This window comes from Vanessa atalanta, chromosome 20 (genome assembly GCF_905147765.1).
Source record: "Vanessa atalanta chromosome 20, ilVanAtal1.2, whole genome shotgun sequence".
In the NCBI taxonomy this organism is placed as follows: domain Eukaryota; kingdom Metazoa; phylum Arthropoda; class Insecta; order Lepidoptera; family Nymphalidae; genus Vanessa; species Vanessa atalanta.
The window spans coordinates 2,970,228-3,214,020 of record NC_061890.1 but is presented as its reverse complement, the minus strand read 5'-3'; the positions used below and the strand labels follow the sequence as shown (position 1 = coordinate 3,214,020).

At 33.0% G+C, this 243,793-nt stretch overlaps 15 protein-coding genes across 34 annotated transcripts; 8 read left to right on the top strand and 7 right to left on the bottom strand.

Annotated features, from left to right (window-relative positions):
* Positions 1-567: 567 nt before the first annotated feature.
* On the bottom strand, positions 568-5,563 carry LOC125071917 (Meckel syndrome type 1 protein-like). Of its 2 annotated transcripts, XM_047682346.1 has the most exons (7): positions 5,496-5,563; positions 4,909-5,391; positions 4,242-4,449; positions 3,593-3,748; positions 2,475-2,610; positions 1,884-2,119; positions 568-1,275 (listed from the first exon to the last, which is right to left on the bottom strand). In XM_047682346.1, the coding sequence occupies exons 1-7, from the start codon at positions 5,540-5,542 to the stop codon at positions 1,048-1,050; spliced, it is 1,494 nt and encodes a 497-aa protein (XP_047538302.1). In that variant the 5' UTR covers positions 5,543-5,563; the 3' UTR covers positions 568-1,047. The 2 variants fall into 2 exon arrangements, with proteins under 2 accessions (XP_047538302.1, XP_047538303.1); XM_047682347.1 differs by lacking the exon at positions 5,496-5,563 and having other exon boundaries at positions 4,845-4,979.
* A 678-nt stretch (positions 5,564-6,241) lies between these two features.
* Positions 6,242-28,405, top strand: LOC125071790 (rhomboid-related protein 2). Of its 4 annotated transcripts, none has more exons than XM_047682165.1 (7): positions 6,242-6,575; positions 14,128-14,386; positions 14,862-14,903; positions 25,432-25,672; positions 25,788-26,001; positions 26,259-26,409; positions 27,448-28,404. In XM_047682165.1, exons 1-7 carry the CDS (start codon positions 6,489-6,491, stop codon positions 27,591-27,593), a joined length of 1,140 nt encoding a protein of 379 aa, XP_047538121.1. In that variant the 5' UTR covers positions 6,242-6,488; the 3' UTR covers positions 27,594-28,404. The 4 variants fall into 4 exon arrangements, with proteins under 4 accessions (XP_047538121.1, XP_047538124.1, XP_047538125.1 ...); XM_047682167.1 differs by having other exon boundaries at positions 6,243-6,575; positions 25,468-25,672; positions 27,448-28,403; XM_047682168.1 differs by lacking the exon at positions 14,862-14,903 and having other exon boundaries at positions 27,448-28,405.
* A 2,484-nt stretch (positions 28,406-30,889) lies between these two features.
* Positions 30,890-56,453, top strand: LOC125072052 (carboxypeptidase D-like). Of its 2 annotated transcripts, none has more exons than XM_047682537.1 (22): positions 30,890-31,521; positions 36,128-36,369; positions 37,498-37,667; positions 38,120-38,316; positions 38,900-39,012; positions 39,595-39,692; positions 43,513-43,674; positions 44,274-44,468; positions 45,591-45,676; positions 46,330-46,530; positions 46,913-46,998; positions 47,502-47,658; positions 48,083-48,249; positions 48,842-48,952; positions 51,872-52,028; positions 52,388-53,054; positions 53,324-53,496; positions 53,872-54,010; positions 55,003-55,205; positions 55,335-55,434; positions 55,705-55,845; positions 56,242-56,453. In XM_047682537.1, the coding sequence occupies exons 1-22, from the start codon at positions 31,078-31,080 to the stop codon at positions 56,358-56,360; spliced, it is 4,128 nt and encodes a 1,375-aa protein (XP_047538493.1). In that variant the 5' UTR covers positions 30,890-31,077; the 3' UTR covers positions 56,361-56,453. The 2 variants fall into 2 exon arrangements, with proteins under 2 accessions (XP_047538493.1, XP_047538492.1); XM_047682536.1 differs by having other exon boundaries at positions 43,438-43,674.
* Positions 56,454-61,180: 4,727 nt separating this feature from the next.
* On the top strand, positions 61,181-63,726 carry LOC125072063 (uncharacterized protein KIAA2013 homolog). The gene has a single exon (XM_047682559.1). The coding sequence runs from the start codon at positions 61,327-61,329 to the stop codon at positions 63,211-63,213; it is 1,887 nt and encodes a 628-aa protein (XP_047538515.1). The 5' UTR covers positions 61,181-61,326; the 3' UTR covers positions 63,214-63,726.
* Positions 63,727-67,381: 3,655 nt separating this feature from the next.
* On the bottom strand, positions 67,382-78,396 carry LOC125072064 (merlin). Of its 4 annotated transcripts, none has more exons than XM_047682560.1 (12): positions 78,057-78,396; positions 77,143-77,272; positions 76,150-76,355; positions 75,028-75,152; positions 74,651-74,753; positions 73,640-73,846; positions 72,444-72,695; positions 71,877-72,023; positions 71,354-71,545; positions 70,683-70,858; positions 70,179-70,421; positions 67,382-69,970 (listed from the first exon to the last, which is right to left on the bottom strand). In XM_047682560.1, exons 1-11 carry the CDS (start codon positions 78,141-78,143, stop codon positions 70,211-70,213), a joined length of 1,836 nt encoding a protein of 611 aa, XP_047538516.1. In that variant the 5' UTR covers positions 78,144-78,396; the 3' UTR covers positions 67,382-69,970; positions 70,179-70,210. The 4 variants fall into 4 exon arrangements, with proteins under 4 accessions (XP_047538516.1, XP_047538517.1, XP_047538518.1 ...); XM_047682561.1 differs by having other exon boundaries at positions 70,683-70,855; XM_047682562.1 differs by having other exon boundaries at positions 72,444-72,680.
* Positions 78,397-78,648: 252 nt separating this feature from the next.
* LOC125072053 (RRP12-like protein) lies at positions 78,649-92,692 on the top strand. The gene is made up of 19 exons (XM_047682538.1): positions 78,649-78,886; positions 79,193-79,460; positions 79,868-79,994; positions 80,507-80,806; positions 81,256-81,339; positions 82,475-82,627; positions 82,899-83,134; positions 83,337-83,451; positions 83,708-83,872; positions 84,318-84,965; positions 85,882-86,354; positions 87,033-87,205; positions 88,003-88,214; positions 88,670-88,926; positions 89,639-89,862; positions 90,376-90,552; positions 91,125-91,287; positions 91,910-92,050; positions 92,257-92,692. The coding sequence occupies exons 1-19, from the start codon at positions 78,751-78,753 to the stop codon at positions 92,339-92,341; spliced, it is 4,137 nt and encodes a 1,378-aa protein (XP_047538494.1). The 5' UTR covers positions 78,649-78,750; the 3' UTR covers positions 92,342-92,692.
* Positions 92,693-97,770: 5,078 nt separating this feature from the next.
* LOC125072061 lies at positions 97,771-100,844 on the bottom strand. Of its 2 annotated transcripts, XM_047682558.1 has the most exons (2): positions 100,289-100,377; positions 97,771-100,115 (listed from the first exon to the last, which is right to left on the bottom strand). In XM_047682558.1, the coding sequence occupies exon 2, from the start codon at positions 100,112-100,114 to the stop codon at positions 98,318-98,320; it is 1,797 nt and encodes a 598-aa protein (XP_047538514.1). In that variant the 5' UTR covers position 100,115; positions 100,289-100,377; the 3' UTR covers positions 97,771-98,317. The 2 variants fall into 2 exon arrangements, with proteins under 2 accessions (XP_047538514.1, XP_047538512.1); XM_047682556.1 differs by having other exon boundaries at positions 97,772-100,844.
* A 426-nt stretch (positions 100,845-101,270) lies between these two features.
* LOC125072087 (mitochondrial inner membrane protease subunit 2) lies at positions 101,271-102,033 on the top strand. The gene has a single exon (XM_047682598.1). The coding sequence runs from the start codon at positions 101,417-101,419 to the stop codon at positions 101,909-101,911; it is 495 nt and encodes a 164-aa protein (XP_047538554.1). The 5' UTR covers positions 101,271-101,416; the 3' UTR covers positions 101,912-102,033.
* Positions 102,034-102,595: 562 nt separating this feature from the next.
* On the bottom strand, positions 102,596-103,372 carry LOC125072081 (yrdC domain-containing protein, mitochondrial). The gene has a single exon (XM_047682590.1). The coding sequence runs from the start codon at positions 103,370-103,372 to the stop codon at positions 102,632-102,634; it is 741 nt and encodes a 246-aa protein (XP_047538546.1). The 3' UTR covers positions 102,596-102,631.
* LOC125072088 (DNA-directed RNA polymerase III subunit RPC10) lies at positions 103,272-104,121 on the bottom strand. Its single transcript, XM_047682600.1, has 2 exons — positions 103,759-104,121; positions 103,272-103,596 (listed from the first exon to the last, which is right to left on the bottom strand). Exons 1-2 carry the CDS (start codon positions 103,897-103,899, stop codon positions 103,411-103,413), a joined length of 327 nt encoding a protein of 108 aa, XP_047538556.1. The 5' UTR covers positions 103,900-104,121; the 3' UTR covers positions 103,272-103,410.
* Positions 104,122-105,422: 1,301 nt separating this feature from the next.
* On the top strand, positions 105,423-129,660 carry LOC125072071 (ceramide synthase 5-like). 2 transcript variants are annotated; one of them, XM_047682573.1, is made up of 8 exons: positions 105,423-105,763; positions 106,536-106,656; positions 125,557-125,778; positions 125,979-126,200; positions 126,357-126,475; positions 127,166-127,310; positions 127,746-127,833; positions 128,707-129,660. In XM_047682573.1, the coding sequence occupies exons 1-8, from the start codon at positions 105,585-105,587 to the stop codon at positions 128,781-128,783; spliced, it is 1,173 nt and encodes a 390-aa protein (XP_047538529.1). In that variant the 5' UTR covers positions 105,423-105,584; the 3' UTR covers positions 128,784-129,660. The 2 variants fall into 2 exon arrangements, with proteins under 2 accessions (XP_047538529.1, XP_047538530.1); XM_047682574.1 differs by having other exon boundaries at positions 127,742-127,833.
* Positions 129,661-137,009: 7,349 nt separating this feature from the next.
* LOC125072072 (ceramide synthase 6-like) lies at positions 137,010-157,277 on the top strand. Of its 3 annotated transcripts, none has more exons than XM_047682576.1 (8): positions 137,010-137,322; positions 140,460-140,574; positions 153,431-153,652; positions 154,173-154,394; positions 154,717-154,835; positions 155,507-155,651; positions 156,380-156,471; positions 157,153-157,277. In XM_047682576.1, exons 1-8 carry the CDS (start codon positions 137,144-137,146, stop codon positions 157,160-157,162), a joined length of 1,104 nt encoding a protein of 367 aa, XP_047538532.1. In that variant the 5' UTR covers positions 137,010-137,143; the 3' UTR covers positions 157,163-157,277. The 3 variants fall into 3 exon arrangements, with proteins under 3 accessions (XP_047538532.1, XP_047538531.1, XP_047538533.1); XM_047682575.1 differs by having other exon boundaries at positions 153,428-153,652; XM_047682577.1 differs by lacking the exon at positions 157,153-157,277 and having other exon boundaries at positions 156,380-156,475.
* A 4,283-nt stretch (positions 157,278-161,560) lies between these two features.
* Positions 161,561-180,917, bottom strand: LOC125072055 (RNA-binding protein 12). Of its 2 annotated transcripts, XM_047682543.1 has the most exons (4): positions 180,690-180,917; positions 179,943-180,101; positions 163,823-164,609; positions 161,561-163,003 (listed from the first exon to the last, which is right to left on the bottom strand). In XM_047682543.1, exons 2-4 carry the CDS (start codon positions 180,083-180,085, stop codon positions 161,783-161,785), a joined length of 2,151 nt encoding a protein of 716 aa, XP_047538499.1. In that variant the 5' UTR covers positions 180,086-180,101; positions 180,690-180,917; the 3' UTR covers positions 161,561-161,782. The 2 variants fall into 2 exon arrangements, with proteins under 2 accessions (XP_047538499.1, XP_047538498.1); XM_047682542.1 differs by having other exon boundaries at positions 161,561-164,609.
* A 698-nt stretch (positions 180,918-181,615) lies between these two features.
* Positions 181,616-204,344, top strand: LOC125072075 (sex-lethal homolog). 4 transcript variants are annotated; one of them, XM_047682581.1, is made up of 8 exons: positions 181,616-181,754; positions 182,237-182,443; positions 188,527-188,742; positions 189,298-189,405; positions 190,217-190,398; positions 191,813-191,900; positions 193,421-193,493; positions 201,360-204,344. In XM_047682581.1, exons 2-8 carry the CDS (start codon positions 182,363-182,365, stop codon positions 201,632-201,634), a joined length of 1,023 nt encoding a protein of 340 aa, XP_047538537.1. In that variant the 5' UTR covers positions 181,616-181,754; positions 182,237-182,362; the 3' UTR covers positions 201,635-204,344. The 4 variants fall into 4 exon arrangements, with proteins under 4 accessions (XP_047538537.1, XP_047538535.1, XP_047538538.1 ...); XM_047682579.1 differs by having other exon boundaries at positions 193,421-193,508; XM_047682582.1 differs by lacking the exon at positions 201,360-204,344 and adding an exon at positions 193,802-194,851.
* Positions 204,345-205,536: 1,192 nt separating this feature from the next.
* On the bottom strand, positions 205,537-224,439 carry LOC125072065 (serine protease gd-like). 4 transcript variants are annotated; one of them, XM_047682565.1, is made up of 11 exons: positions 224,352-224,439; positions 217,586-217,795; positions 214,733-215,229; positions 214,318-214,431; positions 213,251-213,329; positions 210,050-210,157; positions 209,553-209,729; positions 208,832-208,999; positions 206,983-207,139; positions 206,270-206,302; positions 205,537-205,885 (listed from the first exon to the last, which is right to left on the bottom strand). In XM_047682565.1, the coding sequence occupies exons 1-11, from the start codon at positions 224,352-224,354 to the stop codon at positions 205,698-205,700; spliced, it is 1,734 nt and encodes a 577-aa protein (XP_047538521.1). In that variant the 5' UTR covers positions 224,355-224,439; the 3' UTR covers positions 205,537-205,697. The 4 variants fall into 4 exon arrangements, with proteins under 4 accessions (XP_047538521.1, XP_047538523.1, XP_047538520.1 ...); XM_047682564.1 differs by lacking the exon at positions 224,352-224,439 and having other exon boundaries at positions 205,538-205,885; positions 217,586-217,828; XM_047682567.1 differs by lacking the exons at positions 214,318-214,431; positions 224,352-224,439 and having other exon boundaries at positions 217,586-217,828.
* Between the last annotated feature and the right edge of the window lie 19,354 nt (positions 224,440-243,793).

Sequence of the window (243,793 nt, the reverse complement as noted above, 5' to 3'; positions counted from 1 at the left end):
TATAGGTACTAAATAAAACAATATGTCATAAATAAAAATAAACACATTTATTCAGTAATTATTTAAATAAATAAGTGTACATACCCATACATAACTTTTGTGTTTGTAGAAAAAAATGATATTGTTATATTGTTTTTACTCTGTGGTAGTAGTACTTTGTGATCAGGCAGGCCTATGTGGGTAACATATTCACTAGTTATTTTACCATTTACAGCAATACTCTAATATAATGTCCATGTGTTTAGGTTTAAAAGGTAGTGAGCTAATATAATAACAGACTTCTTTTAGATGGGTGTGTACCACCTTCGTCTTCATCTACACTTTCCATCAGTTGAGATGGAAGACAAACATCTATTCCATTACAACTATAAAAAAAAAAAATTACAAGCAGACAAGATGTATTATCACGATATAATTACTAATTACTATGTTACTAATTAATAACTCAGACTTAATTAGTGATTTGGCTGGCTAAGATTCTATTTCTCAATTCAAATAATCTCAATTTCATTAGAAAATATAAAATGATCAAACTCACCATTAAAATAATCCCCATTCTTCGTATCATCAAGCTAGTTACTGATGAAGTTATTAATGTACTTTGGAGTCTAGTTGGTTAGCTTAGTAGAGGTTAATTTTTTTTAATGACATTATCTCTGCAAGACAATTTTGTCAATCATTTAAATTTGATACAATATTACGGAGCGGACGGAATCAATTCAAAGAATAATTTCACTGGTAATTCAGTTACGCTATAAGTAATTCTAATTAAATTATAAACACATCGTAGCAATACTAGAATACTCGCTACTGTTTGACTGTTATTGCAATCTTAAAAATGTCAAAAATCCCTCGATTACTAAAATATTTAGATAATTTAAATATTGGACTGTTTTCTGAATATCTGAGTGGCCTAAGTATTGTCTACACCCAACCGTCATTGTGGATTCTATTTCAGAGTTTTATCGTAATTGTATAATGACGACAAATTTCTTAATAAAACAAAACTAAAGTACCTAACTAATAACAAAAGACGGGAGAAATGGATCACTGCTCCAATTGAGTCGGGAGGCATTCAGTCGCAGCGGCCAACGTAGCTTTAGCCTTTTTGTAGTGTCGCAGCACGGCCTCCGCGCCCGCCAGCAGCGACTGCGCGTGCGCGTGCGGGTGCACGTGTGCGTGTGAGTGCGTGTCCGCGTGAGCGCGACGGCGCTGGCACAGCACGCGCCAGCGGACTGCGACGCTGCCGGTCGACACGTATCTAAACTTTGCTTCCTGGAAATTTAACAATTTCAGACTTCAGAGGCCAGAGTTGCTGCAATGTATCAATTACTACTTTTCTACTACTACGTTTTTACAGAAAAAAAAAAACAAATTGATTAGACAAAGTGTCCACAAAATTTAATTGGCCACTCTTAATATGTTCATTGAAGGACTGGCTTATGACGTTTCTTAATGTTGACCATTAAATAAATTTTACTTAATATAAGCAACATTAGTAGATATTACACAAGCCAAGAATATAGCATAATAAAAAAGTGAATTTTGTATTTTTAGATTTCTGTACATGAATTAAATTAGATATAATTTAATGTGTGTATGCTATGCGAACCGAGATAGCTAAAAACGTATGCACCTTAATGATTTCGGGCTTAAACCGATCGAAATGTGTGTTTATAATTCCTCTCGTGCTCGGCGGTGAAGGAAAACATCGTTAGAAAACAGCATGTACATAGGAAACTCTGCTACATATGAGTCACATCGGAACAGCGATAAGCTCCAAAACCCTAAAGGGAGGTGTTAGCCCAGGAGTGGGACATTGTGGACTGTTACTTTACTGCAGCTTTTCAATAAAAATAATTTTCAATAGCAATTTAACTTACATACAATTGTGGATTAATCAACACGTCCAAATCTTTGATTAAGTGACATCCACCGACAAAGAACCTTCTACTCTCAGCTTCCACTTTATCCAATTCTTCTGGTCTCGAGCAAGACAGATCGTGCCTATGTTCCCCAGGCTCTAATGAAAGAGTGAGACAGCTATATCCTTCCGTACGATGTCGTCCCCACCAATCAACGGATATCGTTTCTAGAATGATCTTTAGAGGATTGAGATCTGGAAATATTAAGTTAAACATGATTGAAATCACTTTGGAAAAACACTTGTGTTTGCAAACTTAACTCTCTTGTGTTTGCAATTGCTCAGTAGTGTTAATTTGTTACTTTTTACTTTATTATAACTAAAATTGTTTATGTCCTTCTGAAGAATTTTGAGTATCGCGGCCTTTCTTAATGGAGGACCAAATAACTGCTCAGGACATTATAGTGCACAAGAATGTGCGCAAACCCAGACGCTCTATTTACTTACTAATCCGATTGGAAAGCAGTCTCACGAACAGTTCAGTTCAGAGTTCAGGCACAGGAGCATCGACTTTGGGTATATTTCTAGTTATTTCTTAAAGTAAAGTTACCCATTCCAGTAGCATACTCCAGTTCCAATTCCACCACGTGCCCGTAACCCCAGAATTTCTTATCTTCTCTTCTCGATGATTTGCTCACATGTGTTCTCCCTTTAAGGTCACCTTTAACGGTTATATCGTCTGGAATCTGTGCATTTATTTTGATAATCACCATTTAATTAATCTTATTAAAAATCATATTTAATTATCTTAAATATTATTTTAAAAACAGACTCGTGATGTCCCGGTAGCCTGATTTTTTTTTTTACAACAAAGGTAAGTGGACGAGCAAAGTGGCCACCTGTTGTTTAGTGGTCACCATTACTCATATACATTGGCGCTGTAAGAAATAATAACCATTCCCTGCATAACCAACGTGCCCGCCAACCATTAGAACTAAGATCATTCTCCAAACCGGAACACAAGAATACTAAGTATAACAGTAGACCGTCTACCACCAAACAAATAACATGACTCCAGACCAAAAGGTAAGCGTTCTAGCTCGGGCAAGCAAAGAGTTTACAAGTATTTAATTGGACAACATCAACATCACATACATTACTCTGATCCCAATGTAAGTAGCTAAAACACTTGTGTTATGGAAAATCAGAAGTAACGACCACAAACACCCAGACCCGAGACAACATAGAAAACTAATGAACTTTTCCACATCGACTCAGCCGGGAATCGAACCCGGGACCTCAGAGCGGCTTACCCATGAAAACCGGTGTACACACTACTCGAGCACGGAGTAATTGTAATTCTTCTGTTTGTTATCCGACTATGTCGGATTGACGTCCCATCGGATTATGAGATTGAAAAATTATGAGTAATGAGGGATGCGCTTGTATTGGCACAAATACAATCGTGCGCTGTGGTCGCCCTTTAATAATAATCTATGCATATAATAAAATTGGAGTGTCTACGGTACATATACCAAAATAACATTTTTTTTATATTTTGTTTGTCTGTTTTTTTTTTTCTCTGGAATGACTGGACTGATTAATTTGATAAGAAGGAGTAACTTAGGCTACAACAATAACTTTTTTTTAAATTCAAACGCGCACAAAGTCGCGGACACAGCTAGTGACATTTATAAATTGGTTATATATGTTATATTAAAACCTTACCTTTATTTGGAAATCAATGTACAAATTGTCCATTTCGAAACCAAAGGCGGAGACAATTTCGAATGTCACGAAGACGTTCTTCATTCCAAGACGCGGCATGACAAAATTTAGTAACAGTTGTTGCTTCTTATCCCACTTTTTAAATAAATTGTTCAACTACAAAACAAAAAACGAAATAGATTAGTATTAAATAAAAAAAAAAAAAAAATCAATATCTGTATGTACTACTTGTTCTGATTCAAGCGATTCTGTATGCTAACACCACAATAAGGGTCAACTTTCTAGTTCTATATAAAAAAAAAACTAGCTTTTTTGGACTAGGAAAGTTGAAATTATTGGTTTATCTCTACTATAATAGACTTATATTATACAAATAAACCTTCCTCTCAAATTACTCAGTTTATTGGTGAAAACCGCAACAAAATGCGTTAAGCTTAAAAGATCTATGCGTACGGATGGCAGGAAGCAACTTTGTTTTATACTATGAAGTACATTCATCTGATATAGGTATGCGGAGATATAGATTTCAACCCATGTTGACTATTTATTTACTCAGTAAAACCTCTGACTGTTGTTTTAAAACAATCTTCACCTTTGTAATATTACAAATAGTTCTAAAATTAATATACTCATAGTTTTATATACCTACTAAGTGTTCCAAGTCTTCCCCATTCTCCTTATCTTCAAAATTAATTTCCACTCCATATTCTAGTGGTAGGATATTGTCACCATCTTCAACGCTATATGGGTTGAGTTCTAAGTTATTTACATCTGGTGACACCATTAAGTAATTGTGGGTAACATTGTGATACAGAGAGAGGAGATTGAATTCTTGCTTGAAAAGAATTTGAGATTCTCTGAAATAATCATAATAATTTTAAATATAATTAGAGTGTATTGTTTCTTATTTGATATTAAATTAAAATGGTTTAAGGCATAAAAATTAGGTAAAAAAATTAAATAACTTAAAAGAATAATAAATGCACCTCCTGTCTAATGTCACTTACATTGGACAGGAGGTGCATTTATTATTATAGGACTGCATACAACACTACTGCATAAAAGTAAAATACGGAACATAGCAGCCTATTAATTTTCTACTGTTGGAGTTTTGGAATTGTAAAAACCATGAAAAGTCTCTTATTCTCTTAAGGTTTGCAGCTTATTCTACCAAAATAGTCCTTATATAATGATCAGCGATCCCACTATTTGTGCATAGTCAAAATTGTAACTTTATCATTAGATGGCATACCTGTAGAGATCTTTGCTTTAATAAGTTGATTAAAAAAAATATATGTTGATCAAATGAGACTCACTCATTGTATTCAGAATTATCTAATACAATATGCATTGCCATCCATTGGTCATTATCTGAAATATGATCCTGACTTTTGAACAAATGCCCCATTGAATGTGAGACATTATCATTCATGTCACCTAAATTTAATTTAGCAAAACAATTTTTTAAATTTAAAACACCATATGGTTTATAATTTCCTTTTTCAGCAATAGGCAAAGGCAGATGATAGTCTTCATCAATATAAGTAAATATTTTATTTGACTGAACATTGGTATCCTTTATCATATCATGGTACTTTATTTCTGTTTCTGAATTGCAATTATATGCATCTGAATATTTTTGTAATTCATAAGAACTAAATACTTTTTCTTGCCATTTAAAAGTATATTCACTTATTTTATTTTTATCCAATACATGGAGGTGTTCTTCATACGATTTATCTTTGTACTCTTCAAAATTCGGTAAAGTTATTATTTCCTCTCTAGATTTTAGCTTTATACTGAAAAGTTTAAATTTAAAAGAAGAAAACTTATTACTGCGAATATTACAAACGAATAAATTATACAAATGAAATTAACCTGATTATTTTCTTAATTAACTTACCAAATTAATGTGTCTTTCAAATACTGCTTAAGCCAATATATACCCATAGTTTTATTATGTTTTTTAAATTCGTGCATTTTAAATTTTATTTATTTATGGAATTCTATTATTTCAAACTAACAAAACGTTTAATATTTGAAAATTAGATACTTTTTATTAGTATCTTCTGTATCAGATACATATGCCGTGGAAAGGTTATGTTTACATTATTGATATTACAAGAAAAGAAGAAACACTATTAAGACGTTACCATAGAAACAAATATATCAACAAATACAAATTCCAATGATGTTCATTGCCTTCTAAAATAATTATTTTGATTCATGATTAAAAAAATCTTTATACTCTGTATTAATCGATATTTTCGATGACGAATTATAAAAAGTAATTATAGAAAAATAAATGTAAAATTTCAATAATTCCATCCAAAGATGGTTTTATTAATAATATTTAGTACATATTTGTTGATGAATTATGAAATAAAATGAAAATTTTACTTGAATTGTGATGCGATTGATACATAATTCACAATCGTAATTCTACATTTCTTATATGTGTAATAATAATAATGGATTACACTGAATAAAATTTTCGCGTTATGTTTGTGAAATTATAAATTTTACAGTAAAGATACAGCTCGCGAGTCGCTCCACTCGATTCTTGAATAGTATCGTCTTTATTCGTTCAAACCTAACTCGTTTTGTATTATTTGTCATTTTCATTCGGTTCGTTCAGTTCAGTTATTCATATTCATTATTCACATTCAGTTGTTCAACGTCGTGTAATCGTGGTGGCCGAGTTATACTGTAATCTAGTAAAATAAACAAACTTACATAAATAGAAGGATAATCTTTATCTTATCGTGTACTTGCAATAAATCGATCATGAAAATTCACCATAAAGTATTTGAAGCGAACGTGCTATGATGTGCTATTTCGAGTAAAAAGTATTGTAGTGTTAACATTTTGAGAATAAATAATTTTGAGTGAAAAAATGCCTTCCGGACAGAGAGAAGGTACGGTATCAATACCGCTGACTCCGACTAGATCAGATTTATATTGGCGCAGAATTTTCAACAAGGTATGAAACTTCCTATAATAGTTATATTTGGTCTGGTATTTACAAGTGCTAATGAATCCCAAATCGTTACCTACGTTGTGTTTACTTGCTTGCGGTAAACTGTGAGTGAAAGTATACATGAATTTGTAAGAAGATGATTTTAGTCATAAAAATAGGTTACGTGAAAATGAAGGTAATATTGTTTATTCAACTTTTTAAGCACCCTTCATTATTATCAAAGTGTATGACTTTGAAAATAATTCCATTTAAAAAAAAAGATGTAAATTTATTATACCTAAATGTGGTTTTATTTTTATTTTCTGTCCTAATAAATAAAGCTGAATAATTTGTTTATTATCTAGTTTTTTTTAATGCAGTTATTTAACAATCAATTTAATTAAAAATAATAAAAATCATCTAATTACTAAGACCACATAACACAAACTATTTTTATAAATGTATATTGTACGACTATTAAATTATAAACTTTAACTAACTATTGTACAGATTAATAAAATATTTAAAGAATAAAAGATAACATATTTTCATAATAATTTAAAATATAGGTTTTATATATTTTTTATTGTAATAAATGAAACTGAATGATATCATTTTATAAAATACTTATAATATCAACAATCCTTTAAAAATAATGAAATCAATAAACCATAGTTACTTAATAAAAACTTATTATATCATGAATTGCTAGTTTTTAAACTTGTAATTGGAAGTTCGAGTATTTATGGATAGATGATTCTGTTGTTAAATGATTAACCATATAATATAGATATTAGTACTGTAAGAAATTTTAATTATTCCTTACACTACTTTTACACTATAGAAACAATGATTAAATATCCTTTGTGCCTGTAATGACTCAACTACACTCACTCTCAAACAAAACTTACTACAAAAAGCAATTCAAATTTATTTATTCTTATATTATTCCTGTTTGAAAATAATGGTCATCTGTAAAGGTACTATAACCTTTACATATGACCTATGTAGCTCCAAGTCACTATCAACTCAGAATTCAGTTAATGGCTTACATTTAGTAATGAACTCAAATGTAATATCTAATTATTTATTTAGTTAATGATTTATATTTAATTAATAATTTGGCTAATAAATTTCAAAATTTTGAGTGATGTCTCATCACAATACAATTTTAACTTTGAGTAAAATATAATGTTATGTTAATAATCTTTAATGTTACACTTATAAAATGATCTATGTTACTCATACAATTTCTATATTGTACCAATTGTACATTGAGTTATTTTTACAAATATAAACAGCATACTGGCTGTTTGCCAACATATGAAAATAATAGTTTTGAGTAAGATCAATACTTGAATGTAGTTATGCAAACAATTTTTTCAATATTATATAATATATATTTGAGATTAATCAATAAACAAATAGATACTAAAAATGATTGTCAAAGGCATAATAAGGACAGCCTAAAAATCTATGCTTCTGTCTGGACTCTAAAGAGAAAAACTCTTTGACCTTGTCTATACAATTTTAAAACATACTTTTAATAAAATTTAAATCATATGTATTGTTATAGCGTACGAGAAATACCTATGACATCACTGTCAGAATGTGAAAGAAAACAGTTGTATGTTACTGACTCACATTCTTTCATAAATTGTAATTATTTATGTCTATTAAAAAACTTGTTTTGTATTGTTTAACGTTAAGTATATGTCATCGTTAAATATTGAAATTGCAAGAACTAAATTAAAATATACTGAACATTTTATTGACGCGTCTTATATTTTATCTATTGACTTCATTTTGGCGGTAAAAGAAATAGATTTGTGGCATTCATATTTAAAAAAAAATTGCTTCAATATTGGGTGTTACGTAAATATTTCAGTCTATACAACATGCTGTCGTAACTGTTAAGGAATTTATCATCAATACATACATTTGTTCGTCGTGTAGTAACGATTTTTAAAACACGAATGCCAGTTCGATTACTGTATATATTTCAAGAATGTGCTACGTATATATTTTATAATTGTCTATTTTGATTAAAATGCTGTTATTGCCCTCATAATATATAAACAACAAATAGTTAAAGAATGGTAATAGTGAACTGTACTGAACTGCTACAAATACATCGCAATACTTTAAATGTTAAAAGCTTGGTTAACAGAAGAAGATTTGAGCGTCGTAACGGTAAAAGGAGTTAAATATGCGACTACGTTATTTTTGTTTTTCCAATACACAGATGTGGAATAATTTTAACCACCAAATGTTACTTGTCTTACCTAAATCTTTCCAAGACGACATCGATAGTCAGTTGTCTTACATTTGCAGAATTTTTAGGTATAGTTTAGGAATAGCGTTCAGCTTAATGCGATCCTAGTGTAGGTACCGTTCCAATATGTTTGTTAGCAATGTCTGCTAATCAAAGTCGTCGTTGGGTTGTAGTGATTTGTCTGTTAGTCAGTCATATCAGGAAGTCTCCTTCATGTATGACTAGTAATAAGATTTTGCGAACTGCTATTCCGAACCGATTGTCTAAAATGATTCCTGGAGATCATTTTGATGACTAAGCCAACCATCCTGACAGTGTGGTTACAAATTTCTATTAACCAATGACTCATACGACAATTGGTGAATTAATATTTGTAAAACGCACAGCTATTTTTTAAATTAAGATGAACCAATAGAAAAGTCCGAAAATGTATTAGGTATAATAAATATTCCAAATACGATTTGGGTTTTGCTGATATTTTTAGGAAATTCCTCGTTATATCTATTTAAGATCTTTGAGTTGTCTATTCAGGAATTAATTATTAAAAAAAAAATACATAACAGCTTGTACGGGTAAAAACTACGGGAAAACCCTCTTAGAAATACGCGAACAAATGTCGTAGAAAATTTGCATTGAAATCTCGTAAAGTTTTGATTACGTACGTGTTGTATACCTACGAGTTTTGTGAATAAATAAAAGACTATAATAGACACACATTTACTTTAATTCATTGACGTATGAATGTATAATGATATCGGCCGTTATAGGTAGCTGAATTTTGCAAACTTCATTCGTTCCTTAATTTTTACTATTATGGACGCATATCTTTAAAATGCTGTAAAGTTACATCCTTTGAATTGACTAACTGCTGGGTTAAGGCCTTCTCTCTTTTTTGGAAAGATGATATATCTAGGAGGTACAATATTTCTGCCGGTATATAACGTTATTGTAAGCCATAATATTATCAATAATATTCTAACGATGAGATCTATTTAATATAGTTCGTTTTAATAAATATTTTTAAGTAGTGTTTGTTCTCCGTCGTTAAAATAGCATCGGAGTATATATGACTAACCTAATCAGACGGGGGACCAGTGAGGCCTAACAGCGATAGCATTGACCTATTATTTATTAATACTTTATTGTACTTCACTAGAACAGAAAAATTAGTAATCTGTACTAGTAATCTGGGCGAACTTACGACTAATCGGCCATTTCTTCCAAACCCAATCGAATAGGAGACTTAAAAATAAGAGACCATTATCTAAAAAAATATTTTTCTGTGAGATTAAAAGATTAAAAAATAATTGGCAATATTAAATTGGTCAACCAATCAGAACAGAAGTACTGAGTTTATTCATAGGATTGAGACAAAGATACATAAGATTAATTGTTATTTAAGCTCTCACGTTTTCCTAGGTACTAAAAATAATCTATACTAAAAATATAAAGGTCACTACCGTCTAGCTTTTTGACAAAATTTATTTCGTGGTCAAACCTTTTAAGAATGCCATGAAATATTATTTTATTAATTATAGTTTCGTTGAAATATAAAATAATTAACGTACTAAAGAACCGATACGCTTACGAGTCATCACTGTACAAATATTTGCTAAATTTAGTAATTCGTCCATGTTTGTTTTCTGACCTAATACCAGGTAACATCAGCTTGCGCTATTAACTGAACGATTTGTTTGTTTTATTTTTCGACCCGCCCATAACTACTGGTGTACTCAGATCACTTGACTTCGTTTATAGTAAAGTTACGTTACAATTTCTAACATAGACATTATTTTTATTTGTCACTAGTCACTCGTCCCGACTATGTACGGGAATATAAAAAATGGCTACGGTCTACATTAAACTTGTATATAATAATAAAATTACTACATAATATCAAATGGGTACGCTGCGCGACATTGTTTCATAATATAAAATTGCCTCTACACCTAGAGGCAAATTTGCTACCTGGTGGTGCTGTAATCAATATTAACCACACAGCTTATCCGCCACCGAACCTGAGAGCTAAAATTGAGTGGTCCCTACCAAAACAGACTTGCTCAAAACGCTCTCAACAAGTTAAGCAAGCAGTTCGTACATTGTTTTAATTTTGAACTAAGAACTAGCTTTCTAAAAGAAAATAGTAAAATGGTGTCTCGCTTTCGAAGAGTCTTTGTTTTCTCAATTTAATTAGCGTATTGTCACTTTCGTTAGATGCTTTTTATTCGGACTTGGTTTTAAATCGACTTTAATCTCGGAAAGTCCATAAAGTTCATTGCAAAGGTCGAATTTTCCGAACGGAAGCGATTAAGACAAAAATGTGCGTTCTATACGGTATCTAGTTTAAGCTTGTAGTTCATATTGCGCCCCACTTGTGACAAGCCACAGGCGGTTCATACTCGGAAAGAACACGATTTAATTGCTTTACGGTTTCCTATAAAAGAAACACAACGCGCGGGAAAACGAAATATAGCTTTATCAAAAATTGAATTGGGAAGCAGAAGATCAATGTCAAATTTGAAAATTAAACTATCAATATTCAAACAACCAAAATCAGATATATTTTTTTTTTTAATAAATATTAAATATTGGACAACATCACATACATTACTCTGATCCCAATGTAAGTAGCTAAAGCACTTGTGTTATGGAAATCAGAAGTAACGACGGTACCACAAACACCCAGACCCAAGACAACATAGAAAACTAATGAACTTTTTCTACATCGACTCGGCCGGGAATCGAACCCGGGACCTCGGAGTGGCGTACCCATGAAAACCGGTGTACACACTACTCGACCACGGAAGTCGTCAGATATTAAATATTCTGTATTCAAATAGGCTCATAAAAGGACTTCTGGATTGTCGTGTTCGAATTAAACGTAAAGGCTACCACCGCGGATTCTTCTGAGAAAAACCAACTCAGTAATTACTCTTTTCCACCTTTTTAATTACAACTTCGTTCATAATGACTATATAATTATATTCTTTCTTTCTTAAGAAATCTAATGTTATTTTTATTTTAAATATAATTTATATCAACCGGTTTTATGTAATTGTTTTAAATGATCGAAACCATTTTGTTCACACAAATTACTTACGATATTGGATACATAGTTATTTTTTCACATCATGTGTTATTGTTTAAGCTATTGCTCATATATTTATCAGATAAATATCGATTTCCCTTCCCGCCCGGGAAATCCGCGACATGGTCGGTTCCTATATACATACATTAATCTATATCACACACAATATACATTAGATATGTATTTGATTAGATATACGTTATCGTCGGAGACGACTGCTGTTATTCGTGTTAGAGCGTCAATAGCGTAATAGTTTACGGGCCGCCTAGCGATGTAAAAAGTCGCAGGATCGATCCTGACCCCTGGAGTTAGTGTCGTACCCATTCCTGACAAAAGTGATAAGCTTAAAATGAGGGCTAAGTAGGAATATTATTAAAACTGAGTTAAACTGAGGTTAAACTAACTTGCTCAACAAAATGTCAATAGTTACGCTTTATTTATATAGTATATAGATTTATATATTATTTGCTAATAGCTCTGTTATAATATGAATTACGCACTACAAACAATTCTTGATTAACATATCTTTATTGGAACGTGGAGTGATCTGGCAGAAATTGTCACGTAAGGAAAAACCGTTATGACGACCTCCAGGCGACCTTCCCCTCTCTTTCTCTATCTCCTCCTATTATATACGGTTTTAAATTATATTATATAAACTTATTTTTTGTTAATAATGATTTACACGGGATTTCTAATAACAATTTTATTTCTTGTAATTTAGTTTCTCAAACGGTATCACTTTGTTACACTTTGTCTGCGATTTAATATAATATACATTTTGCGGTTGGAATAAACTTTATGTGAAGGTACCAACTAACTAACTAACAGATAATGACGACTATTCTGTTAAACCAAATTCGAAAATATTTCTCGTATGTGTACCCTAAATTGGTGACGCTGGAGACAACTCACACTCAAATAAGAAAGTGAATTCGAAAGTGATATGTCAAAAAAAACGAGCTAAATAGATTTGGTACATCGATGCTTACCAAATATTTATGTAATGAATGTCAGATTTAATAACAGGTTTCTTTATTTCATTTTCTTCTTAATCGACTATAAATTTATGAAATATACAAGTCAGGACCAGATTTACCAAGTCAGATACACTTTTCTAGCTTACTAAATTTTTTTTTTAAAACAAAGCATTTTTATTCATAACTTGAATGTTTTTTCTATTATGTGTCTAAGGCATGCCATCGCCTTAATTAAATAGGATAAATTTTCGGCTATAATTTGGGCAAACCCAAGATAAAGCTAGTGTAGTTATAGCCAGTTATCAATTCTTACTGTTGCTCTTTCCGGCTTCAAATAATAATAAAAATAGTACTGTTTTATGGACTTGAATTTAAAAAAAAAACTTGTGAGACTGTTCATTCCTCCAATGAACAGTCTCAATAAACACAGCTGTGCGTGCACGTTCTGTAACATCTTAGGTAAATAAAGAAGAGTCAAAAAGACTGTTACTCCCCATTTAATCAAAATTTCAAAAATATCCTTGAAGTTTCGACTAAATATATGTCTTAAAAGACATTAGTCCGTGATAAGGTTAATGTTGTCTTAGATTTTCGCGATTATTACACATTGAAATAAAACTAGTTTTTTAACGGATTTAATCGCGTATATTAATTATTTTATTTTAACATCCCGACGTTTCGAGCACTTTGCAGTGTTCGTGTGTCTGCCCGTGACCACGAATTAAATCCGTTAAAAAACTAGTTTTATTTCACCGTGATAAGGTTGCTTTTGCATGAAATTTCGTTTTTTATTTTCCTTAAAGCTTGTTATTTTAAGTTTTTTGGAACGAAGTTCTTTAACGCGGCTTACAGTAGAGTGAGCTGCCAGAAATCGTGACGTAAGGAAAAAGTGTTTTACCCCTCCAGACGGCCTGTCCGCCTCATTCACTATCTCCCTATATGCATTGTATAAAATTATTTAAATTTATTATTGTTTCAATTCACACGGTATTCTAACTAACAATTTTATTTCTTGTTATGTTAATTATTGTCAAACGTTGTTGATTAACTTCGTTCCAACTGGGTGTCCCACGAGACGTCTATTTTTATATTAAAATTTTATATAAATTGATCTCCAAGCTCGAGGGCTATAATATAGATAGAATTTAGAGAAATCGATCGTTTGATACTTTTTAATTACATAGTATAAGATTAAAACATGCAGAAATCAACAATTCATTCATTCTTTTTCAGTACGACAAAGACAACGATGGACGAATATCCTACGTAGAACTCAAAGGTATAATAGAGTCGAGGGAATACGACCACGATTTACCAGACAATGTCGTGGATAAGATCATGAGTCTCGCGGACAGGGACAACTCTGGTTATCTGGACTTCGCCGAATTCGTCGAAATGATGCACAATCCCGATTTGAAAGCAGTATTCGGACATTTCGTCGCGAGATACATTCATTCAATAATTCCCCATAGAGGCCCTGTGGATACGACTGGTGAGTTGATATCGCATGTACGATATGTGTTATGATAGTAGATGAGAATTAAATTTGAATGATGTTTGATCTATGAGTGTATTAAATGAATGAATGACTGAATGGTTTTCTTTTTGCTAATGAAACTAAATTATTGTAATAATATCAGCACTGTATATATTAATGTAATTTAATATAACTATTCTCTTTTAAAACTTCACCTTAACGCTATCATAATAATTTAATTTAATTCAATTTCAATCAATGCTTGCAGTAGTAATAAACTTCGTTCTTTTAAATATTAATGTATATAAAAATTTAGTTTGATGGCTATGTATAAAACAATTGCACATAATAATTGTTGACCGTGTCTCGCAACACATGTACGTATTTACGGAAACGCATGTGAATGCCGTAACAATATATATTTTAGCATGTATCTAATAGCAATTTGTACCTTAAATACACTTACATAAAAGCTTATTTTGTTCTATAGACAGGTGGACAGGATTCAGAGCTGTATCTTCGTCAGATGGCGGTACATATATTTTTCTTTCTTTGTGTTTTTATACCATTGGTACATTCATTCGGCCGTTTCAATTACTTCATTCGTTTCATAGAAGGAATTTTTAAAATTCTATTCTAAATTCAAAATTTCATCTGTCATGTTTTGTTTCACCATTTTGTGCCTGTCATCTGGGTGTCGTTGCTTTTTTACTAATACATTTTTTAACATAATCGGTGTATACTAAAAATATATATTTAAACGAGTATATATATGTATAGTAAAATAAAGAAAATAAAAATTGTTCATTATTTCAAAACGATTCGATAATTCAATCAACATCATTATCATGATCAGCCTGTATTATTCCACTGCTGGACGTAGGCCTCCCCCAAGGCGCGCCACTGAGCCTGATACTAACACTATTTAGGACTAGTGGACTTTATGCGAGCCCATCTGGAAACATTCTGCTTGTCAACCATTCTACATTCTGTATCAGTGCTCTAGCGAGTGTGCTGGTGGAGATACAAACGAGCTGGAACTTTTTATTTCCTACAGTCAGAAGCTCATTGACTTTGAAGCTGAACCAACCATTTACAGTTTATACTTCGTGCAGTCCAATTTTATATGATCGAAAGTAAACTCATTTAGTGGTAAGGCTTTGTGCAAGTCTTTGTTTGTACCACCCACTCATCATATAATATATCGCCAAGCAGCGATATTTAGTGCTGTTGTGTTCCGGGTTGAAGGATGATTGAGTCAATGTAAATACAGGCACAATGGCCATATGACGTCTTATTGTTTAAGGTGGATAGCACATTATCGTTGTAATTTATAGTTATATACTAATATTATAAATGTGAAAGTATCTCTGTCTGTGTGTCTCTTTCACTGCCAAACCAATGAACCGAATTTGACGAAAGTTGGTATGAAGCAAACTTGAATTCAAGAACGGACATGACAATCGACTCCTACAATGTGAGCGAAGTCGCGAGCGACAAGTTTTGTCAATAGATATTGGTGACCACTTACCATAAGATGGCTTAATTGGTTATACAAAAAAGGTACCACCTGCCATTCGTTGCTTTTGCTCGTTTGCCTTTCTGATGTAAATAAATGATGATATCCTCATTACTGATCTTGGCTACGCAAGACATTTTTAAGAAAGACAAAACTGCGCAGACTACTGATTGATTTCACAAACAAAGGTACTCTCCATTCGCTCAATCTGAAAATTTCCTTGTTTTTCCTAATAAAATTGGGACAAATTCCTTTGTATATTTGTTCTTCAGTACAAAAGTTCTATCCTTATACTATCCGTGTGGAGCCGGGACGCGTAGCTAGTTTATAAAGGAAATAATATATAATAACGTCTTTAATTGTGTTTCGTTAAATGTCATGTTGTTTAAAATAAATACTAAACAGCTTATCGGGTATTTACGTGACATTACGATGGATTTCTCTATTCCTGTAGCCTTGACATTTTTATTGTCAATTTTTTTTCTACGTAATTGATTAATTTAAAACATTTTCCTTAAATATTTAAGGAAAATTTTATAAATATATCATATCATGATTATATATGATTTTATCTTACCTTGAAATATAATAAGACTAGCTGAATGAGTGGATGTAGCTGCGAAATTTATAAAACTTTACCTAAAATACACAAACCGCGTCACCCAATTTTACCCCCTCGAGGGGTGAATTAAAAGTATCCTATTTCCTTCCCCGAGAATCTTGATACGAAATTAAATCAAAATCGGTTCAGCCATTGAAGAGTAAAGGTGTAACAGGAAGAGTTATTTTTGAATAATACTTATTATATATATGTATATATGTAATATTTGTATGTATTATATTATATATGTCACCGTAAGATTACAAACATCGTTAGATTACAATCTATCTCATCAGATTGTAAACTGTCGAAATATTGTGAACCGTGAGATATGATTGCAACTTAACGCATTACTTTTCGCTACATTGCTTATCGGTAGTTAAAAATCGCCCCATTTAAAAAAAAAGTTTAAGTAAGTTTTTTTAAGTGGCGTTAAATGGTTCTTGATGTTGAACAGTTCGTTAAATATGGTCTTAGTATTGTGCAATAGGCTCTAAACGCGTAACAATCATTTTTGTTACTATCAGATGAGGTTGACCGCGATCACTCTTGAGAGCGTTGGTGCGGCTTGTAGTACTCCTAGTACTCTCGGCTCACTCACGTGGCCCTCAGACTCCCTCGTCAACCTGTGTCCTCGAGACAACGTCATAACTTAGATAAAGAAACACTAAACAGCTCTTAGGATATGAGAGGCGCTTATTTAGAGAAACCTAAACATTTTGTCCTAAAGATAAGTGTTATATTATTCATGAAACATTATCATACGTTGGAAGAGCCTTACGTACTCGATGCCAAAATGGGATGGGTGCTATAAATTCGGTCTTATTTCTTTATTTGTCTCGTTAGCTTCGTCGATTGTAATATCAAATATGTGATTTATTTTAATTATTCTCTTTTCGTTGAATATATATAGAGGTTGAGGATGGTCCCAATCAACTTTATTTAAAAATCACCGCAATCAGACATCTTCGCTGTTTATAATTTTGATCAATCATAAAAGCACTTTTGAATCGTAATGTTACAGATTTGAAATAAATTTAAGTCTATATTGTACTGAATACGTAAAAGTATTTGTTTTTTTTATGTAATATGTTGGCGGACCGGCAAATAGGCCACCTGATGTTAAGTGGTCACCACTGCTCATAAACATTGGCGCTGTTAGAAATATTAACCATCCTTTACTTCGCCAATGCGCCACCAACCTTGGGAATTAAGATGTTACGTCCCTTGTGCTTATAGTTACCCTGCTCACTCACTCTTCAAACCGGAACACAACAATACCAAGTATTGCTGCTTGGCGGCAGAATATCTGATGAGTGGGTGGTACCTACCCAGACGGGCTTGCACAAAGCCCTACCACCAGTATGATATAAACTGAAAAAATAACTGTTTCTCTAAATAGCGATGTCTCATTTGATCAGCCTGTCTATCGGCGTACCCATTTTTGTTCAGAATATTATTAATTATTTACTTATAAAACGTTTATTTATAATCTTATCTGCGTGTTAAAAATTGATAAAGGCTATCAATATCAATACCTTCTATTATTGCTATAATACGTAATGTGACCTTCGCTTGACATAAAGATGAATCACCTATTGCCGTTATCAAAGATAAGGAATAAAACTTAATACTTGAATGTGTGTCAGTTTCCGGTATAAAGGAAATGAAATAATATATTTATTGCATTTTGGAATGATCCAGCTTTTTACCCGTGATTTTTTTTTAAATGTTTTTATTGGTTCCGGAGTTAACCTCCTAAATACAAACAAACAAATTATACCTCTTTGTAATATAAGTAAAGATACTATGTGAAAAAAAAAAGTTTACAATCGGCATATTATAGGTTATTATTTTTTGTAAATCATATTGTTAAAAGGTCTCCGCTTATTCTTCGGAGACCGAATTTTGTATCGTATGTGGTGTGCGCATTTTTTCTTAATAGCTTATTGATAAATGATTACCGTCGTCTTCGGTGCTGTAAAAATTTATATTTGCACCACATTTATTAATGTACCGTCAATTCACTGTCATCTATGGGATCATTACTATTTGGCTGTAGAATGACAGGTGGTACCAAATAAAACGCAACCGCATAAAGCCTTATTCTAGGACAGGTATGTTCATTATAGTTTTTGTAATACATAACTAGATACATATATTAGTTCGTTCTTTGATCACGGAAAAAAACTAAAACACACCGATACTTTATTTCAACCATAAGAGGAGAAAGCAACATTGGACAGCAGAAGTTGACGCGATATCATTGGTCGAGAGCTTGATTAATCTATGATATTCACTATGGATTTGCAAAATAATGGCGTTTTGAACGTGAACGAAACTACACAAACGTGTTATCGGAATTTCGGAACTAAAATTAAAGTGGATGTGAGTAGTTAAGTGTAATGTTATTAGTAATATTATCAATAAACTCTCAGTAGTGCACAATATAGTTGAGGTTTTAGTAAATCGCATGAAATACGTAAATGTAAGGTTTGTTTATCTTTATTCCTACTTCGATTGGAATAGGCTATAGATCATTTTTTTTAGATCATTCTTATTATATTGTCAGTCATTACGTGACTAACTTAACTTAATTTTTTATTGTGATTTACTTATATTTTATTTTTTTGCCTTATTCGTGAAGGTCAATGACCGTCTGACGCAGTTCTTCAAGCTTTACCAATTAACTTATGACGATTGTCATCACAGTAACCGGTTGTTAATGATCTTTGCTGTAACTGTGCGATAAAATAGTACCTATAACGTATTTTTTTTGTCTTCGTTCCCATTACTAGAAAATAGACATTTGATTGGTATTTTCTAATTAGTAAATGAGTTAATCAACGTGTAATTAAAACGTTCGTCTGGGTAGATACCACCCTCTCACCATATGTATATATTATCGCCGATCCATAGCATTGTTATAATTTGGTTTGATGGATGAGTGAGCCAGTCTAACTACAGGCATAAGATATAACATCTTAGTTCCCAAGGTCAGTTTGTATGTGTAAGGGATGGTTAATATACCATCAGCTCACTCAGCTTGCCGATCTATTTTAAATGAATAAAAAAAATATGTAATCGTAGTGTTATTTTGAAATTATTCACTGTTTATCTCACTCGTAAAGTGTTGAAAACGGTTTTACGCTAATAGACTATTTAATTTCTCATATAATTTACTTATATTTTACGATCGCATTTTGCGGTGAGCTTCGATTTTGTTCTTACAGAATATCTCTACGGTATATGTTTATTTTAAGAGTAAAAATCAAGTTTGAGTGTTCGTTAATTCAAACATAAAAATATTTTTTTTCGTCACCGTACATTTTATTCCCTCGAGGGGTGAATTTTTTTAATAGCATTTATTCTTATCCGGGACTTGAAACTGTCTCCGTACAAAATTTCATCTAAATCAGTTCAGTGCGACGGTTTAAGCGTGAAAAGGTAACAGACAGATGTATGTACTCGTGCATTTATAATATTGGTATAGAGGTATTTTTCTAAACTAAAAAAGTTTTGATTCTGTTAAAGTTTAGATATCTCGTAATAATCTTCTATACTTACATATAATAAAAATAAAATTGGAGTGTCTGTTTGTAATATTAAAATAACCGCGTTTTACTAAATGCATATGTATGTATACACGGTACATATATAACATTTTGTACAATTTTTGTCTGTCTGTCTGTTTGTTCCGGCTAATCTCTGGAATGGCTGGACCGATTTTGACGGGACTTTCAGTTGCAGATAGCTGATGTAATAAGGAGTAACTGAGGCTACAACAATAACCATTTTGTTCAATTCAAGCATCGCTTTTTAATTATATTTTATTAGTCTTTCTGATTTAGTTGACATTATATAATTTTGCGAAATACACATTAGTACCTAAGTACAATAATGATTATTTAATGTTGTATTTATTTTATATTATAGCCTTACGCCTCAAACGAACTTACCGGCGCGTCCACCCCGTTGTTACACAAAATGTCCATACCTACATGATGATAGACCAAATTAGTTATCTTTTGAAGAAAAGGTCAACAGTATCAAGTTCAAGGCAAACGAATAGACTACGTGGGTAATAGTTGTATCCCTTCTTTATGCGTAGTTAAATGTATTTAAAATACTTAGTTCGTGTACTTTTTTATCGGATTTTATAACAAAAGCCAGATGGAGCGCATGGAACATTATAGTGAAGCAACAAAAGCGAATACAAATCTAAAGCGAATACAATTTTCCGGTAGTTCGTTCCCGTTTTTTAGGATGTTTGTTGATACAATTTCATTAATTTGATTTTACTTAGAATCGTTAAAACAGCTATGTAAAATTTTTGGTAACATTTTTTTTTAATAGATGTCAGTAAGTTTAGCAAAATATATATAGAATATGTTTTATATTATATTGTTATGTTAATGTTTCGTAATATTAAATATTAAATTATAATGTAACATACATTTATTAGTAAATTTGGTATTTAATTTTAAATATCTACATATACTAAATATACTCACAATGTATATGATAAACCATCTAAAATTATTCCAATAAAATGGTTACAAAGTTTTTTATACGTACGGAGTAATTTCAAACAAAATAAACATTGTCTGTATTACTTAGTTCAATAGACATTTTAATAACAGGTTGATAGTACGGTTCTCGGAATCTTCATTTCGAAACGCGTGTTCAGGTGGAACTGACATTGACGAGTTTCAGTCTGTCACGTTTGAAATGGAGGCGTTTTGATTTTTGACGTATAAACTCATACTTAGATATTAAGGTGGAATTAGAAGGTGTTCATTCAATTGTTATCGTTTATTTCGTTCTTCCACTGACAAATGAAATCATTGTAAATCGAGTAAACAAATTTGGATTTATTTGGCATAGAAACTGGATTGAACGTTCTTCAGAGTGTGACTGATATCGCCGTTATATCGAAGTATAGTGTAAATTGTGCTTCTTGTGTATCAAAAATTCAATGATGTTTGTTAATCTTTAATTGGTATCTTTCGTAACGATCACGAATTGTATAAACCGCAGGGTTTGCTTCTCGTAAGAGATTTCAATTTTATTGAAGGTTAGGTGTCACCAGTCCGTTTGGATGGGCATTGAATAAAAAAGGGGAAAGGACCAACCTGTAACCATCTATGGACGATTCAGCGTCGATTGGCCATAGTCTATAGTCTAGTCTATGGTCGAGTTCTATCTAAGAAGGAATAAAGATAAAGACGTTTTAGACATTCATACGTATGCCACGCGATTTGCAAATAGGTCAGCTAATACGTCACTATTTCACTAAACTACTTATATCCACTTTAATTTTCCGTCCAAAGTTCCGATAGTAGTTTCGTCGATGTACGAAATGTATGTGCTACTTTTTCGAAAATCCATTATGAATACCATTGATTCTCCAAGTTCTCGGCCAATGACATCGCGTTTATTCGATGTCGAATGTTGTTAATTTGGCTTTACTCCTCTTGAGGTTGGAATAGACGATTAGTTAGGTAGTTTTCACGCAGGAAAAAAAAAACATGTTCGTTCGAGCTTGAATTGTACAATAGCTTTGACAATGATGTTTGTTAAAATTATCAATTTCAAACGACCACAATTACCGTTTTTAAACGGAGAGTTAATGACATAATGATCTACTTAAGCCTGAGCTTGAGGATATTCGTCAGTTAAGACCACATATTTTGACAGTTAACCTTTTGTTATGTTTTTATCTAGTTTTCATGATTATTCGGAAGCAGATTTCAAGTTTCGAACAGCAATATTTTAAATGTTACTAATTTCTACACGTTGAGATGTTAAACAGTCGGTGTCAACTAAATTATCGTAACTGGCTCTTGTTAATTACGTAATTCTTTGTCTTCGTCTTTCGAATGTGATATCACTGATGACAGAAAGAGAGAATTTTTTTTTTGTGCTTTTCATATTCAATCGCAGTACAACGTTTATCGGTATCGACTTTAAAGCTTTGACTAGACCTATAAACCATTTACGTTATTTATTTATTTGTTTTGAGGTGCTTATAATATTGCTTTCGTCAGGGCTTATAATAATTATTTTTATCTAAATAGGCATCTACTGTTTGCTATTTAGCATTGATTTACATAATAACGCGATATTGTAAGACTCTATAGCATTATTGTGTCCTGTTTAAATCTGCCTTTTATTATGAGCATCTAAGTCTTTGATATTTCATCTCAAAGATCTTACGTATTCAATATTAACTTTTGCCAACATAATCCTAAAAAAGGTATTGTATCAATGAGAAGTATAAAATTACCAGTAAATGTCTTACTGCTTGGCTAAGGCCTCCTCTCTTTTAAGGTTTGGAGTTAATTCCAAAACGCTGGTGGTAACACATGTGGCAGAATTTCATTGATATTTGATTGATATCAGCACAAGGTGATGATAAACATAATTTAAACACATGGAAATTCTGTGCTGCCTAACTGGGTTTGAACCAATCAGTCCACCCGGCTCTATACATATATGTAATACTATTTCTTTTTATCTTTTCATTTACAATAATACCGGCCCGTTTAACGTTTCGTATTCAGTGCACAAATATTTAGAGGTCGGCTCCGGTCGTTACACCTGTTTATTTTGAACTAACAACGTAATGCAACAGTACCAATTTAGAGCCCATCGCATTAATTAGGTAATTGGAGGTCAGTATTATGCGAGCTGAGAGTAGGAACCAAGCAGGATAATGCCTTTATCAAGGCCTCCTGAGATTCAATGAGCTTTAAAATTCTCTATTTTAGTGCAGAGAAAACATAGAGATACTATTATTTAGAAAAGAAATATTCAGAGCTTAGTCATAGATAGTTGTACATAATTGTTTTTTTTTTTAATGCTTTTGATTAATATTTGACTTTTATTTCTGTGTGGTTTTCTTACTGTGCCCTGTAATTTGTACAATGTTTAACATGATTGGTGTATCGGTTACGACGTCTTGAGTTTTATGGAGTTTTCTTTACGTTTTGTTATTGAGATTCGTAAATCGATTTAATATGCATGTATAGTCATTTGTCATAACTGTATAAGTTAACGTTTCTTGGCTAGCTTGTGCATAAGAATGGCACTATTCGATAAAATGCAATTACGTTCGTCGCTAAACGCATTAGAGGTCTAAAGGCGCCAATCGCCACAAATCCTTGTATTTGTGCGCTACACAGCGCTCATTCGCCATTAGACGTTAAGAATAGTAGTTTACGCTAAATCTTATTGAGTGGACGTATTTAATGTTTCTATTTAACTGAAATTAACTAAAATCAAAAGTAAATTTGATTTTGTTTGGTCGTGAAATGTATTATAGTTTTTGTTTAGTGAATATTATTGTGAATTGACATAAGTACGGGAGAATAATTGAAAGATCATCACTGAAATTGGTTTTTAAATGGACTTTCTATCTGATCGAGATTATTTAGTGGTTTGGGTAGTTCAGTGCAATGTGGCTGAAGACGTTCAAACGAATCGATGCCGTTTACAAGATTAGTGAACATTTAGACAGATACACAGTTCTAAAATGTTGCTTGAAAAAATCTTTAGGATGCGTCAAAAAAGTCATCGACTATTTCGGTATGATATTCTACATTACAGCCAACTACTAATTAGTTTAATAGAAACTACAGATTATTTGATAGTTGCAGTAAAATCACCGTAACAGGTTTTACATTAAGGCGATCAGTTTCAGTTATATGAGATTTTGACGTTTTGTAGACATATGATACCGACCTGACGACGTATCATTTACCCAAATATCTTAGTCTGTAAATCACGCTATTTGTGATGAACGCATTAGTAAATGTAACATGCGCATTTGATAAATAAAAAGAAATTATAATTTATATAAACGTCAGTTTTTTGTGGTTTCCTTAATAAGGCATAATAAGGTTTTTAAATAGCCACCTTGAGCTGAAAACAAAAAAATAATGAGAGTAGTGCTTGTAGCAGTAGCTACTAGTAGTAATTGCACTGTTATGTACACAAATTTGACCTTGATAGTTATCTTCCACATAGCATCCATGTTTTATCTTATATTCATAATCTCATTAGTTGATTATCTGGTGAAGCTCAGGGCCAGAGGTGACGGGTTAATACGTCAGTAACTCGTAATTGTACGCTTTATATGTATTCTGGAATAAGGTTCATTTCGGTGTTCATTTAGATTGTAAAAATAACTTCATTCGTCATAGCGTCGTTTTTTTTGGAGATTTTTATGAAAATCTTATAAAGAACTTGATTGTATATGAAGTTTTCTATATTTACCATAATCGGAATGTTCTGGCGTTTTAAAATAGCTTGACAGAAGTATTTTTATAAGCTAATGAAAAATGAATACATTACTAACGAATTTGTTTAATAATACAATATTAATTAACTAACTTATATTATAGTAATGCATGATTTACTAACGAAATATTTTTCTTTTTTTTCCCATTCCTTATCCTATTGTTGTATTTTGTTGACCCTACTTGTTTGCTTGACAAAATCCAATTTCCATTTTAAAAAATATTTGATTTATTTATTGATCGGTCGTATTTGTTGCGTTCTATGAACGTATCTATTTTAACTAAATTCGCATTCCTATTATCCTGTTAACAACAATATGCCCTTTCAACACGCGACTACATAATTGATTTAATACGTCCTGTATGACGTGATGTCATTCTGGCATCTGTACTATATTCTTGCCATTGTTGCTATCTATCACAACATCGAATATTATCAAATACAATCAACAAAAAAAAACACCAATAACCGATATTCGATACAAAAATATTAATGATTATTTTCGATTTTTTTTTGTTAATTTTCTTGGGCTGATACAAAAAAATCTGTTCTAAAAAAAATTTTTAAAAATCAAACTATTATTTTATGTTACCTGCCCTCTCCTACCCGGCCTTCCTTTTGTGTTGCGTTAAACAGTCCAAAGCCATAGCAAAAGCATATTCACATACACAGACGGGACATACGAAGAGGAGTACAGTTGCTGGCCACCAGCGATCTGCATGATACTGATATCAATTATTGAAATTGTGCTGTTCTGTTATGACGCCAGTCATGGCAAGACTGATGCAACGGGACCCATCGCTCAGATATTTATTTACAACCCTCATAAGAGGCAGGAAGCTTGGCGCTTCCTCACTTATATGCTGGTGCATGTCGGGTGAGTTCACTGAAGAAATATCTTACATTCTTTTAAATAACTTTCTAATTTCAGTACATTAAAAAGTCCACCTTTGTCTGGTTAGTATAGCTGATGATTGTTTTATTTATTCCAGCGTAGTCCATCTCCTAGTTAACTTACTGGTGCAATTGTTTCTCGGTGTACCGCTAGAGATGGTACATCGATGGTGGCGTGTTATGCTAGTCTATCTCGCTGGGGTGGCGGCTGGCTCACTGGCTACTAGTCTCACTGATCCAAAAGTTTATCTCGCTGGTGCTTCTGGTGGTGTCTACGCTCTGGTTGCGGCTCACATCGCGACCATAATTATGGTAAATATTTTAGAAATTCATATCAAATCATAGTATGGTAGTTGTTATATTACTTTTATTTTTTTGTTGTTACTATATTGCTTTAAGAATTCTTGGCCTGGTTTCTGAATTGAACTTTGATTAATTTGATTGATGTAATTTTATCAGTGATTCAAGCTGATATGGTATTGATAATAATTGTTATATTCATTTTAATAACTGATATGGTATCTTTAAAAAAAAGTAAGTCGCTTTATGAATAACCTTTTTTTTTACAGAATTGGGCGGAAATGGAATTCGCGATAATTCAATTACTCGTTTTCCTACTTCTGGCAACGGTGGATATCGGTACAGCCGTGTACGATCGTTATTGGAGGCATTTGCAGCAAAATATTGGATATGTTGCGCATTTGGCTGGCGCTGTAGCCGGTTAGTATGGACTTAATCGCCTAAAAATTACAACCCTGCTAACAGATGGCGAAATTGTACGAGTAAGGATGTTAAGATCTGGTTTGTCAAGCGTGCCGATATTTCTTTTTCTAAAATATGATAGAAAACTTAATGTATTCGACTAAATCTATCGCAGTCCACTGCTGCACATAAGTACTCCAAATCTTCTGTTCAATCCATATGTTCTCCGACTTCCGCTTTTAGTTAGGTTTGCCACCTTCTACTAGAGCCGGACGCATCATTGGCTCATTTTTCACATGTTATTGAAAAAGTCGCTTTAGTGCGTGGGAGTAAGATCACTTTTAATACATTTTTCTCCAGTTATAAAAAACAGTATTATTATTGCATGCCTGCTTGTATCGTCTGAAGAAAAAAATCAATAAAGAGATGCTCGAATCAATCGGGAATTCGAGCGGACGATCTTATCCCATTGCCGATCTTGCTTCAATTCATCCCATTAATATCCTAAGAATTGGTTTGTCTTAATAAATATTAGTCGTAGTAAATAAAAAACGATTCTTTGCATTTTTGTCTTCTATGCGATCTTTATCTTTCTTCAAATTATCTACGATGAAACTTTGGAAAACACTCCATGAATACTCAGGTTTTTATTTAGTAAAATTATATTATCGATTACAAAAAAGAAAGAAGTTAGTTTGGTTATTTAATATATATACCTTAAATATCTACGAGTATAAAATAAAGTCGCTTCCCGGTCGGTACGTTTAGATCTTTTAAAATACGCAACGGATTTTAATGCGGTTTGCATATACGAACTAAGTGATTCAAGAGAAAAGTCTATATGTATAATACATGTATATTATAGATTGTTCTTCAATATATAAATTGTATATATACCCTTATTGTACTCGTAAAAAGTCGGAAGTGTAACCAAGTAATATAGTTTCTTGATGATTATTTTCTGTATAATCTTCTGATGCTGTTAAATGACATTTTAACCCCTTTTCTAATTCAGTGATTTTTTTTGTTTTAATTGTAATAATTCTTGTTTTCCAGGTCTCCTGGTTGGTATCGGTGTTCTTCGTAACCTCGAAAAGAGGAAATGGGAGAAACGTCTGTGGTGGGCAGCCGTTGTGCTGTACTTCTCTCTGATGTTAATCGGTGTGCTGGCTAACATATTCTGGAAGACACATTTCCAGTAATCGTATTACAGCAACGTGCCACGAGAAATGGGGCCATATATTTGTAATTTAAGAGGAGAATTTATTTGATTGTATGCAAATTTTTTTGTCATATTTTAGACATGCTAAGCTAATTTATTTCAAAATAAATATGTTCACAATGCAACATAAAAAATACTTGTAAATATCGAAATTCGAAATCCAAATTCGATTTTACTTAATGTGAAGATAAAAATGTAATTTTATGTTCCATAACGTTCCTCGGCCTCTCGTAACGGGGGCCTCTCAGTTGCGATATGATGAAAAAAATGTTTTCCATAATCGTCCAATAAATTCTTATATAAAATCCCACCTTCCTAGTAAAAATCATTCCTCAACTTGACATAATAAGAGGTTTCTTTTAGAGTGCATAAAACCTGCTAGTAATTGTAAGATATAGATGTGTGTGTTAGGAATATTTATTTTCATTGTAAGTCTTGTTGTGTGCTGCTATGCTCAATTTATTGTTATTGTATATTGCATTAAGTCTTTTAAATATGCAATTAGGCCTCGTCCAGAACCCATTTATTAAAAACTTAAGTTATCAGCCTAGTTCAACAACATTTTATTATTATTCAAATGCTAAAATGTTTGACGTGTAGAATAATAAATAAAAGGGCAAAAACACATTATTGTATAAGTGTCATACACAAGATTGACTTTTGGTGTTGCCATCGTTCATTGTTATTCGTTGGCTTACCATCTATAATATGTATTTTAATGCAGTATTAAAAAAATATATTTATGTAAAACTTCATGAAATTCATAACGTTAGGTATTATTTAAATTTAAAAATAAACTTATATATATATATATATATATATATATATATATATATATATATATATATATATATATATATATATATATATTGTAGAAATTCAACTTGTGAAGATATCATTATTCGGATGTCGGTTGATACCTTTAGTATCTTTCTAAATACATTATATTTAAATGGAATATAATCTTGTGATTAATTTATGTCAGTAACTTACTTGAATTATATACACCTGTCCCTATTTTTTTTAATAATCACTGTATAATCGTCTCTATTTCGTTTTTAATAAAAAGAGGTTTTGTTTATAAATAAGTCATTCGAAACAATCGATGTAAAGGCGCATTTTCATTGGTCGATAAGTCGGTAGTTAGCCCGATTGCGGGGAGGACCCGCATGCGAGCTAACAACCAATGAAATCCACTGCTCGATAACTCGGTCGATTAAACGTGTGCGGGTGATATCCGCATTCATATATTGATATTTATATATGCGTTATAGAAATCACCCGCACCCCGAATGCGGGTCTTATCGACCAATGAAAATGCGCCCTAATCTACATTTATGGCATGGTATACTCGTATGGTCTTTTATATCTATAAATATTCTATGTTATATATGTATTATTAAAACTGTCAATGTCACTGTCAAAAATTTTAGTTACCATTATTTTACATAGTAATCTTAAATTCGATTACATTTTGTGCTTATTGCCATTAAATTGTTCCTAATGCTAGACTATAGATCCTGCATTAATTTGCACGATCAAACTTTAGAACATAGAACAATAATGTTAATGTCTTTGCTTGTAATGGATATAAAAAAATATGAACTTAGATTTTTTTTAATACTAAATTATGATAAATGTAAAACTTTTTTATAAAAACTTCGATAAATTAATGCAATGTTTATATTGCATATAATTTTTATAATATCAACTAGACTGAATGGCAATTATAATGTTATATTAAATTTAAATTTTCTAACTGAATATAAACATTATACATTCTTGGTACTGATACTGTGCCTTACTATACAAAACTTGTCTTTCGATGAATTTACATTATATAATTATTAATGTACAGTTTCTACTTACGAACATACATTTGAGATTATATTGCAGCTAATTAATTAACGATAATGTAATAGGCTTCTAAGTTATAATATTACACTGCCTTAGTTAACTTATAAGAGTCGAATATTTGTAATTTTTCTAACATTTTATAAGTTTATAATAAAATTGTTATGTTTGTGGAACAAAGACTGTTCTGTGTAAAATAAATAAAATAATTTCTGAGAGTTAAACTGTTGTTTGGCACGAGATTAAAATAACAATAACGAATTTTACAACGATTGTTTAATTAAAATATAACGTTTTGGTAAATTATTTTGACGCGATACGCGCTCTTATTTTTTTATAGACGTAAAAATATAATTTATTAAATCTGTAAGGCGCTGTATTGTAAATAAAATGCTACAGAAACACAGTCATTGTTCTATTATTACACTAAATATTCCTAGTAATGGTAGATTGAAATATTTTTTTAGTCACTTAGACGCCTCTTAGTTATGTAAAGTAATTTATTTTTCAATAATAATATATGAAGATTAGAAAAAATATTTTATTTAAACCAGCGTCTAAACAAAAGTAGTCACTTAGAAAAAAATTAATTAGAAAGTTTTGTAACTCGATTGCGGCTTATGTTGCGCAAATGTAAATTATTATAACATGTTGCTATAAAATATTAAATAGTTTCTGTGATACATGCTTAAGAATACCTAACACTTGTTTTAATTAGCTTTAATTATGTTATGATTTTCAATTTTATTACAGTTTAATATGTTTTTTTTTTAAATAAATAGCATTATCGATTATTTCGAAAATCATGGTACTTCGATGTCCTATGTACTATTTATGTAAGTATTTATATTTAAAAAAATAGTATTTGAGTATTACATCTTATCATTTAGTATAAGTAATTTAAATATATATTTTGTGTTGTTTTTTTTTTTTTAAAAGAATGACGGTATTTGTATGGGTTGATTATTTTAAATAAGTGTTGTTTGATTAGATTAAGTTCTTGTACTGAAATATAAGTAAATAAAATGCGCACATTTACAATGTGATGTCACATAAACGTTATTTCTTAAATGGTATTTTTTTATCCTTTTGTAACTATTTTGAATTAAGATACATTAAAATCAATTGATCCGTCATCGGAGATTGGTCCGACGAACTTATTCGATAAATTGCCCGTTAAGTATCTATATAGTCATATTTGAAAACAAAATAAATATTTTTAATCACAAAAAATACTTCTTAAACAATATTTCTTTCTTCCCTCATATAGCGCATTCTTAAAATTATCCTCTTACGATAATTTCTCGTCCATCTATCAACTCTCGAATCGCATCCTAACAAGTTACACTTCAAAAATTTACTTTGTAATCGGGCTGGAATAATTATGCTGGCAACACAAATATCTGTCTCGTCAGTCTTAACTCGAGTCGTCAAGTCGTCACCATCAGCTGTAGGGTGTGAATCAGCTTTCCTATTTCTTTCTTATCTGATAATTTACAAGTTACAATATATCGCATTTGCGAATAATGTTTGTAGTGGATATTAAGTGACCAGTTTCTTCATGAACATTCTAAAGTTGTTTAAATATTGAATGAAAGGAAACACGCACGATGTTTTCGCCTAAGTTTATGTTTGTAATATTTACTCTTTTAATAAGTGAATGCGTGCCACGCTCTATAGAAGAAGATGATGAGTCTTTTCTTACTCCACCGAAGTACACAAAATATGACGACCTGGTGACTTTATTTAATAAACTGGAGGCCTCATACCCGGAACTCGCTAAAGTTTACTCGATCGGAAAGTCTGTAGAAGGACGCCGACTTCTTGTGATACAAATAAGTGAAGGTGTAAAACAAATACACCCAGAACGACCATCATTTAAATATGTCGCAAATATGCACGGGGATGAATCTGTTGGCCGAGAGTTGGTTATTTACTTAGCCCAATATTTACTCTTAAACTATGGTAAAGACGATAGGATTACAAAGCTGGTGAACAGCACTGATATTCATTTGATGCCATCTCTGAATCCTGATGGATTTGAAGCGAGTAAGGTTGGTTAAAGTATTTCTTTTTTAGCTTTAAGCTTAATTCTTGATTAAAAAATGAACAAAATTCTTCATTATTACAATTGCAAACATCAATTTCTATTACATTACTCTTTTAAACTGCAATTTTCCTTATATGTTAACTTTAAACTCTTAATGTATAATGGAATTCCCCTAAAATGACAAGAATTATAACAAGTAATAAAGCAGTTGTTTATAAATTAAGATAACCTTACTGAAACTTAAAAATGACTAAACAAAAGCTATATATTTTTACTCAAAAGCATATACAGATATATAGGAAAATTGTAGTTGACAACATATTATTATTAATTAATATTGTATCAATCGTCAAGGACCAGTTATTGATAATGAGGTTATTGCAAGTGTTTGCAAAATATAATAAATGCTATCATTGAATTTCTCTGTATTTGTAAACATGTCCATAAATTTATTGATATCAATAATTGTACCTTGATCATAAACAAAATTAATAATAAATGTGTATTTAAAACACATTAAATGCCTTATTTTTCTAGTAGGTATGCTAATAGGAAAATAAAGACCAAAGTCATCAATTTAAAAAAAAACTAATTTTAAACAAGAACAAACTAGAGATATATTATATATAAATATTTATTAATACTTTATTGCACACTAATTAATTTTACATTTATATATGTATACAATAAATTATAGTATAAATAATTTATATAAAGTTACCATGCTCAAATCTAATGCCACAAAAAAAAGACAAGTTGCTGTTATAGTGTACTTAATCTTTCTCATCATTAAAAATTCAATAAAAAAAAAATTGGAATTTGCCATCCTACCAGATTAAAAAAGAGAACATTATTATTACAAAAATAATATTAACTTTGAAAAATAAAAATACGTAAGTAAATTTTTTACAAATTCTCATGAGATAATGTTACGTGAATAAAAACTTGTTTTTATTTATATAATGATATAATTACTATACATGAATAGTTTTATACAAAGTTTGTGTATCAATGTGATGTGACTAGTTCTCATATCCAAAATCGAGCCACAATTGTTATTAAAAACAAAATTCATTCAATAATTACAATACCGAATATTGTCTTCTTCATGTATGAACTGTATATGTCATGTACAGTAAGGGTGTACTGTATATAGTCATCTTGTTGTTTTGATCGATTTCAACCATGTCTTAACGAAGATGGTTCACGGAATCAACAGTAAAGGAGACATAATATTACATATTCATAGATGCACTCTATTCCCTTAAAATCCGTATAGATAGGCAACGACCAAACAGATAGAGTTCAAGCACATAGTCAACTTAAAATTAACTGATTTACGAGAAACAGAAGTGTTTTAAAAATGTTGTACACTACTATCTTCCAAATAGCTGATAAATAAGCTAAGCGAAGGTGGTCTCTCAGGTTCAGAAGAATGTATCTCTACATCTAAGAAATACCCTTGTTACATCCATTTTATTTCATGAAATCTGAACCAGCGACAAACGGACATTACCACATTCTATTATTATATTATATATATAGAGCCGAGATGGCCTAGTGGTTAGAACGCGTGCATCTTAACCGATGATTTCGGGTTCAAACCCAGGTAGGAACCACTGAATTTTCACGTGCTTAATTCGTGTTTATAATTCATTTCGTTCTCGGCGGTGTAGGAAAACATCGTGAGGAAATGTGTCGAATTTCAACGAAATTCTGCCAAATGTGTATTCCACCAACCCGCATTGGAGCAGCTTGGTGGAATATTCTCTAAACCTTCTCAAAAAATAATTGGACGATATTTCCTTTGATAAAATCAACTTACCGAAATCGAACTATATTTCAATTTATGTATAAAAAAACGCCTCATAAACTATCTGACTGCAAAATATTATCTCGATTACTTTCTACATTAATTGAATACAGTTACTTTTTATTAAACTCTTTATATTTTATCAAAACGTCACGAGCGCGTGATCCGGCATTCGTTGAAAAGTAAACCAGTTTAGAATATGTATTGGGTAACATCTAGTTGAATAGAGAAATTTATGTCATCCAGTTCAAAACGATTCATATATGAATTATTGGATATTTTAATTGATTATATAATTTTTGGGTCATTTATTCGTATTTTAAGCTTCGTTTTCTAAAATTTATATCACTCGTATCATATTAGCTGTTGATATTTAATGCTAATTTGCAATTAACAATGTAGTTTCTGAAGAACATTTTAGGAAGTCAAAGTTAAAAAAATCTTTATTCAATATGTGTTTACACTTGCTTATTGATAGTCAAAAATCTACCACCGGTTCGGAATTTAACACCTCGGACCTGAGAAGAACCGGCGAAAGAAACTCAGCGGGATATATATTTTTTTCAATTTTGCATGTACAATAATGATTATATTTTAGTTATTTGAAACAGCCTGGGGGCGATCATTTCATTCCCAAGGTGTGCAGTCAACTAAAAAGTCATTAGTGTTGTAATACCCTTTAGCACACAATCGCTCTTTAACGATTCTTTTGAATTTTATAATAGAATAATTTTGAACGTTTTCTGGGATCCTGTTGTACAAAAGTATACATTGCCCCAAAAAAGAGTTACTAACCCTGTGTAATCGGGTACTTGGAGTAACAAGTTTATTCTTGTTCCTAGTGTTAATAGAATGTACGTCACAATGTCTAGCAAAATCATTTATGTTTTTGCGTACATACATAACATTATCAAAAACAAATTGAGAAGCGACAGTCATTATTTTAATTTCTTTAAATTTACCTCTTAACGAATCTTTTGGGCCCAGGTTATAAATTGCACGAATAGCCCTCTTCTGCAGTACAAAAATGGTATTAATGTCAGCTGCATTACCCCAGAGTAGGATGCCATACGACATTATACTGTGGAAATAACTGAAATACACAACGCGAGCCGTATCCACATCAGTCAAAAGTCTAATTTTTTTACCGCATAGGCTGCAGAGCTGAGTCTTTTCGCCAATCTATTTATATGGGGGCCCCATTGGAGCTTACAGTCTATTATCATACCAAGGAACTCTGTTGATTCTAAAACATCTAATTCTTCCCCGTTTAAAAGTACACTCGTTTTGACACATCTTACATTGGGAGAGCCGAGATGGCCCAGTGGCTAGAACGCGTGCATCTTAACCGATGATTTCGGGTTCAAACCCAGGCAGGCACCACTGAAATTTCATGTGCTTAATTTGTGTTTATAATTCATCTCGTGCTCGGCGGTGAAGGAAAACATCGTGAGGAAACCTGCATGTGTCTAATTTCAACGAAATTCTGCCACATGTGTATTCCGCCAACCCGCATTGGAGCAGCGTGGTGGAATATGCTCCAAACCTTCTCCTCAAAGGGAGAGGAGGCCTTTATCCCAACAGTGGGACATTTACGGGCTGCTAATGCTAATGCTTACATTGGGAGTAGTGAATTTAATACATTTTGTCTTTTTTACTATTTAACATTAAATTATTAACACTAAACCAATTTACTATTTCAGAGAGAGTTCCTACTAAGTATGAATTACACATATATACATATTTACACATATATATTTGTTCAGTCTCTGTTTCACAGAGAGTTTCAAGTTTACCGAACTAAATATTAATTTAAATATCGTGCATACAACGATTGTAGTACTATTTACTTAAATAATATTTAAAGCAAACACGAGAACCAAAATGTACTATGCTGAATACGGCTAAGTGTAAACTATGACGTAAAATCTAAATATTGTTTTTTTATAGCTCAGTGCTCGAATATGTACTATGTTAATTTTTAGTCAATAACTATATTTCATCTTGTAGCTAACTTATAACGCAGATTCCAACATACTAAATCCTAATTTCGGCACAAGTCAATAAAAATTGATTTGTTGGGTTTTTCTGGCAAAAAAAAAACTATCTATAGCAGTCCGGAATTTGACTGTGAGCTTCACAAGCGATTAGCATGTAAAGCCATTGTTACTGCCCTGCAACTCCGGTCGTATCTGCTTAGATGTGTCATCAAATTATGAGTGTGTAAGAGTGAATAAGGTATAGAAACTGGGTATGGAGGCGGACGGAATCGATATGATTACAGATATCAAATCATTTTGGATTATCCGATTGTTTCGGATAGTTTCAGTTACGGATATTATGGATTATTTAGAAAATGTAAAAAAGAAAATCACAAAATATCCATTTGACTACTTAGTGTAATCACAGACAAAAACAAATACCCTTAAAAGTTACAGTTAGATACTCTATTTAGGTAGAACACTATTCATAAACAAAATAAAAATAAATATTTTTTAATCAGATAGATTTTTATTTCGAATATCCGATAATTACGGTAACGGTTACGGAGCTCCATAACATCCCTGGAATGCTGAGTATGTACGTCGCAATTGGTTACTACCTTGCCAACGGAGTTTAAATCGCTCAGAAGAACACATCAGTCGTAATTACGTGGCTACTTTTCAAAATTATACATTTAATTTCACTCCCAATATATAATCCTCTAAAATAATAATAAACAACTACCCACTTCCAAAGTTCACGCAGTAAAAGTAAAATGTAATCATTGTTATATATAAATAATATGCTGTTACAGGAAGGAGACTGCGAATCCCTCAAAGATTATGTAGGAAGAAGCAACGCGAGAGGCGTAGACCTCAATCGAGATTTTCCAGATCAGTTCGATAAGAAGAAGTCAAACGACGACGAGTATTTATTCGGTGGTCGGCAACCAGAGACAGCCGCGCTGATGAGATGGGTTCTATCGAAACAGTTCACGCTCTCTGGAAATTTACACGGCGGAGCTGTTGTCGCCAGTTATCCATACGATGACTCCAGGTAAAACCGTTGGACGTTATTCCGCTAAATTTAACAATTCCTCCATCTTAATGATTTCATTATTATGGAAAACATTTTTAAAACAAAATTGGCAGTACCGTATATCAAAACTACAACATATCACAATTCAATTTAAGTTTCTAGTTCTACGATAGCTATAATACTTTAAATTTAACGTTAACTTTATCCGACTCGACAATGATCACCTTTAATCTTGATGTAAAGGCTTCGAATTTAATTCACTACCTCAGTGCGGAAAAATAGACTCAAATTCGACACACGCAGGTTTTCTCATCTTGTTTTCATCGACCAATGACTGTGATATTATAAAATCTTAGCAGTGTTTTTCCGGATCACTCATGATCTTAGGTAAGTCTTAAGTCAATTCAGTCATTTCCTTTGTTTACTATAGTCCAAGTTAGCCAGTTTAAACTCATGATTTACTGCATGATTATACAGACTTTACTATCTCCGAACGTTTTACCGAATCTGAATTATAATAAGAAGGCAGTATTCGATACTGTTTATGCAGGATGGATACTAATTTAATTGTATTTAATTAAGATATCTATGCAAATTTGTGAAAAAGAATAACTACTGGAGGGAATAATAGGCTATTTGACAATGCGAAAAATAAAGTGTCAATTATAGTAATCAGTATATATTATGAATTTAAAAATGGTTATTTACTAACGAAAGTTGAAAATAATAATTAATTTATTCAAAAATCCATAAATAAAAAAGCATTTTCTTAAACGTTTGTCACGTGACGTCACTCGCTTGTTAACCTCGTTTACCTACTGTATGTGGATTATATGTGCCACAGGTTACAATACAGGCAAGTGACGTCACCGACCCCATTGCAGCGTCATATTGTCAAAGTAGCGTTTTCGCGCGCTATTTAATATTTATTAATTTTATATTTAAATATTGTTTTTTAATTTGATATTTTTCAGCAAATATGTACTCGAATTAAAAAACACAGTTTTTACTGGGTTCCTTAACCTCTACTAAATAATATAAAATGGATTTTAAAAACGATCAAATAGCCTGCTGACATACTCAGCTAACGGTAGCTTTAAATTAAATTTTCGTCGATTCACAAATGTGTATATTTCGATATTTCAGCACTGGTAAGGAATGTTGCGTTGAGAGTCAGACTCCAGACGATAAGTTGTTCAAGTATCTCGCTGGTGTCTACGCGTCTCGACACGATCTGATGAAACGTGGGGATGCTTGTGAACCCGAAAAGTTCACAGACGGTCTCACTAATGGTGCTTTTTGGTATTCAGTCCAAGGTAAGAGAGAAAACTAACCACCCCATACTACCCATTTACTTGATCTGTTCTTAATCTTGGTATAAATAAATAAATAAAAACACTTTCATAGCTTTTGACTGAAGATAGGAAAAATATGTAATCGGTTATATTCTGGAACATATCTAACACAAGAAAATCTAAATGAATATTAATTTCATTTTAAATATCGATGTAATAAATGAAACTTGATTTGTTTTAGTTTGTCTTATCGTTTTTTCTTACAAATATTGATATTGAAAAATATGCCAACGATCTTTACAATACAAGATACAGAGTCCCAAAACGTAACTAAAAACTACGATGGACATTTCATCGTTAATTTATAAATGAATTAAGTACTACACGATTTCACTTGTATCCTACTATTTTGGATGCAAGAAGATCTCGTGCAATTTCAAGGTCACTTTAACCACTAATGATTACGTTTCCAGGTGGTATGCAAGATTTCAACTATCTCCACTCCAATTGCTTTGAAGTGACTTTCGAGCTCTCCTGCTGCAAGTACCCTCTAGCTGAACAAATGCCCAAATTCTGGACCGATAACCGTGAACCCCTGCTAGCATTTATGGAACAAACCAATATTGGAATACGAGGTTTTGTTGTAGATGAAACAGGAGAGGCTGTTAAGGTGAGTATATAACAGTAGCGTGACCCTAAAGAACAAAGATCTAGTAATTTTTGAAAAGCTGACTCAAATGTTATATACTATTATGTATGTATGTATATGTAAAAATATATGTATATAATGTATTAATTTTGAAATTAACAAAACTATCCAAAGCAACTTGTAACAAAGAACTGACTCAAAACTCTATGTTACTAACTTTAAGTTTTGAGATACAATAAATAATTCGAAAAAAAGTGTGCGTGTGTGTCTATCGACATGTTTATTAAATCGATAATTTTTTGATTGATGTATTTTTTTTTTTCTTTTTTATATTAGTTTTATAGTGGGTAGCATCTAGCAGAAATATAGATTAAAAATAATCAATTTTCATTTAATATTAAAACAAAATTAATTTCTCTCTCAGTTCTATGTTAAAAAGGTATACAGCGAATACAAATTCATTGAACATTTTCAAGTATACAGAATCACTCATTATATAAATTTCGTTAATTTTCCTATATATTTTTGTTTTTCTATCATTGTAATACCTAATTTCATAAAAATCTCTTCACACTGCTATGTTTAATCGGAAATATATTTATAGAATGCTGAAATACTAGTCGACGGTATCAACCATCCGGTTAGAACTACGGAACATGGGGCATACTGGCGATTGTTGCTGCCTGGCCAATACAATATCACAGCTTCCGCACCTGGGTGAGTAATACGTGTGCTCTAAACACGAAGGAATTTAAGGAAATTGTTTCAAAATCAATGAACGTATAAGACCGTGTTACCTTAGATAGTGTCGCAGTGCAAAGTAACTAAAACAAATGAGCCAATTTTATTATCTTGGTATGCGTGACTGCTACGCTCGATACGCTATTTTACTAGTGCGTGAAAAAGTATCCAACAGTTTTTTTCGACGCGTTCTCATAGACATATAAATCATAATCAAACCCTATTAATATCTTAAATTTAATGTTATTCAGTTAACGTACATATCGATCGATTATCTCCTCTCTCTATCTATTTCTGCACTTACCTGATTTCGTTCTAAGCTTCTATCACCAAAGGTCGTCTCTGAGAGATCGTTATAAGCGATAAGACCGCCTTTGCGCGCCATTTATCCTATTTTATTTCTTGTTTCTCTTATGTATTTATGTGTTGTGCAATAGAGTATTTTAAATAAAAAATACTGTCGTAAATATATGTCTTTTGTAATATATGTATGAATCAAACAAGCTATGAGAGATCTTTGTATTTATATACTTGTAATATTGTATTCTTCGTTTCCAGATACTCGAGCCCCGAAGTAGTGACGGTGACGGTGTCCGAGGCCGAGCACACCACCGCCAACCTGACCGTCCACCGTCGGCCACGCTCGCTCGCCGCCGGTAAGTCGCGACACAACACCGCCGTCACCACCACACACTGCTGGCTACTTGTACATTTCGTACTCGTACTTATATTGCAAGCATAAGGCTACACAAAAAAATCTTGAAGTAACATCATTAATCTGTAAAAAAAGGTTGTGACTGCCTTCAAATATTTTGGTAATAATAATGAAAAGGCATAACATTTTAATTTGATCGTTTATCCAAAGAGCTCATATACAATATCATGTACATATATAATATATATACATACATATATCCTATTACTTTAAACTATAAAATATATTTTATTGTTAGAACCTAAACTACAATTTTTTTAAATTGTCTATAAGTTGTGCTTAAAACTATCCGAATCGATTTTATTAAAAAAAATATTATTTAAAAAATGAACAATCATTCCAATTAAAAAAAAACTATTCAGTATTATTACAATACAATTACGTCAATTAACAAGGGATGTTTGTAAATATAATTTATGATATTTATTAAAAATAGAATAGAAATGTATTAACTTTAATGCACACAATTTATTTATAAATATATTTAAAAATTAGCTCAAAAGTAATTTAGGTAAACAGTAAGTGCGCAAACGCGAACTTATTGCTTCCAGCGATCTCTTCCTGACCATTAATGAAGGATATTTTCGAATAAAACGTTTATTAGTATTTATTAATATTTTTAATATTTATTAGTATGGACTGTAAACGTATAATTTATCGTGAATAAAATAATGTCATTCTTAAGAGTAAGATTTAGTGTTATATAACTTAATAAGAGAATGACTTTGAATAATCAAATATGACATAAAACATTTTTTATATCGTTAGTTATGTCTCACATAATTATGTCTCTTTCAAACACATAATAGTTCCTTAAGTGTGAAAGGGACAAATAATTATCACTTTTATTAGTGGGCAGTGTGCCTCTATCATGAATTGTAATAGACTTTCTATATGACTAAGTTCACTATGTTTTATATACAAAACTTTATTAGTATAAGAATTATTTATATTGTAAAACAACAGCCTGTAAATGTTCCAACTGGGCTCAGGCCTCCCCTCCTTTTTTGAAGAGAAGTTTTAAGAATTATTAATATAGTGGACTTAATTATTTTTTCATAATTATTTACTATGACGTCATTTGATACCATTATCATTTATTGTATTTAATACAATTTTTAATTTTATATTTAAACAAAATATTTTTGTTATTTGTAAAAAGCTGGCAACACATAATGTTAAGACTTTTTCGTATCATCGTCACTGCCATTTTATAATTATTAATATGGCATTAATTTAATAACAAAAGCGCTATAGGGTTAGTGAGTCAGTGTAGCAACCGGCACAAGGGACATAACATCTTAGTTACCAAGGTAGGTGGTGCATTGGTGACGTAAGGATAATCAAGATTTCAAACAGTGGCAATATCCATAGACCGTTGTGATCGTCTATCAGCTGCCATTTTTGCCAGTCAAATGGCATGCCATGTTGAATATGATACTAATATTGCCATATCATATAACTACTTATATGACTATAATCGGTGTTTCTGTAAATATCTACCGAATAACCAAGCTAAAGCTTTTACTAACAAAATTAAAACTTTCAATACTTCTTTAAAATAATATACTTCTCATCCTTGAACTTTGTCTATATTATCTTAAGTCAAAAAAAAAAAAATGTAACTTATTAATTTATTCAATAATCATGTAAATAAAAAAATAAGCGTTCTATTTGATGAATTATTTGCTCATTACATTTAATTGCTCAATTAATGTACATATTGTATGAAATGTAAGTATTATATGCAACTGTTCAATTATATAGCAATAAAATAATCAAATAAAATTACTAATAGAATCTGACTTAGTTTTAATATATTTTTGTTTTGTTTTTTGTATTTTTTAATACCCTGAATTATGTTATGTTTGTTTAGACAATTGTTTACGTTTAAAGATGGATGAAATGGTGGGATGAACTTCATGTCCATATGTCATGTGCACTGAATAGTCTGACCGCTAAGAGTTTGCGTTTCTGGCTGGTGCAGTCACGATAAAAATATTAGTTATTACGAATAATACAATTAGGAACTATATAATTACGTGGACTCATGTTGAATATATAGTATATTTAGTTTAGTACATAATATTACCATGTAAGTAGTTGCGCTTCGCAGTGTCACCGGCTTGAATTAAGACTATAGATATGACAAGCGTGAATTTCGTGTTCCTATTTTAAATTGATTACAAAAATGCTTTTCTAAAGTGTAACTACAGGCACAAGGGACATGACATCGTAGTTCTCAATGTTGGCGGCGCATTGGCGACGCCAGAAATGGTTAATATTTCTTACAGCGCCAATATCAATGGGCAGTTACGTTTACCAGTCTGCTTGATAATAATGATAATATAAAAAAGTCGTTTGTCAACTGTTTATGTATGTTGTGTATTACTAGTAATGTTGCATATCGATAGTTCAGTTGTAAGCAATTGTATCGATCTATCGACATTATCGTCACATTTGATTACTATAGACATTTTTGATAGTATCGATAGCTCCCCATGAGCAACACTATTGACATCAGTAATACTATCGTTAGTATTACAAAAACCATTAGCTAAACCCTAATGATACAGTCGATACTATCGTCAGTATTGATACAAGACTATATACTATCGATATCTCGAATAGTTTTCGAGTTCAACTATCGATGGTTCTGTAACATAGATTACTAGTCATGATCAACCGACAGACGTCAGCAAAATATTCTCTTAGTGGCCAGACTACCAACATTGAGTATGTGGGAAATAGGTCCACCTACTGGTACCTAGCTAGAACTTATAACAAACATTTAATAGCACTAAAGACTGAAACTTTTGAGCTCCATGGTTTTGGGTGAACTTTATAATCTTGCATGAAGTCAATTATACTCTATTCCTTATTAAATTATATTTTTTTGTTAAAAGATTAGTTTAAAATGATTTCATTTTATATTTGTATAATTATAAAATAACATAATTATATTATGGTAATAGATTTGAGACTTAGTGAACTTAATTTTATATTTTCTAGTGTTATTATGTTTCATATACAAATAATCCAAAGCTGATAGAATTAAGTAGAACAATGAGACTTATCTATGTAGGAACATGTTTAAGAAGTTGATTTAAAAGACCTTTTAATATTACTGGCGGATTATATAAATTTTAGCTTTAAAAAATTTAGAGCTTATCGCCACAAGGTTCGGTTGTATAGTGCATATACATATGAACTTTATTAAGCCTATATTTTGGGCAACAAATATTGAACCAAAATCTCAAATATATACCTTATGTTTGCTCCATAAACAATAGTTTTCGGTGGTGGTTTTATTTCGTATTCTTGTTACGCACTATTGATTTGCCCGTTCTTTCTTTTCCTTTATTTAAAATATGATTTTTCTTCATTTTCTTCCATTTTCTTTAAAATCATTGCATCTTTGTATAACCGTTAATTTTTTTTTGCTTTAAAGCATTTTCGTTTTATGAGAAACTTAAGAAGTATAATTTGTTAATTGTCTACTAAAAATCTGCATATTACTTCTAAGCATTTCACGATTCCACCGCACATTCTCTAGCACCACAGAGTAATTAACTTACTTTCAAATCTTTCATGCTAACGACTTTTATTTGAAGACATACGATTTCGCCTAGTATACTCTGTGATTAGGAAATTTTCAAGTACATCAGTTGTCGTACCATTCGAAGGTACGGGTCCAAATCGGGGCATGTCAGGAGTGCGTAACAGGTTCGCACGTCATCCCATCGACGGTCTTTCCGCAGTGGACTTCTCCCATCACAATTACGTCAAGATGGAAAAGTTCCTCAAGAACTTGGCATCGTCATACCCTGACATCACAAAGCTGACGAGCATCGGCAAATCCGTTCAGAACAGAGAACTGTATGTTCTGGAGATAACTCGAGAACCTGGAAGGCATATACCTGGTAAGAAAAAAATTGATTCTAAGAATTTGTATTTATTTTATCAATATTATTATTATGCTTTGATCGATCTGCTTTCGACCTTTTTGCATCATTGCGACTAATCTGATCAGAGACTATCCAAGTGCGTAGTGGATATTGTAGTGCCCAAAAGTTTTCTCTAAGTCTCATAATCCAATGGGACGTGATTCAACACGATCGGTTAGAGTTGATACTGAGAAAGAACCAAAAGCGATATCCAGCTACTGTTTAAACGTCGAGAAACTACTGATAATTTCTGTATAAAAATATCAGCCATAAATATTAATAGAAATATTGACTACAGTGCAAAGTTTTGGAATACTTCAAATCATTAATAACCAAAAAATCTGACTGAAATTTGAGCATACACTTTTCCTTCACTTTTTAAAAAAGGGGATAAGTAAGTTACAATATTAAAAAAAATATATTTCCTACTTACCACTATGACAATAGCCCAAGGGGTTAGGATCGAACATATGACTTTTTACATCGCTAGATAAACGATCTGTCGTTGTCGCTTCAACTTGCAACTTAAGCACATTTGGGCAAAATTTTGTCACGTGGCAATCTCTGACCATCAGGCAAGCCAGAATTCAAGTACGTCGCTAACATGCACGGTAACGAGGTTGTGGGTCGAGAAATGCTGCTGCTGCTAGCCAAGTACCTCTGCCAGCAATATACGAGCGGTGACCATCGGGTGCAGACAATCCTCAACAGCACCAGGGTTCATCTAATGCCGAGTATGAATCCAGACGGATATGAGCTTGCGAGAGTCAGTGAGTGGCTTTAGTTTTTGCATTTTGATATTTAATCTAATATTGTAAAGAGGTAAAAATTGTTTTTTTTTTTTTAATCTAGGATTTTAATTTCCGGAAATAATGACCCGCTGAATGAAGTTTCACTCATAGAAAGCAACATCCCTGAATGTTATAGGATTAGATTTCATTATTAGATTTCTTTATTAATAAATTTGGACCGTGCGAAGCTCGAACTGGTCGCTTGTATCATATAATTGCATCATGTTTTAAATAAGCAATATACATACATTAACAGCCTGTAAATGACCTAAGGCTAAGGCCTCCTCTCCCTTTGAGGAGGCCCATGCAGGTTTCCTCACGATGTTTTCCTTCACCGCCGAGCACGAGATCAATTATAAACACAAATTAAGCACATGAAAATTCAGTGGTGCTTGCCTGGGCTTCAACCCGAAATCATCGGTTAAGATGCACGCATTCTAACCACTGGGTCATCTCGGCTCACATATCGTATATTATAATTTATTAATTGTTAAAGATAAGTGAACAAACAACGTAACCAGCGTGTCCTGTAATATAATATGTCCTTCAGTTCTCCAGATTTCGGATTTTGAGTTTATTTCACGATGGTTCTTCGCTGATTGGTCAATATACATTTGGCTAAATTTCATCAGACTCCATAGGTGTAGGTGCGAGTGCCCGATAATTAATCAGCGGTACGGCCCGGGTGAAACGACAATTTGAAAATCTTCAGTTAAGATCTACTGGGCCATCTCGGCTCGCATTATTATTACGCGTTAACTTTTTTAGCAAAATTTCACACCAGGGTGTACTCACTTATACACGTATGTATGTATTAAAACATTTTTACTTATAGCAAATGCTGGTGTCAGGTATTTAATTTAGTATAGGTGAGAAGTCACGAGTGTGCCCGATATGCTATCGTCAAGTTTTGCAAGTTTTGCTAAATCGTGTGGAGTGGGTTTTGTGTGTGAAAAACTTTTTATTTTTTTCATTTATTGCATGAATTGAAATTGGAAATATTCAAGAGTGTGGCGTTTGAAAAGTTTTTAGCTGGATGATATTTATAACATTGCTTGCAGTGATGTAATTATATAATATATATTTTTTTTATTTATCTAGAGGACTACAGCAGTATACATGGCAGGGCGAATGCGAATAAAGTCGATCTGAACAGAAACTTCCCGGACCAATATGGACCAACTAAGGTACAATTATATTATTTTATATATACACGAAATTATTTTAATGGGCGCCATCTTCGCTGTATAGTTTTAAATTAATCTTATTATTTAATCACAAAATCTGTTACCTCTTAACGCTTAATCCGCTGAACCGATTTAGGTGTAAATTTCGTATGGCAATAGTTTAAAGTCCCGTGGAAGGTCAAAGGCTACTTTAATTCACACCTCGATGTGGGTAAATGAAGGGTAACGTTTTGTGTGCCATTGGTATATTTTATAAATTTCGCGCGGCTTAAACCGCACGTTATAGTATAGTATTTAAGAGTAACGATTAATATTTTAAGAAAATTATAGTATTTTTTATTCTTAAATATAAATTATTGAATGTTTATACATTCAATACGCCTTACGTCAAAAATTCCAATGAGGAATCTTTTAAAATCAATACTAAACGCGAAAGTAACTCTGACTGTCTCTCATTCACGGCTAAAACACTAAACAGAAATTGTCAAAATTTGGTATGAAGTAAGAACACCAATAAAAGATAAGGCCAATATTTTGTACTTAAAATCTGCAATCGCATAACGCCCCCCCCCCCTCAGCCATAATACCGTAGCCGCGGCCGAAAATTAGTTTACAATACTAAGTTAATTTTTTATTGCACATTTATTTTCCAGTATAACAAGAACCCCGAACCCGAAACACTAGCAGTAATGAATTGGACTTTATCCATCCCATTCGTTCTATCCGCAAACTTACACGGAGGATCTCTGGTTGCGAACTACCCGTACGACGGCAACCAGGACATGACTAACGGCGAAGAAAACTTAACTCCGGATAACGCAGTTTTCGTACATATAGCACAAGTTTACTCAAATGTAAGTTTTCAATCACCTAAGATATTGTGTCTGTTTTATTTTGACGATTTAGTTTTTTACACGTAGCAACATAATTTAATTTAATTAATAGTCACATAGTAACATTGCCTTAAAGATTTTCAGTCCAAATTAAAAATCTATCTAACATAAAATTCCTACTATAATCACTCAGATGACACTCTACATTTAATGTGGAAAGTTTGATCTAAACACGTAACGAAGTTAAGAGGCCGCATTGTTGGTACGCATAAAGCATATAGTTTGCATTATTTATTCAATTAATTTCGTGCTGTGTGTATGTGTGTGAACATGTTTAATTTATTGAATGTATTTTATAAAACATAGACTTTTTGGTATAATGGATATATATTAAATATCATAGGCCCATCACAAAATGCATCTTGGCCAGCCCTGTAAGGACACAAGCGACGAAAACTTCCCAGAAGGCATCACGAACGGCGCTAAATGGTAAGCAGACTTTGTAAACTTGTCATAGGAAGAAGATAAGAGAAGTGATGGATACGGACTTATTATTCCTTCTATAACTACTTGCTTCTGAATGACGAATATTAATTGGGAATGTATCAGGCAGTAAACCATGGCCAAAAAATATGATGATGAAGAATGACGGTTAAAAAGTATAAATTGTATTGTAGGTTGTTATATTAGTTTTTATGTTAGTGTTCGAGTAGTGTGTACACCGGTTTTCATGGGTACGCCACTCTGAGGTCCCGGGTCCGATTACCGGCCGAGTCGATGTTTAAAAAGTTCATTAGTTTTCGATGTTGTCTTGGGTCTGGGTGTTTGTGGAACCGTCGTTACTTCTGATTTCCATAACCACAAATGCTTTAGCTACTTACATTGGAATCAGAGTATGTGATGTTGTCCAATATTAAAAAAAAAAAACAATAATTGGTGATTACCAAATCATTACTAGAATGAAGAATTGTGACGTTGTTTACTCCTTATAGGTACGTATTAGCTGGTGGAATGCAAGATTGGAACTATTTGCATTCCAACGACATGGAGATAACGCTAGAGCTGGGCTGCTACAAGTTCCCACCGTCAGAAGATTTACCGACATATTGGGAAGACAATAGAGAAGCCCTGCTGGAATTCATTGAAGAGGTAGATATTATTCTTGCTTAGTTAAAATTACTGATTATAAGTGGTACCTTGACCGTCTCGACCAGACGGTTATTCTATACAAACAAGCCTGCACGATACAATGCAATTTACGTAAAAGCTGTAAGTATGTTTTTGTTGCCTATCCAATATAGACCGGGAGATAATGACACAAAATACTAGGTCATTTGTACCAGTATGGCGGTTCTTCAGAGGTCTAATTACGTAAAGGCAAAAAGGAAAATGATGGTCATAGCGCTCGCACCGGCGGGCCAACCGCGTGGGCGTTAATCGAACCCGTCGGATAAATAATGAGTGTCGAACGATTTGTTCCACACGAAATTATCCTTTGCCACCGAGCGCGAGATGAATTATAAATTCTAATTTAGTTTTACATATTATAACATATGATGATTCTCCCACCAAGGTCCACAGAGGCGTCACCGGCTTCGTCCACAGCCACATCGGGCACGGCCTGGCCAACGCCACCATCTCCGTGTCCGGCATCCGCCACCCCGTGCGCGCGGCGCGGGACGGCGACTACTGGCGATTGCTGGTGCCCGGCAGCTACAACATCACTGCCAGCAAAGAGGGGTGAGAGGACGTTCTTGGATATGTTTACTTGGAAAGCGACAACAAGGAGACTTAGATTAAAACTCTCTCAAGTTTGGTCACATAGAAAATACAAACTATGTTAGTATATATGAAGGCTTGATATCGTCTATGCCAAATAGCTGACACTATAGTCACGTACTATCTGTAACGGGAGAGGGGGGGAGTTTTTAGCAATGATACTTAGATTAAAACTCTAAAGATATATGGTAACTTGACGCAATAGTTAAACAATAACCATGAATCGTATGTGGTACAACTGGACAGGGAAAGTGTTAAAAAGAGAAGAAGAGTAGATTATATACTGGCTTTCGGTTTTTGCAGCCATTAGTGATAGTCACTCAAAACAGTGGCGGTAAACCAAAATGATATACGATAATGGGAGATAAAACGAGAGGTGCCATGGGACATGTTATGTATTAAATTATAAATACAATACATCGATTTACGATATCCAGTGTGAATTAAAACAAGAACAACAAAAAAGTTTATATAAAGGAATGAGACAGAGAAGGTACACTCTACTGTGAGCCGCGTAAGAGAACTGCGTCCTAATTTTTACTTTTTGTTGTAGTTATGAAAGTGTAACGGAGCAAGTAACGGTCCCCGTGAACGGCTCGGTCAGCCTCAACTTCACCTTGATGCCAGACGACCCTCAGCACTGGTCCTCTGCTTATGACTTCCGGTAAGTGATTAATTATGAACCTTATCTGTTACGTATTAGAGTCGAATCTGGCTTGCTTCGTATAAATATTATAACATCGCTTTTTGCACCGTCTTACGCTATCTAAACCTATGATAATTATACAAAAATATTTTAATTACAAAACAAGTACTGTGCTTTTAATTTGCAATATAAAAGTAAATAGAAAATATATATGTGTATGAATTAAAATATTACACTCAGTTCACAAGTTAACGAATAATTTCTGATCAGTTGTCTGATTAATTATCTTGATGTAATACTCCTTATACCATGACTATAATAATTATAATATTTTACACACCATGTATATACTTTCCACTTATCCCTATATATATTTGTAACTTGTTTAATATAAGTGTGCCGTCAGCCTTTCATTCTCACAAACAAATAAATCATATAAAAATTTTTGTTTTTATAAGTGGAGTGGTATTTAATAAGCTAAGAAGAGTACGCGAATTGGAATTTTTTTATATCTTTTTATATTTTTAATTTGATTATATCGATGTAGCTGCATGGTTCTGGAAACATCGATTGAGTATGTTTCGATAAATCGATTGGTATTTATTTATCTATCTATATATTATTTAATTGACCCTGAAAATAAATTCATTCAGGCACAAAAATACGCCTTCAGAACTTATTGAATTTATAGATTTACAAAAAAAACTATCAATAACATAACGATAGATAATTTTTTTGATTTTAAGATTTATCATTTAATTGATTTTCAAACAAATTAAAATGTCCAATCAATGAGATTTTTTTGTCTGTTTAGTATGTATTGTTTCCATATTTTTGTAAGTATTAATACAGTAACTATTTTAAAACAAAATGTTAATCGTTAGTATCTATAGTGTATAAAATACAATCGATTAATCGATAAACAATCGATATTCAAGTGATGTAGTTAAAATTCGCATGCACTATCCTAAACATAATTTCTATATATTTTCTTATAGATATATATTTTTATATATCTATAAGAAAAATCATTTAATTTCTGCTAGCTCTTTGGTTGTGATTATTTGACAAAGTTCAATCTTTGTCAAGTCTTCATTGTACAAATAAAAAAAAAGTCAAATAAAGGCTTATTGCTGATTTAAATTTATTATTTACCGAGGCCGGCAATATACCGAGATGAGATTGTAAATGAATAAATAAAATATTATGTGTTATAAATATATATGTCATTTACTTTTGCATTTATCACTTTAATTATATACTTACATTACATAGAGAGTATTTATAATGTTTCTATATATATTTGTAATTGTCACAGAGTATACAAAACTTAAATATTTATGTTGTGTATACATTTCTAATTTACAAATTATATTAATCTATAATTATATATAATCGATTTATTTGTAAAAAAATACAAACAAATTTTGAAATCATATTTTTAATCTTTAAAAAGCGTTTTTGCTTCTTTTTTTCTTACAAATATATTTTTGATTATTTTTTTATAATTATGTATGTAAAGAAATATATGTATATACTGGCGTTTGTCTATTGTTTCGCACTAACTGTCTGCACGTACTAATGATTCGACGTTACAGTTTCCATTGTAATATTACTTACTCATTTATTTCTAATCTTTAATTATCTCTAAATATTATTAAAATAATATTAAATCAATAGTTAAACAAGTTTTAAACTAGAATTTGTTACCTTAGAGGCATGTTTTCTACCGTTCATTTTTTCTTCATTCATATTCCATTATTATTTTATTATTATTCTAAACATTAATACCTAAAATACGTTATATTTAATGTATTCAATTTCTTCCTCATTTTGTATTTACTGCTTGTTATTGATAATGTTAGTTTTTATATCTTATACAAATAATTAATTTAATTGCACTAATGTTTGGTTCAAATAAATGTGTTATAGGTTTATAATATAGAGTTTTTGGGTAATTTTATATGTGGATTTTTGAATCTTAGGCGTTTGAATTTGTAGAATCACATATTATAGTATTAAACGACTTCAGTGCTGACTGACTCTTACCAATCATATCTAGATTCTAAACATAACTTAACATAAAATATTTTATAAAACAATTAAAGAATCAAAACTTTAAACAAGTACAATTAGGTTTCAATATATTGAAAGTATATGATATGCCCTAATCATTTTGTTATCAAAATGCTTTCGCAAAACTAACCACGTTATAGTTTTTTCATTAATAAATGTATATTTATTTATATATTTATTAGACACATTATATTTATAAAAGCTGCGTGTCTCGAATTCGTTTTGGTATTCGATTGGTACCGCCTACGGGACCAATCTTAACCATGGGACTCCAAAATACACTCCAAAATATTCATAAAAATCGGTCTAACTGCTTAGCAGGAGTTCAGCATGTACAGAACATTAATATATATAATATATAAATATAATATATATATAATATAATAATAATATAACAGCTGCGTGTCTCGAATTCGTTTTGGTATTCGATTGGTACCGCCTACGGGACCAATCTTAACCATGGGACTAAAAAATACACTCCAAAATATTCATAAAAATCGGTCTAACTGTTTAGCAGGAGTTCAGCATGTACAGAACATTAATATATATATATTGTTTTGAGTAACACTCTAGAGCTGTACTGAGATATAAATAATAATACGTTTTTATTATCACTTTTTAGTCTAAAAGAAGAAAATAATAATGAATACTATAAAAAATAACATCTTTTTTTAATGTTATGTAATATATTTAAATAAATACACTATTTGTCCAAAAATCGTTGTAGTATTTGAGATGTTAGGTTATAAATTATCTTTTATAGATGGCGCTATTATCGCCATATACCTACAAACAGTTAAAAAAATTACCAACAACTCGAATAGTATTATTTTAGCAATAATTCTTATAAAAAATTCATAGTGTTTTGGACAATATAATGAACAAGCACTACCACACTCCGCTGGAGATGTACGCGGAGCTGGCGGAGTTAGAGAACAGGTTCCCAGACATCGCGGAGTTCCGCGCCGGAGACAGCATGAAAACCGCCACGCTACACGAGCTGAAGATAACCGATGATGTGAGTGCTCAATGTAGTAAAGTATTCAATTAATAATTACCACTGATAATACTTCTAACAACATTTTCTTATAATCATCTTACAGTTTTAACTGGTAGGTTTACATATATGTTATATTAGCGGGTCAAGAAAATTATAAAGTTCTGTCAATCAAATAAACTATTGTTAAATAACTCTTTTTATCATCTATATAATATAATATCCTCTATATAATATCGTCTTTGATATTGAGAAATGTTGTGTTATGTTATTTATTAATATTTCTTTAAATAAATCCATTACTAGTAAAGATTTTCTAATTCCAAGGTCAACTGTGGTGCTCATTTAAAAGTAATACTAAAATAGAATATTTTTTCCAGGCTGGATCGCCGGAGGAAACTAAATTCCACATCGCTCTCATAAGCAACCTATACGGCTCACAGCCTCTGGGACAAGAGATGTTGCTGAACTTTGCGCGGCATATTTGCACAGCCTACCAGATAGGAGAACCCATACATAAACGACTATTGAAAAACGCGGTACTACACTTCATACCGAATCTAGACCCATTGTTCGGAAAAGTACTGAACCTCTACGACCATACAGAGAAATGTGATCTCGATGTCATGGAAGAGGAATTCGGAAGCAGTCTGTACAGTTACTTGACGAAGAAGAATTTAAATTCGCTATCCAACTACACGAGGGAGAAAGCGTTCGTTGGCTTATTAGAGTCAGAACGATACGATTTGATACTGGATTTGGGTTCCGGGAGCGAAGATGTGACTATCCCCAATTTCTCCAAAGAAATTTACGAGAAGTTCGCTCACAAGTACCAGGATAACAGGACACCGAGTAACAAATACCCGTGCAAGGAAACCATGAACGTGCAGCACGAAAATCTTCTGGATTTAATATACGAGAGGTTCAACGTTCCGATAGTGTCGGTCGGCCTGAGCTGCTGCAAGATGCCGCTGGAGGATGACATAGCGTGGACGTGGCGGAATAACTTGCGAGGAATCATGAAGTTCATCGAACAGGCTAATACTGGTTAGTGATCGTTCATTGCAAAAGTACTACCATTGATATCGTTTATCTGTTGGAAGTATTACTTTAGTACAGAGAAAATGGCGATTCATAATGTGAATTGAATCAAGTAAAGTTTGAAAACGTTCCTTCAGCACATAATTTGTTTGGACTTAACTGCACTACAGCTCAAACGCCTAGTCTCAAGTAAAAATATAATATAAGTAAAGTTCCTAAGAGAGTGCAGGATCGCCATCTCCCGTGCTTAAGACATTCCCGCTGACGTGCCGCAGGCGTGGCGGGCTTCGTGCGCAACGAGCAGGGCGGCGCCATGCGCGGCGCCGTGCTGGCCGTGGCGGGCAGCGCGCGCCAGTTCCGCGCGTCGCGCAACCTCGCGCACTACCGCGCGCTGCTGCCGCCCGCCGACTACCGCGTCATCGTGCGCTGCCACGGCTACCGCGACCAGGTGCTGCCGTGCTTGCATTACACTTATACACCTCTCGACGGACGGACGATATGCTCGTCCTCATCCGTTATTGGCGACAAGTCCATTGACCGCAGCGAATGGTTCTATCGCCTATTCCGATCGTAGGAGTCATGACAAAGGTAGAATTGGAAAGAAAGGTAAAATTCTTAGAAGGTAAAAATGAAAAGATATGAGTAGTTAAATACCTATTTATAATGGGTTAGCTAGGTTTGCGATTTGCATAAAATTACATATTTCATATCAAAGATTCGCTTATCATTCGCATTTCAAATTAATACAAATTTACACCACTCCCATATCACACTGAATATAGACGGACACATTTTTTGAAAATACGAGCATACATTTCTGCAGATGCTGACATGGCGTGTGGTTGAAGGAGTCGTGAAGCAGAAGGACGTCGTGCTTCGAAGGATTAACGCTGAGGAAATCCCCGGAGGGCAGTTCGAAGATATACCGATTCCAAAAGATCCGGACACTGTATACATTACCGGTATGAATTATACGAGGGATCTTAAACTAATTACAAAGTAGTTTTGGCCGTGCGGAAGATAGTATAGATACAGGGCCGTACCGTAAGTTTAGGGGGCCCTGGGCTAACACTATTTAGGGGCCCACCTTAGACATATCTGAACGTAGACTTGAATTAAATTAATGGAATGGGTTTGATTAATTGCAGGACTCGCAGGGCTGCAAACCATACGATCTGTTTAATTTAATAAAGTTATAGATTCTTTCGCATAATCGTCTATTTTTAACTTTGACTTAACTTAGCTGGGGCTTTGAATCCCTGGGGATTCAAAGCCTGGGGCCCTGGGCTGAAATCCAAAAAGCCATATGGTAGTTCCGGCCCTGTATAGATCTATAGTTGATAACACACCTTGGAAATTAAACGATCGTCTCCTGATTATTTATTTTTTGATATTGAATATTTGTGAAGAATCACTAATTGACAAAAAAAGACCTGCTGAGTTTCTTTCGCCGGTTCTTCTCAGGTCAGGGTATTTTCCATTCCCGACCGGTGGTAGTGTTCAATTTGATTCTATATAGAATAGAGGAATTTGATTTGATTCACGAAAGCGCCTCATGTCAAATTACCGGCGTGCATTAGTATGAATATCTCTCGTGCATACAAGATGTCTGTGGTGTGCGTGAGACGACTGAGTGTAAGGACAGCAAAACAAATAAAAAATATTTTTTATTAAATTTTTTTATTAAAAATTTATACATGACAAGTATTGCTCGCATTGTAGTCTATCATTTTATATTTAAATTACCTCACAAAAAAATATCATTAAAAACTCATTCAATTTACAATATATAATGAATATTATGCAAAATTCATACTACTTCCAGTGATTGAACTTGATATACTATTTTATATATTTAGTGTTGCTCTATCTGATGTATATATGCCATTACGTATGGCACCAGTGTTATTTTTTATAGTGTACCAAAAATCTTGATTATTTTATATCTTTATAGGTTTATCTCTGGATCGTGACAGCGCCCCCCTCCCCGAAACCGAATTGACAGTCTTCCCCTTGGATTCCAAACGACCAATATCTTCCAACACCAGTGACCAATACGGTCGATACGTGATCACACTACCTGTCACGTACATGGGACACGAAGTACTGATATCGGCCGTTAATGATGGATTTATTACGAAGAGCAGGCACGTTAAGGTGAGTGCTAACAAATTTAATGCTATCTCGTTCTTACACAAAGTCAATCATATGTAGCTGTCTTACTTTACTATAGTAAGCCAAATAAACATGTCTCCTCTTTAATGTTCTATATCATCTTGTTTTCAGATAAATAGCAACGATAATGTCACACCGAACGTGCTACTCAAGTTGGAGAAAGACGACAATATACTCGGGATGTCACGTTTCGTTTTCGTAATGGTAGCAGGTATGTTTATTTAAATCCAAGCCTATTTAAACACTCTGGTCTCTTCCACGATACTTTACAATGAAGCTGTATATTTACTAACAAACCTGTGTTATTTGTTGGTAAGATTCACTACAGAATTTCAGGCTGGTTGTTATCGGTAGAATCTATATTCTCAAACAGTGTTCTGAAATTTACATTTAATATTGTTTTATAAGATGTCAATTTCTCTCTCTTTCTTTCTGACATGACCATTCAATACTAAGATTTTGACTAATGTCGGTGCGGCAGGCGTGGTGGGCGTGGCGGTGGTGGTGGCGGGCGCGTGGTGCTTCGCGCACCGCCAGCGGGCGCAGCTCGCGCGCCGCGACTACCACTTCGTGCAGCTGCCGTCCGACGACAAGCGCCCGCTGTGCGAGGACGAGGCCTACGGTGAGCTCGCCTTTGTATTACACGATAGACTACGTCAGGGGTACGCCCGGGACGACTTTAATTGCCGACCCATGAAGGAATCTGATATTGAAGATTGAAAGTCAAACTATTGTATAGAGGGTAATATATTATAATATAACAGGAACATCCCAGTCCAAAACTTGCTCAGGACTCCTAAATGGCGAAAGCTGGCCCTGAGTAAAGCCGCTAGGTAGCCTGGTAACCTATCAAAATTATAAAAACGTAACTCTTCTAAAACCACAACTATTATTTAACAATTAAATACGCATTAGCGACGTGGTGTCCCAAACTTAACCGATAGAGTACAATGTAATTAATTTTATAGGAATAATATTTTTTAAGGTGAATTGAATCTAATTTTAATTTTATTGATAGATATTGTCAGGAAGCCGTACTACGATGAAGAAGATTTACCGCCGTCTGAGACAGATTCGGAGGAGGACATCGTACTGCTCAGATCAGAACGGGAATGGAGACCAGTGAACGATGAGTAGGGAAACGACATGTCGCATGTTATGATTTCTGCTGATGCTGCTGATGCTGCTGACAGTCTTCCAATGCAGATCTTTAACCTTGGATTATCGACCTATATGCTTGAATGTTTTGTAACTTTTTTTAATACCGTGCCAAGCGAGTGCTGCACACATAAAGTCACTCTTACACGTAAAGGCGCCGAAGCACCCCGGAATATGACATTAAAAAAAACATCGATTGTTTGTGTGCACACGTACACTTGTGTAGTATGTATCTATGTTCGGTCGGGGTGACGTCTTCATCGTCAAAAATAACACAAATCTTGAGAACACAGAACGTATGCGGACCCTGATAATACGCACATTTAATACACGTAGTTTGTATAAATTCAATCACATTATACATGTGATTGTCTTTCCTACTAGTACAGTCACAATCAAAATAGCTTTTAATTAAAAAGTCTTATAAGATCACATGTCATAGGATCCGTATGACCAATAAATGATATTTTAATTAATGCCACTGTAACGTACTCGTCGTATAAATTAGAAGATAAACTTGAATATAATTATCTAATGTGCGATTAGATTTACGAGCAGTATGTTTGTTTCAGCTCCAAGTTAATTTTCAGGTATAATTACTTGTCTTTATGTATTTTGATATAATTATACGTATACTTAATATTGGAAGACAATGCTTATGTCACAAGAATTATTATTTATTAAAATAATTCTGTTTTTCACAGAGACGACCGACGGTTAAAATTCTGGAATGGTTTAAATCCTATTTATTTATTCAACGCGATAATAGACCGCGTTAAGTTTTAACCGCCGTTATTAAAATGTCAAACAAAAGTAGAATATGAATCCATAGCTTGCTGTAAAGATGAGTTAGTTGCATAAATCTAAAAATCAGGTGATTTAAAAAATACTTTTTCTTTGCAGTACAGTAATTGTCTCAAATACTTAGATTTGTAAATGATGAACCAATTTTTTTTTTCATATATAATAATATTAGGCAGGCTCTAGACTCTCGTTATTTGACACCCAAATGAAAATTTGGGTGTCAAAAAACTTCACCTCAGCTCTTAAGCTCGCAATAATTTACAGATTTGGTTAAGTTTAGGTTACTCATCCAACAAGCATGAACGTCGAAATATAAACTTCTTAGACGACTAAGTTGAAACTTCTTTTATAGTCGTTAACCCTTGTATCAATTTGGATTCAAAAATAATACGCAAACATATTAAAAAAAAACACTGTTTTCACGTGGCAAGAGTATATGTAATTACATTCACAATATATTCGTCTCGAACCTACAAAATATTTTCCATGAGCCCAAATACGGACGCCGAGGTTTATTCCTCTAGTGCGAATTCGTCATAAGGGCGTTCTCGGTGCGAATGTGGAACCCGCATTTAATTTTACTCTGCATAAATATAAAAAAAAAATCATATTGTTTTAAATAACATTTTAATATGATGTCGATCTCCTCATACGTTTGTCGATCAGTATTAAAATTAATAATATAGATTTAATTGATTTTAATTGACTTCAAAAAACAAAAATAACATTTCATTCCACCAACACTACTTAAATGTTTCTTCTACTTTTTTTTTTTAAATACAAAATACAATTTTGTATTTCAATAGCAATGAGAGGTTAATTTATTGACATAAGCAATATACATAAAATTACCCAATGATCAGTTTACATACTCTTATATAAAAAATGTGAGTAAATAAATAACAGTAAATATCACTTAATAAATAGGTTTGCGCTTTTATTATATTAAATAATAAAACATTACAGTATTAGTATTTTACACTTGAATCTTCAAGGAATTTTAATTTTTGGGAGGGAATATGTTGCGATCATAACATTCCTGCTTGATTCTCTATATATAAATAACTTTATATGATTCTATTATTGTGTAATCTATAACATAGACATAGCTTAGCAGACATGGGATTACATATTGGTTATATATATGTTAATTTTTATATGTAATTTTATGTACTACATTTACATTGAATTTTCTTTCATGAACTTCAATTATTTATTTCTATAAAATATCTTGCCTGGTGTTAGATAAAATAACATTAAATTATATAAGGATTGTAATTAAATTAGTTTTCAAATAAAGATTTTGTTTCTGCACCAAATTACAATAAATTAACTATGCTTTTGTAAAATTAACATACAAACGAATTTGTTGCAAAAGTTATATAATATCATCCATTTCATCACCACCCATGTGCCTTCTAACATTATAAAGGTGTAATTTTTTATTGTTAGATTAATCAAGAATTTAGAGTGAATCTCGTTACTAAGGGAGCAATGTATACTAGCAATAATAAAATAAGATTAACATAAATATACAATGTTTAAAATATAAGTATTATTTATATTATTATTGTCTAATAAAATATAATGTCAACCTGAAAATAATTATTATAAATTAATGGTTAATTTAATAATATTAGGTTGAAGTTATGAGAGATTCCAGTTATATTTTTCTTTGGAAATTTTAACTGAAAATAATTTGATAAACAATGTGTAATACATGATTAAAAATCATGTATAAAATTTTATATCTACATATATATTATTTCATATAATTTTGAAAATATATTTTAAATAATTTAAAACTGTTATGAAATATATTGGTGCTTTTTAGAGCTTCTGATTATATTTGTATTTTGATAAATTATTTATTAAAGTATTGTGATCGTTTTATAATTATTAAAAGTCTTAATATTAATATACGTATTGCTTTTTATTTTATTACCCTCTTCGTTTTAAAAATCAAAACAGGGTTTTGATCCAATTTATCCGTTTAGTACATTCAAATTCGTCTGGCAAATTATAACAGAAACAATTAACAATAAACAAATAAAATATTAATGTGAAATTAAAATATCTTTTCTTATAATAAAACTAAGATTTATTATAAACACCATAAGGTTTTATTAATACAACCAAGTTTCAACATTGTATTAATAGTAATGATCTTAGTGAAAATCTAAATTAATGGATTAATTTAAAGGAATTATCTTGAGAACTATCGGTTACTGGTAATATATCCATAGCAAAATAAGATGTCAGCGTATTCCTCATTAGAGTACGGACGACGAGAAGAATTTTGTTCTGCAGCCATAATAGTCCTTTTTACGCGCCAAGTTATCACAAACACAAATCACAAAGTCCTTTAGCTAGCCGAGTCATGAAGTTGTAAGAAACAGAGTCCAGTAAATGAAGCGGTTTTTTTCAAAAATTTAATAGATCAATATTCACTAAAGCGCGTCCACACTATACCAGCAGTGCAAGTACAGTGAGTATTATGTACCCCGACAAGGTTTTATTACTCTTATTCCTAAAAAAAATGAGACAAAAGGAAATTAGAAAAAATGACGGTAAATTCAAAGGAATTGATAATAGTATTCCACAAACAGCTCTGGTTTATCTCTCCTTTTTTACCTATTACCCCTATTAAAAATAATCTTTAACTACTTTGCATTGAGGTCCTTTTGTCTTTGATCCAGATTTCTTAACAATAGCATTTCTTAGAATTTCCTACCTGGTCTCTTTGTTATCTAATTTTCTCCTGAGTTTATGATTGTTACTGTACTTTTTATGTACCGATGGATAGCTAAGGAAACGCAGATGTTTTTAAAATGATCCGCACGATAAGAGCCATAGTGATTTTTACAAAAAAATTGCGAGTATCTTTAAGAATCAAAATTAAAAATCGAAAAGTTGTACAGTTTTGGATCTGTAATTTAAAAATGCTTGAAGATTGTTTTTGTTTAATAACTGGTTATTAACTAGGATGTACCCTAGCAAGAATTACAAAAAAAAATAGGGAAAATACGTTGATTTTTTTTTATTGAATTTTAAAATCTTAAACATCCTTTAAATAAAAAAAATATTAAAAAATTAATAACTCGAAAACGATACACTTTTGCATAAGCATTTTGGGGGTCATTTGATAGCTATTGTCCTGAACTATAACCCTTTAAAAGGATCGTGACATATTATCCTGTAACTCTAAAAAAAAAAAAAAGTAAACGTCAATAGATTGGAAAAAATACAGCGCAACTTTTGTCGTTTTCTAGCGTTTAAAGATAGGGAATGTCCATATCGTGCTAGCTATGAAATATGCCTATCTCACTTTAAATTAAAATCACTGGAAAGTCGTCGTAATTATTTACATTTATTGCTACTTTATAAACTCTTACATGGATCTTTAGATGCACCGGATATATTGTCAGAAGTTTGCCTATCTGTGCCGCGTACTAACCCCCGTTTCCCTATTTCCAAACCATTTTCAATGAGAAGAGTTAGAACAAATGTTGGCAAACATTCACCTATAAACCGTATAGTAAATACCTACAATGAAATTGGTCCTACAAATGATGTTGACATCTTCCACGATACATTACCTAAGTTAAAGAAAAAAATTATTTCTGTTATTTAGTCTTAGTCTAATTAAAATTTTATCTTATTTAGCTGTAATTTTCGTTAGAATTTGTATTAAATTTATGTTTGTTTTCATTTTTGTCAAAATATTGTCTCACATTTTTTTTTATTTTATTTGATATTCTTATTGTAGCAAGTGTCGTACACGCCTGTAATGGTGTACCACATAGAATGAGTCTGATGTTCTTTTATTAACTACTATTTTATTGTGTATATGCCGATGGTGTGTCTTTTAAATAAATAAACCCTGTATAACAGTGTTTTTATTACAAAGGTTAAATACGATACAGCTATCCGAATTCGGAACAAAATTATCTATGAGACGTCATGTGTTTCGTTTGACTTTTAGCGATTATTTATTGTGAATGTGAAGTTGGAAATGGGAATTATTGTTATAATTTTGCCACAGCTATGAATATTTATCATGACTGTTTACAACTGCACGTGAGCATTTGAATATAATTATAAGAAACTAATTTTTAAAACAAAAAATACTGGAACTGTAATGGAAAGAACAAATAATAACTTCAGCGACATGAGTCGAAGAGCCGGAGAAATATTTAGACGCATAAACAGGCTAACAGACGGTCCTTTAACAAGGAAAAAGCTAGTAATATTAATCCTAGTGCTAATATTCTTATTACTTTACATCGGACCAACTATTATGAACTCTCTCTTCAATACCGAGAGTTCCCTGACGAGCAACCAAAACGTATGTCATCGGAACTTTTTGAACCCTTTCCAAGATGCTCTTAGCGAGTACGATGCCTATTTAAGGTTGGAATCAACCGCCACACTGTCGTCATTAAGTCACAACTATGTGCCTTATGTAGGAAATGGTATGTTAGGACTGGCATTGGAACATGATTCCCATTTAAATATTAAATTTGGAAGAACAGTGTCGTTACCAGTTTACTATCATCCATTGTATATAGTAGATGATTTAGATATGAAAGAATCAACTCTTGTAGACTACAAAAAAGGTATTGTGCATAGATTTCAGTGCAGCAGTACTGGTTTGCATGTGTCATACCAATATTACGCACACAGGACTATTCCATCATTATTTGTTCAAGAAATCTTAATAAATAATCCTCTGAATGCTCCTAAAAGCCTACACTTAACTGTGCCTAGATTGTCAGATTGGTCCACATCTGTCAAGCAAACTATAAAACTACACCAGGGTGTCGATGCTAAGGAATACGAAGTAGTAACAGGTATGATAACGCTACCAGAAAGTGAAAATGTCATTGCAGTGTCTGTTGTTTGTAGAAAATTAAATAACATCCTACAAGTTGAAGCGCGGGATGGTTTAGATCTTTTAATTCTCACTACAGTACAATACAGTAAGCCTATTAAAAGGTCTGATTATGCAAAACAGAAGGATATTGTTGAAAAGAAAGCAATCGCAGAAATGGAAAAGGTAATAGCACTAACAGGGGACAGAACCGCTGTTAGGAGATTAAGGGAAAACCACACTAGAGTTTGGCAAGGTTTATGGTATACAGGGTTTTATATATCTGATTCTAAAGCTACAGGTGCTATTAATGGAGACCGTATCAATGCTACTATATATGCAATCCTCTCACAAGTGAGAAGCTACGAACATGAAGATCATATAAAATTGGATACAAAATCGGAAATCCTTCGAACTCTTACATATTCTGAAGGATGCTATGAAGGATATTCTACGTTAGATGCGTTTAATTTATGGAAACCATTAAACAGCCTAACAAACTTAAACACAGTTGCAAGTATATGGCTTTTAACATTGGAGAAGCAAGGCTGTCATAATCTCTTAAAAGCCGGTGCCAGTGGAGTGAATCAAGCTATGATTCTCAGTTTTGGTAGCTTAAGATTTAGTAATCAACACCTTGAATACAACATTCACCCTTCAAAATTACACAGAGACTTTCTATTCCGTAGGATAAACTATGGGAATATGACTCATGTTAACATAAGTGTGATTTTACAGGAAGACAATAAAGCAGCTATATTCGTTGCCTTAGATCGCTCTGACAGAACATATTATGCTTGCGATGCCGGCTGCTTGGATTCACCCGTACAACTAGGGCCTTATAGAAAATATTTCCCAGTGAAACTAACCGAACCTTTAACCGCTATATTGTATATAACAGCCGATAAACAACACATGGAAGATTTGAGACATGCTATTCACGTACATGAAGTCATTGAGGCACCAGCTCACGAACATCATGTCATTGCATTGCATAGACATGGACACTCGCTCGGTGGACTCAATCCCTTATTCTGGGTGTCCATAATAGTTTTAATAGTTATGTTCCATTTGTTCCTCTGTAGGATTATTATGAATGAATTCTGCGATAGCGGCACAAGTATTAGTTACAAGAGATTGTATAATAAAGCTTAAATTGAATATAAGATATATTGAAACATGAATGTTTAGTTGTTTGTCGGTTTTCTGCCAGCTTCAGTATTCAGTGTTTTTGAAGATATGGAAATGATGAGCTAGGACACTTGGCACGCTTTAGCACCCTTATACTGCTACTCACACAATTGATTATGTTATTTTACGCTGGGGGAGCATCTTATGCAGATTGACATTTACAATATAAATTTACCGCACCCAGCTAATAAGCAAAACTGCTAACACACGGTATATATTCTGTGTATGGATTTAAGAGAGGAGGTGTTCTAGCTTTATATGCTAAATATTATTTGGCTTCTGCAACACTGCCATCGACTGCATAATATTAGTAATCTTTTCAAAGTTTTATTATTTATACTTAAAACATTTAAATCCATACAATGATTGAAGTGGATCCAAATTTTTGATCAATAGTCATATAAAATTAAAGTTAATTGTAAAATTCATAAATATCTACGATTACTATCGTTGTAAATCATTATATATGTAAATATTGTTAAACTGTTGTTTGTTTATTGATCTCTAAAATAAATAATAGATTTTCTTACAACAGAATAATAGATTAATAGAATTTGCGCAAATTTTTTTATGTCTTATTCTAAAAATAGATTTTGTAAAGTTTAACTGAATGTAAAATTAATATTTATTTAATAATAGTCCTTCTATTAATTGTACATATTTGTATGCTACATGGATATAGTTATATTGTTATAAGATTGTGGTGTATATTTTTAAATAAAATGGCAATTGTATGTTGAATTTATATATCGTTTTATTTATGTAAAGTGAACGCGGTGAAAGTAAAAAGGTGCTGGACAATGGTGACTAATTCCTTGATAAAATATTTGATAAAGTTATCGATGTCTTTGTTATGAAAATCATGACATGAATTGATAAGGTATAGCTTGTAATGGCGAATGATAAGTAAATATATATCTGGTGGTAGGATTTTGTGCAAGCCGTTCGGGTTAGGTTGAAAAGACTTGCGAAATATACATATATATCAAGCAACCCGCCCCGGCTTCGCACGGGTGCAATGCTGATACTAAATATACTACAGAATGTCTGACAACGTTCACAGCTTTTTTGTCATAAGACAATACAAACCGCTATGTTAAATCTGTATCTTCGAAAATATTCATTTAAATCACTGCTGTAAAGGGCCATATTGATGCATATTAAATGCACAATGTATATTAGGTACTCAATTGGATAATAAATACTGTATTGCTTTAAATCGCTTCGAAAATAAGCCATTATTTCTAGTAAAAAGTAAAGGATGAAAAATGGTTACAATAACCATTATCCCTAAGAGATAGACATATACCGTCGTGGCTTTTTTTGAAAACCCTTTCTAAGGTGAACAACACCGTATACATTATTTTGATTTATCTCGTAGCGTTCAGCCAGCGTTTGCAATGTAGTAGTGTGGTTATTTGGGACTCGCCGGTGCCCAAGATGTTGGCGGTACACCTGAAGACCCACTAAAAAACCAGCGGTACCCTCCCCGTCTTATTGCCGGGCGCCACGGGATCGCTTTCGCATGCTACCGTGATTCCCTGACGGTTGGACCGACTATACGGGCCTCCAACTTCTAGAGGGGGAGAGCCAGTGTAACTACTCGGACATAAAATTTTAGATCTCGAGTTTGGTGGTGCATTGGCGATCTGAGCGATGGTTAATATTTTGTCAATGGGCGGTCGATACCACAGAGAGGCAGCGTAAGGCGTGGACGACGTGAACCACCACTTACGTTCTTGCGAAACCTTAGCTTTGGACATTTTAAATTTTAATAAAATATCTTAAATACGAAAAACAAACGAAAAAAACATCAAAGATGTTTATTACGTGTTTTAAGTGCACTTACATATAAATAAACACGGTCAAAGTATATAAATAAGAAGCTAAAACGGCCCTCTGAGGAAGTGTATATGGACAAATTTTGATGTTTTTTTGTTTGCTAGTATTTCTTAATTTAGTAAAATTACCAGTTTTATTATAATCTCTATTTAAAAACATAATATATTTATAAATACTTTCATATTTTTAATCTTATCTTTAAAACATATTGTAAACACTGATGATTGTACACAACACATACCTATCAACATAGGTACATATATTTATCGTAATAACAAAAATATATATTTTTAAATGAATGAATGTTAAAATTTATGCTGGAAATATACATTTTAAACGAGTCACTGCAGTATGTTATAAGAGTATTAAAAATTTTAACATAATAACTTATGAACTATCGGATACCTAGTACACCTAAAAGCAGAAAAAAATATTAGCTTACTCAATGTTAGAAACTCAGATTATAAAACAAAAGTGAAATATCCAACCTGCATTTTGTTTCATAGACTAGAGTCTTAACGTAAAAAGTAAAATTTGAAACTAATGAAAAAAAGTTTATCGTTAATGTAGTATTTTAAGGAATCATCAATTAGAAACTGAAAAATAATATTATATTATCGTCCCTAACAGGAAGACTCAGTTCCGCAGTTAAAAAAGTTTTAAAAATGACTGATAAAGTTATTACTTGAAGTTAAATCGGGAATGTATCGTAACTATTTTTAAATTAGTAGAATCGGCCGCCAGTTGGTGTATTTTAGTTTTCGTAGTATTCGTTTTATAGTCTGACGACATAATTTTTTAGCGAAGCGCTTTTGTAATTTATTTTCATTGGCCATCCATAAAAAGCTGATAAGTTGACTCCATTTATAAAGTACAGTTGGTAGCCTTAGATGTTTTTTTGTAACGCATTTTTTGTACTTGCAAAAGCGTCACAAGATTATTAAAAGAATATTATAAATCAATTTGATAGAATCAGCGATAATTACTGTAAGATCACGAGAAAGAATCGAGTCGAACCTCGATTATCCGAACTAATTGGAAGCGAGACTAATTCGGATAATCGAAATATGGGTACTGGCTACTTAAAAACAGTACAGACTATTAAAATTTGACAAACATATTTAAATATAATACGTTGTAATATAAACAGCTGATAAAAGTCAAATGCTATTTTTGTATTTTTTTTTTTTATAATTCGTTCAATTCTTAATTGACGAACTGCTGCAATGCATCAACGTTCGGATAATCGAGGTTCTTGTGTAAGCTTATACCAAATTTCCAAATCTGTAAGTGCTCATGGCTTATAAGAGCCTCCTTGAATAAGGTACATTTTGATTTATTCTATCAACAAGTTTGTAAGGAAAGGTGGATTAAGATATAGTAAACTTTACTTATACCATTAAATACATATTCAGATAGCACTAAAGCATTCTTTAAGAAGCTCTTTCATGCACCAGGCGCAAAAAGGTTCCATAGGTTCTGATCTGGTTCTATTATTTATTTTTCTATGTAGCGTCAATATAGGGTAGGTATAAACGATTGAAAAAGGAATAAAAAATAATACAATTTTTTTATAATTTTTGTAAAAATATATTTACAAAATATTTTCTTTATATTTATAAGGCACGTACGTTAACATTGATTACATCACAATCATTATTTTAATAAACAAGAGAGGCAAGACAGATGTTTATTATTATGAAACAATTATTAAGGATCGTATACACTTGCGCGTCAAGTGAAAACTACGAGGTAATATAAAGCTTCAGCCACATATACGCAATCAAGCGAGATAACTACAACAACAATTCTTAGTCAGTAGTGCCAACTATATTTTGTCACGGTCGAATATGTGGCTCTTTAAAGTCCATTCCAATAATAAATAAAATAAAAGAAAAACAAATACAACTTGATTTAAATAATTATTTTTCAATATTTTTGTAAAACTCTTGTATAAATATTGTTGAGATGGACTTATAGTTTAATTCGTTTTATTTTACATAATTATGGTAAAAACTAGAATATTATTATAATTACTAAATAGCATCTTGGCTAACAATTTTTTTTACTATTCATTCTTCAACGTCGTTAGCTAAAATTGTTGTTGATATCGACCATTTGAGTGAAGTATATGTCACGTATTTATATCAAATTTTGATTATTGTATATGAAAATCAAAAATGTGACTACGATTATTTATTACTGAAAAGCTTATAAGAATGCAATCTGTACCTTGCAACAATATAAGGAGATATTATCGTTAAGAGCTATACTAAAGTAACCTCGCATACGATATAAAAAAAAAAAACTTAAAAAATAAATTGAAATAAGCAAAGGTACGTATTAGAATGGTCCGGTGCAAACTTGAACTATTTATGACGTCGACGACATAAAGCTACAGACTAAAAATATAAACATAAAAAAATCCAAATACCATTTTACATTTCACATATAAAAAAAATTGTGCGTAAATTGCACTTACACGAAAAACATACAATTTTTTAAATTAAAAAGTCATTGAAATTTGACAGTTCAGAAACTTAAGATTAAAATATAAAGGTTTATTCAGAATATGTAATGTATAAATGATTATATTGTGAATACAGCTTTATTAACCAATCAAGAGAATTGTGACAATAATCAATATAACTATATACTAAACAGATCTTAATCAATGTATTACACACACAGTGACACGGTCGTTAGAGAACTGTAAAAAACATATGTACTTATTGTTTATGATAAATGTCATAGATTTTTTTTTTAATAATTTCTGTCCGACTAAACACTTACTTATTCGGGCTACACGTACTTTTGTTGTTTAAATCCTGCTGATTTATAAATTATAATGCTAATGATTAATGTCATTAATACTGCACATGCCGTCAAAAATAAGCAGCTCAACAAATCAAGCTTTTTCGTTCGCACGAGAAAACGTTTTCCTGTATGCTCTTACACTTCTTATTGAGCAAACGGATGTTAATAATCATGCTTGCTTTATTTATTTTTAAAATTTATATTAAGAAAATTATTCCAAACTCTTTTTGAAAAAGAAAAAAATATTTTTTATATAAATTTAAAATTGACAAATTATTACTATTGATAGATTAGTCATAAGGAAAGTGAAATTGTTTTCAATAACAAATTAAAGCGAACAATACTATACTTATATTTTATCTATGACAGAATATGTTATGGCCTTGTGGTAGCAAATAAAAGGTTTTTTTTTTTATAATGGACACGACAAATCCTCATTCCATTTATTAAATACTAGCAAAAAAACTTACATTTTAAATAATTAATTAATCATATTTAGCTATTTACCTGAAGATATATCGATGTATATAAATTTTCAATTAAGAGATCAATAGGGGTTTACGACACGAACATTTTAATTTTGCCGCTCTGAAGTTGTTAGACATTAGAGTAGAGTACAATAAACGTTTAAAATAGTATTCTATAATTATTATTCGCAGCATTGTCTTATTAAAAACTTGATGCAATTTTCCATATAATCTGTGTTAATATTATTAAATATATCTTTTGATATATATGAATTATTACATTATATGTTGAGAAGTAATGGTAGCAAAAACAAATGATTTATAAAAGTCTCTTTTTTTTCAAATTTTGTAGATAAAATGTTGGCATATCATTTAATGTGCACTTGTTTTACAGTAATGATATAAAATCTATCCAAAGAGTAATGTGATTGTGTATTGGAATTGAAAAGAAAAACAACAGTTCAAACACACGAAGTTAAATACTTACCATATAGAGTGTAAGCTACTTTTTGTAATAACTTACATAATTCTAAAAAAGAATCCTTCACTGAAAGGCGTGCGTTTGCCAAAAGGTAATGTTACGAAAAAGGGAAGGTTTACAGGAACCGTTCCAGAGTGTGTTATAAAACTTATATATTATTCGGAAAGCCTAACTTCAGAACGGTTAAGTTAAAATGTACATGCTTTAAAAGTGTAATTTTTATTTTGGTTTATTAACTGCTATCTAAGACACGATAATAATAATTATTACAACAAATATTATAAATTAATTCAAATAGATCTATAGTCGATTCCAACGGCAGGAGTAGATAAATCAACAGACCTTTGAATTGACAGGAAGACACATGTGGTATTCATAAATTATTAGTATAAAAAAAAAATGTTTTAAACGTCAACATTGTTATCGGAACTTTGCAAGTAAAACTAGTGGATGTCGAGTCTATTCGACTCAACTAAATAAGTTGCAGCCTAATTAAACATATATATTTCTGACGAGTCTGTTTATACTGCTTAATAATCTATATATATAAAAGTGAAATACCAGGCATTGATTAATCACGAAATCTCAGAAACTATAACACCTACCAACTTTAAACTTAACAGGTAGGTTGTTTACAGGGTGTATACATCCGCTAAGGATTTTACGAAACTCCACCCCTGAAGATGTAAAACGAGGGTTAGAAGTTTGTGGTTTATTAATTTCGCGCGGGTAAAGCCGCAGGTTCAGCTAGTGTATTATAAATTTAAAGTGTGTTTATCTTTACTACTCCTGCCATTGGAATGTAATATAAATTAAATAGGGCTGCCACAAATCGCGAAAAATAAAAAAATATTATAAAAATAAACCTACCAACTCCAATCGTCCTTACACTTAGAAAAAACTACGAAAAAAAATAATTAAATAAGACAGATTTACATGTAATTTTACTATGATTTTTGATACATCTCCGTATTATAAATGTTATTTAATTAATAAGGCACTTTTAATTGTATATAATACTTTGTACTCCATGTTCAATTAACATATATGTAACGGAGGTAAGTAATGATATTACTCACAATGCTTGGAATTGCGTGAAACGGTCTAAGTTGATCTGCAAAGAAATTATGATATTAGAATATTTTAAGTCAAAACCATGAAAAAGCGTACGCGTATTTTTGTCATTCCTCCATGGTCAAGTAATTAAAAAGTATTCATATTTAACTAAGCTAAGAGTTTATAACCACGAAATTTTTTGAATGTAATTTAATTTCTAGCTATCGTGAGTTTTTAGGCAATTTCTAAAAAGGGCAAACGCAAACCTTTTCCTGGTTCACGTAGAGCGGGCGGGGGCCTACAGCTCCTCGTAGAAGGCGACGCGCGTGCGCGTGGAGCCCTGCTTGAGGCGGCGCAGCGTGCTGTACTTGTCGTCGCCGGCGCGCGCCTGCGCCTCGTGCAGGCGGTCGAGCGTGGCGCCGCTCTGCTCCACGCGCAGCACGGAGAACTCGCAGCGCAGCTCGTCCAGCTGCTGCTGCAGGTGCTTCGACTTGGCCAGGTACTCCACTCTGGGGACATTGATTATATGTAATACGATAGTAGTGAACGCGCTGTTAACGTATCGGGACAAAAATAATAAGTCAATAACTCCTGTGTTCACTGGAACTTGTGAACGACGTATCATTTGTTATCCGGGTGTACGATTTCTGTTCCATCAGTACTTGATTTTGCTTGAATTTACGGGTCAGACGGAATCGTCGAGATTAATTAGTGTTAGCGAGCCAACGTAAAATTATCCTTAAGAGATTATCATTGCCATTTTCAGTCACCTCTCCTTCTCGATCTCCAGCGACAGTCGGTGCACGTGCGGGTCGTCATCGGACACTAGCTGGTAGGAGTTGATTTCGTCGCCTGTGGAGCCGTTCTGCAGCATTTCGCCACCCAGCTCTGCTGGCAGTGAGCAGGTGGAAGGAAACATCGATGACGGTACTGTGCTAGATGTCTGCTAAAGAAAATATTATTTGATATTATATATATTATTTGTAGATAAAATGTTATTTTATTTAGTTTGTTTTTTTTTTTTAATACATAAACAGTATTGAACTTAAGAGGTCTACGCGATTGAGTGTATATTTCAATAAGGAATAAAAATCTTGAAGTAAGAAGTCAGTCTGGGTTTTTTTCAAAGAGCGTCAAATTGCAGATGTAAGTCTTATGTATGCATGAATGTTCTCTGTTCTATTTAGTGTTTTTTTGTTATATCTAGTACTTTACCGCGACCAAAGAACAGAAGAATTAATAAGAAGAGTTCAATTACCCAAAAAACTTAAGTTTTTCACATTATTCAATTTTGTTGAAAAACTTATATAAAATCTATTTTAAATAAGTTAATTTATTGAACTTACCTGATATATTTTTTATTGAAAATTTTAAATGTTGAAAACATGTGCTTAAAGCTGATATTTTAATTTAATATGTTGTACGCATTTTTTGAACTCACAGGAGGTGGTAACGATCCAGTTGAAGTCCTGCTAAGGAAATTGAGGAGTTTCTCCTTCGCTTGTTTCTCCGCGACTTTCGCCGCTAGCAGTTCCGCCTTGAGCCGCTCCGCTTCCGCCGCTCGCTTCTCAGACTCCTCGACCAGTCGCGCCGTCAGGAACTCCGCTTCACGAGTTTTTCGTTCTAAGTGAACCTGGAATAATACAAAGTACATGGCTTACAGTCTATTCGACGGAATAATTTTAGAAATATATTAAATGAATGCTGCATTTTTATTTAGAGCTGCTTGGATTGGTGATAGCCCATTAGTGTAGATATTGCATACTCTGTATGGCTGTGTTTCAGTGACATCCTTCAAAGATGAGTTAACCAATCAAAAAATCAAAATACACTTTATTCAAGTAGACTTTTGCAAGCACTTTTGAATCGTCATTTAACAAACTAAATTAAGTGAAAACACAGTCCACGAGGAACATTACAGAGTAGGTCCCGTGGAACGTGCCTCAAATAGCCAAAGAGTGTACCTTCTCCTCCTCGGTGCGGATGGCGGAGAGGCGCAGCCGCGCGTTCTCCCGCTCGGCGTCGGCCGCCTTCTGCGCCAGCAGCGACGCCTCCTCCTCCGCCACGCGACCCTTCTCCGCCAGCAGCTCCGCCGTCTCCTCGGAGCGGCGCTACCACAGATTATCGAGGTCACTGACATGTTTATTCCATTTGTTTATAGAAACAATATTATCAACTGCATGGAACAATTTGGCAGATTTGGCGGCTGTCTAGCGTCAACACTCCTTATGATACAAAATTACACAAAATAAGATATTTTAATTTATCTTGTGCTCGGTAGCGAAGAAAAACATGGAGACAAAACCTGTGCGCTGGATGATACTTAAAGCAGCGTGGAATAAATTCCACCTTCTCTTCTAAGAAATTTTAAATAAAGAATGTGTCCTTAGCCTAGGTTTTGAACATTTACAAGCCGTTACTTCACACCCAAAAAAACTTTTTTCAGATCTTACAATACCAACAAATTGGACGAACTGGTCTATTCTAATTTTTCAGAACAATACACAGTGATATAAAATAAATTAACATACCAAAGCCTCATTAGCGAGCCTGATTTCCTCCTGGTATTGCAGCAGCCTCTGTTCCATGGCAGCTCTCTCCCTCTCCGCAGTCTCCCGCAACTGCTTCTCTCGCGCGAGCTTGTTGCGTTCGATCTGACGTCGCTGTTTCTCCTCCTTGGCCTGAGCCTTCATCTGTTGAACTTCCATTGTGTCCGGTTTCCTTCTTCGCATGTAAAGATCGTGGTTACCAATACATAAATCTAAAATCTGTGAAAAAAAACTCTTTTAAAAGAACCTTTTTCAAGGCAGTCATTGATAAAACAGCTTTTGAAACCATAATGTTTAGTGTCGTAACGCGATCAGAACCAAAATCAGTAATGATCAGTTTACAACTCACTTTAACACATGCAAAGAAAAAATAATGTAATGTATAACTATTCTACAAAAATTAAGAAAAATATTTAACGTATTGATTGAAGAAATCTGTGTTCCCTTAAATATTTCAGAGCGTTTTTGGTTCTCATTTATGTTTATTCTTATAACTTTTGGAAAAGTAGTGATAACATTATGAAGGATATACGAGATTTCAATGTCTTTAGTAAAATAAATGACATTGTGATTCCTAGTGAAACAGTAGCGTATACGTTTTCTGAATGGGTATACCACGCTCCACATAACAACACAAACCTTCCAAAACGATACACATGGCATTCAACGTGTTCATTATTTTTCTTAATTTTTATACAATAGCTTTGAGTGTTTAAATATACATTCAATAAATAAAATAGTAATATACATAATACATGTAGTAAATTATCGCCTGAGACTTTACTCAGGTTTTACTCAGGCTTCGTAGTCAGGTTTAAGGCATAAAAAGTAGTAGGCTTTCATTGAAATTCATTCATACTAAATTTCATCAAATTCGGTGCAGCGGTCGTGAAAGAGCAACAGACAAACAGACAAAGTTACTTTCGCATTTATAATATAAGAAAAGATATTAGGAAAGCTGATAAGCAAATCATCCTTGTACATGACCATATGGTGATTAATTTATTTTGACAATGGCCATGTAAAAACACTTCAACACCATACAAATGCCATGAGAACTAATGTTATATCCCTGGTACCATTAATACCCTAATAGGTAGTATAACCTAACTCATCATCTCAAAGATATAACAAAGATATATATAAACCTTGAAGATTAATATTATATAAAATCTTACCAATTTGTTCATACCCTTTGGTGAGAAAAATATAAAATTATTGACACTCTTGTCGACAAACTTGATGACGAATTTCTTATCGTCGAACGATATGTGCTTTATCTCGGACCACGGGAAAGTCGTTTTAGGGGTCAACTTATTGTCTTTCTCGTATATGTTGAGGCCCAGAGCTGTGACGCCGAGATACAGGTCTGTTTCCTTTTTGTTCTGAAAACGACACAATTAAAATATATATAAACATAGTATTAGCTTGTTAGCACGGCTGGGCTAAGATCTGTCGTTGGAGCTTACGCCACCACGCTGCTCCAGGGCAGATTTTTGAACATGTGTCAATTTTTTTTTTCTACCAACACATGTAAGTTTCCTCACGATTTCCTCATGTTATCCTTCACCGTCGAGCAATAAATGAACTGGAGGAATTAAAATGAATATTATAGTGAGTACGCAACAAACTCATTAAATTCTCTATTAAATTTTATTTTTGCAATATTATAGGCTGAATCGTTGCTCTGGAGAGCTTTTTAAGCTGCTGAACTGGTCTCGGGAAGCCTTTGGCTTTGATATACTCAGCCGATATCAGCCGGCATCTATACGCAAATGATGAGCCAACTACACTGAGCACAATATAGTGCACAAGTATATGTGCCCTATATTCCATTGCTAATATTCCACTGGAACGATAATCTGACACGTACGGAAAGAGAGGAGCCGCAGGGCCAACAGATGCTTTTCTGACAAGAGAGGCAATTTCTTACAATTTTTTGATGGAACAACCATTTTTTTTTTCTTTTTTTTAATTTAATTTGTAGCGTTTCTCATGCTTATTGACTGTGAAAAATCCAACACTGGTTCGGAAATAAACACCTCGGAACTGATAGAGACCAGCTTTTTGTCATGTTTTATCGGCTACATGTCCCTGGATTCGAACGCATAACTCCACCATCTGTAATAATCTGGCCACTAGACCACAATCAAGTCGAAATATGAAGTAAATAATGGTAAATGTCTTACATTTATTGCAAAATAATTGACGCCGTACATATCCAGATCCTGTGCTATTTTCAAATACTCCATCTCGGCTTCATCACGTGACATGCCTTTGTGGTCCGCGTACCTTATTGATATCAAATAGAGAATATTAAAGTTTCATTGGCTCATTCTAATCATGGCTAATAACGTTCTCCGCTTGTAACATAAAGCTTGAAACTTCAACGGAAAATCAAAACAATGGTACCAAAAAAAAATTTAAAAAAAAGAATTTTCTTTGAAATATATTATATAAATTTTGATCACAACTAAAATGCCATCAAATGGATAACTTTTGGATATAATAAATTTATCACTAAAAGTTTTTCCAATTGGTTTAAAATATCTTCAAGATTCTATACCATATTTTAATCCTTTCCTCCCACATTTCTGGCGTCATTTGATACTGGTCTATCACCCTTTGAGGGAGAAGGTCTTCGCTGGCCAGCATGCCGGGCTTTGAAGCGCTCTCATCATAGTCACCATACTGAAACAAGAAATTGGAAGTTTGTAAAAGCCTACTTGAATAAAGTATGTTTTGATTTTGATTTTTGATAATGTAGCTTTCTTCCGGTGGCTAAGTTTTTAAAATTTGATCATTAGTTCTGGAGTCCCCCTAAAATGCAGATTCTATAGACAACATAAATTATATTTATATCATATAATTTTCTTTACTAATACATTTCTCACGTGCAAAGCGATGTCCCAGACCCAGAGTCGCTAGTATATTGGAATGAAATTTTAGCTGGTACTTGAGAATCAGAGTGAGAAAGAGGGCAGATGAAGAATAACACTTCTATTTGGGAGGGGAAACAAATGATAGGCACTACTGTTACAATTAAAATTGTAAACTTTAATTAGACAATTCTACAATAGGTAATACATATAATATACATCTATTACTAGTTGTGCACGTGACTTCGTGCGCGTTTGAATTTAACAAAAAAGTTATTGTTGTAGCCTAAGTCACTCTTTATTATATCAACTATCTGCCAGTGAAAGTCCCGTCAAAATTGGTCCAGCCGTTCCAGAGATTAGCCGGAACAAACAGAGAGACAGACAGACAAGCAGACAAAAATTTTAAAAAACTTATTTGGTATATGTACCGTGTCACATGCCTTTAGTAAGAAGGTGGTAATTGTAATATTACAAACAGACACTCCAATTTTATTATATGTATAGATAAATGCAATAATTGGAAAGTAACCATGCATTTGTTACCTCATCACAAGTAACCATTGAACCGAACATAATGACGTTGAACATTGTCATAGTCCAGTACCTACACATACATTTTTAGCAAACAATGACGCAGAGACCTCAGACACCTCGTCTATCATATTATAAAGAGGTAACATGTGTGTATATATGTATTGGGTAATCTCTAAAACTAATAATCTATGTTTAAATTACTTTTCAATGGTAAATAGCTACATTATTCCTGGGTGCTATAGTCCATATAATATTTGCATCAACTGACTAACCTTTGCCTGCACTGCATAGCTTGCGAGCAATACAGATGCTTCTGGAGGACAGTATATATCCATGCTGAGTATTGCCTGCTTCACTTGTAGGAAGAGCAGGTGCTGTGTGACCTCTTGGATAAGCTCCTCTGCAACATCTTCGGGATAGAGTTTGCAGAGGAGCATGAATGGAGTGCCCGGCATTTGTGAGACACATTGATCTTGTACTAGAAAAAAAAACACATTTAAAGACGTTTACGGAGAACACATCAAATGAAAAGGTTACCATATAAAAACAAACCAGAAAATAAATTGATAAAGATATATCCTAACTAATATTATTGAAAGTTTCTTTGTAGCTCGGTTATGTTAAACTACACAATAATTAGCATGAAGTTTTGGTATAGGTAAAGGACATATGGTACTTAACAGCTGACCCCCTAACACACGCATTTCAGAGAGGTAAGTCGCAGGTGGAAGTTAATAATTAATTAATAAAGAAATAATTTTATTTGTATACAATATTGGGTATCCATTATAAATAATTTTATACATAATAAAAAGTTATCACTGTCAGTTTTATACTGTAATATATAGTATAAAACCTGTTTATATTTGTTTAGTTTAGCAGGGTTTATTGAAATATCTTGGAAGTGTCCAGACTGACAATTTTTTTATATTTTTGTGCTATACCTCAAAAAAAAATAATAACCTATTTTTTTATTTAACTTATAGTCAAAGAATAAGAATAAACATACAATGAATACCTACGTATAATCTCTATCAATGTTTAAATTAAAACAAAAGGAAATCAAACAGTGAGAGAGATATGCAAAAGAAAACTAGCTTACTTAATAGAAAGGTACTCTAAAAAGTATAATTATAAAATGATGCTTGCCGAAATATTTTTATTATTTAATAATAAAACACATATTATCTATATTAATGAAACATAGTCGATAAGTAGTTCTCATAAAATTTCTAGTGAGTGAGGTACGACTTTTGTACACTAACCCCTTTTATCCAACTTCAGCCAACTTATGAAGTGCTTTGTATCTTCGAACTGTAGTCCAAAGAACCATGTTTCCCTTAAACCTATAGTTCTGCATACCAAGTCAAATAAATCTCTGCCAGTTGCTCGCCACTGAAACAAGATTTTATAATTATTTTTACTATAATAGACCATTTTTTTAATTTTTAATTCTATTTTTTTATCCAGCGACAATGCATGGTACAGGAGGCAGACATAATGTTATCTCTTTTTGCCCAAGGCATGATAGCAGCAAAAATTCTTTAAAAAAATATATATAATTCAATAAAAATGCATAAAATTCTCACATAAAGGTTATTTTTGTTGCATTAATGCTATATTTATTTCTTTAGTAACTAAGTAGATTATTTAAAATTATTATCATTTAATAAGTATAATTTAATAAGGTAAGTGTTTACATAGTGTGATAGTTAATGTAAATTATTCAATTATATTTAGAAACAAAATAAGATCAGTCTGTTAATAATCATTGATTACTAAACTAGAATGCTGATTAATAATTATTATTGAAAAGTAACAGAATATTGACAAACTATTTTAATTACCCAATAATGATAATTAAGAAATTCTATCTAACTAATTATAGATATTTTTTTATCTATCATTGAAATCAATGTAATACAGGTTCATTGCTTATATTTAAAGTTATGCTAGGTATATATGTTTTAGGTCTGTCAACATACTATTTTATAAATAAACATTATTTTTATTTTAAGCAATTAAAATACAGTTACACACAAAGTTACGTGAAAATTAAGTATTTAATTGACCCCGGGGTCAAAGAATGACTCACATCGGGTTCATTGTGTTAACATTCCTGCACCCGAAGCTGTAAACAAAATTTTCAAATAAGCGTAAATGTTAAGCATTATTTTACCTCAAGGTTGAACTCCAATTCTGCGTCCAAAGTACAAACTTTCACTGGGAACGACTTGGCAGCTTTCTTCCTCCTAAAGGGCGGCATTATCCCGTATCATTTCTTTATTAAACGAAAACTACGATTCACCTATAGGTTAGGTTCCTATTAACATACTTTAATTAACTTGCAAACTAAGGTTTACGTAATGTACACTCGATCGAAGAATGCGCGTAATTTCACATCGCATACTATTTCCAGCGGTTATTATTTACAAACAAGAGGAACGTCAATGAAACAAGAATGCGAGGTGAATAAAAAAAAAATATTCTGAAAAACTAACGCAGCCGTTCCGTTTCACTTTTCATTCGATTGTGTTTATTTTTATTTTATTGACAGATATTACGCACATATCTACGTCTGATTGAAGTAAGAGAAAAAAAAAAACAAAATTACACACTGATAATAAATAATTTGATAAATTACCTGAAATAAAGATATATAAATATTGTACTTAGACATCCGCTTTTTCATTTTTAAGTTTAGTGTTACCCGTATTAGTAGTTAAGCTACTGCGAGCTGCGCTGCTTTTTAGATTTTTGACAGTTCCAGATGACTGTCAAATTGACAACTATTCATGCCTAAATAATTTCAAAAAACCATTACCCACGTGCGAGTCTGTTTTGAGAAATAAGAAGTGGTATGAAATAAGAAAATGGGGAAATTCAGATCAAAACTTAAGGGGAAATCAAAAGGGAAAAGATGGCAGAAGGGTCAGTCATCAAGTTCAAATCCCAAAATTCAAAAATACAGAGAAATGGCCAAATCCCGGTTTTTCCAGGAGAATTTAAGTAAGTTAATATTTATAACATTTGTTCCTGATCAATATACGTAATGATGACAAATATATACTGGAATAAATATGTTAAATTAATCAAAGCACTTAAATAATTAATAAATACACGTTATAACCTATCTTAAAAGGCGGAATTAAATTACAAAGAATTAAATAGATCAATGAATGCATGGATGGAGATGGAGTCAGCATTAGTGGTAACTACTGCTGTACGAAGATTAGATATTAATAAATTTTAGCATAAGACATCTAATAAAATATATATATATATAGTATAATACTGTAACTTAAAATATTCTAGGTAATTCTAATTTAACGCAACAAGCTGTTCACAAGCATGATGCAATGATGACATATGGCCACAGCACTGGCAAGAAGAAGTCTGAAGCAGAGAATGAGCTTAGTATCGCTAAGGAACTGGAGAACATGTCTGTTAGAGGTGACAATGAAAAGATAGAGGATGACGGCTCAGATACGGAATATTCGGGATCTATGAAATCAGGAACATACAAAACATTTCAGACATTTGCATCTGATTGGAGTCAATGCTCTAATGTTAGTTTTAGCAAGTAAGTATATAATATTGAAATACAAACCAGTTCTGATAATCATAATAAAAAAAATTGTTTATGTGTAAGAGTCAATATAGCATCAAGACTAAATAAATATATAAAGTTTTATATCATATATTGAGTAAAATTTCAAAGGTAAAATTATGATAAGATGTTGTGAAACAAAAAAAAAAATACATTATAAACCAGGATTTTCTTTTATCTGGGTGTCCAGGCCTTTGAGTGTCCACATTTATAAAAATTAGGACTTCAACTAAATTGAATTAAAAGCTCTTTTCTGGGCACTAAGTTTATTTAGGGGGGCCGTGCCTAATATAATTAACATAATATCTATAAGTTTTCACTTCAACTTATTAATTCAATCAAGATTCTAAATAATGATGTTGAACTAATTTATTTTATAGATTGTTAACAAGATTTGACTCAAATAATGCAGTACACAAAGACATGTTGGCTGTACTGGCGGCCGTCACGGAGGTGATCAAAGAGGAAGGTGGGAAAGAATCCACTACTGAATACTTCGCTGCTTTGGTTTGTTATTTTGATTATATTTTTTATTTAGTATAAATTTTCGTTCATTACACAGAATTTGTAGCCTTACCAGAAAAATGTAATAGATAGAAGAGCCGATGATGATGGCCCAGTGGTTAGAACGCGTGCATCTTAACCAATGATTTTGAGTTAAAACCCAGGCAGGCATCACTGAATTTTCATGTGCATAATTTGTGTTTATAATTTATCTCGTGCTCGGCGGTGAAGGAAAAGATTGTGAGGAAACCTGCATGTGTGTAATTTCAACAAAATTCTGCCACATGTGTATTCCACCAACCTGCATTGGAGCAGCATGGTGGAATATGCTCCAAAACCTTAGCTCAGCAGTGGAAAATTTATAGGCTGCTAATGTAATGTAATGTAATAAACTAATTTGAAAGCAGACAAATATTTTCCACTACAGTAAGATCAGGCGCTTATATGTTTAATTGAAGTGCTCTATATACCCACAACTGCTTATATAGTTACTATTTGAAAATTATTATTTCCAGATGCAAACTCTAAAATCATCAGAAGATGATGAAAGTGTTGTACCGACATTGTCACTACTGTCGATGGGGATCAAATCTGTCCCTCAAGCGGTATTAAGGAAACAGTTTTCTGAATCGGCAACAATATTAACGGAAATTTTAGAGAAAAATGCTCAATCAGAAAATGGAACGCTATTGAGAAGTGCCATTGGGTGCCTGTCTGTTTTATTAAGAGCCCAGGAATATGCCCTGTGGGGCGATTCTTCTACTTTGAGGATCTTTGAATCTGTATTGGCCTTTGCATTACACTCTAAACCTAAGGTATGTACCTAATTAAGTTTCTTTTTTATATTTCTAATAAAGGTGATGATGACGTATTAGATTTACGTAACTAGTTCTCTTTAGCTTTTTCGAGGTCATTAGTGTTTTACAAATAACTGTCAATATTGCATATCAACCCTACCCCTATTTTGCATATAATTGATATCCTCACAATTTACAATGAATCCTTCCTTAATATATAGGCTAACACGAAATTTTAAAATAAATTGTAGAGCCAGAAATAAGAGTGTTTAAAAAGATAAATAAACAAACTCTTGAGTTTTATAAATTATATCATTAATAAAAAATTGAAACAATGTTTTATTACCACAGTCATTGAAATTATAGAAGTGTCATAAGTAATAATATTAAAATAACAATTACTTTAGTAAACTTGAGTAGTAAGCTCAGTTCATAATCAGTTAATACAGCTAATGTTTATTATACAGGTCCGTAAAGCAGCTCAACATGCAGTCACTGCTGTGTTAAGGGGAAGTTGTTTTATGATTTCATCTGATGATGTGAAAAATAAGGTACCTAATGTTAATTGTATTTTTTATAGTATTAAGAAAATAAAAAACTGGATATATCTCTGGAGATAAAATTTTCTAATAAAAAATTTGTGACTCAACAAGGTTTCATATAGTTTCCACTACCCAATGAATGATAAAATTTGTCGTGAAAAGTTTTCGGAGTTAGGGATCTGTGAAAGCCCATCTAGTTAGGTACTACACTCTCATCACATGTTCTTTAGAATAAAAACAATACTTAGTATTCTTGTGGTCCGGTTTGAAGGGTGAGTTAGCCTGTGTAAATACAGGGAACAAAACACCTTAGTTTTCAAGATTAAGGTCTCATGAAAGGAATGATTAATATCTTTTAAAATACGGTAATTTAAAACAGGCTTAGAGCCGACCCCAGGTGGACCGCTACAGTGATTGGGAAAAGCTTAGTATCGTCAACGGTTCTAACTACGGAAGCGGAACTGCGGTACATGTCTGTGATAATATGACCAACATTAACGAGACACTTAGTTAAAAGCTCTCTGCAAGTCTCAGGATACCAAATGTAGATCTCTCCTTTTGTCCCTGTCATCCTCCACCAAAGTTATAAGGGAAAAAATGGCATTCATGGTGCCCAATTCCGACCGGAATCCATACAGACACCCAGAGATAGTACGATCACGCGCTCAAAGAGCTATAACTACCGCAATCCTGAATACTACCTCTGCCTGATAAGGTTGGTGGTAACACCCTCAATCAGTAGCTGTACTCGCATCAGTCGATTGGCGCGATAGCCTACTTCAAGACATTTCCAAAACTCTTCAGAAAGCACTACCGTTACACCCTTTTTACCTTTAAGGGAGATGTAAAGAGTGAGGAAGGGTCGGGAAGAGGTAGAGTAAAAGGGGGGGGGGGGGTATGAGACACCACTTCCATGGTCTGGATGAAGTTGTGTTAGTGGTGACTCGAGGACCCGGGGTCGCGTACCCGTGTGCTCTGGAACAAATATCGGACAGATACTTTATACACCCTCTAAATTAAAAGCTTCTCCAAAGAAAGGCCTAAGCCGAAGAACAATTTGGTCTCTTATATAATTATTCGATAAACGTTTCTTGATAAGGAAAATGATAATCAGGGTGAAATATAACGTGTTGTTTTTTCGCAGGTCCCCAAACTCCATCCAGCATCTAACCGTGTTGCGGAATTCTGTTTATCGCAAATGAAAGCGGAGGCGCTTCTAGCCGGACATCGCACAGTTTTGCATACACTAACAATGCTCCGTGACGTTTTGCCTGTCTTCAGCAAGGATAATATTAAGGTAGTGTAATGTTTACTCATAAACACCTAATATCGATTTTGATTACTATCCCGTTTAGCTTTACAAGGAGGAATGCCCCTCCTAAAATCTAAGAGGATCGTAACCGACGAGAGTCAATCCGGGCTATCGTCACCGACTTCACGTACCCACGTTTATATTTATGATTGATGTCGTGCCCGACGATGAAGTAGAACATCGTGCATGTGCACGTGTCGAAAGAAATTCTGTCATATGTTTCTCTGAGCACGAACTAACCGCAGCGGTGTCGCAGGCGACCTGCGAGGCGATCCTGTCGCTGATGACGCACAACAACGTGTACATCAAGACGTGCTGCCTGCACACGCTGCACGCGCTGGTGAGCGCGCCGGCGGCCGCCAGCAACCTGTGCGCGGCGCTGGGCGTGCGCCTGGCGCGCGCGCTGCTGGCCGCGCGCCCGCCCGCCGCCGACACGGCGCAGGTGCTGGCCTGGGCCGCCGTGCTGCACCAGGCCTACGCCTGCCTCGCCGGGTGAGAGGCGCTCGCGACTCCTCTGATTCTCCAAAACTTCTCCAAGTCATGCTGTATTTAACGTTTAGCCGTAAATTAATACTATGCATATCTGGTATATAAATTCACCATAAGTAAAGACGTCCAATCCGCCACATACAACATTTTGATGACGAATCCGCCCCTATTTTGTACCCATGATTAATTAAGTGATTTGTTTCAGCCTGGACTTGAACTTGTGCATACCGAATTTACCTCTGTTTGTGAACATCTGCGTCTCGGAGCTCTGGCTCTCCGACGTTGCTGATGTCAATTCGGCATCAACCAACGCCTTGAAAGTGAGTTTTTGCTTCTTTTAATTACTGTTAAAAAATTTTTAGGTCGTTGACACACATATGAGCCTATATATTTTTTCCTTTCAACTGACGTTTTAGATTTTATTTCATCTTACTAAACGTGTTGGTTTACAAAACAATACGCACTAAACACGAGCCGAGATTGCACAATCGATCATTTCGAATTCGGGTAAATGTTATATATTTATTCTATTGTTTTAATAATTTTGATAAAAGTGTTCACGTTTTAACCCCCCAGGTCGTGCTCCTAGATTGCGTGAAGCCGGCGATAGAATCTGATGAATGTTTGATAAAAAACAAGGCGCACATCGATGCCATATTCAAGACGATAGGCACCGGACTGGACAACCCCTTCAATCAAGCCATCAAACATGTCATACTTACTATCGCAGTTTGTTTCGAGGTAAGAGTTTCGACCTTTGCCTAAATATGATGATTGGAGAAAAGTGCCGTTTGATGCTGATTAATTATCCATTCCCTTCTACGTTTTGTATTTCATGACTCCAACTCTGTATGGCTTAGTCTGATCATTTTCGATGGTGTCGAATTTGTCGTCCTATCGCATTATAAGGGCACTCGTGTTTGCGCACAGATTCGTGCACTATAATATGTTCTGTATTGATATTGGCTGGTCGCCCTTGAGATGATGAGCGCCGTAGCCGCTGTAGGTCAGGACGACATCAAGATTTATAATGATAAGTCTATTGATTAGTGGTAAAGAAAAACATCGTGAGGTAACCATGTGTACTAAGAAATTCTATACTTTAAATGGCACTTTTTTAATTTATTTTTGCTATATGTGTTGGATTACAATGTAACTTTAAATATTGAATGTTTTTTTTTCACAGATTGGTAACGAAAAAGTTGAATACGTCATGGCGCCTTTGCTCAAGAAATTGAATGATCGACGCGAGAGCCATAACTTCCACAACGAAAAAGAGGCCGAATATGCCACGGGTTCCGCCGTCAAATCCCTTGGACCGGAATTCGTTTTGAAAATAATTCCACTGAGAGACGGAGACAGTATAAATTTAGACAGAAGTTGGTTACTACCGGTCTTGAAAGAGAAAATCACTAATTCGTATTTAAAATATTTCGCAACGGAGATCCTAGAAATGGCGACGTTTTGCAGGAAGAAATCCCGTGATTACGCCGCGGCGAAAGATACGGCACTGTCGCATACTTACGATTTACTCTGCAACCAATTATGGGCTCTATTGCCGAGCTTCTGCAACCATCCTAAGGATATCAAAGATAACTTCAAAGCCTTAGCCAGGGTTCTCGGAAATGTTTTGAAGGATAATGCCGAATTTCGCCTCTCGGTTATGCAGGCTTTAAGGAAGCTTATCGCTTGCTCCGACGATAACGAGGAGGATAAGATGGAATTGGCGAGATTTGCGAAGAATTATTTGCCGATATTACTTAATATTTATATGTCGCCGGCAAAGGGCAGTACCGCTGAGGGACAGAGATTGGCCGCATTGGAAACTATACAGGTAACTATTTTAATATACGTATGCGGAACCATAAACCATATACGGAAAAAAGATATACTGGCTTTTATTATCTCTCGTTTAAATTTAATTGCAAGATGTGATGAACCACAGACAGACGTTAAATAAAAGTTCTGTTCAGATTTAAATAAATTATATAAATGATCGATTGAAATATATATCAATACATACCATTTTATATAATCTACTGCTTACTAACTCGCTTGTTATTTCGACAGAAAAAAAAAATACCAATTTTCTTTAGTAATATTTTTATTATATTTCTTTACAAATGATATCATTCAATCTACAAATCTCTACATATTATAAAACAAAGTTTCTGGCCGCCGTCTTCACGCTTAGATCTTTAAAACTATGCAAAGGATTTTAATGATGCAAGAGGAAGGTATATACAGTGTTATTGGTAATTCGACGTATTCCCGTTAGGAGGTAATAGGGGTGACTATTCACGATCATTTTAACCGTTTGCATTTTTAAATTTGGACGGATAATTACTATTTTAGCATAGACAAATAACCAGTGTTTAATCGTTTTTATAAATCAAAAGAAAAAAATAGATTTTAATTGATACTTTTTTTTAAATACATTTTTGAAGTTGCATTTTTGACTTATTTTGAAAAAAAAAACTAAAAAACGTGATAACTCAAAAATGGTTAAATTTTGCATCATGCATATGGGGATTAAAATGATCCCCCTATACCCCTATTACCTCCTGACGGGAATACGTCGAATTACCAATAACCCTATATATATATATATAATACATGCATGTTATAGTTAGAGAATTTTCCAAACCTAAAAAAAAAAACAAGAATTTTTCTTTTACTCGAGTGAAGTCGGGACGAGTAGCTAGTAACGTTTATAAATAATAAAATGTTATATATTTTAATTCTAACAGGTGTATCTAACAATAAGTGATCAGAATTTAAGAGAAGAGCTCTTCACCAACGCTTTACAACAATTAGAGGCGTCAGTCGACAACCATTTCCAGAGAGAATCGATCTTAGACGTCATACGCCTTCTAGTCCTCTACCAGAATAGCGAACAGATTGCAAATCTCTTCGACAAATGGGTGTTCCCGCTTTGCGAAACCGTTTTGGAAGATCCTAGAAAGTTTAGAAAGTCCAAAAAAGATAGAATGGAAACGAATGATTCGAGCACAGATAATAAAAAAGCCCAAATGAGATATAAAGATAAAGCGAAACTTCTGGAAATGGAACACAAGAAGGCGTATCGAATATTAGAAGAGATATTTAAGTGTGATAAAGATAGTTGTAAAGAGTTCTTGTCGAATAATTACAAGAAGATCAAGAAACTGTTGATGTCTTCACTCAATAAGGTCGCTGATAGCAGTAAAGCTGCGAGATTGAGGTGAGTCACACGAACTGTTAGTTTGTCGTCTACCATTGAAAAACTAGACTATTTTTTTTTATCTACTTAAAACCAGCCATGGCCGATGAGACGGCATAAAAAGGTTCATAACTGTACTGCTAGTTAAAAAATAATTTCATTGTCACTTTTTCATAGAGAGGTAATTTATCTGTTTTGAAAATACAATAAATACAATTATTAAGAACATTCCAATATCTCAGAATGACCTCAAATTGCCTAAACGGAGATCACGAATAAGATATTAGAGGCAAACACCATTTCGTTTTATTTGTTTATAATTAATTTTATGCATGGTAATAAAATGTACTTGCATATGTCAGGCTTACAAATGGCCTTCCTGATGACAAGTCGTCGGCACCGCCCATTGACTTTGTCCCTGTAAGAAATATTCACCATTACCTCCGTGCTTTAGGGCATAAATTGTATATCATTTCCTTTATTAGCAAACCGCGCCTGTGCGAAGCCAGAGCGGGTCGATAGTATTTAATGTAGAAAGGAAAATCACCTTGCTCTTTAACTGTTAAAATAGCCAACCACCAGTTCATAAAAAAATACCTCAGATCTAGAAGAACCGACAATTTATATATTTTTTAACAATTGCAATTTATTATTTGTATATTTATATAATGCAGTGTATAATTTATATCTTATTTCTAGGTGTATAGAACACTTAATCAACTGCTCGCCGAATCTGAACTCTGACAGCAAGCTAATAAAGAGCGCCATCGCGGAGTCTGTAGTATGTACGAGAGACATCAACTCGAAGTGTCGACAGTGGGCTTTCAGTGTCATCAACACCGTTGGAAATGTTCTCAAAAATCAAGACGGAGGTAATTTTTATTAATATCATATCACGTAATATCATGTTTACTAATCACATAAGCATCATAACTCACAACAATCCAGTTGTACTTGCAAAAAACGATTTCAAATTATATAAATACTTTTAAATTTGATGAAAAAATACCACCCGTATTTTTTCTTCAAATTTAAATGTATATGTGACCAAATGGGAAATACCCTAAACATAATTAAAATTACTTTCCGAATGGATTCATAAATGATGGAGTTCTGATGTATCAAACATAAAAAATAGAATCGAATTGAGAAGAGAGAGTTTTGTGAGAATTGAAATTCAGAGATTCAGTACAGATGTAACTGGCGAAACTGTGCGTTGCGTGCCACTACGCGCTGACGCCGTTTTCGTGTTCGCATATGCGTGTATGCTCGATTTGGCAAACGATATTGTAGCTGTTTTACTCAGTTTTTATCAACATGAAGTACGTAATTTGTAACTGACTCAAAAAGTAGTAGCGGCAGGCAGATGAACACACGTAAAAGCTAAATCCTTTTGCTAAACACAGTCTTTAAACTGCGTCTAATACGGCAACGACCTGAAATAATCGGGTTCAGGGCAAAGGGAATAAGGTCGAAGAGGGTAATACTATTCTTTAAATACGATGTGGTTATTTATATTTTGATATATCATAGAAAAAAAACATTCAAATGAAAACCTATCCTATAGTCGTTTATTACTATTATATGTCAGGTATAACATCGATTATTCGAAATAAATTCTGAGACAGTGGCCCTTGAACAATGTCCTAAACAGCAAGTGTGCCTGCAGGTATGCAAGCGTACATATCGCTGCTGCTGTCGGGGCTGTCGGCGCCGCTGCCGCGCATCAGCAGCGCCTCGCTGCGCGCCGTCGCCTCCGCGCTGTTCACCTTCAGCGAGGAGATGGGGCTCGACACGGTGCAGGGCCTGCTGGAGAAAGTCGCCGAGCAGATGTTGACCAACAACAGGGAGATCGTGTCCGCTGCTATGAGCTTCCTCAAGGTGAACTTTCGAAAACCTACAAGATTCGTTTCACGCTCTATTGGTCCACCATAAATGATGTTGCTTGACTTGATAATTTACAATAAACAAACATACTACTTGTTTTTTTAACCATTTATTTAAAAAAATAAGTATATTTAAAATGGCTTTGAAGTTAAGTAAGCAGTATGATTCCAGCAGAGTAAAATTTATTCACCTATCTCAATTCCTTGTGGAGTTGCAAGACCAGCCAACTACACAGGGGACTTATATTGCTCAATCAGGCAATAGAAGGCCAGGGAGAACACCAACGTTTCCTTTAGAAAATCTAAATAATGAGCACGTAATATCCCACCCCAACCGACCCAACAGATTGGCAAAAACTTACCTTCCATGCAGCTTATATACGCTGTTCCTAAATATATGACATAAAAATAGGCGACTTTATATGAGTAAAACATGATTATATTTTACAGGTATATACAAAAGTTTTACCAACTGACGTCCTCGCGGGCAGTCTCCCTCTCATTTTCAAAACTCTATCTTCAATGTCTGATGACTGCAAGCGACATTCGCGTCTAGAAATAGGATACTTCCTAACACGGATGACTAGGAAATATGGTGCGGAATTTGTCGAGAAACTTATTCCTGAACGAGATGAGGTCATGCTCAGAAGGTTACGGAATATACGGAAGATGGATAATAGGAGAAAGAGGATGAAGGAGGGAGAGAGGTGAGTTTAGAATATATCTTTGCTGTATGTTTGTAAAGTTGAATTTGTAATAGTATTTAAAGTCAAAAAGCTCTTCTAGATAGATACCACCCAAGCATCACATACTTTACCACCAAGTAATGCTTGGTTGTTGTGTTCTGGTTGGAAGCGTGAGTAAGCCAGTGTAATTTAAGGGACAAGGGTAATAAGATCAGAGTTCATTTGTTGGTGGCGCATTGGCGATGTAAGAAATAAGTAATATTTCTTACGGTGCCAATATCTATGGGCGGTGGTGGCCACTTACCATTTGGTGGCACATTTGCACATCCGCCTAATAATAAAATAAAAAATATTTTTGTAGCATTCATGGCCCTCATTTTTTATGTAATTACAAATTCATGTATTCGATGTAGATGCATTGCGCTTATTGTATGGTTTGAAAAAGAATATACTATGATCTGATAAAACCCAGCAAAAGGGACTCAAAAACTATGGACTATGGGTTTTTTTGTAATTATGTAGAATTTTCGATATAATAACGAAATAACAAGATCGTTTCAATCCCAAAGTTCGATCATCCTAACGAATCGTATAAGAATGATCTTTTGCACTTAAACATACCTTTACATTTTTAAAAGTTCTACTTATAAATTTACAAAACTTCAAAAGTAATTTTTACGCTGTCCTCTTGTAAAAATCGTTTAAAAGAGTTACTGATAATTAAAACTTTCAGAGAACAAGACAATGACACTGGATCTGACATGGACGTCAGAGGCACTTCTAAAACCCTGGAAGATATTCTAAAAGATTCGGACTCAGAAATGGAGTTCTTGGAAGAGGAAGAACGACCCAGGGTCAAAGCTAAATCCAAGAAAGGTAAAAATCAGACCTGGATTCAAGACGATCCGGAAAATATCGTGGATTTGGCAGATGTATCCTCCTCTAGAAAGATTACAGGTTTGTAAAACAGAAATAAATAGCAGTTCATGAAACACTTTGACGGTCCATATGAATAAATTACAATAATGAGTAAAAAAAAATCCTCCTTTAAGCAATCCGTCCCTAGTTTCACCCTTTTTAGGAGTGAATTTACAGAAACGCTGTACCAACTGTCATAAATAGAAGATTAAACACCAACATCTATAGTAATAACTTTAAATATGACGAATTTCCATAGTAACTTTCATCCTCTATTAAACACCCTCGGTAGCGTAAGGAAAAATCCTTACTTAACGCAGGCAGCACTTTCTGTATCTTCAGAATTTCATCCACTATAGACCTCCAGGTTAAAGCTGTGCGTAGTCTATTAGATATCAGACATTTTAAAATTTTGTTAAGTAGATTTATAGTACTTATAGCGTACCATACCGTACGTAGCTTTTGTGATTTTGATACAATTTAATTTTTTCATTCATTTTAGAAAATCAAATCTGTAATTATATTGATAATTTTTAAATGCTTAATTTCCAGCAACCGATCCTACACAGAAGAAACGGTCAATAGAAGAAAAGAAAAAGAAGAAAGATGGTGGGTTCAAAACGGCTCCAGATGGCCGTCTGCTCATCACCGACGACGCCTCAGACGACGATGACGGTGACAATGAACCTCGGCCCAGCGGGGACATAGACAGTGACACCGATGACACAGGTACAAGTTCATTTTAATTTTTTACTAGTTTTCGCCGGCGGTTTCGCTCGCGTTTTAGGTTGTTCGCCAGATGTAAGACATAAAAAAGTATATAGCCTATACCAGCTTCAACTCCAAGTAAGGACTTCCCTGGAGTTGAAGCTGAAGTCAGTTCAGTGGTTTGGCTGTGAAATAGCAACAGACAGACAGACAGTTACTCTCGCCTTTATAATATGAGAATAGATATTTTTTGTTTTAATTAAGTCTATATTTTATTTTGTTCTTATCTTTTTTTTACTATATCACCTGAATTTAATTTGCATACCATGGAACACAGTTGGCTGCCGCCTTGAATTCCTTAGAAGGTGTCTTCCATGCAAATATGGACTAGAAATTGAATCTGACGTGTGGATACATTAATTTTCTATATGTAATCGCCGCAATTAGATGCGACACGTTCGATGTCAATTGAACTTGAAGCTACTATCGTTCGCGTTAGTAATACAAGCTCTACTATTACCTAGAGTGGAATATAGAAATAGGAGTACTAGTTAGTCCTGAAATCAGAAACATAAATTTAATCTTGTCAATAGATAATGAAGGTGAATCATCGAAACCGTCGAAATTACTGAAACCGGGAGTGAAACGTCGCTACGACGATATACTCAGTATGAAGAGCGGTCGCACCAACAGGAGCCGGGCGTCGACGGCGACCGTCGCGTCTAAATACAAGGCCGGCGGAAAGGGTATACACAGGTGGGATATGCTCAATCTATATTATTATTTAAGCACTCTCAGAAGTATTCACTTACTCTTGTTATAATGTTGTCTTAGATTTTCGCGATTATTACACATTGAAATAAAACAGCAGTGGTCACGGGCAGACTGTGTCTGCCCGTGACCACGAACACTGCAAAGTGCTCGAAACGTCGGGATGTTAAAATAATTAATATACGCGATTAAATCCGTTAAAAACTAGTTTTATTTCAACTTACTCTTGTTATTCGAAAGGACGGCAATCCGTCGCGACTGAATAGGGTTAGCCGCAGCACGGCTTTACGTACTTTTCAAGGCACGGGTGCTGCTACTTAGAATTTTTCGACAAATAAACTTTATCACTTTTTTAATGGCCCGACGGTTAAACTTAATAACTTTTTTAATTTTTAATTCACGAGAAAACTAAAAAACGATTCATTGTGAAGTTTACTTGAATAAAATTGATTTGATTTGATTTAAGATTAGCCTTTTGATCTCGTCAATAGAACATTCACAGTCACAAGAGCAACTGTCTCACAGTTTGTTGAACATACATGTTATTATATTATTTTCGATTTTAAAGGAATCATATCATGTAACATGAGCTGAATTGTGTTTTCAGGCCCCTCGGTTCAGCTGCATCCGTAGCATCAACGGTTGGCACAGAATACAAATCAAAGAAAGCAAAGGGTGATATAAAGAAAAAAGGCAAGCCGGACCCGTACGCTTACCTGCCATTGTCGAGGAAGAATCTTAATAAAAGGTGAACCATAGCTAAATATATATATATATATATTTAGATAACTAGTTATCCAACTATTTGTTAAAAATTTGCAGTGTTTGTCAATGACAAAATCATTTTTGCATTTATAGTATTAGTTATATAATATAGAAAGAAATTCAATATTATTTACAAATTATCATGTTTATACTAACTGTGATATAATAATACGTAATTTTTATTCACAGGACGAAGGCGGCTACGTCGAGACAATTCAAAGGAATCGTAAAATCGAAAACAAAAAACATCAGAATGTCAAAAAAGAATAAATAATTGAAATATTTATGCCTCATTGTAGATTAAAAAAAAAAAGTATAACATACTATGTTCCTATGGCAGGAGGAGTGAAGATAAACGAACCTTAGATTTAAATAATACAATTGATTTGTTAATAGCTCTGCTATATTATGAAGAACACACAGTTCTTGATTAATATATATTTATTTATAAAACAGCACTATTCCACTTATCTATAACTACTTGGCGACATTTAAAACGTCATTTTTCATGAATTCATAATAAATACCATAGACATCGTGGCATGTCAAAGTGGTTTAGTTCAGCGGTGCAGAATTATCGATAATTTGACTATCGGTAGTTGACCTCTAAAACTATTTAAGATATCGATAGCTCTCCGTGAGCAATACTATCGATACTATCGATAGTATCGCTAATTCTCTATAAGCAAAACTATTATATTGGTAGCAGCGATACTATTGATACTATCGATAGTTTTGGACTATCGATAGTTTAGGTTAAAAGTAATAGTTTTTGCAAAACTATCGATAGTATTGCTCATGGGGAGCTATCAATACTATCGCTAACACAACTATCGATAGTTTATCGATGATGGAATATCGATATGCAACATTAGTTTAGTTATCTCCTGCCATTTGAGTCGGCTAGACATATGTATTCTAAAAAAATAATAAAATATATAAATAAACATGGAATGTGAACTCATTTCGTATCTACGAGTCCGGCTGTCATGTGCTAACCGATGCCAACGTGTACCAGTGAACGGTAGTACTTGCTATTAACCTATTTCTTAATACTGTACAAATATAATCGGTCAACATATATAGTACCGTAATAATATGATATTGTCAATACTTTTGTTGTAGCGCGATTTGAAAACATTTAACGGACAGGTTTTACATACATGCTGTCTTGACAGAGAATTAGAATCTGCTAATGCTAAAAAACACTCGCTAAAACGCTATATGTAAGGCTGTTTAATAAAAAGAAATGGCATTACTTATCTTTAGTAAAATATATATATATGTATATACATTTTTTTAAGTGATTTTTAAGTGTGTATCTGACAACATATACATTTATAATTACTAAATAATCTTGTGATTTCGGTGTAGTTACATCTCTTGAGTTAGATAAAGCGGGGCAGAATTAGTTCTTTTTAAAAATTAATCATTTCATTTCTCTAACAAGCTGGTGTTATTAGTATTTATTATGCTATACTGGTAAGCATGTAACCACTCTTAATATTTATATGAATTCGACTAGTGTAATCCGACCTTAATAATTCTAAAATTATCCGAAAAGTGTTTCGCTTAAATTGTCTTAATATTTTAACATTGTTTTGAACAAACAAAGTCGATATTAATGTATTTGTAAAGAAATATTTAGACTGAATAAAAACAAATGAGTTAAATTATTATTAGTTTCATTTTTGCATTTCATTTATGATTTTAGTATTACCAGGATAGGAGAGAACGCTCACTTCATGGCCCAGTCGGTGAAATTTTATTATTATCGTCATAGTATATATCATATTATTTACTGTCAGGACGACCGGCATACTCCTATAGCATAGCCTTCTGGCATTCTGATAAATTATACAAATCAAATACATTAAGTTGATCCCGACTTTGTTGGGCCAAACTATACAAAAGATGAATACATTTGGGCTGGGCGACATTTGGAGGCTATATTTTTGAACCGTCGATCCTACTGTCGCTTAAGAAAAGGTTTTTACCCCATTAGGACTGGTCCCTCAGTGATCTCAGTGAATTTAAAGTCGCTCAGTGATCGATGGAACGCGCGATGCTTGGGGTTTCTCTGGCAGATGGAATCCGAAATGAGGACGTTTGCCAGAGAAATAAAGCATGGCTGAATTAGCTCGCTGAAGTAGAAGTGGGCTGATCATGTCTCCGGGCGCCTTGATTGCTGATGGAGCCGACACGTGCTAGAGTGGATACCACGCTTGGGCAAACATAGTTTAAGACGCACTCAGGCGAGGTGGAACGATTTAAAAAGGAACAGGTATGGAATGGATGCGCGCTGCCCAAGATCGGGCTAGTTGACGTTTAATGGGCTTTCGGCGAACTGCTTTCTTCCAGCAGTAGACGGCAAAAGGCTGAAATTAAAGTATTTCCCAAAGATAATCAATTAACCTAGCCACAAGAAACAAAATTATTACTTTGGCAGATCCATTTGTATAAAATTTAAATACATGATAATATTCGGGTTGACAAAAACTTTTAGCGCCAGGAACTGTAGATGAAACATTTCTAATCAAATACAAGATTATAAAGATGATCTCATAGACAATTATTCACTACTTAGACATTTTCTTAACACACGTAAAGAATAACTGTTTCTTCTCTCGGACATTTAATACGATTATACGTTATTTTTTTTGGCGTTCCTGGATGCAACATTTAGTATTATTGTGGATAGGATCCCAACAATGACTCCTCACGCCCATTTGCCTTTATTAATCATAACAATATTAAAATATAAATCAACGATTATTATTTTTTCGCGTCGCGAACGATGCTATTCTGCTTATCGGGCGCGTCTCTGGACGACGACGTTCGTATGTAATTGTAATATAAAACCTACACAAGGATAGAAGATAACAGACGCCATCCCGTGTATGGTCCTTCCCGGGACGGTCTGAAATAGGATAGGCAATGCCTCTTTTCTCTTAGTTTTTGTTGCAACAATATGCATATCTAGCTTATTATAAAAAAGGAATACCTATCATAATATGAAAGTTACATATACATAGGAGTAGCAGGTCTTGTAAATACAAAATACAGGAAAAAAACCAACTTGACCTCTTCCTAGCTCGCATAAATAGCCGCTGCCCGCAAAGATACATATACTTTAAAATATGGTATACGATTTAAATTATTCTTATTATTTATATTTGACTAATAACTCTCAGAACTAAATAAATAGTTATAAAATGATGGGCATAAAATCAGCTATAAAAATCGTGATAAGTTCGTATTGCAATCAGTTTTGAGTTCGCTTAGGTTCAAAATTTTGTATGTATATAAAATAAGGGTAGTGTTCACACATTGTCGCCCATATACATTGACACTGTAAGAAATATTTCCATTCTGAACTAAGATGTTATGTCCCTTGTCCCTGTAGTTACATTTGCTCACTCGGACCCTTCAAACCGGAACACAAGAGTATTAAATATTCGTGTTTAGCGGTAGATTATAATTATGACGAGTGGTTGCTACCTACCCAGATGAGCTGGCACAAAAATTTACAGCCAAAAAGTTACATTAGAATACCTATATTTCATACGTTCAAAATATACTAGGCTTTTTTCCCTATACAAGAACTTTGTCTATCCATTTAAGGAATATTTTTATTAATTATTACTATATATGTATATTTAAAAATAAACAAATGCATGAAGTATTTCTTCTCTATTATCTCTTTTTGGACAAAATTTGATATTAGACGCAGATTTATTTAAGGAATATAAAACATGAATTATAATTCAAATAAATAATTATTTTTCGTACCTACGTGTACGGAGTATTTAATTCACCTTCATTCATAAATCTGATTCAACGACACGTATGTATCTGGTTTTGGTAATGTACTCATTTATGAGGTTTATAATTAAATAGATATTTTAACTAAACTTAAGTATAGATAATTACTGATAATAAAGCCAATGACTGTTTTAAGTACTGTAATTTATGTGCCGGTAATTAAATCGCGTTTTCTTGGTGATTAATAATTAATATATCTTTAACATAAAGTCGTAAATTATTCAATTGAAATTCTATTGTTATGGAGAAAATATTTTTTATTTAAATAAAAAACGATTGTGTAAAACAGTATTGAGTAATGTTAAATATGTTTAATCATAAAAACGGTGACACAGCGCCTAAACTGAAATCCTCTACCATCACACGTGTTCCCCTCCTTTTATAACCTGGGTTACTTCAAACGAGGCTTGAGGAGGCATGTTGCTGGCCGGTATGGCGAAGGCTGACTAGTGCAGTTCATTATCCCTGACTGTACTGGCTGTCTTAGCGTGTGGAATCCGCTACCACTTACCATTAGATGAAGTAGAGTCATAGGCCTACCCGGTTAATATAAAAAAATGTATTTGACACGTTCTTGGATCTAGGACAAACGACTGTTTAGGTGCAAAATCAATCAAAATATACTTTATTCGAGTAGGCTTTAACGAGCACTTTGAATCGTGATTTTACAGAACTATATAAAAGTAAAGCTATCATCCAATAGGTATGTAGATTTTACGAAGAAAAATCGGCTAAAAAACTCATTACTTAATCTTTACCAACATTTGAATTTACTTTTAATAATTTACTACTGATGAATTCTTTATTAAACTTTAAGAAACCATGTAACAGTATAAGAGTTTCAATTATGGTTTCTTTTTCGATAGTTGTAACATGTCGAATCGTTTCTTGTACCTAAACAGGTATGGTTTAATCTAATCTTAAAATTTTATAAAACAAAAATTTCTTTCAGACCATTTTAAAAATTATAATTTCATATTCGCAGAGTAGTCTGTTATGTTACCTATAAGTTCACTGTCAATCTGGATGTGTATTATACTTATTAGTCTTTTGAAAATTGACTTCATGTAGTGTCGATCACCTCGACTTACCAATTCGCTTATTTTTAAATGTTTAATTTTAGTAATCTGTATTGCCTTAGTTTACATATTATAAAAACTGCTGAGAGAGCCTTGAGATTTGAAGCTTATTCGACCAGGCTGCATCAATACGACTCGGTGAACACACATGTTGCTTTGTTCCATATGACACAAGACAGTGTTTCCTTCAGCACCGAGATAAATTATAAATACTAACTATGCACATGAAAATATAGTCAATCTTGGCCGAATTTGCACTCGTAATCTTTGATTGATATACCCGTGTTCCACGTATGTATGTATGTACCACTGAGCAATGTCGACTCGTCATAGTGCATTTTCGAAATCATTTACATAATATATTTTACTATCCTTTATATATTTATTACTAATATTATAAAATAGATCAAGTTTGGTTATTTGTTTGTTTAATCTAAAGTACTGATGAATAAGTTCAAATTTATTTTTTCCCTGGTAGAACGATACTTTTTTTTTTGTATACCAGATTATATTAATTTTTTCGCATCATTTTATTTACTAATAAATTCGAATTGAAAATAAATCGTAATTGAAGCCGAGGCGGGTCGCTAGTGTTGTGTATGTATAGATAGACTGCTTTCACCTGGAATAAGTAATTATAAAATTTTTCCTTAGGGTTGATTTATTAACTTTAAATGGATAACAAAAATAAAGTGCTCGTCGAATAATTCTCAAATCAAAAATAGATACACATCGACTCATCGATAATTTATTACAATTAGTATATTTAAACTTAAAATAGTTCATATTTGTTGAAAGTCATGATAATATTTTTTTGATTAATTGCTCAATTGGCTTCCACGTTTTGTGAAAGTTATTTTAAAAACCAGTCTTTAAAGGTGTTTGTATAAATTAAAACACGTTATTTTAGTTATTGAGGTATTTTTAAAAGGAGGCGATTTACTATTACGGATAGACTTATTTTAATAGTATTTATATTTTTACATGGAAATTTTCATCACATTAAACATTAATCCTAGGCCTTTTCTCAGTATTCATTTCAGTATCAACAGTGAGTTATTTCATTCGAAAAAATACAACCATTCTGCATAATTCTATTAATTCTCCGTCGACGGACGGACATTCGTCGCCGTTTTAAAAAAATCTTATAAATAATATACAAAATAATACAAACATTAGTTCGTTTTTCGATAAAAAAAAAATGAGATTTAACATTATCGTAACATTTAAATTCCGTTGGGGACAAATTCGTTATTATAACATTTACAATCAAGTCCGATTTGATTTTTACAGAAAAATAAATATACAATTATGTGACTACACAACCGGTGATTGCTTATAAAAGTTCAGCACTTCTCGTCCGCGAGCAGCGGGTCGAGCGACAAGCCTAGGTCCAGCGTCGCCGTGGACGGCCTCTTGGCGCTCTTCAGGGCTCCCGAGCGCACCTTGCGCTCCACGTGCCCCGCGTGGCCTACGTGACCGTTCAGCGCGTGTCGGACTTCCCCCCCGAATAGCTCGTTCAACGTCTGTTGCACCTCTTTACCCCCACTAGTCGCACTACATGTCACTATCAATTTTCGCACTTCTGGCTTGTTCGTTTTACTAGCATTGTTCATATGAAGAGTTTTTGATAAAGAGAGACTCTGATTGTAATAATTGTTAACACCACTCGTGGACTTGTTCGACCGAGAGAGGGACGATTTGATATTACTCCTAACGGTCGCAAACTTTTTTCCTAAGGTAATAGCGCCGCCTGCGTGCGACGCGTTGTACGTGCAGAGGGCGAGAGGTCGCGGACATGACGCGTACCAGCACACGTCGCCCGGCACCAGCGGCGGCGGACCCTCCGGCTTCTCCTCCCTCACTGGCGGCGCCGGCGTCGCTATACTCAGCAAGGGGACGTGGCTCGGGATGTCCGCGTCGTCGGGCAACATAAAAGGATCGGTCGGCAGTGGCTGACTGAGCAGGGACGTAATACTTGAAGTATCCGGCAGGACGGGATCCTCCACGCTCAGCAGGCTCGCGTATATATCGTTGACTTGCTGCTCGGCCGTGAGGCCGTTGAATGCGCCAAGATCGAGCGGCGTGTTGACTAGGACCGGTGGGAGATTAACGGGAGTAGCGGGCACTGGTGGTGCGGGGGTGTGTAGAGAGGCCGGAGCGGCGTTGCTGCCGGCTGCCGCCGCATCCCGTGAGGCGCGATGCTCCGCCAGCAGAGTGTCGAAGGGTTTTGCCCGGCCCTCCACCGTCCGCCGCAACGATAGAGCGTGCGCCTTGCATGTCAGTGACCTCGTGCAGGGTTTTGGATTTTCAGCGGTTACCACACCGCAGTGCTTGTTCGGATCGTATTCTCGTAAATTAAATTTCGTTTTACTCGATTTTCGTGACGCCTTCGTAGAGGGTGTGCTTGGTGCCGGTTTTAAAGCTTGAGCATTGAGTACATTATTATCTATCACAGATGACAGCATTGGAGACGTACTAGGAGCAAATTGTAAATTAGATAGGTCGGTATCAGATAATGAGTAACCTGTTAGTGATGTATCTACTGTTGAATATAAGTCTTGTGATTGTACAGTATCGGTGGTTGATGGAAAGTTAATTTCCTGCATATTGCCTATATCTCTTATTATATTCTTCCAGTCAGCTGCATTTGTGATGTCATCTGCACTCTGAATGCCTTCAGAGTTCATAATTGCAAAAATATCATCTGTTATATTTTCACCGAGGGGCAAATCCTCTGTGTCCTGTATACTGACTACTGGTAACTCGCCACTCTCCACGCTCACTTGAACTTCACCAGTGATGGCTGATGAAGTGCTAGCTTCATCCAAGTACTGTAAGTCAGGTTGTGGCACCACTATCCTAGAGATAGGAGCTGCGGCAGTATGCACAGGAGACGTCTCCATCTTAACTGGTAGGATGTCAATAGGGACAGGAGGTGGAGGTTCCTTTTTATGTCTACTTCTACCTGGAAGAGATTTAAGTTTCACAGTGGGGGGAGGTGGCGGTAGTATCGGTTCTGCACCAGTGTGAGACTCAAGCAAATGTCTATAAGCTGCACTGCACTTCACTATAACTCCGCACATATGACACACTGCAGCATTTAAATTGTCCATTTGTGGGAACAAGCCATGTAAGCTCATGCTCTCGTAGCGAAGACGATTGACGCCGGCTCTGCGATACCGCGCTTGAGTCTTGTCCGCGGTTTTGTAGGGATGGGAATCGTGTAGTCGTCGGGTGGACGCGCTACCCTTGCCATCCACCGCCGCCGGCGACGTGAACCCTGCGCCGTCTTCATCTTGCCGAGGCGACTGATGTCCAATCTCACTAACCCACAAATCCCAAGGCTTTTCGTTGCACTTTACGGGGCTCACTATCTTAGCCGCGAAGGGGAAATCGCCGGACATATTGTGGCATTTACTGACCTTCTGAAAGAGAAACCCTCCTTGTGACCTCACGGAGCTCCTGCCATAGCGATCCACTCGCTTTTTGATAGGTTATTATCCCATATCTGTCTCTATGTCGGATCACACCGAGCCCAGTGTCGGATTCACATCTTAGAACAATTAGTCACTTCATTATTTACATACGCGAAATAAAATCGTGTTTTGATTGTTTTAGCTTTTATATTTACAGGGACAGATGATCTATCTCACTGACAGCTGATTATGCAGGTTGTAAGTTTTTCTTGACCACGGAACACATTCATCTGTAGACAGTCCTTTCTAAACGATTTTTAGATCTCAGATTAAAGAAACTTTAGTTTTGTTGACTTCATTTTAATTGATACATAGCTTGATACACACAAATAAAATGTCTAAAATTTCTGTTTGGTTGGTGGTGGTTGTGATTTACTACAGAAAGCATCAACACTTTTTTGAGTATTTGTAATAAAGACCGAATTGAAGTTCTATAATCTATGGTCATTCATTCGTAAAAGTTGAGCGACGTGACAGCGTATAAAAATATTAATTACTAGTAATTGTTTTTTTTTAATAATTATGACTTGATTTAATTAAAGCTAGTTAAATAATTATTTATTTTAATAAACTAAATTACTATCAGAATTATAGCTTTACCTTTCTACAAAAAAAATTAAATCAGCGCGAAACATATTTCAAATGAAATTGTGTAAAAGTCTTAGCAGTTGAAAGACGTATTTTTTGTGATAAATATCAACATAATTATATACATAGTATTTTTAGTATCTTATCGTCACATTACAATATTCAATAAGTAAATTATTTTTGATAATGGTCAATTTCTCATTGATGTTTGTCAACTGTCAGAGTACAATGACGTTAAGGTTATGTATCTATCATTTTGTTTAAGAAAAACAGGTCTAAAACACTAGTTATGTTTTATCATAAATAATTAATATATCTCTGAAATAAAAAAATAATGTCGGTAACATTTCACTGCCTAAAACATAAACCGGCTTATTAATGTTGTTTCGAAGCTTATTTAAGTCTCTTCTTTTTGGTGTACCAATCGGTGTAACATTCTTGGATTCCGTGGGTTATGTCGCGAGAGTCGAAGGGATTTCTATGCAGCCTGTACTCAACCCAGAGTCTCAAAATAAGGATTATGTCTTCTTATCTCGCTGGTCGGTCAGTGATTACCAAGTGAACCGTGGTGACATAATATCGTTGGTTTCTCCGAAAAATCCCAATCAAATGATAATAAAGCGGGTCGTGGCGTTAGAAGGTGACGTCGTAAGCACACTTGGCTATAAAAACAAATATGTAAGGGTACCCGAAGGCTACTGCTGGGTTGAAGGTGATCATACAGGCCATACCCTTGATAGCAACACATTTGGTCCAGTCTCACTAGGCTTAATAAGTGCTAAGGCTTTATATATAGTGTGGCCACCTGATAGATGGCAGAGCTTGGAAGCAAAGTTGCCAGAGAACAGAAAACCAATAAGTTTAGCAGTATGATCCTTCCGGATTAAATTTACAATGATAACTTAAAATATTACTTTTAAAAGAACAGTGTAGCTATATAAAATAATTATCATTTTAAAGCCAAGATCTTGATATTTATTTATATATCTTACTTTTTATTAACTATTTATTAATAGTGGTTGTTGTGTTAAATTTAGAATAAAAGTAAATTGGATAAATTAAAAAAAACTTACTCATGAATTTATATTTAGGAATAAAGTTTTACTAAATCAAGAATGGTGCTTTATTTTATTTGCCCTTTACTTAAAACATACTGGATGTCATGCTACAAATATCCTATTGGAGAATAAACATAAATAATGAGTATACAAGAAGATTGTACCTTATAGCCAAAATAACTAATTTGAAATCATACTAAGAAATATATAAAATTTTGCAGAGCATCAAACATCAATATTCATTTTATTTAGTAATAAAACATTAGGCACTAAAATTGTACCTTCGGCTATTTGTTGATATGGTTCAAATTTGAGACGTACTAGAATAATTCATAAACATTAACAATAAACCTTTTATTCAGAAAATTAAATATTTTGTAATGAAACAATCACTAATTTAGTTTTGTAAAAGTTGGCTTTAAGGTTAAAAAAAGTCATTTAAATGAATGCTTCATTTTACATAAATATGAAGGAAGTTCATGAAAATAAAACAACATTATAAAATTTTGGTGATTTATCACAATTTAACGAAAAATTATTCAACAATACTGGTTAAACCATGACTTTGTAATAAATCTACAATGTTTTCATATGAAATACCTTTTCTTATTATTCTATATTTCCCTATTTCTGATAAGTCTATTACAGTTGAACCTGTTCTATTTCGTTCTAAGCCCTGACTGAGGACACCACCATCAAACACTGCACCCAGGTGTTTATAAAGATGTCCAAACTCCTGAACACATAAAGTAGACGGTTCATTGCTAAAATTTGCACTTGTCAGTGCCACTGGCATATTAAATACCTTCGACATGTTATTTATAAAGTCATAATTTGGAATACGAATACCAATTTTTGATGTGTGAGGGTTTAGATAAGGATTGTCTAAAAGTTTTGTTTTATGTAAAACTATTGTAACTGGGCCAGGTAGTAGACTGTTGAGCAGTTGGTCACTTAAATGTGTAGCTTCACCCCATTTTCTAATATCAGATATATATGTTACACATATAGCAACTGGTTTAGCAGCATCTCTGCCTTTAATAGTATATAGTTTTTTAATTGCATCTGGACAATTTGCACTGCAGGCCAGACCATATATAGTATCTGTTGGGACTGCTATAACATGACCATTTAACAGGAAGTCTGCAGCTTTAATGTATGACTTATCTTCCTTACAATTAATTATGGTAGCCATTTTGTCAAGCTTCATTTTAGTACAGGCACTTTTCTTTCTCACAATATAACAATTTAATTGAATTTTTTTAAATATGTTCATACTGAAAGTTATTACTTTTTAAGCACTACACTCATGAATTAATCACGCCAATTATGTGCACACTTATGATTGCAGCATCTGTAGAAGGTTGTCATAGGTTCATCTGCAGAGCGAGTTTGAAGTTGCATGAAGAAGGCTCTTCCATGACCACACTTGGGGCAAACAGCATCAGTTGAATCGACGTTCTCCCACGCGGCAGCACCGCCCATAATATAATCAAGTTCCTAAAATGACATATTATTTAAAACAAGGTATACATCGTTATATATCAACTATTTGCTATTATAGCAAAATGTATTTATAAAAATAAAAAAACCTCTAATCAAATTATTTGTGGTAAAATATCTACATGTTGATATAATGAAATGAAATTTGTCATTAGATACCTTCAATTTTGGGAACGTGCGCGATGAAACTTTCTTCTTTATGTTATAAACGTAAGGACAAGTATTACAAGCGTAGCGCAGTCCGGATTCTGGCCCTTCTTCAACCATCAAAATATTAGCACACGTTGGACAGAATAACATTATTTACTTAAAAAACAAAGTTGTCATTTCATACATTTATGTATTTTTCCATTTGAGGAAGATATCATATTTAATTGAAATATTAAATTTACACATGAAAATTTGTTCAATGCTTTGTCATATGTCTATTAAGTTGTGCAAAATTCACATTTTACATTGTATTGCATATTGCATGCATGCCAGATTCTCCAGATAGGTTGATAACTTGTTATTTGCTGTCCGGCGTTTACTGACATTATTTGACAATTGACATTTTTTTAGCAGTGTTGTAAGTATAAGCTTTATGTCGGCAAGTAGCTTGTAGACTCTGCTTTATATTGGTATAAATTTATAATTTACTGTGTTATAATTTAATTTAATTTATTTCAACATAGTCATATAGAAAATAAACAGATAAAATGAGAACTAATTACAAAAATCAAGTTTATTCCTTAACATTTCAAGAAATTAAAATTTATTGAAACAGCAAAATAAGAGGTTTAGGCATACAATCATACAAAATCGAAATAACAATGTAAAAAGTACACTAAGCATTTCAGATATATAGACAATTTTATTATGTATATACACAAATGCTTTACGTATATAAAATATACATACGTATCTTATATTATTAGTGAGAGCAATGCCACAGTATCTAGTTAGTTGATAAATATAATTAAACAGAGTATGGGCAAGAAGACAGAATGTGTGTATTCCTGCAAGTTCTTACTAGAAGTTAGTTACTTGATGGTTGAACAGAAACTGAAACGAATAAATACATTTTTTAACTTTTCAATAATATAAAATAAATTATTTATAAAAATAATTTATTCAGTAACATTGGGATAATCAGTCTAATTATTAATTAATTGGACCCACTTGTATCTCCACCAACTCGCATCGGAGAAGCACGGTGAAATCATCTCCAAACCTTCGCCTCAAAGGGAGGGATATTGACTGTAACTATTAGAATAATAGATAACACCATAATCCTAAGGTCGGAGATTCCAATAGTAGTAAAAACTTATGTTTTAAAAATAAATTTAGTATTGAAAGTTTTTGTGAGTGAACCTTATTGATAATTTCATTTTTATTCTTGAGCCTTGACATTTCACTACTAAAATGTATAACAAAATTCTTGAGTGTATATTATGTAGTTATTGTGAGATAAAAAAGCAACAATTGCCATTAACAAGAGCGAAATTCACACCTTATCCACAAATAGATCAATGATCTTCATCATCAATTGTCGTCTGAAGTTACCTAGCCAACATATAAACGGTAACATAGTTAACAGTTTTTCCTATTTATAAATATCATCGAAAGTATGTATATTAACAGTATAACTATTAAATAATTATATTAGATTCTTTTTTTAGAATATGTTCCGTTGTATTATTAATTCAGTTACTAATTTTATATTTATTTCGGATATGTGTACGTGCCTTATGAAATAACGCATGATAAGTCACTGCAGAAAAAATAGGTACAACACAAAAACAGTTTACAAATCTCTGTCGACTGTCAGAAAAGTCAGTCGGAGTCGGAGTGTCGAAGTCGTTGTCTAAAGTGTTTGACGTTATATTTGACTTCGATCCCGGTTGGGTGTATTTATGGCGTGATTTTTTATTTATTTTATAATTATATGACAGTGAGTTCATGACTTAAAAATACAGTGAAATATTATAAGTTTAGTGTTGACAATGTTACGTGCGTTGCTGGATAAATTTTGGGATGAAGATTTGTGGCTGCCGCCGAATACAACTTGGGAAGATATAACTCCTGGGCCAGATAAAGCAGTGGTTTATTCTGACTATAGACATCTTTTGTATCCTATACCTTTGGCTCTTGTGCTTATAGTCATACGGCATGCATTGGAAAAGTGAGTTAACTTTTAAATCAAAGTTCGATATCATCTAGGTCACTGCAGATTATCACCTATATAGTTACGCTCTGTGACTCATTTTTTATCAGCTAGCTTGGTATACTTGATGATATTGTGTTATAGTAATCTCATCTTTATTTATGTACTACAAATCCAAGTATCCACTCATGATTTATTAAATTACAGGTATTACTATATATTATTAATAGCAATTCTATGATACAAAATAATCTTTGATTCAGTACATATTATTAATGTTTTTGATAATGCAAAATACTTATCTAATTTATTTATGAAAAGTTTAAATAACTTGATAGAGTCCATCTTACAAAGAGGTTTCATTATAATTCTATGGTATCCTTTACAAAGTCGACTATTGTTTGTTGATAAAATGTTAATATTATCAGAACAATCCTGAATATAAATGAAATTTCATTGTTCTACAATGTTTGTACTGATATAATTGAATAACTTTTTGTTAACAATGTAACATATTTCAGAACATAAATAACATTTTTTATTCAACTACATACAACTTGAGAAACTTATTTTAATTAAAATAAGTACTATTTCATTGTTATTACAAAAACAGACTACACGGATAGAAGCAAAATGTGAACAAAATATTGTGGAAGAGTAAATCTAGTTCTATGCTAAGTTTGCACATGAAATAAAAAATATTTACTTTTTGTTGCTTAATTCTGCTAATAGACCAAAAACATTATGATAAATTCAGCACAGATTAATAATTTGTTTTTTTTTTTTACAGGTACTGGTATGCACCGTTTGGAAAGTCATTAGGTATTAAGAACACAAGATCAAAGAAAGCACCAAACAATCCAACATTAGAAGCAGCTTATATCAATTGTTCAAAAATTAAACACAAACAAGTAAGTTATGTCTCCATGATATTTAATACAATTTATTAATAACCAGTGATATATTGAGTATAATTAAAATACAACCAGGTTAAATTTTTATAAAGAAAAAAAATTGGTATTTTTTTTAAAATAAATTTTCAATAAATATATATTCACTTAAAGATTACATTGTTCTCCAATTTATTTCATTGAATCATTATATAGAGTTTCTTCAGCTCATTACATTTAATTAAATGATAAATATATCAGTGTGTGCTTGTGAGTGTATCGTAAATTTATTTGTATGTGCATGTATTGTTGTGTGTGTGTATTAAGGCATAGATAATACAAAAAAAAATTGCCAGTATTAATATCAAAGTTATAAAAGAAATAACATTGTTTCTGAAACTAAGGCATCATCAAAATAAATATTTATACACTTTTATTTTGTGTCAAATCAATTCCATGTTGCACAAAAAAGTGTGTGTTTTTTTAATGAATGTGTTAAAAATCCTTCCGCTAGTTAATCCTCTAACTGTGCTTCCTTTTTTTCAGTTGTTTTTGAGCAAGGATAAGGTAAATGTTGCACTGTTTTATGTAGCTCAAGTAGATAACGCTTCTAAAAAATTATGCACAAATAGTTTGAATTTTTTTAAAATAATATCCATTCACTCACCTATATTTATATTTTATAATCTATATTTCATTCATTTCAATTAATCGTTTTTTCATTCGAACAGAATTGGCGCGAATGAATAGAAATTTGAATGTTCATAAGATATTGTTGTAATTTACGTCGATAGCGATTAAGAACGATTGATAGTATTTTAAAAATGGAATGTAAATAAATCCAAAGTCAATGAAAATATGTAGTTTGCTTATCGTAAAGTGAAACATTCAATATTTGATCAAGAAATATAGTAAAAAAGAAATGACTAATCTTTTTATAAATACCATAATTGCATTGACAATTAAATAACGCTTATGGAATCGAATTTACGTCAGTAAAAAATAAAAAATAACAGATGGTCTGGACAATGGCGTCCACTCATTTTGAGGTGAATGCTTGGATAATATTCCATCACGCTCCTTTGATACTGGTTGGTGGATACACATGTCGAAAAATTTCACGATGCAAAGTATTTCACCATGCTTTCATTCACTGAAAACCAATTAAACACATGACAATTAAATTATTGTCTAGTTTGAACCCGCAATCTCAATTTCAGTTAAGTCATACCTAACCCACTGAGCCAACTCGGCTCTCGAAAAGAAACTGGAGCGTTAATTTCATTACTATCTATAATTAGAAATATTGAAGTCACTTAGTTGCATATAGCCATAGCTTCACAGTTGATTTCACATGAGTTTCGCTTTCGTTATGCTTGGTTCTTCAGCTCTGTAAACTTGATATTTAATTAGTTATATACCCTATATATAATTAGGTATAAAACATTGCTTTATTTTGTAAAATGTATTAAAAAAAAAACACAGCGCGTTAAATTTTGGTCTATATCTTACAATCTAATCGTCGTTCGTTTTCGTCTAGCCGACGTTTTTAGGGTCGTTTTAGGCCTTTATCCATTCTTAGGGTTCAAGCATGATTCATACCAAATGTTATCAAATTCGGTTCAGTGAAAGAGTAACAGACAGACAGACAGAATAACTTTCCAATTTACAATATTAGTATAGATTGTAGTCTGCTGACGCGTTTTTTTATGCTCGCGCTCATCTCAGGAACCATATCTGTTGACTTTTTTTCTTCCTTCACCTATGAGAGATGAATTATCGAAGAAAGTAGATAGTTAATGATAACTTTGTGCTAATTGGCTAACGTATATATGATATGTTGATAAAGAGGGATATAATCGTGCCGCTTGAGATCTTCTATGGCGTGCGTTGTGTAAATCAATAAAGTTTAGTCGGTAAATAGTTTGGTGAAAAATATCATGTCAATTTTTTAAAAAGAGATATCCTATATTACTATGTATATATATAAGAATTCGAATTCTTGAATAAACGAGTATTAAGGTTCTGTATAATTCAACCATCTACGGATGGTGATTTTGCATGGGACGTTATAAAGTATTTCGTAAATTTCGTCGTGGTGTTGGAAGTTCGAATGTAACGTCAAAACATAGGTGAGGTTTGTGTGCATGGTGCATTAGGGGTACCCATACTAGGCAGGGGCTAATCGCTGTATTGTATGTATATAAAATCGGTATGCTTAGCACATGCATACCGCCATAGCATATGGATTTTTAAACGAATTAATTTTTTATAAAATTGATAACGAAAGTCTTAAGTGATTTCTCTATGGTTTTTTAATGTCAGGATTTTAAATGCTACGTACGTTTTGACGATTGTTGTGATGACGACATTTTCATGTATATATATGTCATATCTTACATTTAAATATCAAAATGCTTATGGCAGAATGTCACGGTCTATTTCATTGAATCCAACCGAGATAGAGGAATGTGAAGGGGTCACATAGTATGTGGTTTGATTTTAATGAGCCTATGCAGAGTAATATGGTATGCCTCCCCCCCAACCTTAATGCCTTTTCTAGGCACGGGAGTGTAAGTAATTCCTATTTACAGGCTGAGAATTACTCTACGTTTATACAATTACAATATTATTTAGTATGGAAATCAAGGAATGTCATCTACACGTTATCTATCATCTACTTATTTGGTCATCAGGTGTTAGATATAAAAAAAAAGTACTTGGAGTTCAGCTTGCTTCATACCAAACTTCGTCTATTTTGGTTCAGTGGTTTGGCCTTGAAAGAGCAACAGACAAATAGACAGATTACTTTTACATTTATAATATAGATATAGTTCTTATTGAGTATTTTGAGAGATTTTAAAACACGTTGAATCGTAATTAAAGAATAATTTGTTGATACAAAAATTATCGATTTTCCTTGAGTGAAGACGCAGCTGAAATGTCATACTGATTTGAATTACACAAACCCTAATACAATTATTATACACCTAAACCTTCCTCGTGAATTACTGCATTCTGTGGTGAAAACCGTATGATAATCCGTTTGGTAGTGTTTGAGTTTATCGCATACAGACAGATAGACAGACACGGTAGGGATATTTTAATGCACAAATGTTAGCGCAGACATTGGTTCTCTCGGTATTCCTCACTCTTATGAAACAATAGGACGCCAATTCAACATGTCCCAAAAGTAATCAGATGCAAAACCAATAGCTTTACATAGTTTTCGGTACATACGAATGTAACCCTACAAACTTGGATGATGAAACTAGGAATGATCAAATCATGACATATATTTTTTTAATGATATATACGTGTAAATGGGCCAACTGATGGTAAGAGGTCATCACCGCCCGTAGATGTTGGCGCTGTAAGAAATATTAACCATTCCTTACATTGCCAATGCAATATCATCCATAGGAACTAATATGTTGTGTCTCTGGTGCTTTTAGTTACAATGGCTCACTCATCCTTAAAACTGAAATATAAAAATATTAAGTATTGTTTTTTTGCAAATGAGTCTGAGATCTGATGAGTGGTCCCTAAGGCTTTGCGCAAAGCCCCGTCGTTGTTGTCTTTCGACTTTATTTTATAATATGTAGTGATTTAGCAGACAGCGTCAATGACAATTATTTTGAATGACTGGAATTACCAAATCACCGCAAACAGAAGAATTAGACTTAAATAACATATTTATTTTTGTGACTACAAATTTTAAATAATTCTTAAATATATTACGTTATTTATTCTTCTGTTAATAAAATATATTGTTTGGCTTTTGTTTTTTATTTCAACTGAAATTGGGTTATTATTTTCAGCGCGCTTCCTTGTTTTCAATTTCAACATTGTGGTAATATTCACATCTTTGTTCGCTGATGTGTTTTTATTACCATGGAGGTTGTATTAATTGGTATTAATTACTAGTTTTGAATATTGAAGACTGTGTGTTAATAATTAAAAAACAATAAGGAGGAATAATTAAAAATAATATTATCTTATTAATTACATTTTTCAACGGAATAAAATAAGTTTATATGCTCTATATTTATGTATGCTTAGCCGAGATGAGAGATGGCACATAAGGATCCATAGATTAAATTCTTTTTTTTTTTATTTCAATTTTTAATTCAAGTTTGGGTAATCAATTCTTGAGATTTTTATGAATACATGTAGAACGACCCATGTGGGTGATGTAATCTTATGAATATGCTTTTTAAAACAAAGAGAACAGTTTATTTTTAAATATTGCCGGTATTTTCAAAGTGCAGTAAAAAGACATGACAGAATCACGATTCCTTTGCCTAATTTTGTCTGTATTATCTATAATTTTCACGTTATGACATAATAAAAAATATTAACACTTGATTTGCTAAATCTGTGTTATTTATATATACTTAAACCTGACTGGGTGAAGTTTACAAAGATATAGTAATATTCTGGGTTATTCAATATTGCCGTACGTCTCTTGCACGTTGAATAAAAAAGGATAGCGAGTTCTTTAGTCATATCATATTAGTTTAGTTTAGATATTGTGCATTCGCAATGTCTGAAGTATGAAATTGTATTATAATTATCTCTACTCTAAAGTTAGGTAGTGTTATATTTCGATCAAGTTATCGGATAGAAATAATGAGAAATTTCTCATTCGTAGATGCCAAAAATAGCGAATTATGAGTCCTGACAAATTAGTTCATTTAGTACCATTTGCTATCGTGCCTTAATCAAATTATGGAGTATACCATAACGTAGAGGAATTTAACAATTTGTATTTTCAACGTTCGACTTCAAAATGTAATTCACACGTAGTGTTTACTATTGTTCATAATGTTCGTCCATTCGTCGAAATTCAACCAGTTAATGGAAGCTATTAACTTCTGTTAACATGAGCGATGCTAAATAACGTTCTGGTTCCAAAATGTTTTTAATGATAACACTAAAGATTGTCAACGATTTTTGTTTTCAAAAATGAATGTAAAAAAATATGGTTGACACATAGAGTAGAAAAAGTTACTGAACCGACTTATCATTGCCTTGAACATTGAACATAAATTATCAGAAAAAAGGTAAGGAGGACTCAATCTAAGAAAAATAATAAATATTGGACAACATCACATACATAACTCTGATGTAATGTAAGTAGCTAAAGCACTTGTGTTATGGAAATCAGAAGTAACGACGGTACCATAAACACCCAGACCCAAGACAACATAGAAAACTAATGAACATTTTTCTACATCGACTCGGCCGGGAATCGAACCCGGGACCTCGGAGTGGCGTACCCATGAAAACCGGTGTACACACTACTCGACCACGGAGGTCGTCAAAATGTAATTCACATAAATATATCAATAATAATCATCAAGATTTAAGATGTTATCCCTTCCTATAACTACAGCAGCTATACAGAGTTAATCTTTGAGAATTTAGAAGCCGAGAATATTTTAAACTAGTTTTTGCTCGAGGCTTCCTTCGCGTTTTAGGGATTGATTGTCAAGTATTATCCACACAATATTTTTATAAATTATAGCCTATGTGTTATTCTGATGTATAAATATATCTCAATGTAAAGTTTTATTATAAACCCTTCATTAGTTTTTGCGTGAACGACTAACAAACATACAATAAATGTTATAAAGGCGAAAGGCCTTTATAATATTAGTAAGAGATATATACTGTAATATTAGATTTTTTTTAGAAAGCAAGTCCAAAACATACCAAGGTTAAACCGGGATTATTACCAAGGTTATTTGGGATTCTTAGCCGCTAAAACCACAGCAATCTTCGGCACGGATCGGAAACACTGCGGGAACGTGTCGGTTGTATCGTAAGGTGCCTTTACCCATACTCGTGACCCTTCCCATGCTCTGCTCCACTCGCTGCTTGAATACACTTTCCACCTGCCGTACTTCTCACTAGTGCGTGCGGCAGCACGAGGCCATCCCGGTTACCGATCTCCTCAGGGTCATATGAAATTGACGCCCATACATAGTCCCAGGGTTACGCTCTATTTTTTAAACCCCAGGAAATTGGGCTGTAGAAGTGCCGATGCGACATCTTCGTCGTTTCCATCCAGTAGGATCGGCCTTTTCCCGTTCCTGCTCCGCTGACACCTGGACCATGTCGGTCTCACAAAAAGAGGCTACGGTGCCGAATATTCTAACCACTGGGCCATATCGACTTTCTTTCATATCTCGAAATATTTTCTAGCAGTGACGTTACAAATAAGAAAACCTCAATAGAATCGTTCGTAAATACATTGACGCCATAGGAATTCAATGAAAGGTAATGAGTTGAAAAGTCAATTGTTTTCATGAAGACACCATTAAAGCTATTGGATATGATTGTGGCAATTGTAGAGCACACATATCTACTATAATTGGAGTTACTTACAAAAAGTATGTGGGCTACTATTCATTGGCCTATTTGTTGTCGCCTCGATCATTTACTGTGAGTTTATAAAGATTTTGTTTCATTTTAGTTACGCTTTCTTGTAGATTATTAAATTCTTTTTTTTTTGTATTTTTATATGTTCTGATTTACTGTTTTTATTTACATGTATTTCTTAGTAGTTTTCAATTGGTTTTCGTAATTGTAGTTATTGTTCGTTTTTTTTTTGTTACGGAAATCTTGAACCATTGCCTGATATCTGAAGATATTGAACGAAAAAAATTAATTTTGATATTCATATAAAGTCTATTAAGTAATGTTTCCTAATTACGGACGTAAATAGTGCGTAATGATACAAATTCTGATTTCGAGCGTATATAAAACAAACTGGCCCATCACGAGGAATTATTTTTTTCAAAATTTTTATATGTATATTTTATATACGCGGCTACTTAAAAAGACCTCATTAAATAACAGAAAAAACTAAATTAAAAACATAAGTCTTTGAATACCTGGAGAGACATAATGCGTATCAGCATTATAATCACCCCCTTAAAGCGAATCCGGGTCGTACTTGACCGGTTTTTATAATATCTGGAACACCTGTATATAGGCCGACCGTTTATATATGTACGTTTTTGCATAATAGACCTGGAAACACCCTGACTGATTATTATCAACGCACAGCTAAAATTAATCTAGAAAACTAAAATTCGAAACATAGGCTTATTTTATAATGTTAGTATTCGTGTAGTCACAGGTCAGTCAGTCAGGACAAACGATTTCGTATACCTATTTTAGTATAGTCATATCACTTTCCGACCTTACATGATTGACTGACTATGTTTCTATTTTACGGATAGTTTCGATTTCATTTGTTTTTACCAAAACAGCTCTACTAGTACAGCTAGTCACTCGGTTAACTTTAATTCTAGCAGAATATATTAAGGGCAAACTATTGTGTAAAATTTAAAGTGCAATAACTTTGATTAAGGATGATTTGTTACTTCATACGTAAGTACCGATGACTTTTCTTGCTCGTAGCTTATCGAATAAACACTCCGAAACTTATGTCAAAATTTAATTTTAAAGGTCTGTTTTCTTGGACCATAGATTTTCCGTAGGCGAAATAGCTTCGGTAATGCTACGATGAGCTGAATTACTCATTATGGTATTATAAGTCCACTTTAGATAAGTCAGTATAGTAATGATTCATTTTTATCGTTAGTTTCAATTCAGATGCCATGCATTATGATAACTGCATATATAGTCATTGAATCTTTTCGTCTTTTAGAGATAAAACATTAAATTATAGTACTTGAAATATATAAGTTATGATAAGATTTTATTTATTCGAAATTGTTGTATATTATTGATGTTAAGATAATTTATATCTAAGCGAGATAAAACCGGGGCGAGCACCTTTGAAATTTCACGTAATTAATTTGTGTTTGGAAGAATGAAAAAGAAAATGAAGAAGTATGGAAGAAGAAGACATGCTGCGCCGACCCCAAGTAAAATTGAGATAAGGGCAGGAGGATGATGATGATTCAGCGGTGATTGAAAATATCGTGAGGTATACACCAAACCGCATGCGTGGTAGGATAACCTCCAAACCTTTCCAAAGAGAGTAAGAGAATACATTTCTTCTTCTCACTGGAAAAAACGCATTGCGCTTCTAAGTGTTCGGTCCTGGGAACTGATGGTTTGTTGGACTCGCCGGTGCCCAGGACGTCTTACTTCGGTCTTCGGCGAGCGCCATTGGATGCTACCGTGACGAAAGTGAGACAGCCCAGTAGAGCCTTCATTCCTTGAGAATTCGTATGATTAATGAATCTATCGAGAACCCAGGAGATAAAAATTCCATGCAGTATTTGAATTCACTGTTCATGCTTTTGACCCCGAAGAAAGGTTCCAAACAGATGGTAGATTTTTGACAATCAATTAGAAAGAGTAACGTTTTTATAACGACGATTTAAAAGTGGCAGGTAAGGGGAAGGATGCGGTTTGCCCAACATGGGGATGGTTGGCATTCTATGGTTTTCGTCCAGCAGTACACGGCAAATCTGAAAAAAAAGGTTTTTATTTTGAATTAAGATTCTTAATTCGAATTGTTTGGTTTTTTATTAAAATTTGTAATCATTATCACTTATCATGCCATTTTCGTAGGCACTTTAATTATTTTTAAAAATACTTCATCGAATATATGTTTTGAGCGAATCGTAATATTAGTTTGAAAAGTATTTGCCGCATTAGATATGAATGAACTGAATTAAATATTACCTGCAGTCGACGCAGTTTCTAAAAATCATAAAATAATTTTAAAAAAAAATCTAGTAAATTTATTAATAGTTTATTTAAATATTTGCTATCACGCTTGGCAGAATATATATGTAATAGATATATCTATATACACGCTTGCTTATTTTTTTTTATTCTTAACTTCTTTCGTAATTCAAATTTTAAAATTTACTAATCGTAGCAGTTTTGTCTATAATATTGAAGGAGAAGCCATCCTAATGGTGTGCGTGACACATTTACACGGATAGGGCACGTGTATATATGATTAGGAAATATAGTTCAAATTCATTCGATCACTCAGTCATTTTTAGTCCAGCAATCCGATTGGGCTGAAAAGAGATGGAATGTAGAATTAAAGACTACGAGCTTTTATTTGGTGGTAGAGCTAGCTCGTCAGGCTAGATTTAATATATTATTCCATTTTAAGGATGTCAGACTAGTTATAGTCTGACTGCAGACACAAAGGACATAAATTATTTGATACCAAGGTTGGCAGCACGTTGGTGATGTGAAGAATGATTAATATTTCTCACATTGCCAACGTCTATGGACAGTTTTGGCCACTTACCATCAGGTGACCGCTTTGCCAGTCAGCTTAACTAAGTATATAATATTAGTCATAAACTGTCACCCTCAGTTTTCCACGTTCATGTTATCAATTATTCTTCGTAAACGTAAAACTTCCATTTATGCACCGCACCGCCATAGGCCGACAAGACGACTTTAGTAGTAATAATTATGCAAAATTTACTACCCGTATTAATAATAAAGGTAATAATTTGAAATATTGATCCCCTAGTTGTAAAACTTACAGGCTTAACAAATGGCTTATTTAAATATTTAATGTGTTATGAACATATATATATAGTTTGTATCTGAAGTAAAAGATAATGCATAATCCGCGAATGATCACACTGTTTAATCTAGGACGGCCTTGGTTCAATTACGTCGTGTTAAATTAAGATCCATTTGAATGATATAATTATAAACATCACGTTGTTATAATTGTACGGTAAATATCACGCTGTTCCGGTTGAAAAGGTGAGTGAGCCAGTGCCAATTAAAGTCAGAAAAGATCTATATCTCAGATCCCATAGTTTGCCGTGGATTTGTCACTATGGAGTAAGGGACTTGATCGGCATAAAACATTATGACTAGGCTAAAAACATTATGTATCTGTTAATTATGTTGATTTTTAATTCATAACTATCATCTTAGTAAACCTTCGTTTTATTTGTAAAAGATAACTTACTTAATGTCACTATTACGAACAACATTATAGCTACAAAAATCACAAGACACGTTTAGTTTTGAAAAATTGTTAATCTAGTACAAAATCTTTTTTTAAGGTTCCTTAACATAACATAACAATGTAATTTATCATATTTATGTAAGAATTATTAACATGAATGCCTTAATTAGTAAAATGAAATAGGACAAGGGTATTCTGAGACAATATTGATCCCAATATCAGGATTGAATATCAATAGCCAATGTGGCTAACAGGTACAAACAAATCGAAATAAATCGGTGTTGTATAAACAGCTAAGTAAAGCTAAGTACAATATAAGTAGTTGAATGTATTTATAGTAATTTTCACAGAAAATATTGATAGCGTGATTCAGCTTTGACACAAATCACGTAAATATATTATAATTACAATTTTTTCTGATGATTTCCTTGGATATTGAAGTATCACTATTGTTTCGTTAAAAAATTTAACGTTAAAATATTTAACAAAAAAGACGTAAGTAAGCGTGGCGTGACGGTTGAAAGTCTAAGTTATTTACACGTATGCGAAAGTATGAATAAAAAAAAAACTGTTGACAGACAGACAGGTTTGAAAAAGATAGCGCAGTGCAATGGGACAATAAGAAGAACTAAAAAGTAATCACTTGGTGGTAGGGCTCATCAGATATTCTACCGAAGGGTGCATAGACTAGTTTAACTACACAAGGGACATAACATTTCTGCCTCAAAGTTAGTGGCGTCTTGGTGATCTAAGGAAAGGCTAAAATTTCTTACGGCGCCAATGCCTATAAGTAGTGGTGGCCGCCTACCATCAGGTGGTCCGTTTGTCAATCGGTCAACAATACAAGAAAAAAAACAAGTATCAATTTAAAACAAATTAACAACGACGATATTTCTAATTTGTCTCAAATTGCTTCTGTACCAATATACCAATATTTATATCAAGACTGAACTGTGTCGGGTAGAAGAGATTTCGATGCTATTTCGAATTTCATTTTAATTCAATAAAATACGTCTGTTCTCGATCACGCGGAAAATCTCTTCTCAAAATTAAAGCGAGAATCGTAAGTGGCTTGTCTAGGTCCTAGGCTCGGGGAATTGCCAACCAATTTTTCGTCCTTCTCTTTTCAAACACTGTAAAGACTAATAATTATTCTAGTAGGTAATAGGTAAATTTAAAACAATTAGCATGTTAAAAATAAATGTGTTACGGAGATTGGCGAGTAACATTGTATCGTCGAACTATGGCGAACAGGAAAAACAAACTAATTGCTTGGTGATTTAACGCACGACTCATGTTTAGCGATTTGCATCCTAGTTCCAATCTACACTACAGACTACAATGATTCCGATAGTAGTAAATATTATACGCCTTATATTGTTTTGTTATCGCTTATGAGTTATTAAGTCTTAATTTACTGTTTAATAAGAATTATTAACGTTAAGTCCTTTTTATACAAATATGAATTAAAAAATAGTTACTGTATAGATCTTGACCGCGTGGAATTGTGGCAAGTATGCTAGTAGCGTTTCCCCGTTGTATCGCAATTCCGATCCTCTGGGCAAAATACGCACCAGCCCTCCTGTCACCAGTGGTGGCAATAAGGAGGTGTTATACTTTTAATGAAGCTTCTTGCACTACTACTCCTACTAAAGGCCAAGTGTTTCGAGTTTTTTTTACTGTTTATATATACTAATATTATGAATGCGAAAGCAACTCTATCTGTCTCTCTGTCTGTTTGTTACTCTTTTACGGCCAAACCAATGAACCGAATTAGATGATTTGGTATGAAGCAAGCTTGACCTTCCAGGAAGGACATAGTCTACTTTTACTGCCTAACAAGCGAAACTGCGGGCGATAACTGGTTCATTAAACACTGATTATTTTTGAAAAATTCTTCGTAGACTAACGTACCTTTCTGGCGGACTGTCAAATATTATATACTAGCGACCCGCCCCGGCTTCGCACGGGTGCTTAGCTTGTACTAAATATACTACAGTGTCTTTTTATACTCACAGTTTTTCAGTCATTAGACAATACAAACTATTATGTCCCTGCGTTTTAAATCTGATCTTTATTTTGATCTATCTTATAGGGTTCAGCCAGAATTGGCAATGTAAATGCAAAATATGTTTTTATATACGACATAACATTAGAAACCTCTAAAATTATAAGTGTTTCTCCACTATATTGTGCATGTATATACGTATAAACCTTCCTCATCACTCTATCTATTAAAATAAGCCGCATCAAAATCCGTTGTGTAATTTTAAAGATCTAAGCATACACAGGAACGGACGGACTGCGGTTAGCGACTTTGTTTTATACTATGTAATGATATGAATCGAAGTCAATGAGATTTAGACATATATAATCCTGCTACTCCTGTTTAAATGTTTTTTACAATGTTTCCTAACATTTATTAGCTATAGTTATATGTAGTTAAAAAGCATGTAGCACTTTTACGAAGTCGATGTTAACTTGCTTTTAATAGTAACGACACATATCTCTTAATTTACAACTAGTATCTTATACCTACATAACTTGGCGTTTAATTTTGTACATATTTATGATAAACTAGCTGTGGCCGTGACTTCGTGCGCGTTTGAATTTAACAAAAAAATTATTGTTGTAGCCTAAGTTACTCCTTATTATATCAGCTTTCTGCCAGTGAAAGTATCGTCAAACTCGGTCCAGCCGTTCCAAAGATTAGCCGGAACAAACAGACAGACAAAAATTGAAAAAAATATATTTTGGTATAAAATAAATAAAATAAATATATGTACCGTGTATACATATATATGTATTTAATTAAAAGCGGATATGTTCATATAACAAACAGTCACTCCAATATTATTATATGTATAGATATGGTAATGCCGGTCGTTTTACAAAAAAAGAGACGTGTCGCTGATAGCAGTTTAAAAAAAAAGTCGGCTCTTATAATATAAATATTGGACAACATCACATCCATTATTCTGATCCCAATATAAGTACCTAAAGCACTTGTGTTATGGAAAATCAGAAGTAACGACGGTACCACATACACCCATACCCAAGTCAACATAGAAAACTAATGAACTTTTTCTACATCGACTCGGCCGGGAATCAAACCCGGGACCTCGGAGTGGCGTACCCATGAAAACCGGTGTACACATTACTCGACCACGGAAGTCATCAAAAAGTTGTCGAAGTTCATACGAAAGGCATTATACGTTGGGGGCAATTCTACTAATTGATAACGGTAATATGTTTTCGATCCAATTTCAAATATACTTTACAAAATTTAGCTTCAGCTTAATCGTAACTGAGGTCCACAGCATTTGTATAGACGAAGCCAATTTTAATCCGATCCAACTTTTACCGAACTCCAACTGGATCGTTGCATTTAAATAATATCTATATTCTATTCCAATAGAAGCAGGAAATAAGGTAAACAAACCTTAGATTTACGTATTTCATGCGATTCGCTAATAACTCAGCTATATCGAGCACTCCTTACAGCTCTTGATTAATATATATTTATTTATAATACAACACTATCACATTTAACTACTTATATCCACTTTAATTTTACCTCTAAATTTCCAATAACAATTTTGTCGAGTCGTCGACGTTCAAAACGCCATTTTTCGCAAATCAATAGTGAATATCATAGATTAATCAAGCTCTCGGCCAATGATATCGCGTCAATTTGCTGTCAAATGTTTATTTGTCTTTTCTCCTGTTATCTTTGGAATATAGTATACACGAATGAACGACAACGATCAAGTTTCAATTCGATTGCGACAAACTGACATTTTGTTAATAGACTTGGCACCCTAAGTAAGATAAGACTATTAATTTGTTTAATATTGAAATATAATTATGAACAATTCTAGTTTTTAGGAGAAAAATGTATTATATTGCATTACTTTATCTATTGAGATACCATTATTAACACGGAATTTATTTAATTAACCTTCGATTCAATTAGATAAAGTACACTGAATTCGGTCAGTATTTGTAAGTCTTAAAGAAATCCTTTAATTACAAGTGATATATTAAAGTCATATCAAAGTCATTTAATCTGTGGTAATAAATGTCAATTTGATAATGACATTTATAGTATGTACTTGTGTAATTGCTGAATTACTTGTTACGTTTTAACAAGCGCCGGATTTAGGGGGATTTTATGTCGTTTACTAAAACCTTTGTAACATTTAAGAATTCCACGAATTAATAATTGGGATTTTAAGCAATCTTTTCAGACATTTCTTGTGGTGAAAATCGTTAAACTTGTTTATTAAAAGAACTAACTGCTTCATGCGACTTTGTACATAATAAATCTTTATTATTATTTAAGGGTAAAATATTTATAGATTAGAAAGATCATTTATTAAGAAAGAAATTATAATACCTTGTTACTACCCAAAGTGGTAACGCTCAACGTGGATGAAACCGTGTGGACCGGTTAATCCCTCCTTTTTGTTAAAGACCTAAAATAAATATGATATTTATTGTTATAAGTATTTATAAATTACTATTACGTATAATTAAATTGAATTGCCATTTTTTTTTCATAAGCCGACTATTCTGTATGGGATTTTTTTAAGAGCTACGGCACAGAATTGGGAGTACATAAATTACGGGCGCTCTCAAGTATATTTAACGATTTGATAAAGAATCATATGAATCCAACAATATCACACATTTCATAAAACCTTGATTATGAGAAAATATTATTAAATTCCATCATGTTTTTAATAAGAGGTAAACGGACAACCGGACAGAGGTAAAAATCGACTTTGATATACACAATTTAAAGATACGCGTACTTAACCGCAGTGCGGTAACTCTGCGGCTCGGTTCAAATTCTCTTCCTTCTGCTCGTTAGATCGGCGTTTATTCCTACTTATAATAAGTGATCCGACTTTATATCATTATTACTAAATTAACCACGTCACGAAAACATAACAATATGTCTATACAAATTAATAACTAGACGACAATGCCTAATGCCAATATTTGTATGTATGAACATTGGATTCTATGAGAGCTATGAACCAAACTGGGCATTATGACTAAAAAAAAATGTGTAAATGTCCAAACTCTGGGCGTCTTCTTGGGGTGAAGATTTTGACCAGATTCATGTTAAGATTTCCATTAAACTTATTACTCAAATTTTACACATGAAAACTCATTGGTGCTTGTTCGGATTTGAACCCGCAGTGTTCGGTTAAGTTTCATTTTGTATAGGAAGGCAGACTAGCAAAAAGGGCCATTTGATTGGAGGTGGCTACCACTGCCCATAGACAACCGTCAATTACTTGGGAATATAATGGGGTCCCTCGTACTTGTTACATTCACAAACTTTTCAATGTGGAACAAAACCAAATCAGGTGGTGCCTAACCAGACAGGCTTGTTCAAAGTCTGTCCTGGTCTGCATCAAGTAAAACGTTCAAACCATTGTACCAAGTTTGCTCTTCAACTTCGCCTACATAACAAATATAGCGTGTAAATATGACCTAAATCGGTCAATTCGCTGAGGAGTTACGATATCCAAGATACGACATTTTTACATTTCCTATGAAAATTATTGTTTTAGTAATTAATAACGTATTTAGAATATGATTAGTATAATGGTAACTTATGCATGATCGTAAACTAAACCCTGAGTCATATTTTATATTATGAATTCGCATGTTTTGAATATTTTTTTTCTTTGCTTATTTTCAAAAATATATATTGATAACTTTCAAGCGAAGGTTGATAAACAGAAGAGGAGAAGGTACTGTACTGTTTGGCCTTTGCCTATTTATACATTATAGATATCTTCTTAATCTGTCTCGCTATAAAACCAGGACATATTATGAAGATAAGAACCTTTGAGTTGTGACACATGAAGACTCCTTGTTAGCAAAGATTTTTATATTTAACTAATTGCTGACCCCGTCCTTTCCTGTCCTGGAAATAAGCTATAATCTAAAACCTTTCTCAATAAATGCACTATCTAACGCAGAAAGATTTTCTTAAATCGGTCTGGTAGATTCAGATATTTGCGCATTCAAACAAACAAATACTTCGTATAATATTCATATAGATAAAGCAATAGAAAATGATTTGCTAATTAAGTCAATTTAGTCTGAAATACAATTTACAAAGGCGAATATTTTAGCAGTTGGAATCTTTCAGCACAATGAGCGTCCATTGAGCATCCAATTATCGCCTACATCAGACCTTGAGTATAAGCGACCCAGTTTCGTAAGCACCTGTAATTCAAACGCTTTACGTTTTTCTCTGTTGCTAATGAACTTCGCGATGGCTATTTCATTTTTAAGTACATAAAAGTGTTTTTTGTTTTTAGATGTATTATTTTATTGCCTTTGTCCCAAAAAATGCATGTTCTTACGTTGCCTCTTAAGAAACCGAACGTGGAATGCCGAACGTTTAATGAAAAGTCCGCTAGCCGGACTGAACTCAGAGGACCATTCTACGTATTTTAGAACATATGTCCGACTCGATCATAATCCTCGTTATCCTCGTAAATAATATAGCTATAATCCCGTGCAGGAAAAATGAACGTTTTATTTAAAATTAAGACTCCGTCAATTTTTAAAATATAATAGTTTGATTTGTGCGTCATGGGACGCCCGACAGAAGTGATAACTTAAACTAATCTAAGTTGAACTAGTTATTACTTAAATTCTATGTGTATTAATATGAAAATATGAGGAAAGGTTATTTTTTAATAAAATCTTTAATTGATTATAAAATATATTTTATTCTTAGTTACAAGTCTTGAATTACATTACATGATTAGGATCATTATTGCCTGAAAGGAGGGAAGTAACGAAGCGGTTTACCCCCTCATAAGAACGTGTCACTTCAAAAAGGAACATCAAAATCGATGTAGTTTCAAACGGTTTCGACACAACGCACTTTTCTGCCTAACGGTCCTCTACTTCGAACTTTGTAGTTATTTGTTTTGATATAATAATTTTCCCAAAAAATTAAGTATTGTCTCATAATTATATGCTCATATTTGTTGGACGAGCAAATGGGCCATCTGATGGTAAGTCACCACCATCCATAGACAAAGGCGCTGTAAGAAATATTAACCATTCCTTACATCACCAATGCGCCACCAACCTTTGGAACTAAGATGTTATGTCCCTTGTGCCGTAGTTACACTGGCTTACTCACCCTTCAAACAGGAACACAACAATACTGAGTATTGCTGTTTGGCGGTAGAATATCTGATGAGTGGGTGGTATCTACCCAGACGGGCTTGCACAAAGCCCTACCACCAAGTGGTACATAAAAATGTTTAAATCGGCAGCTGTTTCTAATAGTTATAGATAAAGTATCCATCTTAGTGTTATGCTACTAATGATAATAATTAGCTCTATGGTAAACGAACCGAATAAATATTTTTTCTTGTACTTAGCGCCAATCATGTCTAAATTTATTTTAGAAATGCTTATTGTAAATCAAACTTACCAAATATTTTATTTTTATCTTGTAAAATCTATCTTCGAAAGTAATTTTAAATTGGCTAACAATAATTAAGTATACTATTTGGTTTTAAGCGGTATTGGTATTGATAACGTTTTATTATCAGATAAAACGATGCACCTACTCGATAGCAGGAATTCGTACTTCTATCTAATTAGGGGTACGACATGGGAAATTTATGTGATGAGTAATACTGAATGGGCAATGAATGTGGAGAAAAAAACATCAGAAGACCTCACATCCCATTAAATTGCAGTAAAATATACTGTGGTGTAAGCCTGTCGGGAAAAACGAGTCAAGTACACTGCCTCATAGGTGGGGTGACGAACTTTTTCTCGAAGATTGTGAATCTTAGAGTAAAACATAGCATTTTTGTAGATGATTATAAAGATGATCTATATTTTTTCCCTTCGCATGCTATTTTTATTATTAAACTAAGCGTTAATCTTTTATTGTGAACTTCGAACTTGCATATATTAGATCGGTGAGGACTATTCACAATGTACGATATTAGTATTTCCAACGTACATATAAATTTTTAACTTCTCGGGAACTTGCGATTCACGACATGAACGATGTACGACGGAAATATATTAATCAAAGCGAGACCTTTGCGAGAGTGAATTTTTTGCTGAGCTTCAATGAATATAGACTCTATTAATAACTGATTAGGATGGATGGAAGCCGAAAAGATACATGGATATAGCTTATCCTCTGGCTTAACACATGAGATATTTAACACCTGGCACACCCATTCGCTCACTCGTCCTCAATAAACTCGACAAAATATTAGTGAGAAGATCCGAACCATCAATCATCAAAACCACCCGAATTGCAGAGCCCAGGTCTCATTATGCCCCAAATGCAGTAAATATTCTATAATCGCATTGGTGATTGTCTGATTGAACTTTATTGCTGACATCATGATGATGATAATGATAGTTCTCACAACCAAAAATTTCAGTAATGCTCAATCTTATTTCTTGTTCCAATAAAACAACTCAAGCAATGTCAATGTCCATAACTCCTATAGAATTAATTTAGTATCTTGACTTGACTTGAGTATATTGTCCTTGATAAACATTTTAATTTTAAATATAATATTGAGTTACTAACAAGCAGGGTGCGCATTACGCCAATCTCTCATTACCTGCATCTCATGTTGGGGTGGTGCACCAAAAACTATTATGAAGCGCCTTGAAATCGCTCAACGCGCCATCTAAAAAGTGGCAACTTTTCGGCTACAATTCTATCCCCAACTTGTTATATTCAAATTGTGGTGTTCTTATCATAAGACAATTATTCGTCTTAAATTTTATTCTAATTGTTTTAACAATTTTATCTTTTTTTGCACGTATTTACTGCAATTATAAATTCAGTATCTTTTTGCTTTTTTGTCTAAAATAAAAACTCACTCATAGCGCAGATGTTTGCTCTAATAGTTTATAATAAGGTTCCAAAACAAAAATGTTAATTTCAGATATGCGCGTTAGCGAAACAGTTGGACTTATCAGAACGGCAGGTAGAGAGGTGGTGGCGTCTCCGTCGTAGTCAGGACAAACCTTCGACGCTCGTCAAATTTTGCGAGAATGCGTGGAGGTGTAACTTCTATATTTTTAACTTCTCCTACGGGTTCTTTATCTTGTCGGACAAGGAGTGGCTCTGGGATATCGATCAGTGTTACATTGGGTATCCTCATCAGGTTGGTGTAGAAATGTATCAATTATTTACTAAATGCGATATATTCAATAATACCTTCTGATATAATTAATTTATTTGAACAAAGATATGTTACCGGAATTTAGTTTAATGACATCATTTAATAATTCTCAGTTAATTCAGTGTTACCAACAGTAAAAGCCATCGAAAAAGGAATTTAATTAAATTTCTTAACTTTTTCAGGGTCTAACTAGCGACGTGTGGTGGTATTACATGATATCAGCAGCGTTCTACTGGTCGCTGACACTGTCGCAGTTCTCGGACGTGAGACGCAAAGATTTCTGGCAGATGTTTGTGCACCACCTCGCGACCATTGCGTTGCTGTCCTTTAGCTGGGTCTGCAACCTGTATCGTATCGGGACGCTGGTGCTGTTGCTGCACGATTGTGCTGAAATATTCTTAGAGGTAAAATCATTGGTGTAGATATATTTATGAACTGCATTAAATTATATCAGTTTTTTAGTGTGACCTACTTCTACAATTTTAAATGCCTTTGGTTTTATAAGAACAAACCTCAAAGAGTATGTGATATGATTGTGTATTTATATTGGTATGTTTCAGGCTGCGAAGGCGTCGAAATACGCGAATTATCAGAAGCTATGTGACGCTATATTTACAGTTTTTACAATACTCTGGATCGTTACGAGATTGGGAATATATCCGTTCTACATTATTTGGAGGTTTGTTCTTGAACTCACTTTAATGAAATAAATAATTAAGATAAACGGTTTTATGCCGTAGCACAATTTACGTCTGTATAAAATGTCATTAGAGTCTAGCTATTTGGTAGAAATATCATTTTAGTTGATTCTATACTAACATTACACGAACTAGTTGTTAATATCTATGATATATACGAGTATGAATTTAACCATGAAAGTGGGGTAAGGGAATATCCTCGATAATTAAGAAATATTGAAGGAATGGCAAAAACGTCTTCGTCGAATTTTTTTAGCTCAATTTTAGGCATCAGTTTTTATGAAGCGTTAAATTAAATTTTGAAAATCAAACCACTGTTAACACCTCGAACTTTTTTTTGCTTTCTTGTCACACAACCGCAGTCGGATTCGTACGGTGGAGTAAAACACTGTCAGACCTGAAAACTACAAATAACTCTTAACTAGACATAGTATTTGTAAATATTATGCAAATCCGTGCCAATAAAAGTTTTGTCATGTTATGTAGGTTTGTTTATGATCTTTCATCTAGCCTACGAGAGAATGAGTTATTCTTTTATATCGAGGAAACCTACATATTGTATTGGACAACATTTTGCCAAAAAGTTAAACTGCACTAGCTATTGGTCGAATATTTATTCAAACTTTCGCCCGATTCTGCAATTGGTCTAAAGTTTTTACGTTTCTTTTCAGCACGTCAATACGAGCACCGATGCTATTGCCGATGTTCCCTGCGTACTACTTCTTCAATTCCCTGCTGTGTTTGTTACTGGTCCTCCATTTGGTGTGGACGTGGCTGATATTGCAGGTCGCTTATAAAGCAATCAATGCAGGAAAGGTAAGTTTGAGACATTTTCAATATTCCGTTTTGAATTGCTTTTAAAGAATAGTTTCATGTAAACTAATACCGTTCCTTCAAGCACTCTTTAGTACAGCAGCTTAGAAACACATGGGCATTTTTTAAACCAACTTTTTTGACCAAAGATGATTATCTTCATCCATAAATTAATGATAATCAGTCGAAATTAATGAATATCGACGCCAATTATATTCTTTTAAATATTGAGTTGTTTTAAATGATTAAGAAACATTGAAAACAAATCGTTTTTGTTTTGTTTTAGACTTATTTAAAACAAACCTATGTTTTCGTCATCGTATATTTTTTTAAAGTTTTATGTCTGAGGATTGCTTAGAAATTTCTTTCATTATACAATGTACTAAAGGTAACTTTTTAAACATGGATTTTCCAATGAATATTTTTCGTTTCAGATAGAAGGCGATATCAGAAGTTCTAGCTCAGACGTCAGCGATAGTTCTCATCAGTCCAATCACAGCACGCCTAATAGATACAATAGCAAAAAGTGAGTAAAATCCCTACAGATATTAATATATTTAATAACATTATTAGCGGCACTCTACAGTCCGTTGTGCCTGTACTTACACTGCTTCATTGACTCTTCAAACCGGAATACAACAATACTGAGAAGTGTTTGGCGGCAGAATATCTGATGAGTAGGTGGTACCTACCCAGACGGGCTTGCACAAAGCCCTACAACCACAAACTCTTAGCCGTCACACACACACATTAAAACATCTTGTTCTGCACGCCGATATCAATTTAACGAAGAGATCAATATCTAAAAAATATGTTAGCCGCTATTAAATATGATATGGCTTTGTTCAAACTTGTCTGGGTAGGTGTGGTACCTACGCATCATTTACTTCAACCGAAAGCAATAATGTTTTATAACGCTCGAGAGTTTATTTGATCGCACTAATGTAAGTCTGATTTGAAAAAATATGCGTTACATGGCATAATTACTGAGGGAGGTGTAGATTGTAGACTATATTATAACATAGTGCTGCTACATATCACAGCCCCCTGCGGCATAGCATGATGTACTAGTAACGCTTAATGCGAGAAAAACATTGTGAATCAGCTATTTTGTATTGGTGTGTTTCGGTTGGGCTGATTCAGCCAGTGTTATGCATGCATATTTGACTCCACATTATCTGGTTTATGTTGCTGAGTTTGCAAATGTATGGAGGTCGTATTGGCCACTTCGCAGCAGGTATCATACTTGCCAGTCTGCCTGTCTATACCTATAAAAATATTTAAGTTAAGTTATATTATAAGTTTTAAATTATATTTATTATTTTTTAAAATATTATCACTAAAAATTATTAACGATAATTATTCCTTAACTAAAATAAAACTATTTGTATATTTTCAGGAGTACATAGGGGTCAGCATTTTTATATCAGCATCCAATTGGACATCAGCGGTGTGGAGAACGTAAATACATTTTAATATATCGAATAATATCACAAGCGCTATGATTTACACTAAAATAACCCAGCTTAGACGAAAAACACCGAATATGCTATTAATTTGTCCCAAGCAACACTATGTGAAGTCAGTGTTGCCATGTTACACTGTCTTTTTGTTTTTATTTTTAAGATTGTTTTTATAATTATAGTTTTATTTTTTTTAGTAGTATTTAATATGGAATTTTAATTAACCATATTTTTTTCTTTTATAAATTATTTTAATCCTGTCTTTGTTGATGGGATTTTTTTGTTGTCTGTACCAAAGTTTCCGAGTCAAAATTCCAAATCGTAGGTTAGTCGTTAATGTAAAATTAATACACCAAAAAGTTTTTTTTTTTATATTTCGTTATATATTTAGATAATTAAAATTAATGTTCCTTCGCTTTTTGCATTTATTTTATGTGGGTCAGGTGTTCGTAAAAAACGGCATGGGACCACCGTCGGTTAAGTTAATTTAAAAAGAATACTTTTAGTGAATAGTTCTTTCTGTAGGTAATTCCAATGGCAGAGGGGGTAATGATAACTAAACAATTGGATCTTGAATTGACATTTGATTCGATTGAGTATTTATAATGGATTCGTACAAAAATGTCGGCGAAGATGTTATCGGAGCTAAGGAATATTATTTATATGCTATGTGCAACAGTGTTGTATTTAAAATAAAGACATATTAATAAAGAACTGATTATAGTGTACAAAAAAGCGGAGCTATTTGCAAATCGCATGGAAAATGTAAATCTAAGGTTTGTTCATCTCTAGTCCTTCTGCCATTGAAATGTACTATAATTCCTTTACATAATAGCACAAAACAATCATATAGAAATAAGAATTAAATAATGAAAATGTTACATATTACAAGTACGTATAACTTTATCACGTTATTTAATTATGTTACAGATAAAGTAGATTCTTCCAATGTTTAATATTTAAATTGAATGTTAACGGTTAAAACAAATTTACTCACGTTACCGTCACCAAAAAAAAAAAAACAATTCGCGCTTTTACAAATTCGAAGTGGCAACACATTTACAACGTCAATAATAATAAATTAATCGCTATTAATATCAATAAGGAAAAAAAGTATTTTAACATATTATTTATTAAATTTTTTTTTAAATAATTATTATTCTTGATAAATTATTTTTATAATTATTTAATTCGATTCGTTATCTATTGTTCACTGATAAGACTATGCCAGATATCACACAGGTGTCCACGGTCATGTTTGAATTGTATTAGATAAATAGATTATTGAGGAAAAAAAAAACACAAACTAAAAAACATTAATTTATTTGAATACCATGAGATTACATGTTTCGATTATATTTTTTCGGTTCTTATTTTCATTTTTACATTGATAGCACAAATTATAAACAGTTACCAAAAAACAATACGAAATATATTGTCATACAGAACGAGAAAGCGACCCTGAATTGTTTTCTCTACGCCTTTATATATGATATTTTAATCAGAGCCGGATTCATTATTAGCGCCATCCCTGGGCAAATTAATATATAGGCAAGATAATCGAAAATTTACATTAAAAAAAAAAACACATAATTTTTAAAGAAATTAAAATGACTGACTATTATTTTTTTTTTAAATTCACAATTTGCAAGATAAGACTTTTTTTTTCTTTTTCTCATTCTCCCCCCATTTTTGTCGCTATAAATTTTCCGCCTTGGACACTGGTGCATAGTGCAAATCCAGTCGGATTATAATCATCATTGTAACTTTTACCCTCTTACCGCATCCGCATTTTAAATAAACTTTAGTATACAAAGTAAAAGCTTAACTAATTATTTAATATTAAATAATAAACTTAAATCTTGGCTGTGAATAATCTAGATACAATATACGTTGAAAAAGAGGACATTTTCCATAATAAGCTACTAATGAAAGAGCAGCCTTGTGTGATAACTAAAACTACTGTACACAAAATAATTAATATATATTTAATATGCGTCTTGTACTTAAAGTAACACTATGGTAGTATCCCACTTATGATCTAAGGAGTTTTGTAATGGAAGCTCAACTAACCACTCTACTTATTATTATTGGTCGGACGTTACAGAATTTCCTTCTAACAATATTCGCTCAAGGTTAACAACTCGTCGTTCAATATTCAACCATTGAGCAATGAGAGTAAGATCGTGGTATTTTATCAATAGTCAATTGTATTGAATGATGAGGTATTCTATTTCCTCTTATAAAAACAAATTATTGCTTTTTTGTGGACAGTAGTTGCCCTATATCCATTGATAAGCTTTCATTTAACTCATATCCTAAAACTAGCTTATAAATAACATGCATTTTAGTTTTTTTTTAAATATATTTGTTTAATTAATATCTGTTATGAAACTAAAGCAATCTTTTGTACATTTATGGTCCAAAAACTACAAAGTTTCATCTCAATAGATTAACAACAAAATTATTAACGAATAACTACTAATTTTACTCATAACGTGATAAGTAAGAACCTAATTTACTGTGGACATTTTGAATAGCGTTAAATAAAATATTTGCTAGAGAAACGACGCTTGGTAAATCATGAATGTTAGAAACAAATTTGTTGGAAATCGTCAAATTTAAACACAGATAGTTGAATTGCTTACTTCGAATTTGTAATCGAGAATCCCTACTTAGCTGATATACTTATTTTACAAAAAAATTGTTATTCTAATATTAATTAGATAGGCTAATAAACTTTGTTTAATATACTTACAATAGCGTAAACACTCGCGTGGCTATATGATATAAAAAAAAATATACAGTTATACAAATGCTCTTTTACTTATGTTGATAAACATAAGTTTTTAAGTGATAAAAATAATGAATACATTTGTTCTTTATACATATCTTTTTTATCTGTGTGATATTGTTGTCAATAAACATGAAGTGTAGAGGTAAGAAGTTTCCTTGTGAATAAAAAGTTTGAAATTTAAATGGCGCTGCTGGACCTAGATGGCGAAATTTGAAGCAAAGCGTTAATATTCGGTACAATGAAACGGAATTAATGTCAGAAAATTAGCCATCCGCCTTTAAATCGCGCTATTTTCAAAGACTGTTAATCAAATCGCAATAATAAATACCTAAATGTTAATTTAAAGGTATACCTTCTAGCTACAGTAGCGACATTATGGCAGTTTATGGAAACTTTTTTTCAAACATATCGTTATACTCAATTCCTAGAAGGAATGGAACAGGAAAAAAGCCAAATAAACAACATTTGACAGCAAATTGACGCGATATCATTGGTCGAGAGCTTGATTAATCTATGATATTCACTATTTGAAAAAATTGCGTTTTGAACGTCGACGAAACCGTTATCGGAATTTTAAAAGTAAAATTAAAGTGGAAATATTTAGTTAAGTGCAATAGTGTTGTGTTATAAATAAATATATATTAATAATAAACTCTTAGTAGTGCACAAGATATTAGGTATTAGCACATCGTATGAAATACGTAAATCTAAGTTTTGTTTAATTTTTTTTTACTACTGAGAATTGGGTATACATATTTTCAGCGACATGTGTCAACTAACTTCCTTCTTACCTCTACAGTACATTTAATTAATTCGGTAAAGTTGTTAGGTTGTGTTGTTGAGAGGTACGTCACGCGAGTGTAACGGCTAGACTGCACAGTTTTGTGGTATGGTGATAGTATTAGATAATTCAATACCAAAAATAACCATATCATTTGACATTACGTAATTGTAAATGATTGCACATTTTGTAGGTTACGCAAATGAAACACCCAATGACGCTTTCGTAGATTATAAATTGTTATAGTGTACATTGTGTCCTTGGCATTCAGAAAAAAATGTTATTTTTATATAAATATAGGCCTATAATGTGATTTAAATGTCTCTTAGTTGTGAATGATTAAAATTTAACTAGAATTTTCTATATGCCTTTGATAGCAATGTTTCGTTATGTAGTCGCAAATAGTTTTTATAAAACGAATCATTTTATTTTATTTTCTCTCTTTTGTTTTTTAAGAATTCCTATTATGTTTGAAAATAGAACAAATTGTACTAATAATAATGTATAATGTTATATAATCTGTACCGTTTTCTTTACAAAGAGCAGCACACAGACATTTTTGTGCCTTTTATAGAGTTTTTTTTTTATTTGTTACTAACATTTGTTTTTAAGTTTTTTAAGAGTATATAAACGAGAGATTATTTTTTTTTTTAATTTATATTGTTCACATTTAGAGAAAAGTATTCCTATTATAATGCGATAAATTTTATTTATAAGATTAATTGTTCCAAAAATATTATTTACATATTAGGTGTTGTGAAAATTACTTAATAATTTGAATGATAAATAATTTAATATATCATATATAAGTAAAGTAAAAACTTAATAAATTTTAATGTCGTGGTACTTGATTGAATTTACAATACATTGAATACAGTCAGGGTTATCCGACTTTTTGTGCCTTTTTGTATCTGGTTATTGCGATTTAGTAATTAACGTTATAGCTGTAAGGCTCAATATTGCGTAACAGTATTTATTTTAAATGTTAAATAAAGAGATTTTCGATTAAAAACGTCCTTTAGAAAGATTTTAAAGTTAATTATCATAATAAAGGCCTGTTTGTTTTATATCGATATTTAATAAAAAAGCTTGAACAATCTTGGTGGATAATTTGATTACGATTCGACAATCGAAAATCAAATATAAATTAAATAAGAACATTGGATTCTTTTTTTAAATGTATACTTTTTTTTTAAATATTTAAAACATTGGTGCTGCAAAATGTTTACAATTGTGGCGTGTGAAAAACTCTATATTGTGAACAATATTCGTGTTTACAAATGCTACAGAAAATCTCCAATTGCAAGGCATTGTACTAAAATTTCATGACATTTTAGGGTAGGTTATAAATATAAAAAGTACTGTGACATTGCTTGTGTTGCCAACGTCGTTTGTTGCCAAAAAAATTACGATTTTTGGGAATGCAACTTTTATTGCACTACAGATTATAAATATTATTATATTATATAAAAGAAGAAGAAAATTATATTTGATATTCGATTATCGATTGTATGGTTATTAGGATGTTTATGTTTGTTCAAGGAATGTTCATAACAATTTTTGATGTTACGAGCTTAAAATATAAATATTGAATCGAGGTTAAAATTTAAGTGAATGGTGATGATTTTAAGGGTTGTTGATCTCTTTCTCCTTTCATACTATGTAAACGCTTCTTCGATATTCTGCACAAAATAGTGCTTCTATTTTCATACGTTTATGCCGGCTGTACACTCTCTTCGAGGCACTGTGAGTCATGACGAGAGTAAAATTGTGTAAGCTAAATTTGCTTCGACTTTGTATGGCTTCGCCTCGTCTGCACTTTGTTCCGAGTCAGTATCTTGTGCGCGATTCAAAGGGCCTCGCTTGCATTCGAAGGGCAACGTGAGTGTATCACTGTACTTCTGGGCTTACCGCGTTCTATTTTGAAGCACCGTGAGCATAACATACGATAACAGCTGCCTTAAATTGTAACACGTACATCCTTTCGGTTTTTACATCCGTACCTAATAAACAAGAGTGTACACGGTCGTCCTCGATTACTCGCGCGAGTGTACAGCCGACATTAAACACGATTTATGAACTCTTTCGTTTTGATTAAACATTTCACAGACAGTGTCACTAGATGAACTTGTGGGGTCGATCGATGAGAGCCTTGGCAAATGGATGATCGAAAAAAATTACGCTTTTTTTTTCGGAACTGTCGAGTTGTCGCAAACATATTATTATAGATCTTGAAGCGATGAATGACCCGGTTCTGATAAAATAATAAAAGTCAATAATTTTGAGGTACTTTTGCATGGAAAGCCCTGCCAGGCCTCAGAGATTGATTCACAAATCCTAGATAGGCCTAATACACTTCTATAGTATACCTAAAACCTATCTTTATTTCATATCGGAGATCTATATGTGGAATTGCATTGCCTTCTCATAATATTATTAATAATAATTAAATAATAATTAGTAACGAGTAGCAACGAGGAACACACTTAAAATTATATGTGCGTTAATTCACTTGTAATTATAGAGTATTTTGTATTTGTACGTTATATTTTGTGTTGTACAGTGGTGTGTGATTAGAAAATATGGGTGAGCTTCGTTATGCACAATTATCTTTTGTAAGCGACCAAAAAGTTGAATGAAAATATAAAAAAAGCATTACAATATTAACATTGTGTTTTATTTTATCGATAATTTGCTTTGTTACAGGTTTTTTTTTTATTTTGTGTCTTTATGCCTTATGCCTCTAATTCCTGATTGGCATTTTAATCGACTAGATCGGTCATCGGTCAGAAGAGGCATTTACAAGAAAAACAGGCGGCGATTCGTAAGTCAACTTTTTTTTTTGTCACGTATAATGCGCTGAGGCTAACCGATTGATTGTACTGAATGATGATGTGAAACGTCGCTTATTTTTAAGGTATACGCATATTTTGAAGAAGGAAATTTATACGGATCAGTAGCTTTGTTTTGCCCAACCGATGAAATGTATTTAAACCTTTAGACCACGTAATTTTATAAATATATTTTGAATAATTATTTAGTAAAGTGTGAACTATAACCTATTTAATTGACTAATAAAAGCTTTGAAAACACAGATCGCTTCCAAAAGATTTTGCATGGAAGACGACAAATCCTTACCATACAACAATGCATTTGCACTGATAAAACTCAAGAGTTCGAAATTCGAATTTATTCCCAAATATCGTCTAAGCATCAGAGACGTGGTGGCGAAATCTTTTTCGAATTTAACTTTAAGTAAAATATTTTTTAACTATTTTTGGTATAAGTACTACTCGTACATTTTAATGGTTAGCAAAATGGTAGTTAAGCTATAAAGAACATGGTATAATATACCACGAAAAAAAAAACACTGATAAAAAATAATCATTTTACCAGAGCTGTAATTATAATGGAAGAGCGAAAGCGTTCGTTGTTTTCGTTTCGTCGTCTTTATGAAGTCTCAGTCACTCATTAGGTAGTACTATTATATATATAGCTCTCTTTCTCTCACAAAGACAACAAAAAATAAGTTACATTCTTATCGAATATGAAATATTAATATATTATTTTAATATGAGAAAAACATAATCAGGAAAAAATCCTATTTTGCGGTAAATCGAAATATGGGACTATAGGAAAATTATTGTTAGGCGTAACACGTTTTACTTTACACGTTAAGTGTTAAATAATTTATACCAGATGTAGACTTTTCGTTAAATCAGCCTTTACTTAGATTTTCTTTAAGTATACAAATTTTACATTTAGATGATAATCATCTGTTTTTTTTTTCTTAAATCTTAACACATAGCGGCAATAAAGTGTTACTATGTTAATTATAAAAAGTAAATAAAAAAGATTCTGTATTATAAAATTATTGGTATCAATTTATAATGTTGTCCCATTTATGATCAAACGTGAAATAATAATCATATTGTACATATTGTTCTCCCCGCAACCCGCATCCGTAACTTATTTGTATTTTTTTTTATATCACTTTCATTATAATTATTTTATTAAAAACATAATTTAAACAAAATATGATAGAAATATGTGCAACAAGCTTATTATATGTAAGGGATAAAAACAAAAATGTGAGATTATTATGTATAATTGTATATTAATTTTTTTGTTAAAAAATAGTATGACAAAAATTATTTCTGTCAGTTAATTTGAATGTATAGTTGTCTTTTTACAGAGCGGAAGTCTATGCATTACCCTTGTAATGCCCCGGCCACACGCGCCATCGTACCTTCTGGTTACATAAATTAGTTTCCGCAGATGAGGACGGAAATATAGCATGTATATCAAATAAGTCTAAAATCGTGACTTTTACAATTGTTGTGTGAAGTTCAATTTTCGGATGGTAAGATTTCATTTTCAGCTTATCTAAAGTTTAAATGACTCAATATTGTAATTTATTTCCGAATCCTATTATGATGAGCCTGTTGTTGCTCAACAACAAGTAATAAAATTATGATACTAATATATATATCTAAAACACCAAGACTAAATCTACACGAGCTTGTTTCGTTTATACAGCCTGTACATTTTTAGCCATAGATAATATATTCTATAATATATATATTAATGTTATTTACAGACAAGACAGAGCGTGTGTAGGGGACTTAAATCTCGTAATTGTATTATCTGTGACTGTACAGCCCGCACTCCGCGCTCCGTCCGTCATTAAATCAAATTAGTAGCAGTCGATGGATAGAAATTGGATTTATCGTTGAATTCTAGTATATTAATACTAGATTTAGTGATCTTGTTTACATTAGTGATTAATAGCGAAATGCTGCGGCCGCTTATAGACGCGTTTTGGAATGAAGATGTGTGGCTACCACCTAATTCTACATGGGCCGACCTCGCGCCCCGGCCTGATAAGGCTGTAATTTATACCGACCATCGGCATGTCTTCTTCCCAATACCGTTAGCACTGCTTTTCATAACTATTCGTTATGTACTAGAAAGGTAAGTGTAACTTATGAAGTTTATTGTTTGTCACGCATTTAGTTTTCGGGGGCGTAAACGGTATCTTGAGTCATAACCATTCTTTCGTTATCATGATGAATTCGTGAATTATAAAACCAATAATGTTATCCAAGTGGTTATTTAAAACTCTATTAATATGATAATTGATTGAATTAATTTAATTTTCAATAAAAACTGGCTTGTCCATAAAATATTGCTTATGTTTATATTAAATAAAAGTTAATTCCATATATTAAGATCGTTTTTAATTTGGTTTATTGTTGACTTAAAATTATCACATTCTATTTAATTTATCATTAACATCTATTACATGCAATTATTCTCACTTATTATCTTGACATAAAAAGGTCCAATAGATTTATTGAGATAAAATAAACAATAGTATCATCACATGTTAACCACGACTTATAATTATCAATTTTATCGTTTCGTAACCTTGAAATACTAATATGTTCAAAATATTTGGTACAATTTTTTTAATCATCATTTAATATGCAAATGAAGTTCATAAGGTGCATGGACTTATAAATATAAACATAAGTATTTTGAATACCTATTTTATTTCAACAATGTGTTCATTTCATTAGTCTACATGATTCATTACTTGAAATGATTACTATGAAAAAACACCTAAAAAAATTAATTCTAGTCAATTTAATGTGATGTTTTTAAAATAAACAATAAACAAAATTAAAAACAATAATAATATATGGAATTAAGTTGTAATTAAATACTAATAAAACATAAGCAGTATTTTATTTTCTTTATTTTGGATTTTCCATTTTTCAAATTTCCAACGAATTGTAAATTACCTTAGAGATAATATTGTGTGTATCATCATTGCAGTTAAAGTTCAATGAGGTTGCAATCCACTATAATAGGAGGTTGGACCAAAATCTTTTTATGGTTTCCGGTGTACACCACCAAATTTTTAACAATGGATTATTGGCAATTTTAGACATATCAACTTTGATTGGCTGTGATTTTAACCACAAATCTCATCGTATATGCAGAAGCTAGCAATGAGGCAGTTTTAAAAAATTAGACCTTCATAGTAACTCCTTGACACAGTTTTGGCATTCGCAAGTTACAACTAAGATCCATATATTTTAGAACAATACCTCTTTGTCAAATAATTGTGTGAATTTTTTTTTGGATATATTAAATTTTATTCTTTACTTTAAAGACATTGGCCAACATGACATACATATTAACTTAATATGTATATAATTATGTAATGGTATCCAATGCATAAAATTATGTGTATTTAAACTACATTGAAAATAACTATTAATAGGAATAATTATATAGTACAAGGAAAACGAGACAGATGTAATACAATGTATTTATCGAAGCCCTGATATTGTGAATTTACTAAATAAAATATATATTCCAATACTTTACATGAGACCAATAAAAAATATTGTAGTAGTATCGTAAATATTTTAAGAGAATATTTTATGCAGTGCATAATATTTAATGGCTTCTATTTAAACCAGTAAAGATAAAAGGTTTTATTCAAAGATCAGATAATATGGTTAAGTGTAAGTTATCTGAGTAAGTTGATAACATTATCGTTAAACATTAACATTTTTTTATACTTAATTAACTGATGTGTTACCTTATTGTTTAAAATAAGTTTTTAGTGTCGCTCATTCATTTCTTAATAATTTATTGCATTTATTAAAAAAGCGTAATCTTCTACCCTAAACAGTTTTCATGAGTCATTTTTCATATGAAAACAATAAGTTTTATTTAATAATGTACAATGATGTGTAAACTTGTCAAAGTTTTATCTTTCAAAACTGTGTCATCTGTAAAAAGTGACACCGAAGATAATCTTATCTCATAAATTAATTTTATTATTTACCGCTGATAAACAGAGAATTATATAATTTGCTTTCTGCAGTACAATATATATATACAGCTGGCCAAATGCTTGAGTTGTTTATTAAAGTAGTGAAATGGAAAATAAAGATAAAAAAAATATATAGATGTGCATTTCAAGCGGTTTCATTATTAAATAGTGCAATAATATGTAGCCGTATACAATAACATGTCCAAATGAATATGATCCGTCCCTTGCATTAAAATACCTTCAGGGATGTTATGGAGGTCCGTAACCATAGCCAATATTGTTGGGTATCCGAAATAAAAATCTATTTGTAACCATAATCGATAAATATATGTGTATAATAATATGTGTATAATAATAATCGTTTTTTAACAGTAGCTCTCAATCGTTTATTTCCTGTCAACGACACAGGTTCAGATAGGGATTTATTGTGTTCTATGGAGGTCTATTCATCATGTAATGTCTTTATTATCTCTGCTGAAAGTGGTACTTCTCGGTCTTCCCGAGCGTGGGCTATCTTGATAACCGCCAGTCCCCTAGTTGCGAGACTTTCGAGATTCGTGTTAAATTAATGGCAAGATTGCAATAATGGTCAGATTAGCCTTCGTTATGTAAAACCACTGTAAAAAAAATATCACTGCTATTTTGGACATTCGTTGATTAGGCATTATAGAATAGGCAGGTGCGCTGATTTTTCCATTATGTGTAATCTTTATAATAATTCGTCGATGATAAAGTTTTACACAAGTGGTCTCAAACTTTTGGCCGACAGTGTATTAACCCATTGTAACTACATATGGTATAACGTCTCTTTAGAAATTGTAGTGTTAACATTTGAAGGGTCAGTAAGCAAGTGTTACTGGCACGAGGGACATAATATCTTAGGTATTAAAGTTCGTGACGCATACGTGTGATAAGGAATAGATAATATTTCTGAGCGTAAATGTCTACGATTTGGGGTGACCACTTACCGTCAGGTAGCACAACTGCCTACGTTTATTAAACAAAAAAACTGGTCTGCCATTTTTGTTTAAAATTTGACATTTATTTGACAAAAACATTTAGTAAAAAATACCTCAACTTAGAATCATCGCACAGGACGGAAAAGTGTTATAATTTTTATTTATTACTTGAAAAACCGTCTTTTGAGTAGATACTTATTTTCCTCAAGAATTGTGATTTCCCCTATCAGTAGGTAAAAGGTTATCCAATCATAACGTCAGATATAAATAAATATAAACGAATAATGATTTCTTTGCAGATATGTATACTCTCCGTTTGGAAGGTACCTAGGGATTAAAGGCACGAAACCTAAGAAGCCCCCACCGAATCCTAAACTAGAAGCAGCGTATAAAGCCTCCCCTCGTACGAAACAGGTAACAAATTATAATATATTTGTAAAAAAAGAGCCGCAATCACAATCAGCGTTTTATAACTTATGTTGTAGCTAACTGTTTAGTATTCGAGTTTAGGAAGAAAAGTGTGATATTATTGGAGTTATAATTCGTTTTGTTCTTCTAATCATTGGTTAAATTAATAAAAAATTAGTATCTTATTAAATGTATAAACATTCTCCGACTATCCCAAGAGCCACGAACGGGGGCTAATTGTAGAGATGTGTGTAAAAATCCTACATAACTCCATTCCCCTTTCCATGCCGCGGAGACCACCAAATACGACGAATGCGTCGTCTTGGACCCCAATAGGCCCTATGCCCAGGGCTTTAAAAAACGATTCGCAGGGGTTTTAGTGGGTAAAAAAAATCGATTAACTTTCGATGAAATTAAAATGAGACAAATTGGAATACGTCGCGTTTAAAAAATAGAATCTTTTCTGCCTGGGTGATTAATATACGTTTAATTTTCTGCGAACATTTAATTAAAATTTAGCTGTCTACATATATTTGTTAAGAATAAGGTATACGGGAATAGTTTTATATTGCCGCATTAAATCACACGGAATATAAACAAACGCGAAATACCACCGCAGTAAGCTTATTATCAACAAACGGATCGGAGATAAGTTAATCTCTGATTCGTTTGCAGTGGTCTGCACATGTACATATTTTTAACAATATGCACTTCAGTTTTTATGCATTTAATATTATCGCGAGAATTGCACACGTTTTTTAAAAAAAGAACTTAATTGTCAATCTGGCATAGAATTAATCACTGCCAGGTTATTTATATAGTTTACTTGGTGGTAGGGCTTTGTGCAAGCCCGTCTGGGTAGGTACCACCCACTCATCAGATATTCTACCGTCAAATAACAGTACACTGTATTGTTGTGTTCCGGTTAGAAGGGTGAGTGAGCCAGTGTAATCACAGGCACAAGGGACATAACATCTTAGTTCTCAAGGTTGGTGGCGCATAGGTGATGTAAGGAATGTTTAATATTTCTTACAGCGCCTTTGTCTATGGGCGATGGTGACCACTTACCATCAGGTGGCCCATATGCTCGTCCGCCAACCAATGCCATAAAAAAGTTTTATTTTTTATTTCAAGCTTATCGACGGTCTGCTAAATGCGTTACTTGATTTTAAGTGGTCACCGTTCATTACATCTGATGTAGATGATGTAGAAATATTTACCATTGCTGATATATATATATATTTATTTTAATTTCAACTTTGGGATCTAATATTCTATGTCACTTGTGCCGAGCTCACTCATCCTTTAAACTGTATCTATATTTTGTTCAGAAATTATTAACTTTAGATATTACTTTGATTTTATAAGTTTGCAAAGTTTATTGGAGCCGCTTTTTTATGTAAAGTGAATGACTATTTGCATATTGTACAATCATATATTACAAAAACCATGAAAATAAATTAAAAAATATATATTAGAATTTCCGACTGGGAAAGTGGCCAGTCTCGGCTTTATAAACCTTCCTTCGACTTTCTTTCGACTCTGTTCATTGATGAAAAACGCATTAAAATCTGTTGCGTAGATAAAAATATATAAACGTACGGACGGCCGGAAGCGACTTAGTAGAGATTTCAACTAACTATATCGAACTTATCCAAGTTTTTCTAACTTAAAATATATCAACTAAAATAATATAATGAAATTCTCGATTGTTTAGATTAATATTGATGTATATTGTCTGTCGTTTGATATGTTAAAATATGTTGCTATGTGCAAGCTAGAATGGTGCCGACTCCATAAGGCCTCTTATTTTTCTTAAGTATGTCACTTTGTCATCTACCTACGCTATCGTGCTGTCTGAGCGACAGTATAACGGGGCCCAGTAATATATTGTAATAACTACAGATCTAGACTAGGACAGATACAGCGTGTTTTTTATATAGAACAGTAACCCTGTCATATTTTCCGAATAAGATGACGTTACGCAAGGCTTTAGTTGTACGGGCGAAAGCTATCGCGTGGCGCCCGCCGAAGAGACGGAGAGGTTATCGCTGGTTTTTAGTGTTTATTATTGTTTATGAGCACCGGTGAGTTCCACGTCCCCCCCACCTACTTCAATGCGCGGGAAACGCGTAACGCGTTTTTCCAGCGTGTTTAAAAATCACATTATATACAGTTAACAGGACAGGACAGGACAGTTCAAATTCCAAATTGTCAATTAATCGCAATGAAATCGCAACGAAATCGTTGCCGCTTAGTCGTTTTCCTATTCTACTAGCACAACGATCTGGTTGCGGTTTGATCGGAATAGAATTGAGAACGTATATGAATATTAAACTCAATAAGTTAGTGGAATTACTGTCTGCTATTTAAAAATTGAAGCTTTTATGCAAATAATGTATTATTAAATTTTAGCTTATTCCGATGTTAGAAGAAGTAAAGATAAATAAAGATATTAAGAACAGAACAATGTTATAAAATTTTTGTGTTCTTCAAATTAAATTATGATATTGATAAATCAAAAATTCTCATCGTCGTTATTAAATCTAAATAGGTGCGCGGCAAGAGTCTCTTTCAGACTGGATAGGCTTGTGCTATTTAGCCTAACTAAAATTTTTTGTAAACCTTACAGTAGTTACTTAAATTGAAAAGTTATGACTTGTGGTATTTAGGCTATCTATAATCTGTGGTATATAATAAACTTACATTTATTATTTGAATTGACGTTGAAATTTAAAAGTTAGGACAAGAATTTTGATAAATCCATTAGTAGAATTGTCATTGTTCACAGCGATTGTCATTTTACAGTAGTCGCTTTTAGTAAGCAATAATTAGTAACCTAAAGGAAACGAAACGCCTAGAATAGAAACTAAGGCCCGGAAAACGGAGCACCGAAATTAAACTACCTAAAATTAAATCTCGCTTTCACCGTTGATTTCGGAGGGCACAGAACTGGTCTGGAACTGGTCTGGAGTCGTTGATCCAATTTAATTTCTTGTCATTGATAATAATTCACTGTTTGACTCCTCAGGCGAGATGTTTTAATTTCTATTGTTATTAAAAAAATGCTCAAAGCAAATAATGTAACGTCACAGTTTGTAAATGTAGATATGATTTGTAGCCTTCTCCACCACGTTGCTCCAAAGCGGGCTGATGGATACGCATATAGAAATTTTCATACGATTCATTAAGGTTTCTTCACAGTGTTTTACCCCCGATCACGAGATGAATATATAAACACATGAAACTCTTCGGTTAGTTACTGGGCAATCTAAGCTTAAAGTTAAGCGTAAAGCTATGTCTGATATAGTACAGTGGTTTAGCGTAAATAACCTTAGGCTGAATAATAAAAAAACTAAAATTGTAAAATTTAGCACACCAAACGTGCAAAATGTAAAACCCGATGTACTTATCAATGGGGAATCGATGGATCCAGTTGAAACAACTGAATTTCTTGGCCTTACTCTTGATGCCAAGTTACAGTGGCTCCCCCATATAAACGGATTGGCGGGTAGACTGAGTACTGCGGCATTTGCGGTCAAAAAAATTAGATTATTTACCGATGATGATACGGCTCGCCTAGTTTATTTCAGTTACTTTCACAGTATAATGTCCTACGGTATTATGCATTGGGGTAACTCAGCCGCTATCTATACTATATTTATGCTGCAGAAGAGGGCTATTCGCGCAATCTATAACCTAGGAGCCAAGGAATCATTAAAGTATAAATTTAAAGAAATTAAGATATTGACTGTTGCTTCTCAATATATATTCTGTAATGTTTTGTATGTACGGAAAATATTAATGTTTTTATGAGAAAATGTGATTCTCATAACATTGGTACAAGGAACAAACACAATCTTGTTACTCCTGTTACTCGACTGCATAGAGTCGGTAACTCTTTTGTGGGGCAATGTATACGCTTCTACAACAGGATCCCAGAAAGCGTTCAAAATGCTTCTGTTGCGAAATTTAAAAAAATTGTTAAGGAACGCTTGTGTGCGAAAGGTTACTATACAATTAGTGAGTTTAAATTTGATAGTACACCTTGGGAATGAAACGATCGCCACCTGGCTGTTTCTATTCATATACAATTATGTATATAATTAATTTGACGTAAAAAAAAAGACCCGCTCAGTTTCTTTCGCCGGTTCTTCTCAGGTCAGGGTGTTTCCTTTTCCGAACCGGTGGTAGTGTTTAATTTGACCATCAATGAGAATGATCTTCCATATTGACCTTCTATATTGAATAAAGGAATTTGAGTTTGAGTTATTGAAAATGTAAACTGTTATTTAATAGATCTCATATTTAATTTTGAAACACATTAGATCAAGTTTATTCGGAATCGTTTATAATTAAAATTTCAGGCTTGTGTAATCACAGGCACAAGGGACATAACATCTTAGTTCCCAAGGTTGGTGGCGCATAGGTGATGTAAGGAATGGTTAATATTTCTTACAGCGCCTCTGTCTATGGGCGGTGGTGACCACTTACCATCAGGTGGCCCATATGCTCGTCCGCCAACCAATACCATAAAAAAAGGCCTATCACAACTTAGGACAGTTACCTCCAAACGAGATAATAAATTTTCCATACATTTACTTGAAAATTATCTTTGAAATTTCTGCAGAATGTCAAGGAATGTTGTATTGAAACGAGAATGACCTTGAATTATTAACAATTGTCGCTCTCGATGTAGATAGCATTGTTTAAAAAACACTTATTTCAATATTTTAATTTTTGAGTAAATTCGTTTTTAAACGACTGGCTTCTTTTACAATAGACAATAGAATTTTGCGAAAGATATACAATCTATGAGATAATTTTTATGTTTATTATTTTCCTAATTATTTTATTATTAAATATTATATCTGATTATAACCGCTTATTATTAATAATTGATAGCTGTAGCAGCTGATAGATTTTTTTTAAACTTTACCTATAGCACATAAACCGTCACCCCAATTTTACCCCTGCATATTTATAGTTTCAAGACGGACTGTTGTGATATATAACGAGATTAATTTTAAACAGAAAAACCTTTGAAAATTCAGCGGTACTTGCCCTGTTTATCTTCGATTAAGTTAATTCATTATTTAATAAAGTTAGTTAATCAATCTTTGATTAAGATTTCCGTTCTCGAACCACTGGGGTATCTCAGCTGTAAAGGAAATCATCGTGGCAATAACCGCGCGAGTTGGATGAAACGTTTTGCTAAATGTATTGCCCAGCCACATTTTAGTGGTGTACTAGGATAAGCCTAACAGCGAAGCATGCTTTTTTTATTATGTATGTAGACGGACAAGCAAATGGGCCACCTGATGGTAAGTGGCCACCACCGCCCGTAGACAATGACACTGTAAAAAACATTAACCATTCGTTACATCACCAATGCGCCACCAACCTTGGGAGCTAAGATCTTATGTCCTTTGCGACTGTATTTACACTGGCTCATTCGCCCTTCAAGCCGGAACACAACAATATTGAGTACTGCTGGTTTGACGTGGAATATCTGATGAGTGGATGATACCTGTCCAGACGGCCTTGAACCCTACCACCAATTTTTAATACTACTCGTATTACTACATCTTCCACGTAGAAGTTGAATCGGTTTTTATTAACAAAAAAGTTCTCATGTCTGTCAGTAAGTAACTTTTGAGAAATTCATAAGTATAAAATAAATGAAAATCTTCTTATCTTAATAGTGAACCCGATTATAATTGAGACATCTAGGATTATCTCTGGTTAACATGTTTGCTCTTGACCAAGTTTTTAGATGCCTTAACGAACAGAAATATGATTTTGAATGTATGAAAAATTCATACACTTCCTTATTATTGTAAATTATTTAGGATTGTTGCATAACCACAAAGAATCGATAGCTACGAACATACATAGTTGGATAAGCTAGCAAATAGACCACTAAATTTGGCACTGTAAAAATAGTAACCGTTAAAATAGTCCCAAACATCATCGATGCAGCACCAACCTTGGCGACCAAGATATTACCTATTTATTCCTTGTTCTTGTATACTGACTCACTCATCCTTCAAATCGGAACGCGACGCTAATAAGTATTGCTGTTTGACGATAGAAGATTAATATCGCTGAACTTATATCAAGGTTTTTAATTTTTTGTTTAGAAATACACAATCGTTACAAATAACCTCAAATGTCTCAACTCGCTGAGCTTAAGAGAAAAAATGCAAAGCGAATAACCTTACGAAATATGTTTTAGGTTAAAAACTAGACACTGTAATTTAATCTGATTTTCTCATTGTTTGCGCATTTGTCGAAACTAACACAGTGGACCATAAGCATTATTGGATATTTGACGAAAACTTGTATCGAATGGTTCGAATCGTTTTTGCTATTAATCGATTATATTTTTTGGAAATACTAAAGCTCGCCCAAAAGAAAATTGTTGACGAATCGAGGTTTTTTTTTTTTAATTTACATGTATAGCGATTTTGCGAGACAACATTGTCATAAAGATATACATTACAATATAATCGGAAACTTTCCTAGAATATTAGAACAGTTATTTTAAATAGTAGGAGCAATACCTTACTATATGAACGCGCTAATTTACCCGCGAAAATTAATAAAACGTTAGGCATACAAATTTATACCTTCGATTTTACCGCCTCGAGGGGTGAATTAAAAAAAAATGTAGCCTATGTACCCCGCTTCGAACAACCTTATCATATAAATTTCATTTAAATTTCAGATAGGTTCAGGTTTTAGCGTTAAGCAGCACCAGAGAGGCTTACTTTCCCATTTAGGGATAAATATATAATAATATATTTAATTATGCCATAGATTAAATGTACATTCATAAATGGCAAATTAGCTGGCTAGCTAACCACCGGCCTATACAGTACTGTACTAAAGAACCAAGTCGATTTAAGTCAAAGTAAATATATCATAGCCTAAATGTAATTCAACAATAGTGCTAGTTCGTTTATCAATTTGAGAATTGGATTTTAAATTCAACAAGAAAATGCTTTTAACATTCTCGCTACCACGAGGTCATGTCTTGTAAGAGTAGCTATTTATAATTTTGATCTGTTTAATTGTGATCATAATAAACTTTATTCAAGTACGCTCTTGCAAACACTATCGTTTTTACAAGATTATATTATACTAGATGAAGACCCGGCTTCGCTCGGTTGAAATAAATAAAACTAAACAAACACGGTCTATCGTTTATTTTCCTATTTTTTTTTATATATGTTTTGATTATCAAACATCTATAGTTTCTATGTATACGGTGAAAACTAACAATCACAATCATTCTTTACAAAGCTTTCTGAACGCATCCGTAAACGTCAAACATGGCCGCCCGTTGAAATGCTATGTCATTGAATTTCATGGATTTGATATCGAAATATCTCGATTATACGAATTTTGCGGATATATGTTGTCGAATAAGAATTATTTTTTTTAACTATCTATAATTGTGGATAGATTTCGATCGGGTCTATCGAAGATCTGCTCAAAATTATTTATATAGAAAATAAAGCTACCTCTACACATAAGATACTATATTTAAATTTTTAAGTTTAAGAAATACTAATAAATTAAAGAATACTAATAATAAATTAAATCAATTGGCATATTTCATTCGGAAAATTACTAATTACTTAGTATTGTAATTTTCCGGTTTAAAGAGTGAGTGAGCCAGTGTAACTACAGGCACAAGGAACATAACATTTTAGCTCCCAAGGTTGATAGCTCACTGGCGACATAAGGAAGTATTGAATACGGCGATATTGTCATGTCATGTAAAGGTGCCTGTGAACACTTACCATCAGGTGACCCACAAGCGCGTCCGCCTACTACCATAAAAAAATAAAATATATAACCTATATTTACATAACTACTCCATTCGATTTAATAATAGGTCTGCTATAATATAATGACTATGAACAATTCTATTTAATAATAATAATAATAATAATAATACTACACTATTCCTTTTTAACTATTTATATCCAATTAATTTTTTTTTCCAATGTTACTGTTCAAGATTTCGACCAATTATTTCACGTCAATTCAAGGTCGAAGTTGTTTGTTTGTCTTTACTTCTGTGATTGAAATAGTCTATATACCACAGATTTGAAGTCGACTAGATACGGCATGTTCATTAGATAGTACGAAAAACGATCTTGTCATTTTATACACATACGATGACGTCATTAAAAACTAATGACGTCAAATTGCTGAAATTAAATTTACTTGCCGATTGTAACTAATACTTCCATTGCCTCGTTTTACTCCCCCGGAAGAGTTGTAGTAATGTGGCAATTTTATGCACAGCACAAATTTCTGGTTTGCTTGGTTGGATGACTTGTGGTATCTAACCTACTCCAAAATTTGTGGGCTGTACATATGATTGATAAAAGAAGTAAAGTTATTAAAATCGCATTGAAATTTAAATTGATAAACTTGGTAAGTTTTTTCAAATGACTTCCCATATATTAACGCTTTCAATTGCTCATGAGGAACTCCGTAAATATAACAAACATATTTATCTGGCGATTAATTTATATACATAGCCTATTTGACCCTTGCCATCTATCAGATACAAACCTGTGTTAGGTATTGCTACAATGTTGCTTACGTAAATAAAGACTGGGATTAGCTGATAAATATAATAGGCAAACTTAAGTTTTTATAGAAAGGTACGTATGATATGATGATTCTTTGAATATGAGTAAATCGTAAATAATGTTTGTGAATCTACAGGTTAGGTTTCTACAAAAAACTTCAAGTCAACTGGTAAATTGTATTACGCAGCAAGAAGTTTATCGCAAAACGGCAATAATTTATATGGCTATGTTGGGTTTCAAAAGTAAGTTAGTCATATATAATCCTGTAAACTGCCTGATTGTTACTTGGTGGTAGGGTTTTGTCCAATGCCCGTCGAATGCCTATCTAAATAGGAACTACCCACTCATCAGATATTCTATCGCCAAACAGCAATACTTAGTTGTGTTACGGTTTGAAGGGTGAGTGAACTAGTGTAACAACTGGTACAAGGGACATAACATCTTAGCTACCAAGGTTGGTTGCGCGTTGGCGATGATAATGGCCAAATAGTTAATACAAGCCAATAATCATTTCCCGAGTACGAATCCCTGAAATTGGAAGTGTTACACTCGTATAACGTATGTATTAAAAACTATGTAAAGTAAACCCGTTGGTTCTGCGTCTGATTACTCTTCGGATATGTAGAGTTTGCGTAGCATTAGCATTTTTTTTTTAGCATTAGTAGCCCGTAAATGTCCCATTGCTGGGATAAAGGCCTCCTCTCCCTTTGAGGAGAAGGTTTGGAGCATATTCCAACACGCTGCTCCAATGCGGGTTGGCGGAATACACATGTGGCAGAATTTCGTTGAAATTAGACACATGCAGGTTTCCTCACGATGTTTTCCTTCACCGACGAGCACGAGATGAATTATAAACACAAATTAAGCACATGAAATTTCAGTGGTGCCTGCCTGGGCTTGATCCCGAAATCATCGGTTAAGATGCACGCGTTCTAGCCACTGGGCCATCTCGGCTCTAGGAGTTTGCGTACTATTGCATTATAACAGATAGAGATTAAAGCGAGAACCTATGTCTGTGTTTATATGTATGCAGTCAAATATATCCTAACCAGTTTACTAGTCTTTGATTGAAAATTGTCAAACAGCGGAGACGACCGCCGTGAACGTATCGTGAATCGTAACATTCCAGGTTTCAGGTTTCCCGACTTATATGTCTCGGGACTAGAGAATAGTTAAATAGGAAATCCCGAGAATTCTCGTAATATTTCGAGAAGTTTCTAAAACATATAAAAATGTCATAAAGCTACGCTTATTAAAAATCAGTGATATTTATTATTTATTCGATTTGTTTTAATTATATTTTTTTATTGCTTACACATTTTCCTTTCAGAACTAAAAGATTAACTACATAAAATTACCTTTGAAGTATTTTGATTAAAGAATTAGTATCTACCTCAATTAGATTAATAAAAAATATATTAAATTCTATCAAATTATAAAGGAAAACGATTGATCTTATGAGTTACCTTTTTTTTTATCTCGCTGGAGGTTATGTGGGACTCGCCTGTGCCCTGGACGCCAAGTGCGCCCCGGTGCACGAATACCCACTAAAAAAACTAGAGGTACCCTCTCTATCTATTTGGCGGGCGCCACGGGATCGCTTTCGCATTCTACCGTGAACTACCTACTACCCTACCTACTCTACCTACCCTACCTACCCTACCTACTCTACCTACCCTACCTACCCTACCTATCTTTTTTATCTATAAATTAAGTATGCGTAACTGTTATTAGAAAGCTGGTAAACAAGATAGCCTATGTCCTCCCGTCTGGTTCCAACTTGCTTTATACTAAATTTCAACTAATTTGGCTTAGCGGTTTGGCCGTGAAAGTGCAGCAGACAGACAGACAGACAGAGTTACTTTCGCATTTATAATATTAGTATAGATAATCTACACGTTAAAATTACGCGATGGCAATGGACCGTGACGGGTTGAATTCCAAGCGAATGAAGTCGCGGCTTCAACGAGTCTTTAAAATATCTGTTAATGTAGACTTAGTGTGCAAATGTTATTATAAAACATTAGCCTTAAAATATGGAATTGGATAAATAAATCGAGATCTAAACCAGAAACCTGTTCAACCGCTAAACTATTGATGTGTATTTTTATAATAATATATGCTTTTAAACCACTAGAACATTAATGGCATCTGATAATAGGTTTCTTATCTTAGTTACGTGTATTCCAGATAACGAGAGAACCCCGTTCGTTTTCTATCGATGTCATTTTTATTTTATGGCTTAGCATTTTTTTAGCTTGCTCTTACCAAAATTAAATTGCAAAGTTTTTTTTTAATCAAGCTGTTGTAAGTTTTATAATTATTAGCAGTATTTGCTTTATTTATTGATAGGATACCTGGTGGTAAATGACCACCCCTGCCAATAGTAAAAGGTGCCGTAAAAAAATAATTGGGAACTTAGATCTTGTGTCCCTTGTACCTGTAGTTACAATGTTATACACATCCTTCAAACCGGAACACACCAATACCAAGTGTTGCTACTGGTCAATGGAATATCTGATGAGTGGGTGGTACCTACCAAGACAGGCTTGCAAAAAGCCCTACAACTAAATAAATATGGTCTCGATAGTCAGTTTTAGATGGAAATCATCGGCGGCTTTCTGACATGACAATTTGTGTTCAAGCTGGAAAGGCTGGTGAGCCAGTGTCTCATGTTGTTAAAATGTCAATATTTATGTACTGTGGTGACCACTTACCATTAGGTGGTCCTATTAATATTTCAGGTGGTCAGTCAGTAAACCTAAATGAAAGAATAAAAAAAAATAACGTAATTCCAATAAATCTATAAACAGAAATGAAGAAAAATTTTCGTGCGCTTCTTTTGTAATAAATTTTGCAATTTTATTGATCTTTATATAATGTTCTATTTATTTTCGTTGCGTTTCGACGTAATTATTAACGATACTCCAAACACGCGCAGTTCCGTCATGTCTAACCAGGAGACTAACCAAACGGAACGAACGATTGAACGTGCATTCGGAGCGCGTGGACACGCACAATCGAGGCACGATTTCTCGTTACTATTTTCTTGTCTCGTGTAATAACAGGTTTTCCGAAAATCCGTTGTTTTCCATTCATACGATGGGCTCGTCAAGGCCAAACCTGTTCGCTTAGAGACAAATGTCAGTGAGTTTATGACAGTTACGTTATAGGTACGTTATGGAATTCCGTGACTACAGTATTACGTATTCAATAACAGAACATTGGCTCGTCTTCACACAGAACACTTTAACTTATAGTTGATAAAATTGTACATTGCTGTAAAAAACCCAAGGCGATAATATAACAAGTAATAAAACCAATAAAATAACACTTAACTACGTCACGACCAATTATTTCTAATACTAAATAGGGTCATGGGACACGCTTTGTGGCCTAGGCGATTTTGAAATGCCAATGCTGATCTTACGAATTAAATCTATTTTTATGTAAGATTCCATGTTACATAAAAATAGATTTAATTCATGATCCGTTAAACACCATCGCTATATTTTTTATTTCGATTCTCTAATAGTTGGTCACACCAAATCACATTGACACAACGCAAATATTCATAGTCTTAGGTAATTAGATTTAAATGATTTAGATGGTAATTTTTCTTTGTTATTATGATAGATTTGTGTGAGCTGTTTGCACAAGGCGCCGCAAAAGAAATGACGTATGGTGAAATCGCGTGATCAACAATACCGTGTACAGTGTCACAAAGGCCCTGACAAAAACGGCAACGGTGTCGTATGAAAACAGCCAAACGTTTTTATAATGAACAAAAGATGCAGACGTTGATTTCGACTTACGTAATTCGCGACTTGCGGGGGATACTTCGCTCAGATTGATATCTACTATAGGTCATGAAGTATTGCGCTTTAATCCCGGCTGAAGCGGATATGATATTAGGTTTTTTATTGAGAATTCTCAATGGTTTAAAGACCTAGATAATTTAGGTAGCATTGAATTTTAACCATAGATAAACGAATCAGTTAAAATACGCCGATAGAACTTGGTGGTAGGTGCAAGTATGCAAGCCCATCTGGGTGGGTACCACCCACTTATCAGATATCCTACCGCCAAACAGCAATACTTAGTATTTATTCGGGTTTGATTTATGTTGATGTTTTTATAGCGCCATTGTTACTAATAGTCGTTGTACAATTAGGTAGCATTTGCCCTACCCTAAGTAGACTACCGTATTCTACATTCACTTCTATTGATTTTGTCATTTACAGCAGCTATGCGCCCTAGCGAAACAATTAGATATGACAGAGCGACAGGTGGAGCGGTGGTGGCGCCTCCGTCGCTGTCAGGACAAGCCATCGACCCTTGTGAAGTTCTGCGAGAATGCCTTCAAGTTCAGCTTCTACGTATGCAACTTCGTGTTCGGCCTTTACATACTTTGGGACAAGGAGTGGTTGTGGGACATTGACCAGTGCTATATTGGGTATCCTCATCAGGTGAGTCGAAGAATCTCCAGACAATTAATTTGAATAGTTTTAAGGTTTGCGATATTATCTCATATTTTTTATCAAACATCTTTTCAACAGATAATATGTAATATTTTTATAGTTCATTTATAATATTCGTTTTTAACAATCTTCGGTATTTTGGTGACAACCAAGTCTTTATTATTTATTATAGGAAAGTTGACAGACGTTATAATGGGCTACCAAATCGTAAGTGCTCACTGATCTCCGCCCATAGACAATTCGACTGTTGACAACGAGGGCTAAATATAAATTGCACACTAATACGCCGCCTACTATAAAAACTATTCTGTTATGAGCCTGTAATAATACTTCAAACTAGAATACAACAGTACGCATAATTACTGGTTGACGGTAGATAATAAATAATTAATTAATAATGAGTAGACGGCTCCACCAAGCACTATCATCAAGTAAAGGATTTTTTGTAGAAACGTATGAATATTTTAAATAATCGTTGCTTTAAATATGTGTAAATATTTATTTCCAGGGTTTAACAAACGACGTGTGGTGGTATTATATGATATCAGCAGCGTTCTACTGGTCGCTGACGCTGTCGCAGTTCTGGGACGTGAGACGCAAAGACTTCTGGCAGATGTTCGTGCACCATATCGCCACCATCGCGCTGCTGTCCTTCAGCTGGGTCTGCAACCTGCATCGTATCGGCACCCTCGTTCTGTTATTGCACGATTGTGCTGATATATTTGTTGAGGTCCGTTTTTTCTTTATTTTGGTTTCTCCTTCTCAGATCTTATTTGATTAATGAATTTGATCATTCAAAATTGTTTATAATTTGTTGCTTAAGCTACCATCTTTTTGATGTTTTTAAATATTATTAGGTAAAATGCATTGTAGGCTTAGACCTAATGTCTAGCTTGTAAGTTCTAAGCCCGGGCCGGGCTGTTTAGTGTTGATGTGTATACTTACACTTGTGCACTTAGAATGTCTCAAATTGTCCGTAGTCAAAATGTCTTATTCTTTTCGTAATGCAAGGGAATTATATTTGTATTAAATGTTGTTATGATGATTTCCAGGCGGTGAAGGCAGCCAAATACGCCCGCTATCAGAAGACTTGCGACACAATGTTCTTGGGCCTGATCGTGTCTTGGATCAGCACTAGAGTTGGCATCTTTCCGTTCTACATTATTTGGAGGTAAGACCAAAAAATGTATTAACATAAATCGCTTTAAGTGACAGCAGGCCTATAATATGCACTAAAACATATAACATAAAATAAATCCGGAAAATATTTAATTTTTCGTTGTACTCTCTCACGCTTTGTAGATCTGTATTTAGTCATAAGTAGCAACGTACGTCACGTCTTCCGTATGGTGTGATTTATGATGATAACAATTTCAAGTATGCTACGAGTTTCCTTTCTTTCTAAGCAAAGATAATACCAATAATTACAATCGGAATGATATTATATTTATCAATAAAATTAGTAAGAAATGACCTTGATGTTTTACAGTACTAAGTGCCGTGAAATAAAAACACACTATTGAGATTTTTTTTTCTATTTATGGTATAGGTAGGCGGACGACTAAATGGGCCACCTTATATTAAGTGGTCAGCATCGCCCATAGACAATGGCGCTGTAAGAAATATTAACCATTCCTTACATCGCCAATGCGCCACAAATCTTGGGAACTAAGAAGTTAACTCCCTTGTGCCCAAAGTTACACTGGCTCACTCACCCTTCAAACCGGAACACCATAATACTGAGTACTGCTATTTGGCGGTAGAATATATGATGAGGCTCCGATGGGCTTTCACAAAACCCTACCCCCAAGTAAACCGCTTATTTTGTTTATGAAATTTCAGTACATCGATCCGGGCTCCTATGCTGCTGCCAATGTTCCCCGCCTACTACATCTTCAACTCGTTGCTCTGCCTGCTATTAGTTCTGCATATTGTGTGGACGTGCCTTATATTGCAGATCGCATATAACACTATCAAGGCTGGCCAGGTATGTTGTGACATCTAAATATTCTTTTATTATCTTTTATCTTAAAATGTATGTATGTTTTCTTGTACGCACACGATTATATCGTTCTGACCGGTCACGGCGGCAAATCTTAAGGTAGACCAACTACGCAGGATGTATTAGTATCTACGCAGTGCACAAGTGTGTGCGTAAATACATTTACATTCTCTATACCCTCTTATAATTCGATGTTACCGCAAATCCAACACGACCGGAAAGAGTTCAGGCGCAGTAAACTTTACATGCTTTCCGAGGCACGCGAGTGTATACACTTCTACACCAACGACGCTGTACACTCACACATACTAAAACTCAACGATATATGAGATTACATATGTATGTGTAAGTGTAGTGTGTGTGTTGACAATAAAAAATATTGCCGAATGATCAGCGGCTCGGCCGAATTTATTAATCAATTCAATATTTATAAGTTCGAAAAAGTCGTGATTATACGCTAATTGCTCAATTCAAGGTAGCTAAATAAGGCTTCATTGACATTCAAAAATACTGCAAAATTTGTTCCACTGCGAATTGGTAGATACATCAATTTTATCTGATTAATTGTTGCCTAACAATATCTCCCTTCATTGCTGAGCACAAGATATAAGCCTCCGAATTTCGTTTAAGAAAACGTATATGTTGGACCATCCTGGCTTTGTACGAGGTTTTGTGTTAAAAGTTTATTTGTTAAATAAAAAATATTGTTCCAGATGGAAGGTGACATAAGAAGTTCAAGTTCCGAACTCAGTGACAGTCCGAATCATTCTAATCACAGTTCGCCCTCGCGGGCCAATAATAAAAAGTAAGTAATCTTATGTATAGTAAATTAATAGTAACAAATGTTTCTAAAAACAAGGTATTATGTACAAAATTTCGTGTCTATGCTGTTGACTGTTGAGGGACTCCTTTGTCTGAAACCAATCTAGGGTGTAGAATCAAGATCCATAGTAACTTTATAGATTTAGAGCAAGTAATTCTAATTCAGCTCGTAAGATTTGACCATGTTAAATAAAAGCTAGTAATAATGGATATCGGTATATCAGTTTAATATTACTTTGACTTTTGACTTTGGCACTGCTTGACAGGTTATCATGAAACTTAGTACGTGATATAGGTATTTATTTTTTCAAGGAGAAGTTTTTTTACACGATTTAATTTGTTGTAACTCGTCACTAGTTGGTGATTCAGAATATTAACTTCTATACTATTTATTTTACATTACAACTTGCAGAGATTTGTGCATGAATAATGTTGCAATGCCAGTCATATTGGATAATGGTTTATAGTTTTAAACATACTTAAAGAGTTATTGCAATGTATGCTGGACATTCGTTCATTCAGATACAATTATATTCAAATATGTATTTTAAAAAAAGAGTATTACTTAATAAAACTGCAATCAAAAGTAAAAACAAACAAAATGTGTATGTATGTATGTATTTCAATATTTTTTTTATAATTATGTATATGTAATTTGTTTCAGACACACATAAATATAACATTAGCGGAACATGCAAGTCTATAGCTCCTCGCTGGATCTCGGGTAATATGTCTGCTATTTTTAGATGTATTATATACAAATAAGCAAATTTAAATATTGTATTACGAATTTCTTGTCTTTAACTTATTGTTCATATTGCTGATTTTTTATCAAAGAATAATTTTGTCTAAATAATATACTTTAATGACATTCATTTACAAATTGAAAAGTATTTACTCATACAGAATGAGAGTATTAATGGCAAGCAACATAACCAATGTCATTACGAATCATAATTGGTTTTATGTATTTAAATTCTAAAGGAAAATGAAATCTAAACGACTTATTATATTAGCAATAGTAATGCATATACTTCAGTTAAAACTTAAAATAGACCTTCATGCTATGTTGGACATTTGGTTTTATGATATATTATATATACTATCCATCAACGATTTTCTGTAGAAAACCCAATCAAGTTTGAGTCAGCACTATAGTATATTTCAAAGGCAATGGGAGTAAAGGTAAACAGACCTTAGATTTACATTACAAGACCTCGGGTTTATTGTGAACTACAAATAATTATTAACATATCTTCTTACATACATATTCCCTTTAATTTTACTTCCAAAGTTCCGATAAAAACTGCGCCTACATTCAGAACCTGTAATTTTCTCATGTATTCACAAAATAATACAACAGATAATTTTGATCTCAACCTATGATGTCATGTCAAAACAGGGTCAAAGTTATTTATTTAGCTTTATTACCCCTACCATTGGAATTGCCTATATGTTTGCTTGTAACCATTATATTTAAAAAAAAGTCATAATTTTTAAATTATGATAAATTATAAACATATACTGAAACAACAAGATAAGCTGCAAAGGCAGCAGAATAAATATCAAAGATATTGAATATCATAAATGTTTTAAAAAATTCATTGTATTTTTTTTTTTTATTTCAAGTTGAGGTCATTGTGTTCTAATTTATATAAGTGTGTATAAGGGGAAGTTATAATAATAATAATAAATTATAATATGTTTGATTCGACTTAACGTATAAAAATGTATGTTAATATTTGAGAACACTTCCTCCTGCATGTATATACAGTGTATCGTGTTAATTAATGTAAGGTAATTATATTTATACATGTTACATGTTTGTATATAATGTAGTCATTGGAACTTTATATAACTATCTACGTGCTGGGACCACATAGTTGGATTTTAGACTCTTATATTCACGTCATTTCGAGGACAATGTTTACATTCCTACCATACACATATATATCATCTATACAGTCTCAATAACAAATAATAGACATAAAAACCAGATGTTTTTGTTGGCAAATTTGCGTCTATGGTACAGGTAGATGGGCAAATTTGCCACCACATGATAAATGGTCCCTACTGCCCGTAAACATTGATGTTGTAACAAACAAACCATTCCTTAAAAAAATACGTGAGTACTCTAGGAAGCTAACATATACATACACATAGCTAGTATCCCTTGTTAATTTTATGGTTAAATGGTTTTTTATTGATTTAACTTATATGTAGAAATGTAAACATTGTTGTTATCTACTAAAACAATAATTCCTGAAGCTTCACCGACTATTCTTAGTATTTATAGATAGATAGTTTATAAACCATAGGCATTCTACAGTGTTGAGACTACGCGCTATTCCAGTTATACATTTATCAAAAGCAAAGCATTTTATGCATTTATTATTAGATTTTTTTTTAACTAACAAAATTTTGGTTGTAAATTAAATTAATATGTATTTTTAGAAAACGTTTTGAAAAATCGTGTCTAATAAATATCATCTATAATTTTAGGCCACATACAAAATAAAACGGGTGTCTCTTTAACATAAAAATAGTTTTTGTAACGCTTCCATAATAAATGAGAATATCAGTCATATGCATTGTATGCTACATACACATGCTACATATACATATAAATTCAATAAACTGATTCTAGATTTGTAGGCGGTATAGAAAAAAAAAATTGTGAGAATATTAGTTTCGTAATTGAAAACAATCAAACATAAAGTTAGGTAATGTTTTGTTAATACCACAGGTTATAAAAGTAAAGTAAAAAGTAATAATTCCATAAATAATAAGTAATCACAAACAAACAGTATACGAAACGATATTTCTCTAAATTATGAAGACCTATAGAAAAATGTATCTAGAAAATATGTATACTTGTATAGTGAAATATTTACATGATTTGCTTGTGATTGTAATAATAATCGTATCTACTATTTTCTGGACTATTCCATTTTTTTATTTTTATAACATATAATAGGTGTTGATAAATAACTATACAATATATTTTGAACCATTATATACCTTCGTATAAATTATATGATAGATGTTAAGTCTCGAATATGTTTCTGTAATATTTATTACCTAAATAGGTATATACATATATATATTATGTCAATGTTCCAATTAATAATGTAAACGTGTAGAGCGATTACAAAATAACTGCTTTATTTCAATTAAAAAATACGTAGTAACATTTGACTTAACTTCGTTCTGAAACAGTTCGATATTAATGATTTAACATTTCTATAATAATTCTTCGTTTATTTACATAAACTCCAATATCGTGGACTATGTGGTTTCAAAAATGTTATCAGGCATTATAATTTAATAAACAGTTATATGCCTATTATCCACCAAAAGTTATGATTTTATATTATAATATAGTAGAAATATTAAGTGTAGTGTAGTCATTGTTTTTCTTTTTCAATTACAGCGTTATTTTTTTATTTCTATTTAAAATAAATTTCATTTGAAAGCTGTTCAGTATGAAATAATTTTAATAAGATGCTATTTTTTATCTGTCAATCTTCCTCAGGTTTAGTCTATGGATAATATCCATTGATCCATTGAGCCATAAATAATTGTGTCTTCGTTATTAGTTAACTTAGATTTTTGAAACTTTGCAAAGTGATCGTTTATATTTTTGCATAAGTTCTGTTGAAATTTAGAATACCTTTAAATTCTTCCTTAAATATCAAGGTCCAAAGACTACTCGTCGTAAATAGAAGTTATGTTTTACGGATAATAGACTTATAAGCACTTAAAACATCTGCGATTTTTTGTTTGAATAAATTCTTAGTAAATTATAATCGTGTTTTTTTCGCTACTTCAATGTACTGTAGTTGTGAATTTGTGTTATGAGTGGCCTACTTTATGATATTGGCGACGTGAAAAGCCCAGTGTAAGCAATCGTGAGTTGATCCATGAAACATCACACTAATTCTTACGTTTTCAAATATTTTCAGATTTAGTTTTGTAAACAGTATTGTTTAAATGATATTATTTTGTCAATATTTATGAGAATTTAAAAATATATGATTTCATTATCATTGCACACTTCGAAGAATATTGTCCTCTTGAATAAAATTAGTATTTTTTTCCTCAAAGCCTCGATTGAGCTTTAATGATACTTCTAAATGTTGTTAATGTAAGCATTCTATAAATTCATATATCGATGTTCATTTATTTTGTAAATTTTACGAAATTAGCCACTTACGCTTTTGAATAATTTTCGATAAAAATTCATAAAATAAAATAATTTATCTATATATTCCATTTACAATTTAAACTGTGTTGGCTAATTTTAATCTAATATTAACAAGCATTTTGCGGCTAATTTTGTTACTATTGTAACGTCTGTGTTGTGTTTATGTCACATTTACACGCTGCAGGCCAGACTCCCATCTTTTATACCTAGTCTTAATCTAAATCTGTTTACATTTTTAAATGTATATCGATGATAAATTAGTAAGGTTTTTGCCTTATTATTTTACGAAGATCGGTTGTGCCGTCTGCAGCGTGCACTAGACCTCAGCAAAACCTGAGTACTGATATGATATTGCTGAATATCTCGGGCTCGACTGAGCGCATTAACAGTGTAAAATGCTCTCTTTGTAAGCAGAAATGTCGCAGGGATATTCTTTCGAAAAACAATTGTGGTTGCCTATAGCAGATTACTTTTCTATAAGATATATTATATAAATTAAATTAAATGATTGACAGTGTCATTTTTTAAGAATTATTATACATAATAAATTTAATTGCGTATATACAAATTATGCTAGAATATTCTGAGCTAAGTTGGCCTTTTCAATATTAGACTATTTTTATTATCAATAATAGTGTTAAAGTGTGTGTTGAATAATGTTAGTGTAACGAGCACTGAGCATATTCTGTCAATATAACAATATGTTTAAGATGTGTATGTTTCTATAAACTAAATAATGTCGCGGAGGTTATATTCTGTGTGTTGTGATCACGCCATGTTGCAAGGCGATCGTGCTGTCCCTGCGGCAGAATCTTAAATGTAACCAGGTTGTGTTTGATTTGAAAATAAAATTGCTATGTGATTTAAATTATCAAAAATCTTTGTTTTATTCAAATAACCTATTATCATTTTATAGTACATAACCCTTAACTTAATTTTAAACTACTAACTTCACAGTAGCTCTAGTTTTACTTGCAAATATCAATATCCATACCACGGCGGGTAAACACATCAACTGTCCCAATAGTGTCTAGTCTATGTATATTACCGGGTCCGGTGGCGGTTCGATCCGCACCGGTATGTTATGTTAGAGAATAGTTAGATTGATTCGTCGGTCAAATATTGTATTCATATGCCGAGTTTTGACAGCGCGTTGGGCGTCGAAGGGCGTTCGGAACGCAACCCGCGCGTCTCCCGTGGGCTGTCCGCGTTCATTGTATCTCCTGATTATATCATCTTGGGTCAGCTCGAAGTCGCCGAAGAAGGTCATTATGTCATCGACGGTTGCTCGGAACGGTACGTTCTCCATCGTAACGATGCAGCCCGGGGTTCCGAAGTTTTCTAGAGCGGGGTCCTGCTCTTCATCGTTCCGCATTTGTATCGGCATTGGCATCGACATGTTGTCAAATCCTCCCCGTCCTCGTGCAAACCCTCGCCCTCTGCCTCGATCGAACCCGCGCATGCCACGTTCGCTCCAACCACCTCGCCCTCTGAATCCGCCTCGATTAGGATCGAAGCCACCTCTACTAGGATCGAAACCTCCTCTGAAACCACCTCTATCATAGCCTCCTCGTTCAAACATACCCCTTCCGCGGAACTGCCCGCGTCCCATAAAACCACCTCGTGGCATATTCATGAAGGGAGGAGGCGCGTTGCCAAGAATACCAGGTTGGGTTTCTAATTTGGGTCCCTCTAAAGCTTCCTCTACAACACTTCGCATAACTAGGTCTATTGTGACACGACTCCCGTCTAAGAGCTGGCCATGTTTCGTAGCAGCCTTTCGGGCTTCTTGAGCCGATCTAAATTCGCAAAAGCAATCACCGGAAGGAAGACCGTTCGCATCTAGCATAAGATGTATTCTGGATGGTACTGCGCCAGTATCGGCCAAGAAGTTAACAATAGTTCTGTCAGTAGCTTCTCGTGGAAGACTCTTCATGAGAACACAGTCGAGTGGTTCATCTTCCATGTTGACGGATATAACTTTAGGTTTGCCCATGGGAGACGCTTGTATTTCTTGATCTGATTGTTTGGGAAAACTCATTCTGTTTGTCCAAGTGTTAGATGTAACCGCTCTCGGTTCCAAGTTACCGCCACTCGGAAAAGCTCCAAATTGAGGGTTTTGGAACGAACCACCAAAATTTTGGGAAAATTGAGCATTGGGCATAAACTGTGCCGGAACTGCTCCCTGTATTTGAGCACCGGCAGAACTTGGTCCGTTATCTACTAGTTGGCGTCGCTGGCGTGGGTCCCGTGGGATGACTTGTTCTTGCATATTATCGTTTGTGGGTCGGTTCAAAGTAATTTGATCCGTCTTATCTTGGTTTAATTTTACTTGGTCATATTCTTCATTAGACACTGGCGCGATAGTCGCCTGGCGTCTACCGAACATGTAACTGTCTTTACGTTCAAAAGCCATTTTTGCATCGTCGACTTTAACGAATTGGACGTATGCTATTTTAGTTCTAGTTATACGACAATCACTTAATTGAATCGACAAAAGGGAAAACTCATTAAATGCTTTCATAATATCATGTTCCTTGACAAAATTCGGTAAATCTGTTAATTTCAATACGCTGAAGGATTTTTTATTGTTTTCTCCATCAGCTACAACCAGACTTTGATCCTCATCGTCATTATCTTCACGGAAAGGTAAAAATGAATCAACAGCAGAATCGTATGTCTCATCGTCTAATGCCTCAACTATTACCTCAGCTCCTTTCAATTCGTTACTCTTACGCTGTAGAGCAAGTTGCTTGGAGCGAGCAGCGCAAAATCTGACAAAGATATTACCAGTCCGACGACCCATGTTATCATTGATCATTTTGATTCCATGCTTATCGATCATGAATGGGAAAAATCGGCGGACATCTCCGTAGCTTGTATGATTTGGTGCATTTCTGAGAGCCACGCAGCAATCTTTTTGTTCTTCTTCGAATCTTGATGAACGGCCGTCACGACGGAATGCGCTTCCACCGCGCGCCATACTACCTCCCCCGCGGCCGGCTTGAAATCTGGCGCCATTTTGTTCGCCTTGGAATGCATTAGGATTGCGTTTTTTGCCTAGTTCTTGTAATTTGTTAAAAGCCTCTGCTAAAGATGGATCATTGAACCGATTTGGCCCTTGATCTAATGGTCCTACTGGTCCATTTGACACCATATTATTTGGCATCATCGGTATTTGTGGTCCATTTGTACTTCCAAAAGCGGGCGGAGGTGGAGCGATATTAACGTCAATGTTATCAAGCGACCGCTCCTGGGAGTTCTGTGGCGATTTGTTGCGATCATTGTTACGTTTGTCACGAGAGCGACGTGAGGGTGATCTGTCACGAGAGCGACTGCGATCTTTTCTATCTCGTTTACGGTCGCGCCTATCTCGACTGCGACTTCGGTCTCTCCGTCTCCTCTCCCTCGAGCGCGATCTATCTCTGCGTTCTCTTTTTCTTTCTTTCCTTTCTCTGTCCCGGGATCTTGAACGAGATCTAGAGCGTCGTCTTTCTTTGTCTTTGCTTCGTTTTCTATCTAACTTCTCCTCATCTTTGTCTTCTTCTAGAGGAGATTTTGAGGGCGGACTAAGTAAAGGCGCAGGTGGTTCTATCACAGCAGGTTGGGGAATCTCTTGCGGGTTACCGATGCCTGGTATTCCAAAACCGGCAATCGTTGTGGTACCAAGAGCTGTTGAAAAAGGAGTAATGGCGGGTGCGGCGGAGATGATTGGTTGAGGTGTCTGAGTTGGCGGAGGAATGACAGGAGGTGGCACAGGCGAAGGGGCGGCAAGTGTTAACAACGGTACGCTCTGACGGGCCGTTTCTATCACCTTGTGCATTTCCGACCGCGAACTCAGGAGCAATTTAACTTGTATTTCCTTGATCTTCCCTCCATCTAGCATCATCGCTTGGCGTGCGTCTTCGTCCGTACTGTAACAACGATATAAATAAAATTATTAAAAAAAAATATAAATATATGATCTATGAAGTCGATAAAACTAAGTCTTTGTTCACTGACCAAAATACTTATAAATATCTTATAAAATTATTATTTTAACGATTAATTCTTTTCAAATTAAATAACATAAAAATTTAAAAGATTTAAATAGATAAAGTAAACTAGTATCTTTGAACTTACCCCGAATCGGTGTAAGTTGAAAGATAATATCTTTCCCCTCAACGTAAAATTATTATTGGCGTGTGTGGGTGACGGTCGTACTTAGAAAATGTCATAGTGTGCGTGATACGACTACGGGTAAAGACAGCAAAAAAAAAATACGAATTAGATCGTATTTGTTAAGTTTATTTTATTCGAGGAGTCAAAAGACAGTAATGAGAGTTTTTTAGTTTAAAATAAATGCACAGATGAGTTAAGTTCGTGGATGTTTATTTCGCCATTGGTTAATTTACCCGTACGAAGTCGAACCGAGCACCTAGTTTACATTATAAATCTGGAGAATGTTTGTGTTTATTGATGACGTTTATAGGCTATCATAACTTCTCTGCGACACTAGGGAGAGCAGCAGTTGGTACGAACTTAAACCAATTCTACTAATTCAAACTAAATTTTACAGTGCCTTTTTCAGGCACTATATGCAAACACGTATGACATATATATAATGTACCTAAATTCTTATTAAATATATAAACAATTAAATTGCCGTTAAAATGAGTACTTTTATACCTAGTATTATTTTTTCTCAAGTTTTAGTTTTTTTGTTTTCTTATAACCAACCTGTGTATATTAAGTTCAATATTTAGTTAAATATTAGTTACAGTCCATTCCAACCACAAGAGGACAAAAGCCAAATAAACAACATATTACATCGATTTGACGCGATATCATTGGTCGAGAGCTTGAACAATCTATGATATTCCATATTATGAATTTTCGATAAATCTATGTTTTTAACTTCGTCTAAGTGAAACTTTGAAAGTAAAATTAAAATGGATACAAGTAATTAAGTGCAACAGTGTGGTACAATAAAACATTAGTCGATAACTGTTAGTAGTGTGGAATATAGTTGAACTTTTAGCTAATCTCGTGAGATACGTAAATCTATGGTTTGTTTATCTTTATTCCTTCTTCGACTTGAATAGACTATATATACTTTGATGTTTTAATATTAATGTCTTTCACTGCTACGGATGTACTTGGTAGGAAGCACTAATCGATATACAAATAAACCATATGTCATCGTAGATCGTATAAATATTCTAGTTCATATGTGATAGGTTACTGGACATTAATTTCCCAGAGCTATTATAACGTAATTATCAGATCTTGTTGATAATTGAGCTTCGGTGCGGTTAAACTGGAAGTTGGATACACAAGTGACAGAATTTCATGCATAAAACTCAGATTTATTTTTGATGTTTTGCTTCACGGTCGAGCATGAGATAGATTTTATAAACACAAAGCTTGTGAAAGTTCAGTAGTACTTTCAAGGAATTGAAGTAATCTGTACATGTACAACTGTTGGGTTGTTTTCTCTTCCTTTGAGGAGGTTTGAAGCTGATGATGGAATTGAACCTGCAATATTCACTAAAGATCCACTTAGAGCTCATCGCCGAATAAGAGTTATTAATGAACATATAACACATATCGAAGTTAATCGCATCACCGACAATTTATTTATATATGTACTATGATCACTATTTAGTTTTTGACTTATTTAAATAATCATTCATTATAAACTGATTACCATAACAGAGTTATTCGCCACTATACTCTTAATATAACCTTCTGGCGTACTGTCAAATATTATAACGTTGTAAGAAATAATAATCATTCCTTATACATCACACCAATGTGCCGCCAACTATAACTAAGATGTTATGTCCCTTGCCTGTAGTTACAATGGCCCTTCAACACGAAACACAACAATACTAAGTATTGCTGTTTGGCGGTAGAATATGTGACGAGTGGGTGGTACTTACGGAGACGAGTTTGTACAAAGCCCAAGAAAATGAGATTAAGTCAAACAATTTTACTATTTATTATGTGATTTGATATATTCTTAAAAAAAGTACAATAAGAGTAAGCCAATATAAAACAGGCAAACGTGTTTTAAACTTAAGGGGCACAATGTTTTTCTTCTTAATTTATCCAGTAGTTAACTATGGCGTAATAGAATTAGGGGTGAGCCGTATTTACTTTACTAGGTTTTAAAACAAGGACTTCGCTTCGGAAATAGATACCCTGGCATAGACGGGAAATACTTTCAATTATCAAAATGATACGTGTGATCATAATCGATACATATCAAGATATAAATAAGGAAATCTTATTTGCGAAAAATAAACAGGTACTTACAACTTTCACGTATTGTTTCTGTAAATACGATTGTGTGTTTTATACACAATGTAACACGGAACATTTTCCTATAAAAGTTGTCATTTCCTGAATACTTTGAATGCATTTGAAAATCTTGAAACCCAGATTTTAACTCATACTTGGGAGCTCTGATATTGAATTTTGCAAATATACTTACCCAAGACTCGTATACCCGACCGTCTTTCCTAATCTATTAATATAACCTATTTTGTGTCTTTTTATAAACATATTAAGGTTTTTAATAACCTAGTTGTTTTTAATTTTTAAGTACTGGTATAATATGTCTGAATGTCTCGGGTGTCTTGAATTTAACGACAAATGTAGGTTTCCACCTTTTACGATAACGAATATATCCAGCAAATAGTTGTACCTACATTGTACTGTATCGTATGTATGTATCAATTTCATAATTTATGTTTAAAAAAACATTTTTGCAGTCGATTTAAATATTGTTAATAAATTAAGTACTAACAAAATTATACATATATATATATATATATATATATATATATATATATATATATATATATATATATGTGTATATATATTATATATTCGTTTTCCCCTATAACATACATATATATATATATATATATATGTATGTTATAGGGAAAAACGAACAGGAGATGGAAAGTGATTACCACCGCCCATGGACATCTGCAACACCAGGGGGGTTGCAGGTGCGTTGTCGTTGTTGCTATTAATCTATTTAATTGTTAAATTGTCGATTTGTATTTTGTCCGTAGAATTGGAATTTTGCAGGTGTGTTAGGTTTATAGAATTTTATTTAATGTTATAAAACGACTGTTCTAAAATTCGAAGATATAGAGTCTTTAGTCAAAAATTAGAAGATATAGTTCTCTTCCCAATTTTTAACTTTGTAAAAATTAAATCCTTTCGACACATTTTGTGTTCGTACTTAACATGCAGAATACAAAAAAAAAACAGAACCTTTTCTTACTATATTATACTATATTTTTAATTTTGCTTTGAAATAGAAGGTAGTCAAGGTCGAATGTTTTTTAATATACATATAGCAATTTATAATTTGATAAATCTGATAAGCAACAATGACTCAGATGTCAGTATTAATTTAGACGGTCGCCGCTTGGCATTCACTCAGCATTCGTGTCAGGTAGTAATTTATTTGGTATTATTCATATTTAGCAAGAAAAAAATGAAAATAAAGAGTAATATATATCATCATCCCCAAATAACAAAAATGGTCTTGAAATTTCATAAGATTGTAGTAGTACCAAGTAGGAACCGGGAGGGGAAGTTAGTTCAGTGATTAAATCGAGACGATCGCTCAGATGTGGCACAATCTTTTCCTGTTTCTCTCAGAGAATATTATAGTGATAATATTTGATTCAGTAATGGTTATCATTGTAATGGTATTAAGTAGATTAGACAATTTACAACAATGACAATTATAAAAATAAAAAAAACATAAGTATAGGTATCTAATAAACATAACAGAACTCAAAGAAAACAGAAATCAATTTAATACTTACCTACTTGAAAAAATGTATGGGCATACATTTTCTTTATTGTAATTTTTACAGTAACGAAGACTGAATATCGGATTTTTTGTAAAAATAGTTTTTTTTTAATAGTATTTATTAAAATAAATGTATATCAAAATGTTTGTAATGCGTGCAATAATTTGTTTACAAGAAAATATAGAATTCAATTAGTTACTAAGCATAAATAACAATTATTTAATCATGTAAACAAAATGAGCATGTAAATTATAATGCCTTTCTATGACCTATTTTATTACCGAATTTATTAAGAATAAAATTGAATTGAGGCTTTTGACAACCGTCAACTCCTCTCGTCGCTCGCATTCGACTAAATGAGATGTGGTGGTCTTTTGACCGTATTATCTAAGTCCGTAAAATCTCAATACCGGACAGCGCGTCTAGTATTAAACATATAAGTCAATGTCCCTTAATTGCAGTAATATCTATTCCAATCGAAGAAGGAGAACATAACCCTAGGTAATAGTACAACTTAAAGTTTACGTGCATTTTATTGTTTCAAAAATGGAAGCATCTGATGTTTAAAAATAACGACCTCTTTTTAAGTTAATATGGCTATTTGCGAGTTACCTAAAATTTTCTTATTAATGCCCGTCTGTCTATTTGTAAAGGATTCACGGCTGAACTAATTGTGATGAAAATTTTGTGCGGTACAAGCTTAAAGTCCAAGGAACATAGCTCCCATTAACTCACCTCTTGCAGAATAAAGGGTTCCATGTAAGTTATTGTTATTTGTAAATATGTAGACAGACTGGTAAATGACCCTGATGGAAAGTGGTCGCCATAATTCTGATAGACATATTAACCATCCCTTACATCACAAATGCTTCACCAACCTTGATTACTAAGATGTTACTTCTTCGGTGCCTGAAGTCGCACTGACTCTCACACAGGAACAGAACAATATTTAGTATTGGCGGTTTGTTGGTAGAATATTTGATGAGTGTGTGGTACCTACCATCACCTCATATTAGGCGGTACAATAACAGAACTACCTAAATAAGGGCAATAACATCAGCACTGTTTAACTATTCTCTATATTATACCAGCACTGGTCATATTTTACCATACCAGCGCGGGTTGAGGATTCTTATCTTCGAAGAATTTCGGACATGCAAGTTTCCTTACGTATTCTTTTATCGATAAAGCCAGCGAAAAATCATTAATGAATTAATACTAAAAATTTAATATTTTGCATTATAAGAAAATAATTTAAGTTTATTTAATGAATTTCTTCACAAACTATATTCTACGCTGGCAGATACAGTTAGTTGTGAACTATAGAAGGTACATTTGTAAATTATATTAATAACTTAGTTTATCATGATTATAGGTAACTAGTTATCGACCGCGGCTACGCTCGCGTTAGGGGTCATCAAGTTTGGACATTAAAAAGTAGCATATGTCCTTGCTTGGAGTTCATACTTGCCTCATATCATATTTCATCAAATTCGGTTCAGTCACTTTGCCGTGAAAGGGCAACAAACACACAGAGTCACTTTAGCATTTATAATATTCAGGGCCGGATCTACCATATGGCTTTTTGGGCTTCAGCCCAGGGCCCCGTGGATTCAAGGGGGCCCCAGCTAAGTCATAGTAAAAATTAACGATAATGCGAAATAATACATAACTTTATTAAATTAAACAGATCGTATGGTTTGCAGCCCTGCAATTAATCAAACCCATTTAATTAATTTAATTCAAGTCTACGTTCAGATGTCTAAGTAATGTTAGCCCAGGGCCCCCTAAAATTACGGTCCGGCCCTGATAATATTAATATTAAGTATTATATTGTAGTGGGTACGTAAAAAGTAAAATGCAGGTCCACTGCTATATGCTGTTACTGTTTCCTATGAATAATTCATTTTATTAAGGAGATTATTATTTATACGCCTGGCCTTCTCCGTCGAGGCGTGCTGCGATGTTGCCACTACGCAGACTTTTACCCATTTGTTTATAATTTTGGCCCAAAAAAACATTTGACATTACATTTATTGATTATATGTATTTTATTAATAAGTTAAAGTATGTGGAAAACTAAAAATAAAATTAAAATTTGATTTAGGTAATATTTTGGCCGCGAAGTTGGTACATCGTTGTTATTCAAAAATCTTAATTATAAGTCTAAATTTAAAATATTTTTTACCAACATTTTGTTTGATGAATGAGAGCCACTTAATAAGATCTTCGAATTCCTATTGTGTTATAATTCATTAATCATTTGATTATAATTAGTACATACCACTAAAATACAGACAAAAAAATTTAGTCATATTTCGTAAAATGAAAAAAACTCATTACTATTGTATATGTTCTCTGAAAAGTTTATCACTAAAAAATATTTGAACGTATTGCTTTTTAGAAGCAGATGCGAAAATATAAATAACTTATCATTTTTATATAATTTACTTAAATATACTAATAAAAGCTATATTTATTGCCGAAAATCGTTAGCAGAACTATTAGCAGAGGCGGCGTAAGGAGTGCGCGACGAGGGCCACCGCCCACGAGCCTTGCGCTTTCAAAATTAAGAGTAAAACTACATCTATTGGATATCTTAACTTCAGTTTTAGTCAGTTAAAAAACTGACATATGTTAACACAGCCTAAAACAACAAGTCACTTCTCGCCGTCTGTGTGTTTAAATGTATTAAGTAATGCAACGCATTTGCGGTTTTCATCAATAAATCCGGCGATTCAAGAGGTCTGTATAGGCTTTTTCTTGTAACACATGCCTAACAGAGAAACGCCGCGAATTTCAACTTTCCAAGCCATAAAAAAACAAAAGTTTTCTTTTTAAGTTTTTTCTAAAAGTTGAATATAAACCTTTATTGTACTTATGCCTGTAGTAACTGAACTCCACTTACAAGCGTACGAAAGTCGATGAAATTTTGAGTGATTTTTAGTTTTTTTTAAAGTATGTAGCGCTGTAATCGTGAAATGCATTTCTTTTTATTTTATCCGGACGAAGTTAGGACAGGCAGCTAGTAAAATATATTTGCATCATTGTAAAAATATCAACCACTCTTTTTGGCTCGGGAATGACTAAGATGACCCTGCCCACATATTTCGGTCTTCCCCGGCATTGACAGTAGAATAAGCGCAGTAATTGAATGCATCCATTTACTATCCAATTATTCATTATTTGTTATCCAAACTTGGGAAATAAAAATTAAGTGGTTAGAAGTAGTTAAAAGTCAACCTGTTTGTAGTGCACAATATAGCAGTTATTGGTAAATCACCTGGGAATGTAACGTTGGTTGGAAAAGGTAGATCTAATATTTACGCCATTGATTGGAATATTTTACCAAAAACCCGTCACGGCAGCCTGCGAAAGCGTGACGCCCACCGAAGAAACGTAGAGGGTGACGCTGTTTTTTTTTAGTAAGCACGCACGCTAGCCATTCTCCCTTATTCCCAGCGAGAAATAAAGGGTAACGAAAAATAACATGAGGAAGAAAGAAATAGTGGAAGATTAAGCTAAGAAAGGTACCTTAACAAAATTGAAAAAAATCTTACGTAGACTAATCCTTTCCATTTGACAACCTAAGAATACCTAATGGAGACACATTGAACTATTTTTTTAGATAGTTAAATAAAAGAAAAACTGAATAAGGTGTTTTATATACAATATTTTAAATTTCATCTAAAGTCAATATCTTAACTTATTGTTAACACAATTACGCAAGGCGAAATCACCATACGTATGTATAGTGATTTCGCATACACAAGAGTATAATATCGGTACCAGATGTACAACCTCCTAAAAAGACAACATAGAGAGTCTATGTTGTCTAAGATCGCTCTGAAAGTTTTGGAGATTAATTTAATTTTTTTTTGTGAAATTAACCGTTTGTATTATTAGACAAAACAAAACACTGACACACATAAAACCTTCATCACATACTCTTACCAAAGATCCTAATTTTAAGTTTTTCGATTCTAAAACTTTAGTCTAAAATTAGATCGTCTTTTAAAACGCTCTTCTATAAGTACTCCATAATCACCACCCCGCAGTGTGCTGGCCTTATCTCCATACAATCTCCTTTACAGAGGAGGCCATTGTCCAGCTGTGAGATATTTACAGGCTTTATTTTCTTACTTTATCTTATAGGTATATAGCAGTTTATATTTTTGCTCGTTTTCATATCTCGAAAAGACCACACCATAATGGGCATATTCTTTAATAACTTAATATATTAAGGCTCTGAAATTATCTTAAAAATAGTAGCCTGGATCACTAGGCAAACACACATCCTCAGGATCTTCTTAGCCATGTCAGAAATGAAGATTACGACTTAATTACCAGTTAAATTTATAATAGATTAAACTTTATCCTTTTTGCTTCATAATAATCCAATGTTATACGAGATCTTAAGTGGGATTCTTTGTGTACGTCAGTTATCGCGCTTTCCAACAGTCACTGTCAAGCTCAGCAAGTCAACCCATAAAAGCGCGGTACGAGACTTACAACACGAATCATAAAATATCACATACGTTAAAATCAACACCACAACGGTCCTAACACACATTAGGGTATTAAAACGGTCTTCAGACTAACCAACTATGTTTATCCAAGTACTACACTCGTTATGGTACTAGCTTTTCTTAAATTGCAGAGCTATATATGCCTCCTTTTAATCTTAAATATATAGACCTGAAAGAATTATTTAAGAAAGAGTAAATGTCTACCAGACCAGAGATGAAAACTGAAGTTTAAGCAAGGCTTCTGCAATGTTTGTGCCGTAGCTTCTAACTAGTGGTTCAAACTGTATGCAATCAAAGATCTTAGATAAGTAGTAAAATTACAAAATTTTAGAGTATCAAATTGAGCTAACGTTTAATATCAATAAATTGGATCTGGATGGAGTTGGACTGAAATACGTACTTGGGACCCGAATTATTTACTGATGTAAAAATTAGTGTACTTCCATGAACTGTTTTATTGGTTCAGTTATTAAATAAACAAGTTGAAAAGTATTCTTATAACAATCCAACAAATTATTTAACAGGTAATTGGGCAATTCAAAGTCCTTAAGTAAATGGAATCGATACCTAGTCTGAAATTATAATTAAATTAATCACAGATGTGCGAGGGACAGATATGATTTTTTTTAAGAGAAGTTAAATCCTTATAAACTTTTACGTTATCCTGTATCCTGAGTTATTGTACCACGTTTTGAACATCTAGTTTCCCCATAGGCAGAAAAAAGTGATGAAAAGTAAGCGTCCTTTGGTGAGGTTAATCTCGTAGCAGCATACGTATTCCGGTAGCTCGCAATGGACGATTCCTGCCAAATGTTTCTCTAAAGACTACGATGAAATCAAAGTGTAAAAAAACACTATAAATTTAACAAAACGAAATCTTAGTTCTGCTTCTAAGAACGAAAAAATTTGGAACTAACGAATCTTATAATTATTATTAAGTAAATAATTTTGAATACGCTCTTTATATAAGTTGAATGTAATGATATACTTATAGGATTTAATGGTGAATACTCTTGAGAACAATAAATCTGAATCATGAAACAAGTTCAGAGAGAATAGAACAATACACAATCACATTTAAGTTATTATTTTTATATCAAACTTCAACAGCGTTAAAATAAATTTGGTTGAAAATAAAATCATAAATTTACACGATAATTGCCGGACGTAGCACTTCTCCTCATGCTTCTGTTAGCATTCCCGTGGTTTTTGTAGAGTGCGAAGCTAGAAGGTTGAGACGGATATCCTGAAAGCCTATCGATTCATACGTATTGAGACCTCTGGATATATAATAATGTTGATGGACTGCTTTTGAGTCAAAATCTGATTGAATGTATATAGACGGAATGAGACGACTTTATAATTCTTAGCGATATTATATTTTGAGTTAAATTGTAGACATTTTTAGATTTCTTACTTTAGGCATAAGAAAACTACAATATAAACGGTTTGTTAAAAATGCATAAATTTATATTTTATCTAATAGTTTACAAGTACAAACAGACCTTAGTTTATTTCAAATACTAGTTGTTTACTTTAAGATTAGATATATTTATATAAATGCGTGCCACGCTTTTGACGACTATTTACATCTTCGATGCACCGCCAACCATTGGAACTAAAGTGTTATGTCCCTTGTACCGGTAACTAAAGCACATAAACGCATTACTCTATTTGGCATCGATTAAAAAAAGCATGCATGATTTTTATTAAAACCTTATTATAACAAGGGCTGTTAATTGTAATTATATCTATTTATGGTTAAATTGATTTAAACCGAATATATATAAATAAACAACGAATATGACGATGCTGTAGAGGAACTACTAAATATTGGACAACATCACATACATTGCTCTGATCCCAATGTAAGTAGCTAAAGCACTTGTGTTATGGAAAACCAGAAGTAACGACGGTACCTAATACACCCAGATCCAAGACAAATAGAAAACTAATGAACTTTTTGTACCTCATCTTGGCCGGGAATCGAACCCGGGACCTCGGAGTGGCGTACCCATGAAAACCGATGTACACTACTCGACCGCGGAGGTCGTCTACTGAGTCCGTAGTGCATACTGCATACTTAGACGAGCTCTCACCAGCTTGAACCTCCAGACAAGATAAGCTATCTAATATTAATCATTATTTTTATGTAAGCAGTATTTAATAAATACAGCAGGACGGTAATATCCGTCCAACTTGAAGGTCTAATGGCATCAGTCCAATTATAATAAAGTGATTTCCACAACCACTTGGTTTCAATCGAGACTTCAGGCAAAGAAGAATGATGAGTACTGATGCTCTTGTTACGCCAATAATGTAAGCCTTCCAAGCGTATTTTTCTCTATTCTTAGGGTGCTGACTTATAATCTTTTCTATGATTTCCTTCTGGCAGACAATATTAAGTGATAATTGTACTATAAGAAACATTAAGGGCTGCATTAACTTCCGTGGTAGTCAATTAAATGCCACGCTAAAGTGTCGATTGAGCGTAGAAAACACTTGGCAGACTTAAATTCTTCGATTAATGATATTGTAAATTACCTGGTAAATAGTTTGCCAGTATGTTGCCAATTTACTGCGCTTCGTGTGAAGTGTTAAATATTAATTTTAAATAAACAATCTATTGGAAAGATCAAATTTATTTTATTCTAAGTGTATAAATTTGACAAAATGTCTGCTCAACATTTTTTTTTCGTCGAATATCATAAATCGTATAACTGCAGCTAAACATACGCTTAAGTTGAGCATTTCACGACTACAACCCGTGATGATGTAGAGCTCTTAGTTTCCATGATCATGGCCATCTAACTCAGACGCGGTTTAGGATAAACAATTTAGCAACATTTTGGTTTTTCAAAATTTGAAAACGACTCAAAACATCCGTGACTTAGGTCCTTTATTTACAGGACTATTTAGTCCTCTTTGTTGTTGTTTAGGAATTTCAATACGAATTCCTAATACGATTTCGATTCGTATTGAAATTCCTCACCAAATCGATATAATCGAATAGTTGATTCGATTAAAATATTTTATAACACATTTTGAGTTCTATAAGGCGTTCGATACGGAGTGTATTTCAATTTAGGTCAGACTTAATAGGTAATTAATTGAAATTATACCTGAACGTCTGACTAAAGACTCAACTCAACTCAAACTAAACTTTTAGTGCAGTTACTAATAAACTGCACAAAAAGTTTGGATGCAGGAAAACTAAACTTATTATTTACGAACAAAATAAATGAAAAAGGAAAATGATTGTGACGAGACCCTATATTTGACGTTCTCACCGTCGCTTGTGGTACATGCCGCGCACGCTCGAATACAGCAAGCTTTTGCGTCTGCAATCCATTTTGGTTATCCTGATCCCCTGATCCCCTGATTCCCTATCCTTAAAACTTAGAAAGTAATAGTGATGGGTAAAACGAAACAAAAATGTTGTTGAGATCATTCGTAATAAAAATTTAAAACACTAACGAAGTAACATGCTCTTCTAAATCGGAGGATATTTAAATTTAACATAATTTGGTCGTTTTTGTTAAATATAATTATTTGTTTAAACAAATTTAACGTTATATATTCTTATACGAAAATGAATTCAATATTCCAGGATATTACGAACATTATAAGTAACGCCTACACAAAATAACTTAATTGAATTTATGATTAGTATATAAAAAGTATCCCTAATAAATAACTATTACTACAGTACAGTACATACAGACAGGAACCTCCATAAATCGGTTAGGTAGTTTTCACAGTCGTGATACTTCCCTCAGACGGATACGTTTAAAGACTTTTAAACCTTTTGTTGTAATATAATAGTAGGTAGGCGGACAGGCAAATGGGCTCCTGATTGTAAGTGGTCACCACCGCCCATTGACGCTGTCACATCATCATCAGATCCAGTGCGCCACCAACCTTGGGAGCTAAGATGTTATGTCCCTTGTCCCTATAGTTACATTGTATCACTCACCCTTCGAACCGGAACACAACAATATAAAGATAAAATGGGAAAAACCAGGTAAAAATCAGATAAATTGATTTCCTTTACTTGAAGTACTAAATATCGAATTGACGATAACAATATTGTAGCTCTTAATTTTTTTAAATAAAGGACGTTTTCATTTGCACATAATACATTTAAATTATTCGACAGCAAGTTTGAGAATAACTGGATTAACCGATATTTCCAGAAAAAAAACCCAAAGAAAAAGTATAGAAGTGCCATAGAAGATATGCAAGATAGCTTAAAGATTGTGTTCAACAATTATGATCTATATTTTCAGAGCGGTAGCGACCGCTTTAAAAGTCAGTAGAATAAGGACCCAAAATGTGTTTCAATATATTAATAAGTATGATCATGCAAACATTAAGATCGTTTTCTATCGGACTGGCCATATAGTCGAGGTGTCGTTTGCCAGCCGGACCCGAGCCTGTGCGGGCCCCGACCACAACCCTACCTGGTTTACATGTAAAATGATTCGTAGATATTAGACATATGAGAAATGGACAATTTAAAAAAATGATTAACGCTGTCTGAATCCATTTCTGCTCATAATTGTTATGTCACTCATCATATAGGCTCATCCGGTATAGTCCTGACGTCATTCATTTTATTTAGTATTTAAATTGCAATCGTCCTACAAAGATTGTCCTTAAAGCATCGATACCATTACATTTGTGTTTAAGTTGGGTGTAATAAGTCCATAAATTATGTGATACTTTTGCACCTCTTATTCCAATACATTTATGTGTAGTCTATCATGACTTTCATTATAGTTCTTTACTTAACTAACATATTTTTTTTTCTTATCATGTCCAGGACATATTTTATGCCATTGTATCATATTTATATTAAATAAATAAAAAATATACTTATACAAAACATGAGCTAACTTGACCCTAACTCTCCCCTGCACATGAAATATTGCTTTTACCTAGAGATATATAGTCCATACCAATGGCAGAAGGGGTAAAGATAAGCAAATATAAAAAAAAATACTCTGCGCATATTGCAGGTAGCTCTACTATATTATTATAATTATTATATATTCTACAAACAATTCTCCAGTAAAATAATTTATTACTGTACACTACACTGCCATACTACCATACTTATGACACTTCGCAAATTTCCTCAACTTCATTCTTTAATGAAAAGTCATATAACTTATGGAGAAATACTTAATTATTATGTAATATTTAGTATTAATTTAATGTGAAAAAGAGTGTTGTGTGATAATATATGTTTAAGTAATGGATGTTATATATTTATCGTTATTAAAAAAAGTAAAAACAAAGGTTACTTTGTACACCAACATACATAATATAATTAAATTATAAGTACATTTAATGTAATATGCAAAAGAATATATTCATTACTGATTTTCAGTATCTACTAGTTGAACTTTCATGTCAATTTAGTCAAGGCAAACTTGTTTATTTACCGATTGGAAAAGACAATAGTTTGTGAATATAATATAAAAATATATAAACAGAAGTATAAGATATATAGAGCTTATTACATATTTTTATATTATTATAAAATCATTTTAGTAACATGTATAGAAAAAAAAGACAAAGTTGCAATTAATGAAGTAGTTTCCATGTGGCCATTGAACCCTTAATTAAAAGGATCTAAAAAGGCAATTTATACTTCTACTAAATTTTTTCTATTTAGTTATTTTATGTAAATGCAATAAAAATGTCAAACCATATTTATTAAAAGTTAATAAATATTTATCAAGACAAAGTCTCAAATAAATACATTTTTATTGGTACATTTACTTGTAAGTCTTCTCAAGCATTTCAGGCATTATTTAGATATTTTTAAAAATAAAATGTCATATTAACGCAGTATAAATGCAACTCTTTTTTACATGACAGATATGTATATAATTAGATGCACGCAGGAATATGACAAGTGTTGCTCTCCTCTCGAATATTCATCTGAACACTAATTAAGAACATAACTCTTTAGATAGTGCAACCAATCCAATAATAATTTGTAGGAGGAAAAAATAAATTATGAGGAAATTTGGGTCTGTTAGTAAATAAGTTCCTCGATCAACACTGATCAGGCTTCCTGATGAAATACAGCATCATTGTACTTCTGTGTCTTATACTTGATCATTCCAAGAACTACTTAGATTCTAAAGTGTTTTTTATGGATATAATCATTTTACATTACATCATATAATTCAAGATTTAATTGTATCATTTATTTTGTCATATAATTTTAATTAGATGTTCTCTAGACACAAGAAAGAATACTTACCTTAACAAAATACAGGTATCGAGATCGAGTATATTTATGGTGAAAATATTTACTAAAACACATCACAAATGTTATCTACTGATGACTAACACCTTATTCAGTTTAAGGAGATGAAGAGGACGAATAATTATTAAATAGATTTTATTGTATTATAGACAGAGTGCAGGTCATTACCAGTTTAAGATTATAGTATATGATAAGACAAAATTACATGAAGGTTCATTCATTGTAACCTAATTATGATAAGTACCATTTATGTTAGTTAAACTTTTATATCTCGCCTTCATTTACTCATATTGTGTAGTTTTTAAAGACAATAATATTTGAAACCAGTATATATTTTGTTGTTCTTTAAAATGTATGTGTTGCTGACGCATTTACAGTTAAGATAAGAGTGTATTTAGTTTATGTTAAATAACTTTGTTGCAGGTATAAAGACAGCATTTGTGTGGTTCATTTATTTAGAAAAAAAATAACTTAACCAATTTACTACTTAAATCTAATTATGCTTAGTTTCTTAGCTGTAATATTCTCAATGAAATTAGTTCAGGGAGATATTACAGTTTTAATATGATATTTTTTTATATTTATAATCTGTGAAGTATACATAGCTACCTGAACGCAATGAACGCATCTCCAAGCTCGCCGCCTACGATGTGCACACCCCCCTCGGGGATAGAAAGGCCTCGAAAGAAATTCCTAATGTCGAGAGCATTAGCGGACCACGGCAGATTCTGCAGTCTAATGATGACACTCATGGTTGCACGGTGATATCTATAACCAGATTGAAACAACCTGTCCATTTTTGAATTTGAACATATATTCTAGATGATTCTTTGATTAGCATCATCCTTTATTGATAATTATCATTTTAGTAAATTACTTCAAAGTTGTTCCATACATTAAACAACTTGTTTGACGGCATATTAAAATATTGACTACTTTCAATAAGATTTGTAAATAAATAAAGTTAACTTTGTATTTTATTTACATAATACATGTCATAAGTTTCTGACGTTGATAGTGCTCTACAAAATATATAATTTCTTATATTCATGGTGAATAACACAATAATTGTGATGATCTCCAAATAATACGTCTTATAACTATAAACTAGAGTATTTTGAACTAGTTCATCTAATACTTTAGTGTTTGACTTTTAGTGTTCTGTTATATAGTAAAATTTCATCTTTGTGACAACAAAACATTTCATTCTTATTTACGGATTTACTTATATTTCACTATGATTTGTCTAAAAGTAAGAATTATATTTATCACAAATATAAGAATAATATTTGGAAAAAATACTTTATGAAATCTATCTATTGATGCATTATAGAAAGGAACTTGGGGCGAACTTACCAACGAAAATGCTAAAAAATATATTAGACACTGCTCTTACAAATTGTATGTCATATTTAGGCACAGTAAAGTCACAAAATTAACTAATTAGCACATACTAATACCGAAATCATTATTTTACAATTTCAAGCTAACATGAGAACAAAATGGCGGTAAAGAAATGACAATTGCGAATCGTCAATCAGAATTCAGTATCAACGCGCCGTCAGCGCTAGCCGCCAACCAAACGAAAACAAAACACGCGGCGGATATTGTAACTAGTATAAGCTGCCAGACAAAAAAATACATTTATATATTTTCAAGTAATTTTAGTCATATTAGATAAAAAAATACGTTTTTATCATTCATATTTGAACTAGGAGCCCTTCTTTAACACGGGAATTTTAAAGGTTTACAATTTCATGACGTCGACGATTTCCCAGACCATACATAATAATACTTGAATAGATTGAAACATCTTTGCTTATATCTAATTAAATCTATACAGACGTCAGTCAAAATTAAAAATTTTGTCTAATGTACTGTAGTAAAATGGTAGACCAAGATTGTTTACAAAAATAAAATAAAATAAACATTCCCTATGTTTATTTTATTTACGTATATTGATTTAATTACGTACTTTTTGATGAAATTTTTTTTTTAAATAAGTACGTATATGTTGTGTTAATTAATTCTTCTATTAGTATCTGGCAAGTAAAAAGCTGAAAGGCTTGGCTTGTAGGACTAATTTTTAATTTTTAAATTACATTGTGGTAAAATTGCCGTATTTTAATTTTATAATAAGTTTGTTATTTTTTTTAAATACTCGTTATTGTTCCCAAGTTATTATACTTTAAAAATTTTATATTATTTTATAAAAACTTATCTCTTAAATTATGTATATTATCTTGTCTATGACTAAAGAACTGACAGTTACCAAAAACTGAGATTCAGGGTCAGTAAAACTGAAAATAAAAAAAAGTGATTGACATTTCAGAATTGTTAGCGCTGATAAATTTCATTAGAAATCCTATTTGAATATAAAAAATCGTATCTTATAACTTATTTACTTTTCAACTTATAATTGTGAGTTTATTGTTACCTAATTAAATTATTATTAATATCATTTGTGGAGTTTTCTAATCATAAAACGACTTAAGGCGATACTTTATTTGCGTAAATAAAGCATTACCTTATACCATTAATCGTCTAAAATATAAACGGTACTATTTTGGGATATTTAAAATGATCAGCAAATAAATCAATAATATGTGCAAAAACGAGTGTATTTTATTAATGAATTGTTGTTGTGTGGATTTATAATTAGATTAATCAATACAATCGGAAATAGTTAATATATGTTTTACATAATAAAGTAGTCGAAAAAAAAACATATTCGAATCATGTTTGTTGTCATAAATAAATAAACTGCTCATCATATTTTTGACCAAATGTAAGGTCATCAACGCGATATACCCTGCTTTCTTAAAAAAAAATGTATTGTAAACCATCCTATGTCTACAAGTTTTAAATTATTTGGTATGTAAGTAATTTTTTTCGTTTTTCAGATTTCTACAAACAATAACACTAAATAGGTGTATAAAATGATTTCTATGCAGTTATAATAGATAAATTGCTCAATATAATTGGATATTAGAAGATTTTGGGGACAAGTGTATATAAAAGTTTGATAAATGTGTGAGCGTTATCCAGGATACCTGTTCGGGGGGACTCCGGTCAGCAGTTGGGATAGAAGCTTTAATTCACTAGAAAATGTAAGTTATATATTTTAAAAAAATTATACATAATTTTTGTGCTCAATATATCTTGCTCCTTTTATAAGCAAAAATAAGACAAATAGACCACGGTCCGAACAGTTGAATAATATAATAGACCTTCATTACATTCAAGAAATTTCATTACATTGTATACAAATGTTAAAATAATATTTAAATGTTAAAAACTCTCTGACATACTTGAAATTTGTCAGTACATTAATTTCTGGTATTTTTTTCTGTAAGATTACACTAAAACATCATCGGAGATTATGATTTTAAAAATGATATGTTATGAGTAGAAATTAATTTCAGACATTGGTTATAATAATAACGATTCCTTAATATAATTAATTTATAATTATAACAATAAAAACTATCTATTATAAAATTTTAACAATAAACACTTCAAATTAGTTGATCACTGTATGTTGGTTTTTAACATTTGCGAGTAACAAACAAAATGAGTACTTACATAACAATATAAGAGATTATATATGCTATTAGGAAATCATCACAGATGCATAGACAATTTGCGTTAGAACTAAACCCCACATCCCTATTAATTATTAATGATTGTATTTTTAGATTATATAAATTAGTTTAATAGCTATAGTAATACATAGTACATAACAATTTGTATATTTAAAGTTGCTGTCTGTCACAACATTGTATGGGTAAAATTCATCAAGTTAAAAAGTACATTAATAATGTACCAATTACATACAAGTGCTTGGTGGATAGAATGTGTGGAATTTTATCTACTGTGGGTTCAAATCCCAGTAGTTTTATATGTTTACAATTTAACTTGTCATTGAAAGAAGATATTGTTTGGAATCCTATGCAGTGTGGTGCTTGGTGTAAATCTTCTTCGTAAGTGGAGGGGAGACCTTTTATTAATGTGACATCTTTTCTTTTTATATTTTACATAGAGATGTTCCAAGCCTGTTATAGGTATCTTATTCACCTTGTTTACCCAAAGTTAGTATTAAGTTTTTGAAACTTTAATAACCATAAAGTATTAGGTTTCTGCATTATGAACCCTTCCCAATCAGACCAAAGAAAATTTTTGACCTCAGGAAATGTGCCTCCTTTCACAGTTTTTCTTATCTATGTTAGGATGTTATCACGCCAATTGATAGTTCAACGATGTCATTGATCGACCTCGATATATTGGCGTGACTTTGGCTGATTTATAGATATTCGTAAAAAAATTACAACCTTCTCGAATATGCGTGAAATATATTATGTCAATCAAATTCAATTATATTTTATATATCAATGATTTAGTATATAGCAGGAATTATCGATCGACGTCAAAATCAAAATATATTTTATTTAATTAGATACAAGCACTTTGATTTTTCCCTTCGATTTCACAACGTCATTTTACAGAACCGTATTAAACGTAAAGCTACCGATTCGTAATGTAGATTCTGCCGAGAAGAACCGATTACAGAAACAGAGAAACTCAGTAGTTAAATTTTGTTACATTCTACCCTCGATCGATGTCATCTTTCGATGATCGATCGATTGGTATGGTAATAGCCGCACATTAAGGTCATTGCGTTCCATAATTCTTACATGGTTTTTTGTTAAATTTAAAATCGGTAGGCAGACTGTTAAATGGGCCATTTGGCGGTAAGTGTCACCACCGCTCAAAGACATTGACAATGTAAGAAATATTAATATAACAACCCACCACTTAAATTAAACTTCAGAAACTAAGATGTTATGTCCTGTACCTGTTATTTATTTATGTATTCCATTATAGAATCAGTTCAAAATATTTTTACTTTTTATTTATTTCAGTTAGTATTTATTTAAAAAGAGATTTTATTTAAAAATATTTACATATAAAATCGAGCCTCATAGATTTAATGATCTAGTTGGTTTCTTTTTATACATAGTTCATCGTTTGTTGTTTATTTCGTTAAAACGGTTTTAATTTTTTTTGTCTTATTTTGTTTAATTCGTTTTGCTTGATTTTTTGTTTTTGGAAAAAAAAAAACGTCGAGACAATCTTGCGTAAGTAAAAGCCTTTTTTATTTTAGAACAAAATTACAAAATCCATATTTATAAAAGAGTTTTTTTGTAACTGAAAAAACTACTTAACAAATTCATATAAAACTTCTATCAGAAGATTCAACGCGTCTCAACGATTCGCTTCGTAGTTTCACACGAATTCGGACTATTCACGTGACAAGCGTGAAATTCATGTTCGTATAATGTATTCTAATTATTAAAGTTACGGATTTATAATAACTTATCATGATACGTATAATCTTCTTTACTTAACAGAATAATTCAGTAATGGCAGCCTCGGAATACATTATTAATGAAAGTCGTAACGAATGCATTAGTGAGTTTATAAAGAATAAGCCATTTATATTGGACGGTTGCCAGAGTCTCTTGTCGGCTGTCCGCCCGCAAGAACGTGTAGGCGCGCCATACTTAGAGATGAAATCTGGATAACGATTGTTGTTAAGACATGTACAAATAACATTGTTGTTGTTTTCTTATAAACTTACAAAGAAAATCACTGTATAGAATAAATAAGATAGTATTATATATCGTAAAGATATTTAATCGAAGGGTAACTTTTATGTCTGGTCTTGTTATGTGTCGAATATTTATGCATACTTAAATAAAATAACTTCAATGTGTAAAGTAATCTACTGCCTCTACTGAGAAGGTTTTTAGGACCTTATTCCACCACGCTGCTCCAATGCTGGTCGGTGGTGCTTCAGAACGAATTTTCGAAAAGGCACAAGAGCAATTAAAATCTTTTTGTTAATCTTAGAGTTATAAATGCGATTGTTGGTTGAACGCTTGGATCGATCCAAATTTTATAAAGAAAGTTTATTTTAAGTTCTACTCTCGTTCCATTTTAAGTACTTGAATTTCTTATTTCACATTTATTCGTTACTAGCTAGTAGCCACGATCAGGATTTGCACGATTAGAATAAGAATACATAAAAAAAATATATATTAAAGAACAAACATGGACAGTCTTATTTTTTTGGGGACGCGTCACCAAGCATCTGACCTAAGTTTCATCACAATCGGATTAGCATTTTAGGAACGCGTAGAGGCCAAAAATTCCTCTTATCATTATTTATAATCAACGTAAGAACTATTTGTCTATAAATTAATGCATAGGAAAGGAGGGTATAAAATATTAGTTAAATAAATTAAAGCTACTATGTTCGTCCTAACTTTATCCGGTTGAAATGAGAATTATATTTATTTCCCAAACCTAATAACTCAATACACGCAATTTAATCGAAATCGGTCTTATGGTTTAGAAGACAAGGTATATATTATTTAGTAGTTCACTGTTTATGGCATTACATATTATTTATGATTCTATTTTCTTCGTCAGTATTAGTCTTACTAGGAATACGACAATAATAAGATGTCAGGGTCGAACCTCTTAACTCACGTCGCTAGCCGTCCGAATTAATCATTAAGTTATTAAGATTAAATTATATTTGAAAATGATAATCTTAAATATTTTATTCGTGTACTACAGAAGTACAGACAAACGCACCCACGCACCTGCAAGCCTCCAGTTTTTGCAGATTTCCATTCAAGGTGGAAGTCGGTAAGCTCGTTTACCACCTATGCCATAAAAAATCTTGTGAAAAAAATCTTTAGGAAATCTAAGGTTTAGATAGGGACTTTCTTCATTCAGACAGACGAACGGTGTACGTTAATCTGGAAACTTTGTTTTACAATATGTAGTGATTTTCACAATTTTGATTCCGTCCTAATTTTTCGTGACCTATACGTAACCTACTTTTAGATGTAACGTTGGCGGTTGGACGTGAAATCGTACAATCTCATATTATCCGGGCCTTTTTCTAAGCGATTTGTCAAAATATTTATCTTACAAAAACAAAGATCTTGTCAAGACAAAAGATTTGAATGAAACATTGCTCGTTCAGTTTTTTTTATTTAGACTACTAGTCTAGTCTGCCAAGGCTGCAAGATGGTACGAGCCGGGATATCTGCCCCGGCGACAATTTAAGATTGCACTTATTTATGTATACAATTTTTTTTCTTCTAAAATATCGATAAGTTTTGGAGCATATTCCACGCTGTTTCAATGCGAGTCGATTAATGAAACGAAGGAAAGGTTTCCTCACGATATTTTTACGGGTTTGAACTCGTAATTTTCATTTTCATTTTACGTGCGCCATACTCGATATAAATATAACACATACACATAAAACCAGTTTTTAATCTTGTGTCTGTTTCTAGAAGTCTTTCATGTAATGTCTACTGGCTTGGTAGGGCTTCAATCATTAATCATTCTAGCACCAAACAGCAATACTTTTTAGGTCAGTGATCTGGTTCAGCACAAGCGATCTTAGATAATTGGCGCCCATTGGCGATGTAAGAAATGGTTAATGTTTCTTACGTTCCATCCATATGACCTATTTGGACGTTTGCCTGATTATTGTAACATAAAAAAAAAACAAGGTGTTTGTAATGATATATCAATTGTATATTTTATAATCCATTTAATATAGAACCTGAGTTTCTTATAACATCACGCCCTTTTGTTTTGGTAACAATAGCGATCATTCTATCGGCACTTTCGAGTAGTTTTAGGGGCTCTTGGCAAGCACTCTGGGAATCGAGTGAGTTGCATATAACAGTAAAACATGCTTGTAGGTCACGGCTTCGGTCTAGTTTTTTTTTCTTCAGATGATTATGTTTATGGTTTGTACGTTCGGTATTGACATGTTTGCGGAAATGCGGAATTTGAGAGAATTTTACTTTGTGTTTATATGAGATTTATGGTTTTTGTCTTAGTCTTTTATTTATTGTTACAATATATTCGATACATCGCGCATGTAAGGTTTATTTTGACTATGTTTTCAAATAAGGAATGTAGCGTGTGACATTTTTCAAATAAAATACATTTATGTATTATGATTACCTCCGTGGTCGAGTAGTGTGTACACCGATTTTCATGGGTACGCCACTCCGAAGTCTTGGGTTCGATTCCCGGCCGAGTCGATGTAGAAAAAAGTTCATTAATTTTCTATGTTGTCTTGGGTCTGGGTGTATCGTCGTTACTTCTGATTTTCCATAACACAAGTGCTTTAGCTACTTACATTGGGATCAGAGTAATGGGACATTTTTTTAGTATATTTTATTATAAGGCCAATGAAACTTATTTTGTATTAATAATTACCCTCTCGCAATTTATTTTCTTAGACACTTTTTCAGACACTAATGTTTGAGAATCTAAATCTATGTCATTATATATTCACATTTTAGATGTTGCCATATTAAAAACAAATATTGGTGGTATATTAAATATGTGTGTTAATATAGTTTTAAATCATAATAATTACTGTGTCTTTTTGATTCAGTGTGATTATTATAACATTGAAAAAAAGGCACTTGGCAGTCTGTTACGGGCGGCCGTCTGCCCGACGCCATTGTGTGGGGAGGGCATTAGCTGGCATTGGTTTTCCGCCACCATGTTGGTTGTTATAAATTTTGGTAATACACACGGATGCGAATAACACCTTCCAATACATAATTGGCTTAACGGCAACTACGGGTTGAGAGGGGATAATATTCTTCCATATTGTCTAATGCACACAAAACACCGCACAAGCTAAGGGATAGGAGGGACTTAATGTCAAAACGATCCGATAGTCCCGCAGTTTTGCGCAGAAGTCGGCTGGGACAAGGGTTATTGGTATCTAAGAATTCCGCATAAGTTTCCAATTGGTAAAAATTTGGTAGTTATGCTCTTGTCACCTAGGAATTAATGACTAATAAAAAATATATTGTCCTTTTATGTTATTAATAAATCATGAGCAACCAGCAGTCATTATTTAACCGCGGAGAACAAAACTAATTGTTGCTGGGGTATCATATGAAACCTTAAAAGGCACACGTATTGGCCATTATCTTCTTAATGATACTCAATTTAACAGAAAAAACATTTTATCATATTATTACGCTCGAGACAAAATTTTCCTTATTCGTTTATATAATATAACTAAGAATAATTTATAAAAAAACAATAAGATGGCGTTTTTTTGTGGTTGCAGCAAATCCAACAGCAATATAGAGGTCGAGTCGGCGGTGGTGTCCGGTGTTGGGGCAGCATGTCTGAAGGAGGTGGTATATCCTCCGCTGGGGGTGACACGGCCAAGACGAACCTAATCGTCAACTACCTACCACAGACGATGACAGAGAAGGACCTCTACGCCATGTTTATGACCATCGGACCGATTGAAAGCTGTCGTGTTATGAAGGATTTTAAGGTTATTATGAAATTCTTAAGTTATTGGATATTATGTATCCCTAATTTTATGAGCTCTCTAACTTTATCCTTTATAGTTCATTATAGTCTTAGGTGCAGAAATATATATTTATCGCATAATGACAAGTAAAAGTTAGATGTGCTTGCTCGTTTTCGAAGACGCATTTTTCGGTTACGTGTTTTCAACCAGTGTTAGATCTTGATTTTGATTGACCAAAATCTCAAGTAACAAAAGACAAATTTTGGTAAATTTTTTCTAATATACCGTTTATTTACTTTCCTATTTCAACGTAAGGTATTTGTCTTGTGTTGAGTCCGAGGATACAGTTAGATGGAAAAAGCTTTCCTCGACTTGACAATTCATTTATATAAAAAAATCTAAACGATAAGCTTAAAAACTATTTGAACACTAGAAATGATATAATAATATGGGATCTTTAATCGGATTTATGTAACCGCTGATTACGATTTCGTGACTTCATTTGGTATTTTTTTAGCCACGGCCACTATTGAGGTAATTTTTTTATCTAATAATACAATATGTTTTAACTTCCAGACTGGTTATAGTTACGGCTTTGGATTTGTTAATTTCACGAGAGAAGAGGACGCCGCGAGAGCAATAGATACGTTCAACGGTTACCAGCTCAGGAATAAACGGTTAAAGGTTATTGTGATATCTGTTCATTAAAAAATAATTATTTTTAGTACAGTTGAACCTCGATTATCCGAACTAATTGGGACCGAGACTGGTTCGGATAATCAAAATGGGGTACTTTCGGACAAGATCAAACGAAAACAACACCTTTTCACATAAAAAGAGACGGCAGTCTTTTAAAATTTGACATATATATTAAAATATTCATATAAAACGTTGCCATAAAAAACACCAAAAGTGTCAAATGCTATTTTTATATATATATTTTTTTAAGTCGTCAATTCTGATTTGACGAACGGCTGCAACGCGACAACGTTCGGATAAACGAGGTTCTACTGTGTATTATTTATTAGCATTGTTTCTACTTTTTTTTAAATACAATTTCGAGACGCGCAAGCATATTACTGTTACAAGATAGCTTGTTTAAAATTAACGAAAAAAAATATTTTATTCGTGGGAGACAGTTATTGAGGTTTTTAATGTAATTTTAGTAGGTCGCTTGGAAACAGCCTGGGCTGACCTAAATCTGCTCTAACCTATCGTAATATCAAAGTTCTGTACCAAATGTGAATTCGGATTAAAAGGAAATAATTTTATAGTCCATTCCACGAATCGAACTCCAAGGAAACAAATACTCGCACCTCATTGGTCGATGCGCGGCTAGAGATAAGTAAATTGTGAGCGATCAAAGCGATTTGGCCAATGAAGACACGGCCACATACATTACCCAATGAGCGCACAAGGGTCGTTTTCTATGGGAGCTCGTTTCGTCGAATGAAGTATGTATAGTATAATCGAAACAAAATTTGTATATTTCAAGGTTTCCTACGCTCGTCCTTCAGGTGAAGATATAAAAGACACAAATCTATACGTAACGAATCTCCCTCGTGCTATAACCGAGGAACAGCTGGAGACGATATTCGGCAAGTACGGAAGGATAGTGCAGAAACACATTCTAAGGGACAAAAGTAATGGCACGCCGAGAGGTGTCGCTTTTGTAAGGTTCGTACAACCAGCTCAGTGGATAGAATATTGAATTTAATCATTGATGTGTTGCACATTAGTTACTTGGCGGTAGGTCTTTGTCCAAGCTCGTCGGTGTAGGTATCACTCTCGTTATACTACTATTATTTAGTATTTAGTAAATATTATTGTTGTGTTGAGGTTGAAGGATGAGTGAGCAGTTTAAGTACAGGCACAATGTACATAACATCTTAGTTCCCGAAGTTGGTGGCGTATTGGCTATGTAAGGAAATGATAATGTTTCTCACGGCGCAATGACCACTTGAGCCGAGATGGCTCAGTTAGAACGCGTACATCTTAACCGATGATTTCGGGTTCAAACCCAGGCAGGCACCTCTGAATTTTCATGTGCTTAATTTGTGTTCATAATTCATCTCGTGCTCGGCGGTGAAGGAAAACATTAGGATAGCTGCACGTAAAAAAATCGGTTGTGGTCTCATTCTGAAGAAAGCCAGCCAAAGATGTGCAGAAAAATAAATATAATTCTTGATTGCAATTTACTAAATTGTTACAATTTAACAAAGAACTAAGAGACTAAGAACTTTAGAAAACGGAAAATAGTTACTGGCCGCTTAGGGAGAGGTGTTACGGCTGTATAAAAAAAATGTAAAACGGCAACATTAAAGTAAATTGATATCGCAAAACTCCAATTCTAAAAGAACTAATGTTACTATTTGACATTAAAAGTTTCATTTAAATAATGTTTCATAATTTTGGCGCAGAATGTAGTTGAGTGACTCGCAGTTTACAATGAAATGAAATTAAAAAAAAATCTCTTGAATAACCGCGAAGTTTACCGGGCGACCAACTAGTGTTAATCTAACACATTAATAGTTGAAGAAATTATTCAGACGATTGACCAAAGTCAATTTAGTGATAGTATTAAGTATTAAAAATATGAATTAGACACACTAAATGATTAGGGATGAAAATTAAAAAACATTTTTTAAAATAAATTTACTTTTAAAATGGGGGCAAAATTACCTTTGAATCTTGGCTGACCTAGGTTTATGGAAGATAGCCGTTGCTCTACACAGAATGTCACCTTATCATGCTCCCCAAATATTGCCGTATCAGGCCCTGGCCTACTCCTACTACCTATTCCTACTGGAATCCGTCCATGTGTCTGGAAGTGTCCATTCGTCAAAAAATCGACACTCTTTTTGTCCTTTTTTTGTCTTCGCTTAGCTACAATCAGACTAAGTTGAACCCGTTAGCCTAGAAGATGCTTATTCCCTTCTATCCGGTATGATTTAATTTCCCCGGGAAACACAAATACTGCATGGTTTAGGCAATTACACATCAAGGCGTACTAAGCCTTTCATCAGCCAGTTGTATCTATCGTCTAGTGCAACATACTGCGTTCCCTAATAAATGGTTGCTTTCTTCTCAGGTTCGACAAGCGGGAAGAAGCCCAAGAAGCAATAGCGGCACTAAATAACGTTATACCAGAAGGTGGTACGGAACCACTGAGTGTCAAGGTTAGTGATTAAAATATCGATCCTTAATTTTTCTCTTACTTATTTCTTGTGATGACTTGAATGTTGACTGTTAATTTTATTGGTGATGAGCGAATTGATGATTGATGAAATTAAATTAATCGATTCAGTTAAATAATCGATATGAAAGCTAAATTAAGATGTTTTGATTAAATTGATATTTGATATATTTATTCGAAGTTTCTCATTGCCGCTGTTACAAAAAAAAATAACACTATTTCAGTAACTTTATCCTTTATGTTCTGTTTTCTAATTTATATTATATACAAATAATATATCATGTCAAATGTAATTCACAAACGCCATTTAAAAACATCCATTTACATTTTTCAATACATCATATGTATTTATTCATGTATGTATGTAAATTATTGACCTAAACACTTTGAAAGCATTTGACCAATTTCCAAGCATTATCCTGGCATTCTAACTATAGCAATCTTTTTCCAGAATTGAGGGGGGGTTTCTAGTGGGAACTGTCACAATACCAATTCCCAGTAGTTCCCTCATTCTGTCTGTTAGAGTAGTTTTCGACCATGTCCATCGTACTCAAATGTAAATTAGGATTCAGAGATACCGATCTATCCTTCTTTCTATCATTTGAACTTCTCTGTGCATGCAACCAATTGGCTGTTTGGGGTTGGGACTTGGTCTAAATTAGACGGGAAGCGTGGGGACTGTGTACGGAGCGCGTCGGAGACTACTCAGCGACACTACGGTGCGCTAGATAATTATATAATTACGTTTGAACCACTTGCCTAATTTATGATTGAAATTTGACACTCGAAGACAAAAACTAGGTTTAATTAAAAAAATATTGACCTCATTTTTCTTTTACATTTTAACATTAACAGCCTGCAAATTTCTCACTGCTGGGCTAAGGCCTTCTCATGCTTTGAGGAGAAGGTTTTGGAGCATATTCCACCACGCTGCTCCAATGCGGGTTGGTGGAATACACATGTGGCAGAATTTCACACACATGCAGGTTTCCTCACGATGATTTCCTTCACCGCCGAGCACGAGATGAATTATGAACACAAATTAAGCACATGAAAATTCAGTGGTGCCTGCCTGGGTTTGAACCCGAAATCATCGGTTAAGATGCACGCGTTCTAACCAAATATCTAATCTAAATAACTAAAAAAAGTTATATTATTTATAGCACAAACTATTTGACAAACGGAAATGTAAGTAACAATTACCTTCCATGACTGTATTTTATTGTTCGTTAAAAAGCATGGTCGATAATTTACATAAATAAAAAATGAATATTATTCGGAATGCTGGGCCGGTTGAATGAAGTCCATGACAAATTTTATATATATTTATCACAGATATAATCGTTTTATGATTATATTTCAAGCACATCCGATGTTATTTGTTTTGGAAATTTGAATATTATTTCTAATATGTAAATTAATAAGTTAGTAATAACGATAGAATTAATATTAAAAAAAAAAAACTATGTAATGGAAATTTACAGAATCATTATTCTTTTCCAGGTGGCGGAAGAGCACGGTAAACAAAAAGCTGCTTATTATGCTGGATGGGCGGCGGGCTTTCATCACAACCGAGGTGAGGCCGTTAAAGGTACAAAGTTAAAATAGTGTAGACTGAATTTTTCGTTTTTTTTTTTTTGTGTAAACGCTAACTATAAACACAAATGAGTTATTATTGGGTTTTGTAAATATCGTAATTTTGAAAAACTCACGTACACTAGTGGTTAAAGCTTAACATACGCCAATGAATTAGATGTAAAATTCCTGATCCAGTGATTGTGTATATTATAATTCTGAACGTACACCGCACTCGTGCACGTAATGTGTGTACGCACGCACACGTGTTAACGCGCAAACCAAACATTTCACGCTGCTCGGACTCAGTGCCGCACGCGACGCCGCAGCGGCACCACAGCCTCGACCAGCTGGACATGCTGCACCGACACGACCTGTTCCTGCAGCAGAACAGGTACCGGCGCGAGTACCACCAGCAGCACCAGCCCGCCTACATGGCGCACCACCGTCCGTTTTGAAAAGGGCTGTACTGTAAGAAGTTTCGCCTGACCGACTCCCGGATTTAGGCGTTGGACGATCAGTGCTAGTGCTAGTGATGTGCGTTGTGGGGGACTCTTTTATATCTGTAGGTTTATTATATTCTGTTGTAGTGACGTTTAGTTTTCAGTCGACTATTAGGATAGTATAATTTGGACAGGTTTGAATACTGCTGGGTATGTGATGAATGTTTATTGTTTATGGATGCGCTTGGAAATGTATCTCTGCTGGTTAATAAATATTAAATAATTGTCAAGTCAAACTGCATGCATATTCGATATTATTTTATTACTTCAATGATTGATGATGGTCGATCTTTTTTAAATTAAATTTGCAAAAAATTTCCTTAAATAACCAATTTTTATTGGTCGTGTGAAGACTCCTGTGTCTTCCTCTCGGTAAAGTTATCAGTTCAGCGCAAGACTCTTTTTAAATACAAACTATTGCTGATAGTTAGTATCTTTGACTAGTTATTGGTCTTTTCTTGATACTGTGTAATAACCAGAAACTTGTTTGGTCGGACTTATACTCTCCTTGTGGTTTTCCAACCGTGCCTTCGAGATCACATTTATTGATTAACAGTTAATCTAAAAAAAATGTATATTAAAATGTAAACATACCAGTAGTACGTGTTCCAAGTGAATTCAAAGAAGTCGTTTTTAAAAATTAGTTTAGAATTTGTCGAAGGTCTCGTTTCATTGTTTCATAGACGCTAGTGTAAGTGACAATATAATTATATAGTAAAGTTTCCTCCACAACGAAATATATGTATAAATTAAAAATTTATTTGCGTTTAGATTCCCGACTCCATTGTTATGATCCTAAGCTTTTTATGTAACTGACGTTTATTAAATTAGGGTTACCAGTAATATTAAAAGTAAATGTCAACTAGGTTTTTTTTTTTTTATTAAACCTAATTTTATGGAATTGATACAATAAACAATATATTGATATAAAAATGTTATAAATTAAAAAAATGTGATTCTTAGATAGAATTAATTCAAGATAAGTAGTATTTATTTTTTAATGATATAATTATTATTGTTTATTAAGTGTATTTATAGAAAATACATTAATATTATAATTGTATTAATGTAATTTAATCGATTAAAATTTTATTAACTTCAGATTTTAAAAAGTAAAAAAAAAAAGTTTTTTTTTTGTCCGATTATGTATTAGATTTCAGGTGTATGAAGGTCGATCAAGCAGTATTAAACTATAAATAAGTTTATATAATAATCGTAATAATATTTTTTATTTCGTTATATACATATATGTATGAAGATAATTCAGATTATGTATGAGTATATATATTTTTAAAGTAGATTTATTAATATTATTAAAGCGTTAGCAAATTAGTTTAAAAATATATTAGATTACTTTGACGTTAGTTGTGCGTTTGTCAATTTATTTCATATATATGTATGTGTATATATAAGATACCAACGGCCGTAATGAAAATAACTAAAACTGAATACTGAAACGTTAATTATAGAAATTATAATAGGTTATATATATAAGTACATATTATACAATATAATCCATAGACAATATATATTTTTTTTATATTCAAATTCGGCCGATGGTATTAATATATAATGGCTTGAACCGTGATGTGCTCAATAAATAATAGTCTATTTAACAGAACATGAAGTTTATTTTTGTTACAATTGATTGCACGCTTTGTTCTTTAAAATATAGTGTGATTATTTACTATATATTTTCAATGTTAGTAATGTCATAAAATAATGCCGATACTTTTCTTTCATCTGTATAATTGACTTTTATTGTCTGTAATAGGTATATTTAAATAAATATGTAATTTATGTAGTATATTTTCGAATAAACAATTTATTACTGTTGATGAAAATTAATAAAAAATAAAAGTAGATATCTCTTATGAAAGTAACTTAAAGATTTATCCTCGATGTGATTGAATTGTTATATTAGTCTAAAGGGACTCCTTGGAAGGTATACTTGACTATATCTAGACTTGAGAATGTCTGATGAATCCTGATGATCATGATCATTTCTGACCACTTTTTGCAAGTTTCAGTGGAATAGCATTTGTATTTTTGCGTACCATTTTGAGGCTTGAATAGCCAGTGCATTTACATAAGGGATTTAACAACTGTGACTCCGCATTCGACGGTACATTGACGGTGTAAGAAATGCTTTATATTTCTTACGGTTTCATAGGCAGAATATACATTTCATTTGCCTGTCTAATAATTCTAGTATATGTGTTAAAAACTTCGAAGGAGTTGCCCTTTGTCAATTTATTAATTTATTATAATGAACTAATGTCATAAGTTACGTTCTACTTTACAAATACAAATGTTCGAAGACTCGAGCGGTGAACGATGTTATTAATTTTTTCAGTGGTATTAATATAATTTTAAAAAAAGAACACAGATGTTTATTAGTTTTTTTTTTAAATTTCGAATTTATTCTCTTTGGTTGTTAAAATCGAAATAGAAGTTATCTGAAACACATACTTAAACTATATAGATTAACTAAAGGAAAATAAACATGCATATATTATAGTATATACAGATGATAAAAAGATTCCATAGATAATAATTTTAGTATCTGTATTGATTGTTCTGGAAATTTCTATATTTTTACCGTGAGTGTAAACATAAGCGTAGATATTGTGTGAGCGAGAGGTGAATATATATTATTCCATTTTCGAATGTATTGCGTTCAATCGTTCTCATCGACTCGAGTTATACATTGACAATATAAAACGGTGATTCGAATGTTCTAGTTAATTCGGAGTCTATTAGTGTTTATGAATGACTTGTTCGTGTATCTTCCATACTTGTGATGGGTGTCAGATGTATCGGTACTTTTATTAATCACCTCAGACCTGTTGTCTGTACGTTTGGTGTATCTCTTAGTTGAGCTTAGTAATAGTTTTTGGTGACTCCTTAGTGGGATGGATATCCAGATACCTTAACTGGTCTTGATGATATTTGGCCGGCTTGTTTATGATAGGGTCATCTTTATTACGGTATGGTGTTTTAAGATTGTAGTCCTTTGAATCTTTTCGGTTTTCTATATACTCTATCAGTATTCCCGCTTTTGGTGGACAAAAAGTTTTAAATACTGGCGTCCTAAGACGGATTGTTATTGATGATGATTAACTTACGCAAATTTCTAGAAATTTCTTTAAAATGTCGATGATTGTACTAATAATTAGTATGTTTAATTTGTATTAGACAAGACATTATTATTATTCCTCTGACACTCAACACAATCTGTTATATCTTCATAATTAGTTATTTAAATTAAAAGTTTTAATATACTAACTAAAAAAACGAAGTAGATGTGTACTTATGATGGTTCAGTGTGAAATGTTTTGATGTATATATATTTTTTTTGTTATTCAAATATGAACTCTATTCGTATGCCGTCAAAAATCAAAACGTTTCATCACTAAACACGGATTGTAGGTATAGTATGCTAGATATAGTTTACGGAAGTGATTTGTGCCTAATAATGCGTATTTTCTAAGCGTAAACTGTCGATGCTCATTGTTAAAGATTTTCTTAATTTTATATCGTGCAATATACGATGAATTTGTTTGGTACATCACTAGTGTTTTATTATAATTGATAAACAATTGAACGAAATATTATAGAATATTAAATATATTATAGAAATGTAAGTAGGATGAATTGGATTATTATAAACAAAAACAACAACAAATTCATTGTATATATGCTATTGGAAAGTACTAATTATTCTATCGAATTAATAATTATATAGATAGTTTCTCAAATTACGTTATATTCATAAATAATCGATGGACGAGAGGTCTTCTCTATGAGTCAACTTCCGTCTGAAAAGTATGAATGATTGCGATACACATTTTACTTAAAAGAATTTCTAGTCTGTATATTAAAATGGGATGTCATTATAATATAAAAATATTTGACGACCTCCGTGGTCGAGTAGTGTGTACACCGGTTTTCGTGGGTACCCCACCCCGAGGTTTCGGGTCGATGTAGAAAAAGTTCATTAGTCTTCTATATTGTCTCGGGTCTGGGTGTTTGTGGTACCGTCGTTACTTCTGATTTCCATAACACAAGTGCTTTAGCTACTTACATTGGGATCAGAGTAATGTATGTGGTTGTCCTATATTTTATTTTTAAAATAACGCCTTTTGGTTGTAATTGGTTTGAAGATGAATATTGTTGTAATGTAGAATTGAAAACACTTAAAACGATTTCGTATTTTTTTTCCTTAGCACATTTATAGTACGTTAGTCCAAAAAACAATCGATACATACAGGACATTATGAATTGACTCAAAGTGAAGACTGCGTTCTAATTGTTAGATACGGAGGAAAATTCTTGAGGTCTTTGTGTGGTAATAAAACGAAAAGGTATATAACTTTGTTCCGATGACAGGAGGAGTAAAGTTAAACAAACCTTAGATTCTTATAGACCATGCGAATAGCTAATAGCCTAATCATTATGCACTAAAAACAGTTATGGTTTAATATGTCTTTAACTTTTTTTGTCCGTGTGTCATTTTGCCGTTGGTCCTACATGCGTTTACAGCGTCACCGGGGGGCCAGTATTAGACTGAGCCTTGAAGATTGATCCCTCTCGGGCTCCGAGTGACGTTCGTCCTTTGGGTGTCTCCTATGAGATGGCACCTCGGCTCAGAACGTAGTCGGTGGGTTGGGTGGGGTACTCTTCTGTTCGTAGCACTGATTGATGATTGACGTCACCGATTGACCGCCTTCGTGACGTCATTAGATATCTTTAGTTATAATACATCACTATTGATTATACTTATGACTGCTTTAATTTTGCTTTCAATAACAATTTCTTCGACATTCAAAACGTCAAATTTTGAGATATACCACAGATTATATAGATATCGGCTAGATGTTACGTCAGCTGGTCATCACTTTGGAGTTCTTGTTTGCTACTCTTGTATAGCCTTCTGGCGTACTTTAATCATCAAATATCGTATGTACTCAGAGAAATTAACTACTTTTTTCTCATGTGCAATGTACCTAACAAGTTCAAGGTCAAAATTGTTTGTTTTACTTGACTCCTCATGGCATTTAAATCGGCTATAGTCTAATCATTGTTACAGCTTTATAAACAATTTCTACTTAGCTTTAGATATATTATTGGCCTCTTATAGTAGAAACTCGCGTTTTATATATGTATGTAAGTTTTTAAAATGTTTAGCAATTTATTTTTTTTATTTTTTTTGTAATCAGGAATGTCTTCGTTTGCGTGATTGATTATATTGAAGTGTAACATCATTCTCGTTCGTGCAATCGTGGTAATTGTTCGACGTAAATAACCGTGGGGGGGGGGGGGGGTGGTTAGATTTGACTAATGATCGCACACGGTGCTAGAGTTGGTCAGTTGGTTACCAACATATTTTCCATCATACATTACGTTTACATTAGCAGCCTGTTAATTTCCCACTGCTGGGCTAAGGCCTTTTCTCCCTTTGAGGAGAAGGTTAGGATCATATTCCACCACGCTGAGCCCATGCGGGTTGGCGGAATACACATGTGGCAGAATTTCGTTGAAATTAGACACATGCAGGTTTCCTCAGGTTGTTTTCCTTCACTGAGATGAATTATAAACACAAATTAAGCACATGAAAATTCAGTGGTGCCTGCCTGGGTTTGAACCCGAAATCATCGGTTAAGATGTACGCGTTCTAACCACTGGGCCATCTCGGCTCACATATTTTCCGAGGGGATATAATGTTGCTTATTACCAAGGCGTTTGATGTGATGTCTGATGTTATACATCATATGCGACTACTGCTAGGCTCGATCATTTTTTGAAATGTATTTAGTTATATTGTTATAAAATTATTTTGCTGACTGTATTTAATTTCATTGTAGTATTGCCATACGATAAAATTATTCAAACTTTATACCAAACTTACGTGGTTGGTTTTCTACAATTATTAAAAGTATTCGAACAAGAAGAGAAATTTAACTTCGAATCTGAATTATTATTGATATTTTGTATTCGTCTACTTTTAATTCTTGGGAAATAAAACTTAAACTAATCTATAGGGTAAGGATAGTAACGGTCAATATTTAAGTTTTTTTTTAATAATCTTAGAACGGATTCGTCTATTCTTTAAATATTAAAATATTTTGTCTTTGAAATATAAGGAGTTTGAATTAAAATAGATTAACTATCAAAGATGTGACGTTTTAAAGAGAAAATCTATCATTTTTTAAACACATCGTTGAACCGATATTTTATAAATAAGTGCATCAGAAATATTTTTATGCTATAAGATGTAATAATATTTATATTGATTTTATTTATCGATAAATTGCTCACGTAGTAAACTGGGTAAGACAGGTTTTTCTTTATATACTGGAAATAAATCTATGATTTCGTGATTTTTGTTTCTGTTAGTAAATTTTTGCTATAGTAATCACTGAGGGCAACCCTTGTTGATGTGGCAGATTGACAGACAGATTGCCATGTCGCATCCAATACAATTTTTACATATATAAACATGAATTATGACACCGTAAAATTAATGTAAAATTAAGAGCGAGAGAGTCTCTTAGCTAGTTCTGTCTCTCTCTCGCACACAGTACGTAATAAAACGAGGTTTAAACGGTTCTTTGAATGTTAATGTATTTTAATTATCAACACGTTCTATATTATTAATATTAAAATTAAACAAATGCTATTTTTTTAAATATTATTTTTTTATTATAAAATCTTTCAACCTCGATACAAAATATTTTTTTAGACGTTTAATATCTTTATTTTCAGATATATGTTCTTAATTTAAAAATTCTTATGAATAATCTTAACGAAATAATTTTAAGTTAATTCTACCATTATAATATTTATTGTAAATTGATCCTCTTAGCGTCATTTGAACAGATCTTGTTATGTAGAAAATGTGTTTTACATTGGTGTGTAAGTAGATGACCAAAATCTTTGTATTTAATATATTTAAAATTTTTACCTTTTAATAAAAATTATTCGAAATTTTTAGACGTTACGATTGTTCCGAATCGATTTCGCTTGTAGTCACTAATACTTTTGAATGATCATTATGATATTTTCAATGTTATTTTGCATAACATTTTATATGTTCGTAGGTCATATTAAACATTATAAAAAAATAAACCAACACTCGTTTTTTATTGATAATTGTTATGTAAGAATTGTCGTCGATGGAAACAGAATGTACAGGTATTCTTCCAAATTTTTGGCCAAACGGTAGACTTGTAAAAATAAATAATATTATTAAATCTCCGCCTGTTTCATTATAGAAACCCGATTTTAGTTGAAAACGTTAATGTTTCGTACGTTACGTAAATTATTCGATATTTTAATATCAATCTTTTACGTGCTTTAAGGTGACTTTGCATGGAGCTGCGGGAACTGTATGATGCCGGAATCGTGGGATGGTTTCTCCACGCCACCTTTATCGGGAAGCCACCCAAATACACCCAGAAACGGATGCAGGCCAGGCGCCTGCGCGAACCAAAGGATGGGCTATCCCCAAAATCATCCCGGAAAACCCGCTCCGAGATCAGGTCGAGGTAGGAATCTCCCATGGGGTCAAGGCTTTGGTGGGGACGAGAGATATAAAGTACAGCGGTGTAGAAACGGCACTGCGCCATATTGGTAGGATATATTGAATACGTTTGTATGTGTGCGATATGATCTCATGCTGTAAATAGTCATTTTGAGGAGATCGAAGTGATAAGAAGTGATATTTCTAAGTGCGTATGATATTTAATTTCCTTAAATAACTGTGGAAGAAAATTATACTAACCTTGAAGGTCAAAAGGTCAGACATTTAAGGCTATAAACGTGTTTATTAACTGACAAAAGATGTAACGATTGCGTGTGTACGACTTTGAATCGTAATGCCTTATGTCCTAAGTCTATATTTTAATTAAAAGACTAAATATAATTTTGACACTCACATTAGTTAAAACATTGAGGCTTAAAGGCTTGAATAGATGAGAGGGTTTCTATAAATCCGTACTATCGTCTGAATGATTGGGAACGACTGGTGACCTTGAAACACTGAGGTCTTGGTATAAATTTCCTAAAATTACTTATACAATAATTATTATGAATGTAGTAAATAAAGTAACCTAACTCGTTTGTAAGGTCAGGGTTTAAAAGGCTTTTAAACTTTGTTAATACATAGTAAATATTCTATAAATCAATGATTTTCTCGTGAATTAGAATTTTTATTGTTCGCTGTTGGTCATATAGTCTGTTTCATTTATAGGAGTAGTACACACAAATATCTCTTAGTTTTGTCTTCTATGCGATCTACCAATACATATATGTCATATTAGATCCGATCTGCTGTATTTATATACATCAGTAGTACGCACTACAAACAGTTCTCGATATATCTTTATTTATAATACAAAACTATTCAACTAACTACTTATATAAAGTTTAATTTTAAATCCAAAGTTCCGATAACAACTTCAAAGATTCAAATCGCCATTTTTTGACCAATGATAAGATCGAGTTAATGTTAAATATGTGTTTACTTCTCCTGGGATTGGAATAGGCTATAGTTAGCTAAATACGTTTAAACCATTGTAATATCAATGGATATACTTCAGTGGTCTTCAACCGACTACAACGGAGCTAAAGAGTATTGTATCGGTGTTTGTCTATGTGTGGAATGTATGACAATATTCTGACATGCTTGTGGTATATAAAGTAACTATACTTGTTATCTTTGCTTGAAGATATCGAGTCGATTCGTATTATTATTATTAGTGTTTTAATAGCAGATTTTGGTAAATGTGTCACACAGACCGACGTGTAATATTTGAACCATATTATATGTAGACTCAGTGAAGCAGCTTGGTGGAATGGATCTTCTGAGGAGCTCCAAGTATGCCCCGAATATTTTTGTTAATGGAATATAATTCTCCAGCGTTAAGAGATATGCGTTTAATGCTATATAAACGATAATTGTATCTACTAGAAATGTCAGTCTTCATTCTTAAATATTTGTGATTCAAACACATTTATCACTAAGTTTATATTTTGTAATGAGTCATGCTCGGCGGTGAAAGAAACAAAAAAAAACTTAAAATCGGATATTTTTTACACCAAACCGCAATAAAGCGTTTATGTAATTTTCAATTTTCCTATGAGAAGTGGATTTTACACAGCAGTGTTATATGTACTGGTGGTATCCACTTCATAGTAGATTTTAAGAGACCGTTTTTTATCTTCTGTATAATTACTTTTTGTGCAAATTCTAGGGGTTTTTTTAGCTCAAGAGCACATTGTGCTATAACGTTATACCACCTTAAATTATACAGTCTATCTTGGTAGCGATCTAATGGCAACTATGATATACAAATTGTCTATGGTAATGTACAAATTGTCTATGGTAAAAATATTTTGTAAGCATAAAAAAGCGAGCGAGTCTTCCAGTAGTCGTATATGACATGTAACATTTGACATCTCACCTTGGTTATTAGGAACACTAACGTTATATCCTCTAGGAAAATGGGTCGGGTAGGTCTGACGGTCAGCTTAGTACCGCACGTGCTCATTGGTCAAATCAAATATCCCCCCCTTCCTGTTACACACTTCCGTCCCTTTTCAGAAATTAATCCAAAGATTGCAGGAAAGCAAGAGAATTATAGATTTTACACATAAATTAAACCGGCGGCGTGTGTCCTTGTTGTCGCCCGCGGCTTTGCTCGCATTTTATTGTCGTCAGTGTTAGGCATAAAAAAATAGCCTATGTTCTTGGGGTTCAAGCTTGCTTCATACAAAATTTCATCAAAATCGGTTCAGCGTTTTGGCTGTGAAAGAACAACAGACAGACCGACAAAGTTACTTTCGCATTTTTAATATTAGTATAGATTATAGAAGAAAGAATTATAGACTTATAATATAAAATGTATTTTTACTAATGACAAGTATGATGTTTATGGCAGTAATCCGTCTTACATTTTCGTTATCTTTTAAAATTGAGAAAAAAAAAATTAAATTGTCGATTTATAAAATAAATTTAACAACACTCTTTTAAAAAAGTTTAAGAAAACCTAATACTTAATATAGGTAGGCTTTCAGTAATGAATATAAGATTCTTAACAATTTTTATTCCTTCTTAAACTGGTTTATATAGGGAGACATTTCCCAAAGTCTGTTATAAGTCTACGACGGTATATTTAATGAGTTGGAATAAGAAACGCTGTGATTACCATTGACATTTGCGGGGGTTTCCCGTTAAAATAATCCTATTATATCTTTAGTTAAATGTTTTTTAACGTGTAACATCTCAGCTATCGATATGTCGCAGCTTTTGGTGGGATTTAACAAAATGAGATGTGTGTAGCAAGTTGGAAAAAAGGGGTTTCATCGATTTGCTATAATTAAGCTATATTGACATATTATTAGTGTTATTGTGAATTATTTGGCAATATCTGAGTGCTTTTTATCAGAATGTAACCAACAATAATTTATATATTTTGTTGGTAACACAAATGTGACCGATTTGCCTTTTAATTTTTTCTCTTAATGGATTTCTCTGCATTTTTGTCGTAAAGGTTTAATTAAGTTTTGTCCTTATTTAAATGTTTTCTTTGTTGGTTTAAAGATATATATTTTTTTTGTCCATAGAATGTATGATTTAGTTTAATGTATTTATATTTTTTTGTCTCTCTCTACTTGATGTAGATAAAAATGTAAAGATTTTTATTACTCGTTTTTGATGGGTAAGTCTGTTTGTAAAATATAGAAAAAAAAAACAATAAAATGTTGGTTTTATTAAAATAATGATTTAATATCATGTTTTTTATTGGTTAGAATTTTTGTAAATTTGCTCATACTACCAATTCCCTTTAAACGTAACAACTTCTATATACATGACTATATATATGGAACTGTTTTTGCTAGTCAGTTCTCCGGTCGTATCTAAGTGCCATCGGACATCGAGAGTGTGGGGTTTGAGAGTGCTCTTGCACAAGAGTCAAGGGTCGACTGAAAACGAATGTCGTAACCGAATTCGTCAGGACGATATCCACGAAAAACCTAGATGGCCCAGTGATTTCGGGTTCAAACCCAGGCAGCCACCACTAAATTTTCATGTACTTAATTTGTGTTTATAATTCATCTCGTGCTCGGCGGTGAAGGAAAACAACATGAGGAAACCTGCATGCGTCTAATTTCAACGAAATTCTGCCACATATTATATATAGTATATTCCACCAACCCGGATTGGTGCAGCGTGGTGGACCTTCTCCTCAAAGGGAGAGGAAGCTTTAGCTCAGCAGCGGGAAATTAACAGGCTGCTGATGTAATGTAATGTAATGTATGTAAAGGTTTGCTGATACTAAGGTTCGAAGCAAAAAGTTAACAATCAATAAAACCAGTCTAATCGTCTGTGTAAGACTGTCTTAATAATATCTCACAATTGTCAAAAAAAAAAATGATTGTGTTTATTTTCGCTTCTGAACAGGTTATAAAAAAAAGGAACGATATAGTCCATTTAATATTTAATTTTTTAAATCATTCATCACCCTTAAAATTATTACAAAATTTATTTAAACACTTGACACATACACAAAAGGATCGATTAAATTTACGCAGATTGAAATAACACAAATTACACATACGTCATGGCGTGCGTTCTACGAAATATATCAATAAAAAAACTATAAAAAGTTTTTATATCTAATCTTCTTTAGAAATACTTATTCGATATTTTGTTTAATCCAAGGTAGAAATTTGGATAAGTCGGTAAAAACTACGAAGTGCGTTGGATCACATCGATACTCGTTTTGTCTCGCAACAGAAAGTGATACCAGACCTCTGAGGTACCAAGAGTCCCCCATATAGAAGACCATCCCGCCGCCGCTGTCACCGTTACACACGGACGTACCTGCCGTGCAGAACACAAACATAATATAAATGTAAATGGCAACAATAAAAAAAGTTGAGTTCTGGTAATTAGATGCTTTACAGATTAAAAAAAATGCTTAAATTATTTGGTTAGTTCCATAATATCCATCATTAAATGCTTAATAATTTTTAGTGTTTCATTAAACACGTTTATAAAAATATAATTTTTTTGTTTATAAATTTTAAATGTTCTTGGGATTAACATGTGAAGCAACAATTGCAGCTAGTGACATAAAATTAGTAAAAAAAAAACAAGCGAGTAATGCAGCGGGTTCAGAATAGTTAAAGATAATTATTGGAAAGCTTTGCTGTCTAATTATACCCAATTAGACTGAAGCTATATTAATTCTATGAGAAAACATACTTTTTCTAATGCCGGTACGGTCATTGGTCGATCCTGGAATAAATTTTGTAATGCTAAATTATAATGATTAAAGCGATTCTTAACGCACAACGTTTCAAACAGGGGTACCTAACTTCAAGATTTAAATGTATAATGTATTTAAAAAAAAAAACATATAAAATACTTTTTTATAAATTAATATTTAATTAAAAAAAGAATTAATTATTAGTTATAGGGATTACCTATAACTAATAATGTTTATCAAAAAATATTTAGATTTATAATATTGAATTGAATTGAAAAAATAAAAACTAAATCATCATTCAACAAGGAAGGCAAAGGATAAAATTTTAATCTAAATTTTTGTTTTTTTTGTTTGTTATATTTTTCCTCGTTCGTGTTTGTTTATTGAATATTAATTCTAAAAAGATAACAGACGTAAATAAATATAAATACCATTTGAGAAAGAAAACTAATTTAAAAATATTGACTAAACTACTAATTGTTTTAAAACGTAACGAAGATTGATATTTTTTTAACATACTTAGTAGTACTAATTTAATAGAGACCGCATTAATTGTCTAAAAGTAAAAACAAAGCAGAAGCCATAGATGATTTAAAAAAAAAATGGATCTATAAGCTATGATTCATTAATCTACCATAAAGTTTATACTCTACATTTTACTAAAAATGATGGACTTTGATCATTTAACGATTAAAAAAAAATAACTTACCATCTCTGTATCCAGCACAGAATGTGTATTGCGAAGTAAATTTAACGAAGAATTCGCTGTAGGAACGGATGCAAGTCTCAGTGTCGACGATTGGCATCTCGACTAACGTCAGTTCTTCAGTTGCAACTCCCGTGTCATCGAAACCCCACCCCACGACCTGTATAAATATATATTACTCAAAATTTATTATTATATAAATAGCTTAAATTAAGCTAAAAGTATTCTATGCATACGCTCATTAAGCTTATGAAAATGTAGAAATGTTCAAGTTCAAACTCGCTATCGGCGGCACAACTTCGGAGTTGACAAGTTTAGTGGTGCGATGTAAGGAATTGTTAAAAAAAATTACGGGGTCAATGTCTTAAAGCAGTGATGACCACTTACGAACAGGTAGTCCAATTCCCCCCAACCTACCTGCTTAATAAAAAAAAACTGATCTAATTTTACTATTAATATTTAATAAAACCTTTTTATTAATCGTTTACGTGTAATTAACTAGATGATTTGAACAAATAAGTTTTCAAATAAACAATTCAACGTTGAAACAACAGCGGAATTGAATTTGTTATAGATTGATTTCGTCGGCATTGCAGATAGACGCTGATTCTACAAATTTTAGTGAAACATCCAACTTTGTTAAATTATTTACCTACACTTTATTTGCGCATTTTTGAACTGGTATTATTTAATTGAAATACTGTTTACATTTTTGAAAATTCGCATTGGAGAAATACAATAAAATAATCATGTAACACTAGCGAACTGCCCCGGCTTCGCACGGGTGCAGCTTATTAATAAGGAAAATTATATGATATAAATTAACATCCTATGCCTTCGAGCATGATGTAGATTTCTACAGGTAACAAAAATTTGATTGGATTGGATCATTTGTTCTGGAGGTTATCCCTACATACAAACAAACAAATTTTACCTCTCTCTATTTGTCTATTTCCTTCGCACCGCAAACCAAAATAGCTCGTAGAAGACAGATTCTCTTCCGACTTACTTAACACTTATGTATTTTGCTCAATTTATAAAATATTTTCAAAATATTTTGTCTATGTGTTATTCTAATGTATTAGTTATATTATTGTTAAATTTCATTAAAACCCATTCAGTAGTTTAGTCGTGAAAGGGTAACAAACATCCTCACAAACTTATTTCCAAAACAAGATATTTAAATCACAATAGCTCGAAGATGGTAAAGTTGTAAGTTCGAATCTGCAGAGGTATACCGTAACAAGAAACTCGAAACTCGCAGAACACGAGCGTGACTTTAATAATAATAAAACTTATAGTATAAGCGTATCAAAATGGCGTATGACTGAACGTCGATTGTCAACATTTCACCGTCGAATCGCACTGGTGACTTTGACTTTTAATGCTCTGTCAAGACAAGCTTTCGAAGAATTCAATTCGAAGAACAAAAAGGAATTTATTTTTTAATAGACAAAGACAAAACTGATCTGTAACGGTAATATGTATTTTTAGTATGTTTTACGAATAAATATAAAAAAAGACCAGAAAGATTAAAACATGTATGGTTTTCTCAGTTTTTCAACAATTGTTTTGGTCGAATACTACGAACTAGGCGAACACTAGTATTAGCAATTCCTTGAAGACAAGCGATACTTGTATCATTTAAAATATTAGACTACAAAAACCTGTAAGTATCTCGATCGTGAGATTGTAATCGAAATTAATTAAGTAATTTAGAATATAGGAGAAAGTTCAATGACCTATATACTTTCCGAAGACACTTACAGCCAACAAAATGTTACAAGATTAAAATATAATAACCATTTGAACAGTTTGAATGGAGATTTAAAAAAAGGAAATAAATACTCACCGAACCTTTCTTCCCTATGACGTAGCTCAAGTCGGTCTGGTCCTCAGGCCACAGGCAAGCGGCCCGCACGAACTCCGTGTATTCAACAGGCTGACGCATCTTTAAGATGCTGGCGTCTCGACTGAATGACGAAGCGTTGTATTGTGGGTGAACTATTATGTCGGAAACCTGAAATGTTATTATAATATTAAGCTTAGTAATGTAATAGTAAGATGTGCTCTTACGAGTACTTCAGGGCTGCCTAATTCTTTGCTTGAAAGCAATTTCGAAATCGAAATTAAATAAATAAAGCGTCAATAATTCGATCTTAACATAAACATTGTTGGATAAGAAATATTTCAATCATAAATACTCCTTTTTTTATTATGTTAACACTGCCCTTATAATAAATGAATCTAATTCCGGCTACGGCCAATCTCAATCTTGCTAATTTCGACGGAGATATAGTTAATAGTGCACAGACACAGATGCCCTCTTATTCTCCCACCCTTTTAATTTGACGGTACGGCAAATCCGCCAGGAGATAGAGATCATTATCTGGACTAACGAGTGTACATCACAATAACTTTCTAGTGAGCTATGTATCCTTTTCCTTCAAGTGAGACTCCTCTCCTCCCCTTTTTCTGAGAGGGTGACTTCCGCCTTAGCAAGCAGTGGAACATTTGTAGGCTGTTCCGTACCTTGTAAGTAATATAGTATAAATAAGTTGTGTCATACTTACCAAGCGTATTTCGACTCCTTCTACGGACGTCCTTAAGTTGTGTTTCCCGAGATAAATGGTGAGTGTGTTCTTGTTGACAGGTCGACTGGATCCCTTGCGCGTGACGCAGTGGGCTGCCGTGATCACGTGCTTGTGGGAGATGAGGGTACCACCGCATATGTATTTACTGTCGACCACCTGCAGAGAGATATGACTGACTGAATTTATCTATTAATATTGTAACGTTTTGTTTTTCAGTGTAATTATAAATATTACATTAGAATCAGAATGATCAAAAAGCTGTTCACACGAGCTAAAGAAAACGGTCATGTAAATATTTGTTAGCATATAAGAGTCAATGCAATAAATAACTTGATCTGAACCACCTTTGACCTCGAATTGGTTTTCGTAGTTATTTGACATAAAAAAAAATATCTTCTCGTGGAATCCTTGTAGTGGTAAAAGAAGTACAATTTACTGTAATTCTTACATAAATATATTGTAAAGCTATTTGGTACCTGAGTGTGGTAGAGGGCTATCTGCCAGGGCCACTGTCCTTCCAGAGTCGGCTTGCCGTTCACGACGAGAGGATTTGGATTATTGCGTAATACTTTACCACATTGACTCTGAAATTACAAGCGATAGAATATTAAACAGCTGAAAATAATGCATCTTTTTTTATACACTGTAGCTTTCTCATTCAGAAAAAGTATGCACACATTTTTGGATCACTTCCAAGAAGGTTAAGATCTAAAGAGGTTTAAGCTTACAACGTACTCTGTATTGGAGGTCACGTTTTTTACAATAAAATCCGTCTACAAAATATTTGAACTATTTTCCAGAAAAATTATAATAATTTAGAGTAATGAAGTTTATAAAATACAAGTACATGCTTACAATGGAGTAAAGAGGGGAAGGCTGCACCGCATAACAGAGGGTCATGCCGTTTGCCGTTACGGTGTACGAGTCGGACTTACTCCCAATGGTGTTTAATATCATTTGTATTATAATATTAGTCCTATATGTGATTTCTGGTAATTACCATGTCTACTCAAATATTGAACATGCCAATTTTATAAAAAGGTTGTCATTTCAGTCAGCAAGCTTTGTAACAAATTGTGTTTTTCGAATTGGAGTAATCTCATATATTAGAACGTTCAACAACAAAACTCTTTGTTTTATAAAATATACTTTAAAATGTGTCGAATCCGATTAATCAAGTCACTCATTAAATCGTTGCAAGTGCTGGAGCGATCCACCTTGTCGATACTGTATCCGAGTAAAAGGCGATTTATAAAAAGTTAATGTAGGTAGGCAGACTACCAAATGGACTACTTAATGGTAAGTGGTCACTAAAGCCCACTGACTTTGGTAGTGTTACAAATATCTTACATTATTATTACTATATAACCATCCCTCCACCATCCCTCATATCGTTAACGCGCCAGCAATGATGGGAAATTGTTGTACATAATAGTATCGTTGTGTTGTTATATGTTGTATGTTTGTATGTATGTTGTAGTGTTAAATGGTCACCACCGCCCAAAGACAATGGTGCTATAAGAATATATTAATCATTCCTAACATTGCCAATCCGCCACTAACCTTGGGAACTAAGACGTTATGTCCCTTGTGCCTGCAGTTACACTGGCTCACTCACCCTTCAAACCGAAACACAACAATACTGTTTACTGCTGTTTAGCGGTAGAATATCTGATGTGGTTGGTGCCTACCCAGACGGGCTAGCACAAAACCCTACCACCAAGTAAACATAATAATGCTAGAAATAATATATTTAAGTAAAATTGGAAAAGGTAATGAGGCCGAATAATTCATGCATAAGGGCCTCGACACTTTTAATCCAGTCCTGACTATAAATCCTATATCAAATAGTATCAGAGTCAGTGATAATGGTGTTATAACTATAAGTAAATTATAGAAGGCTAACGGTTTATTTGACATATTTGACCACTAAGGTCAAATATGACGGAATAAAGCAAGTTTTGTTAAATATTGGAACAAATAATTTAAATCGATACGACCTATAAATAAATTTATAATCGTAGCTTTTTATAATAATGAGCGTATTTCACCTCACTTTGAACAAATTTCATCGTAATTTCATTCATATGTAAATACCAACTCTATGCTTATAAATGTATATAATTTTCGCTGGCAACACCGTGACGGTTTGTGTTATTTCCTTAAATAGTTTCTAAACGATGACAGACGAAAGATTAAAAAATATCAATATTTATTTTTGACCAATTATGTATTAAAAAAATACATAAATATAAATAAATAAATATTACCTTAATTTTTTTTATTTTAATTAATATTAACCATAAATAAATAAATCCATAGAAATGAAGGTTATTTAAAGTTCCTTATTTCATTGAACATAGCAAGAAACATATAAATAAAAACTAACAAAAAAAAAAAAAGAAAATGGCGTGTCGGTGATTAATTAACACAGGTTTGTTGTTCAGTTTATATCAGGTTTACATTAAGTCGGACGGACATTTGACTGTGGACCGTTTACACATTTATCGTCCAGACTATTGAATATAAGCGTACGAATTTCATTGACACTATTCACATTAGTAGGTCCCGTTGTTATCTCGATTGTTTTTACCATATTCACCAATTATTTCATGTGCTTGATAAGTGTGTTGGATAAGTGTGTAGGCACAATATAGCGTGAATATTGAGGACCGACATCGGGGTAGTGACACCACTTTCGGCCCTACATAGTGTAAACCAGCTCTTAGAGTTAGCGGGATTTTTTATGTGTACGTTCGGGTATTTTCTTCAAAACAGCTTATATTTAAAAATAGAAGCGTGATTTTTTTTTAAGTGTCTATTGTTATAAGTTTTCAATATTTTTTTAATGAAAAAGATGTTTAAGTTCGTGGTTGATTTGAATGTTTTGTTTTTTTTTTTTTATATCTAACTAATTTTAATTGAGAGTTAGCTTTCAGCGAAGTTAGTTTACAATCAATCTTTTTACACTTTCAATTAAATTCATCTCGTATTTTCTCATATCTCGTAACCTACGTATCGGATGAAACTCTGCCACATATGTGGCAGCTCGGGCTTATTAAGCTACGCTACTGTAAAAAGGGGCAGATCTTCTCTTCAATAGGAGAGGGCGCTTTAGTCCAGCTCGGTCAGTTAATTTTGCCGCTCACACTAGCACTAGACCCGAATGCCTCTTATTGAAATCTAGCGCTTCACACAATGCATCATCCATTTCATCATCCAAAAAAAACGTTTTTTAAGATCTACTCATTGAAGCCGCCGAATTCTCTCAAATCGATTAAATTTTTACTTGTATACAGCGCTAAGTTAGCTTGTTTAAGTTAATGTCAGAAGTTACTACCTCGATTTGCAATATAAAATATAGCATTTGAGAAATATTTTAAGGAGAAGTAACGAATTAATAGAAGTTGTGTATTATTGTCCTTGAATGGTGGAAGGGCTTCGTGCAAGTCTGTCTGAGGTAGTACCCCATCACATATTCTAGGACGAAACAACAACAGTGAGTGTGATTAAAGGTGCAAGAATCTTGGTTCTCAGAATTGTTGGCGTATTGGCGACCTGAGTTGGTTAATGTTTCTTACAATACCAATGCTTATGGACCATTTCCACTCACCATAGCACCCGTTGGGTAGTCTGTCCACCCATTTTAAATAAAATAATCGTAATAATAAGCTTACATTTTTCTTGGAGCCACCTCCAGTTTTGTCTGGCGTCACAAGAAGGTAGCCACCGGTGAAGTATTCGGAAGGATCGTTGCTGTCGAAGAAAATGAAAAGAATTTTAAAATTAGAACTTGTTGCGAAACTTTTGAATGTTTTTTTTTTTAATTATCAAATGAATAAGCCTTAAGTCAAACTACGTCCTTCAGTGTGTGTCCAACATAATGCAGCCTATTTCTCAGAATAAAAATATATTCATTTCCAAAGTCGAAAAAATAATACAATATATTCGAAATTTAAAATTGGCTCCTTGAATTGATTTAAATTGAATAGATCTTAATTAACAGCAAAATACAAACCTTCTAGTTTATATCGTTTGAAAATAGAAATAGAAACTTCATTAGTTAAAACAATTGTAACAACTATTCTTTTCCTGCGAAGTACTTGTAATATTATAGGAACTGATTTCATATTTAATACTCACATATTATATCTATATCTAGAAAGAGTGTCAGATTTAAGAACGCGTCCAAAGAAATTGGCGAAATAATCTGTGCTCGATACAAATAAAAGCTAGTACATTTAAAAAAATATATACAGTAACCAACTCTTGGCTAATAAATTGGTCTTTACACACTAGTAAATAAGAGTTACGTTCGCGAGTGTCAAGCGTAGCAGTCACTTAGTTAGTTTAGTATACTTACATAATTATTTATTTTTGAGAATATTATCAATGTCCCAAATTAGCCCTCCTTTTGAGGTTATCAACTGAGTTAGGAGTGGGGACGACAAAAGCCCAAGAGATCAGGATTGATCCCGCGACGGCGGCCCGTAAAGAATAACACTATTGACACTTAAATTTCTTAATACTTGTACTATTATTATCGAAAAAGCCTTAATAAGTGGAGCTAATATGTAAAAACAATTGAAACTCGACAGAATACGATGTCAGAAACTATTATGCGACACAGGATTGCGTATCACCGTATGTCAGATTTCAACATTTCAGAGTTAGACACGAAGCGAATTCTTAGTCCTCAAAGATTGCTGCATATATTTATATGTATATAAACGCTAAGCCTTACCTGACGCTATCATAATCGTCGTCATTCTGTTTGACGGGACGGTATGACGTGGTTGTCAGCTGATGGTTCGGGCGTCGTTCTGTAACGCTCTGAACTGGTACTTGGCCATCACCGCTGTTAACGAGCGTGAAGTTAATCTAGTGAAGATAGACTACGACTACACGAGAATATCGAATTTTTTTAGTACTACTTATAAAATCGACAATTATTTCAAAGGCAGACAGTATAAAGAAAAAGTTTTAATTCGTATATACATGCAACTGAACATGTTACTTAGGAGAAATAGATGCCAGTGGAGAAAAGAAAATGTCTACTAACTACTATCATGATTGCAAAGTTCGTTTTCATCGTCATGCATTAAATTTATATATATATTAATTATGTTTAAAATGATTAAATATGTGATTAAACTTACATGCTGTAGGGATTAACGTTGCTTTGGTCTATTGGTCGGTTATTCGGCGCTACATAAACGGGCCCTTCTCCTGAAGGTCTTCCATATACAGGCTTGGTTTCCGGCTTATCTTCCGGTCTGATTATTGGTTTTTGAGGTCTTTTATTCGGCCTACTGTCTAGCGGTCTGTCTATTGGTCTGTCTATTGGTCTCTCTACTGGTCTGTCAATTGGTCTTTCGACAGTTTGAGAATGTTCCAACCCAGAATCGAGTCTAGGTCTGCTTGATGTTGGATCAGGTCTTATCGTATCGACACGATCGATGGCTGGCTGAGGGGAATTAGCATTGCATATCTCTCTGCCGTTTAGTCTTATTGCTTGAAGTCGTGGGATTTTATTAAGGGGATTATACTGGACGAAGAATCGAACGGAAAGGGCCGGGCCGGGATGGATTTTCATTTTTGTATTTTCAACTTTGAAGTCTATGTTGTCCGTGGTCGTGACGTCTCCAACCCAGTTCTATAAAAAAACAACGTAGTGCACTATGAATTTTGTAATTTGTTAATTATTATAAAACTAGCTATCCGACCTGGCTTCGGACGGGTAGGATAAGGGTCGTAATGGAACTTTTATATTGGAAGAAATACGTACAAAAAGCAAAAATTAACGTGATATATAATTTGTCATAACTTTTAATTGTTTAAATTGCTCAGTAGATTATTAATCAAATTATTAACATATGTTTATAATTTTATAATATATTGTCTTAAACTTATGTTGTGATTTGTAATTGCTTATTCATGTTTTTTTTTTTAAAGTGACAACAATACTAGCCAGTATGTAGTCTCGTGTGTACTAAGCGCAATGTTTGCGTGTTCCAAATTAAAAAAACAAATTATCTCGTTTTGGAAGTACGCAGAACAGCTCACCAAAGTTTCATCAAAAGTTGTTTGCGCGGCTAAACCAATCATCCGAATGGTTAAGCCGCGCAAACAACAAACAAACATTATTTTTCATAAATTATTTAGAAGTCGAAGAAGACGTAGTCTATAATAATATATTATTTCCTATTATACGTAAAAAGCTTAATATTCATATAAGTTATTCTAAGAAACGAACGATCACTACAAGTGCTAAAGGTCAACTTAGGTATAAATAAATAAAAAACACGTCCGACTAATAAACAATGTGGTATTAATTGAATGAAAACTCGATGAAATAGACGAACACAGGAATTTATCGCCTTTTTATTCCTACTAGAATTTGAGTAGAGGTCGTATTTCGACCTATATTGTTAGTGAAAATTTAAGAAAATTATAACATATCAATTTTCAAATTTTGAATAATTTTTTCTACTCTTTTCAGTATTAACAATTATTTCTATTCTTGGCACCCGTGGATTCATTTTAGTATTTATTATTATTGATAACGTCAATAAAAAATTGACAAAAAGACGAAAAAAACGTTCTGAACTATAAGACAAATTAAAATACCTTGAGTAATCTTATTGTAAGCATGTTTATCAAAATTTCTTAATAAACCTAAAAATATTGATATCGTGGACGGTCGGAAAGAATTTTATTAAAGTAATAGACAAGATAACTAAACTAGAATACTATTTTTAAATACAATAGCGTAATGTTGCCATATCACCATCGTATTTTAATTTCACTTTTAAAAAAGAACTAAGTGCAATGAGAACAATTGTATCCAGATAGAATTAGGGATGAGCCGAACGTATCTTTTAATATTTTTTTTCAGTACGTAACAAGTTTAAACGTTAATTGTTATACAGCCTAAAAAGCCTAATATTATGTTTAATATTCATCAATACAAATATTATAAATTTTGTCACTAAACCGAATCTGATGAATTTTGGTAATGAAGAAATAGATAAATAAATCGGTATTTAGCATATAAGGAGATCTTACCGAATATACATAAATTAAAAGGTTAAATTACTACCATACTTGCTTGACGTGTTATAATAAATTTATGAACTTTCGATGAATATTTAGATATCATTATATGTTTAATGTTTTATTAATGACACTCTTAATCATACCTAAAAATAACTTCTCAGCGACTCGTCTCGGGGAATTACATTTATCCTTTCAAAGCTCATATATAGTTTTTTTTTTTACATAAATGTCACGGAAAAATCTATTCAGCCACGATCACGATGGGGAATTACATGCCTATATAACAAATGTAACGGAAAATCTGTAGATTATCTATTTATCTGAGTTGAAGTCGACGATTTGTGGTTATTTACGCCACGTGTCGATAGTTGACAGCCAATCAAATGACGCGATGAGTGACGTAACGAAATCCGTAAGAAGAGCTTTAAGTCTTTAACCGTTATTTTTTATCGCTTCACATAAAGGTAAGGTCATGTAAATAAAAACACTTCATACTCTTTTAAGATAGATAGACTATGAAAAAAAAAATTTTTTTCTCTTCAACAGCAGATATCATCACGTCAAAATATTTGGTTCATCAATAGTTACATTTATTTATTATATTTTAATACAACTTGATTTTTATTATATGTATTTGATATGTATTGTGAGTTGTGAAATCCAATTTGAATTAATAAGGGTAGAGCCCTCCATTTCTGCATTCCTGTTAACTACCCACGTACGTAACGTTCTCGAACGAGTTGGTGGGTAAACGTGTGAGATTATGCGTACTAAATATGTATGTTTGAAATGCATTATTAACACAAATAAGTTTAATACGGGCAAGTAGGCAAGCGTTAAGAACTAAGATCTTATGTTTTCTGTAGCGTTACTATGCTGAAATTCTCATCATTGAAAAAGAAACACAATAATACTAAGTATTGCTGATGAGCAATTAGAATACAGTAACTTACCCCCAAAATGTCCGCCTTACTGTCCAACACGATGTTCAGCCATAAGGAATGTAAGGTGCTGTCCGTTGAGAGATTAACAGCGCCGTACCACCGCCCTGGCTCGTTCGTCGTTGGCTCGTACATGAACACGTTTGGACATGGCGAGTTTGGCGTACTTTGCTCATGTGTCGGCACACATAAAGCTATGACTAGGAGTAATAATGATCCAATCTGAAAAATAAAGGTTTTCATAATTATCATCATCGTCGCCAAATTTTTGTGGCATAACTTTTGTATACTGTGTGCAAAAAAATAATTTAAAAAAAAAAAACAATTTGTGAATCCCGCTCGGGTTTATGCCTTTTATTGGGTTCGATGACCTTAAAAACCTGATACGGAAATATTGTGATACGTATTTTTCCACACTCACACAACCATAAAATCAAATGATCAACTGAAAAACGAATTTAACAACAAATTTAAAAAAAGAACGATTAAAAACAAATGACAAATGTATGCCACCAGCGGAAACTATTGACTAAATAAAATTAAAAATGAAATGCCAATTTAATTAAAACGACTTTGGAGTTATGAACCGCACTGAACTCAACATATGATAAAAATCGTCAAAAAAATATACGAATATATTTTGCCAAATGAGAACCTCCGCCTTTTTAAGTCGGTCATAAAATTAAGAATGCTCGATCATTACTTCTAACTAAAGGCTCCTTACGTTTGAGACTCAGATGGATTAGCCGGCTTACGACCGGTCGCACTTTGATCTGATCTTAAGACTTGACTTTAGTCGATTCCTATTGGCAGGACGTGTAAATAAAATTGGATCATGGTATTGATATGAAATAATTACTCGAGATTTCGAACAATCATCAAAAAAAAATTATAGTTAGCGTCAAGTGTATGTGTATGCTTTCTTGGGCTCTAAATGTATTTCCTTGACATTAAAAAAAAAAATCCTGTGCGCATATAGCCAACAATGTAACTCCCAGGCAAAGTAGAAATTTTTGTTATAAATTAAACAAATAAACCTTTTTATATAGCAGCGAAATAGATATCGATATTGGAATTTAAAAAAAGTTCAAATAAGTAGTTAAGGAGACTAGATATAATTATGTTTTTAAACGATAACTGTTTGTAGGAAATCACGTTGAATATGTCAATTTAAGGTTCGTTTATATTTATTCCTCTTGCCATTGGAATGTTATTATATAAATATATATGATTTATGGTTAGCGGAACAATTATTTTTATTATAAATTAATGAATGCGATTAATTCATTGACGTCATAACTAGTAACTACTAACAAATCATAGTAAGCGGTCACAATCGCACGTAGACATTGGTGCTGTAAAAAATATTAGGCATTACCAACATCTCCAATGCGCCACCAACGTTGGGACAAACGACAGTACCAAGAATCGCTGTACTGAAGTTAGTACTTAAATTGTTCTAAGCGAAAACACGTTTTATTATTAATTACACTTGCTTATGGTTTTTACTAATATTATTTATAGCATACTTGTGTACAATAGAACTAGGTATATGAGAACCAACTCGAAACTCACCGCAGACGATCGAGGATTATTAGAAAATGATAAACGATGTTGACCATAATAATATTTTAATTTAAAGGATAATATTGCGTGTCAGAAGTCGACTTACAACGTTTTACAAGTGAGGTACGAAGTAAGTATTTAGTAAGCAGTATAGCATTATAGAATCTTCTAGTAAATTGATAGTATCTTGTATCGACTTAAAGGAGTAGAAGTTTGTTTTAGTATTTTGTAGCAATAAAACTTTGTCTATTAAGAATTTTGAATATCGAATCTTATTATTAAACGCGTTGAAATATGATTTTATACTAAATAAAAAGACTAGAATAACTTACAGACCAAGCTTGGCACGGTAGAACAAGGGTCTACATAAAACGCTTCTATCATAATACACGTCTGTATCGGTCGGCAAGTAAGTGTTGTGTTTCTTTATTTATAAACGAGAATATCTTGTTTATTTAGATGGACTGGTTTTATTTGAGTCTAAATGTAGCTTCTACAACGTCCGATCTATTACGTTATTTTTTATAATATATATATATCTAACTTATATATCTAACTTATATAATTTTGGGGTAATTTAAAGTTATTATTTAAGGCGTATCAACTGTGACTTTATATCCGGTGAAAATGTCATCGACTTGTAAATATTATCATAAAAAGAAACTGTTAAGTATTGACTACGATAATAGTATCATTTAAGCTTAGATATCTTGCGAATATTTTAAATTATATCACGTGAAAGCCTGTTAATAACAAAAGGTGTGCTCATCCTTTGAAAAGGTTTGGAATCTTACTATAATTAGTATTATAGAAAGATTCCAAATCTTTCACACAACAAGACAAGATAGTTCTTGTCGATAAGTGGATGTGGCAGAATATCAATTAGCACACAAGATTGAAAATTAATTCAAAATCTTAAATATAATTATAACTAAAAATCGTACGAGAAATAAAAAAAAAACAAACATATAAACTATGAGAAATAAATGTGAAACAAAGAAAGAATAGTAATATATACGTTCATTTATAAAGTTGTTTCTGTATAACTTTATAAACGAACGATGGTCATAAACAAATACAAACGAATACTAATAATTAGAAATTTCATATAAATTTCAGGACTGACCATTGAACTTGGCACCCATTTAAATCTCACTTCTGATCATAGTAGTCAACAATTAAGGCCTTGGCTCTCATTTCACATTTCTGTTTTGATGGGATATTTATTTACATATATAGAAAGAATGTCATGTGGAAGCGTCAGTGCGTACACGCACACTAGTAAAAGAGACGATGATGTTATGACGTTTGACAAGTGTCATACTTAGCAGTCACGCACACTATGATAATACAGTTGGTATTTGTTGTTTGTTGTAGTTCTTTTGTAGTACTACACTCTAGCTAGAATATAAAGATAATCATAGCCTAACAGTACTAAAGCTACTGAAAAAAAGTTACTATATATAGTTAGATGATATGCCCTTAGTCCCAATAAGTAGAACCACTGCTTATTTATAAAATAAACAATAAATTAATAAAATTAAATAGATCTGATTGACGAGTGTCTAAGAGCAAGGTGATTAGGCGAAACCGAATCAGGACTAATGGACTGGTGGCTGAGTAATGAGTGCGAGTAATTGTAAAGCAATTATCAATTAAAGACGAGACTAATTATTATTTATTAGTGTCTCCAAAATTAGTCGATTTCTGTTGAGTTCGAATTTAGAAAGATCTATGTTTTAATAAAATTATGTTGGCGTTACAATTAGCTATTTTTCTTTAGAGAAGGCGCACAGAATGTTAAAGTAATTTTAAACTTGGATTTTACTAGTTAAACAGAGGTCAGGTGTCTTTAAGTTGAAGACTTTTAGACTGACATGATTGGAGTGTATGATATATGTGACAACTAGATGGTTGAATCTCTACTGATAAAAACCATTGACGGTTGGTAACTAACAAAGCTCAGAGTTACAAGAAGTATCATTGAACTTGAGCAGAACAAGTCGTTCGTTTACTTGGCGGTAGGGCTTCCTGCAAACCTGTTCAGGTAGCAGCCAAACAATAAAATATAATATTATTATGTTCCAATTGGAAGGTAAGTGAGTGAGTGTAACTACATACTAGAGGGACGTGAGGGACATAAAATCTTAATTGGCTCAAGTCAAAACTCGGGCTATTGTCATCCCCACTCCTAATACAAGCTTTAAGTTTAAATGGAGGGGTTAATAGAGATATTAATTAATAATGGACCATTGCTATTATTCTTTACAAACAATAAAAAAAATGTTTTCTTACGGTACAAGTGTCTATGAGCGATGGTGATAAATTACCATCAGTTGAAATACTTGTTCGGACGCTTACCTGTAGTATATGGAAAAAAACTAAGACCCGATAGGGAAATAGGAGTACAAGAATCCTCCAGATCATTTGAATTAACCTTAGGATGGATCAAAAACTGGATTCAGAGAATATATAGGTAACAAGATTGATAAAAATGGTGCTGATTAGGCTTTACTAATAGCGGACCTACAAATGCTGATATGAATCGATGTAATAATATTATTGACGTTAAGCCTCAAGCTCTTTCAACGGTTTTGATATATTCATGTATATTAAGTAGTATAACGGCAGTTGCCACATTATTATAAAAAATGGCGAATAACGGTGTAAATAATTAAAAAAAACATGGCATATTATTCTTTTAAACATTTCACAGACAGCAAATAGGCTAGATTGAAGCTTGTACGAAAAATATAATTATAAATAAATAAAATATGTAACATTTCAATTGGTTAAATAGAAAATAATTAGTGTTCTATGCGGTTCTTTCGATCAACATTCCGAACCGATGGCTACTTTACATTTAACTTTATACATTCAAATAAAGTCTTGAATCATCATTAATAACCTGCATTAATAATACCTATACTAATATTATAAATACGGATGTCTGTTTGTCTGTTACGGCCAAACCAATCAACAGAATTTGATGAAATTTGATATAAAATTAGCTTGAACTTCAAGAAGAACATATAAGTATTTTATGTCTAACGGCAGAACACCGTCCCCTAAAACGCAAGCGAATCCGCGGGCGACAACTAAAAATTTCTATCAAAATATATGACCCGATAAATAATATATATATATATATATATATATATATATATATATATATATTTAAAAATTTCCTAAGACTTTTTGTTGGAAATGTTGGTGTTTTGTCACCAGTGGCGAATTTGTTATGAGACTGATTATGCTTGAACATCAGACCCCAATGATTAGTAGTGTCATCCCATCCCATATGATTATATTTTTTTTTACATTACAAATTATACATTTTTCTTGTACTATGTTTGTTATTAAAATGTACGTAATATGATGTGAACGTTTATGTTTTTAATCATTCATATATGTGACAAATGGTGACAAAATAATACCTATTAATAAATACCTGGTTTTTCCTGAGTCAATTGTTTGTCTTTTTGAATTTGCAATCGCCACAAACTCATAAAGATAGTTATTATAAAAATAATACGACTTTGGTTATATTTTTAAGTCTATAATAAATTAAATTTACAATTAACGGAACGAAACAAAACAAAACAAAAAAAAACAGTTGAAAAATGGCGCGTCCGCATATGGTATTTTTTTTTTACAGTAATATTGAGTGTCTTAATCAGTAAATATTAAAAAGTTCGTTTATTTCTTGGTATTTCACGTATTCATAGAAACTATTATATTAATAAGACTAAATATATACTGTCATGATTGTAAATACTATGTTTTCCTTAGTAATTATTCATAATCTGATTAAAAATTAATATTACTACATTTATTTTCATTATAAAATACAAATACAATATGTATTTACGTGCCTTATTATGAGCTATAAATTATATTCTAGTATCTTCTAGAAATTCACCCATATCTCATTCGTCTTTATAAATTAAATTAAAAGCAAAATTTTAATATTTTCATCGCAATACTTTTGGTGAAACTGGTTTGAAATTCAATTAAAGGTTTTATCTCCTACACCGGTAAAGTTCATTTATTAAGGTTAATAAAAGTAACAATTTCATGTAAATATATAAAAGTTGAGATGTTTCGCTTTTGGTAAACATAAATAAAGTTATATACGAATAATATTAAAATAATAATCTCATCGTTTGAATCGAATTCTGTGTTTTTATACTTTGTTTTTTCTCTTAATACTATTAAATACGACGCAATATAAACCCACTTATGTTTTATGTTATAATTACCTCACAAGAAATTATAAGATATAAAAACTTTTTGGTACATACGTTTTGTAAATATTTGCGATATTTTGTTTGAGAGAGGACGTTGAACCCTCCTAATTAACTCCGATCAATCCATTAACATTATCATTATATAATGTTGTCTTAGATTTTCGCGATTATTACACATTGAAATAAAACTAGTTTTTAACGGATTTAATCGCGTATATTAATTATTTTAACATCCCGACGTTGTTGGGATGTTAAAATAATTAATATACGCGATTAAATCCGTTAAAAACTAGTTTTATTTCAATTATCATTATATTTAGTATAACAGGACATGTTAACACATATGATTGTTAGGTACTCTCCGAGATTGTCAGCATGTAATGACTATATTAAACATTTCTTTATATTCAAATCAGTTATAATAAAATTATATGTAAAATCAAATTATAACTGATTCAATTTGGTTATTTAAACTAAGATTAATGAACTGTCTTTATATTCGATTATGTAAATCAGATTTGATTTATTTAATACAAATAGTCTTATAAGCCATATTTAATGCAAATGATATAATAATTTTGCAACTTAGCATTGAAGCGAAGCAGTTACGACGTTTAATTCCGGAAGAAAATGATAAAACACAACAATTTATAGCTTAGTGTTGACTGACACATTTCCAAGACTGTCATGTACACAATGTTTCACAATGTTATCAATCAACTATCAATCTTTCAATCATAATATTCCCATCAAGTTATTAATAAATTAAATATGTATTTAAAATGATATCTCATATCCTGTTCGTCGTATAAAGGTTTTTCCTCAAAATCGAAATGTCAAATAATTCACCCACAGAAACCGGTCGGTCACGTTCGTTGTACAAACCACAAGATTTTTTTAATCACACAAATAATATCACATCAATATAACATCACTTTAAAACTTATTATTTGATATCTTACCATTTTTAATGTGCATGTAATAAAAATAACTAATAATTTTAGTAAGACAAGCCGAGACGCTGCGCGCGCCCTACGCTCTTGTTTCTTTAAGAGTAAACGCGGTTTGTAATATTCTTAAGGTCAAGTTTACAAATAGCTATCTGAGTGAGATAGCTATTTTATTAAAGCGTATTAAAAAGAGATAAATGTATTTTGCGATGTTTGTTTCAAGTTGATGTTAAGTATGCACACAAACTTGTTAACATTGATGATCAGAACGATTAATGCAATATGTATTATATCGAATGAAATATTCCGTATTTTTTTTATTACTGGAAATATTAATATAATCTTTTGTTTTTTATATATAAGGTATTATCTACAATATCATTCGAATAGGGACTTGACCTCTTGACCTCTGTGACCCGTGTGGAAACAATTAACGACATCGATTAGATTTGTTTTGTTTCCTCTTTATTAAACTTGTCAGACGTATTTAAAGGGCTGTAGCATTCCCTAGTTCCAAATTCCAAGTTTTAATAATATAAAAATAATTGATTACCATAATATTAATTAAATACATTCGCGTCGGTTTTGGAATGTCAGTAATTAAACCAAACATATTCAAATCTATATAATTGTTGATGTGTACAGATTAAAAATAATTTGTATGAAATTGGTGTTTTGTTCAACATTCATAGATACCTGTTGAAAAAAATTAACGATGTACAGATATTTTTTTATTATACTTATTTCCTTTGCTAAAACCTTTGACGTCAATGCCATTTTGAGTTTCTTTTTTTGTGCTTAAAGAAGATAATAAGTAAACATTAAATACTATATACCTTTACTTTTACTGGTTTCGATACATTTTAATATTACTTAAATGAGTTATATCTACATAGATACTATGTATTTATATATTGCGAGACTGCTATAATATACACACAAACTTACACAAACGCACAAACACTTTTTTTTTATAAATAATACTAGCAATGCCCCAAATTAATTAACGAATTACTAATATTCCTATTATGCCCTCCTTTTAAGCATATCACTTGTGTTAGGAGTGGGTACGACACTAGCCCCAGGGGTCAGGATCGATCCTACGACTTTTTACATCGCTAGGCGGCCCTTAAACTATTGCGCTATTGACGTTTATTGATATAACATTTAATTACTGTCAAGGTATTCCGAAAGAAGATACTCGAACAATCACATCAGAACACAAACGTGATATGTCAAAATGTGATATGTGATACTGACTGTTATACCTAATTGTAAAATTTATATGCAATAGGTATTAAAACGGCGTGTCACCGTAGGTTGGTTGTTGAAATTTCGGTAAAGAAAAACATCGTGCGGAAACCTTCATGTGTCTAATTTCAACGAAATTCTGCCAGATGTGTATTCCACCAACCCGCATTGGAGCAGCGCGTTGGAATATGTTCCAAACCTTCTCCTCAAAGGGAGAGGACCCTTAGCTCAGCAGTGGAAAATTAACAGGCTGCTAATGTAATGTATTTGGATAATATAAAGATATACTTCTTTGTTAAAAGGTCCGCAGACGCTTAAATCCAGCCTTATATAATTAGATGTGACTACAGCAAAATATTTATTTTCAACTTCAATTAATTTCACAATGATTTAAAACCAGTTAATGGTCTAAAATTCCTTAAAAAACAAGCTACATATCGAGTCACGTCAAGGTTTATTTCATTGTGTGTTGAGTGAAAGCTTATTATTCAATAACGCTTATTTAATAAGTTAAATAAATGTCAAAATTTTGTTCGGTCGGAACCACGAAAACTCGGTCGATATTTCATGAAGTTTGGATCACTTTGTGGCAGGGCGTTGTGCAACTATGTGATAACTACCCGTCTGGGTAGTTATCACATATTGTTCCTCTAAGCAACAGTATTGTTGTGTTCCGATTTGAAAGGTTAGAGAGCCAATGTAACCACAACTACAGACATATATCTTAGTTCCCAAGGTTGGTGGCTTATTGGCGATGTAAATTATTGATTGACATTATTATACATTGTCTGGACGGTGTGTCTGAATCGTACCCAGTGGGACGACCACTCACCACCAGGTGGTCGATTCAAACTATTGCTATAATGTTTCAATCATATGACGCAGATCAATTTACCGAACAAAATGTACTGGCAACGATGATCAAGGTCCTTTTTTTTAAATAGTAATGTTTAAATTTGCCTCGTGCTAGGAGCCATTTCTATGAGGGACGACAATGGCCCACGAGGTCCGGGTCGAACTTGCCACTTTTTACGTGCGCGTTGTTTGAATTTAAATTATTTGGATATTGTAGCGTGATTTTATTTTTATTCTATATATAATTCTAAAATAAAAGTAGCCTAAGTTAATCCATATTACATCCGCTATCTGCCAGTGAAAGTCCCGCCGAAATCGGTGCAGCCATTCCAGAGATTAGCTGGAACAAACAGACAGTAAAACAAAAATTGTAAAAAATCATTTTTGTATATGTACCGTGTATTCATATGCATTTAGTAAAAATATTGTATACATATGCATTTAGTAAAAATGGGTTATTTTAATATTACAAACAGACACTCCAATTTTATTATATGTTTAGATTAAAACCCGTAAGCAAGGATTGAGCGAATACTTTCACGTTGGGTTTTTCTGTTGATGTGGTCGAAATCGTTCAGAATACCATAAAATAAGTAAATGGTCATACATAATCAGGTGCCCCTTAAATGATACCAGTCCTGAAAATTAACAACTTATGTCAAGTATAAAAATTTTAAAATTAGCAACATTGTTATTTTTTTTTTATTTAATAAATTATGGAAATGTTTACAGATGCATAAGTACTAAAAAACAGAACGAGTTGTTTCTTTGTTTTTATTTCTTGAGCTCGATTTGTGATATTTTGGTATTTCCAATATTTTAAATGTCATTTTTAAATTAAATAAAAACGAAAAATACGCGGAGATGGCCTTTGATGGCCCAATAGTTAGAACGCGTGCATCTTAACTTATGATAGTGGGTCCAAACTAGCGGATTGTAATTAATCTTGTACTCGGCGGTATATGAAAACATTGTGGGGAAACCTACATGTGTATTATTTCAATGAGCTTCTGCCACATTTCATAGACCTGCAGGAGCAGCGTGGTGGAAATAATTTAAGATTTTCCTTAAAGAGCGAGGACGCCTAAGTTCAGCAGAGGGACATTTACGGAATGTTGTAGTAGACATTAATCACACAATAAAATATTTTATACATAAACACAGAAAAAATATTCAATGTTTTTTTATAATTTAAAAATCGAATCCTAACCGACGGTATTAAAAAAAAAAAAAACGGAGAGTTTCCTTACATTTATATTAAAACGGGTTTTTCTACGTTCGTTTCAAAAAAGTTATCGCTAAATTGTGTTTGCGTTTAAAACCTTTTTTTTTCAAAGTCAGAGAGAGAGTTTCGTTCAATGTTTCTGACAGCTGGAGGCAAACTTTCCGTTAGTTTGCAGGTAGCGTCCTGTATTTGTTTATGTTACAGCGTGGCGCGTTAAAAGGAATAAAAAATAATTGTGATTTAGTTTAATAAATACAATAAAAATAATTAAGATATTCATTACTGTTTTACTAATGTTTGGCAGAAGTTGTTTAAAGATACAGGTTAAAAATTACTTTAAAAATAAAAATTAATTAGATGATAGTCATCTTTTTATCTAAGACTAGTAGTCGACCTCGGCTTCGCTCGCGTTGTAGAGGTTAGTCGTCAGGTGACCGGCATAAAAAGACGTCCTTTCTTAGGGTCCAAGCTTCAGTGCTTCATTGGATGTTTCATCAAATTCGTTTCAGTTTGACTATAAAACAGTCACAGACATACAGAGTTACTTTCGCATTTATAATATTAGTATAGATTTATATTAGTATAACTATAAGCTAGTGTCATATTGATGAAAGATTGTGTTTGAATCATCATCATCAGCAGCCCATACTAGTCCACTGCTGGACGTAGGCCTCTCCGGTTGCACGCCACTGTGATCTATCTTCGACTACTCGTATCCAGCTCCTGCCAGCCCTCTTGCGCAAATCGTGCCTGAGGACGAATTGTTGAATAACTAATATATTTCTCAGAATTGATCTAAAAAAGGACTTAGGATTTGCTTCTCAGTCTTTCTCGATAAAATCTTTCTATCTTTCGATTCCGAACCGATGATATCTACATATTGAATTTAAGCCAATAAAATGACGATTAACGTGTTCGGAAAAGCGTACTTGAATAAATTATATTTTGATTTAATTTAAATTGTTTAGAGCACTGAAAGGAGACACTGAGAATTTAATTTCATGCATATGACAAAGCTTGAGACATAGCTATTGTGCTTCTGACGTGTGTGTGTGTGTGTAAATATATGATTTAAATATGTCCAAAAAGAGGTATTATGGTCAAAACTTTACACAACAACTAATTATGTTTATTGGTCTTTGTTCTGGGTCAGGCTTTAATTATTTAAATAAAGGGAAAGGGTTGAGTGATGTTTACAGTTTTGACTCTCAAAACGTGCCCTGTTTATGGGTTTGCGAGGAATTCATTGTTTTAAGCACTCAAAGGAATGGTGGATATTTGAACCATTCTATGGAGCCCTTGTCCAGGGGCGTTAAATTAATAGCCGCCGTGATAGTCGTAAGCTCGTGTAATTTTTAAATTAGGGTCAGCTAATGGGTATTATTGTTTGTTTAGCATTAAAATTGCACGTGTAATAACAGATATATTGACAATGATTAATGTATTGCTAGCATTATGGAAAATATGTACATTACGAATAAAATGTTAGTATGTTAGTATATTTTTTTTTTAAATTAATTTGTTAAGGTCTTAATTCACTCAAAGAACTAGAGATTCTTTAATTTTATGAGATTAAAATCTTTGCGAGATTAATTCGAAACATTTCCTTTTTATTTTGCTACGAAGTTAAAATTTTATATAATCTGTTTCTACGCTCAAGGATTGAGAACCTAAACAATTCTGACATTTCATTTATATGGAGCTTGTTTTATACGATCCTAGTTGAGCTAGTTTAAAAGACTGCTGTTTCTGGGGCATATTTGTGTATTGCAAAGCACGGAATGATTTGATCCTGATTTTAATATCCTCTTCGGTCGTTGATGACGTATTGGTTATTTAAGAAATGGTTAAAATTTCATGTTACGCAAATCTCTAAGGGCACAGTGTTGACTACTCACCATAAGGTGGACCACATAAGGTGATAAAGTACTACCACGAACACTAACTAACTAAATTAACAGGAAGTATATAACTTCGTTTATAAATATACATATAATATAATAAATAGAAAGCTTTTAATGTTACCATTTCTATTTACATACAGAAAATAGGAAAAAAAATATCGTTTGAAAACGCTCTGATTTAACTCCAGTAAAAGAATTTGTCGAGAATAAGGATTCTTTAATGAGATTTACGAAAAGTGAGTAGGGTTACCAATCGTTTGAATTTTGACGCATTTAACGTTTTTGAGTTTTTCGTACTTTGCAAGTCTTCAAAGTTTGCAACTCATTAAAGTTTCTGTTTAATTAACAGCACACAGGTAGACATTTTATAAATAGATTAAATAAATAAAAAAAAAATGAGTAAATGTTATTATTACATATATAACTCAAAATGTGCTTAGAGTTTTTTAAAATCGTTTTAAGTTCTAACCTTATCAATTAAAATATTTTTATTATCAGGACAAACTAAAGGCAATTATTCTATTCTATGAACGGAAGATGTATTGGGTAAATTTAATTCGGGTCGCTGGTTGAACTGCGTCGTTTAGTACAATAGTTGGGGTGTTTATTAATAGGTTAATTAAACTATTTGGCTGCGATACAAATATAACAATTGCCATAGTAAGTGGATAGAAGCTTTTTCATGATACAATACACGAAGGGCTGGCTTTCAAGGTCAAATGAAATGATATCGAAGTTGAACATTATATAAAAGACTGATTATTAAAAATTATTTTAAGACACAAATTAAATGTATCATATCGAGGAATACAAATGATTAACATTGCTATATTTTATAATAAAACTAGCAGCTCTTTCCGATTTCGTTCGGTTTCATACAAAGTTCATACAAAAATTCATACAAAGTATCCTACTTCCTCCCCTTGAAGTTGTGATTTCTATCCTTTGTTTACATCGCGGAAGGAATGACTATGCTAACTTTCAAGATAATCGGACTAATAATTTCGGAGATCACGTGACTAAAACAATAATTTTATTTAATTTACCAACAGGTTCTAATCTAAGCCATCAAGGGATCTACACAAATACACATGAAAAATGTTTCAAACCGATCGCTAAGGATAGATTAGGTTTAGGAATGTTATTTGATAAAATTAAAATCTATTGATATGCATCTTTATTCGGTAACAATAATTGCACAATCCCCTTTTAATGGACGAAGTGAACGGAACAAATGGTGTAAAGTTCTATTCTGCTAACAGATATTGGTGCTTGCAATGTCATATATGTTTATAAATACGCTGCCAATAATAATAAGTTATGATCCTAGGGGTTGAATTTGAATTTGTGGCTGAATATAACTAACGTTAGACGAATAAATAGGTGCAAGTATGATGTTATAATAATTTAATTGAAAATTTAATGACTGAAACCAATCAAGGGTGCCCTAATAATGGGCTGTATTTTTTCGAAAGCGTTTCAATATTAAGCTGAATATTAACATCATCTAAATTGATATAGACCTTAGCTTGGTCCACTAGATTCAGCTGGATCTTTTTTTGGCACTCCGTTTTTCAGACCTTCAGATATTTTTATATTCCATCTACAATACCTCAATTATTTATAAAAAGAGATTAGCAGCGTTTGAAAATAATTCAAATAGAAGACATTATTGTTATTAAAAATGAAATAGAAGCTTAAATAGTTTTGTATTAAACGTTATATAATAGAAAGAGACAGAGAGTTATTTCATACATGACGATATCTGCTAGTTCGGTCTATTGTAAGCCGCGTAAAAATACTCCTTCCAAAAAAAACAACAAAATGTTATACTTGGTGCTACCCGTCTTGGTACGTACCACCCACTTATCAGATATTCTGCCGCCGAGCAGCAATACTTGGTATTGTTGTGGTCCGGTTTGAGTGTGAGTGAGTTAGTGTCAGCTACAGGCACAAGGGACAACATCTTAGTTCCCAAGGTTGGTGGCGCATTAGCGAAGTAAGGGATGGTTATATGTCTAACAGCGCCAAAGTCTATGGGCGGTGGTGACCACTTAACACCAGGTGGCTTATTTGCCGGTCCGCCAAACTATTACATAAAAAAAAACAAACAAACATTATTGATATTTTGTATATTTATAATTCGAAATACTTTTAAATAGATGATATAAACATTTCGTCGTAATACATTTTCATAAATTAATTCCCTAGTTTTAACTTCTCTCGTATGCAACGTCGAGAACATTCTGTTTGTTCTGTTCGACTGGTTACATAATCCGCACTAAATCTTATCATTTCCATAGGGAACCGTTAATACTAATAACGTTGACAGAGGTATAGATCCAACCGGCTTACACGTGCATCATATATGAGCTAAGCGCTTCATACAATCCAAGGACTTCATCGTAAAATTATATTGTGCATTACTTATTGAATCAGGCTTACCGATTACACACAAACGTAATTTGTTTATAATTTCTATATATAACTCTGAAATTTAAGGCACACACTTTAATGTTGTAGTATTAAAATGTATTAAGTACATAGTCTTTATGAACATGAAAACCGATCCTTTAAAAGTATTCTGTATTTGCGAAAAATGTCATAATAAAATTATGTTTAAGGGCGACTTTTGTCGAATTTATTTTGTCATTAACGTATATCACGAACACATAACAGTTGAAGATTAATTAAGTAATTACTTTAGTCGAGCGTCTTACGATTTTTCAATCGTCTTTTCAAAAGACCCTTACATTCTAAATAGAAAAAACTAACGAGAAAATCTGTAGCTACTCATTGAAATAAAACTAGTTTTTAACGGATTTAATCGCGTATATTAATTATTTTTAACATCCCGACGTTTCGAGCACTTTGCAGTGTTCGTGGTCACGGGCAGACTCTGCCCGTGACCACGAACGCGATAAAATCCGTTAAAAACTAGTTTTATTTCAATGTGTAATAATCGCGAAAATCTAAGACAACATTCTGTAGCTACTCGTTTCCAATGTTAGAATGATAAAGGTATCTTCATAAATTAAATACAATCTAAATAATATTTAACATGTTTTTTTTATCATTTATAATAATCTTATTTGAGTTATACGCCTTCCTTATTAATATTTAATTATTATTATTCCTTATTAAGACATTTTCTGCCTCACACAATCACTCTGTGGAACCAGCTTTCGCCGGCGGTTTTTTCGAACCGATACGACTTGGAAACCTTCGAGAAAAGACTGTACTCCTACCTGAAAGGCCGGCAACGCACCTGCAAGGCCCCGGTGTTGCAGATGTCCATGGGCAGTGGTAGTCACTTTTCATAAGGTAAGCCTCCTGCTCGTTTGCCATCTTAAACATTAAAAAAAAAAAATTTGAAAAAAGAATTGTAATTATTTGGGACAATGCTGCATATTCACCTTCTTGCTATCAAAGGTAACGTTCAGAAGCTACGATATGTAACTCATATCTTAATAATAATAGAGTAACCTAGTATTATTAATATTGTAACACTACGTCCGTAAGAAAGACAAAATACCTGATATTTAATTAATTTCTATGAGAGCTTTTAGATTTATCTCATAATGACTCCGAAATACCAATTTAATTATTTCTCCGGTCATCCTACGTCATTTGCGAAAATTATCAGTCGGGAAAGTCAATTACCAGCTACTTAAAAAGGAAATTAGAAAATTTATCGTTACTTAAGCGAAATTGAACCCTATATTTAAACTGTAGAGTCTAAAATAAACAAGCCAATTCTTTTCACAAAAAAATTATAAAATTGTTTTCAAAAAAATGTATCCTACTCCGTTGTATTAGAGTAGATATTGTAATAGCAATGTCGGCGGGAAAAAAATTGCTAATCGAACTGATTAGGCGTTTTTCTTCCAACGTTTAATAGTGATTAGCAGCATACTTGATTATAGGGATTGCGTTAGATTTTATCGATGATAACAATTATTTATTTGTGACAGGAGGATTCCTTTTTGGTACAGAGTCACGATTTTTAAAGTATTATTATTAAATTTTGTAATATTGTCAGATATAATAAACAAGCCAATGAGACGTCTATAGACGTTTATTGTTCCTGAAAGTGTTGCCCTCGTATTTTTTCGTAAACATACTTGGCCCCCAAACTTGCCTTAAGAAATAAATTTAAATAAATTAAAATTGGACAGTCGCTTTTCAATATATAAATGTTCTATAGTGTGATGTAATCGTTCGTATGTTCACAAAAATGTAAAAGATTTTTCTCGAAATTGTGACGTATCTACATACTATAGGACCAGGAAAAGGGATTAAAATTAGCTAGATACACAATGTATTGTCCCTCAACAGAACCTCAGAAAAAGTTCATAAATGTTCAATTGATAAATTAAAAAAATATCGTTTAGGAATGTTTGTGTGTATGTAGCTAACGTAATCAAACGAGTTGCTTAAGTCTTAGTATTCAAGTAAGCTTTTAGAAGCACTTTTGAATAGTCGTTTTAGAAAACTATATTAAGTGAAGCTGCCACCGGTTCGGAATGTAGATTCTACCAAGAGATCCGGCAAGAAACTCAGTTACTATGTTCCAACATTTAAAATACAAATTTACGTTAGTTAAATACAAATTATATATGTATATAATATATCCTGTCTGGAAGTCAACAAGTATTAGCGATTTTTTATCATCCATATAATCTCGAATGTTCTTTACTAAAATCCATACTATCATGTTAAGATTTAAGATCGAGGAGTTACTTTTTAAAGGCGGAATAAAAAAATCAAATACGTTAAATATAACGTATATATGTAAATACAATAATTATAATAATTGTATTATTTGCTTGTGTTGAGTGAAATTAATAATTTAATTTAAAGACCCTTTTTTCGTGCTAACGATTCCGTCCCAGAGACATAAATAAGAATTATCGTCCAGAAACAGACAAAATAAGGTTCAGTTTTATTTTCATCTCACATGCAATCGAAAAATGCAGACCCCAGACATCATTATTTGTTTCTTGATGGTAAGGCTTTGTGCAAGCCCGTCTGGGTAGGTACCACCCACTAATCAGATATTCTGCCGCCAAACAGCAGTACTCAGTATTATTGTGTTCCGGTTTGAAGGGCAAGTGAGCCAGTATAACTACATGCACAAGGGACATAACATCTTAGTTCCCGAGGTTGGTGGCGCAGTGGTGATGTAAGGAATGGTTAATATTTCTTACAGCGCCATTGTCTATGGGCGGTAGTGACCACTTACTATCAGGTGACATATTTGCTCGTTAGCCTACCGATATCATAAAAAAAAGTTTAGCGTTTAAGTAGTCATTTGTTTCTTTTTGTCATCCTTGATTTGATATCTTAAAGAAGGAGACAGCATTGTTTAACTAAACACCTACTTTTTTAAGTAAAACCATAAGTTACAGATCTGTTTACTTGCGGAGGATCATTACTAGTCGTCTTCCGAGACCTTCGCCTTTATTCAAATGATTGTTTAGGAATTTCGAAACCTATGATAGGTTTAGTTTTTATTTTATTTCATTGTAAACTGCAAGTCTATATCAGTCATCTACATTTGGCTCCAAAATTATGAAACCTTAGTTTTAATAACAAATACTTGTCATTAGTTCAGTTAGAAGTGGAGTTTGTCGATAACAAATTGCTTTAATTTCGTTTACCGCTCTCAAACTGACCAGTAAATTTTTCCGTTATCTAAAATTAATTCTTTGTTAAATTGTAACAATTTAGTAAATTCCAATCAACAATCCACTTTAACTTTCTGCACGTCTACGGCTGGAACTGTCGTACTATAATCACTGGGACAAAAATCGGCTTACGCTTTTAGCATATGAGATTATCAGCGTGCATTAGTGTAAGTGTCAATGTGCTTACAAGATGTCTTAGTGTGCGTAAGACTAATTCAAGAATCATAATATCATATCGCTTAAAATATATTTATCAAATGTACGTACGTACGATTTGTTTGTAATTATATTTCTTTCAATTTTCAATGTTTTAAGATTTACATATGTGTATGTGATTAATTAATATTTACTGGTTCGTTTATATTATTTTGAATGTGACAGTGCATGGTGAGATTACTTTTAAATAAAAGAGCGTTTGCCAAGATCATATCGAAATGTAACTTTGTTTTTTCTCGTATACACTGTTGTTGGTTATCCTGCTAAAATAAATAAATTGAGTTTTTTATATACTACTGTACTGTTATATTATTTTCTCTGTAAATCACGTTAATTACTTAAATATATTTCTCCAGATCCCAAACTACATTTAAGTTAGTTATTAATTTACATCACCAGGCTATTTCAAAGGAAAATGTAATTTTAATTGCTGTATAATTATAAAAAAAGACATTACAATATCTCGTTGAGTTTCGGTTGTCGATTCTTCTTAATTTAAAAGTAACGCTTCTATATTCAATAGTATATTTATTTTTATATGCATTATTTAAATATATGCACTCAGACGCGTCGAGGTTATTATTAGTATAATTCTCGTGACGTTATCGATTTACTATAATTAAATTGTACATCACTAACGATTTCAAATAACAGCTGCAGTGATCGTTGGCTGCTGGATAGATTACCAGATATATTACATATATATTCGTGCTATGCTGTTAAATTTTTTTTCATTGGCACAAGGTAAAAAAATTAATTTAGTGTAATATAGTATTTATCTTTTTTTAAAGAGGGGGCGGGGTCTCTTTAAAAAAAGATATTGTTTTACAATAGGGATATTATTTTTAGTCGCTTATGCGACGGAAGAATAATGGATGTGATCAGTCTTGGCTGGTTCTCTAAGTTAGTCCAATTCAGCTTACCAAATATTCCGCGACTAGGAAGCTCATGTATTGTATTTTAGTCTGTAATATAATAACAACAATGAATATTCTCAAGCGATATTTCGTAAAAATACTGCGTTCAGTTGTCTTGTAAATTGAGCATAATTATTCATAAAGAACCACAATTGGGCTAAGTCATCCTTCTGAGGAGAGGGTTTGGCGCTTCTTCCACGTTGGTGGAAACGTGAGGCAGAATTTCATTGGTTCCCTTTTCTCACTTAGTTTCTTACTGCCGAGCAAGAAATTAATTATAAACACAAATTAAGCTCATTAAAATTAAATGGTGCTTACTTTGGTTTGAACACGCAATCTGTTAAGATGCACGCGTTCGAACCACTGAGACATCTCGGATCAATTTTATTCATCACATGAACATTAGAAGAAGACCCTTATCAACCATTCAAACTTTAAAAAATAACGTACTATATATTAAAAACGAGTATATCTATTTTCATTAAATACTTTACATATCGATAAATCACAGAAAATAGGTACAACACTAAATAACTAAAATAAAACTTGCAAAGTCTTGTCTGTAGCTGAGTAATTGCGTTATGAAACCGCTCGTTAGTATATAGCCAATATAGTTCTGGATGTACGGATAGCATCACAGTGACGCTGAGAATTAAAATACGAAATAGGTGTATTTTCACCTGGTGGTAAGGCTTTGTGCAACCTCGACTGGGATCTCACTCATCATATAGTCTATCGCCAAGCAAAGCGATGGGTGTAATAGGAGTTTGCTAGTGTAACAAGCATCTTAGTTTCCAAGGTTGGTGGAGGATTGACATTTTATAGTTTTGTGCCTTGAAAAGCACTTAAAGTTATTTGTGCTTAATCGTATTTTGATTAGATTAGTTAACGAGACAATAACTAATGAAAACAGTAAGGTATGTGTAATATTTTTTTTGCAAACCGTACCTTTTATGTCAATTGAAAGGATGGATGTTATCGTTCTTATTTGGTTGGCACAATACAATGGTTTCTTGTTAACGAGGTAATGTTTAGAAAATCAAAAATATACTTTCTTCCAGTAGGCTTTACAGTCATGTTACGGTTACATGTTTGATGATACGGAAAGTAGATTCTACCGAGTTCTTATGCAAGAAACTCAGTATTAGTAACTTAGCATTTAATTACATTAAATAAACAATGGACCAAACACGGCAAGATAATTAATTATTTAATTATTTTTATATAAAATTAGCGTATCGTTATTTTTTTATTTGTATATTGGCAACCCTTGCTCTAGTAGTCAAAGATTTGACATCAGAATGATATATTACACATAGTTTAATGTATAGGGAATAATTTATCAGAGCAGAGGAGGGTATATATTATCTGTTGCATTTTGACGCCAATTGTATAATATCTCGAACTCTGAAATTATTTAGAATACAAGCCAACATATTTAGAAGATCTTGAGCCGTGATGGCCCAGTAGTTAGAACGCGTGCATCTTAACCGATGGAGGAGCAGTGGTGGAATATGCTACAAACCTTCTCCTGAACGGGAGAGGAGGCCTTAGCCCAGCAGTGGGAAATTTATAGGCTACTAATGTAAAAAAAAATATGTATGTTTATGTTAAATTTTGCCAGCTGAATTAGACCCGATGACATTATTCTACGGAGTTAAAATTTAATGATGACATGACATATTTATATGAAACATGACGATTCTGCACTTTGTATCGATCACATGAAGGAACTCTTCATCAGTCAAGTTAATATTTTTAAAATAGGTTTTTTATTAAAATATTGGAACGAAGTTCTTTGACCTTACAGTAGAGTGAACTGGCATAAATCGTAACGTAAGGATTTTCCCTTATGACGCTTTTGCGTATCCATGCACCCCTTCTCTCTCTTTTTCTTTCTGTCTCTTTCTATTGCACACGGTTTTATATAATACAATTTTAAATTACTTTTTGTATTCTTTTCATTTCATGTCAATTTCGGCATTTTCATTCAATTAATTTCGAACGGTGTTCATTTTATTGTATCTTGTAAAAGAAAGTTATTTGTTAATTAATTGCTGCTAGTTATTTGTCGGTGTGTGTTTGTTATATTAGTTGTATGTATCATTCTAAAAATTAATTAATCCCATCAAAAACATAAATGTAAAAATAAGAGCCAAGTCCAATATTATGATATATACCTTGGTTGTTGACTTCAACGACAAAAGAAGTTAAATCTAAATGGGTGCCAAAAACAATGGTCCTTCCTGAAATTTATTTATATAATTTCTTCTTATAACTTAGGATAATATACTGTAGCCTAAGGTCTGTCTTGGCTGACACATTTATGTCAAATAGTTTTTGAGTTATGCGGAGGTCAAAAGTGGTTCCCAAATGGTTCGTGTAATATTACACACGGTGCTGCTCGCCAGTTCTGTTACTTGAACTTGGCTGACACGCTACCGCGTGTCTAGATAACGTTTATCTTTATTGGTTAAGTTAAGAAATTAATGTAAAACAATACAGTAATGTAAGATAATGTTGTAACAATGTTTCCGGTTCCAGCGTATCCAGAAGAGAGCTTAAATTTTCCGCCAATGTTTTCTTTTTTTTTTAATGTTGCCTGCTTCAAAAATCGAGCGGCAACAATCTGTCATTCAATACATAATATATAGCAAAATCAACGTCGTTCCAACCAGGTGTCAAAAAATACCTATCGTTTTATTTCTACAATCTGCTTCTTGACATACTACTTACAGTACGATGTCAGTCTGTTTTTTTATTTGTAGTGACGTCTTATGGGTCTTTTATACAGACACATAAATTAATTTTGATAACTTGACTGATTAAAGTAAATGATTTTTATAGGTATCTTTCAATAAGGCTAAGGTTATGCTAATTGTGTATTTTCCTACGTATCTACGTCTTTTAAATATTAGGACGATAAATAACAAGTCATTTTTACGTAAGGCCGAGCTAAAAATAAACCAATAAAGGTACTACTACTACTGAGCTACTTGGTTATGTTCAATCAAAGAATTATACAAATATAATAGATACTTTTTGGTTTGACATCTTTATAAATAAACGTAGAAAAAGAAAATTTTTGAATTTGACATTTGATATAAGTTTTTTTTTATGGCATTGGTTGGCGGACGAGCATATGGGCCACCTGATGGTAAGTGGTCACCACCGCCCATAGACAAAGGCGCTGTAAGAAATATTAACCATTTCTTACATCACCTATGCGCCACCAACTTTGGGAACTAAGATGTTATGTCCCTTGTGCCTGTGATTACACTGGCTCACTCACCCTTCTAAGCGGAACACAACAATACAATGTACTGTTATTTGGCGGTAGAATATCTGATGAGTGGGTGGTACCTACCCAAGTATATAAGTATAAGTGTTTATATTGGCTCCTCTTAAAAGAGACACTTGTGCTCATAAAATAAGTAGAACGCAATTAGTAGTACAAATTTTATTTGTAGTAATAAATAATTAATATCGTAGAAAAATTATATTGTTAGCGTCAAAGTGTGACCTTTCACCTTTGTCGAATTCATTATCCATCCGCTTAAATCAGACTATCGGTAATATAAACAGGTCCGGTCCGGTTTGCTGGTCGAGGCTGTGCAATCAAATAGCCTAAACACATATTAGCCTCTTTACCTACACTGAAATTGGATTAAAATCATCTCAAGCTTTCTATTCTAGTACAATTATAGTAAATCTCCATTTGTGGAGCGAAATAAAATTTTGGTCAAATATTTCAGCTTGAATTTCGGGGATTTACAGAATGATACCGCAAATTCACTCGGCTTCGTTGAATTATTCGGCGGATGAAAAGTGCTTTCACACAGCACTGAATCGCAATTATCCGTCGAAATTTCATTTACATTGTTTACAAGCGCATTCTACGGTGATTAAGTTTGTCGTAGAGCTTATGTTTCGACTGTTTAATTCAAGTTATATATGCACATCTGCTAAATTTCTTCGAAATTGTTTAATTTTGTAAAGTATGTGCGACCAGCTAACAATATTTACAGTATTGACTTAAGCGAGATTATCAGCTGTACCGTAAATGGTGAATTGCTTACTTTGGTAAGGCTTTCTGCGAGGCCACCTGGTCACAAACCATCAATTTTCTACTTCTAAGCATTATTTAGTAATATTGTCTCCCGGTTTGAAAGGCGATTGAGCCAGAAGTTAGAGGCATAAGGGGCATAACTTCTTAGTTCCAAGGTTGAAGGCGCATAAAGCCCTTTTATATTTCCTTAACATACATAGGAAAGATTTATAGAAAGTTTTCCTTGCCTGTGCTTTCTTCATCCAGTCTATTCCAGCAATTTTTTTAATCTCATCATTTCCATCTTTTTTATGGCGTCCTCTGGCTCTCATGCCACTATACTCTCATTGGAGATTTAAGAAATGGTTAACATTTGTTACAGCGTCCACGTTCATGGACAGTGGACAGACATGGACAACGGGGCCGGCTTGAGCTTGCTCGTCGGCCACGGCTAAGACTGGCGGGAGGGATGCCGCGGGGCTGCTCCTGGTACGTCCCTGATCGGCGTCAGGGCGGACCATGTGAGTGGCCTCGTTGGCTAGGAGGGAGCGGGAGGGCTCGCTACTCGAGCCTCCCAGGTGTTTTACACCGGTGGTCAGCGGCGGAGCCTACCATCTTATCCGCCGCAGGGCGTCAGCTTCGTTGACGCCCAGCCTCCAGTGGCGAACTCGGGGGAGTTCGCTACATTCTTACGTGGAGGATGAGGGGGAAGGCGCGCACTAGGCGCGCTTTCCATGAATATTCAGCCGCCTTACGGCGGCTGCCGCTGGTGGGGTCGCGGTTGCATGCCCTTGGCGATCCCGTGACCTCACCACTCGGCGGCATGGTGGAAACCCGAGGATGGTTTTAGTGGGTAGGACAGGGCATTAGCACTAGCGTGCCCTGGCACGGGGCATTAGTTCCCGGTTGAGTCCCACATACCCGTCCCGGTCCCCCGACCGGGCGGCATGCGTAAATGCATTTCCTCCTCGTTAAACAAAAAAAAAAAAAGGCGGTCTATTTGTGACGATGACGTCGTCCTGAACGGTTTCGGTCACGGCAGACAGCTTCATAGTAGGAACACATAATAATCAGATTGCATTTAGGCGCAGGTTCAATGGATTCACGTGTTTTCCGATGCAAGGGTATAGAAATGGGCTTGTTTCCACATTGTGAGCAACTCAGTTGACAAATCAGTAATTTTAAATCGATTCTGTACTTTGAGATTAGCCGTATCAAGAAGGTTTTAGGCCAACGAGACAATCAAAAGTTAATCAGTAAAATATTAATGCGGCCAGTGAATGTGATACAGTTCTAAGTATGTAACTATATTCCTGTACTATTCGGCTTTTGTATTTTATGAATGGAACATATTGTTCAGCGCTAAAGAGAATTTCAATGCGCTTTACTTTAGTATTGTATATTTAATAACGCTCATTTAATTGTTATACAGTTTGAACACGATAAACTCTAAAACTACTGAACTTATTATCGTACAGTTTTCATCAAAGAATGAAGTGGTTCTCGACGAAGGTTAGGGTGAATAATTAATTATGATTTTGTGTAAATTGTTTGAGATTTGACCTTGACTCGTGACTTGAAGTCACCCAGATTGGGTAGGTACCACCCACGGGTGACAAATTCTACCGCCAAACAGCAGTACTCATTACGGTTAGATATGTTTTAGTTTAAAGGATAGTTTAATTAATATAACTACAGATACAAGGGACATAACAGCTAAGTTGATATTTCTTACGGAACCAATAGGGTACGGGTCAACAACGATCTTCCAGCACAATTTTGATCCCTAAACATCAGGTTGCTGACTGACACGTCTGTCTACCTACATATAAATAATAGCACTAAAAATTATTAATGGAGCGTTTTTTCCAAAAATAATATTTTTTTGTACTCCTGACAGTAAACCCTTTCATTTGATACCCCCCATATCATGGGGATACATTTCAAAAAGTCTGTCCGCCATCTTGGACGTCCGCCATATTGGATTTTTATTACGTGAGTATTTTTTTCGTATTTCTGACAGCAAATCCTTTTATTTGATATCCATATCACAGGAGTGGATTTTAAACAGCCAGTCCGCCATCTTGGGGAAGCCGCCATATTGGATTTGTAATGACATTTCTTAGCTAGTATTACTTATTGTCATCAGAACTCAGAGCGTGTGCAAAAGTTCATCCTAATCGAAGACCGGGAAGTGGGTCAAATTAAGATTCCAAGATTTTCTTACATCTAGACACGCGGTAGCGTGTCAGCCAAGTTCTAGGAACAGAACTGGCGTGCAGCACCGTGTGTAATATTACACGAACCATTTGGAGCCACTTTTGACCTCCTCATAACTCAAAAACTATTTGACATAAATGTGTCAAATTTGGCTCATATATTGAGACTCGTGAGATACATATGTGTTCCAAATTTCATAAACGCATCTCAAATGGTTATTTAGATATTAACGTATAAAAATCGTCATTTTTATCACTGACTGACCTATAGATCAAAACTATAACCTACTTCCAGGTGACCTAGAAAGTTTAAATTTGGCATGCAGGTAGATAATTAGGCCAATATAAAGGGAAAAATCTGAAACTGGTAATTTTTTATCATTTTATTATAATTTTTCATTTTATTGGGTCTATAGGAACACTTATTTTATTATATACTTATAGTTCCTGTAATAACTGTAATAAAAAAATCATGTAAGAACCAGCAATCAAAACTTATGACAGCCGGTCTTAATGTGGATTTTAAGGTCTTCACGTGAATATATAACAAGTTGAATACCACCCTTAAGTTTTTTAAATCCAAATATTTCCGTTTTATTACTTATTACTATAGCCGACTTTGGTATTAATTACGTTATTAACTAGCATTTAGCGCACATCAATGGTGCAAAATAATTATACTTAAAAAAATAATAATAATAGGCATTTCGGTACACGGCGCGCGACGCGACGCCGGAGCAGCGGGATAGGAGCGTTGCGATTAAACCTTAACGCGGACGTGTCTGAGCGAGTGGCACCCGCGCTTATAAGAATTATTTCAATGCCTTCCGATAGAAGCTGCCTAGTCTATTCGACTGCATATTTTTTGTTTGAGTATACTAGTATACAACAATAAAATAGTTTTCGTGAGACTGTAGTAGAGTATGTATATCGTAACAGGAATGATTTATAAGTTTGCACTCTAGCGCTACAAACGGGTATCCTTATTGCTTGGAAGAACAGTATCGAGCAAGCATGCTGATGTCAGCAAAGGACTGGTGAATGGGTCCAATAGAAAAATAGAGAAAGTACATTGGGGACGTCGACAACAGCAATAGCGCACGTAAAATAACAATTCAATTTAAACATA

Excerpts from the sequence above, each read along its gene's own strand:
- LOC125071917 (XM_047682346.1), bottom strand. The coding sequence starts at position 5,542 with ATGGGTATATATTGGCTTAAGCAGTATTTGAAAGACACATTAATTTG. Across the intron at positions 3,749-4,241 it reads GGGAAGACTTGGAACACTTA|TTGAACAATTTATTTAAAAA; the intron begins GTAGGTATATAA and ends TTTGTTTTGTAG. Across the intron at positions 2,120-2,474 it reads GGAGTATGCTACTGGAATGG|ATCTCAATCCTCTAAAGATC; the intron begins GTAACTTTACTT and ends TAATATTTCCAG.
- LOC125071790 (XM_047682165.1), top strand. The coding sequence starts at position 6,489 with ATGCCTTCCGGACAGAGAGAAGGTACGGTATCAATACCGCTGACTCCG. Across the intron at positions 14,387-14,861 it reads AGGCCCTGTGGATACGACTG|ACAGGTGGACAGGATTCAGA; the intron begins GTGAGTTGATAT and ends TTTGTTCTATAG. Across the intron at positions 26,002-26,258 it reads ACATCGCGACCATAATTATG|AATTGGGCGGAAATGGAATT; the intron begins GTAAATATTTTA and ends TTTTTTTTACAG.
- LOC125072052 (XM_047682536.1), top strand. The coding sequence starts at position 31,078 with ATGTTTTCGCCTAAGTTTATGTTTGTAATATTTACTCTTTTAATAAGT. Across the intron at positions 39,693-43,437 it reads GCCACGCTCGCTCGCCGCCG|GTACGGGTCCAAATCGGGGC; the intron begins GTAAGTCGCGAC and ends TACCATTCGAAG. Across the intron at positions 43,675-44,273 it reads ACCTGGAAGGCATATACCTG|GCAAGCCAGAATTCAAGTAC; the intron begins GTAAGAAAAAAA and ends TCTGACCATCAG.
- LOC125072063 (XM_047682559.1), top strand. The coding sequence starts at position 61,327 with ATGGAAAGAACAAATAATAACTTCAGCGACATGAGTCGAAGAGCCGGA.
- LOC125072064 (XM_047682560.1), bottom strand. The coding sequence starts at position 78,143 with ATGCCGCCCTTTAGGAGGAAGAAAGCTGCCAAGTCGTTCCCAGTGAAA. Across the intron at positions 77,273-78,056 it reads AATTGGAGTTCAACCTTGAG|TGGCGAGCAACTGGCAGAGA; the intron begins GTAAAATAATGC and ends ATCTTGTTTCAG. Across the intron at positions 70,859-71,353 it reads CTGGATCGTTACCACCTCCT|CAGACATCTAGCACAGTACC; the intron begins GTGAGTTCAAAA and ends TATTTTCTTTAG.
- LOC125072053 (XM_047682538.1), top strand. The coding sequence starts at position 78,751 with ATGGGGAAATTCAGATCAAAACTTAAGGGGAAATCAAAAGGGAAAAGA. Across the intron at positions 80,807-81,255 it reads CATTACACTCTAAACCTAAG|GTCCGTAAAGCAGCTCAACA; the intron begins GTATGTACCTAA and ends TTTATTATACAG. Across the intron at positions 81,340-82,474 it reads CTGATGATGTGAAAAATAAG|GTCCCCAAACTCCATCCAGC; the intron begins GTACCTAATGTT and ends GTTTTTTCGCAG.
- LOC125072061 (XM_047682556.1), bottom strand. The coding sequence starts at position 100,378 with ATGTCCGGCGATTTCCCCTTCGCGGCTAAGATAGTGAGCCCCGTAAAG.
- LOC125072087 (XM_047682598.1), top strand. The coding sequence starts at position 101,417 with ATGTTGTTTCGAAGCTTATTTAAGTCTCTTCTTTTTGGTGTACCAATC.
- LOC125072081 (XM_047682590.1), bottom strand. The coding sequence starts at position 103,372 with ATGAACATATTTAAAAAAATTCAATTAAATTGTTATATTGTGAGAAAG.
- LOC125072088 (XM_047682600.1), bottom strand. The coding sequence starts at position 103,899 with ATGTTATTCTGTCCAACGTGTGCTAATATTTTGATGGTTGAAGAAGGG. Across the intron at positions 103,597-103,758 it reads GCACGTTCCCAAAATTGAAG|GAACTTGATTATATTATGGG; the intron begins GTATCTAATGAC and ends ATGTCATTTTAG.
- LOC125072071 (XM_047682573.1), top strand. The coding sequence starts at position 105,585 with ATGTTACGTGCGTTGCTGGATAAATTTTGGGATGAAGATTTGTGGCTG. Across the intron at positions 105,764-106,535 it reads ATACGGCATGCATTGGAAAA|GTACTGGTATGCACCGTTTG; the intron begins GTGAGTTAACTT and ends TTTTTTTTACAG. Across the intron at positions 126,476-127,165 it reads CCGTTCTACATTATTTGGAG|CACGTCAATACGAGCACCGA; the intron begins GTTTGTTCTTGA and ends GTTTCTTTTCAG.
- LOC125072072 (XM_047682575.1), top strand. The coding sequence starts at position 137,144 with ATGCTGCGGCCGCTTATAGACGCGTTTTGGAATGAAGATGTGTGGCTA. Across the intron at positions 154,395-154,716 it reads GTGCTGATATATTTGTTGAG|GCGGTGAAGGCAGCCAAATA; the intron begins GTCCGTTTTTTC and ends GATGATTTCCAG. Across the intron at positions 154,836-155,506 it reads CCGTTCTACATTATTTGGAG|TACATCGATCCGGGCTCCTA; the intron begins GTAAGACCAAAA and ends ATGAAATTTCAG.
- LOC125072055 (XM_047682542.1), bottom strand. The coding sequence starts at position 180,085 with ATGAGTGTCATCATTAGACTGCAGAATCTGCCGTGGTCCGCTAATGCT. Across the intron at positions 164,610-179,942 it reads GATGCGTTCATTGCGTTCAG|TACGGACGAAGACGCACGCC; the intron begins GTAGCTATGTAT and ends TCGTTGTTACAG.
- LOC125072075 (XM_047682579.1), top strand. The coding sequence starts at position 182,363 with ATGTGTGAGCGTTATCCAGGATACCTGTTCGGGGGGACTCCGGTCAGC. Across the intron at positions 188,743-189,297 it reads GTGTTATGAAGGATTTTAAG|ACTGGTTATAGTTACGGCTT; the intron begins GTTATTATGAAA and ends TTTAACTTCCAG. Across the intron at positions 191,901-193,420 it reads CGGAACCACTGAGTGTCAAG|GTGGCGGAAGAGCACGGTAA; the intron begins GTTAGTGATTAA and ends ATTCTTTTCCAG.
- LOC125072065 (XM_047682564.1), bottom strand. The coding sequence starts at position 217,828 with ATGATGATAATTATGAAAACCTTTATTTTTCAGATTGGATCATTATTA. Across the intron at positions 215,230-217,585 it reads GTAAGGCGGACATTTTGGGG|AACTGGGTTGGAGACGTCAC; the intron begins GTAAGTTACTGT and ends GTTTTTTTATAG. Across the intron at positions 209,730-210,049 it reads TAGCCCTCTACCACACTCAG|GTGGTCGACAGTAAATACAT; the intron begins GTACCAAATAGC and ends ATCTCTCTGCAG.